This window comes from Aedes aegypti, chromosome 1 (genome assembly GCF_002204515.2).
Source record: "Aedes aegypti strain LVP_AGWG chromosome 1, AaegL5.0 Primary Assembly, whole genome shotgun sequence".
Lineage (NCBI taxonomy): Eukaryota > Metazoa > Arthropoda > Insecta > Diptera > Culicidae > Aedes > Aedes aegypti.
In genome coordinates, this window is record NC_035107.1 from 72,175,391 (window position 1) to 72,463,748 (window position 288,358).

At 37.8% G+C, this 288,358-nt stretch overlaps 4 protein-coding genes across 8 annotated transcripts in view; 3 read left to right on the forward strand and 1 right to left on the reverse strand.

Annotated features, from left to right (window-relative positions):
- Positions 1–30,982: 30,982 nt before the first annotated feature.
- LOC5563948 (type I inositol 1,4,5-trisphosphate 5-phosphatase) lies at positions 30,983–172,432 on the reverse strand. Of its 3 annotated transcripts, none has more exons than XM_021839664.1 (9): positions 171,466–172,430; positions 120,442–120,672; positions 66,461–66,628; positions 66,205–66,377; positions 65,775–65,862; positions 55,883–56,035; positions 55,123–55,416; positions 44,372–44,408; positions 30,983–31,654 (listed from the first exon to the last, which is right to left on the reverse strand). In XM_021839664.1, the coding sequence occupies exons 1-9, from the start codon at positions 171,529–171,531 to the stop codon at positions 31,266–31,268; spliced, it is 1,599 nt and encodes a 532-aa protein (XP_021695356.1). In that variant the 5' UTR covers positions 171,532–172,430; the 3' UTR covers positions 30,983–31,265. The 3 variants fall into 3 exon arrangements, with proteins under 3 accessions (XP_021695356.1, XP_021695343.1, XP_021695349.1); XM_021839651.1 differs by lacking the exon at positions 30,983–31,654 and having other exon boundaries at positions 42,805–44,408; positions 171,466–171,873; positions 171,978–172,432; XM_021839657.1 differs by lacking the exon at positions 30,983–31,654 and having other exon boundaries at positions 42,805–44,408; positions 171,466–171,752; positions 171,932–172,432.
- Positions 172,433–175,945: 3,513 nt separating this feature from the next.
- Positions 175,946–177,822, forward strand: LOC5563944 (baculoviral IAP repeat-containing protein 5.2). Its single transcript, XM_001648216.2, has 3 exons — positions 175,946–176,186; positions 177,314–177,496; positions 177,577–177,822. Exons 1-3 carry the CDS (start codon positions 176,079–176,081, stop codon positions 177,712–177,714), a joined length of 429 nt encoding a protein of 142 aa, XP_001648266.1. The 5' UTR covers positions 175,946–176,078; the 3' UTR covers positions 177,715–177,822.
- A 15,031-nt stretch (positions 177,823–192,853) lies between these two features.
- On the forward strand, positions 192,854–239,269 carry LOC5563945 (solute carrier family 52, riboflavin transporter, member 3-A). 3 transcript variants are annotated; one of them, XM_001648217.3, is made up of 4 exons: positions 192,854–193,163; positions 212,172–212,837; positions 221,699–222,878; positions 238,674–239,269. In XM_001648217.3, the coding sequence occupies exons 2-4, from the start codon at positions 212,575–212,577 to the stop codon at positions 238,866–238,868; spliced, it is 1,638 nt and encodes a 545-aa protein (XP_001648267.1). In that variant the 5' UTR covers positions 192,854–193,163; positions 212,172–212,574; the 3' UTR covers positions 238,869–239,269. The 3 variants fall into 3 exon arrangements, with proteins under 3 accessions (XP_001648267.1, XP_021695383.1, XP_021695379.1); XM_021839691.1 differs by lacking the exon at positions 192,854–193,163 and adding an exon at positions 193,923–194,284; XM_021839687.1 differs by lacking the exon at positions 192,854–193,163 and adding an exon at positions 194,314–194,772.
- Positions 239,270–240,613: 1,344 nt separating this feature from the next.
- The window catches only part of LOC5563947 (DDB1- and CUL4-associated factor 5), a 49,517-nt gene continuing 1,772 nt past the window's right edge, over positions 240,614–288,358 (forward strand). Inside the window, 3 exon segments of the mRNA XM_021839704.1 lie at positions 240,614–240,810; positions 265,149–265,457; positions 273,730–274,502. Of these exon segments, the coding sequence (XP_021695396.1) occupies positions 274,295–274,502 (208 nt within the window). The 5' untranslated portion in view covers positions 240,614–240,810; positions 265,149–265,457; positions 273,730–274,294.

Below are 288,358 nucleotides of genomic sequence, written 5' to 3' on the forward strand. Positions count from 1 at the left end.
CTGCGCTGTGTTTATAAACATCGTAAGAATGCAGCGTCACACATGTCATTATAACAGTTATGTCGGGAACCAGTCACACGTCGCGTGTCCCACACGCGCGTTCCGATTTAGTGGGCGCGTGACAATAATATTATTTTGTTTTATTCCGATGTTTCGGCAACATTTTCTCAGTTCAACAAACGTATAAAAGCTTCATTCACATATTTCATAACGCCAAAAAAGGCGATTTTTGGCGTTCACACATCCCTTCCTAATGCTTTTATATGAATAATCAGAAAAATGGACTATCGAAATACATCGAAACCTCTTATGAAACTCCATAAGAAATCAGGTTGAAATTCAAAGAAAAATGCCTTATGAATTCAATTTGAAAACAAAGTTTCAAGGCCATCTGGGATCGATCAAGCTACACACTTGTTTACCAATGGCTTTTTGGGCGAGATCATAAATTAAGCAAGAAAACTTAGTGAAAATTTAATGCAAACTGCATAACAATTTTTTGTTATCTTGTAAATAAATAATTTGAAGAATACATTACCTTGTATACAGGAGCTTTGGATTCTTATTGGAAAAAGTGTAAATACGCACCACACACAACGTAAAAGTTGTTCCACATCTACAAACACAGCAGATGTCACTTGGAGGGAGATGGGTTTATCTGTTTTCGAATGTTGTCGGGCTGATGTTGGAAGCGATGCGCAGCAGTGACATCTGCATCTGAAAATCAAATTAAAATTACTGCGCATTTCATTCAACACTGGACTATTAACACCAAAATTTATTGAAGGGTATGTTCAGCAGTCTAAGCAGTCAGTGGGTGCGGAGTGAGGTCAGCTGCAGGGGAAGTGGAAGTGACAGCTGGCGAGCTAGTTAGCTGGCGGGTTTGTGTACTCTGTTCTTCAATCTACCGTTTCTATAGAATTGTTAGAGGTTGTTTACTGCAATTTTTTAATTTAATTTTCTCGCGCGTCCATGAACCTTCTTTTCGCGGCTTGAATTTCAACCAATACAAAGTCGCCAGCTGTCACTTATTGTTTCAAAATGGCGGAATGAAGAATCTAGCAGATTGGGTTACCTCGCCTCTAGATACCTGGATTAATACCGCAGTAAACTTTTTATTTATCCAGCTTTTTACGATAGCCATAAAATAACTGGGGATGATTCGATTTTGTCATTTCTTGCCTCCGGATTTTATAGTTGAATCAAAGTAGGCTGTAATTCTAGTTTGTTGATTCTAATGTCAAATATTTTCACAACATTTGCAATGCAGTCAGGATCTGTATTTCGTTTCTTTCATTTGTCTCATATTCATTCAATTAATTTGTTTTACACAATTTTAGGCTTTCCAAGAGGATTATGAGCCATTTTACGAGACGTTTCGGAACAGCTGATCGCCGCAACGGCGTCAATTGACAGGAGACCTGGGAATAAATCCAGCGTGATTTTCAACAACGCCTCACCTTACCAAACGAGGACATGGAGAAAATGACAAAAATGAGATCCAAAAATGTTCGTTACTGCAACATTACACCTAGTTATTGTATCAGCTACCTCTTTGTTACCCATATTGCACATAAAAAAGCACTTCTGTGATCAGAAATATTTTAATAATTTTTCTCCATTTAAGTTTTCGCCTGGATGAAAAGCTACGCTAGAAATGCGCACAGTCATCAACCATCATCATCGCGAAAACTGACGACGATGATTGAAAAATCCCAGGTCTCCTGTCATTTGACCAGGCTTCGTAAAATGGCTTATAGAGGATGCGTCAGTATTAGTCTTATAATTTGTCTCTTGATGAAAACACAATGCTTCCGATGTGGCTCCCCGGAGTTCATGACATATCCATATTTTGCCTTGTACATATGAGTCACATGATATGACCCTTTCCAGCATCTCAAACTCTCTTATCCGGTATTCGGTAGAGTGATACAATAGACCATTTCCGTGAAAATTTTTATTAGCTTATATGCTTTCTGTCAATTTACTGAACAAACTTTCCTTAGGAACCGATATGTTTTGGAGCCTTTAACTGTTAGAAAACAATGAAAAACTTGCGGCACGTTAGTTCACCCCTCGGTCCCCTACAATTTGTTTCACCTCGAAAAAAAAGCAGACCCCTTTTTCCCCTATGGTTTTGCCACCACGTTGTGGTGAATTTACGATCAGCTGGCATGACCAGATGATTTTTGTTTATGTTTTCATTCATCATAATTGGCTCCGTTGCGGTTTCGCTCCCTCCTTCCTTCACGGCTCCTGAAGTCTCCGTAATCACCGCGCCGGCCGGTTATGACCGCACCCGGCGAACACTACACGGTTCTGTAACGCAAGGATTGTAGTCGACAGATGCCTGAACTCTCTGCTTTGTGCCGACGAGGATTGAAGGGATTGAATATGCCGGAAGATTCCCGCCTAGAGACAGCAACAGCCGCTCAAAATTTCCTTGCGCGGCTGTTGCTGCCTCAAGGCGGAAATCTTCCGGATCAACAGCCAACATACAGATTAAGGCATTTGTCGGCATGAATAGTAAAAAATAGCCTCTAATAGAACTAGCGGTACCGTAACTGCTGGGTGGGTGAGAGATTTGTTGTTAGGGGGTGGTTTTGAATTTTGAATCTGTGGAGGAAAATATATTTTCCTAAAGGAAGACTTGAATCGGGTTGGAGTTGGAACTGTGATCAGAGCGGGTTGCGCCAGTTCCAACCTGGTTTGAAAACGTTTGTTTGAGTAGTTTCGGTGGCGCTCCTGTTTGGGGCGCCCTGACCGGAATCACGGTCAGTTTGAGCGCGCACCTGATTTGACGTTTGCAAATGTAAACAAGCATCCCAATGCAGGGGTGAAATCGAAAAAATGTTGCAAGATCACCACGCTGATACCCATAGGGTTGAACAAACTGTGCCGCATCTCGAATTATTTTTCAAAATGTGGTGAGTATCCATGTTTTCAAAAATTTGCAAGAAAATCAGGAGTGCATATAAACAAAATCTGAGAGCGTTAATATTCATTAAAAATGATTGTCTTTCGAAGAAAAATACAAAAACTGGGGGTTAGATCTGACGGAAATGGTCTATTCTGTTAATAGGAAGACGGATCGCATTTTTGAAACCTTGGTTTACAGGGGAGGCTTTGAAAGTACAATCACAGACAAACAGACGTAACACTTAGAACAAATCTCGATCAAAATCATAGTCATGAGGACATGTACGCCCAATGCTAAAATCAATGTGTTAGGCCGATCGGCCAACAGATGGCGGTAGTGTGTAAACGTCAAACACGAACAAAAACGATGCAAGCGCTGCTGGTGGAGGATTGGCCACCTACCATATTTTTGAATCGACCGTTAAAAAGGTGGTCGATGGACAATGATGAGAGTGTGACGTCTGTTTGTCTGTGGTACAATATGCGTCGTCTGCTTATTGCAAAGATTCAGACAATCCGACAGAGAAACCCCCCATGTCAAAGTGAATGTTATGGCTTATAGGCCTATTCACATGACATCTCAAATCATCTGATCGGGAAGCACTTTGACAGTTCTTCTATGAAAATGACAGGTCCGTGTTTGCACCGGTCCTCCACCGATGTAAACAAATGCATAGACGGACCTGTCACATGAAAAGGCCTATTAATTGTTTTAGCTGTTTGTGCTATTTTTTTTTAAATAGACTTTCTCCACGAATGACTTCTAGTTAAATACTTTGTCAGTCATTTTTCTTCACAATATCATGTCATCATATGACACAACTTGTAAAGTAGTTGAAGGGGCGAGACAGCATAATTGCACATAATTTAGTAAACAATTAACGCAGTCTATCCAAATAGAACGCTTGCAACTACTTCTAGATTGTTTTGCAGTGAAAAAAAAAACGAAAGTATTTTAATTGGGTCCTAAAATTTTTAATAAAATCTTGTTTTTATTTAACAACCCCAAAGGGCATGTTATTTCAACTACTTTAGCATTTTTTCCCGCTCAAATAACGGCTATATCATATTTAAACTTTAATTTGAAAATTGGGTCCATAAATGAACCTTGACACTTGAGATCATGTTTGACGTTCGCTTAGTCGACAAAAACACCACAGGGGTTTTAGTTTTAACACTGGGGTTGTTCCTATCTGACATTTCTGAAGGGACACGGAAAACAAAATGCACCCAAAATTTGAGTTTAAGCCAAGGGGTGTGACAAAATCTAAAAAAAATGTTTTTTGGACTTAAACCAACGGAAAACATTAGAAAATTGAGTAAACATGTGTTTTTGTCCTAAACTTAAGCGTTTGGCACTAAAATCGGGACAGGGCTTTAGGACCCTATTTGTTGGATCATTGTAGCTTCTCCAAAGTGAATTCGAGCCAAAGTCACAAATTTACTGCTGGGAGATTGTTGCACATCGACCTAAAATAGTAGAATGATTAGAATAGAAATAAGCAGCTTGATTGGATCGATTTTCATTTCCTAAAACACAATATTGTGGGCTTGACTTTTCTATGTCAACATAACTTTTTTTCACTGCTAAGCTTGCTTTAATCTACCCATAAAAATTTTAGTGGGTGCACTAAAAGTCAATCGGGGGTGATTCAAAAGATTATGGCTTGCTAGCGTAAAAAGCTGGATAGAAGCACGGAAGCTGCGTATAAAAGTTCGCATTTACATCAAATCCCAGTGATTTTCGAAAGCGATCAATAATGATTCGTTCTCGTTGGCGGTTGCTATTGACTTCGCAGCACCAATCTGGAGTTCGCCGGTTGGACTTCCGAAGCGAAGTTTTGAACGAACTAACTGTCATTGCTCTGCCGGCTCGGCTTTTATCTCGACTGTTTTTGAAAACAGTCCAACATCACGTCGACGGAAGAAGTTTCACCACAACGGAGGATTTGTCAATTCGAGCGCGCCAAAATCCTTCCGATTGAAAATATGTTGGCGGTGCTTAAGGTGCAACTGTTTGCTATCCATAAACGATGATCAAATTTGTAGTTTTGGGGATGTGATATCGGTTCTACCGGACAGAGATGAACTGAAAGTATATCAACATGCCTGTTATCAGCAAGCATATGATCCGATAGATCACCGAATGACCGATATGATATAAAACAGAAATATTTTCTTTTCAACGATAGTTTGAACATAGATTTTTCATGGATGCCACGATGAGTCTATCGTGTGTTACCTTAAGTTCGTTAATAAAGAAGAGGAAATTGAGCGAAGTTCTTTTTCTGAATTTTATCAGGATGCACAATATCCTCGGACAAAGGAGCGACTTAACACTATGGTCACAGACAAACAGACCTAACACTGATAAAATTTCCATCGACCACTCATTTAATTATCATTTCAAATGCGCTATTACAAATCTCACAACCAGAGGCGCGCGCATCGTTTTTCTTCGCGTTTGACGTTTCACACTACCACCATCTGCCGGTCTTGTTGCACGAAACACCTTTTCGTGCAACATGCTCACCAGATGATGATGGTGTAACTGGGCGATGAATTTTGAAGAAATTTGTTCTAAGTTCTAAGTGTGTCTGTGCTACGGTTTTTCCAAAGATAACAGACATTTAAGTCCGATTGTAAAATTAATGTCATACAATTAACGGTCATTTTAAACGGCAACACAAGTAGCAACATCTTAGTGGCCGACTAACAATTTAGGTGGCGATTTCTTTTAAAGATTTTAACTTGGAATTTCTCTAAGGATATCTTCAGGGTTTACTCCAAAGATTCCTCCTAAGGTTTTTTGGGAATTCCTGCAACAATTTCTTGATGTATTGCTTCGCGTTGAAAAATGGGTTAAGCAACGTGCGAAGTTTTCATCGCACCTATTTTCAATTTCCTTCCAAACTTTCAAACATTTTCGTTTGAAACGCTTCTTTATATTATCGTCTAAAATTTGAGATCACTCACCGATATCACATCACATAGTAATATATGTAATTCTTCTTCTACTTTCTGGCGTTACGTCCTCACTGGGACAGAGCCTGCTTCTCAGCTTACTATATCCACAGATAACAGACGTTGAAATCTGATTGTAAAACTGTGTAAGACAATCAACGGTCATTTTGAATGGCAACACAAGTAGCAACATCGTTGTGGCGCTGTCATCGCTGAATTCCCATGACGATGTCAGTGGTGAATATGAAATATTTCAAGATAATGATATTCACCATTGATAGACGCAATTCGTTGTGTGGCGGCGCTAGTGATTGCAAGGAGTTTCTGTTTGAATATTTACACAGGTTTCCAGAAACTTTTTATTGTAGCTTAAACATCTGTTATCTGTGCTATATCAATGACCATTTTTGCATGTGTATATCATGTGGCAGGTACGAAGATACTCTATGCCCTGGGAAGTCGACAAAATTTCCAACCCGAAAAGATCATCGACCGGTAGAATTCGAACCCATGACCCTCAGCTTGGTCTTGCTGCTGCGCGTTTACCGCTACGGCTATCTAGGCCCCTTAATCACATAGGTACACCACAGACAAACAGACGTAACACTTAGAACAAATTTCATTACAATCCATCGCCCAGTTTACACCATTATCATCTGTTGAGCTATTTGCATAAAAAACACTGTTGCGTGCAACAAGACCTGCAGATGGCGGTAGTGTAAAACATCAAACACAAATAAAAACGATGCGCACACCTCTTGCTGTGAGATTTGTAAAATTGCGAATTAGAACTACACGCGGCACGAGCCTACAGCTAGATTTATGAATGATTTCAACAGACTACAGGATGTAATTTCTATTAATATGACAAATGATGAAATTTGTAGAAAATTAAGGATATTTTTAAGAGACTACTAAGAAAATTGTTTGTTAATTTCAAGTAAGGCTAACGGGCTTGTAGCCTATAGTCCAAATACAAATAGCGAATTAGAAATTATCGCTAAATGAGTGGTCGATGAAAATATCGTAAGTGTTACGTCTGTTTGTCTGTGGCATTATCTTCGTCTCCTTTACTTAAACAAGCGTTGAAGTAATGAGAACCAGTGCTAGAAATCATTCCAAGGAGCCTCTACGTGTTGAACTCTCCTGTCCTTTGTCGTCCACCAAAATTTATGATACCGATCATGCTGATGGAAAAACCACAGACAAACAGACGTAACACTTAGAACAAATCTCGATCAAAATCATAGTCACGAGGACATGTGCGCCCAATGCTAAAATCACAGACAAACAGACGTCACTCTCTCATCATTGTCCATCGACCACCTTTTTAACGGTCGATTCAAAAATATGGTAGGAGGCCAAACCGCCACCCGCAGCGCTCGCATCGTTTTTGCTCGCGTTTGACGTTTGCACACTACCGCCATCTGTTGGCCCGTCGGCCAAATACAATAATTTTAGCATTGGGCGCACATGTCCTCGTGACTATGATTTTGATCGAGATTTGTTCTAAGTGTTACGTCTGTTTGTCTGTGCACCAATGCATTGGTCATACTCCTAGGCGCACTAGAGTCAAAGCGCAAGCAGCAGTAACGGCAGTACACAAATGGGCTTCTTCTGTTGGTTTTTCCCTCTCCGCAGCTAAAAGCGTCCGCGGCCATGTTTGTAACTCGCGACATAAACTAGTGAGTCCAGGAATCAAAATTGACGGGCAACCCATTCCAAACAGGAAAACTGTCAGGACTTTAGGAATTTTGATTGACCGTAATCTGCAGTTTAAGGAGCATTTCAATGCCGTCAAAACGAACTGTCGTTCCCGTCTGAACATCATTAAAACGATATCCAAGCCGCATAGATCCAACAATCGGTCAACGCGTTTCAGGGTAGCACAAGCTATCGTAGATAGCAGGCTACTTTACGGCCTCGAGATCACCTGTTTGAGCCAACAAAATCTGCTTGAAATCCTCTCACCGATTTTCAACGGATACGTCCGCACTCCGGTTTACTTCCATCAACCCCCGCCGACGCAGCTTGTGCAGAAGCTGGTATCCTCCCATTCCGCCATCGAGTGTACGCAGCCATCTGCCGCAAGGCGGCTACTTATGCTTCAAAAACAGCTGGAAACGATAGAGTCGCTCTCTTTGATCAAGCAGATCGTATCCTCCGTGAGGTTGCCAATTCCAGTCTTTCCCCTGTGGCTAGAGTACACTGGCACGGAGCGAGCAGTTGGCAGCTTCCCCCTCCAATCGTAGACGAGCAGATAAAAAAGACCTTCCATAGTGGCGATGACTCAATGGTGCTAAGAGCGTCCGTGCTGGAACTTCTGCGCACTAAATACCCGGAACTCATACACCGTTACACAGACGACTCTCTTTCGCAGCTTGGAGTAGGTATCGGCATCTCTGGTGCTGATCTGACACTCTGTCAAAGCCTTCTAGCTGAGTGTTCGGTGTTCTCTGCCAAAGCAGCGGCCATCTTTTATGCAGCCATCTCACCAGCGAGTGCTCCAATCCTCATCATCACCGATTCCGCAAGCGTCCTATCAGCCTTGCAGTCAGAACGGCCGTCCCACCCGTGGATACAGGGTATACAGGCCCATACTCCAGAGACAGTCACCTTTACCTGGGTTCCTGGGCATTGCGGTATTCAAGGAAATGTGGCTGCAGACTTGTTAGCTGGTACGGGACACCAAATGTCTCGTTTTACCCTTTCCGTTCCACCACCAGACGTAAAACGCTGGATCGCTAAATCCATCAGAGACTATTGGGCCCATGAGTGGCACCAAAATACTCAGCTTCGGAAGGTAAACGGAGATACCTCTAGCTGGGAAGAGCTCTCCTCGCTCCTCGGTTTTGTGTAGTGTTCATGGGTAGTGGACGCTTTTTTGCGATGGCCCATTTGATTGAATAATTTATCGGTGCAATCGTCTAATAATGCGTGTCTAGCATTCTAATACGTGATGTACTGTGCAATCACAGTACAAATGTAGTGAATTTCAGTAATTGTGACTGTGCATTTTGAAATATTGTGAAAAATATTCCTTATATTAGCATGACATGTTATAGCCCATTTTAGGTTAAACATCGTGTTTTTATTTATAGTATACAAGAAGGTTTGTTAACTTGTGCATGTATGCATTTAGTTTTCGCTCTTGGTGGATGCATTCTCACATCAACGTTGTTCTCATGTGCGTATTGGAAACAAACGTTGGGAATGAAATTCTCTTCAGGAGAGCTAGTGATGAGGTACTAGATCAGACTGGGTGGTCTATGTATACTCGTCTCATCAATCTCTTCTCTGATCTACAAACGCGTGTGCTTACAGCGCATGTAGTTTTCCAGAGAGTGAATACGTTAATATTGTTTGTATAAACCCCCTACTACGTATACGAAAAGTATTCAAATCAAAATCATTTTGTGAATATAATAGTAGTATAGGAAGATATTCAACATTTGCATTGCAATGCCTGGTGTAGTATACGAAAAGCATCGTGTCGCCTCGCAGATTCTGTGTGTCGTTGTGAGGATCTCTGTTTTGTCTACGAATGGAGATCAACCATACAGTGATGTATGAATATTTGCAAGCGATCCATGAACACTCTTACTGCGAATTATCGTCGGTCTGTGTTAGAATTGGAGGTCTTTTATGTCTCATAAACTCTCATCACAAATGATCGTGTTGGTGAACTAGCAACTTCCATCGGGTCTAGAGATGATCTGATTCCAGAATATCTTTCTTTTCCCTTTTGGACGCCTTTGATTGCTGATCGCTTCATTAGAGCTTTTGAAAACCGCTGCGTTATCATGGCTGACTCTCTGGGTAATACTATCGGTGGTTCAAATCTGCATTCTGGGTCTTCTTCAGAAGTATCTACTGGACATACTTTTGAGAGAACTCAGGATGCTGGTAAAGAATTACCGACCGCAAACTCTTGTACACCAGCTGGTGATGTTGAAGCTAGTTCTTCCTCTAGAGGGAAAAATTATGCGAAGAATCAAAGAAAGAAGTTAAAACGCAAAGCTGCTTTTTCAGCAAAAGTGCTTCTTCATGAAGAAACAGCGACTAACTCACGATCTTCATTGTGTTTTCAGATAAAGCTTGAAAACGGCTTTTTTCACAAATTCATTGAAGGATGAGTTACTTTGCGATCTTAACATCTTTCTATACCAAACGTCGCCTGGCTCACTGATCCCGTCATTTTTTGGTTGTGGAATCAGGTATGGCCGGATGTGGTTTTCGCCTGAAAATCAGGAAAGCCATGACTGGTTAAAACACAAGTTGATTATGATCAATGAAAAGGCGATTGACGGATATAAGTTTGTATTCGAACCATTCAGTCTTCATACAAACAATATTTGTTTGCGCGTTCCTTGGAATGCGAAAGAAAATCTGAATCAAACAGATGTATTGAATCGCCTAGTTTTTCAAAATCCTTCGATTTTGGCAAACTTTTGGAAGATTAATAATATCAAGCCATTGCAGAACGGGCATCGTCTGTTCTTTTGCAGTATTGGCGATGATTCTGTTGATCTTAAAAAGCAAAACTTTAAGGTTAACTACGGTTTCCATAAGATTTCTGCTTGCCTTCTAACGAAGAAATAAGCTCCGAATGGCTTTTTTTTTCAACGTCTTCAACGACGGACTTATACCACAGACAAACAGACGTCACACTCTCATGATTGTCTATCGACCACCTTTCAAACGGTCGATTCAAAAATATGGTAGGTGGCCAATCCACCACTTGCAGCGCTCGCATCGTTTTTGTTCGCGTTTGACGTTTACGCACTACCGCCATCTGTTGGCCTGTCAGCCAAACGCACCGATTTAAGCATTGGGCGTACTTGTCCTCGTGACTATGATTTGGATAGAAATTTGTTCTAAGTGTTACGTCTGTTTGTCTGTGCTTACCCGGATAACTATGAACCATATCAATACAGTTTCCCGTATTATCCATAACCATTCGTGACAATATATGAACAGTTTCCTTTAACACCAAAAATAACAATAAGACTACAGTTCCATGAACGGTTTTGACAGTTCGGGAAACGGTAATTGGGAAAAGTACAATGTGGGGAATAGGCGGTTAAGTTATGTAACCATTTAAAAACGCCAATGTTCCCGAACATTTTTTTTCGTTCACTGTTTGCTAAATTGTTGATATACTATCCATTTTTTGCACAATTGACTGTTAAGCAAACTGTTTGAAAACAGTTTAACCATTACGTTGGAATAAAAATGAATAATGTACGTGAAACTGTTGGTTTATTGTGCTTAATGGTAATGTAACCCTATACTGTACTGTACTGTTGTATTTACATCATATGAAAAGAAAGGATATTATCGCTCAATAGGAAAAAAAAATAAAACAAATAAATAAGTGTATTAAAAATTTACTTCAATTACAACAAGTAAAGTGTTTTCGTTATTTCACTTTGTGTCAAAACAAACATAACATCATGCACGCAAAAAACTCACAAATACCAATGCGTGCAACTGTTTGCCAAACTGTTCATAATAGGTAACATATAGTAAAATGCCAAAGTGTGAGTGCGTAACGCAAATTTTAAATCCAACCATTTTGTGAACGGTGGCGATATATTTCAACTGTTTCCACAGGTTTTCATGCTCATAACATTTAACAGTATCCGAACACTACAACAAACTGATACCATTTGAAATGAGTCACTTAAACAGTTCATTATAGTCTAAAACTCTATGCCTCATATTATTTAACATCAAAGTTACAGTTTGTGATTCGGTAACCGTATCAGTTAAATGGAATTTACTGTTTTGAATGTACGACAAAATGTATTTTTCTATGCGGGTATACTATGGCTAGTATGAGAATGGTTGTTGTTACGGATGTTGAACTGTTTGAATGAGTTTAAGTATCCTTTAGGGGGTGCTGAACTGGATTCTATTTATTCATCTATTTTTTACGACAACATAAAAGAAAATCTCATAATGTTGGTCTTCTTTTATTTTTGCGTTATACAGGGTGTTTGGTTCCATGTTTTTAATAATTGGAGGGTAGATAGGTCTCCATGAGATATGAAAAAGTGCCCATGGAACATAGGGTCGCAAATCACTGCTAAGTGAGTTATTCACGATTTTAAGATTTTCAACTTGTTCATCTTTGGAACCACATATCTTATTAACTATGCGTCATACATTTAATCTCAGCGCATGAATCGAAAGCTTATGATCTAATCTATCTTAGTTTCTTGGACGTAATTTTTGTAGAAAATGATTCAAAGGCTCAAATTACGAAAAGTTTGCAAAAAGTGACGGAAAAATCAGCATTTTTCGACGTATTTTTACGAATTTTATTAAAATTATCGTAATTAATGTTAAAAAAATTCTTCTACAAAACATGCATTACCTTGTTAGCTACCAAAGTGTCTTTGAGAGCAAAAGTGTATCTCTTGTAGATTCGTCACAATATCATTTTGAAAGTTGTGCTTCAAAGAGCAAAAAAATCAAAATAAATATCGGCTGATAACTCTATTCGTTCGTCCGTTCGTGTGTTGATGCCTCCGCGTGTGGATGAAGTGCTCGGAAACGACAGATGTCGGTCGTGCCGAAGCGAAAGGGGAAATGAAATCGCTTCGCAACATACGCCATATTTTTCTTCTCTTCGCGGCGTTTGGTTTGCAAACAGACGCATAAATAGATTTAGTGCGGTCGCCGCACGACCACCGCAGTAGCGAAAGTGTGTTCATAAAGACTGATCCCTTTAAATTCCTCGCACTAGTAGCTGAGCTACGGTGCAGAGCAGATGGGGGGTGCGCTTGCGCGTGTAGCGAGGACTCAATTTATGCATTTCTCTCCTATGACGTGGAACTTTTGATGCATTTTGAAGGGTTTTAGGTCGTCTATTAATTACATAGAGGTGGACAAGTGAGAGTAGAATTTATGACGTGCCATTCACGCCGTTGTAAAAGTACAACACTACCAAGTAAACCTCGCCCGTGATACACAGCACGAGCGAGGTGAATTCTTAGGTTCAATAAAGTAATTTAGGTATCGCACTAATGCTCAGCGTGAACTGTTGGAGCAGCAGGATGAAATATCTCACAAAATTAGTGACCGTCTATCCTACTACAGCTTGGTTTTCTGTATAAGGTTGCTTACAAATTATGTTCAATAGATCAATAATCTCTCAGTTAACTATTTTTATAAAATCAAATAATAGACCTACATGTAATATTTCATATAATTTTCAGTGTCGTATCCAGAAAATTGCTCAGGGGAGACGAACGACGCAAAAAAGTGGATAGTTTTACAAAAATTGGGATGGCTTAAGACGGTTCAACCACATCATTTTGTTTTTCTTTTATCCAGCAAAATAATAGAATAACTGCATAAAATTAAGAATTTCTTTTGAAATTGAGACTTTGGCAGTTTAATAGGTTCTATGTGCAGTCACAACAATTAAAAGTCACAATTTGTAGATCAGTACTTTTCTTAAAAAAAGCCTGAAGCCTTGCAATGTTTGTAATATGAAATCAAATATTTTGAAAAAAAAAAATCAAATAATTCATCAAATTCCAACATTTTTACTTCATTATTGAAACAATTTATGATAGATTGAACAAAAACGACACAATTTTATCAAGCAGGTTGATGCGGTTCTTGTACAAGAATAATAAAATATAAATAAACCTTTTGTTATGCTCTAAATCAAATAGTAATCAGATCAGTACCCAAATATTTGTAGTTCAAAATTTCATTTTTCTCTCTCTCTCTCTCTCTCTCTGTTGAGTTACTGAGTCTTATTTTTTAAAATTTGAATTAAAAACCAAGAGAAGTGTTAATTTTGAACGATAACATTTGAAATATTTGCAGTTTGCCCTAATAGATAGAAAATTAGAAATCAAATTGAATATAATTTAACAATTAAATGTATTAAAATGAACTTAAAACAGTCACAGTCACAATTAGAAATTGAAGCTCTTTCCAAATTTTAGTCAAGTTTTAATCATCAAGTTAACTGTAACTCTAGCGATGGCAAAATCATTTGAAATTTGACTCATGGAACATATTCAAGGCATAAATGTGTATGATTTTACACGAATTAAATTTAAAAAAATACCTGCTGGAAACCCACCAAAACCCGGAAATATGAGAATATGTCATTTTTCAAACAAAACTAGTTTCATGTTATTTAAAGCTCCCACAGCAATTTACGGATGCTAATGGTTGTCACTATGGCAAGCCTGTAAAATTTCGTGAAGGGAAATATCCTGCATCATTTTAGTAACAGAACCTCCGAAATGTCAAGAAGGCGAAAGTGTAAACAAGACACGTAGCAACACATTTTTTGGGATGAACAATATTTCATTAATAGTATCAAGAACTTGGGTGATCACTAAAGCCTCTCACTAATTTGAATTTCAAATCCAAATGTTTAATTTTAAAAATAAAATTCAATTCACATTTTCAAAACTGAATAAGCCAAACATGGTTTTAAGAGCATTTTTCGTATTTCAAGTGGTTTCACACCAAAAACTTACTCCAAAATCCACTAAGGTGGAGAGGGAGGGAGGGTTGACCCTCAAACACATCCCCTCCCACTGATCACTTGTTTCTGTTTTGTAGACAATATGATCTTAATTTTCTTTCTGGCGTTATGTCCCAACTGAGACAGAGCCCTGCTCCTCAGCTTAGTGTACTTATGAGCACTTACATAGTTGTTAACTGAAAGGTTTTCTCAGCCAAAGTTGCTGTTTTGTATGTGTATATGGGCAGAGGCATATACGTTTTAAATATTTTATATGGGACAAAGTCCACGAGACCCCTCCCAGCTCTGAAATTCTTTGGAAATGAGCATGTAGCTTAAGGACAGCCAAAAAAGCACTGCAATATTAAATAAATGAAAAAAAAAAACTCTAGTGGAATTAAATGGTATAGTACTAGATTCGGGTTTTCTTTTATTTATAGGTATTCCACTAAACAGCTCGAAGATTTAATACACAATATTCTTAATTTTTCTCATGATCTCAATTAAATGCTTTTCACACAAAACAAAAGCATGATTACTGCATTGACATGAAAATATTAATTTAGAAAATATTCAAGATCTATCCTGCAATTTCCAAGTTGTTCCAATAATTTCTCCACAAATTCCTTCAGGAATTCTTTCAGTTAATGTTCTCAGGAGTTTCCCAGGGATACCTTCAAACTGAGACCACTTGAGGAATCCTTTGTCGGCCAATACCAGGCTGGTTTTTGGGAGGGCCGATCCGACAACGAATCAGATATTACCAGATACATCTTGCAAATGAACTTAGATAAATTCTTGGAGTATAACTAGCAGACTCACCATCTGTTTGGATTGGAGACGAGGTGTCAATGTCGTGTGTGAATTTAGATGGAAGTAAGGAGACGCACTTTGGAATTCATTGTTCAACATTGCACTCCAGGGTGATATTAGGAGACCAGCGAGCAAAGAAATGACACTATTATGACTCGGTCACATCTTCTTCTTCTTCTTGACATTACGTCCTCACTGGGACAGAGCCTGATTCTCAGCTTAGTGTTCTTATGAGCACTACCACAGTAGTTAACTGAGAGCTTTCTTTGCCAAAGTTATCATTTTCGCATTCGTATATCGGGTAGCAGGTACGATGATACTTTATGCGCAGAGAAGTCAAGGAAATTTCCATTACGAAAAGATGCTGGACCAACCGGGAATCGAACCGAGACACCTTCAGCATGGCTTTACTTTGCAGCCGCGGACTCTAACCACTCGGCTAAGGAAGGCCTACGGTCACATATGGTCCTTGGTCTTGTGGACGATATCGGCCTCATTTAAATCGATCGCAGGTCAGTGGTGGAGGTTTTCGAGGCTCTGAAGAATCTGAATATCTCCAAGAATTCGTTGAGGAATATCTGCAAAACATCTTTCAGCAATATTTTTAGGGATCACCCCTGATACTCCTTCAAGAATTATTTTATGAATTTCTCCAGGATTTTCTCCAGAAATTGTTTGATAAATTCTGGCAAATTTTTTTTCAGGGATTTCCTATGAGAAACATCAAAGGATTCCTCTAGGAACTCCTCTAAAATTTCTTCGGGGATTTCGCGGATTTCACCTAGCACTCCTTCTCTTAGGAATTCCACTAGGAATTTGTTCAGAATTTCTTCCAAAGATTTTAACAGGAATTCTTCCAAAGATTCTATCAGGAATACCTCTTTGAATGCCTCCAGAAATATTTACAAGGATTTCTCGTAAAATACTTCCAGAGCTCCCTCCAGGAATTCCTTAAATTACATTCCTTCAGCATTTTCTCCAGAAATACCACCAAGAATACCTCCAAGAGTTTCTCTGAGGATTCCTCTAAAAATACGTCCAAGGTTTCCTCCATGATCTACACAAGAAATAACTTGGGGACGGACCTGGTGTAGTGGTTAGAACACTCGCCTCTCAAGCCGAGGACCTGGGATCGAATCCCATCCCCGACATAGTCACTTATGACGTAAAAAGTTATAGTGGCGACTTCCTTCGGAAGGGAAGTAAAGCCGTTGGTCCCGAGATGAACTAGCCCAGGGCTAAAAATCTCGTTAATAAAGTCAAACCAACCAACCAAGAAATAACTTTAAAATTCTACTAAGAATAGCTCCAGGGATTCTTTAGGATTAACTTCATGGTTTCTTCCAGGAATACCTTCAGGTAGAGGAATATCTTTCAGGATTCGTCCATAAATTACTGCTAACTGGAATATCTCTTATGAATTGTTAGGAATACCGGCAGAGTTTTCTCTAGCAATCAATAATATATCCATTGATTTTTTTCAAGAGTACCACTAGGGTTTTCTCTAGGATTCCGTCAGTTATAACCCGATGAATCCTCTAAAGCAGTGATTCCTAAAGTGGGCGAATTCGCCCCCCTAGGGGCGATTTTCAGGTCCAAGGGGGCGAAAATTTGTAAAACAGAAATTGGGGAGCGAAAATCTAGAAAAAGCTGACATGGGAGCAGTTGAAAATTGTTACTTATAACCTTTGAAGAACACACTCAAGTACAACTATACAACAAGAAACTATTACTAATGCATCTGAAGGAGAATCATTTCTAAACTAAACCATTTTCATGATTTCCTTTATCTTAGACTGCTTAGAACTCTAAGCATGTTCCGTTTAAAATTATGATAGAAAACACTGAATGATTGTCAAAAACAAAATGTTTGTAATATGCATTCATTTTTTCCATATCATGTGAATGATCGGTATTTGAGATTTTCTCTGAATCGAAAAGATAAATCACTGATATCATTGAGAACACAGATAACATGTTTTGAAAGTTCAAAACATTTATCTGAGAATTTTAAGTAATTATCCCAATGTTCAATATTGAATACCAGGAACTTTTTTGTATGGAACTTTGAAATTAAGGACTGTTCATTTTATAAAATGGACACTTTGTGCATGCTGTAACTTTTAAATTTATTAATGAAATTTCAATCGGGTTTCTGTACATCGTTCGACTAGTATTTTACAATGTTGTGATAATAAAAAATCTCCAAAATAATTAAATTTCACACGAATATAGAACAACGATTAGAACGGTCGATTTTTGGAGGTTATCAAAACCAATGATTGCTCAAATTGGCTGAAAAATTCGACAATTTATATTTTTTATTTTCATAAAAGGCTTGTTCTTAGAAAACATCATCAATCAGAAGCCCCTATGGTAAAAATCGAATTATTTTTGGAGCAACAATTTTACAGATATCATAAAATCATTTTTCCCCTATATTTTTTAGAGAAAAATATTTTAAATTTGAATGGAACTAATATGATTAGATTTTTTTGGTTTAAAGTACGTCCTGACGGAAGTGCTAATATAGTATTAATATGAAAAATAACTTACGCCTTCACAGAGTTACTTATTAAGTCCCAATGTCACATTTAAAGCACAATAGAAACACAATTGCTTCATTCTTAGAAGACCATTCAAAGTACATTGACAATCATCAAAATTGGCAACACTGCTGTTATGAAATGGATTCTATTTTTCACATATTGTTTTCATAATATGTTATTCTGAGATTACCTATCGAAATATTCGAAGAAAATCGTTAACAATTTGCTGTAGATCGATAAATATGCGTACAAAACAGAGTTGTTAACGTTAATCAACGATTAACGTCGTTTCGTTAATTCGTTGACGTTAACCTTAAACAGTTTACGAAGCATGCGTTGATTGCGTAGAAATACGAAGGAAAATAAGCAAAATAATAAACAAGCAGACGTCATCTTATGCACCTATATTATTTTGAATCACGAAAATTTGAACTAGTATCCTTTGATAATGGGCATAGCGACGTAAGGAAAGAAAATCAGGAATGAAAAAACTACAAGACTAAACTATCCATATCTGCATATTTGTAACATTCGACAAAAGTAGGCATTTAGTAAATGATATACCTAGTTAGCATTTCATTGCAGTATTGAAGGAAACTAAAATTTCAAAAAAATCACTATGAATCCATAATTGCTTATTTGAGGCTGAAATTTTGTACAACTCATGTTGCATATAGGAAGAGTAGTAAAAAAATAATTCTGATAGAAATTTTGTTGCTACTACATTATGAGGCTCATGTATAATCTCAATGTGACTGTTATGCGGTTACAATTGCCAATGTGACAAAACAACTATGCATTTTTTTTTCTAGAACAATCTCATAGATTTCGGTAAGTTGATCAAAAGTATTTGTCATTTGATAACTCTCCCCGGTACAAACTCGAAATTTTCAAAAATGTCGATTTTGACAAATATGCAGTTATAAGCAGTACATCGATCGACGAAGATATCGACACATGGAGATGATAATTATATGCAGAATAAAAGGACCGAAGAATTCATCGACATAGGGTGAGATATCAAGATGTGGATAGTCGGCTGTATAAAATACTGTTCAGTTAATCGTTTTTAATCATTGTCCGATAACCGACAATATTAAGGGATATGCAAATCGAAGAAATTTTTTGGCATACATATGTGTTTCATAAATTAAAGTGGCGATTCCAAAAAATATAAGCCTAAAGGGGGCGAAAGTTAATAAAGTTTGGGAAACACTGCTCTAAGACGTTCCTCCAAGAATTCCTTTAGGATTTCATCCAACAATTTCCATAGGAATCTCTCCGATGATTCCGTCCGGAGCTTCTTCATTGGTTTCGCCAGGAATTCTTCCAGAGTTTCTCCCTGTTTTTAAGAATGGATTGATTCCTGAAGGGGTCACTGTAGACATCTCCATAAGAATTCTTGAAAAGATCATGAAAAATATCCTGAAATTATTCTAAGAAGGATTCTTTTAAGTTCCAAGAGAAAATCCAAATCGTTATTCTTAAAAACAGGGAGGAACTCTGGAAGAATTCCTGAAGAAACCAATGGAGAAGCTCCGGATGGAATCCTTGGAGAGCTTCCTAAGGAAATCGTTGGATGAAACCCTAAAGGAATTCTTAGAGGAACTCTTTAGAGGAATTCCTGCAGGAGTCACCGACGAAAAGTTTAAACAGAATTCCAGAAAGACTCCCTGAAGGAAATTTTCATAGTTTACTTGGAGCAATCTTTTGAGATATTCATGGAGGTAGGATATTTCTGAAGAAATCTTTGAACGTTTTCCAGTAGGGATTCATGGGTTTATAACTGACGGAATCCTTGGAGGTATTCCTAGAGAAAACCCTAATGGTACTCTTGAAAAAATCAGTGGATATGTTATTGATTGCTAGAGAAAACCCTGACTGTTTTCCTAACAAATCATTGGAGATATTCGTGGAGGAAAAAATGAAAGTATTTCTGGAGGAATTTCTGCAGGAATCTCCGGAGGAGTTACAGGATGTTACTAGACAGCTCCTATACAAATGACGGAGAAATTGATAAAAATATCCTGAAGTTTATCTGGAGGAACCCATGGTCTAATTTCAGGAGGAATCTTAGAAGCTATTGCTATTGGAATTCCTAAGAGAAGGAGTGCTAGGTGAAATCCGCGAAATCCCCGAAGAAATTTTAGAGGAGTTCCTAGAGGAATCCTTTGATGTATCTCATAGGAAATCCCTGAAAAAAAATTTGCCAGAATTTACCAAACAATTTCTGGAGAAAATCCTGGAGAAATTCATAAAATAATTCTTGAAGGAGTATCAGGGGTGATCCCTAAAAATATTGCTGAAAGATGTTTTGCAGATATTCCTCAACGAATTCTTGGAGATATTCAGATTCTTCAGAGCCTCGAAAACCTCCACCACTGACCTGCGATCGATTTAAATGAGGCCGATATCGTCCACAAGACCAAGGACCATATGTGACCGTAGGCCTTCCTTAGCCGAGTGGTTAGAGTCCGCGGCTGCAAAGTAAAGCCATGCTGAAGGTGTCTCGGTTCGATTCCCGGTTGGTCCAGCATCTTTTCGTAATGGAAATTTCCTTGACTTCTCTGCGCATAAAGTATCATCGTACCTGCTACCCGATATACGAATGCGAAAATGATAACTTTGGCAAAGAAAGCTCTCAGTTAACTACTGTGGTAGTGCTCATAAGAACACTAAGCTGAGAATCAGGCTCTGTCCCAGTGAGGACGTAATGTCAAGAAGAAGAAGAAGATGTGACCGAGTCATAATAGTGTCATTTCTTTGCTCGCTGGTCTCCTAATATCACCCTGGAGTGCAATGTTGAACAATGAATTCCAAAGTGCGTCTCCTTACTTCCATCTAAATTCACACACGACATTGACACCTCGTCTCCAATCCAAACAGATGGTGAGTCTGCTAGTTATACTCCAAGAATTTATCTAAGTTCATTTGCAAGATGTATCTGGTAATATCTGATTCGTTGTCGGATCGGCCCTCCCAAAAACCAGCCTGGTATTGGCCGACAAAGGATTCCTCAAGTGGTCTCAGTCTGAAGGTATCCCTGGGAAACTCCTGAGAACATTAACTGAAAGAATTCCTGAAAGAATTTGTGGAGAAATTATTGGAACAACTTGGAAATTGCAGGATAGATCTTGAATATTTTCTAAATTAATATTTTCATGTGAATGCAGTAATCATGCTTTTGTTTTGTTTTAAGAATATTGTGTATTAAATCTTCGAGCTGTTTAGTGGAATACCTATAAATAAAAGTAAACCCGAATCTAGTACTATACCATTTAATTCCACTAGAGTTTTTTTTTCATTTATTTAATATTGCAGTGCTTTTTTGGCTGTCCTTAAGCTACATGCTCATTTCCAAAGAATTTCAGAGCTAGGAGGGGTCTCGTGGACTTTGTCCCATATAAAATATTTAAAACGTATATGCCTCTGCCCATATACACATACAAAACAGCAACTTTGGCTGAGAAAACCTTTCAGTTAACAACTATGTAAGTGCTCATAAGTACACTAAGCTGAGGAGCAGGGCTCTGTCTCAGTTGGGACATAACGCCAGAAAGAAAATTAAGATCATATTGTCTACAAAACAGAAACAAGTGATCAGTGGGAGGGGGTGTGTTTGAGGGTCAACCCTCCCTCCCTCTCCACCTTAGTGGATTTTGGAGTAAGTTTTTGGTGTGAAACCACTTGAAATACGAAAAATGCTCTTAAAACCATGTTTGGCTTATTCAGCTTTGAAAATGTGAATTGAATTTTATTTTTAAAATTAAACATTTGGATTTGAAATTCAAATTAGTGAGAGGCTTTAGTGGTCACCAAAGTTCTTGATACTATTAATAAAATATTGTTCATCCCAAAAAATGTTTTGCTACGTGTCGTGTTTACACTTTCGCCTTCTTGACATTTCGGAGGTTCTGTTACTAAAATGATGAAGGATATTTCCCTTCACGAAATTTTACAGGCTTGCCATAGTGACAACCATTAGCATCCGTAAATTGCTGTGGGAGCTTTAAATAACATGAAACTAGTTTTGTTTGAAAAATGACATATTCTCATATTTCCGGGTTTTGGTGGGTTTCCAGCAGGTATTTTTTTAAATTTAATTCGTGTAAAATCATACAAATTTCAAATGATTTTGCCATCGCTAGAGTTACAGTTAACTTGATGATTAAAACTTGACTAAAATTTGGAAAGAGCTTCAATTTCTAATTGTGACTGTGACTGTTTTAAGTTCATTTTAATACATTTAACTGTTAAATTATATTCAATTTGATTTCTAATTTTCCATCTATTAGAGCAAACTGCAAATATTTCAAATGTTATCGTTCAAAATTAACACTTCTCTTGGTTTTTAATTCAAATTTTAAAAAATAAGACTCAGTAACTCAACAGAGAGAGAGAGAGAGAGAGAGAGAGAAAAATGAAATTTTGAACTACAAATATTTGGGTACTGATCTGATTACTATTTGATTTAGAGCATAACAAAAGGTTTATTTATATTTTATTATTCTTGTACAAGAACCGCATCAACCTGCTTGATAAAATTGTGTCGTTTTCGTTCAATCTATCATAAATTGTTTCAATAATGAAGTAAAAATGTTGGAATTTGATGAATTATTTGATTTTTTTTTTCAAAATATTTGATTTCATATTACAAACATTGCAAGGCTTCAGGCTTTTTTTAAGAAAAGTACTGATCTACAAATTGTGACTTTTAATTGTTGTGACTGCACATAGAACCTATTAAACTGCCAAAGTCTCAATTTCAAAAGAAATTCTTAATTTTATGCAGTTATTCTATTATTTTGCTGGATAAAAGAAAAACAAAATGATGTGGTTGAACCGTCTTAAGCCATCCCAATTTTTGTAAAACTATCCACTTTTTTGCGTCGTTCGTCTCCCCTGAGCAATTTTCTGGATACGACACTGAAAATTATATGAAATATTACATGTAGGTCTATTATTTGATTTTATAAAAATAGTTAACTGAGAGATTATTGATCTATTGAACATAATTTGTAAGCAACCTTATACAGAAAACCAAGCTGTAGTAGGATAGACGGTCACTAATTTTGTGAGATATTTCATCCTGCTGCTCCAACAGTTCACGCTGAGCATTAGTGCGATACCTAAATTACTTTATTGAACCTAAGAATTCACCTCGCTCGTGCTGTGTATCACGGGCGAGGTTTACTTGGTAGTGTTGTACTTTTACAACGGCGTGAATGGCACGTCATAAATTCTACTCTCACTTGTCCACCTCTATGTAATTAATAGACGACCTAAAACCCTTCAAAATGCATCAAAAGTTCCACGTCATAGGAGAGAAATGCATAAATTGAGTCCTCGCTACACGCGCAAGAGCACCCCCCATCTGCTCTGCACCGTAGCTCAGCTACTAGTGCGAGGAATTTAAAGGGATCAGTCTTTATGAACACACTTTCGCTACTGCGGTGGTCGTGCGGCGACCGCACTAAATCTATTTATGCGTCTGTTTGCAAACCAAACGCCGCGAAGAGAAGAAAAATATGGCGTATGTTGCGAAGCGATTTCATTTCCCCTTTCGCTTCGGCACGACCGACATCTGTCGTTTCCGAGCACTTCATCCACACGCGGAGGCATCAACACACGAACGGACGAACGAATAGAGTTATCAGCCGATATTTATTTTGATTTTTTTGCTCTTTGAAGCACAGCTTTCAAAATGATATTGTGACGAATCTACAAGAGATACACTTTTGCTCTCAAAGACACTTTGGTAGCTAACAAGGTAATGCATGTTTTGTAGAAGAATTTTTTTAACATTAATTACGATAATTTTAATAAAATTCGTAAAAATACGTCGAAAAATGCTGATTTTTCCGTCACTTTTTGCAAACTTTTCGTAATTTGAGCCTTTGAATCATTTTCTACAAAAATTACGTCCAAGAAACTAAGATAGATTAGATCATAAGCTTTCGATTCATGCGCTGAGATTAAATGTATGACGCATAGTTAATTAGATATGTGGTTCCAAAGATGAACAAGTTGAAAATCTTAAAATCGTGAATAACTCACTTAGCAGTGATTTGCGACCCTATGTTCCATGGGCACTTTTTCATATCTCATGGAGACCTATCTACCCTCCAATTATTAAAAACATGGAACCAAACACCCTGTATATATATACAAATTTAAATTATACTAGCATCACATCTGGGGTGCTTGCAATAATTTTTCCATTCTCCTTCCCCCTTCCATTCTTTTGCTCCTGTCCCATCTGTCCTTCGGGTAAGTGATGAGATGGCTATGACGTGCGAGGCACAAATCTCCCATTTGTAGGGGAACGTGCCGCCTGAGCCACATTTTCTGATAACTGATACCTGGATCGCTGGATCGCTAAATCCGCTGGATCGCTAAATCCATCAGAGACTATTGGGCCCATGCGTGGCACCAAAATACTTCGGCTCAGCTTCGGAAGGTAAAAGGAGATACCTCTAGCTGGGAAGAGCTCTTCTCGCTCCGTGACCAGAAAATAATTTCGCGCCTTAGGACCGGACATACCCGTTTTGCCTATAACTTTGATGGCAGATCCTTCCGTCAAGAGTGTGAACAATGCGGTGTACACAACTCAGCGGAACATGTAATCTGCCACTGCCCTCTCTACGGACACCACAGAAGCACTAATAACATTCCCGGAAGCATCCGCGATGCCCTTGCAAATGACCCCGCATCATTGTCGGCCCTAATTTGCTTCCTTAAGGAAACCAGACTCTACTACTGCACGTGACGACTCTACAACCTGATCTCAACTTAATCCAGGTCAGAGAATACGGATTGGACGATCGGTGGGCTCCCTGAAGACCTTTCTTTCGGAGGTAAGTCCCATCCAACCAACGTAACTCCTAACGCAACCGCACCATCATTTCAATGAACCTGCAAGAATCTTCACACCGCCGCGACCGGTGGGCTCCCCGGAAGATTCCGTTTTCGTCAATCAATCGCAACCACGCCAACGATCCTTTCTCTTTTTCTCGGCTGCAGAAGACGTCGGCCCAGCAAATGCGACGTACCCCTTTTTTAAGTTTTTTTTATCGTCTTACGATAAAAACCCACTATGGTGAGACCCCATGGTTGGGCTGGTCCCTCTGACTATCCTTCTTTACTCATTTTTCGTGGGATGCCCATCTGGCATTTCCAGTCAGGTGAAGAACTAGCCATTCGTCAATGTGCTAAAATTCACCTTAATAAAGAAACAAAAATAAAACATGAACCACCCATATAACATTAATTTCAAATTTACTATGTTCCAAACCTAAAACCCAGAGACATGCGCATCGTTTTTCTTCGTGTTAGACGTTTCATACTACCGCCATCTGAGGTTTTGTTGCACAAAACAGTGTTTCAGGGGGTGGGGGTGATCGGTTTAATATAAAAAAAAAATATATCAGCCTATTCATTTATTTAGTTAACATCTAAACAGATAACACTGAATCAACAATTTCACGCCACAATACTCGGTTCGTGGCCGCATCTCTCCATCCTCGGTTCTGCCCCACGCCTTCTTGTACCAACCGAATCCGAAGCGAACACCATCTTTGCAGGGTTGCTGTCCGGCATTCTTGCAACATGGTGGTGGTTCCATCCTTCGCCGCCACACACCGTTTTTCTGCACACCGCCAAAGATTGTCCTAAGCACCCGACGTTCGAAGACTCCAAGTGCTTGCAAGTCCTTCTCGAGTATCGTCCACGTTTCATGCCCGTAGAGGACTACCGGCCTTATGAGCGTTTTGTACATGGTACATGTGTGGTGCACACCTACCGCATATAAAAGTGTAGCAACAGCTTAAAGATTAGGCTGCGTACATCGATTCGATAACCAGTCGACATCCCTATGTCAACCGAACTCAGCGACAACGCGTTTCCGTCAACGACAGAGTGCATCACTATCACTCACCATCTTTTGGATTCGTAGCGTCGAGAAGGTAAGACGTGTTTACGGTAAGGCAGAAATTCACAGTACATTTGGTGCGGGTGTGAATCTTTTTTAACCGCAGCTGCTTGTGGAGGCCATAGTAGGCCCGACTTCCGCTGATGATGCGCCTCCGTATTTCACGGCTAACGTTATTGTCAGCCGTCAGCAAGGATCCAAGGTAGACGAACCTGTCGACCACCTCGAACGTATCCCCGTCTATCGTAACACTGCTACCATGTCGCGCTTGGCCCCACCAGCTAGCATGTACTTTGTCTTGGACGCATTCACCACCAGTTCAACTATCGCTGCCTAGTGTTTCAGGCGGGTGTACAGGACTGCAACCTTTTCAAATGTTCGGCCGACAATGTCCATTTCATCCGCGAAGCAAACAAATTGTCCGGATCTCGTAAAAATCGTACCCCGGCTGTTGAGCCCGGCTCTCCGCATAACACCTTCTAGCGCAATATTGAACAACAGGCACGAAAGTGCATCACCTTGTCGTAGTCCCCAGTGTGATCCAAACGAACTGGAGTGTTCGCCTGAAACCTTCACACAATTTTGCACACCTTCCATCGTCGCTCTTATCAGTCTCGTGAGCTTCCCGGGAAAGCTGTTCTCGTTCATGATTTTCCATAGCTCTACGTGGTCGATACTGTCGTATGCCGCCTTGAAATCGATGAAAAGGTGATGCGTTGGGACCTGGTATTCACGACATTTTTGGCGGATTTGCCGTACAGTAAAGATCTGGTCCGTTGTCGATCGGCCGTCAACGAAGCCGACGTGATCTCACGAACTTGCTTACTATAGGTGACAGACGACGTAAGATGAACTGGGATAATACTTTCTTCTTCTTCTTTCTGGCGTTACGTCCCCACTGGGACAGAGCATGCTTCTCAGCTTAGTGTTCTTATGAGCACTTCCACAGTTATTAACTGAGAGCTTACTATGCCAATGACCATTTTTGCATGCGTATATCGTGTGGCAGGTACGAAGACACTCTATGCCCTGGGAAAGTCGAGAAAATTTCCAACCCGAAAAGATCCTCGACCGGTGGGATTCGAACCCACGACCCTCAGCTTGGTCTTGCTGAATAGCTGCGCGTTTACCGCTACGGTTATCTTTGTAATACTTTGTAGGCCGCATTTAGAATGGTGATCGCTCGAAAGTTCTCACAATCTAACTTATCGCCTTCCACTCCTCCGGTAGCTGTTCTGTTTCCTAGATTGTGCCTATCAGCCGGTGCAGACAAATGGCCAGCCTCTCCGGGCCCATCTTCATGAGTTCAGTTCCGATACCATCCATCCTCCGCAGTACTGACGAAGGCATTTCCTCTGTTGTCCCGACCTTCATTGCCTGTGCTCTCAGCGCCATTCAGATGTTCGTCGAAGTGCTGCTTCCACCTTTCGATCACCTCACGCTCGTCCGTCAAAATGCTCCCATCCTTATCCCTGCACATCTCGGCTCGCGGCACGAAGCCGTTGCGGGATGCGTTGAGCTTCTGATAGAACTTGCGTGTTTCTTGAGATCGGCACAGCTGTTCCATCTTCTCGCACTCCGTCTCCTCCAGGCGGCGTTTTTTTTTTTCTCCCGAAAGAGGCGGGTCTGCTGTTGTCGTTTGCATCTATAACGCTCCACGTTCTGCTGGGTCCCTTGCTACAGCATGACCACCCGCGCTGCTTTCACTGTTCTCCAGCAGTCCTCAAGAGGGGCTTCATCCAGCTCACACTCTTCCGATAATGCAGCCTCGAGGTGCTGCGCGTATGCAGCTGCGACATCCGGTTGCTTAAGCCGCTTTAGGTCATACCGGGGCGGTCGTCGGTACCGTACGCTGTTAACGACAGAGAGTTTTGGGCGCAGTTTGACCATCACTAGATAGTGGTCGGAGACTATGTTAGCGCCACGATAGGTCCTGACGTCGATAATGTCGGAGAAGTGCCGTCCATCAATCAGAACGTGGTCGATTTGTTATTCTGTCTGCTGTGGTGATCTATGGAAGGCTGTGCTGGAAGTAGGTGCTACGAATGGCCATATTCTTGGAGGCGGCGAAATTAATTAGTCGTAGGCCGTTTTCGTTCGTCCCCGGTGGGACGTCGTGGCTTGGACAGCTGTCGTACTCGCGTTCGAGCTGCGCGTAAAAAGCGTCTTTATCATCATCAGTGCACGTTTATTATGCTGAAGTTGAAGCACCGGCCTTTTAGCCTCAACTTGCACATTCTCTCATTGATCGGCCACTACCCGTCATATCACTTTAAAAGCTGTTCCCAGCTCGTGTGTGTTGCCGCAGCTCTGGTAGATGGCATGGTTACCTCTAAACGTTCGCACCATTCATCCCTTTCAACACACTTCCTGCAGCGCTACGATGCCGAATCCACGGTCCTTCAGCACGTCGGGGAGTATACGTGTGCCCCCGATGAAGTTGAGAGATTTAAAGTTCCACGTACCGAACTTCCAATCGCTAGTCCCTTTCTGTCGCTGTGGTCTTCGCCGATTGTCCCGGTTCGTATTCTCTTGTTGATTATTCGTTGCTTGATTTTTTTACGGCTGGCTTGCACGGCCTGATACCAATTCCCTAGATTTCCGGAGGACCATTTCCCCTAAATGTTCGGGGGGCCATAGTGCGCAGTTTAGCTTAGAGTCCTTCTCTGGCACTCGGACGATGATCAGCCGCCCCTGATATGGGGAACAGACGCTGCTGTTGTGAGCCACTCCTAACATGGAGTACAGACGCTCCAGGTTTGCAAAAGCAAAAGCAAAAGCAAACCCCCCTGTCCTGTCAGCATACGGCCAAGGTTCCCACCGGGGGTTGGTTACCCGATCTTCCCCAAGGTTACTCGTACCCCGGCCAGTACCGCGAGGAGGTAGGGATAGGAGTTGCTGGGCAGGAGGCTAAGAACCGCACAGTGGGGTCTATTTTATTCCTTCGGGTACGCGAGGCACCAATGGTACGCCATGCCCAGCCGTTTACCAACCATCAATGCAAAATTTTTTTGATGAAAAATGTTATGCTACAGGAGCAAGTCAATTGCAGCAATTTTAGCAAGTATAGAAGAGTATTTCTATGGGAAATATCATCTATGTTTGTGGTATAACGATTTCAGAAACATCAATTTAGTTCATACGTTTATCTTTTATTCTTGGATTTTCTCAACATTCTTTAAACAATTTGTTCCATTTGTTCATAATTTTATTGCACACTTATTTTTCTTTAGGTAGCTATATGCTTTAGAAACAGATTCGACATCTTTTTCATTTATCTTTATTTTGGATAATATCTTTCATCGGTATTTCTGTCCCGTCAATCTTAAGCTTAAAGATCATTGCACTGTTTTAACATTGATTTTATTTCCAACAATTCGCTCTACTTTACAGTAATGATATCGTCCATAATTAGACTTTAGATGTCGGTACATATGCTACTATTTGGTACTATAAAAGCACTATGCGTTGAATCGCCAATGCTATAATAACGTCGTAAACTTTATCCAAATATGTAAATATATAGTTGTATTATATAAACCGATAGCTCACACCAGAATACTTATCTGTCAATAAACCACGTATAAATGAGATCTCGCAAAATCGCAATAAGTTTAATTGCGTGTTTTTTGTTTTAATTATTAATACTTGCATTGTAAATTAACTTGGTTTACCGGTTTCAAATTATTTACACGAAAAATACCAATTGCTTTACCCGATTGTTAACTATTGCGGTATTTTAGTTCATTATTTTCTAAATTAATTACTTCTTAGGATGATAAATAAATTAAACTACAAAAATATACCTACTCCGGTTGAGAAGACTTAACTGAAATCTTTGATAATGATCGCTTACGGTGACTTTGATGATGGTCCTCCGCATAATAATGTTACTATTGATAGAACGGCTCACTCGCTAGATTGCAATAACGGCACATTTGACTAGAACGGAATTTTTGGCATCAACATTTGTGACGACGGAAAACTAAACTCTACTTAAGCTCATTTTGGACTTGTTAACGGTTTTTTTTACGATTCGAGGCTAACATGAAATCTATGCAACTCGGAGGATTTCAAATCTTTCTTTGGGATGGATTACACTTCTTCACTAAAATTGATGGGTTTGAAACTGCGTTGCTACCAATATTTGAATACAAGTAAAATTACCTAAGTTTACATACATCGATTGGCTGTCTATATTTAGTGTCTGCACCATAAACTGCTATCGACAACGTTTGTCACAAATTGTATGTTTAAGTCACATTTAAGTGTAGTTTTTAATAGAATGCCACCAAGGGTGACATCCCTAAGTTTAGAGCAGAGTACCGAAATAAGCGACAGACGAGTTAATGCTACCAGGATTGATGGAAATTCGTCAAATTGTCATAAACTGCTGGCATAAGTAGAACAAATATCGATTAGAGCGACTTAATATTTGATTCAATGATATTTTTAACAGCAAATTTGAATATATTATAAGTTTGTGGCATCTCTATTCTAAGCAAAATATTTCATTCGCAACCCCAATCGAGAATTCTTTTCAGCATTTGAAAGTATCCTTTAGAAAACTTCAGTCGGGATTGAGCAGAGTCCCAAAACAAAACCTCAGTGCGGATTCAGTAGAATTACAATCGTAATGTAGCTGAATCATTCAGCAAATTTTTCCAGTTGGGATTCAACTGATTCCCAGTCGGGATTCATCAGAATTCCAGTCGGGATTCAGCACAATCCCAGTCGGGACTCAGCACAATCCCAGTCGGGATTCAGCACAATCCCAGTCGGGATTCACCAGAATCCCAGTCGGGATTCACCAAAATCCCAGTCGGGATTCGACAGAATCCCATTCTGGAACTTACAGAATCCCATTCAGGAACCGACAGAATCCCATTCGGGATTCGACAGAATTCTAGTCAGGATTTGACAGAATCTAAGTCGGGATTCAGCAAAATCCCAGTCGGGATTCAACAGAATCAAAGTCGGGATTCAACAGAATCCCAGTCGGGATTCAACAGAATCCCAGTCGGGATTCACCAGAATCCCAGTCGGGATTCGACAGAATCCCATTCTGGAACCGACAGAATCCCATTCTGGAACCGATAGAATCCCATTCTGGAACCGACAGAATCCCATTCGGGATTCGACAGAATTCTAGTAAGGATTTGACAGAATCTAAGTCGGGATTCAGCAAAATCCCAGTCGGGATTCAACAGAATTCCAGTCGGTCTAGTGAACATAAGATCTAGTGAATAGTTTAATTTGAAATTTATCGCTTATTTCTGTAGTCTGCTCCCAAATAGTATGAAATATGTCGCATTAGCTAAGTATATTTAGTATAACTCTTTGGCTCATATATTTTTAGATATAAAAATTCACTTTCTAAGCAAAAACTATGTAAATTGACTCATTTGCCATGTAAACAACTTTTAAAATAAACGAGATTCACTTCGCTAACACGTGGGATTGGAATAACGGGTAAAACGATAAGGTCAATGAATAAAACTCATTCCATCGAAACAGAACCCTACCCAAATAATCTACTTAGAAACTCAACAGAACTCAACTAACGAACTTCCCCTATCCAGATTTCTTAAACGGTCGTCTCCCGGAAGATCATGGAGCTGCAGGCCGCTCCACCTACCGCCGCAGCCGTTTGATTCTGCTGGTAGAATACCGTATCCACGTCGTCCACTTCGACTCCACCATCATCCACACCGGTCGAATCTTCGTCGTCCACCGCCGCCGCCGCAGTCCGGATCGTCGTCTGCGATCGTCCGCAGCAGATCTCGTCCGACACGCTGCCACTTCCGCTGGAGTCCTGCGATTGCCTCGGGGTGATCTGGACGTAGTGCGTCTTGAGGATCAGTCCGCTTCCGCCCGTTGCACAGCGGGACGGTTCGTCGCTGATACGCGCGTTCAGGTCGTCGTATTCCTGAAGGCGGGCGCGGAGCTCGTCGGCGGAGATTTCCCGGTGGGTACCTGCCGTTGGAAAAGGGGATCATGAGAATATGGAATCGATTTTTCCAGTTTTTGGATTTTTGGATTACCTATGAATGAGGCTATTCTGTAATTAGATTATTGTAGGTGCACTGATCAACGCAACACTCTAACGAAGCATTATCAATTTCAACGAGTATGCAGGTATGAGAATGAATTGAACTCAAATACAAAAGCACGTGCACTTAAACAAGAACTGAAAAAGGTGATTAACTATGGCGGGATCGTTCAAATATGTACGCGCAGTATCTACAGGGACTAGGCTCCACAAGACCACTAACTTTTGAAGATTCAAAGTGTGCGAAGGTTTACGAAGGTTCGAAAAGATCCACAAAGGTTCTTCGCTCTTAAGGTGAAACATCTCGGAATCCAAAGATGGCCGGCACAATGGCCGACTTCTCCCCCTACTCACGTTTTTAAAGGCACAAAACTGGAGAAATTGTTGGCTAACGTTCCTGATCTTCTTATTTTAAGCTTTCTGCTAGTGCACAAAGCCAAAATAAAAAGTTCACTGTTGTTGGATGCTTTCTTCGCGAGATTTGTGCCTTTGAAGTTTCAGTGCAATCTTAAGAGTTGATTCCGAACTGTTTCACCTTAAATTAGAAGGAGCTCCTCTTCTTCCTAGCGTTACGTCTCAACTGGGACAGATCCTGCTTCTCAGCTTAGTGTTCTTATGAACACTTCCACAATTATTAAACGAAGATTCTCTATGCCCTGGGTAAGGTAGATGTATCACTAGTGGAGGTACTAAGGACGATTGAACTTCAATTAACCGGCTAAATTTAAGAAGCGCAATTAATGTACATGTTAATGTTGTAACGGAAAGTAACGACCATTAACTCAACAGGGGTATTCACTTAAAGCTGCGTAAATAGAGTGTTTTCGTAAATAGATTGATGAAATATTTCAAATGAAATGTTCCTGTTCTGACTCAGAGCAGAGACAGATCAGATACTAATAATCTAGTTACCTATCATAGTCTATCACAAGCGTCAGACATTTGAAAGATTGTAATTGTACAGTTAACTCTCCCTTACTCGATATTCCGTATCTCGATATCGAGTTAGAGAACCATGGACCGATGCACGAGTTCACTATTTGACGTTTGAGCGGTGCCGTGTTATTTACGTAACCATGCCAACGAGTGAATTCGGCACCGCTCAACCGCCAAATTAGTGAACTCGTGCATTGGTCCATGGACCAATGGATCAATGCACGAGTTCACTAATTTGACGTTTGAGCGGTGCCGAATTCACTGGTTTCCATGGCCACATAAATAACACGGCACCGCTAGAACGTCAAATAATGAACTCGTGCATTGGTCCATGCACGAGTTCACTAATTTGACGTTTGAGCAGTGCCGAATTCACTCGTTGCCATGGTCACGTAAATAACACGGCACCACTCAAACGTCAGATAGTGAACTCGTGCATCGGTCCATAGTAAAAGTTGGTTTTCATGGCTAACTCGATGGTCCCTTGGACCGCAGTTACATTGGTTTTGTGTTCTGTAACTCGATACCTCCCTAACTCGATGGTCCCTTCTATATTTTCTATATTTTCTGGATAGTTGTTGGTTTAGTCGAAGCCTCCCTGTTCCTTAAATGTGGGGAATGTTCCTAATTCACCGAAAATAAACAGACTCAATGTGACTGTCTTGTGGTTGGATTTTATATTTTACTGGTGGTCATTGTTTTTAGATCGTTATGAAGGTCAATGATCGCAAGCAAAAATATGATTTCATTTTGTAGGCAAGAAATGAAACCCAACTCAAACTTTCTTATGATCAAGTTATTTTATTAGACGGAAATCAATTGATTGGGGATTGGGAATTTTCTATTATATTTTATTATCACACGTACAAAAGGTTAAAAATGGGATATTGATATCGATTGGTAGCTTGAACGTAATCCAAAATGGCCAGTACATCTTGAATGGCTTGGAAAAATGGATGAGTTTTTTGATTGCTAAATCCACCACCGGCATCAGTTCGAGCACTAATCGCTCTCCGGCGACTTCCTCCTCGAAAAATATGGACAAACTAATTACAGCCTGAGAGAGAGGAGACAGCTGGCTTAGATTGCGAGCTCCCAAAAGTCAAGGGAACCTGTCATCAACTGTCACTGGAAAACCGCACATTCGAAGAGCAGAGCGTGAAAAACCGTCAAAATTTGGCCGAACTAAAACTGGATGTGATTGAAAATTCAGGTTGTTTACTTGTGCTCTCGCATATTAAATCGTTGATTGTTTGAATATAGTCGATTGGACTCAAATTGCTATTGACATTTTTTTAATTTTGATATCATTTCGATAACAAATAGGATGTGAAAATAGTTTCGACCAAGTTTGTGCTCTCCGAACCATTGTGCACAACCCAAACATGAGAAGAAGACATCAAAGAGGCCAAGAAAATATGCCAGTTGTCAGTGAGCTGTCTCCTCTCTCTCAGATTACAGCTATAACTCCAGTCGTCTCGAACGCCTCGTCAAATAAAATGGTCAAAATTCTTGGCTTGAGATTCTTTAGTAGGTAAGTTTTCTTAATCTACCGTTTTCGTGAATGGAAAGAGATTGTTATTTTATGATGACAGGATGATAAATGGCAACGACAAAAGCATTCTTGGATTGTTAAACTGCCAAACTGCAACAATTTGAAATGTTTCGTGCGCAGTTAACACATTTCAGTGAAAGATTTAAAATATTCAGTTTAGCACGATATACGCCAAGATTTACGCCGGTTAGTATTGCAATTTTAGGGAAAACTTTCCGTTTTACGGTTCAACGAAAAGCTACCGCAGCTGTCACATCACTGATTCGCACTGGTAAATCATCAGTAGGCTTCAATGATACCTTGGATACCGTCTTGATGATCGTTGTTTATTGCTATTTTTCATAGCGTTTTCTCTTTCAAGCATACTATGATTGAATTGTTTGCTTCAATGATGGAATGATTTCGAAGCCTGCGGTAGAACTTTGACAGCTGCGGTAGAACTCTGCGGCTACCGCAAACCGGAAAATTTTCTTAACAACCGTAATAAATCCCCCTAATGAAAAAAATGATTTCATCGCAGTAATCCACGTCATATAAGTGAAAAATAATACCTCCACACAGTATTATCCTTTAGTAACGGTGTATTTTTAATTTGTGTTCCTATTGTTGCGGTATCCGTCGTTTTCTTATGGGATCCTCCACTATAGGAACACTTTACCGTAACTATTGGTACAAGTAAGACAAGTTTTAGCAATTTTAGTGATTTTCTATCGGTTTTATAGCAATTTGAACACTCTTTTCAACTGTTCCGTGTATCAACAAGCCAATACGTCGAATGGCAGTGTCGGTTCTGCTGCAATGTAGGGGAATTCGGGGTAAAACCGACACCCTAAGCTTATTGATAAAATTTGTGTACTTTCGCTTGTTAAACGAACCTAAAATTGTTGTAGAATCACATATTGGTTATAAATCTATCAATCCTTGCAATCGCTGGATGATATATTAAGCTTATATAGTGATTTTAATCAAATTGAAATTTCATCATTTTTAGGTGAGACAATTAAGAGTGCGGGTAAGATCGACACCCTGTTGGGTAAAACCGACACTTCCATTTTGAGTAGAATTTATACGTTGTGAACATCACCATCACAATACATATTTAAAAGAATGCTTTAAACGTGACTTTCGACATTCATGACCCCTTACTCCAAAGGATTAATCACATATTACGTAAATTATTGAGGAGAGGCCAAAGATCCACTAAATATATGTGGAATTTTCAAATGTCCCATGCTAAGGTTACAAAGTTGGGGTGAATACACATGGATATTACTAATTTGTGTTCATGGAATGTTTACGAAGATGAAGTTGTAGCGAATGATTGGTTTTGAAAATAAATACTGTTTTATTTTAACAAAACAGAAAAGTGTTATTATTTCTAGATGATAAAAACTGTCGAACCTCATATTTTGTAAATAAATAATAAGATTAATTTATGTGAAAATATTTCAAATTCTATTAATTCTTCAATATAAAATGAGACAAATTTCTTCAAGCTTCATCAAATTAGTTGAAACGTGATAACATAGAAATATTTTTTTAATACTTAATGATAGCTTGTGGCAAGTCATAAAGTGTCATATTTTACATGTTAACAAATTCGCCATCCATGAACTTCACTGTAATTCGAAAATAAAGACTCACATAAACTACAGAGATAGTCTTCCGATTAGAAAGATTCCCTGAAGTTAGATTATGAAGCAAAGAAAGGTGTCGATTTTACCCCAAATGAAAGTGTCGATCTTACCCCGAGTGTACATTTATTTTTCAATAGCATTTTCATCTGTCGAAAAACCAAAAATTAATTTCTCCTTCATGTTGTATCAACGTAATAATAGTAAATGATGATGTAGACGCAGAACAAAAAATGACATAAAAATTTCACATACGAAATAGTTTAAGAATAACAGGGAAATATTGCAACTGCTGTTGCTTCTATGTTATCCAATATGGTTTTGTTATTTATTTTGGCAGTTTATTGGTAGCGTCAGTTGTAATGTCATTCGAAACACAACATTTCACAAGTTAAGATAGAAAGTGGTGGAAATTGCATGAAAATCTGCTCAAAACATGAAAAATCAAAGGGTGTCGAGCTTACCCACAGTGTCGGTTTTACCCTGATTTCCCCTAATAAAATCAGTGAAAACGGCACTACCGCAACTATAGGAACACCCACAACTAAGGGAACACTTATCCTAGTCAAAAAATTTACGTTTCGCGAAAAGATCCTCGATCGGCGGAATTCAAATGGGCCCCATCAGAGTGAATACTTGAATACTCGCATAATCTGGGATAACGCCCTAAAAGCCATTGGTAACCAGGTGTGTAGCTCGTTGTTTCTGAGCAAACGAAAGAATAAGCATCCAAACCATCACCACTGGCAGGTAGATAATGATCCTTTCTTCACCATAGCGCTGTTAAAAAACGTGTAACTCCATTTAAATGCTCAGAAACAACGAGCTACACACATGGTTACCAATGGCTTTTAGGGCGAGATCATAAGTTTTGCGAGAATAGGTAGAATAGGCCTTTTCACATGACGTTTCAAATCAGCTGATCCGGAAGCTTTTTGACAGTTCTTCTATGAAAATGACAGGTCCGTGTTAGCACGGGTCCTCCACCGATGTAAACAAATGCATAGACGGACCTGTCACATGAAAAGGCCTATATCACGGAGAAAAAAATATGGTAAACACAACCAAATTTTAGTTATTTTCAAACTAAAGTTTAGGTTAAATTTTGCACAAACAAAATTTTAGTTTGATTCAACCTTGTATGGTGGTTAAATGAAACTAAAATTTTAATTGTTTTTTTTTCACAGCTTTACATTTGAATTCAACAAAAACTTGTTCAAAACTAAATAAATATTAATTGTTCATTTTGACATTTGTAGAAACAACCAACGCTTTAGGTTGTTTCAAACAAAGCAAATTAGTTTGAAGTTACCACTTTTGAGTTTGTTGCAAACAAATTTCTTGTTTGAAATAAACAGATGGGGATTTTTTTTATTACCGTACGGGTTTGGGCCGAAGGGTCTCAGATTTTCATGAAACTTTTTCCACAGGCAGGGCTCATGGATATATGAATAAAAAGAATTGAGAAAAATTCAGGGTCGCCTATTTTTCCGGAAAACTCAGGTGGAAATTTTTTGTTTTCCCTTGACACTACTTACTTTGAAAAATCATAACTCAAGAACGAAACATTGTAGAAACAAAGTTTTTATATGAAAATTTAAGCAAATTTTCTCAGAAATCCAAAAAAAATATGAACTGGAAAAAGTTTTCCACAAAATTTTCCACCGTTGGGGAAATTCATAAAGAAAAGCTGGAAAATCTATACTCGCGGAAATTTTTTAATAAAATATTTTTAAGAAAGAAACTTTATAAACTTCAATTCTGGTAACATTTAGGATGTACTTTTCTTTAGTTCCTGATCTATGGTCAATTTTGTAAAAAATGCAAAGATTTGTCATACATGCCTTTTCGTTTAAAAATCATGATTCAAGACTCATCATGACTTGTCGAACCGGGTTCAAATTATCTCAAAAATATGAAATTTTTGAAATGGAATCAGTTTCCCAGGACATTTTTCACTGTTTATGAAAACAAATAATGAAAACCCGATTAGCTATTCCAGCTTTCAAACAAAGTATATTTGAAAAGAGCGATCAATAAGATCCAATCCTACAATATTTTTCAATACGCTCATTTTTCGTTCTTAAAACATGATCAAATATTGTTAGGATGAGCTGTTTGAACCATATATTTACAAATTTATAAGTTCATAAACAAAATTTCTTAAGAACGAAACTACATAGAAACAAAGTTTTCTTCAATCAGAATGTAGGCAATTTTTTCCTGTTAGGTAACTACAAAATTGACAGTTAAATAAATGGGTAGACAATATGACAAATAGGTATTTACCAATTCAAGTTTAAAGCGTTGAAATGGCTTGAGAATCATAAGTTTACCAAAAACTAACAAAGAGCAGTGAGAAAGTGCAAGTGAGTTGTCTATCAGCTGTATATTCCTCGTTATTATTTTTTGTAAAGTGAAAAAAGTTTTCCCGAAGCTGTTGAAATGGACAAAGTTTAATGTTACGAATACAATTCTTTATGCTGTAACCCCTTTGGACTGGACGGCCACAAATCAGTAAGGACAAATCTACGATCGATCAGCCAAGGCCTCATCAGTAAGGTTCATTCGAATGGAGTTCGGTGGATTACGGAAAAGATGAAAATTTGCGTGAAGTGCTCCATTACCGGTGACCAGAAGGCTCTCGTAACGGATCTTCCAGAAGCAATGGCGTTTGAGGAACAAGTTTCACCACTATCTTCGTTGGCGTCGCCAAAGGAAACTCCTTCCTCGGGTGAGTCAGTTGGTTCTATAAATAATGTACAAAAAATACAAGAGCTTGCTAAATTCTTGGAAATTTCTTTTCAAGTAAAATCTTCACGTTTGGATGCTTCTAGTAGTAACTATCGCAATGCTTCTATGGACGAAATGTTCAATCAAATTTTGAGTAAAATAAAGACTTGGTTTCCGCCTAATATTGTCGATGTTACAGAGGATTTGAATTCCGTTTTATTAAATTTGAACTCAGCTGTTACAAAAGCCGAACCTGACAAGCAAATTGAACTTCTAAAATTACTTCCTAGGAATAGGTCATATGCCAAAGTTAAAGCTCATTTTGACGTGTCTCAACACGTTATAACTGAATCAAAAAAATACAATTTAGGGATTCAACCACTTTCAAAAGTAGGACGACCCTCGCATGGATCAGATGTCCAAGACATAGTTTCAAATTTTTACCTAAGGGATGATATCAGTCGGCCATTTCCTGGCTTGAAAGATACCATATCTATTAAGTTACCCAATGGAGTGCGCCAAAATGTTCAAAAACGCCTTTTGCTTGACCCTTTGGATACTTTATATAAACAATATTTGGAAACCTGTAAGAGTGAACAGGAATCTGTCTCATTCACATCGTTCTGGAAACTTAAACCAAAACGATGTGTTTATACAAAGGATTCATCGGCCATGAAAGTTTGTGTTTGCATGATACATGAGAATATGAAATTCATGGTTGATGCATTGAAAAAAACTAATTGCTTTGAAGTTCATAATACAGAAAAAAAACTTAACACCTTTTTGACTAGTCAAATGATATGTCCAGATAGTACAGATGATTGTTACTTGAGGTCCTGTGAGGATTGTAAATTAAAGAAATTAGATTTTGTTGCCAATCGCTTAGATGAAAACAACGTTGAAGAAGTTAAGTATTGTTTTTGGATTATTTCTCCTCGTTGTGAAATTATCAACAAAGAGGAAAATGTAAATGATTTTATAGAAAACTTGAAAAATCTCACAGAGAAGTTTCTTGTGCATCAATTCAAAGTAGATAAACAAAATAAATTTAAAAGAGCTAAAAAGGAATCACTAGTTGAAAACAAAGAAATAATGTGCCAGATGGATTTCGCGGAAAATTATTCGTGCGTGATACAAGATTCCATTCAAAGCCATTACTTTGTACGACCTCAAGTAACAATACATCCATTTGTAATTTAATACAAAGACAAATCTTCGATCAAAGTCTTAAATTTTGTTGTAATTGCTGACATAAAAAAGCATAACACGACATCAGTTTATGCTTTTCAAACAAAACTAATTTCAAGATTGAAAAATAAATTTCCTGAGCTTGAAAAAATCATTTATCTTTCTGATGGTTGTGGAGAGCAGTACAAAAATAAATAAAATTTCAAAAATGTATGCAACCATGAAAATGATTTTAAAATTAGAGCAGAATGGCACTTTTTCCCAACCTCACATGGAAAAGGTCCATGTGATGGTATCGGTGGCAATATTAAGCGAATGGCTAGAGATGCTAGTATTAGAAAGTCAGCGGAAATTAATAACGCCAAACAATTTTTTGACTGGGCTGTGTCGCAAAAGGTGAAAGACCAATTTAAAAAAGATTGGGAATTCATCTATGCAACTGAAAATGACTATTCAGAGGCTGAAAAATTACTTCAGGAGAGATTTTCTAACCTTGTTCCAATTCCTGGAACAAAAAATATCATTCATTTATTCCAAAAGACGAACGAAGCATTTTTGCGAGTGAATTCTCAGATGCACATGAAAACCAAGAAAATACAGCATGCTTTGTTCTTCATACTACAAAGAAACGAAAATCTTCTGGTGGTAGCAACCAAAGGCAATCTTCCCGGTTGAAAAAATAGATAGTTTTAATATAAAATGTAAGTTATGTACTGAATAATTGAATAAATAAAATTAAAGAAAAATATAAAAAGAATCTTATTTGTTCCATAGAAAAGAAAGAATCCCTTGGAATGGAAAAAACAGTTTTTTCAGCTTTGCTTAACGGTGTAATGTTTCTTGAAAAATATAATCCAATCCGACTTATACTTCATTAAAACCAATCCCATATCGTTTCATTCAGATCTTTTAGAAAATTTGCAATTGCTTTGATAAAAAAACCTTGTTTTTCTGATGCTTCGATTGAAATATGGGTTTTCAAAGAAAAGGCTAATATGGTCATTTTTCACAAAATTGACCATAACTCAGGAACAAAAAAAAGTACATCCTAAAAGTTACTAGAATTGAAGTTTATAAAGTTTCCTTCTCAAAAATATTTTAATAAAAATTTTCCGCGAGTTCAAGCATAGATTTTCCAGCTTTTCTTTACGAATTTCCCCAACGGTGGAAAATTTTGTGGAAAACTTTTTCCAGTTCATATTTTTTTTATTTCTGAGAAAATTTGCTTAAATTTTCATATAAAAACTTTGTTTCTACAATGTTTCGTTCTTGAGTTATGATTATTCAAAGAAAAGTCTTATATGGTACATCTGGACATTTTTCACAAAATTGGCCATAACTCAAAAACGAAAAAAAAGTGCATTCCAAAAATTTCAGTGATTAAAGCTTATAAAATTACCTTCTCGAAAATATTTTTTTGAAATTTTTCCACGAGTTCGGGCATAGTTTTTCCGGCTTTTCTTTACAAATTTTCCCAACGGTGGAAAATTTTGTGGAAAACTTTTTCCAGTTCATATTTTTTTTGGATTTTTGAGAAAATTTGCTTAAATTTTCATATTAAAACTTTGTTTCTACGATGCTTCGTTCTTGAGTTATGATTTTTCAAAGGGAAAACAAAAAATTTCCACCTGAGTTTTCCGGAAAAATAGGCGACCCTGACATTTTCTCAATTTTATTTATTCATATATCCATGAGCCCTGCCTGTGGAAAAAGTTTCATGAAAATCTGAGACCCTTCGGCCCAACTTGTACGATAATAAAAAAAAAATCCCCACTTCAGTAGGCGGAAATATCTCGCTTCCTGTACACAACAGAAGCGTGGTGGTTTTGACGGTGGCGAATCGCGCGACGTCTGGAAGGTCTTGTCTTGAAGTCTTGAAAACTTCCATCTTGACAACTTCCATCATTAACAGATAGAGCTGACTCCCATCTACTTAGAAGAGATGTAAAATAATGAGAATTACTCAAGATAGACGAAAGAAGCTTCGGTTCATAAAAGTGTTTTTACCTTTTTGACATATGTCTTAAGAGGAAAATAACCATCATTGTTTTCCAAATTTTCAAAACCAGTTTTTTTGCTCAAAATTTATGCGATGTTCAAGAAAATTTATCATTGCACTACACTTGCTATCTGAATTGCGATGATAGATTTTTATAAGGAATTCTTTAAATTTGAACGAATAAACTGGTTTTTCATTTTTGATGATTGCTGATGATTGAATGATGGATTCTTGAGCCTTAAAGAAGGATTGTTTACATAAACCTCATTCCTTTTTGCGACAAAACTGCATCCTTAGTCAGTAGCGTTAACAAATGTCTCAAAAGGGTTTTCCAGAAATTTGTAATTGCTTCTCCGGGGTTTCCAGGAGTTCGCAGGAGCTATTAAGAGGTTTCAGAGTCTCCCAGTGGCTCCTTAAACGTTTCCAGGAGTTTTCAAATTGTACTTTTAAGACTTAGTTATTCGTGGTGCACTTTCAAGGCTTTATTGAGGAGTTTGCCGGGTGTTTTAAGGAATTATCATGGGTTTTGCAGATATTTTTTGAAGCTAAGAGTTAAGATGCTTGAGTGATTCGAAAAAAAATCAAAAATTCATAATTAATAACAAAGGCTTTTTTACGGAAAACAAACATTGTTTTTGTAAGGATTTAGTTGACTAATATCAGTAAAACCTAGACATTTTTTCTTTCTTTAGGTAGATCTGCTTTGATGACTAGTGATAGGAAATGTAGCAACCAATTTTGAACAATGTAATCAACCTTAGGTAGTTTGGGGAATATTAGACATGCCTAGCGTGCAAATTCAAGCGTAAAAAGTCAAAAGACAAATGTTTTAAATGCATAAAAGCAATCGAGGGTACAATGATTTCGAAAAGACAATACTCAAAGCATAAAGTTTTGTCCTTAATGATTCATTACGTCAAGCTTCGAGGACATCGAAAGTGGACTCGTTCTTGGAGTTTAAACAATACAAAGGCGGCAGAAACGAACCAAACTCGGGAAACATATAAGCAAACAAATAAAACAAACAACTAATAAAAATAAACCAATTTTAATTTCTTGCTTTGTAGTTTTTCTTTGAGAAAAACGTGATACCACAAACAATAATTCCTAATCGTATAAGTACAATCAGAGCAACACACATAACATAAATAACTATATGTATATAAATCTACAGAAACGCGCTCCTCGTTGATCGAGGACTTTCAATCTGACTACGAAATTGCACAACAGTCCCACCGCCGGCAGCAGTCCACCAGTTTCCGATCCCCGCCCCGTTCGGCATCAAGCAGGTGCCGCCGTGGTTGACCATCGCCCCCGACAAAAATCACCTCCTCCACCTTTCCCCCGAGACTAGATTTTCCCGCCGATTGGTCCTCGTCGTCCAGCGGTTGGAGTTCCTCACCTAGTGTGGAGTTGGCTGCCGCTGCCGCGGCCAACGCCTTCGTCTCCTGGTAGGTTTTCCGCCGGTCTGAGATTCGTTTGAGCTTTTCGAGGCGAGATTTGAGCTGTCGAGGTGAAACGCCTCCGCTTATGGAGGTGTTCTTCTTCGAGGAGGAGTTGGTTATGGATACGTTCGGTTGCGTAGTCTCGTTTAGAGGTTGCTTGAGGCTGTCGGTCGTGTCCAGGTCCTGGTCCAGGTCCAGTTCGGCGGATTGAGATTCATCGAACTCGGGTTTGGTATCGGCGCTTTCCGGCGCTGGCGAATGAGATTCTACACTTTCTGGAGTGTAAGGTTCGAATTGACGGTTGGCACCGCCTGCCGTCGAAGTGATTCCTCCGGCCGTGGTTGTGTACGTGTTCAGGTAATGCGTATCGATGCGATTGACGATGATGTCGTTGGCCAGCATAAGTCGTCGCGAGATAAGCGTCTTCCGGTGTTCCATCGGTTGATGCTTGATGATGTTCCGACAGTTGGGGCATATTTGTGGATTGGTCACTCCGCCACCTCCACCGGTGTCCACTTGGGATTGATCGAGACAGCTTATCGAGCCCGCTCGACTCCTTCTGCATTCGCCTCCCACCAAGCTGAAACTACTGCTATACAAGGAACACATGCACACGTTGGAATTGCTATCCGTATCGAACACGCTGATCCTCACTGGAGGTCGCGCTTTAACGAGATGAGTTCCATCCAGAGGCATCTTTTTGGCTGGGGTGCTATCAACGGAACCGGCGCCATCTGCACACGTACCGGCCGGAAATTCCAACTCCGACAGGATTCGATCGAACGTGGACTGAATGCGATCGAAACAGGTCAAACAGTGATGATGGTTAGCAAGTGGTAAGGAGCTTGTAAGGGTGCTCAGAGCAGCAGTGCTGGTTAGGGCTGTGGAAGGAGGATGGTTGTTATCGGGGGGATGTGCCGCCGCCGTCAAGACAGAGGGGAAACCGATGCTGTTGCTGGTTAGGCTAGTGGTGGTGGCGTCGTTCACAATGCTATTATTGCTAATAAGTTTGCTAACTAAAATACTACTGCAGCTATTGTTGTTACTATGATTAACATTAAGATTAACATTAACGGCACTATTGCTACTATTGGGATTGTGTTCAACACGTCTAGGCGCATGCGTATCACAGGAACAGTAATTTAAAATACCTTGAGTCGTTTTGATTCGTACGTTGAGGAACACCGGCTGAAAGAGAGAATGAACGGTAATTAGAAGAATACGCTTCCACTGATGAGATCGGACCACTAAGTTACACGTAGTTTTTCAAGATGTGCAAAATTATGCTTGTTTGAGAGCTCTTGTCGAGGAGTACGTGTTGGCATTGAATAAGGCCCACGAACCCCGTCTGCTACTCAATCGGAACTTTTTTTACTACTACATCTCCGTCATCGAACACGAAGCCTTATACCAATTTCACGGTTTCTACTTAAACACGATTCCAGCTTTAATCGGCTGCAAATCGTGTTACTTACGAAGCTTTCCTTATCCGATCGAAGGTTTCGTTAAGTTTTCACTCTCTTCTATCTTTACACGCTGGTTCACATCGATTTAGATCGAAGTGATTCAATTAACACGTTCAACTTGCTTCTAGTACACGCACAATGTGTTTAACCCTTTTATTAATTCTTCCTACCATTAATGCAAATTTGGGATTGCTGTGAATTATGAACTTTTATAATAAGTATTGTTGTGGTGAAGATGCATCGAAGCCAATCCTCGAATTTTCAACAGCACAAATCTAGAGAACCTAATAACCGTTCGCGCTGAAAATTTGATCGATAGGCCACCACCAGCGAGAGACCAGTGAATTATTTTTTTAGCAGAAACGGTTGTCTGGTTCTCTAGATGTGTGCTGTTGAAAATTCGAGGTATGACTTCGATGCAGATACACCTTAAACACATGAAATATGAATTTAGTGGCAAATTAGGCAAATAAATTGCCATACAAGCTGCCAAACTTGCATGCAAGTTGACTGAAATAGTCAAATTTTGAATTTTCGACAGCCAATATCTTAAAAACTAGACGGGCTATGATATTTTGAAAAACGGCAATGGATTCAGCAACTTTTAATTAAGTAAATAGCGATATTTTTATGCTTGAGACAAAAACGTGTTCCACAGTGTTATTCATCCGCTATATGGTGCTGGAAACAAATTTTCTCCAACCTCCTGTATCTAATGATCCTGAACAGCTAACAGCAAAAAAATTTGGTGTTTTTACCAAACAGTTTAAAGCTACAATATCTGTCTGATAGTGGTAAACTTGACCCAAATTTTGTTAGTGGCATCTAGTGACATTTTCAGAGAATTTTTCTATTTCAAGAACATGATGAGCAAGAAGGTTGATTAGTTTTTTCTGCAAATTAGATGGTAGATACCTGATAGGGATCAAGTTGGTTTAAATTTTGTTTGTTTAGCGGCGCTGCCGTACTTTTACAGAATATTACTATCAGTTGGACATGGTCCTCACAATCTCTCGGGTCACCCGGTGGTCTCGAATGTGTCACTATTGTGGAACATTCACTTTGAGTCTACTATCACCCCATTCATGACAAGAATGAGCTGTCGCATGATAGATTGTGGTGTATAAAATCGTGATGTGCCCAATGGCAACGTTTCCACAGGGCACCTGGCGGAGTCAAGAGTGGCCAAATAAATCCACGACTTATTTTCAATCTATTACAGGATAATGGAGCATTGGAGAAATTCCGGGGAATGGCCATGTCTTGGTTGCTTCTGTACAACCTTAATGGTCATCTTGGCTTCGGAAATACTTCTGCTTTTTCCATGTGCAGCAACTTTTTGAAGTTTTTCTGACATGCTTGCTGAAATCACTCCATAATTTTACTGATTACTGAATATGGATTATAACCGGTATCCGATGGCCATAGTTTAGTACTGGAGGTACATCCACGGAGATGAACTATGGGCCTTAGTTCATCTCCGTGGATGTACCACCAGTATGAAAACAGCACTTCCTGGGATCACATAACACTTTCTTCCAGGGATTCCATCAGAGGATGTTCTAGGAATTTCAGCACGAATTCCTTCTGGGATTCTACCAAGATTTTTTCCACAGATTCCATCAGAAATTACACTAGAATTTTATTTTGCAGGGATTCCATCAGAAATTTTTCCAGGTATTAGAAGTAATTCTAAAGATTTCATTAGAATTGCCTTCCGAAGGTTCATCAGAAATTCATGTAGGGATTGTTGCCGCAAGTCTATCGCACCAGTACCGAAAGGGTGAAGACCAATAGCGGATGGTGTCATAACACCTGTCATCGAGAAATCCATTGTTCGGCTGTCACTCATCAGCTCTTCTGGTCAACGGGATTAAAGTGTGATTGAGAAGGTGGCATGCAAGTGATCCCCTATTGTGAGCAGGAAATTTATTAAATAATATTCGTTTATTTATACCTTCATCAAACTAAAAGTATTAAAATTGAATTCAATCATCTCTTCACTAATAATTAGATTTTATATTTAACTGTTGATAGGTTTGAAGAGATATATGCGGAAATTTGTTATACCCTAACCCTATTCGTGAACTTAAAAGCACTAAATTGTAAGTTACCCTTTGAAATCTATAACTGCTATGATCCTTAATATTATGATTATTTATAGCTTTGAAGCTGAATAAAATATAGCTGTCGAACCTTAGTGCAAGGGTTTTTATTACCGCAACAGGGATTAAACCAGATATTCCTACAGGGATTGCATCGGGGGTTTCCCTGTGGTTTCATCAGGAGCTCCAGTAGGGTTTCCATCAGAAGTTCTCCCAGAGATTCCACTAGGAGTTCTTATAATGATTCCATAGGGAGTTCCTGTGGGGATTCTACTAGAAGTTTCTCCAAAAAATCAATCAAGAGTTCCTTTAGGGATTCCATCAGTAATTGCTCCACAGATGTTACCAAAAGTTTCTCATTGAATCCATCAGAAATGCCTCCAGAGATTCCATCATAGGATTCAACTAGGAATTCCTCCTAAGAACGCGTTTATAGTTATTCACAATTTCTTTGTCAGCTCGAAGGTTGAAGTGTGCTCTTAGGTACAGTCAACTCTCCCTTACTCGACCTCCGTATCTCAATATCTAGTTAGAGAACCTTAGTAAAATTTGGTGTTCATTTACTACCTTTGCACTGTTTTAGTATTCTGTAACACGATATCTTCCTAACTCGATAATCCCTTCATTATCGAATTTTGAAGAGATGATTGTACACTAGAGTGATGCAAATTTTGAAATATTTGCTCCCCTATGCTCAAACGATGTCAATAATGGTAATTAGCATCCTCCCAAAGTTTTAAGTGATTCGGAAGAAATTTGACTGTGCACACGCCATTTGAAGTTTATATGGCGATTACTATGGAAAACGCCAACCTTCTGTGTTTAGCACTCTATCTCTTCGTCATAGTATTTTATGGAAAAGTGAACAAACTTTTCTCATGCGAAATCCTTTCAGCTACAACTTTGCCGAAGACCATATTTTGATTGGACGTCAGGAAAAATTGTTATTCATCATCATTAAGTGGGTTTGCATTTTACATGCTTCACCAACTGTTCGGCAGGCAACATTGGTGCTCCTGGCGGGAAGAATAGATCAAAGTAATCCAGGCTACTATGTTCTACAGCAAAAAAGCAGTGTTGCTCTGAAAGTAATTCAATGATCTTCTCAGCATGATTTAGACTTTGCTATCAATAATAATAAATTATCCTTACATCCTATCAAAATATGGTCTTCGGCAAAGTTGTAGCTGGGAAGATTTCGCATGAGAAGGGTTTGTTCACTTTTTTCATAAAATATTACGACGAAGGGATAAAGGGCTGAACACAAAAGATTTGCATTTCCCATAGTAAATGGCGTGTGCACAATCAAATTTCTTCCAAACCACTTCAAATTTTGGGAGAATGATTTTCACCATAATTGACATCGTTTAAGCATAGGGGAGCAAAAACTTCAATATTTGCTTCAGTCTATTGTACACCATATCTTGTGGCTGCTTCTCGTGCGCTCATTTGATTTAAAAGATGATGTTTACAGCACTTTATAAGGACTCCGACGACCGAAAGTTTTGTTGTTTATGCTTTTTTTGTTGCTGTTTGTTTTTTGTAAGAAAAAGAGAATTATAAATTAGATCCCAGTTATCAGGTCAATATTTTCACTGTCCGGTCATAGAGGACAAGAGGTGTCCGGCCATTTAGGACTTGCAATGGTTTACAAAAAAGGTTGCTTTTCATTGAAATTCTACATTTTCTGATAAATTTTGCATTGTGATTGATGCAAAACTTACTGAAGTCAACGTACGGAGACAATTCAGCTTAAATTATTAGAAACATTTGTGGCCACACTTGTATGAAATTTTACCGTTTCACATTTTTTTGGTAGATTGTATCGGTTTGAAACATTTAACAGCTACTGTTTGTTTACGTTTGAACATGGAAACGTCATAGTTTGTATACACTGCAAAAATGTGTTTTGGTATAATCCTGGAATACTAAAATCTTAATATCATTATTCGTTTTTGGGAAATTCAAACTGTCCGGCCATAGAGGACTTCCCCCTATTTTGGATGAAATAAAAGTACAAATTCAAAAATACAATGTGTTTTCCATGAAAGGAAAAGATAATGTAAGATTATATGGTAATTATAACAAATCACATTACATGTATGACTTTCTTATTCTGGTGAACTTACTTAACAAAAATCAAAACTTAGCTTGGATAATTACCGTTTTGCAAGGGATTTTTCAAATTCTCTATATCACTTGTGAATGGTTAAAAATTAACTCATAACAATCATCAAAACTGTTCTAAAGAAACGATTAAAGATCATTGAAGGTATTGTAGAAGATCATACAAAAAGTTAATTACTCAAAATTATTGATTTAAGTTTAGATGTACTTTCAAATTTGCTTTTTCAGTCTAGGATTATAAAACAGGCTAATGTTGAAAAGAAAAGCGTGACAACTTTGCAACTTGACAAATAAAAATATATGTTGCGTACTAGGTAAATTTGTCTTTTTATGAATTTTTAATTACTCGTTTATTTTCTTTTTTATGATGGTTTTCTATTTTATCAAAAAAGCTTGATAGTGCGGAAAAATGTCATTGAAATTAAGTGCTTTTCATCAAATTCTAAGTACATTTCGGGAATCCCGGGATTCCCGGGACGTCAGAACTAAAATCCCGAGAAACGGGAAATCCCGAAATTTGTCAAATCCCGGGATATTTTGTCCCGGGATGGACACTCTAGGCTGGACGAATTACTGGTAAATCGACATTGGAACTCTTGGAGGAATTGTTGTAGGGCTGCCAAGAGAAATTCCTTAACGAATTTCTATAAAAACTGAGGAATAAGCCTTTGAGGGTTTTCTTGTACGAGTCTTTGAAAGAACTATCGGTGGAAACATTGATCCCTGGGAGACTTTTGAGAGAAATATCTGTGAGGATTATTGAAAGTAGTTATATTAAATGAACATCTTCCAGACTTGCATTAAAATAGTGACCAAGTTTCATTAGATGATTCCCAACAAACATTTCAGCGGAATAAGACTCCAACAAACCAATGTTAAGCATATTTCAGATGAATAAACTGTTATTCAAATACTAATGTTTCTTGTGATGTTCTTGTCCGTCTTCGATTATAGCCATTATTGGTTTTGCTGGTCTTCTCAGTTTGATAATTTAAAAAAAAGGTTTTGCTTAATTCTTTGCGCGACCCTTCATGTAGGGGAAGGGGTGGTAAAATGAACACCTTAAGGAAATCATCTTGTTTCTGATAGAAAAACGAGGAATTTGTATAGTTCAACCGCACAACATCAAAAATAGGGATATAATATATAGTAGCTGCATGGATCCAGACTAAAATAGCTAAATTTTCACATATTTTAATAGCTATCAAAAAGCGATGCAAATGTGCATTTTACCTGCACTATGTGGGTAAAATGAACAGCGATTGGTGGTAAAATGAACACCATGCAAAGAACGTGAGCAAAACAAATATTTCTGAAAATTTGCATTGCCCCACCAAAAATACATCCAATAATGATTGTAACCCATTCAAAAAGAATTCTAAAAGTATCAAATTTGACATCATATCATAACGATATTCACCTCACTGAAAAACCCCAAGTCTTCCGAGCTAAAAGTTACGTCAGTTCTAAGATTCAAACGTGGTTTTCTAAAATCTTAGTTTTTGTTGACATTTTCACTTCAACTACTTACTTACTTATTTGGCTTTACATCAATTATCTTGATAAAGCCTCGCATACAATATTTCGTCAATTCCCTCGGTTCATGGCCGCTTCTCTCTATCCTCGACTGTGACCCACGCTCCCGGTCCTGGTGCACCTGGTCAATCCACCTAGCTCGCTGCGCCCCACGCCTTCTTGTTCCGACCGGATTCGTGGCGAACACCATCTTTACAGGGTTGTTGTCCGGCATTCTTGCAACATGCCCTGCCCAGCGTATCCTTCCAGCTTTAGCTACCTTCTGGATACTGGGTTCGCCGTAGAGTTGAGCGAGCTCGTGGTTCATCCTTCGCCGCCACACGCCGTTCTCCTGCACGCCGCCGAAGATCGTCCTTAGCACTCGGCGTTCGAAAACCCCAAGAGCTTGCAAGTCCTCCTCGAGCATAGTCCACGCCTCATGCCCATAGAGGACTACCGGTCTTATGAGCGTTTTGTACATCGTGCATTTGGTGCGGGGGTGAATCTTTCTTGACCGCAGTTTCTTGGAGCCCATAGTAGGCACGACTTCCGCTGATGATGCGCCTTCGTATTTCCCGACTAACATTGTTGTCAGCCGTCAACAAGGATCCGAGGTAGACGAACTCGTCCACCACCTTGAAGGTATCCCCGCCTATCGTAACACTGCTTCCTAGGCGGGCCCTGTCGCGCTCAGTTCCGCCAACCAGCATGTACTTTGTTTTCGACGCATTCACCATTAGCCCGACTCTTGTTGTTTCGCGTTTCAGGCGGGTGAACAAATCTGCCACCGTTTCAAATTTTCTCCCAATAATATCCATGTCGTCCGCGAAGCAAACAAATTGTCCGGATCTCGTAAAAATCGTGCCTCGACTGTTAAGTCCGGCTCTCCGCATGACACCTTCAAGCGCAATATTGAACAACAGGCACGAAAGTCCGTCGCCCTGTCGTAGTCCCCGCCGAGACTCGAACGAACTGGAGAGTTCGCCCGAGATCTTCACGCAGTTTTGCACACCGTCCATCGTTGCTCTGATCAATCTTGTGAGCTTCCCGGGAAAGCTGTTCTCGTCCATGATTTTCCATAGCTCTATGCGGTCGATACTATCGTATGCCGCCTTGAAATCGATGAACAAATGGTGCGTAGGGACCTGGTACTCACGGCATTTCTGGAGGATTTGCCGCACGGAAAAGATCTGGTCCGTTGTCGAGCGGCCGTCGATGAAACCTGCTTGATAACTTCCCACGAACTCGTTTGCCATAGGTGATAGACGACGGAAGAGAATCTGGGATAGCACTTTATAGGCGGCGTTTAGGATGGTGATTGCACGATAATTTTCACACTCCAGTTTGTCGCCCTTTTTGTAGATAGGGCATATAACGCCTTGCTTCCACTTCTCCGGTAGCTGTTCCGTTTCCCAGATTCTGACTATCAGCCGATGCAGACAAGCGGCCAACCTGTCCGGGCCCATCTTGATGAGTTCGGCTCCGATACCATCCTTGCCAGCGGCTTTGATGTTCTTGAGCTGTTGAATGGCATCCTTAACTTCCCCCATCGTGGGAGCTGGTTGATTTCCGCTGTCCGCTGTGCTGACGTAGCCATCGCCTTCGCTGTCCTGACCTACTGTGCCTGAGTTCTCTGCGCCATTCAGGTATTCATCGTAGTGCTGCTTCCACCTTTCGATCACCTCGCGTCCGTCCGTCAAGATGCTCCCATCCTTGTCCCGGCACATCTCAGCTCGCGGCACGAAGCCTTTGCGGGATGTGTTGAGCTTCTGATAGAACTTCCGCGTTTCTTGAGAACGGTACAGCAACTCCATCTCTTGGCATTCCACCTCTTCCAGGCGGCGCTTTTTGTCCCGGAATAGGCGGGTTTGCTGTTTCCGCTTCAGTCTGTATCGTTCCACGTTTTGCCGCGTACCATGCTGCAGCATTGCAGCCCGCGCTGCATTCTTCTCCTCTAAAACCTCCTGGCACTCCTCGTCGAACCAATCGTTTCTTGAGCTCCGTTCCACATATCCGACAACGCTACGTTAATGGCTGCTTTGACTGTCCTCCAGCAGTCCTCAAGAGGGGCCCTATCGAGCTCGCCCTCATCCGGCAACGCTGCCTCAAGATGCTGCGCGTACGCATTGGCGACATCCGGTTGTTTCAGCCGCTCGAGATTGTACCGGGGCGGGCGTCGGTACCGTACATTGTTGATGACGGATAGTTTTGGGAGCAGTTTCACCATCACCAGGTAGTGGTCGGAGTCAATGTTGGCGCCACGATAGGTTCTGACGTCGGTTATGTCGGAGAAGTGCCGTCCATCGATCAAAACGTGGTCGATTTGCGATTCTGTCTGCTGAGGTGATCTCCAGGTGTACCGATACGGGAGGCTGTGCTGGAAATAGGTGCTACGAATGGCCATGTTCTTGGAGGCGGCAAAATCTATCAGTCGTAGGCCGTTCTCGTTCGTCAGCCGGTGGGCGCTGAACTTTCCAATCGTCGGTCTGAACTCCTCCTCCTGGCCAACCTGAGCGTTCAAATCTCCTATGATGATCTTGACGTCGTGGCTTGGGCAGCGGTCGTACTCGCGTTCGAGCTGCGCGTAAAATGCGTCCTTGTCATCATCAGTGCTTCCGGAGTGTGGGCTATGCACGTTGATTATGCTGAAGTTAAAGAATCGGCCTTTGATTCTTAACTTGCACATTCGTTCATTGATCGGCCACCACCCGATCACGCGCCTTTGTATATCACCCATCACTATGAAAGCTGTTCCCAGCTCGCGTGTGTTGCCGCAGCTCTGGTAGATGGTATGATTACCTCTAAATGTTCGCACCAATGCTCCTGTCCAGCACACCTCCTGCAGCGCTACGATGTCGAAACCGCGGGTCTTCAGTACATCGGAGAGTATGCGAGTACTTCCAATGAAGTTGAGAGATTTGCAGTTCCACGTACCGAGTTTCCAATCGCTAGTCCATTTTCGTCGCTGTGGTCTTTGCCGATTGTTCTGGTCCGTATTCTCTCGTTGACGTTCCTGTGCTGATGTGTTTTTACGGTTGGCTTGAAGGGCCTGACACCAACCCCCTAGATTTCCGGAGGACCATTCCCCCTAAATGTTCGGAGGGCCATAGTGCGCAGTTTAGCTTAGAGTCCTTCTCTGGCACTCGGACGATGATCAGCCGCCCCTGACATGGGTAACAGACGCTGTTGTGAGCCGCTCCTAACGTGGAGTACAGACGCTCCAGGTTTGCAAAAGCAAACCCCCCCTTCCCTGTCAGCATACGACCAAAGTTCCCACCGGGGGTTGGTTACCCGATCTTCCTCAAGGTTTCTCGTACCCCGGCTAGTACCACGAGGAGGTAGGGATAGGAGTTGCTGGGCAAGAGGCTAAGGACCGCACAAAGGGGTCTATTTTATTCCTGCAGGTACGCGAGGTACCAATGGTACGCCATGCCCAGCCATTTACCGTCATTTTCACTTCAATTGACCTCCGTATCAACCCTAACAACTCGGATTTATGCTCTAAATCGTCCGTGAGTGATAAAAATTCATCAAAATTTGTTTTTTCTCGGCTTCTTCTTGGCATTACGTCCTCGCTGGGACAAAGGCTGCTTCTCAGCTTAGTGTTCTTATGAGCACTTCCATAGTTATTAACTGAGAGCTTTCTTTGTCAAAGTTGCCATTTTCGCATTCGTATATCGTGTGGCAAGTATGATGATACTCTATGCCCAGTGTTGATAGACTCACACTCAAAATCTCAATCAATACGCTCTCCCGTGAGAGCAAACTCATTAGAGATCTGCTTCGCAAATCTCACGCTTGAGATTTTGATGCAAAATCAACTCAATGAACTCAAACCGTAAGAGATGATTCAGTCGCAAAACCCGGCAAAAACTCGTGAAACCCGAATGTTGTTGTTTACGTTAGAAAAGATTATCATAATCTTACCGGACTAACAAGAAAAAATAGCCGTGTGTGAGTAAACTGTGGATACACGAGACAATGAGTCAAAAAGGTCAGCCAACTCATCCATGATTTTTTGACTGCTGAGTTGAATGATTGACAACTCACGCATGAAAAATCTCAAGCGTGAGTTGTGAGAAATTGAGTTTTTCACAACACTGTCTATGCCCAAGGAAATTTTCATTAAGAAAAGATCCTGGACCTACCGGGAATCGAACTCAAGACACCTTCAGCATGGCTTTGCTTTGTAGTCGCGGACTCTAACCACTCGGCTAAGGAAGGCCCCAAATCTCGGCACAATCTCGCGAAAGAATCATCAAACGACTGTAGAATTTCCTATTTTATCTTTGTGCACTAATAGAAAGTTCGAAATAAGAAGATCGACTTCGTACGTTAATTATTTTTGTAGATGAGTGCCTTCGAAATCGTGATTAGGAGAACAAGAGAGCAATTGTGGCAGCTATGTTTTAATTCCGTCGTGTTTCAGCTTAAGAACTACATCAACTCAGAAATTTCTTCAATGATTCCTAGGCATTTTTTCTATTTCTTTATTTGACAGGCTCAAGCGCACTAGGCATAACGGAGCCGAAAGTTCCGAACAATGAAATCGCGAAATAATTAAATTATACAACCTTGTCTACACTATTCCTTTATCCTCTTCAAGCATAGTTTTGAACATTTTGCAAGACCAAGTGCAAATAGTGGACCGATCTCAGCGAGAATTACCCCAACTTCCATCGAACCTACCTTATGATCTCCCATGCAAACAACTTCCCCCATGATACCGTAGGTACCTTTGGCACTCGACGTCGCAGCCGCCGTCGTCATTCCACTGGTTTTGCCATTTTCCCGCTCGTCGTCGATAAGTTTGCGTGCCGCAGGGCTGATCAGTATCCGGTCGCACCAGGCCGGACAACGGGTACTCATGTAGCTGCCCGGCTGGCCGGGGTCCTCCTCGTACGGATAGGATGGCGGGAATGTAATCGGATACTCGTGCAGTATGCTCCGGAGCGAATCGAGCTCCCGATCGAATTGACGCAGCTGTCGTGCAAGAGAGGCTTCATTATTTCACACGGATTACAATTTATGATGTTTGTCAGTATGTTACGATTATTTTGTTGCAGTAGTTTTTAAATGTTAAATGCGTTATTATTAATATTTAATATTCCAGATAATTGTAGAGTTCTCCTACACATAAATATGTTCAAAGAAAGAATTTTCAAAGAAAGTTAAGAGTCAAGAGTTAAGCACATAGCCCAATCGTCTGAAAGTGGTACAGTGGCACAATTTATATCCTCGACTGAATCGATCCCTTTTAAATCAACTATTTGATGTCTGGGGTCGAAAAGTATTAAAATACCTACCTTCAGGCTATCGAGCTGTGCTTAACTCTTTGATTTCTTTAAGAATTCCTGTTGAAACTTTGTAAGATTTTAGTTCTTTTTTCTTGTATTAGACCTTTATACATATTCTGGGCATTTCGTTACAAATATCGCAAAACACTTACCCAGCTCTCTTTGAATGTGCTCTGATCGTGGTGGTTGAACTCCTTCTTGCCCAGTGTAAGTACGTTGGCCCCATCTGAGTCCCGGTACTGAACCTTAGAGTTGTCGCTCTTTGGGTGCGGAATCCGATGCATCGTCAGATCCTCGGTGAGTTTCTACGGGTGCAGAAAGAGAATGCGGAATAATTAAATTGTAGATATGGGATTATGGTTGATGTGATGCAGTGCAATGCATGAGTGACGGACGACGAAGACGACGTCCAAACGATTGACGTCAAGCGCCATCGATATCGAGAACTCTATTACGCATTATAACGGCCGGCACTTCAACGCCGGTATGCAAACGTTCGTTGCACGTTGCATAATGTTTTGTTTGTTTCAGTTGGAAGAAGCAAAAAAAAAAATAACTAGTACAAATTGTGGAAAAGTGCAATGTGGAACCATGTGACCGAACGCAGAAAGAACGACTTGACATGGCTTCTTTCGCACCTGCATGGCTTTTGATATAAAATCATACATTGCAGTTCAAATCGGTGGCATCAGAGGTTTGTAACAAATTATGTCATAATATGCCGCGCTTCTAGGATGTATTGTAAACAGCTTGACTTACTATCTAGGTCTACACAAGCAATAATCAGCATCATTCACATAAAATAGTTTTTTTTTGTACCAACATACGACGGATTTCACGCCAACTCGACACGCGATTGGCAGCACCCCTTCAGAATTCAATGAAACTTTCTGGGTGTGAAGACTATGTGAAACTAAAATACTTAACATACTTTGTTTTTTCAAAATCGATCTAGACTAACATTTGGAAAGGGTCAAAGTTTATTTTTACTTTTTTTATAAACCCGTATAACTCGAAAACGGTAAGACCTACAAAAAAGTGTTGTATGGGGGACTATCGTGAAATTTCCTGAAGTTTTAGAAATATTGAAAAAATAAAAACACATTTTCTACACTGAAAAAAAAAGGTTCAAAACCGATTTAAAAAAAAACGGCCACTTCAGATTTTGATCATCCTTAAGCAAAAAGTTTCGTAATTAAATTTACTAAAAGTCATCCATACATTGCAAATTGGGCATATTTTAGGGAAAAAAGTTTTTCTAACATCGAATTTTTTAAGTCCCAAAGTTTTTTTTTGCTTTTTTTATAAACCCGTATAACTCGAAAACGGTAAGACGTACAAAAAAGTGTTGTATGGGGGACTGTCGTGAAATTTCCTGTAGTTTTAGAAAAAAAAATATTGAAAAAATAAAAACACATTTTCTACACTAAAAAAATAATGATTCAAAACTTTAAAGTCGATTTAAAAAAAAACGGCCAGTTCAGATTTTGATCATCCTTAAGCAAAAAGTTTGGTTTTTGCTTAAATTTACTAAAAGTCGTCCATACATTGCAAATTGGGCATTTTTAGGGAAAAAAGTTTTTCTAACTTCGATATTTTTAAGTCCAAAATGATTTTTTTATTTTATTTTTATTTCGCTTTAAATAGTCTAGTATGATCATATTTTCAAATGGTAAATGAGTTTTAATCACAAAATAGATTATATTTGTTTTATTGGGAGCAGTTGAAAGAAATAAAACGGAATTATACAGTTTTTTTAATTAAATTCAATTGATCTTAAATCGACTTTAAAGTTTTGAATAATTTTTTTTCAGTGTACAAAATGTGTTTTTATTTTTTCAATATTTTTTTCTAAAACTTCAGGAAATTTCACGACAGTCCCCCATACAACACTTTTTTGTAGGTCTTACCGTTTTCGAGTTATACGGGTTTATGAAAAAGAGTAAAAAAAAAACTTTGGGACTTAATAAATTCGATGTTAGAAAAACTTTTTTCTCTAAAATATGCCCAATTTGCAATGTATGAACGACTTTTAGTAAATTTAATTACGAAACTTTTTGCTTAAGGATGATCAAAATCTGAAGTGGCCGTTTTTTTTTAAATCGACTTTTAAGTTTTGAATATTTTTTTTTTCAGTGTAGAAAATGTTCTTTTATTTTTTCAATATTTTTCTCTAAAACGTCAGGAAATTGCACGACAGTCCCCCATACAACACTTTTTTGTAGGTCTTACTGTTTTCGAGTTATACGAGTTTATAAAAAAAAGTAAAAAAAACTTTGACCCTTTCCATATGTTAGTCTAGATCGATTTTGAAAAAAACAAAATATGCAAAGTATCTTAGTTCTACATACTTTTGACATCCAGAAAGTTTCATTGAATTCTGAAGGGGTGCTGCCAATCGCGTGTCGAGTTGGCGTGAAATCCGTCATACACAGAAAAAAAATCCGTTGCCTAGTTCCGAGAACGTTCATGTAAACATGATGGAAGTTCAAGGTGTATTTTTGACAGTTCACGTTTTCCAGAACTCTTTTTTGAGCATGTATCATTGATAAAACTCGTACGGGGAATGATGATGATGATAATTTATGATGGAAGCCATAAATGAACTTTTCAAAGAATCCATGCGAAATGGACTTTCCTTAGTCGAGTGGTTAGAGTGGTTTCGGGTCCGATTCCCGGTCGGACCAGGATCTTTTATATGCTATGATTTAGTAACAAAGATATATATCGACACCAAACCATTGAGTATGCCTCGAGAATACTCAACAGTTTTTGTTTCCAGTCAGTAAAGTAAGCTCTTTATAATGCGGTAAAATCAACAAATGTACATAGAAGTCGCATAATTATGAGTAGACCGCAATTTTAAATCGGTATATCTCAAAATCCAGAAAATTTCGAAATATGGGGTCTTCAGTAAAGTTGTTCTGGAGATGGAGCGCTATCTGATTAGTAATCCTTTATAAGAGAGATTCGCGGAAGCTGACATTTCTGTCAAAGTGTGAGCCAATCGAGCAGCGAGTGCTGTCAAAGTGTGAGCCAAACGAACATGCGTTATGTTTGTTTTGAACTTTTCTTGAAGAGTAATGTAATCCGCTTGAAATTATTTCGGTAAAAGTAATTTTGCATGAAGCAAAAAAATGAGATATTTTTCTTTTTTAAATTTTTGTCAATGCGATTTTTAGTTGTTGATTTTTTCGACTGTTTATTAGTTTGGATATGTATCTCAAAGATCTATAAAGAAACAAAATACACTTTTTAGCTATGAGGAAGTCATGTCCGTGTTACAATATTATTCTCGACGCCGAGCAAAATCAGCACTGCTGGTCTGTTGCCAAATCATTCCATTTTACTTCCGCTTATCTCTCTATAAAGGATCACTATATCTGATGGTCTATCGTTTATTTCAGAATTTGACCGCTAGGTAGCACTAGTGAACATGGAACTTTTATTTTTGTTCTGCGGATATTTCAGGATCCTGACCATTTAGAAGGATGGCATCGACAAAGTTGTTCAGTAAGTTAAGGACTATCATTGTTCTAGCTAGTTGATTCAAAATTTTGCCACCAGGCGGCGCTAGTGAGCATGAAACTTTTGTTTTGCGGATACTTCAGGATCCTGACCTTTAAGAAAGATGGCATCTTCGACAAAGTTGATGCGTAGCTCAAGGACCTTCATTATTATTGCTAAACTTGAACTTCAAGGATCAAATAAAGAAAGCATTTGAGCTACCGAACAACTTTTCCGGAGATGCCACTTTTCTAAGTGGCGTACCGCTAGAAAATTTCTTTATCGATTGTGCAATAAATTCGCCACAAATTGACGCCGACCGAGAAATACGTCCAATCGAGGATACATATGCCTACAGAATGATCCGCTTCCATCATACCAGCGACCACGACCCTACGCTAAGGATCAATTGCGAGGAGCTTCGATCGAGCTAGTTTGGTTCGCTTGCTTTTCCGAAAGCTCAACCATAGACCTATCTGAGGGATTCCACGGAGGCATGCAAGTCGATTCTGATCGACCATTTCAAAAATATCTGAAACTTTGCACAGTTTTTCAGTTCCATCTAAATCGTCATTTTCCGATATCAAATCTTCAAGTTGAGTCACGACTAACTTTTCAAAAGGGTGTATGTGAAAATGGTTCAAAAATATTCAAAAAGCTGCACAGCAAAAACGGTTCGTTCGATTGTTAGACAACTAAAGAAACAAAGTTAGACAACTAAATAAAGATTCCAAAAAAATACACACAGTAAAAATTTTTTTTTTTGCATTAAAAAAACATCATTTTTGTCACAAAAACTCAAATATCACAAAACCCTATCGGAATACCAACGTAATTTTTTGAGGGAAAACGGTCCATTATATTAGCTATCTACCATAAAAATTTGGTGATGGTAAGCCAATAAACAAAAAAGTTATGACATTTCAAATATTTCACAAATTTGAAACATAGTGAAAAAAATTTTTTTTTCATTGTTAATTTTTTTTAGGACCGCAGTTTGTTGCTGAATTTTTTGTTAAGGGTACCACATGAGGTTAACAAGTTGTTTTCATGATATTTTATTTAATTATTCATAACTATTATAGCATCTATTAGAAAGTTAGACGCGATCCAGTGTTGTGATCTAAAGTCTTGATAGTGTCATATTTTTTATTGTACGTAACTGAAGAAAAATTCTCTCAATAGTGTTGAAACCTTTTGATAAAAGAAACCTATAATAAATCTAATATTGAAGACAAAAGCTACAAAAAAAGTTTTCTATACAGGTATACGATAAGTTTACCTGCAAAAAGTTTACCTCGTAGAGAACAAGGCGGGTCTATACCCAGGTGATCTAGTATACGTAAAGCAGGTCGGTTTTCTCGGCGCTGGTTTTCTCAACAAAGTTAAAATCTGATTACACCTGGGTATAGACCCGCCTTGGTAGAGAATAGACTTTGTTAATCATATTTGGGAGAAAGCGAGTAACTTCAACAACATCAAAAACATGATAGCTACATACCATGAACATACTCACGAAAAAGCTAAAAATATACTACCACTATGGTTATAAAAGATTTAATTGTAAAATTTTTCTTCAGTCAAGCAAACGACACCAAACTAGTCAGTAAAAACTTAAAAGTGATTTTGTTTATTAAAATCTAACGAGCAACATGAGTAGTCGCTTTCTCAACTGTTGCAGGCCGTTTGCAGAAAAAAAGTGTTCGAAAGAGCTACGAAATCTCACCGAAAGCACCATAGATAAACTGAAAGCGGCTGGTTATGCTCCAATGTCTACATTGAATACAAATTTACGCATTTGTACGTCCTGCCGTTTAAACGTTGACAAACGGGCAATCTGTACATCATCGGTGGATCAGGTTGCAGGAAGTTCGAAAACAACAACAACTGAGGAATTACTAGATGCACTGACAACAACTGAGGAGTTACCAGAAGTACCAAGTGCAGATAGTCTTGCCACGGTACCATCAGCGACATCTGTTTCAACAAATCAATCAGAAGATGAGTGCATCCAGAAGGTCAACATCGAACGCTTCAACGAAGGGATAGCTGGAATAAAAGTGACTCCGATTAAATGGACGAAGATGGGTTACGTCAATTATCCCGAGAAAAAATACCGTGAAATCAACGAAGCTGTACGAAGAAACCTCTTCAAATTAGGACCTGAGGATGTGGAAAATACAGACTACGATGAGGTAATTATGAATATGAAGGAAAGGTTCTCGAATCTAGCCACGACAAGGAAAGAAAAATTATTGATTTTGTCGATGCTGCCAAGCTCGTGGTCTATTCAAGACGCCATTGATGAGTTCAAAACCAATAGAAATACAGCAAAAGAGGCAAAACAATTAAAAAATAACTGTCTTGCAACCAAAAATGCTAGGTCGAGTACTTCATTAACAGATGAGACAAAAGAAAAAATAATTCAATATTTTGAAGACGATGAAGTAAGTAGAGCGATGCCTGGCCAAAAAGATTATGTATCTGTAAAAAAAGATGGAAAGCGTCAAGCAATCCAAAAACGATTAATGATGACTACTTTGAAAGAAGCGTATACACGCTTCAAGGAAATTAACGAAAATATTAAGGTAGGTTTTTCCTCATTTGCAAGCCTTCGTCCAAGGCAATGCAAGCTTCTATCCAATTCAGGAACAAATAATGTTTGTGTGTGCACAACACACGAAAATATTAACCTAATCTTACATAGTTTGAAAAGAATCAATTTATCAAAGGATATTAAAATGTTAACTGGTAGTCTTTTGTGTGAAAATACAACATCAAATTGCTATCTACGATCTTGTTCGGATTGTCCAGATTCTTCATCATTGGAAAATACTTTATTCGCTGAGTTTGAAGAAAATTATATTGATCAGTTATCATTTGAGCAATGGGTGACCACGGATAGGTGTGACCTAGAAACTATTGTAAAACCTGTAGATGAGTTTATGTCATTTTTTTGCTTGAAATTAGAAAGTTTAATTCCTCACGACTTTATTAAAACAGAGCAATCCCGCTTTTTAAAAAATACGAAAAATACATTACAAGATGGTGAATTTTTAGTCATTTGTGATTTTTCTGAAAACTATAGCTTTGTATTGCAAGATGAAGTGCAGTCCCATCACTGGAACGTACAACAAGCTACAATTCATCCATTCGTTATTTATTTCAATGGAAGTACGCAAATTGAACATTTTAGTTTTATTGTAATTTCCGAAGATTTAAGACACGACTCAGTATCTGTAAATTTGTTCATTGCCAAAATGATTAACTTTTTACGCGTTGATAAGGATAAAGAAATCAGAAAGATATATTTCATGTCTGATGGAGCAGCATCGCAGTACAAAAACCGTAAGAATTTTTCGAGCCTATGTCAATTTAAATCAAAGTACGGAATTGATGCAGAATGGCATTTCTTTGCTACGTCACATGGCAAAGGTCCTTGTGATGCTATTGGAGGAACCATAAAGCGCATGGCCACAAGAGCAAGTTTAGCCAAAGAACGTGAGCATCCAATTAAAACTGCAAAAGAACTATTTGATTGGGCGAATCGCAAAAAAGAAGAAGATTCAACAAAATTATCATTTTGTTTTACTACTACTGAAGAGTACGAATTAACGGCATCAGAGCTCAGCGAGCAATATAATAACGCAAAAACGATCCAAGGAACCCAAAAATTACACTGTTTCATTCCATTGTCAGAAAATAAAATTAAAGCAAAACTATACTCGAACTGTACTGATAATGATGCAAAAGTGTTCGATATTGTAAAAAAAATTGAATAACAATAAATAAATAAATAAATAAGTATTAATAAAATGTTTTCATGATCTCATAACGCACACCCAAATACAAAACTTTTAAAGTTTATATATAACATTTAGAAACTCATCGATAATACTCTAAAAAAAATATCCTGGTAAAAAAAAAATTATTTTCGTGTAATCTGTTAATTCATTTTAATTTATACATATATACATATACATATAATATTTATACATATACATAATATTTATACATATAATATACATAATACTAATGAATACATGAAAACGACTTGTTTAATTCACGCAAGGCCCTTAACAATAAAATCAGCAACAAACTGCGGTTCCCGTAATAATTTACACCGAATTTTTTTTTTCTACTAGATGTGAAAATTGTGACATGTTTGAAATGTCATAACTTTTTTGTTCATTGGTTTACCATCACCAAATTTTTATGGTAGATAGCTAATATAATGGACCGTTTTCCCTCAAAAAATTACGTTGGTATTCCGATAGGGTTTTGAGATATTTGAGTTTTTGTGTCAAACATTATGTTATTTAATGCAAAAAAAAAAAATTTTTTACTGTGCGTATTTTTTTTGGAATCTTTATTTAGTTGTCTAACTTTGTTTCTTTAGTTGTCTAACAATCGAACGAACCGTTTTTGCTGTGCAGCTTTTTGAATATTTTTGAACCATTTTCACATACACCCTTTTGAAAAGTTAGTCGTGACTCAACTTGAAGATTTGATATCGGAAAATGACGATTTAGATGGAACTAAAAAACTGTGCAAAGTTTCAGCTCAATAGAAAAAAAATGAATTAAAAAATTTACCAAATTTTGGTGCTGTTGCTTGGAATCACTCATCTGTTTCCAACGCTAGCCTGGACGCCTTCCATCTCACTTACTGATTGTCAAGCCGAATCAACCCGTCATGCGATTAACGAGCACACTCACATTCGGCTGTCGGCTCTACTTCAACCCGAAGCATCCATCTACTCTCATCTCGTCCACGCTAAGCCTGCTCAACGCAGCCCATGTGTTAAATCTACACAGAATGAGGCGACCAATGCAGGACTCTCTGGCTGAGTGAAAATTCTGTGTAAGTCGCACTCATGCTATGTGTAACCGATGTGTTGGCCATTGGCTGTGCGCGAATCGATGGACACGGAACTGTCAGTCATCTCCCGCGCGGCAGCAAACAGTTGGCCGTTGGTAAGATAGGGAGTTTTCAGCGATTTTTTTCCAGCGAAAAGCCGGAAGAAAACTTTAAAATCGGCATGTTTTTTCTATGTTTTCAGAAGCAAAACAAACATGGAAGCGAATCCGCATTCCAAGCGTTCCTCCTCTGTGCGCTTTTCACTCATTCGGTTTGTTTACCACCGTTTGCACAAAACTGTGTACAGCCCCTTTTGCACAGAATCTGTGCTGCATGAAGAGAGGCCGATTTTGTGTACTCGGCACTCATTTCTGAGCGGATGAAGTTTAGCGTGTACGGTAATACTTGGAGTGAGTCCTAAATAGAGCGCAAAGGCAGCACCAGTAAAACACTAGCAGGGGACGGACCTGGTGTAGTGGTTAGAATACACGCCTCTCACGCCGAGGACCTGGGATCGAATCCCATCCCCGAAATAGTCACTAAAAATTTCAGTGACGACTTCCTTCGGAAGGGAAGTAAACCCGTTGGTCCCGAGATGAACTTAATAAAGATAGAAAAAAAAACACTAGTAGAAATCCAAAAACAGTTACGCAGTTACCATTATGCTGAGGAATCATTGCAAACATCTTGAGAGAAATCTTAGGAAAGTGCTCCTGGAAGAAAAAGCGTAGAAAATCCTAAAAAACTGCGAGAAATACATTTTAAGCCAATCGGAGCACTAGGTTCACTTGAGTATTTTGTATGGAAAACTACTTCTTCTTGGCATTACGTCCCAACTAGAACAGAGCCTGCTTCTTAGCTTAGTGTTCTTAAGAACACTACCGTAGTTATGAACTCATAGTTTTTTTTTGCCAAAGTGTGGCAGATGCGATGACCGGGAATTGAATTCATCATGGCTTTGGTCACCACTTAGCAAAGGAGGGTCCCTGATGAAAAAGTCGTAATTTATTCTGTCCACTACTGTATAGTCCAGAAGATACTCAACCATGCAAAAAACTAAACGAAAAACAGATCTTAATTTCAACTCAAAAATTTTCAGCATAATCTTACTTCAAAAGAAAAGCATCGTTCCGTATTCAATCAATTGTAGCAATTCGTTTGGGCTATCATTCTTTCATTTTGCATGTAATCATCAAAACACATGCGACTTAATGTCTCATCCGGTTTTTTTTTCAGCATTGAAACCAGTTTTAATGTTTGACGTCACTAGGCAAATTCCTCTTCTAGAACTGATAATACTGAAAACACTGGGCAACAGATACTCCTCTGCTAAACATTCGAACATTCCTTCGGCAGGGGCCAAGAGGGGTGCGGTGGTATATTAAGATTACGGAATTGCTACGACACAAACGAAATTGATTCTCCAGTCCAGTAGGAGCATAAATTAGTGTCGTCAACTGTTAATGGGACACATTGCTGCGCGTTTGCATTCCTCTATCGGATGAAGTTTGAATAACTGACGCAAATTTTGTTCCCCTACTGCATATGTATTAGGTGGCAGCGCAGTGCATGCTGCATAATTGAATAACTGGCTCTTCGTACGATATCGTGATTGAGCATCCGTATATAAATAATGAATTGATGTTGTGTCAACGATGATATGGTAAGGATACTCACCTTGACCACTCCTTCGGTATCACATCGGAAGTTGAAATCACCAAAGACGAAGTATGGCACGGCTTGGTTGACTGAATCCTGGTGAAATCTAAAGTGGTGTATTAGAGCTATGATTAGGACACGGAAGCAGTACAGCTATGCCTCGACGTAGGACGGTGATTGATATCGTGTGTAGAAGGAAACCACCTAGATGGAGACCCGTAACACTTAGAACCACGGTGTACAATATTAAGAAGGTGATATATTCCGAAAACTTCCAAAAAACTTCAACATTGTCGAAGACTCGTAACTTCTGTGTCGTGAAGCTACGGGTCTTCATTTATATGAAAACCTTCGAATCCGTCCTACATGAAAACCACGTAGAAGAAGTTTGTCCTACATCGGGGGACAGCTGTAAGTGCAAAGACCACCCAAAAGACTGGCCACTCACCTTTCCAACGTGTGGACCAACGCCCTCCGTCGGCTCTTGCAGTAAACCGAGGGATACTCCTCGCAAGCCGCCAAGTTGGAAGCGTCGTGAAACAGGTGGATATTGACCAGATCGAAGACACTCCCGTTGAGGGACCAACGCGTCCGCAGGAAGCCTTTGCGTGACCATTTGCACTGAAACAAATGAGCGTCATCTTAATCTGAGTTTAGCCTTGCTATAGCCGACGATGAATCGTGTCCATTTTAGCACTACTTACCTCCGGGAAGAACTGCTGCGGGAATTTGGCTTTCTCCTTTGATGCCACCGATTCAATGTTTCCCGTGTGGATATTTTTACCCTCTACCGTTTCCCACTCGTGTGTGAGGAAGTTCCACATCTGCAGGCTGTCGATGGTCCGGATTGCGAAGTACAGATTGCCGAGTGCCTGTTGGAGAGAATTAGAGATAATACAAAGAAAGGCTTTAGAATGGGTTCAAGAACCAAATCCACCTCTCACGCTCCCATGACTAAACCAATATTTGCAGTGAGGCTCTAATTCACCGCCATAAATAAGTAACAAAACAAGTGAGTGACTTCCATTTCTCCATTATCTACCTCCGGTTTTACCGGTGGATGCTAATGATCTGGACTCGAATTAATGTGCAAACCGCACAATATCTGCTCATGCGCGTAGCCAGGGAGGGAGCTTGTGGTTTGCCGACTTAAACAATTTGTTCACGCCAAAAATTACCTACAAATTGCATAAGAGAACTCTTGTGACATCTTTTCTTGACTTCTCACTTTCATAAAATTATCATGCAACACATATCGTTCAACTTTCACATGTAATTCTTGACGTCATCATTAGAGGTCTTCTAAATATCTTTTTTTCTCAAATTCAAATAGCGATTTTCTAAATACTTAGTAATTCTAAATAATTTCATATTTAGGAGGTATCTATGAATCTTCATAGGATACCTTATGATATTATGATGATCTTATAATATCCATCCATATTATGGACGCAATAAACGATGGAAGTTACAATTTTTTCTTGTGAGTTGTATTAGTTAGCTGTTTCTGTTTCTTATGTCTTTATTCCATTAGAAATTCGTATATAAGTTACATGTGTTTTTTTTTATAGAAAAACGACTGATTTTCAAAAGTGTCATTAATCATTGTCATACGCACGCTTAGTATTCCATAATAAAATCGCGTGTCCTTCAAACTTTCCGTTTCCTTAGTGAATTCACGAAAACGATCCCAACTGCGCACCGTTTTGTATGAGAGATATCTATATTGGCCAAAGTGGAGTCCAAAACGAGACTAATTTCAATTTGTTGGCTGAGTAAGCGATTCAATTTAAAATCTTATCAATCTGAGTTCTTTAGAGTGCCGTTTTTATTCATATTACGGTCAGCTTCAAATTCCAACTCAGTATGGGGAACATTTCAAACAAAAAGCTTCAATTTTTACCGCTCAAAAGTTGACGAATCCAACTGATGATTTGATTTATCTCTCTATGATTTTCAGAGGCTGTCCGAAATCAAAATGTCCGAAATATGAGGCAAAAGTATGGAAGCGTCCGGAATATGAATAATGAAAAGTCCACACATTTATATTAATTTAAAATTATTCCTGTTGCAGAATCAAAATCTTCACCCACTATTCAAAAGTTAAGTGTCTTGAAGGCTCGATATTGTGGAGGAAGCATACAGAATTATTTATTTTATATGCTGTTTGATGAGTTATACTTCGCTTAGGCCTTAAGTGCTCCCAATATGAATCAAAACTGTACACGACTATTGGATAATATAAGAATTTCCACGAATTCTCTAGTATTATTCCATCCAGCTTTACTTCCAGGAAAACTTCATTTTTTTCCAGGCATTGCTTATAGAGTTTTCAAGTTTTTTTTTTCTTCAAAATATATTTTTGGCAACCTTTTAGTCAAAAATGTTTCAAATCATTCCTTCCACATTGTTACTTTATAACCCCAGGGGATTACTTTATGAATGTAACCACAAATATGATCAAAATCAATCGATTACAGCCTACCAATAGACAAACATTGCACACAATGATTAAAAACTATCAAACGATGGTGATCAAAAACGGTTCATTCAAAACGATCATAAAACAATAAAAACGGTTCAAAATAATCAAAACCGGTCAAACACTACACAAAACGAACGAAATATGATCAAAAACTATCAAAAATGGCCTGACGATAGTCAAGATCAAAAACTTCCAAAAACAATGAAAAATTATCAAAAAACGATCAAATTTTATTTAACCCACACGGCTAATACAAAAATTAAAACATATTCGTAAAAAAGCGTTACGAGGGGGTGGGTGGGTGTTAAAAAGGTTATTTTTGGCGTTATGAAATATGTGAATAAACCTAAAGACGGTTGGAAAATGATCATCCAAAACATCCTAAAACAATAAAAAAAAAGTACGATAAACAATATAATAAAAACAATCAAAAACATCCTTAAACGATCAAACACTATAAAAAAAAACGATCGTAAACGGTCAAACATTACCCAAAACGATCGAAATATAATCAAAACCAATCAAAAATGGCCTGACGATGGTCAAAAACCGCCAAAAACAATAGGAAAATGATCAAAAACTATCAAAAGACGGTCAAATACAATCAGAAACGGCCTGACGATCAGTGATGGAAAGTAGTGATCATTGCTGGTTGCTGATTTACTCGCATCTGTCGTGCTCGCGAGTGAACGAAGCTAAAGCGATTCGTAAACGTGTTCGGAGTCCATTACGCTTTTCGGAAAAGAGCTATTTTCGCTTCAAGATTTCTGGTTTTCAAGGGTTTTTGACTAAAACCTGAAGGTTTACTGTCGATTTGATGGATAAACAAATGACAAATCTGTCAAAACCATAATAAATCGCACCTGCTTTGGTAACTCGCAAATGAAGGTTCGCGAACTTTTTGCTGTTACTTTTGGTATGTTCTCCCGAACAGTCGGGTGCGAACCTACTCACACCAAGTCTGTTGTGTTTGTTTTGCATTGGTTCACACTCGTGAGGTGCTTCGTGAAACTGATTTTTTCGTGATTGAAAACTATCAAAAGCGGTCAAAAACTAACGAAACGATTGAAATATGATTGAAAAAAAAAAAACATTTAGAAAGGGTCAAAACTGCCAAAAACGATATGAAAATGATCAAAAACGATCAAACGATGGTTAAAAACATACGAAAACAATAAAAAACGACGAACAAATGAATTCAGCAGCATTCATGTGTTCGCCGTCGAGCATATTATGCTCGAAATATTGTCAACAAGTTTACGGAGGAAGTGGGTGGAAAGGTGGAAGCAGCACTTCGATGAACATATGAGCGGTGCTGAGAGCACGTGTAATGGCAGCCAAGACAGCGGAAGAAATCTTTGTAGATTGTTAACCAAATGGATTAAGGTGATTATAGAACGAAGCCACACCTCAAATTTTCAAGAGCACAAGACTTGAGAACCAAACAGCGCTCCGCGTTGAAAATCTATCCCATTGGTCACAACCAGCAAACATGCAATGTGATTTGGTTTTCAACGCAAACTGTTGTAAGATACTCTCGTCTTGTGCACTTGAAAATCCAAAGTTTGGCTTTGTTTTATAATCACCTTAAGGTGGAATTGACTAGTTTGTTGAGCTGTTTGAATACAACCACAAATCGATATTTTTTGTATAGCCCTCCAAACGCTTCCCTTATCAATTAGTCTTCGACAGTAAAATTACAATTACTAGACGTCCTTTCCTGTAGTCTACCGTGTAAAATTAAATCTTTAATGCATACAAAGTTGACTTCAGAGGCTTTAAAAGTAGATTGACGACTTTTACGCAAACAAAAAACGATGATTTTTAACACCTGCCGTTTCCAACTTCGCCGACTTTTTGTGTAAGGGACATCCATACTGGGCAAAGTGGAGTCTAAACGAGACTAAGTTCAATTTATCGACTAAGTAACGATTCCAGTTAACAGCTTGGAAAATTCCCAATTGTAATATATCTGAAGTCGTCTTAAAGACCTGGTATCAATAAGAGTTGCTCTGAGTACATGACTGTTGGAGTGTATAATAACAAGGAATATCATACAGTTCCTCCACGATTTTTTTAGTATTCATACCTCCCGAATTTTTCCAGGAATAATTCCGATTTTTTTCCAAATGTGTTGTATCAAAAAACTACTTCGCGCATTTTACCAGAAACATTCACAAATGTATGATCAAATCAAAATTCCAACTAGATTAAGAAAATGACATTTTTAAACTATATAATATTAAGTTTAAAATTGTAACAAAATGGTCTACTTCTGTATGTCGACATGAAATTAATTAATTAATTAAAAAAAAATAATAAATGGCTTGAAAATGGTAAAATTGCCAAGAATGATCAAAAACGATCAAACGATGATCAATAACATCCAAGAACGATCAGAAACGATCAAAACTAATTCAGACCGTTCAAAAAACAATCAAAAAGAAATTGTACAAAACGACCAAATTATGATCAAAAATGGCCTGAAGATGGTCAAAAAGGTGGTAGGTCATTTGGCATAAAGCCGTTTGGCATAATGGTCGTTTGGCATAATGAGTCTGCAAACCAAGGATTTCTCAATTTTTCGTTTTTACGTTTTTATTGAATCTTTCTGATGACACCAGGCTTGTTGTGGAGTCAATTGATGCAAAATGACACATTATTCAACAATCATTCGCTTTTGAATAAATTTAAGCATATTATGAAAGTTTTTGCCAATAGTATTTTATTATTTATTCAGAAATTACCCTTTTTTCAAATATTAATTCTTCTTTTGAGTTTCGTTATTGGAGAAAAAAATTTGCATTGAAGATTTTTATATATTTAGCATAAATTTACCCTTCTTTTAATTTTTTTTTTCTAAATATGATGTAACCATAATTATTGGTATGAAAACTGTTGATTTAAAATTTCTCCTTCTTTTGTGCATAGGCTGTTCTTTTAAGTATTTTTTTGTTTCCAACTGACAAAAGGGCGGCAATCGATAACATTGATCTGCTCAAATTATCAGCGAAAAGAGAAATCGATTACTGCAGTAACGTCGATGGGTTGTGCTAGTTTTCCCCGAATGTCGATCCCCGAATGTAGTTTCCCCGTACGCCAGTTCCCCGAACATCCCGTTTCCCCGACTAGCTCACTTCCCCGAAAAGTTTTTAGCACTCATAATTGTCGTAACTTTATACATTTCAGGGTGGTGAACGAACTGACCATCTAATATGCACCCATCTTTATTTAATGGGCGGTTCTTTCGAGTTTTACCGTCCTCAGCATTTTTGCCAATATGTGTATAGCCGAGAATGACAGAATACTTCCTTCTTTTGACTGTTTATCATTCTTTCTCGTCACCACTTTTTGTTGGAACCAGCCATTGCCGCAATAATTTTTGGCGTCCATTTTTCTATTGGTTTAGTTGTAACTTTTGCTGTTCTTTATATTTATACTGTTTTGAATTTTACTATTTAGTAAAGCTAAATGTTAACCATTTTTATATTTTGTTGTTTTATTAATTCTTGCCAGATGTGTTGTTAGAATGATAATATTTTAGAAGATCTCCTTCCGAGATATGCTGGAAAAAATATTATTTCAATCACAAATTTTCCGCGACCTTATGTCAAACGGGGTACAATCGGTCAAAAACGATGAAAAAATGGTCAAAAATGATCAAACGACGGTCAAAAACATCCAAAAACAATCAAAAGGAATTGAAAGCGATAAAAAAAAACTATCAAAACGGACAAAAAGATATAAAACGATCGATACATGATCAAACACGATTAAAACCAGCCTAACGATGGTCAAAAGCTGTCAAAAATAATAAAAACGATCAACCAAAGGGCAAAAACATAAAAAAATGATCAAAAACAATAAAAAACGGTCAAAACTAGCAAAACCGGTCAAGAAATACCCAAAACCATTGAAATATGGTCTAAAACAATCAAAAAAGATCTAACGATGATCATAAACTGCCGAGAACGTAGAAAAATTGATTAAAAACATTAAAAAACGATCAGAACATCCAAAGACATCATAAACGATCAAATACTATCCAAAATAATCGTAATATGATCAAAAACAATCAAAACCGTGAGAAAAATGATTAAAAACGATAAAAAAAACGGTCAAAACTAGTGGTAAAAAAGGCATGACTTTGATCATCGTTGACAGCCAATGATCAAAAATAATAAAATATATGGCCTGACAAAGATCAACAATTGTCAAAAATGATCAAAAACGATCTAACGATGATAAAAATATCTAAAAATGATCAAAAACAATAAGAAAACGGTAATAAAACTCCCCCAAAATTATCAAAATATGATTAAAAACGGTCTGACGATAGTCAGAAACTATCAAAAACAATTACAAATGATAAGCAACTACATTCAACTCTCCCTTACTCGATATTGAAGGGACCATCGAGTTAGCGAGGTATCGAGTTACCGAACACAAAACCAGTGTAACTGCGATCCAAGGGACCATCGAGGTAGCCATGAAAAGCAACTTTTACTATGGTTCTCTAACTCGATATCGAGATACAGAATATCGAGTAAGGGAGAGTTAACTGTATTAAATGCCGATTGTAAACACCCTAAAACAATCAGAAAAGATAAAAAAAACAGTTCACTACGAATAAAAAAATCAAAACGGCATGTCGATGATGAAAAACTGCCAGAAACAATGAAAACATTGTCAAAAACCGATTACAATTAAAAACGATCAAAACTACACAAAAAAAATCCAGATATATTATTAAAAAGTGCCAACAACAATGAAAAAAAAAATGATAAAAAAAAACAATCAAAACACCTAAAATAAAAATAAAAAAGCAATCAAATACGGTTAAATACTATCCGAAACAATCTAAATACGATCAGAAACAATCAAAATCGACCTGATGATCGTCGGAACTGTCAAAAACAATGGGAAAATGTTAAAAAAAAACGATAAAACAATGGTCAAAAACATCCAAAAACAATAAAAAAAAAAGACTAAAAGCGATAAAAAACGGGCATAACAATATAAAACTTAAAAAAAGATCGATATATGATCAAAAACAATCAAAACCGGCAGAACGATGCACAGTGGTCCAGGAATCAGTTTTACGCGGAAAGATGCATTTTGAGCTTTAGAATGAAACATTAGACGAAAATGGTCTTCTACAAAGTTGTTTGTATTAGTAAGGTCCTTTGTTTGGTGTTATTGAAAATTAGGGTGGACCACATTTTCATAGAAATTGTGTAACTAACTTTCCTATTTGTAGAAATTATATTATCATGCTTCAGCAAAGTTGTAGACCATTCAATTTCAAGCAACTTTGCCAAAAAAAATTTTTTTGTAGCTCTTAAATTGACCGATTTTCAGGGGGCCGATATGATGGACATATTTTGTTGCCTCTTATCGAACGCAAGCAGCGCTCACCAATACTATTACGCTATAAGCAATGCAGCTGGTGTGAATGTGGGAAAATGAACCTAGGCACACAAAATCTACGCATATTGTTCATTATTATTTCCATAGCGTAGCTCGCGGTTTAGAATAAAAGTAAGTTTCATATATATCATCATAAAAACCACAATGAAGTGTTGTTTCTTTCTTTCGGTGTCGATTCTCATAATCAGAAGAACAATTATCACGATGATAACATTTCGCATCACAAGTTTCCAACCAATATCGATGCGCGGGATAGATGGCTAAATGCCATTGCGAACGCGGATTAAACCACTGATAAGTAAACCGAAGACTTTCAATGCACATTCTCACATACCAGCTTTGCGCAGTTTTTGTCTTGTTTGGCGCATTTTGTACCATTTTCACTCATACGGAAGGTAAACATTCAACAAATACATGTGCGTGAGAATTTCAACTGGAGTATAAATTTATGCTCCCGATAAGAAGGCACAACAAGAATTGTCAAATACCATAGTGAAAAACTATGTGCCATCCCTCTGGCTTTTTTTACTACGGTGAGATAGGGTGGCCCGAACAAAACTGGTTTTCTGGCTCTAGAGTTTTCAATTCAAATTTCTCATCAAAGTAGTCTATGAAACACTTTTAGAGCTTCAAAAAATGCGTAATTTGGTGAGGTTATTCTTCTGGGATTCTGCATACGAATTTCATGAAGATTTAACTCATAGATGGGGATTTTTTTTTTATTACCGTACGGGTTTGGGCCGAAGGGTCTCAGATTTTCATGAAACTTTTTCCCCAGGCAGGGCTCATGGATATATGAATAAAAAAAAATTGAGAAAAATTCAGGGTCGCCTATTTTTCCGGAAAACTCAGGTGGAAATTTTTTGTTTTCCCTTGACACTACTTACTTTAAAAAATCATAACTCAAGAACGAAGCATCGTAAAAACAAAGTTTTTATATGAAAATTTAAGCAAATTTTCTCAAAAATCCAAAAAAAAATATGAACTGGAAAAAGTTTTCCACAAAATTTTCCACCGTTGGGAAAATTCGTAAAGAAAAGCCGGAAAAACTATGCCCGAACTCGTGGAAAATTTTCAAAAAAATATTTTCGAGAAGGTAATTTTATAAGCCTTAATCACTGAAATTTTTGGAATGCACTTTTTTTTCGTTTTTGAGTTATGGCCAATTTTGTGAAAAATGTCCAGATGTGTCATATAAGACTTTTCTTTGAAAAATCATAACTCAAGAACGAAACATTGTAGAAACAAAGTTTTTATATGAAAATTTAAGCAAATTTTCTCAGAAATCCAAAAAAAATATGAACTGGAAAAAGTTTTCCACAAAATTTAGCACCGTTGGGGAAATTCATAAAGAAAAGCTGGAAAATCTATGCCCGAACTCGCGGAAATTTTTTAATAAAATATTTTTAAGAAAGAAACTTTATAAACTTCAATTCTGGTAACTTTTAGGATATACTTTTCTTTAGTTCCTGATCTATGATCAATTTTGTAAAAAATGCAAAGATTTGTTTTCAAAGAAAAGGCTAATATGGTCATTTTTCACAAAATTGACCATAACTCAGGAACTAAAGAAAAGTATATCCTAAAAGTTACCAGAATTGAAGTTTATAAAGTTTCTTTCTTAAAAATATTTTATTAAAAAATTTCCGCGAGTTCGGGCATAGATTTTCCAGCTTTTCTTTATGAATTTCCCCAACGGTGCTAAATTTTGTGGAAAACTTTTTCCAGTTCATATTTTTTTTTTGGATTTCTGAGAAAATTTGCTTAAATTTTCATATAAAAACTTTGTTTCTACAATGTTTCGTTCTTGAGTTATGATTTTTCAAAGAAAAGTCTTATATGACACATCTGGACATTTTTCACAAAATTGGCCATAACTCAAAAACGAAAAAAAGTGCATTCCAAAAATTTCAGTGATTAAGGCTTATAAAATTACCTTCTCGAAAATATTTTTTTGAAAATTTTCCACGAGTTCGGGCATAGTTTTTCCGGCTTTTCTTTACGAATTTTCCCAACGGTGGAAAATTTTGTGGAAAACTTTTTCCAGTTCATATTTTTTTTTGGATTTTTGAGAAAATTTGCTTAAATTTTCATATAAAAACTTTGTTTTTACGATGCTTCGTTCTTGAGTTATGATTTTTTAAAGTAAGTAGTGTCAAGGGAAAACAAAAAATTTCCACCTGAGTTTTCCGGAAAAATAGGCGATCCTGAATTTTTCTCAATTTTTTTTTATTCATATATCCATGAGCCCTGCCTGGGGAAAAAGTTTCATGAAAATCTGAGACCCTTCGGCCCAAACCCGTACGGTAATAAAAAAAAATCCCCAGATCTCAAACTTAAGGGATTTCTCAGGAGTTTTACAATCTCCTCTCGGAGTATTTCAGCATTCAGGTGCTTCTTCAAGACCTTGTTCTAAAATCGGTCTAAAAATCCTTCAATGAACTCGTCCAAGGTTAAAACATTAGGGCTTTTTTGTTAAGAATATTCTTTGCTTTAATAGTGAATATTTGTGGAATCCGTGAAGTAATATTTTCCAGATTTTTTTAGGGATGCACTAGAGCAGTTTTAAAGCTGTTTTAGAGCTATTTCTGGATAATTCACAGTAATAACACTTGAACTAACTACTAAACTATTAATGTATTCTTTTAAAAAATCTGGGTTAACGGATGTTGGAATCCAGAAAAAAATATTACCGAGTACCCCCGTTGGTTTGACCATATTTAATCTGAACACTTTTTAATTTGTACCCCGCTAATTTGCACATCGTTCAGATTAAAAATGTTCAAACGTCATTCAGCTCATGGAACGGAGTAAAGTGAAATGGAACGCTGTGGAACGGAACGCAGAATCAAAACAAAACAGTGAAAGAGGTTACCAGGAATGCGATTTTAGGGTGACTAGATGTTCAAATTAAAAATGAACCCCGATGGTTTACATGAGGTACCGTTCAAATTAACGGGGGTGTAGAATTCCCATGGAACAAACAAATCTATAAAACAAATTTACGAATAAATGTGTTATACTTGAATTTCTAGTTGAACTTCTGGATCATTTTTCGGGAGAACTCTCGAAATCTCTGCAAGAGTTTCCTGAGGATTCTATAAAGGAATTCTCAAGATATATCCACTTAGCATTCCAAGATTTAATACATGGAAAAATCGCTAGTGAAAATGCTGAAGATTTCCAGGATAAGGATTAAGTAATATCTGGATAAGGATCCAGTAATATCTGGAGCAATTTCTAGAAAAAATCAACATGGTGTGGGTGAAAGCATGTGGAGGAGAAATTTATTTATCACACAATTTATCCAGCAAATTGTGTGATATACATTGCTGGTAAAATAACTCAGGATACTCTAAAAGAATTCAAGCTAGTGGACTTCATAAAAGAAATACAGAACAACATTAGAGGGAATCCTGGAGAAATCATGAATTCATGAACGTACTATCCAATTTACTGTCTCGGTAATAATGTGAACCATCATATTTAACACATTTGAAACAGGAGCAGGAAACGAGCTCACCAGTTGATATTGCTTTTTTGCATGCTCGGGAAAAATCTGCCCAGCACAACGCAAAAATGAAATAAAACGTTCACTGCGGCGATGCTAAAACGAACCCGCTTGTTAGGGCTTTACGAAGCGCACACTGCAATACGATGTCTTCTAAAACTCACAAAATATTAACATTTTTAAATATTTTTTAAATATTTCTTGGTTTTCTACTTCTCCTTCTTGACATGACGTCCTCTCTTGGGTTTAAAAACTTTTAAAAACTAGTAGTCCCGGAAAACGTCGTCTTGACAGATTAGTTTTCTCCAGTTTTCTTCGAATATTCCGGACTTTCCTAAACTTTTTCTACGCACGGCACGTCGCAGCCTTTAACCCCTCTACCGGCAGCTTCATTATTTACCGTTAAAAAAATATTCAAATAGCGATAACTTTTTTGTTTCTCGATATTTTTGCACCATTTCTTCACAATATCTCAAAAAACTCTTCTAGTTTAAGAATCCGTGTCGATATTAATGATTGATGATCTTGTTTTAAAGATATTCCGATGTTCCTTGGGGGACCGACATTCTCCATATATAATGTCTTTGGCGGCCATTTTGTTTTTGGTCAATTTATCAAAAAAATAAAATGTGTACTACACAATATCAGGTAATGAAGAGCTTCTCTGAAAAAATCATACAAATCGGCTCAGTATTCTTGAAGAAATCGGAAAATGACGATATGAGGTTGTTTAGAGTTTTCAAGATCTTTATTTGTCCAGGCTGGTACCAGAAACATAAATGCTCATTACTCAAATATGGCTGCACCAAATTGCATCATTTTTTCACAACATACTCGCATTATGTATCATTTCGAGGAGTGAATATCCGAATACGATAAAGATTCTGTCTCAACATCCCAAAAAACCCAATTTTTTAATGTTTTTCTTTCAATTTCATGAGAATTAATGTTTTTGTAGGACTCTTAAAAATTCCCTGCGAAAATTCAGAAACTTTCAGCTTCAAAAGATTTTATGAAAGAATTTTTGAAAAAAAAAATCATACATGGTTTCCTTAGAAAATACCAGGAGGTATTAAAAAAAAAAACTGGAGGCTCATTGGAAAACAATCGAAGTACTTTATGGAGAAAAAAATATAGAGAAGTCCATGAAGATATTATTGGGGGAATTCCTGGAAGAATCTAGGGAATATATTTTGAAGAGAAAATTCTGGGGAAATTTTTAGAGATATCTACAAAACTATTACATAACAAGTAATTATGTTGTTCCTTGGAGTCACATAACAATTTTTTGTCAGATTCTTCGTTAGACTAAGGACTGTTGATAATATTTGACAGAAGCCAGATATTTTAGTGGACTCTGAGAAGACAATGTTTGAAAAAATCGAACGCAACATTAATTTCTGTAGAAACCAGAAGATTTCTAAACATTCTACACCGACCAGGCAAGTCTCCCTCTAACTACGCCTATGTACTTTCGTTTCGAAATCTCCGTCATAAAAGCTACACCTGCGATGCGAAGAAGAACGAACGACGCAAATGACCGGGACACATTACTGTTTGGAGAAGAGAATATTCCGCCACCGGGCATGACAGTAGGTACTGTTTGGATAGATCAGATTGCTAGTACGGCCGGTCGGTGTGGCGGCCATTCATTGTCGTCATCCATCGCTGGTTTACTGGATGGCTGGCGTCAACGTCTTCCCTCGAATGGGAAAAATATCATCATGCCCTAGGGAAAGGATAACCATCAATAGTTTGTCCATGAACAGCCAATAAAATAAGTCGAAATAAGATTTTTTTTAATTTTGAAGAGCTTAGTTTAAATTTTTCATTGGATTTTGTTTTCAATTGTTTAGTGCTAGTTTTTATTATTTTTTCTTGGGATATTTTAAACTATCTAGTGTCTAGTGCCTATTTTAATTTTGTTTAGTCTTTTTTTTTAATTTTTATTGACTTTTAGCAACTGTTAGTACACTTAAATGATTGTTTATAGTAGAACATATATTTTTAGTGCTTTTTATATTTTTTTTTCTTGCTATAAATGTTCAAACTATTGCTTCTGTCTTATTGTTTTATTGGCTATTTTTTGATAAATCAAAGTGTGTTCCCCTTCTTTTAATGCTTGTTAGTTTGGTTGCCTTCCTCGCAGAGGCACACTCGAATGAGGAAAATTATGCGAGAAAGCGAAGCGGAGCTGTTTGCGGAATGAATACGATTTTGCGATTTGTTTGGAAGCCATATCAAGCCTCTTCAAAATGTAAATCATCTCTCCCGTGTACATCCACAAACGTCTAACATTTTTATGGTGTTTTGGACGCTTGGAATGGTCGTAAATCTTATGGGCGGTAGGTAACATACTAAGATACTTTGGAGGCACTAGAACGGGATGATCCATCATCATATTTTGGATATTCATAAGCAAACTTTGTGGCTAGAAACCGAGATTACCTTCCAAAGTCTGCAGTACATGGGTTTACTTCATAGCGGTGGACATAAGCACGAGCTTAGGAAGTCCCCTAGACACATGACAAGTCAATACTGCTTAGTATGGGAGCAATGGAAAAAAATAGTATAAAACGAGCTCACCAATCGATCTAGAAGCCTCCTGCTCGTACATCAATCATCGGCTGGTTGAAAACTAACTGTGCAACCGATCGAGTCATGCCACGAAACATAAAAAAAATCCAATCGTTACAGCAGCACACTCGATGAATGTTAACGAAAAATGATTCAGATAGGGTCGGTGTTCCCTTAGTGGACAGTCCCCTATAGTCGCACTAGTGACTTTTCACGGCCGTTTTGCTATAAATCTTTTCAAATCATTTTTTGACATGAAGGTCAGGACCTATTTATCTAAGTACCATTGATTTACATTTGGATTTTGCTCAAAAAATGATCGAAAAAAATATTTTTGCTTAAAATTTGAGCTCCCTTGCGCCTATAGTAAACCTGTTGTTCCTATAGTAGCACTACTGAGAGAAACTATTTTTTATTATACGAATTAATTGATGAATTAATAACTTTTTTTACATCAAACGAAAGCTTGAGATCCACACTTTGTAGGAAAAAATATAAAATTTTTGTAAAAATATGGTTTTGATAAGTATTTTGCCGACGCCGTGATGCTAGTGCTACTATAGGAACAGAAATTAGAAATAGTGCTACTATAGGCACATGTATTCCTATAGTGGCACACGCGATAATAAATACAAACATTTGAGTTTTCGTAGGTTTTATATTTTTCCCACAAAACCAAGATAAAAAGCTATCAGATGATGTAAAAATAATGACGCTAGCATTATTTTTCGATTTTATACGAATTTTTGTTCTTAGCTATGCGGCTATTGGTACATCGACCCTAATCAGACTTTCTTCTATGTACAATACAAAATTATGGATAGTAATTCTAGTTTGTTTTGCTGAGTTTTTCAAATCAATTAATGTACAGTACATTATTATTTTTGAAATTTATGGACGAATCTTACAAATAATTCAGAAACAGAATGATATCGTTCGTGTCTCAAAACAGAGTAAATTTCACAATTTTGAGATTACTGTATCTCAATGGAAACTGGATTATTTCCTTCGGATTTATCTCTTTTACGACAGAACACGCTAACTTGTTCCACTCGGTTGTATCTTTCAGTAACCGTAGATTACCCCCACCATGGGTGGGTTCCCATGCATTTCCAGCTCATATCTCCAATAATCTCTTGTTGCCTTCTGGGTGACAGAGGAAGCATTGTTTTCGTTTATAATTTGCCTAGTAAACACACGATTGTAGACACTCCAACAACGAAAAGCACACATGGCCTGGCCGCTGAAAGGGCGCACTTGTTTTCCTGTTTTACATTGGAACATTTTGTTCGTGCGAGCGAATGCGCTCGTTGTCTTACGCTGCCGAACCCCTTTTCGCTTTTTAAATATGCAGTGCAAGTGCATTATTGCGCCCAAGTGCCCCTGCCATCGGCCGGAGAGGAAGTAATCTCGGTTGAATTTTAAATATGTTCCACTTTTAACCATGCATACGAGGACCGAACCGGTGTGCGGTGCCCGAATAAAAGTTTACAATTTGATTTAATAGTCGAACTTTTTCAAACACCATACAATAGAGCCTATAACGTATTTATTGTTGATTTTATTAGCAAAATTAAAACATTCTTACAGAAATATTAATAAGCATACGTCCAAGTTTTCTTTAAATAATTCCACCATTAAGTCCCCTGAAACTCATCCAGGAATCTCAGGCATTTCACCATACTTTTAATCTTTCTAAGAATCTCCACAAAAAATGAAAACATGCCCAAACAACCAGAATGTACATACAATGAAATCACCTTTTACGTTATGCGATGCTTATATGTGCAGAGTTTCACGTATAAGATGTCGCGAAAGGGCCGATATATGTGCATATTTTATATGATGAAAAATAGCATGCAGTGCGAGTGTGTTGATTTTATTGCGAATTAATCTGAACTCTTATGCGACTTAATTTGTGATAACAAAGTTGATTTGACAGCTGCTACGGATGGTCCGACTTACTTTGCACGAGTATACGGGACGAAACAAAATGCGCTGATGAACTCAGAAAATAGCGTTTTATGCGAGAAAACTAGTCACTCAAACGATTTCTGTCATCGTTTTGTGCGGGTGTGATGTTATTTGTGCAAGTGAACGAGTTTTCGCGTTAATTCTTATGCGACTTCTGATTGTCTGGGTGGATACCATCAGTAATTATACCAAAGATCTATCTATCCTCTATTAGTTTTTGTAGACACTTTTCCAGAGGTTCCGTTAAGAACCCCTTCAAAGATTTTTTTTTCGGTAATGACCCGAGAAGTTTCTCCAGGGACTCCTCCATGATTTCGTTTAAGAATGTCTCCAATAATTTCACCAGGCTTTCTTCAAGAAATTTAACAAAAACAGAACACTGAATTCTCTTTAGAAATGCCTCTCGTTTTTTTTCTGAATCTTTCACTGATTTCTTTAGGATTAGCTTTACAGATATATCTAAGAATTTATCTGGGTGTTTTTGAGAATAATTCTTTAGGATTTTAGAACGATTCTATTTTGAATTCTATGACGTATTCTGCCTCGACTCCTTCAGTTTTCATGAATTATTGCACATTTTCTCAAGAGTTTTTCTGCGCTTTCTATTGAAAACACGCCAGAAATTTTTCGTTGAATTTGTCAAGAAATTTCCAACGGAGATTCTCCCACTAAAAAAATAATCTTTCACACATCCCTCTAAAAACTTATGCGGAATATTCTCCAACCAATCCAATCATTCTTTAGAAAACACCCCTTCAGTAATTCTGCCCATTTTTTCAAATATTTCTTTTTGAATTTCTCAAAAGTTTCTTTTAGGCCTTGCTCCAAAAGTTTTAACAATGATCTTTGCAGGGATTCCTTCAAATATTCCTGCTAATTTGTTACAGGTTCTATTCAAACTCAACAGGATTTTTTGTGGAAAAAAATTCTCCAATATTTTTTTTTGATGGTTTTGTTACTTTTCCCCGAATGTCGTTTCCCCGAACGCCAGTTCCCCGAATGCCAGTTCCCCGAATGGCGTTCGGGGAAAAGTAGCACAATCTTGTTAGATAGTTCTCAATAGATTCACCCAAGTTTTTTCGGAGATTGTAATAATATTTTTCACAGGAATTCTTGCTAGAAATTCTTCAAGTATACGCTTAAAAATGACACCAGAGGGTTTTTTTTATGTGTATTACTATTTCTTTATGTAGGAGTTCGATCTCCTTCAGAATGATTTCCGGAATTACTGCTGCAATTTCCTCAGAGATCTTTTTCTTTCAGAAAAAAAACAACACTAAACAACTCCATTTGGGATTTCTCAAAATTTTCTCCATGTATTGCTTTAAAGATTCCTCCAAGGGATTTCTTAATGAATTTTGCCAGTAAAATCTTCTGGAATTTATCCACGGATTTATTCAAGAATCACTCCAAGTTGCTCGAGTAATTCCTCCAAGTAATGCTCAAAACAGTTTCAGGCCAGGATTCTTCTTATAAGAAGATATGTCCATATATTCCTGATAGAATCAATCATTTCGAGAGTCGTGCAAAACTTTCTTGAAAAATATCTGCAATAAATCACATACCGATTCCATGAAAACATTCTCCAAATATTTTTGAAAGAATTTGCAAGGATTTTTCTAGGAGCTAATAATACATGGTCAGATCGGTCAACAATAAATTGAGTTGCTCCTGGGATGATTTCTTCTTCATTTTTGCAAAGAATATGACACAGGATATAAACAAGCTCCGCAATATTAGTTGTTTCTTAAAGCTAAGTATGCTGTTTCGCTCAAGAAAAGTAAAGAAATTCCTTGACTGAAAGAGTGAAGAAATTTCCTACAGAGAGCCCCCTTTGAAGTGACATTTTTTCTCAACTGCGTACTGCGATCAGAAAAATGTGATTTTCTTGACCATTTCTTGGAAGAAATTTTCCACGCATCGAGGTAGGCGATTCCTTTTCTTGTCAGTAGCAAACCGGCCTTAACGGGTGAAAAAAAATAAGCAAAATCAGCACAAAATAGATTTTCGGACATGTGCGAAAATAACAGATACGTTGTGTTTTTGTTCAGCTATTAATGCAAGAAATACTTCAATAATCCCGACCAATGGATTACAAAGTTATGTTGAAATCAAAACATATTTTGTTGTTTCGTAAGTTGGTTAGTGGATTGATTGTGATTGATCGCAGCAAGCCGCACACGTGAAAGGCTGCTTTTGTTGTTCTGTCACGGTTTTTCTCGATTCCGGTATTTACATTTCGGCTTTTTTAAGAGTGAATGGCGGGAATTTACCATTTTTCGCAAGTTTCCACGATGGTTGTTAAAAGTGAATCGTGAAGAGCATAATGTTTTTACTTGTTTTGTGAACCAAGAGCGTGTAGCAATTTCTGCCGGAATAAAACGAATGAAGCACTTTTTCAGGACGTCCAGGCATTTGGTGAGTTTGTTCCTTTTAAAAATAACCGGAATTAATTGTATTCGTTGCTAAAAGATCTTTGCATTTCGGAGTTCGTATAGGCTTTCGATGAAGGGCCCAGATAGCCGTAGTGGTAAACGCGCAGCTATTCAGCAAGAGCAAGCTGAGGGTCGTGGGTTCGAATCCCACCGGTCGAGGATCTTTTCGGGTTGGAAATTTTCTCGACTTCCCAGGGCATAGAGTATCTTCGTACCTGCCACACGATAGACACATGCAAAAATGGTCATTGGCAAAGTAAGCTCTCAGTTAATAACTGTGGAAGTGCTCATAAGAACACTAAGCAGAGTAGCAGGCTCTGTCCCAGTAGGGACGTAACGCCAGAAAGAAGAAGAAGAATGCTTTCGATAGCCGTCGGAGGTAACGGATCAAACGGTTTTCCGTTAGCTTTTTTTTCTATTTTTCCTAGATTATTTGGAGTGATGTTTATTTGTTTGATTCACCCGTCGCTCAGACAATTTATTCGTTTGCGGCTGCGGGTTTTTATATGCGCGTTTCGGTTGATGACATTTCTTTTGCGTTCAAAGTTTGCCATTTCTGTTTTTTTTTTTTGCTCGTGTTCGGAATAATTCGATGACCTTCAAGGGATCGGTTTTGCTTTTTTACTTTTTAATGAGCAGAAAATCATTACCGTTGAACGGACAATCTTTTTTCTTGTGTGAGACAATACTATTCATACTGTAAGTCTTCTTATTGCCGGCATTCAAAGGATTAAATGAAAAAAAAATAAACATCAAATCTTCTGGGCCCATCACCAACTTTTAAGGCGAATCCAGGCTTAATACCCTTCCCAACCTCCAAATCTTTAGCACTAATGAGGGTTTCACTGAGTCGGAGGCCTCTCGTTAAGTAAGTGCTACATAAACCTTTCCTTCCTCTATCCCAAGTTACGGTAAAGATGGGCGTGACCGGGAATAGCGATGTTCATTATTTTGGTATTCTTGTTTAAGATTGGATCAAGGTTCCCTCCCCAACCTTGTTCTTAAAAGCAGTCTAGATAAGATTATCAAAAGGAAAAAGAACATTGCTAGTCTCCAATCTACGAAGTATACCGTAACTTAACGCTAAACTAAAACATATGTTGTTGATATTGTGTTTCATGTGGATAAGCTTTTATTATAATACTTTTTGTTTTAACTATAAACACGTCAACATTGTAACGTATTTTGTTAGAAAAAACGCGTTGAGTAACAAAACCTGTAACATTGCTGTTGTAATCCACTGGTCGGGATTTTCCCAGGTTTATTCCACTATATTCTACCTGTTTTTTTTTTCAAAAAATATCCAAAACTATTTTTTAAGAATACTTTTTTATAATTCTTATAGCAATTTCACCATCAATTTATCTAAGTATTCTTACAAAGTTTTCAGATTTGTTTTATCTTATCATACGCAAACTAGGAATGGTATATTTATGGTTTGATCATCTTTGTGGTCTTCTGAATTCCAAGAGGTAATCTTATCAAAGGTAGTTGAAAACAATGACAGAACTATCAAAACTTTTGTGTTGAAATAAATAGGTCTTACGAATAAAGTCGTAAGAGTAGTAATTGCCCAGTTTGCTCTAAATGTGTAAAAAGTAACTGCGGACATCTCAAATGTTTTTCAAGTTATTTTTCGCAAGAATTTTTTGTACAACGTATAGGGCAAACGCTCCCTTAGTGGAGGTAGCTCCAATAGTGGAGGTAGTGTGTTTTGGCATATTTCGCGCTAATAAATGCTTATGTGATATTTTTGTATTATGTACGATGCGAAAATGATACAAGTAATCGAATAATATTCACGAAATTTAACCGTAAAACTATTTAAAACATTTATTTTGTTTAATTTTTTTGCTCCTTTGCACCTATAGTGGTGCATCAGTACCCATAGTGGAGGGTCCCATAAGAAATCAATGGTTTGCGCCACTAAAGGAACCATCCTTAAAATATACCTCCACTAAAGGAACAGTGTTCCTATTATTGGTGCAAGGCTTTTTGCAGGGAAATTTCAAATGAATCGTGATTTTTATACATTTGAATGATAGAAGGATTTGAGATCTATCGAATGATACGTTAAAATCATATATTTCATGATCTTAACACCGTGTTTTAGCAGTTTTTCCTTAGGTGCACCACTAATGGTACACTTGCCCTACTAAACTAAAATAAAAGCTTATGGAATCACAACGCTTTAAAAATCAAATCAATCCAATAACCATATTACCTTTATTCTTACAGTAAATTATGTAAAGATTTATAACGACTCCCCGTTTTCATTGTAAAATGCTATTGATGATAGTCAAACATTCGTCATTTTTCGCGACGTTCGTTTCGCTTCCATGGTCAGCAGTCAAATGATTTCTCTACACTCATCCACTACCGTCACCTCTTACACACAGCACGAGCGGTAGACTGAACATAGAGAAACACAAAAACTGTGAAATGAATGTCGCATGACATGATGACATTCTCATAAATCTTGAATTTCGCAAAGGTTTCAAAAATACCCGATCATAAACAATAAAGAACAATTTAATCTTGCTTGTTACGTCGAATGCGACACACATACAATAAAAAAAGATCTTATTAAGAAAAATGATAGAAATAAACAAAACCGTACCGTTTTCTGGTGACGCCATCATTGCCAGCTGCATTCAATTGACATTTTTCTTTCGTAAGTTCCTTTGATCGCTCGTGTTGTGAATGCTGAAGACAAAGTCTGTCGAATGTCAACAAAATCGTGTCGACTACCGTGATTGCTAACAAAACTAGTCTCTTCAAAAAGCTTTTTAAAGCGTTTTAAACAATTTTTTTTTAACATCCCATACTTTTTTGTCCCAAGTTGTCCGAGGATAAAATTGTCGAGAAATTACTGTACTACATATTAATGAGCTCTTATATGTAGTACAGTAATTTCTCGATTATATAACGGATCCAAAAACATTTTGCGTGATATACCGAAGCGTGATATAAAAGAATGTATTTTTCTGCCATTAATTTTCGTCAAAGTTTTAGCTTTGTACTGCAGAAATAGAGCAAAGAAATGAAAAGCACGTAAGACATGGGCCAAGTGAATAAATGATGATTGTTTGTCAATGTAAAATGTATGAGTTTCCTTTAATGATTGCGGCGTGATAATATCGAACACAAAACCGTGCTAAAATCGAGAGTGATATAATGAAGCGTTATTAAAACGAGTAGTGATAAAATTGAGAAACTACTGTATAATGGACCGTTAACAATTTTGCTGCACATATTTGCACTTTTTTTTCATTTAGAGGCCAATCGGACCAACCTTCGGTTTACAGGACCACCCTCCGTAATTGCCAATTTGACAAAAGCTATGATTTATTTCTTCGAAACTATTAGACATAGAGAAAAATGGTAACTTTCGAAAGGTAATCGTTTAAGGAGTCTAGGAACAAATATTTTTTTAGGTTACAGTGTTGTCAAGTATACTTGTTTTCCAATTTTAAAACATCAAATCAATTTTTCGTCGAAGAGTATTTTTAATTCCAAAAATTTTGATTCTATCGTGTATATGGCATGTTTTTTTGGCTTCTTTAAATTCTTTATTCAACTCTTGGGTTGTGCACAACGGTCAAATGAACTTATTTTGGTCAAAATCATATTCACTTCTGCAACTTTTTTTAAGATGTGAACATTTATGTTTTTGGTACCACTCTGGCCGTAGCAAGTTTTTAAAACTTTAAAAAACATCTTATTGTAGTTTTAAGATTTCTTGGAGACAATTCAACCGATTTGTATAATTTTTTGAGCTCCTCGTCTATGAACGACTTGTAGAACTCAGCAAAACGCAAATTTTTTTTTTTTTTTTTTTTGTCGGTAGCGATAGGGGTAGTACTGGCACTCTTAATCTGCCCTAAGCTCCTTCCCAGCATTTGCTTTTATAAGCCTCTATTGCGTTCATCACACAGACGTTCCTAAGCAATGTTGCTCAAATGGTCACTGTGTACACTAGCAGCAATCAGCCCTTACCGTAATTTTGCAGTCTAGTACTTTAGACTACTATCAAACTATGATAAGACATGAAATGCTACTAGAGTGGTTAAAGTGAAGAACGAAATAGTTTTATTGAAAGGTCCTCATTCCCCATTTCATTTCATCACTCACTATCGTCACTTTTATTTTTGACACTATCACGATTATCACCGATTATCTCTCATCAACTTTCGTAATACACTTCAGATATACTTTCCATTATATCACTTTTCACATCACACCATTTTCATATAAATTCATTGTTATTAGTATTTACCATCTGTTAGCATTACTGAGCAATTAAAAGATATTCAATTTAAATGTTTCATTATTTTTGTTGCTGTAGAGTCATTATTATTCAAACTACAATTTAGCACTATCAACAAAGTTACAGTAAAACAAAATCACTTCGATGCATTCTTCTGCACTCGCTGTCATTATTAACACTTTTATCATGCATGTTTGAAGAACTAGGCAATAATGTTTATATTCAGAAAAATGATTGCAAAATGTATTATGGCCTTTATTAAATTAGTAGAGTTCACATCATTATACATCATCATTATTATATTTCTAACAAAACTATCAGAATCACTTCCAATTTCATTTTCAAATTTTCATCACCATAGATTTTATTATAAGCACACTATTAGCACCAACACAATCACTAAATTTAATAACAACAAGTGTTACACGCAGTTCCACCAAACATCCATTCTTATGTTGCATTATAAAACGATTGATCACACGTTAGCTTCGAAACTTAACAACCATTACTGATTAGTACAAAGGATGCTACAGCTCGTGGTAAACGAACTGAACCATCAACAACCAGCACTGGTTTATAAGTAACTAATGAGCCCTGGCGGTCCCTCCGTTCGAAGAGGACCTGATAATATGCCGATATTATCAGATCCTCCGCCTGAATGCAGCCGTTTCATGATAAATCATGAATCGTTAGAGGTGTGCCAAAGTATTGGGAAGGTGATATGTTTCACAGACGGGTATTATTATGGTGCACCTTCTACTTTGGCACCGTCAAACCCTGTGATCGTGGCCAGGGAACTCAGCAAAACGCAAATTTACATGCAAAAAGATTGGTGATATCTATTTTAGTTCAAAAGTTATTAAAGTTTTTGTGATAATCATTCGTTTTTCAAGACATTTTATAAGAGTTACAAAAATAACACATCTGTTATTTTTTAATATAATATACGATTTTATTTTGTCTTTCGAATGCCGATATTTTTTATGTTTGCCCCAATCAGAGATATTATCAATCAAAGTAGGCATGTTTTTGTGAGGAAAACAACAATAACTCCCAAACGGAAGGAGATAGCGAGTTTCTTCACTCACCAAATGACGCATTTTTCAAAGCTCTAAAAGTGTTTCATAGACTACTTTGATGAGATATATGAATTGAAAACGCTAGAGCCAGAAAACCAGTTTTGTTCGGACCACCCTATGTCACCGTAGGAAAAAAGCTCTAAATCGGTCAATTTAAGATATACAAAATAAACTTTTTTTTGGCAAAGTTGCTTGAAATTGAATGGTCTACAACTTTGCTGAAGCATGTATAATATAATTTATACAAATAAGAAAGTTAGTTACCCAATTTCTATGAAAATGTGGTCCACCCTAATTTTCAATTACACCAAAAAAGGGCTTAACTAATACAACAACTTTGTAGAAGACCGGTTTCGTCTAATGTTTCATTCTAAACCTCAAAATGCATCTTACCGCGTAAAACTGCTTTCTGCACCATACATTGATCCAATGTCACACCCTCAATGTACAGTGATGCCAAAGCGTCTCCGTCAACAAATTAACTTGCAATATTATTATTTTTTTTCTTTCTAATATATTCAAGAAGTCTTCATCTAGAATTTCATGGAGATTAGAGGAAAATTAAGTTCTTTACAATATTTCAAAGAATATTGCCAAAATTCATGTATTTTTAACTCCCTTGTAAAATTTGAATACATACTCGCATACATATCACACACAGCTAAAAATATGTCGTGAATTTCAATTTATTTTCATTCACATATTTGAAGCATTAAAATAAACTTAAATGTCAACGACAAAACGCCTATTTTTCAATCGAATGAACTTTAAATTTACACGATCTTGTAACATTCAAGTATCTTTAGTTGAAAATTAAACGTGATGCTGTAACAATAGATGAATTTGATTTACTTTTACTATACTCTTCTGTTTAAGCTACATTGAAATTTAAATATTTTTTTCTGTGCACTAGACTTAAACGGGGCTCTGCACAAAAATCATCCTCTCTCTCTTTCACTCTACCATGAAATTAGTAAACAACAAGGCCAGTAAACGTCAAAAGCTCATACACGGAGAAATCAGAATACCCAAAAAATAAGTTCTTTTAACTCAAATTTGGGTAAACTGCATTTAGTTTTTACCCACGGTTGGGTTGTTTTGCTTCTCTCGCAACAGCAATGTTGTCAAAAACAGAGAGAGACGCACCGACCCAGCGTCGAAGTTCAATGGAATTAGCCAAATTTGGGTTCTTTCGAGTTTACCTAACGTTAAGTTGTTTTAACCCATCACGGAGACTTCGAAAGCTAACGCTGGGTAGATTTTTTTTGCATTGAGTTGTTTGTTTTGCCGCTGTCAAATCGAAACAACCCAATGATAGGTATATAGCAGTTAACCCAAATTTGGGTTATCCCACGGAAGAGCCGAATTGCGTCAAAAGAAGTCAAAGTTGGGTTGATTTGCGGCTCCGTGTACAGAATCAAAATAGTGCAGAGCCCAATTGTAATGTTTTCTGTAGAATTTCTGAACACCGAAGAGCCATCTTACTTATCAACACTGTAGTATTTTTCAGTTCTGTATTGAGAGTTGGCAAATTAATATCTGAGTAATTCAATCGAATTGCTTGACTTAGTCAAGTAGCTTCTGATTCTACATTCGTTGAACGATCCGAACCGACCCAGTTGAGGGATTCTGAGTGAAAATAGGATCGATGCCTAATATAATTTGACGATAACAACAATTATCGTAATAACAAAACATGTTGTATGCAACTCGTTGCAAAACTTGATTTCTTCAGCAGTCGTATTTATCCTACACGACTAGCCTTGTTGGATAAATGTACGACTCGTGTTGAAAAAATCTTCATTTTACAACTTTTTGATTGAATAACTGTCATCGTTTTTTTTTTGGCGAAAAATTCGATGAAAAAACATTTTATTGTTTTGATCTGAATTTGGTATGGACAATTTTTCAAAATTCTGTTGTAACGATACATAACGAACCTTATTTTATTATACAAATTATTTACAATTAATTCAATAGAACAAAACAATAGAATCAATGGCAACTGCATTCAAACATATAAATTTCATTCTATGGTAAACCTGTTGGAAAATATGGTATTGTTATAATAAAACATATTGTATTTTAGTAATATTTTTATCCGGGTTTGTAGGGCTCTACTTTGATGGAACGCGGGGTTTGAAATTGCGAGGAGGAAACATTCCACTCACCGGCAGCCGGGCAGGATGTGTAGTCGCTACTAATCCGACCAGGGCGAGGTGCCATGGCACATTTACCCTTCTACGTTAACGGATTTGTTGCCGCTTGGTTGGCGGATGTAATGCTTTTCGCTTTTTTTACGTACCTACGTGCATGCCAAGGGAGATGAATTTTTCATGTGTTGTTTTTTCGCTGTGAGCGGCTTTCACCTTGAATATATTTCGGGTAAGAACGGAACGTGGAATGTTGGCAGGCAACAGGGGAAACCAAATTTTTCGTAGTGAAATGTAATGCTTATTAAATGTGACGGAGCTATGGATGCTTGGAAGAGCAGAGCAATGTGATCTACCTACAGCAGATTACGTTGAAGAAATTTGTTGCTTCTTTATCTGGAGATTCCTGTGGAAATTACCCAAGGAATTCTTTGAGGAGTTCCTCTATTTGGTTTAAAATTTTCTAAAGGTTGGTACGAAGCATTCTTCTGAGAACTATTCCTTAACAGATACTTTTATTATTTTTCTTTTGAATTCCTTTTTTAAGCTAGGTATGCTGTTTCGCTCAAGAAAAGTAAAGAAATTTCTTGATTGAATGGGTCAAGAAATTTCCTACAGAGAGTCCCATTTAAAATGACATTTCTTGTCAACTGCGTACTGCGATCAGAAAAATGAGATTTTCTGGAGCATTTCTTGGAAGAAATTTCCCACGCATCGAGATAGGCGATTCCTTTTCTTGTCAGTAGCAAACCAACCTTTACTCACAAATAGTGATTAAATTTATGATTTATCATTAAACCTCTGAATCAGACTTTGTTCCAGTCAGAACGTTGTTAGTTTCAGGATTCCTAAAGGAATTCAAAAAATATCGTTTGAGGAATTATTTTGATAATTTTCAAGGAATACCGGAAACAATTCTTGTAATAGTTTCTTGAGTATTACCCGAGAAAATTTCAGAATAAATATTTGGGGGAATTTCTAAAAGTATCACAAATGTTAATCAGAAATCGTGATGTTAATCGTTAAAGCTCTGGAGCTGACTCTTTTCAGTCAGGACGTTACGCCACAAAGAAGATTTTTTTTCCCACAAGCAGGTGCAAGCAAGTGCAACCTTTTGACCACTTGTTTCTCTCGCACAGTATATACGTCACATTCGAGAGTCGATCCGAGACGAAACCGACCAGAGTGTGTAGTGTATACAAAACAACAATAAAAATAGAACCATTTTGTACAAACAAATCGTCTGCTGAGCAGTGCAACAACGCCACAATCAGGTCCCATCTCATTCACGTAAGTAAGCGCCATCATTCGGTACAGCTGAGCCTACCAGTAGGGTGGGTAAAATTTGAAAAATGTTCGAAAACTCCGTCTTCCATGTCTTTTTTTACAATCCTTATGATATGAATAGAGCTCCGTCAAATTTTGAGCCACTTTGGTCTAAAGGTTGCCCATAGATGTTGAAGGTTTTAGTGAAACTTTCTAACATAGCGTATCATAGCATACATAGACTGACTGTACATGTCAATGATTGCTACTACGTGATTGATCGGAACAGGTAAGAATTCCACTTCGACCTAAATGAATAAGGTTTCCGGTGAATTTCCGGTTACTCTCGAAGTGCACATTTTAGCAGCTCTCATATTATTGATCAATAACGGAGCCGGCCAAGTCCTTTCAGTCAGTTTGGATGGGAAAGGAATGTTAGTGTGTAGTGTTTGTTGCTTCTAGAGACTGAGAATACCTCTGTATTTCCACAATCACCACGAGAAGGGTGTTTGTTAGTGAGGAAGAAAAAAGGTCTGGGTCGGTGATGCGATCCATGAATGAAGAGGAAAAACTAGTTTTGCATTTTCTGTCTCACGATGAAAAGTTATTGGTTAAAGATTGCCAAAATACGTCAACATTCATAATGTCAAACTATTCAAAAGTTGTTTTTAGTTTGTGACAGGTATGGAAGGCATGCGTATATAGAAACAGAAATGAGGGTTTATACCGACACTCGCAGTGACGAACTATCCATAGTTTGTTTGATAATTACATAAAAGTAACGCTGCCACGATAGAAATGTGATGTAACAAGCATGAAACGAGCTCATCAGTTGGCGAAACGAACCGCACCGCTTGGGCCCAGCAAAACGCGCGAAAACGAAACAAAACTGCTCGGCGCTCCGAAAACAAACTGTCTTGCTTGTGATTTCCGAAGAACTGCCTCAAGATTGGTTAGAAAATAACAATGTTATAATAACTTCACTGAAGGTCATGTTTTGACAACTTGAAAATTGAACTTCAAGTCACTTGCAATGCACCTCCTCTAAATCTCAATATGTTTGGCTCAAACGTTGAGCTTCCTCTTTTGTTTTGTAATTTGAATTTAGAAGGGCACACGAATGTTTGGTTTTGAGTACTTTCGAAACACAAGCCGCACCCTAGGGACCAGTAGTCATATGACGACGGGGGCACAGAAATGTTTAATCTGATTTGCAATCAAGCATGGTCATTAACATTATAAACAGAAAGACCGACGACGATTGCGAGTTGCGAGTCGAAACCCCGCTTGGACAGATTGGGTCTAGTTGTTGTCATTCTAGGGCATGTAAATAGTCGATTAGATAGACATCTAGCTAAGCTAGACGACTCGCTCTCGTTGGTCGGATGTAATATATTCCCGTGTGCAATATGTACAGCAGGGGTTTTCAAACATAAAAGAAGCACACAATCATCGAGTTCAGTCCTTGCAGAGATTGAATAATTATTTAGAAACTCTATCGTTATGTGACCTATGAGAGTAACATAAATCTATGTGCCAATGCGATTGACCCTCTCTTTTCAAAGTTAGATTCCGATTCCCATCGAACTCGACGAATGATATCCATAAATTACTAGAATATTGGATCCGATAGTTATTAGAGTGAACCAACAGTCAAGTAAAAATTAACTTATTATAAAGCTCTATTTCAATGTCGGAGTTGAAGAATTTTAAATTTCCGCAGAGATACTAGCTTTCTGAACGTACCACTCTTTTGCAATCCTCCGAAGAAGCAAGACAGTTAAGGAAACACTGATGCACACTACGAAACAAGATTTAAATCGGAATGAATGATGATGATGATGGTGATGATACGGTGTAACCTCTGAGATGTAGAATCTCGTTTAGATTAAATTTACAGATTGTCACACAACATATAATTGGACCTGTGAAGTAATGTTCCATACGTAGCATTCCACTCACAATGTCAATTCCAAATTTGTTGTATTGATGTGGTTCCGGTGGCTTTAGTACATGATTTCCTGCAAATTATCCCTTTCAATGTTACAATTAGATAACTCAAAATTCAAAACTTTGGGATATCATAACCTCAAATGTCGCTTGAGTCACATCTAATTGTAATTCTTTGCTTAAATTAAAAGGTTTTTTTTTATGGAATTAGCAAAACGAAAACTTTTTTCAATTTTTCAGCCGATAATGCCTATATCATCCGCAAAGCAAACAAATTTAATGGATGTACCGTTTTCAAGAAACATCAACACCTGAAAGCGTGAAAGAAACACCTGAAAAGCATACATCAAGACAACGAAGGTAATATCTACATCTAGTGCAAGGGATGAAGACAAACATCCAGATTCCACTGCAAGTGAAGTATTAAACTGGTAAAGCTAAGTATGCTGTTTCGCTCAAGAAAAGTAGAGAAATTCCTTGACTGAATGGGTCAAGAAATTTCCTACAGAGAGCCCCCTTTGAAGTGACATTTCTTCTCAACTGCGTACTGCGATCAGAAAAATGTGATTTTCTTGACCATTTCTTGGCAGAAATTTTCCACGCATCGAGATAGGCGATTCCTTTTCTTGTCAGTAGCAAAGCAGCCTTAAGCATAACGCCTACAAGTAATACGAAATCTATTCAGATAATGATGGATTCGATAGCCTCTCGAAGACCTTCCTTAGCCAAGTTCATGCTCAAGTTGTCTGGGTTCGATTCCCGGTTGAACCAGGATCTTCCTTCGTTTCGAACAAAAACTCTTATAGGGATCCTTCGATGCATTCATGGAGATATTTCTGTGGAAATTCTTAGAGCGAATATTTGGATGAATTTTCGGAAGATTCTCTGACTTCAAAGGATTCAGGCAAAATACCTGAGGATGTGACCGAATCCTTTGAAAAATCACTTGGGATATTAATAAAAATACTTATATGAATTGTAGGACGACTTTGTGAAGAACTTTCAGTAAAAATCCCTGATTAAATTCCTGTATTAATTCATGGAGAATTCTGATTTTTAATGTGTGGTGGATAGTGTTGTACGTTCCTTCTACAATAACTATTTTGCGCTGGTATCCGAAATTGAAAAATAGGTTGATCGATTGCCTCTCAAATGAATCATAAATTTAGCATCAATGATTTTATTTCTGACGAAAACAAATTTGTCCATTCGCATGTGTGCACCAGTTTGTTTACCTATCGAATTCACGGCCAACGGATACGAACGATACGCATCCCAAATCGCAATAAATAATACGAGAGCACTCTTCATCCCAGCTTTTGACGCGCTGTGGTATACAAACTCAACGTTACGATAGGTGATTTTTCAGCATTTTTGTGTCCACTGCGATAGACGCCTGCGCATGTCATGTAGACGATCGTCAGCTTTCGAATAACGTGCATATCGTCATCCTTCGGGCTAGAATGTACCGTTTGGGTTTAAATTAAGGAAAGGCAGCCGTATCCTAGTGGTGGAATTTTTGACTCACTTCGTTAAAACATTTCGGAATCATGGAGGCGCCAAACTAGTTCTTTGCCCTAGGTGATTTTTCTCATTCTTCGTCTTGTTTTTAGACAATTAATCTATAAAAGGGTAGAAGCAAGCCATAGCATACCGAAAACAAGGCCTAAAACAAAATCTGCACATATCCTTACATTTCTAAAGAAAATGTAAGATTTTGAAACAGAAATTGTAAAGTTTCCCAAAATTTGAGTTTAAGACAAGGGTGTGACAAAATCTCAAAAACTGGAAACAATTGTTTTTTTTTGGACTTGAACCAAAGAAAAATGTTTAAAAAATGAGTAAATATATGTTTCTGGCCTAAACTTAAGCGTTTGGTACTGAAATTAAGACAGGGCTTTGAGAACCAATTGAGCTACTTATGAACTACTTCACAACCTTTATGAAAAAGTTCGCAGTTCGATCCACGTCGGTAAATAGTAACCTTAGCGGTGCAAAGTAAATTTCCTATAGATAGATGGTGGGTGGCAGAATGACTCGATCGATATTGTTTACCTACATTGTGTGGCGTCCGTTTATAATCTACCGTCACGGACGGAAAAGTAAGCCATTCATCTCTATCCATCGCGGATCATCGTCCCGCTTGATTGCAATTGCTGTCTGACGTATGTGCTTAGGGGACTGTGGTTCAAAACGTCGTATGAGGAATTTCTTAAGCCCTTATATCCTTAATTATAGGTGAATGGCAAATCATAAACACAGTGACAACGAATTGTGCCATCACAATTAATTTAGATACTTTCACGAAAAACTGAAAATATCATTGTTATAGCAAAATGTTATCATATCAAAATATGTTATTTATTTGTTCTTTTTTAACATCAATCGAAACTCTTGGAATAACCTTTGCGCCCTGACTTATTTATACAACACATTTTCGTGATCTTTTGGCTATAATTTCCATAATTTTCAGCCGATATAAATACTAATATTATGACACAACTTTATTCGTGACCTGTACTGGGAACCTTAGTCCGATGGTTGGTTCGGAATTTATACGGATGTTTCGTAGGATCTGTCCGAAGGTTATTTGAGGCATTTTCAAAATTCTTTTGCAAGGGTCAAATAAAATCTCAAGAATTTCTATTCGTGGAACAAGTTGAGTTGAGGTTAGGAAATCACCACTGCTACTGAACATCCAATTTTGTTATCACAACTCATCCTGTTATTGCTGAGATGTTTACAATCTCCAATGCAAAAAAATTGGCATCAGTTTCTCCTATCATAGCATATTTACCCACAAAATGAGTCTCGGATTTTGTGACGAACATCTCAGCCATTCCATGAAAAACCGATCTAGTGGGTCTCCGAATTCCGTGAAAATTTGCTATTTTGTTCCTTATCCGAAATAAGGATACACGTATTTTTGGATTTTTTGATTAGGGTGACCATTTCCAAAATAGGGTGACCAGAAAAATCGCGATTTTGCAAAATTTTTATTTGTAAAAAAATTATAACTTTTGAACCGTTCGACCGATTTTCAATCTTTTTGGACGAAATGAAGGCTAAAGATTTTGACTTTTCAGGAAAAATATAAAATTTCACAAAAATTGTGTTTTTTACATGAAAAAACTCAAAAGTTTCCGTTTTTTCGTGTGAGACCAAAGGGACTATCTCTGTTCTAACTTTTTCTTGAAAGTTCAGAAAATTTTACGTATACTGTCAAATTTTCAGCGATGTATGTTTTTTAGTTTTTGAGATATATATTTTTGAAAATAAAAAATCAGTAATTTTTTATCGGCACACACTGTAGGTCTCAGCGCATAAGATTTGTAATGTTTAAAAAAATATATATATATATATATATATATAACTTTTGAACAGCTTAACCGATTTCCAATCTTTTTGTATGAAATGAAAGCTTAAAATTTCAACTATTCAGACAAAATTGAAAAATCTGATAAAAATATGTGAAAAAATATAAAAATTTCTAGTTTTTTTTAGAAATTGTCATATATTTTAATGTGAATTTTTTTTTTTTCAAGGTTTCCAATTTTTTTCTATTTTTTCTGAAAAGTTGAGACCTTAAGCTTTCATTCCATAAAAAAAGATTGGAAATCGGTTGAGCTGTTCAAAAGTTATGATTTTTTTTAAACATTACAAATCTAATGCGCTGAGATCTACAGTGTGTGCCGATGAAAAATGACTGATTTTTTATTTTCAAAAAAATATATCTCAAAAACAAAAAAACATACATCGCTGAAAATTTGACAGTATACGTAAAATTTTCTGAACTTTTAAGAAAAAATGAGAGCAGCAATAGCCCCTTTGGTCCCGAGGCCTTCAAAACACGAAAAAACGGAAACTTTTGAGTTTTTTCATGTAAAAAACACAATTTTTGTGAAATTTCATATTTTTCCCGAAAAGTCAAATTCTTTAGCCTTCATTTCGTCCAAATAGATTGAAAATCGGTCAAACAGTTCAAAAGTTATAATTTTTTTAAAAATAAAAATTTTGCAATATCGCGATTTTTCTGGTCACCCTATTTCAGAAATGGTCACCCTAATCAAAAAATCCAAAAATACGTGTATCCTTATTTCGGATAAGGAACAAAATAGCAAATTTGCACGGAATTCGGAGACCCACTAGATCGGTTTTTCATGGAATGGCTGAACTATGGTTCATCACAATATCGGAGACTCTTTTCTTCCCCTGAAAAACTACGTCATTTATGGACGGTCTCTCACTATGTCAACAATATAACTGATTTTCTTATTTTTCTATCTTCAATAATGGATTTTTTATAGATTGTTGTTTGTTCCTAAAATGGCTGTATTGGGTTCCATATTAGCACACACTCCCTTGCCCATGCATGAGTATAGTGGCCGTCAAGAGACTTGATATTCACGCGATGTAATTTTCGCGCGCTCTCTTGGGCACGATATGGCGGCATACCTAGGTGCAGAAACTTTGTAGCGACCAATGATATTGTCATCATCACGTAAAAGTGTCATTCCTTGAATGTTGATGTACACATATTGGCACATGCGATGTGCAGTGTTTTCATAGGATATGGCTTTTGAAAAAGTAAGTCAATGAATAAGGCGAGCCATGTGATTACGTAATGTTTAATGTCCTGAAGTCCACTTTGTGTGTCAGACACGAATGCCACTCAGATATGTGGTAAAGTGTCTCTAATAAAGCATAATAATAATAAAACTTTGTGTGCATTCAAGTTTGAATTATACCCGGTAGACTACAGGGAAGGGCGTCCAGTCGTTATTTTTCAATATCAAGCCTATCCTCGCTGTCTGAGACTAATTGATAAGAGAATAGTTTGAAAAGCAGCACAAAAATATCGTATAAGCTTCTCTATAGTATAGCATAACCTTACTAAAAGTTAATTCAGATAAACTTTAAAATGTTTACAATTATTTTAAAATTTTCAACAAATTACATATTCCATTCTACTTTTATTCATTTGGTTCACAAACTATAAAGGTTCCCTCCGTTGTCTTGACTTTCATGGCATGTGCTCTCAGCACCGTTTAAATGTTCATCGAAGTGCAGTTTCCATCTTTGCACCCTTCGTAAACGTAGTGACAATATGTGCTCTCAGCGCTATTCATGTGTTCGTCGTAGTATTGGTTCCACTTTCCAGTCAGCACTTCCAGGATATCATCCAAGAGTTCCGCCGCTTCTGAACTCCAGGGGCATTAGAATAAACTTGATTGTCCGCACATCCGTACATCGTTGCTGTGGCTTTAAGATTTTGTAGCATTTTTGAAGGCATACTTAGAGATCTGGTACGTCTTTGGTGGGCTGTCGGACGAAGTGATCGCCGATTGAAAATGTTCTGAAAGTTGCCCAGAACAGTTATCACTTTTTCACTCTGCAAATCAATCATTACCTGCAGAGTTCATGCTCGTATACAGTCAACATTCCCTAACTGAACCATAGTAAAAGTTGGTGTTCATGGCTACCTTGATAATCCCTTGGATCGCATTTGCACTGGTTTTGTGTTCTAAAACTCGATAGGGGCGGTCCATTAATTATGTAAGACAATTTTCGGGATTTTTCAAACCCCCCTCCCCCCATGGTAAGTGTTTTTGTATGAAAACTAAAAATAAATTGTATGGCGCGTAAGAAATCTCAAACTCCCCCTCCCCCCATAAACCCTTACGTAATTAATGGATCGCCCCATACCTCTCTAACTCATTGGTTCCTTCTATATCGAATTATGAAGAGTGGACTGCGTTTTTTTATACTGAATTTCACTCCCAGTGTTTATTTCTGTTGCACTAGCCGAGACATTGGGTGATATGAATAAAAAGCGTTGAACTTTACTACAGGTAGCATCTACTCAAAAACAAAATCCTCAAAGTTTACTACACTTTTGGTATGAATAAAAAACCTTTCGAACATGTAATACCTACTACTTTCGAACATGAGCAGAGACTGATGCTGCACATTATGAAAATTCCATTCAGAGTGTAGAGTTATTTTGCACGTAAAGAAAAATCTATTCAGAGTGACGCTTAAAATTAATACAATCATGCATATGAAGGAAATGCATGGAATCTAAACGATTACGCGACAATTTGCACAAAATCACGAAGGTGCTATAATTTGGCAAGAGTTGTAGTGTAATTTTGCGATTAGTCTGGTATTCTCTTTAAGTGTAGAATTTATTGGGTGGTTTACGGTCTTCGCCAACGCCAGTGATTGACGATTTTTTTTTAAATTTTAGCTTAAAATGTATGCAGAGATCTTGAGATTACAGCTATCAAATTGGGAACCACATATTTCCTAGCACCAGCACTGAGATTCTGGTGAATTTGCGGTAGAATTTTGGGACTGTGTATTTTCTTAAGAGCATTTTGAATTCCGGAATTCTACATGTTTTTGCGATATTCTCGTTATTTCGGTGGGGTTTCTGATAGTATCCTTGGAATTTCTAGAATTTAGAATGTAGAGATTTTTATTGGAACTGTAGTGACTCCATTGGTAGTCGTTAGAACTAAAAGAGGATCTCACCTAAAACACCAGGGTTCCCTTTGAAATTTTTAAAATTCTTATCGATTTCACAAAAACCCCATTGAAATCTAGAAAATATTTACCGACATTCAAAAGGATTATATTAAAGCTTTGCTTCGAAATTGCAACAAAACTGGAGATCAACGGAATCTTAAAGGTTTCTACAATAATTAAAAAGATTGATTTTCAGAATTACAAATATTCACACAATAATTCGCAGGAATCCCACCGAAATCTCATAGATTCTTACAAAAATACCGTTTCTAAGATACCCACAGAATTCCAAGAGATTAATAACCGGAAACCCATTCCCACCCCAATTATAGAGTTTGTAGCCGGCCAGAGAGGCTGAGCATCCGATCTACTAGGGCGTTCGAAATATTGAATAACAAATGGCTTACGCGCCACCTCCTAAGAGGACCACTTGTCGTTTAATTGCCCGGCAAAACTCAAACCCCAGGGCGAGTTCAATTTTCCTCAACTACCCGAACGTTCTAGTAGATGCTCAAAGTTCTTCAAGTAATCAGAACGCTACTCGTAACCAACGCAAAGGTAATCAAGAACCCGACTTCCTACCGAACGATGACACAAGGGCGACTAGTTCTCATCACAGGCCAAACTATCTCGAAAACATCAATCTACACGTTTCACAAGCAACAACGAGGGACTGAGATTCCCAAGCAGTCCACACTTGGAGTACAACACTACTAGACCTTACAACAAAACGACCGAAACGTGAGAAGACTCTTCAGACCAGTGTAACAACCAACGGGAGAACTTATTGAGACCACATTCAACTACATGAAAACTAACAACAAATTCTTCAATTTTAAACATACATATATTGCCATCACAATTTACTCGGGTACCCTACTTCCTTTCCTGTTTCACCAAGCTTTCTTCTCTTCTCTCCTGAACTCAACTGTGCGGATTTCTATTCTACTTACTTTTCCTTTCTATCAAACTTTTCACTCTCTAAAGCTCTGCATGCATGCAAACAATTATCAGGCTTCTACTCACTTTGTCTTCTGCTTTACCGACGTCCCCCTGTCTGCTGCGTCGCGTCGCCGGTGCTGATTCACCCAAGTGAACACGATGAATATCTCACTCGCTTTGCTGCTGAATTGGCAAATCCGCCGTCGGCGCGTAATGAGCTTTGGCGGGAAATTAGCTCTTTCCGGAGTGCTTGGTTGACGGAGCAACTCCCTTCCAACTCCGGCCGGTAGTTGGGACCTTTAATGCTGGCGCGTGGGGTCAGCAGTGTGGTAGAATGACGTGGAAGGCTGGTCGATAGGCGCGGGGTGTGGAGCGTGAGGTAAAGCGGACGAACAAAAGCTGACAATAAAAGCCGTCGAACGGCTTTTATCGAATTCTCCAGATCACGCACAGTACCGCACTGGCTAATTACTAATTAGCTAAATTAGCACTATACCTTAGAACACACACCGCGAAACTAAAAGAAAGACTTCACGCTGCTGCCTCTTCCACGGGTCAGATTAAAGTGGACGAGATAGACTTTGGTAGATCCTCAGATAGGTCGCAAGATGGGTTTTGGTCTTCGTTCCGGAAATCATGGACCGATCTTATCAAAGACGAGTCCCGATTACCTTATGAGCCGATCAGTTGTTTTGTCCTTTTCCCTTCCAAACTTTTCGCATCTAGCTAGCCCGTTCAAATCATTTTTCGATTATGTAATTTCTTATTCTTACAACGACAAGTGCTCCAGTTGGGAGATAAATCTCAAACCAACGGATCCGAACGCATGTTTCGTGAGATGAGTAATTTGCGCACCAAGTGAGTGAACCGACCTTAAAATGAGTGAACTTTTATGCAGGATTTACTTACAAGCTATATGGATTCATTTTTGTATGCAAGATTATCAACTTATTGGATTGTTCTTTTTCAACAGTGACTGAATCATATTACTATTCGTTATTATATTATGCAATAATACTAATTAATTTAATTAATTTCGGAATACCGCTACATAACACCGGACTTCTTTTACGAAAATTTGGTTGTAGGAGTACAACCAAATTTTCGTAACTTCAAACTTAACAGATTACTTAACTAGAGACAAAAACACATTGTAAATAAATTATTCTCATACATAAATTTCCATCAATATAAACACAGTTTTAATCAAAACGCAACATCCGATCAATATATGAATTTAACGGATAACAAATAAATAAATAAACAAGCAATTGTATGAACGAATAAACAAATACGTTCATAAATAAATAAATAAATAAATAAAAAATAAATAAATAAATAAATAAATAAATAAATAAATAAATAGATAAATAAATAAATAAATAAATAAATAAATAAATAAATAAATAGATAAATAAATAAATAAATTAATTAATAAATAAATAAATGAAATTAATAAAAAAAATGACTGAATAAATAAATAACAAAATAGATAAATAAATAAATACATAAATAATAAATACATGAATAAATAAATTAATTACCTACATACAAGATAAATAAATATGTAAATAAATAATAACCATGTAAATAAATAAATATGAAAATGAGCTATATAATTTATGTTTACAATGGTTGTCTCAAAATCTTCAATATAGTACGGTTCTTTGGTTCATTGAAGTAATCAATAAACTTGCTCAGCCATGCTCTAAAATGACGACAACGAACTCAACATCGATTAGAGATCGAATCTTATCCAATCTCCCACATAGGCTGCAATACGCAACGTAACCGGCTCATCTATGAATGAAGCTACCCCATACCTGATGATGAGTAACATACTTCAAACTAAATTCACCTCACTGTTTGCCCTCAGATCGAACATCGAGGCTGAACCTCGGTACACCATCTTTCTAAGGTACAAACTTAAATACTTACAATTTATCATACATATGATCGTGCATCAACTTCTATACCAAATGCATTGGCTAGGAAGAGAGCACTTTCATATTATAACTTAACCCAACATACGACATATGCTGAATTCATTCTTTCTACATACCACTTCTCTCATGTTTCTCACGTCGAGACACTAACTCGACTAAATGAAACTTGTGAGAAATGAACGACATAACCCCAGCTAATGAACTATGAACATGTTCATCGATCACTCACAATGAACCGCCGAAACGTCAAAACATTATGAGCTGCTACGAAGTTGTTGTGGTTTTAACAGTGGATTCAGTTTTAGTTATTAGTGAAGTAGACTATATTTTTAATTGTGAATTTAGAAAAGTAATAACGTTACCATTTGGATTTTGAACGGTAAGAATTAATGTATATTGATTGGTTTGTCTTCAGGTAGACGATGGAATGGATGAGATGGATGCGGTACAGAACCAGACATCGATTTTGGTTTTATTTTGGTGGAGAAACGGCCTATTGCTGAAGAAACGCTGGACAAATAGCCTGTTTTTTTTTTGGACCTACGACTGGACGGGAATTGTAGTTTCTGGATGAGAGCTTTACATTGGACAGATAAGTTGGATTCCAGTTGCAGATTGATAATTGAGCATGCATTAATTATTTTGCTTTCTTTTAGGTGCAATCAGACAGTGGCGTTACTACAAAACGGTTCTAGCGATGCATATGTGGAAAAGCTCATGGGCACTTTGATGACGAAACGGAATGAAGCTTCCAAGCGTATTTTCACCTCGATATTCATGGGCAATAAATAAATACACAAACATCTAATAAATATATAAATCATCTAACAAATAAATAAAGAAAATAAATAAATAAATAAGCAAAAAAAAAGAAAAACAAAAATAAAGTACATCTCTTAGGGCCGATTTCTTCACCTTCGCTTAAGCCGTAAACCACGTTTACCCATACGATTAAACCAGGTTTAAGGCCTAAGCGGTGGTGAAGAAACCGCTTATTAAAGCTATAAATATTCCATCTACTAATGTAAATAAAGCATCAAATAAATAATCTATATATATTATTAATAAATAAACAATCTAATAAATAATAAATAAAAATTATATTTATAGACTTTCACAAATATTTACAATGAGAGTAATAAATCATTTAGCCTTAAGTACTAAATTAGTCATAAGACTCGATGTGCACTACTTGCTAACATTCATCGAATGAAAGAAATACCCTTGATTGGTCACGTATATGAATTAAATTTGAAAAACGTCATGTTTGATTGGTTTCACGATCTAGAAGACTCTGAATAGGATTTTAAAATACAGTTCCTTAGTATCTAAATTCTTTTTGCAACTTAGGCTGTTCTGTAAGCTCGATTGACTTAGATTGCTCTTCACTGTCGGTTCTCTTTGGACGACATCCGAGTCTTTAATGCGATCAACGTCTGAGCATCCCCGATCTCAGACTCCCGCTTGAACTTCCCTTTAAGATACTCCTCGTCAGCGCTTTCTAAGCTCAGAGTTTATGTTTAATTAGGTCATCGTCCTGATGCACTCATCGAGGACTCGCTCTATCTTCTTGTCGAGGGGATAGGCAGTTCCAGAACAAGCCTGATTGTAAATAGAATTTACTATCCTAAGGCGGTCGATAGATAACATTGACCAACTCACTTGTGAAGTTTCTTCTTGGGCTTGAACGGTGTCCTCGCACCAAGGATTCCCCCAGTAAATAGAGTTGTTGTGGGGGCTGCATCAGACTACGTCTGATGCTAAACTTCACAAATGGTGGCATAGCGTGTTCGCTGCAACCAGAGCTAATGCATCATGGTGCAATTGTCACTACTCAACTAGTTGAGAGCTACATAGCTTGACCAAGTAAGAAATCAGCTCTACTGAACTAATTTCTTCAAGAATTTGCAATTGAAAATTCCTAGCCTTTTTCCATTTAGGTCTTCCAGATCATAACAGTGGCTGCCCACTACTTTCCTAACCACTGCCTGGACGTATTTCGGTGCCAGTTTTGAGCAGAACTTTTGCCCTTTGTCTGATTGCTCCATGCTCTTTTTGAGGACTTTTTCTCCTACCACGTATGTTGGGCAATTCTTATTGGAGCGTAAATTGTAGTATGAAGCGTGCTTTTCGTATGCCTTTTTAAGATTTTCCCTGACTTCTTCTAGTAGTTTTTCCTTTTCTTCTGTATTTAGTTGATGATTATTAGTTGAGTCAACATCTCGCAGTTTTCTATATTCCCTTCCATCTGACACAATGTTACGTCCGAACAGCACGAAGTATGGCGTATAGTTTGTTGCTTCATGCACCGAATTACGAACAGCATTCGCTATATATTGTATGTTGTTGGACCATTCTGCGTGTTCTTTTTTAATAGATGCTCGGATTGCGGTAGTGATAACCCGGTTCACTCGCTCCGTGTCATTTATCTGGGGATGATAATTGGGTGTTCGCCAATGATTGACATGGTATTTAGCCAATAGAGATTGGAACTGTTTAGAGGTGAACTGAGTACCATTATCCGAAAGGATTACTTCTGGCACACCGAACAAAAGGAACAGCGAATTTTCGACGAATTGTGTCAAGGATTCGGCTGTGGCCTGCCGAAAAGGTTGAACAACGACAAATTTTGAAAATAAATCGGTGACTACCAACAGACATGTGTTTCTGTTTCGGCCAGATGCTGGGAGTGGGCCTACATAATCCATGGCCAAAAACTGCCAGGGGTATTGTACCATTTTCTTCTGCTCTGACATCGGTGGTGTTGTATTTTTGTTTGTGGCCTTACTGGTTTGACACAACAGGCAACTTCTACAGAACTTCTTGATTTCTACCCCCATTGAGGGCCAGAAATAACGTTCTTTAATTGCCGAAATCGTTTTGTCAGCGCCCAGATGAGCCTGGTCGTGAACATTCTTGAGAAGTTCTGATCGTCTTGATTTCGGTGGGTACATCTTCCACTGAAATCTGCCGTCCTCTAGTTTGTTGGCCATTTTAACAAATTTATATATTTGATTATCAACGATTCTAAAGTCAGGGAACTTCATAGGATCTTGCTTAATCTTGTTTTGCAGTTCCTGATATTCTGGGTCTATCGCTAACGTTCCAATCGTTTCTAGCGATCTCGAGAGACAATCTGCCAGAATATTGTTCTTTCCCTTTCTGTACTCTAGTTCAATATCGTATGATTGAATCTTCAATGCCCATCGAAGCAATTTAGAGTTTCCAGATTCAACCCCTATGGTAAATAACCATAACAGACTTCTTGCGTCGGTGACAACCTTGAAGCGTGTTCCCTCAACGTAATGCCGAAAATGCTCAATTGCTAGGAGAACACCGAGACATTCCTTCTCAACACTAGCATACTTTTTCTGTGTATTGCTGAGCTTTTTGCTAAAATATGCTATGACTTTTGGTTGACCGTCTTGGAGTTGAATTAAGGCTGCCCCTACCGCGTTATCTGAGGCATCTGATTCAATCACAAATGGACAGTTGAAGTCGGGATTACTGAGAATGGGTGCTGACACCAAAGCCGCTTTAAGATCACCAAAGGCTTTCTCTGCTGCTTCTGTCCATATGAACTTACTTTTCGTTTTTTTGAGCAGATCTGAAATGGGTGCCACTATCGAACTATAATTGCGTATAAACCGCTGGTAAAACCCTGCGAGACCGAGTAATCTTCGGATGTCTTTTACGCTCCTAGGACGAGCATAGTCGAGAATAGGCGAGATCCTAGAATTGTCGATTGAAACACCGTCTTCCGTCAACAGGTACCCAAGGTAAGATACCTGTTTTCGGCAAAATCGGCTTTTATCGAGCGAAATAGTTAAATTTGCAGCTTTCAAACGTTCAGCAACTATTTTCAACAGCCTGATGTGGTCTTCGAATGTATTCGTGGCTATTACTATATCATCTAGATATACAAAAACGTTGGGTTCTAAATCGAAGCCGATGACCCGGTCCATTAATCGGCACATTGTAAAAGGGGCGTTGGTAAGGCCGAATGGACAAACCTTAAAACGGAATAATCCTTGTGGTGTTCTGAAGGCTGTATAGTCTCGAGACTCCTCTTTTAGAGGAATCTGAAAATATGCGTCCTTAAGATCCACCACCGAAAAGAACTTCGCACTACCTAATCTATGGAAAATCTCTCCCATGTTACGCATAGGGTACGAATCTTTTTTTGTCCAAGCATTGACACCTCGGGAATCCAAGCAAACTCGTAGCTTACCATTCGACTTGCGAACTGGCACTAGAGCGCTGGCCCACTCGCTTGAACACTCTTCGATGGCATCCATTCTCCGGTATCTGTCCAGTTCCGCTTCCATTTCGGCTTGTACCGTCGGCGAGCACCTGTACAAAGGTTGCCGCCTAGGTTTTGCTCCCTCCTTTAAAATAATTTCATGTTCTAATAACGACGTTCTACCTAGACGATTTTCTGTAGTGCAAGGAAATGTTTTGATAGCCTTGGCAAGTTCCATTCTTTGTTCATCGGACAGGGCATGTTCCGTCTCGATTGTTTCAGGCGTTGTTTTGGAGGCTTCTGGAAGCTCTAAAGCTGGAATGTCTAGCGTCGTGTCTGGTTCAACTTTTTCGAGAATTGGTAAAGTTTCAATGGGTAACAAAGAAAACTCAATTGTTTCAGTCGAATGAGGTTCAACCTTAATAGTTGCCACCTGTTCAAAACCATTTTCTCCTTTCATCATTGGTTTAATCCCAAAAACGTCCCAGAAATTACATCCTAAAATTAAGTTCCTAGCGATTTGGGGAACTATTAAAGTAGGTATGATTTTGGTTACACCACGGAAAACTATTGGAAGATGTACATACCCAAGACATTCATGAGCTGTTTTGTCAGCTGTAACAATACGGAACGGACTTTGGTGTAACTTTAAACCATGTTTATGTGCAATATCAGCAATGTTTGTTACGCTGACACTTGCACCCGAATCCAGTAATGCCTCGTATTCTTTGTCGAAGATTTTAACAGTCACGTGGGGACAACTGCCAGTATGTACTTTGACTTCGCAAATTTGCGCGAACGGGTCTTCAAAGGGTTTGAGCATGGGAACACTTTCTTCATTTGGAGTGATCTGGTTCCCCGTAATACACTCCAAATCTAGTTTCCCGAATGCTGAACCGGTTGCTGCGTTTCTCGAGAATGGTTTGGGCATGAAACCGTAGTTTTACCTGGGTTTCCGCATGCATAGCAAAAGATTCTCTTTGGATCCTTGCAATATCTCCAAAGATGTCCACTCTTGTCGCAATTCCAGCATACTGGTATGCTTGTATTCTCTACATTCTCCCGATTAGCTCTAGATTGTGAGCTGATTGGGGTTCTGTTCGTAACTCGTTTGGTTTTTTCAAATTTTTTTCCGATTTCATAGACTTCCTCCGTTTCTGATTCAGCCGAATAGGAATCTTCTGATTCAGTAGCGACTTGAATGTTATGCACCGCATTATTTGCGTTTAATGGGCCTTCTCGTTGACGCAGAGACGAATCATTAGCATCTATACGATAGGCGTAATATTCCAACATATTCAGGTCCCTAACGGTTATGCAGGCTAATTTTGATCTGTAATGGGGGCGCATGTTATCCCAAATAATCTCAAAAAGCCTACCCTGATCCAGAGGAGTGGAGAGAAGTTTATTCAATCGTTCAAGTTCCATTTTGAAAGCCAAAAACGTCTCATTACGTTGCTGCTTCCGTTCATAAATTTTTTGTCGATTGCCTTGGTCTTTATTTGGGTTTCCGTACATGTACCTAATTCTTTCCTCAAAATCTCCCCAATTTAGAAATTCATCCGAATAACATAAATACCAATCGTATGCTTCTCCTCTCAAAATGGTGTGAATTCGTTGGAGTAATACATGCTCTTCAATTCGATCCATTCGAGCGAGTCTTCGCACTTTATGGAGAAAATCTTCTAAAGATCTTTGACGAGAATCACCACTAAATGTTAAGTGCCATTTCTCCATTCGCCTGTCGGCGTTGATAATTTCAAATTCATTAATTGGACGTCTTGCAAGCATTCTTGGGTATTCGCTATGTCCTTCTTCATCGAGATAATCCCAATTAGTTCTAGCGTCATTTCTTCTATTGAAAATTTGACTGTTCCGTTGTGGTTGACTAGGGCTACCTCCTACCATTCTCACATTGTTTCCCCGTGTATGGTCTAGACCTATTCCTGGATATCCCCTATCGCTGTGCTCCGATGGTTCATTTCTCCATCGATTCCTATTATCGTCCATAGAATAATCCAGATTTCGTCTATTGCTGAATTGACTCTCCTGTTGTTCATTGAATACTGCTAAATTTGAGGCCGAAAAACTATGCCTATTCCCTTGAGCTGGTCCATCATTTGATTCACAATTTTGAAAATCTCTCCTAACTGTTTCTAAGTTTCTATAGTTTTCTCCCGTTGAAAATTCTTTCCCTAGAGTGCTTCGTCTATCTGAGTGCCTTATTACGTCCTGGTCTCGACGAAACGCTTCTGTTTGACGCAAAGGATATTCTCTTTGAACATGCACAGTCTGAATATGCATATTATCCGTGGAGTTCTGTACCCTGGAAGCCATTTCCGTTAACTGTTTTTCAAGCAAATAAATTTTGTTTCGAAGTTCTTCATTTTCCTGTTCTAAAAGCGTCTGTGATGGTTCATTATTTGCAACAGAATTGGCCTTGGGCAATGCTCCCAAAGAACCTTTTTAAGTTCTGTGCTGAACAACATTTTCTTCATCCTGCTCGTTTGTTTTACCTTGCATCTTATCGCTATTATCGTGTTCTCTGATCGGACTATCTATACCCTGACCTCCTATTGCTCCTGATTCTTGCTCCAACTCTACTGTTTCTTTGGTAGGTAGATCCTTAGCCGAAAATCGACTCAAAATCGAGTGAATCTTCTGACATAGTTCATCTCTCAACTGTAATGACCGAGGATCATCTGCTACACAACGTTCAACTCTCATCAAGTAATGCTTAAGCCTTGAGATGCTTTTATCATCATGGCCTTTCTGTAACCTTTTGTTTAGAATGTCCAGTTTACTTGCGATATAATCGTACTCTTGGTCCATCGTATACCGTGAGTTGTAAGTTCTATTTTCTCTCACATCCTCGAAAAATAAGTTTCTGAGTAGTCGATGTTTCACATTCAAATCATCTTTAGTCTCATCTCTTCTACCCCGAATGATTAGTTCATAGTCTACCTCTTCATTGGTAAGGTGGTCTGCACGAGGAAATTTGGCAGCCATTTTAATATAACTATTATCTTTAACTAATATTCTACAAAACCACAACAAACTTAACAACCACAATTATAAATGTTTAAATGCAAAAAGCGGCTTTACTCCTTACTGAACTTCAATCTAACGAATAAATACTTGCATAAAATTGGAACAAATAACAAAAAAAACGAATTTGAAACCTGCAGTTGGGCGCCAAATGTAACCGGCCAGAGAGGCTGAGCATCCGATCTACTAGGGCGTTCGAAATATTGAATAACAAATGGCTTACGCGCCACCTCCTAAGAGGACCACTTGTCGTTTAATTGCCCGGCAAAACTCAAACCCCAGGGCGAGTTCAATTTTCCTCAACTACCCGAACGTTCTAGTAGATGCTCAAAGTTCTTCAAGTAATCAGAACGCTACTCGTAACCAACGCAAAGGTAATCAAGAACCCGACTTCCTACCGAACGATGACACAAGGGCGACTAGTTCTCATCACAGGCCAAACTATCTCGAAAACATCAATCTACACGTTTCACAAGCAACAACGAGGGACTGAGATTCCCAAGCAGTCCACACTTGGAGTACAACACTACTAGACCTTACAACAAAACGACCGAAACGTGAGAAGACTCTTCAGACCAGTGTAACAACCAACGGGAGAACTTATTGAGACCACATTCAACTACATGAAAACTAACAACAAATTCTTCAATTTTAAACATACATATATTGCCATCACAATTTACTCGGGTACCCTACTTCCTTTCCTGTTTCACCAAGCTTTCTTCTCTTCTCTCCTGAACTCAACTGTGCGGATTTCTATTCTACTTACTTTTCCTTTCTATCAAACTTTTCACTCTCTAAAGCTCTGCATGCATGCAAACAATTATCAGGCTTCTACTCACTTTGTCTTCTGCTTTACCGACGTCCCCCTGTCTGCTGCGTCGCGTCGCCGGTGCTGATTCACCCAAGTGAACACGATGAATATCTCACTCGCTTTGCTGCTGAATTGGCAAATCCGCCGTCGGCGCGTAATGAGCTTTGGCGGGAAATTAGCTCTTTCCGGAGTGCTTGGTTGACGGAGCAACTCCCTTCCAACTCCGGCCGGTAGTTGGGACCTTTAATGCTGGCGCGTGGGGTCAGCAGTGTGGTAGAATGACGTGGAAGGCTGGTCGATAGGCGCGGGGTGTGGAGCGTGAGGTAAAGCGGACGAACAAAAGCTGACAATAAAAGCCGTCGAACGGCTTTTATCGAATTCTCCAGATCACGCACAGTACCGCACTGGCTAATTACTAATTAGCTAAATTAGCACTATACCTTAGAACACACACCGCGAAACTAAAAGAAAGACTTCACGCTGCTGCCTCTTCCACGGGTCAGATTAAAGTGGACGAGATAGACTTTGGTAGATCCTCAGATAGGTCGCAAGATGGGTTTTGGTCTTCGTTCCGGAAATCATGGACCGATCTTATCAAAGACGAGTCCCGATTACCTTATGAGCCGATCAGTTGTTTTGTCCTTTTCCCTTCCAAACTTTTCGCATCTAGCTAGCCCGTTCAAATCATTTTTCGATTATGTAATTTCTTATTCTTACAACGACAAGTGTTCCAGTTGGGAGATAAATCTCAAACCAACGGATTCGAACGCATGTTTCGTGAGATGAGTAATTTGCGCACCAAGTGAGTGAACCGACCTTAAAATGAGTGAACTTTTATGCAGGATTTACTTACAAGCTATATGGATTCATTTTTGTATGCAAGATTATCAACTTATTGGATTGTTCTTTTTCAACAGTGACTGAATCATATTACTATTCGTTATTATATTATGCAATAATACTAATTAATTTAATTAATTTCGGAATACCGCTACAAGTTTTTATCAGATTTCTAATATTTCCACAATATTCCTAAAATGGTTTTTAAAATTCCAGAATCATCATTAAAAATCCGACATTCCTATCGGAGTCCCAAAGTTCCTACAGGAATTCCGGAATTCCAAAGGAAATTTGAGATGTCAGAATTTACACGTAAAATTCAGAATAACATTATAAATATCTGAATTCCTACCAACATCCCAAAATTCCTAGGAAATAACATAATTATCGTAACGCCAGAATTCACACGGATATTACAAATTGATACAGCCGATAATCTTACCGGAATCTCAGAATTGACGGGGCGAATGTTTTGTTAACCTCAGCATTCCTAAGCAAAACTCAAAATACCTTCCCATGAAAGGAAAATGACACAAACATGTTCCGCTCGTGTTCCACATATAGCGTTTACTAGCGAGAATGTAGTAAACTCAACTTTACTACATTTTATTTTTTTATTTCGGTTTAAAATCGTTTACAAATAAACTCAAATGCACGCTCTGGACGAATTTAAACGAAACAGAGCGGAAGCAATCCATCTTCCAGTGCCGTTGTACAATCGTTCCGAAGAACTACAATTGCAATTGCAATTCCTCGTCCTGAAAAAATTATCGGATTTTTCGGGTTTTGGGAAAAGCCATGGTAAATACCTATTAGAATAAAACTGTTGAAGCCCGCCGATCTAAAAAGTTCATAATACCCAATAAACCAAACACACAAAGACTTCCCGCCCTGTCAAAAAAAGATTTGTGTGCGTACACAGGACTAATTACAGGACATATCAAGAGAACAGAAGATGATATTTGTCGCTTTTGTAGTGAGGAAAGAGAAACCCTGAACACCTTCTGTGTAACTGCGTTGCACTTTTAGCTGTGAAATGAAAGTATCTTGATCAAGGGCTTCTACATCCCTCTGATATATGCAGGGTGGCCAGTGAAAAGTTAATATCAAATTCCCGGTTTTCTCCCGGTTTTTTCCCGATATTTCAAAAATATTCCCGGTTCAATTATAATCTATTTTTTACCATTTCAACCCGACTAGAGGCTTGTAACAAGAATATAATACAATTTTATCAGAATATGATATGCATATCAAATTATGATATAATTTTGTTAGGCTCCGTTATCCACAGAACATAATAAAACAAAAATATAACATAATGTGTTTTATTTCCCTTTAAGATATTTTTTTGTTCATTTTTAACAACTTTTTAACAAAATAAATAGATAGTTATGCATCTCAATAATATACAATATTATCGTATATCGAACAGTATCATAATTTTGATACTTTGTATCAAACATTATAACTTAATTTGATATGTTTTTAATAGAATTAGAACACATTTTGTAATGTTTATGTTACTATTCATACACTTTTTGTTATAATTTTAGTTATTTTAACAACATCCTGCATCAAGTTTGTAACAACCTATGTTCGAAAAAACCTTATAACATGATAACATGTGCTGATATAATTTTGTTATGTACCCTTAGTCGGGAAACGACTTCAAATACGATTTTTTGGTCATACAGCAAAGCATTTCGATTAAAGTTAGATGGAAATAATTTTTTTTTGCCCTGCATTATAATTTTGTGGGCCCATTATGTTTCTGCTAAATTCCAGTCTGATCAATACAACGATATTTTAATGTTTCAAGTAATCGTGAAATTTATTTTGAAACTTTTTATTGTAAAAACGAAGTTAGTATTTTTTTTCGAAGACCCACACGTTAGTGCTTCCAGGGGACGATTTTCCCACACGAAGGACGAAGCACCACACTAGACAACGGACTAGCATGCAATGCCCAGTGGCACAGTTGGAAAACATTCCTCACGAAAAGTTTTACGACCTGAAGCGGGAATCGAACCCACACTCCTTGAATCGATGCGCCTAAATGCTTGGTAACACTAACCGCACGGCCACGAATCCCAAGAATGCATCATAGTTTGAATTGTAAAACAAGTTTATCAATTGTCATACATTTCTCGAACAGAAGACAATAGCAAGCGTTTAACATCAGAAGAAAATAGCAAGCTTGCAACAAAAATGTTTTTTGAAACGTTAGGTAAACTTTCCCATATGTTGATTACGAAAAATGATTGAAGTAATATTATCATAGGCTTCCTTATATGTCTTAAAAAATATACCTTAATCAATTAAAATAGAATTATTATGTGGAGGAATTTTTAGCTTAAATTAATAGAAAATCAAAAATGCAATTATCGAGAGCTTTGCGAATATCAAGCTTGCTTAGATATTAAATGTAATTGATGGCATCCAAATATTGTATTTTGTAACATGAAATTCTTCAAGGAATGTTATGAAAAAATCATTATTCACAAGATTCTTCAACATTTAAAGGTTTTAACATTTTATGTAGTTAATTACTGGATTAAAGAAAGTCGTCGTTTTTATAAAATATTTACCGAATTGGCTTGTTTAGGGGTATCCTGCTTTTTACATATTCTGATTGTACGTTAGCCGGAGCCAGAATCCAAAGTTTCACTGAAGAAAAAGAAGAAGAAGACATACAAAAAACTGTGAATTTTTCATCACTAAACAACCCAATTGGCAACATTTGTATATAGATTCTGTTTCTGCATAGTATACCCTGACTTTATTGACAAGCTATATTGAAAACCTACTAATCAATTTTATAGGGTTGTGTTGGTTGGAATATTATCTGGTATGCACAATTTCCCCGGTGGTAATTGAAATTCCCGTATATTTCCCGGTTTTCTCCCGGTGATTTGAAATTCCCGGCTTTTTCCCGGTTTTCCCGATTTCCCGGTGCGCTGGTCACCCTGTATATGGTCCTTAGCTCCATTCAAAGTGGTTCGGTTTATACGACATATTATTCCCCATTTTGAAAATACCGAAATCATGAGTTGAGGATAACTATTCATAGTAATCTATCACCTTGAATACGGTTATATATTAAAATGGGTGGTGTATCACAATAGGTCAAACACTCAACACAGAAAAAAAAATTGTCCCTGCCTATCTCGATTTGAAGCACGAAGGCTTTCATTTTATATATGTGCTTCTTCCTGTAAGCACCACGCTTAATAGTTTTCTACTATACTCGCTATGTTTGTCATCATCCCTTGCACTAGACAAGACTTAAGGTGAAGATGAATCGAAGCCAAACCTCAAATTTTCAAGAGCACGAATCTGGAGAACCGAACATCCATTCAGGCTGAAAATCTAATCGATTGATCACTAGCTGGTGGTGACCAATCGATTGAGTTTTCAGCTCAAATGGGTGTTCGGTTCTCCAGATCCGTGCTCTTGAAAATTTGAAGTTTGGCTTCGATTCATCTTCACCTTAATGTACGCTTTTATCGCCTGCACAGTTCAGGTGTTCTTCGTAGTGCTGCTTCCAGTTTTCTATCAGTGAACGTTCGATCGTCCATTACTGCGTATCTTGGCATGAGACTGTTACTGCGTTCTGATGGCTGCTTTGACTGTAATCCAACCATGCAACATAATTTTCAAATGATCCTAAATTAAATCTGAATACAGGTTTACAAAGCATTAGTTCAGGCGAAAACTTCTTTTGTTTTTACTCCTACCGGTACTACGGCAATTTGATGGACTACAACTGGGAGGGAGAAACCGATACAAAATTTATGTACGTCAAGGTGAACCGAGATTTTGCTGTCACGAACTGTCACTGTGAGCCCGGATCTCAAAGACTGGACAAACATGATAAAAGCGCGTAATTCATCACAACATATTTTTGCATTTCATCAAAGTTTGCAACAATCGTTTGAAAATCAATTCCTGCACATCCAAAAGCAATGTCACGACAGCAACGTTTATTTTGATTGAATAAAGAATATAGAAATATGCATTTTGTTTTTCTTATTTTCCAATAAAAATGAAAATGAAATGCACAGAAAACTTTGGCCATTTTCACATGTTTGTCCGGAAAGATCTAAGGTGCACAGCAAAAACAACCAACGATTTTCCTCAAGCCTGCCTTGATTGTTGTTGGTGAGCTGGAGTTATTTTGCAGTTTTGAAAAGAGTTGCTTCATATTTCGTGTGTAGTATCTGTGCCTTACTCCCAGGACTACAACATTGCGCTAGAAGGGGTTATGCGGAGAGTCAGATGTAACAGTCAAGTTGTCATTTCAACGGATCCACTCAATTTGTTTGTTTTGCGGACGATATTATCGTCATTATCGGAACATTTGAAACGAGAGTTTGTGTGCTCTTCTAGATTCAGTAAAATGAAAAATACTCGAATTAGAGCAAAAAATGTTAAGGTTCAGATGTGCCTAAAGCACATATGGGGTAAATTTTAAATTTGTTAAACATGACAGCGTTTTATAATTCCCATCGCATGTGTTGCCGTTTTAGCAAATAATGTAATTTCTTCTAAACAATTGTGCAATTGATTCCTTCCAGCTCAACTACAGATTCACGTAATAATAGCTATTTTATATAGAAGTCTATTTGTAATAAATCATCTACGGAAGCTACTAGATCCACATCAATACAACGCTAGGTGGCGCCACTGAGCGTGAAACTTTTGTTTTGCAGATATCTGAAAATCCTAACCACTTTGGCGTCTTCGGCAAAGTTGTTCAGTAACTCAAGGGGTATAACAAAATCATTTTTTTGTTGATGTTTACAGTTCAAATTCGATGATTTATTTCACAGGATACTGCGATTTATTTTAAGTTTGTCGATTGTTCAAAATTTTGCCAGTGAGCATCGAACATGGATCCTGAGATTGTAGTGTGGATTGACGGATTTCAGTGTGCACCCTGGGATTGTTGTATGGATCGCAGAATTTTAGTGTTGATTCTGTGATTCCATTGTGGATCCTGGGTCTCCGATGTGAATCTTGGAATTTTAGTGCGGATCCTAGGGTTACGGTGTGAATTCGCGGATTCCAGTGTACATCCGGGATGCCAGTGTTAGTACTAGGATTTCAATGTGAATATTGGGTTACCAATGAAAATTTTGAGTCTCCAGTGTGAATTCTTGGATTCCAATGTGGATCCTGGGATTACAGTAAGGATCCTGGATTGCTAGTATGGAGTTTAGGATTCCAATGAGGATTCTGTTATTCCAGTGTGGATTCAGACATTCCAGAGGGAATGGGTAAATGGAAAAATGGATAAATGGAAGTCTTCCAGTGGCAATACTGTGAGAATCCGGTGAGAGTCATGTTGAAATACTGTTCTAATGTTGTACAAAACTGCGTAAAATGTAAGTAAATCATTTGAAAAACATTGAGATGATTCTTGAATTCCTGTGGAAATAATGGGGGATGGGGATCATGTAAGAATCCCATAAGAGTCATGGGAGAATCTTCTGTGAACTGTGTACGAAATACTGTGGGAATTGTGAGAATCCCGTGTTGGTTCTGTAAGTATCCTTGGTAAAATTCCAATGAGACTTCTGTGGGAATCCGGTGGAAATACTTCGAGAATCCCATTGAATTTCTATTAGAATTCTGTTGGAAACCTTCAAGAGTCCTGTGAGAATAATACAGAAATACTTTGGAAATCCTCCTGAACCCTCAGTGGTATTTTTTACGCCAAAATATTACCATATTCGTTAAAAAATTGTAAGTATGTAACCCGGAGTAAAATAAAAGACTAGAATGCGACTACTACGGCTATGTGTGTATGTATGTTTGTTTGTATGAGCAAACGAGGATGTGTTTTTTCATACGCATGTCACATTTCAGCTTCATTTGGTGGCGTAATTTTCATGATTTGAAAACAAACTTGTTTTGTTATGTATATTTATGGTAAGGGATCGTTCAAATATTACGTAACGCAACAGGGGAGGGGATGTCTTCTGTAATGTCCATACAAAAAATATAAATTTCCCATACTGATTATGTTACATAGGGGAGGAAAGTGGTCTAACAAATGGCAAATTCATCTACTAGTTTTCTCTAAATTTGTGCAGTGAGGATTCATCAAGACTTTTTCATGTTTTGTTTAAAACCTTTCTCCCAATAACTGTGCAATGTTAGCATCTATGTAATCTTACAATAATATGTTTGTCAAAATCGATTGAAAATCCCACATAAAATTATAGACACGAACATAAAATGAAACAAATATGAGAAAAGTCAACTCCGAGGACGAGTGGGTAGACGAAGTAGCCTTTTCTTCCGATTGCGGAAAAGGGTTTAACATTTAAATCCCTCGTCGTTGCTACCTTGCAAATCATTCAATCATGACTTCTTTCAAATCGGATTACAACAATACCTACATTCCACCGGAATGCTTTCCTCTGACATCTCTTGCGTCTAACTTTAACAGAGCAAGAGGACCGGATCAATCAACGGATCAAACCAACGGAACGGAACCGATACGAATTCTGCATAACCCCCCAAAGTCCAATCAACCGTGGTGCATGAATATTTGAAGAAATGTGATCCCACGATTGTACCCTTGTGACCGGATTTCGTGATGCGAATAGAGAAATAGATGCCTGCCTCAACACTTCGTCAAACTCGCATTCATAATTCCAACTCGTTGCATATCGACGGGATTAGATATCAATCAAATGTCAAGAGAGACGTGTGCCCGAGTTCCAAAATCGATTTACGGCTGGGTTGATAAAAAAATAGCTTGCTGCACCGCTGGTTCATATTAAATTTCAAGTATTGCTTGTCGATGACCAACGAACGTGGGAGAAATATGATTCGTTATCGTTCGTAAGGTTCGAATTTCATCCACACTGGCGCAAAAATCAATATCTGCTGCTTTCGAGTGGAAGCACTCGATTCATTCGAGTATGTAGGCGCTGCACAAGATTTGAGAAACCATAAGAAAGCAGATAATGTCAATATATAGAAAATGTGAAGCGCCAGAATAAAAGAACAACGAGAAGTGGGTGGCACAAGCCTTTCTCAAATCAAGTGGGCCTCTTGTCTTGAAAGCTGCCTCCAGCTGTTGGGAAAGCACCGCTCTCCATGGAGTATACCATATAAGTAATGCCTAGATTGCCTAGATTACGCGATTCAGTATCTGAGAAATTCATCATAGCTTACCGTGAAGTGCTCCGCCGAGTTGTAGTCCTCGTCCAGGTAGACCCGAATCCGATTGTAGTCGGCCAGTTCGGCCGATTCGCACAGTTTTTTGATGAACTCCTGCACGTACTCCATGGACTTTTCGTAGGTTTTGCCACCGACCTCTTGCAGGTGCAGCGCAATGAAGGCCGGCCTCCGACTCGCCACATTGCTGAGGAATTCCTGGATCCAAATGTTGAGCAGACGGGACGGCTGTTCAGGTGAAAAGAAAGACAGAGAGAGAGAGGAAACTCATTAGCATATTTCTGTCACAGTTGGAACACATCTGTTTAGCACCGCGTTGTCGACGGCTTCAGGAAATGCGATTTAATCTTCGCCGGATTCGGTTCCTAATGGGACCCGTCCGAATGTGAAATGATCTCCCATCACGCAAGCCTTCTCTTTCATGCCTTAACCCTTTCGGGACGACTTTTTTTTGTACACACCTCTTACGTATGGATTTAAGTTCTTCTGTTCAAATGTATCATAAAAGTCATAGTAAAAGCAAAATATGTTGTAGGTCATTCGAAATGATCTGGAATGTCGAGCTAAGGATACATATTGATTAAACAAGTATAAGCAAATTTCATTCTATCAGAGCATGCTCAAAAAGTCCCATTCAATCACGAAAACATTATATATAACATTTCAAAAATTTATTCTTCATTAATCAAAACATTGTAGGTTGATACAACCCGAATGACTCTAATTGAATTAAGAAGTCAAAAAAGTCAAAAAAAAAAATATAGAGGCTACCAACTGTTTTGGAGTTCCAATCCTTCTACCGCCAGAACATCCGAAACTTGAAAGGTTTTCTTTTCGTTTAAAAACAATTAATTGTAACATCATTATGTCATAATACGAAATAACACAATACTTTGTAAAGAAAAATATCGTATTCTAGGGTATCCAAAGATGGCGCAGATAGCCGAAACGCTAAACGAGCAGCTCAGCAAGACAAAGCTGAGGGTCTTGGGTTCGTCAGCCCTTCAATAAATATTAGGCTGATAAAATGGAGAACCTGACAAAATCGGGTCATTTTATTATGCTCCTGATTTTAACATTAGGCGTGTTAATAACTGCTTGTAAACCGCGTCAAGAACTTACATGGGTTTTAAGGAAGCGATGGACATGAGCGTAGCCAGGCTTTTTTAGCAGGGGGGAGAATATCGATCCAAACATTTTATTCACGATTTTCACGCCAAAACGATCATTGTGCACTACCTCTGCGCCCTTTTTATATGAAACATAACATTATCCACTCTATTTTTTTTCATAGTAAGCAAAGTGAAGTCCTAAACGCGTCTTGTTTCAGTGTTGAATGACGAACCTGTTGGAAAAATTCTTAGCCTTCGATTCGTTGTGCTCCCTTTGATCGGCAATTTTGCTCTGGCCAGTAAGACAAACGGTATCAACCTGAGTTCCTAGTTATACATGATCGTTAAATTGTCTAAGAATTTGTCACAGAACACCGAAATCCCTAAAGAGGTTCATTTTAAAATTCCTCTAGTTTTTCTACAAACTGCTTCGAAATAGAATAAATAATTGCCTTGAAGCTCTTCTTGGCATTCTTTTAAGTATAATTCAAAGAATGTTCCTTCCGGAATTTCACACATAAATTTTTCTAAACATTATTTTAAAACTCATCCAGATGCGTTTTGAACATTTTTGCAAGAATTTGATCTGGAATGTTTGTAAAAATATTTATTGCATTAAGAAAACTAATAAATTTCCTTTAGTTTCCATGGTTTTTTTTCGGTGTGGTTTTAGTGCAGAAGTATTTATAAATAACATTACATAAAGTCATCAATAAATCTCAGAAGTTATTCCTATACCTATGGGATGTTTAAATGCTTCAAAATGTTCTTGGTGAAATTCCTGGTCAAATTTCTGAAAATCTCGTGAGATGATTTCTATAGGAATCTTTCGATAGAAATAAAAAAAAACTCAGAAGGGAAATTGGATAAATTTGAAGGAATTTTTTAAAACAGGTTCTAGAGGCATATCGGAATTGTAGCAAAATAGATTTTTATGAGTCCTAGCTCAAACTTAAACAAGAATATTCTGAAAAAGCTTCAACAAAACGAATTTTTGGAGGAATCTTTTAAAGAGTTCATGAAGTTATTGTAGGCACAATCTGAATAACACTTTAAGGAGCAAATTAGAAAGCAATATCTCGAGACAAACTGAAAAAAATTTAATGAATTTAACAAGGAGTAAAAAAAGATGATTATCGGAGCAACTCCGTAAAAAATTAAACAAATCTATATGAATTTAGGGTGTAGTTTGTGGTCGAGTTCAAGAGAGAATGCATGAACAAATTTTAATTTAGACGAAAAACCCCTTCATTGTACCCAGTATGTTTCTGAAATAATTTATGAAATTATTTCTTAAACATTTTGGAAAAAAAGATTCAGCTGGATTTATTTTTAAAATAGTATTGAGAGTTGGATATTCTCTTATTAATTCATGGGTGAACCTACAGACCTAGTTTTTTTGTCATTAACTCGGATGTATGATTTTTTTTTCTCGATTTTAAGCATGATTTACCTAGCAAATTGTCATGTTGCTGACAATTAGAAACTAAACACGATTTTATGATACTCGAGCTCTCATGAAAACTGCTGTGCATATCTCGTTTAGTGGACTCCATAAGTATTCCAATACATGACGTAATTATTCTATAAATACGAGCGCTGGAAACAATCTTTAAAGGATTCAAACACAAGATTAATTCCCGTATTAAATTGTATTCATCGTCTAGAGGTGAGGAGGCATTGCCATTGCCCTCTGGCTGCGCGTGCATGATGTCAAAATCATCATTAATTTTAATGTTAACGTGGTAAAACATGACGGAAACAGTTGTTTGGTAAATTTTAAACAGGCTGATAAAATCGGGTCAAAAAGATGACAAAATTGGGGACTGATAAAATCGGGTCAGTACTGCATTACTATGTTTATTAGGCAGCATCCATTAATTACGTAACGCTAAAATTGGATATTTTCGACCCCCTAATGTAGGAGTTTTTGGAGGAACTTCTGTAGGATTTTTAGAAAAATCCAGCAGAAAGAATCACTAAAAGAATTACTCGAAGAAAACCTAGAAGAATTTCAGAACAATTTCTGTGAAAATTACTGATGGTATCAGCATTGTTCTGTTGAAATATTCCTCAAGAATTCCTGCAAGTATACCTAGTGTAATTATTATAATTACTGCAAGAATTTCTAAATACATTTATCGGATAAGTCCCTCACTGTATTTTTCAACGGTTTTCTGAAAAAAATCGTTAGAAGAATTCCTGTAGTTTTTTCGAAGAAGCTACGAAGGAATTCCTGAAGAACATATGAAAATTTTCAAACAAATCTCTTACTCTTCAAGGATTTATACCAGGACTAACTGCACATTTAATTTAGAATGCCGAATCTCGGCTAATTTTAACCGAGATTTGCACAGCCGAGAAGTCAGCAAACGTAGTAATTTTATCAAGATTACTCAAGGGATAAATTGAGATATGTTAGAACCTCTTCAAGATATCACCATACAGTGTCTATTATGATATTTTGAAAATTTCTTAATATAATTCTGCGTTGTTTATTTAAGTTACCCATGCCATCAGATATTTTGGAAGAGATTCCTTCAATCAAATATAGTTTCAGCATTTCTACAAATAATTACTCCAATGATTTTATGAGAAAGTAGTGGTCCCGGCAAGCTTCGTAGGCTGTTGAAAAACACTTTTGATCGTCCCATACAATATGACAGTTCGGTTCACGCTAGTTTTTTAAACTTTCTCGGTGAATATCTTGGGATTTTTATACACACAAACACGTCGGAACCCTTTACGAACAAAACGGAGAAAAAAACATTCAAATCCGTTGACCCGTTCGTTAGTCATTTCGTGACATGCAAACACCATTCCATTTTTATTTATATAGATTTCCATAAAATAATAATAGTATGTTTATTAGTACTTTCTTCTGAAATTCCGTTTAAAATACCAAAAGAATAGCTGGAAATTACTTCAAGATTTAGGTTGAACACAATAAAATTTCATATTTATAAAAAGCCGCTTACATGAAAGAGATGAAGCATTAGAGATCATTTTGCTAAGAATAGATACCTTAGATACCTTTCATAACAAACTTGTGGTCCCGGCAAACTTTATCTCGCCATCGAGTAGACAGTTGGAAGACGCTACCATACAATTACAAATTAGTTTTCATCATTTTTTTTAATAATTCGGGAAACATTCCTGGACTTTTTCTGCGCATAAACACGTCGGAACCATAAACAACTGTGAAAGTGAAAAAATAATATAATTCCATCAATCCGTTCTCAAGCCAATTCGTGACATACAAAGACCATTCCATTTAAGGGGCCTGTTATCGCACATAAGAGCGTCTGGTGGCTTGGATCACTGCCGAGTGGTATTTCTGCATACGAAAACACAATCGAGAATTCGTGCGTAACTGTAATTTATTACACTGACTAAAACGACAGATATTTGCTACACAAACTGAACTGAACTGTATTTGCACACACAATTACTTAACTTGGTTAACTATGATTTATTGAATGGTAATGATTGATTCTAACTGCGCACGCGTTCATACTATGAGTCACTTGTAAGGAATCTCAAGGACTATTAACTGGTCTTAACTACTATGGCGATTTTATATGATACCAAAATACATACAATTTTAGATGGACAAACATTGCAGTAACTGAATTATAAAGGAATACTGAATATGTACATAGAATTTCACATACAAGCATAACGGATTATGGCGCGAAATCAACACTGATGTACACACTTAAAAAATCATGCGATTTTACGTCTTTCGGATGCACATAAAAGAAGCGAGTAAAATGACGTAAATTTTCGTCGAATTTAAATACGTTAGTGCCTGATGCGGTGATTATCGATCACAGTACCTTAGCTTTCGTGTCCTTTAACATTTAAAATTACATATTTTGTTGAATACATCTTCAAGAACACGTTTTTGTGTCGTTCCATCATTTAAATCATATCCTAGCGTGAATTACACCCACAGTAATTTTCATTATTTTTAATGGAGCTGCTACCAAGACTGTACCTTCTAACCAATTTATCCCGATTTACGCGTAAACAAGGCCCAACGGTATTTTAGGTATTTTTTTTTTTTTGTGCAACAGAAAAATAACATAATTCGTAAAACATTGGCTTGTTTCCCCCTCATTTTCATTCATATGGTTAGATAGGTAGATAAGTAGAGACTTGCATTAAAATAATGAACAAGTCATCAAAAAAACCTGGGGAGCACTAGGGTGCAGCTTATTTTTCACATGTTTTTAAAACCGAAAATTCGTGTGCTCTTCTGAATTGAAATCACATAAAAATAGAAACCTTAAAGTTTGAGCTGAAAATAGTAAGGTTTAGATCTGACGCAAGCTTCTTTAAGGTGAATTTTCAAGTCATAAAATATGACTTTCTGTGAATCCTTCATAGTTTTTTAGCGAATTTCAAATCAATTTTCAAGATTTCAACATCATTCTCTCCAAAATTAAAATTTTGAGAAGTATGTAGAACATCAGAATTGTCTAAAATTAAAATTATTCTTGGCTACAAGCAGTTTTTCCAAATTTTTCCTCATTTCAATAAAAAAAAATCGTTTTACCATAACTTTATGAAAACTCAACCTATTTCAAATAGTTTTGACGGAATTGTTTGACAAAAACTGGCCAAATCATGAATTTTTAACTAAAAGGACCATTTTATTTTATTTTTTTTCGGTTGAACGTTAATACTAGAGCTGGAACTGGTTTTTCTCATTTTTAATCCTTTATAAAGGTCTCAGCAACAATTTTCAATTATTATTTTTAAAAAATGTTCTGCGTTCATTTAAAAACATGTGCACTTTTCAACTTGTAGTTATTACAAGATGCTTGACAAACTTCAGAGTAAAAGTAAATATGTAGTTTTGGGCAAACAAATGAAATTCCGAAAAAAAAAACGTGAAAAGAACAAACCTGTGTTTGTGTACTTTAAATTTTTCAATTAAATTTGTTTTATACACTATTTAAAAACAACTAAATTGGGTTCATAATCATGTTAAAAGATTTGGAATCGGTTGAGCATTCATGAAGTAATGGTCAAACAATGATGTTTGTTTAGTAAAATGAGGAATAATTTGGAGAAAACTACTTTTAACACTTCAGTCGTCGCGCCGTTGTATTTTGTACAATACTTATGGTGGCAAACCACGCGACAATTGGAAAGTTAACTAAGACTTGGTTTGATTTTAGACAAATTTGATGTTCTTCAAACTTTTCAAAAAAAAATACTAAAAGCTTTGAAATGTGGTAGAAAATAAGAATGGTATGAAGACTTCACTGAGGGTCATATTTTATGTACGGAAACGACACTTTTCGCACACGAAGAAGACACTAGGCAAGTTTTACTTTTTTAAACACTTCACTTTATTGCACTAACTTTTGAACTTAACACTTTTCACTTCACTTATCACTTGTACATCACTTTTCAAAATTTGAAATATAACTGATTTTCATCCGCGCACATCACGCGTATTTATATTCCGCACCACATGTTCTAGAAACGCGTAGAACATTTTCGCTGTTTCCAGGCGCAAATGATGACGACAATGACGGCGATGATGATTGATGATGCATGTGTATGATGGACTGGCGACGGTCACTCACTGCGATGCGCTTGGTCACTCACTGGAAGGCGCCCAGTGAGTGTAGTGCTTGACAGATGTGCGATGCTGCTGCTGTTGTTGTTATTGCTGCCAACCGTGTGTGAGGGGGACTTTATACCCTTTGCGCAGTCTATCCGTGTGTGTTATGTGGGGTGATGGTGATTTGTAGGGGAATGCCGTTCAAATCGCTTCTGCTTTCTAAACATTTTATATTTTGAAAATTCACCTATCCAATTTTTCATGTTTTATCTAAATTATATTTTTCGTTACCTAAAATCGCTCTAAACACGTCTTGGGAAATGATTGGTTTTTATTCACGATTTTGTGCATTTTTGGTTTTTGAACATCCCTATTCCTTTTCATTTACTCTTGAAGCCTCTTCTGAATACTAATTAAATAATACAATTTAAAAAAATCGATTTTTACGGTACTTTTGAAAATTGTTTGAAGTTTTTATGTTTTTTTTCCTGGAACATTTCTTCTTTGTGTAATTAACGAAAAGCAGGTTTGAAAGTATTTTAATACCACCAAGATCTTCTTCTTTGATAGGTTAATTGTAGATAAATATAAAAGATACGATTTTTTGTATAACTCACTAAATGATCCCCAGGCATTTGTAGGTTATAACATTACATATTCTTAAACATTTTCCAAAAATACAAAAAAGTTTAAAAAGTCATAGGAAAACTTTTCTTATATGCGTGATATGGTTCAAGGTTCAGGCCAAAACTAAAATAATTCCGAATTCCGAGCTACGGAAAATACACAAATTCCAAAGTGTAGAAAACCGGATCCTATTCCGGGCACTTTTGATTCATTTGGGCAACGGGATTTTTTGAAATGCTGCTGAGCTCATGTTAGGTCACAATCAGGGCCGCATTTACGGGGGGTCAAGGTGGCCATGGCCCCCGGGCCCCCACAAATCTCGACAAAAATATTTATTGTTAAGCTTTCACGAATAATTAGAGTCAATGCAATAGTACCTACTTTTCGGAAACGTATCATATGATTCGAAATATTAATTTATTTATTTTTTTTTTTTTTTTGAAAAAATCCGGATCAATTGGAGAAATTTTGGAAATACACTTTAATACATAAAATTACAAAATATTCAAACATTCAGAATTGGATTTTGTTGGCTTTACGGGAAACAACAAGATCAAGAAAGATTTAAAAACGATTTGGATAATCAAGTGGAGTGCCTAAATTCTTAACGATTTTCTAACATAAATTTTCCAACTACAACGAAAACTTTCTCAACGAAGTTTAAGACTAGGTTCGAATGCAATTTATATATCTGCAGATCAAGTAATAGGACTTAATTATTTATTTGGAAAATTACCCAATCGATCAGATTGCAGAGCTGGTAGCGTTTAAGTGCCTTGAATATAGGAATTTTAAAGAACTCTAGCTTAAAAAAATGGACCAAAAAAATCGAAAATGGATCAAACAGGAAACAGAAAAACAAAATGTAACCTAAAATGAACCAGAACAAAAAGGAATCAGGCAAGACATTTCTCTTTTTTTTAATTCTTCATTACGACATTACGACAGTGCTACTGCTCGTATTATTGTATGTATTTTTTCATTTTTTTTTTCTAGGAATTTCGTAAGAATTTAGGTATTTTTCAAAAGATTCAGAGATAATTGCGAATATTTAGTTATTATTTCCTGTGGAGTTCGGGAAAACTTCTTAGAAAAATCAAAATTTTAACAAGGATAACTATAGAAATTATTCAGGTATTTCTCCAAAGATTCTTTTAGATATTTTTCAAGGAAGGCCTTAGTTTTCTTTGATGGTATCAGGTGATTCTTCTATGGATTTCCTTAGTAGCAATTGTAGAGTTCGGTTGAAGGGTTAGTGAAAAAAATATCTGGAGGAACTCCTAGTATAGTCTTTGAAAAAAAACTCGAACTAAAAACTGAAAACAAATCGTTGGAGTACTCAAGGTTTTATTGGAGAAAGTCCTCTAAGCATCCTTAGCAAAATCGCTGGAAGAATTTCTGTGAGTATTGGTAGAGGAATCTCTAGAAAAAAATCTTGAAAGATCCCAGAATGAGTTCCTGAAAGTATTTCAGATGAAATCTCAGGAAAAATCTCTAGAAAATGTCTTTAAGTTTTTCCATGGGACATGTGAGAGGAAGTTCTTTAAGAACCTGCTAAAAAGCTGCATCAATTTCTTTGATTTTTTTTTCTCTGGAGCCCGTAGAATTCACTGCTACCCTAATGAGGGAAAAATAGAGAGCATTTTGATAAAAACAGAAACCTTAGAGATCTTTCTTTTTTTTATTCAATAGAGACCTACCCAATAAACATCAATAGCTGAATAACAGTTTATTAAGCGGTTATATGTTTGAGAGTGGAAGGTTCAAACCTTATTCCGTGAAAATTTTTGTTGGGAAGTCTCTAGAAAAAGACCTGCTACAAGCCCTACAGCAATTTCTTCAACTCAAAGCTGTTAAATAAATCTGTTTGTCCAACAACTTGAATACTAAACATGAATAGAAAAAGCATAGTTTGAATTGAGGTACCTATAAAAAGAGAATCATCAAACGAATTTTATTGATGACGAATAAGCCCCAAAAAACATTAAATTTAACCTGTAAGCATATTAAATCTACTAAGATGTATTAAATATAATGAAAAAAAAAACATTACTTACATTAATGTAAATTTCTAATTGGTTTACGTTCATAGGGGATTTGAAGTATTTTTAACGTTATTACATAATTTGACTCTGGTAATGAAAACCTTATAAAAACATTACACATATCTAGTCTATGGTAAAGTATCAAAATGTTTTTTTTTCTGGGAAAAGGGCCCCTACCAGATAATGGCCCCGGGCCCCCACATTTTTGTAAAACCGGCCCTGGTCACAATATGCGTCGAATTGAAATATTATAACAAAGTTTCAGAAAATTCGTCCGATAAAAACCCCCAATACTAAAGTGAATAATGAAAGTGCCCAAGTAGTTCCGCAACCTGCCCCCTCTAAAGGCAGGGTTGGGTATTAGAGGGTTAATATTTTTGGCTTGGTTTCTCTTTTTATGTGATTTAAATTCAGAAGAATACATGAATTTTTGATTTTGAGAGATTTTGAAAAATAGGCCGCTCTTACCTATTTTATCTACCAGAGTTTCCTCCATGTTTCTTTTAAAATTTTCTTTCTTTCAATACATTGCATACTAAAAAATCATTTTCAAATTGATTTTGGCAACATGCTCAAAATTTTCAGTTGCCAAAAACGAAACCGTGCCAAAATGGGAACCCATTTTTTCTGATTTAATTTTCAATATTTGGCTTTGAAAACATTATTAGGTTATTGTAACGGTCCGAAGCAGATTTCTGCAGCGCAGGATAATGCTGTATGTTTATGTTTCACACATTTTTCAATACTTGCATGTTATCAACAATAATTTGAGGGCTTTTTTTATACTATTTGTAACTATAGGCCATGTATTACTAACAATCGCAAAAGTGACCTTTGTTCAATAACTTTGTTTTTCGAAAAGTTCATAGGATAACAGAACTCACAACACATCTTGTCAAAACTTTGCAGACCCGTTTCATATGACTTGTAAGTATAATACTAACGTGCTGAGCAACAGCTTTTTTAGATTTTTTCATTATGTAATCTAGCGGCAAAAACCTACTTTGTATTTGCACCTACGAGGGGTCAAAATCTACTAATAAAATAATGGAATTGTTGCGGTAATTGCAAAAATAATTGCATGAGGGATTTCATGTATGAACTATCGGTAGACTTAAGTGGGCTGATCAGTGTGAATGCTTATGCAAAAAAAAATTGGTTTTGTAACCTATTAAGATGCCAGTAGAAATCCATGACTTGTGAAAGTTTATGAACAGATGACTTTCCCGCAGAGAAACTGTACGTATAGGAACTCTAGGGGCCCAGATAGCCGTAGCGGTAAACGCGCAGCTATTCAGCAAGACTAAGCTGAGAATCGTGGGTTCGAATCCCACCGGTCGAGGATCTTTTCGGGTTGGAAATTTTCTCGACTTCCCAGGGCATAGAGTGTCTTCGTACCTGCTACATGATATACGCATGCAAAAATGGTCATTGGCACAGTAAGCTCTCAGTTAATAACTGTGGAAGTGCTTATAAGAACACTAAGCTGAGCAGCAGGCTCTGTCCCAGTGCGGACGTAATGCCAGAAAGAAGAAGAAGAAGGAACTCTAATACTCAGGAGGATTCAGAAGAATATTGACGTAGATGGGGCTCCATAACACAGCCAGCGTGAAGTTAAGATGCTATTCAAATGACAAAATTAAAAAAAAAATGATGATATGTGCAAACATTAACAGTTTTTGGTCGTACTCGAAAATGTTGCCAAAACCAGATCCCTTTTGTTGCCAAAATAGGATAGTGCAAAAAATGGAGCATGCAAAAAAAGGAATCCATTATAACTAATAAGTAATAACTTGTAGATATTTTGGAAATATTTAAAGTATCAAATTGAGCATAGTTTTAGTGGTGTATGGCTAAGTGCCTTTACAGTTCGTTTTCGTAATTTTCGAGCTTTAAAATATTTTTCATTTAATATTTTCGGCGCAGTTCAGAAGAATAAAGTGAATAAAACAAAATCCAAGTGTTTTGGATATCTGGATAATTCCAGCTAAAACAAAACTTGTTTTTTGACCTTGCTTTTATATCCCTAAATATAGAACTTGGGTCAATAGAACCCACCCGTCCGGAAAGGGTTACGGCTACTCCACTCAAGTTATGGTGCTATGCCAAGCAGCCGAGACGGGTATCCCATTCATTTCGGCTGTAAGGCACCATTGAAGGAAAGCAGATTACCGTTCCATCGTCGTAATACCGTCATCGTCGCCGTAACTGGGTGATAATGAATGTTAATGTAAAAGCAACCAACAAATCACACGAAGCGTTCATGCATGCATGGTGAAATAAGCAGGAGATACATTTTCGTTAAGCGCCCTTAGTAGTAGACCGACAAAAAGAACGACGAACGACGTACCTACTTGAGTGGATGACGATGACGACGACGACCCGTGATAGATAACGCATATTTGGTCTACTGGTTTCGATGAGTTCGAACGGGGTCGAGTGAGTGAGCTTTACGTAGGTTACCATTTACGTACGTAGCGTGGCTGTACGAAGCTCATTGAAATTTAAACTTTTGATTGGTGGATTGCACTTTTGTTAATTGTATTGGAGCAAGTTTGTGACTTCTTTATTTCTTCTTTCTGGAGTTAATACAACAATAGAGTTTGTTTCTCAGCTTAATATTCATGGTTAACATGGTTGCAACTACAAACAAAAGGAAGGGTGAATCTATGAATTCACTACTTCCTTCCAAAAAAAGGGATTTAAAACTGTCGCTAAACGTGGCAAAATTGAAAGAAAGGACGTTTCTCCAGAATGCGCGCTTTCTTACAAGCGTGAAGCAGCCTCTAGCTCAGGCTCTTTGATTCAAGTGAGAAAACAAAGAGTGCCGCCTATCGTGGTCAGTTGTTCCGAGTTTAGGGGATTTAGGCAGAAGATCTTCAACTCCATTAGAAAAATCAAGGTTTCCATCCAAATCGCAAAGAAAGGAGACTGTCGCGTGTTACCGGAAACTCTTAAAGATCGCGAACTTCTTCTCAAACATCTTGAAGAGACGAAGCACATTTTTTTTACATATGACGACAAAACTAAACGTTTGTTCAAATCGTATTGAAAGGTCTCTCAAGTTACTTAAATTCACCTGAAGAGATCAAAAATTGAATAAATGATTTACTACAGTCCAAGTAATCATTATAAAAAAGAGAACCCAATCTGGCATTGTTCGGAAAAGGCTTTCTCAATAATATTATTCAGTTCACTTAAACAAAAAAGATCTAAATGATATTAAAGCTATAGAAAAAGCCTTCGATGTCCGTGTGACATGGAAACAATTCCGGAAACCTGTAGGAAATTTGCTGAACCAGTGCCGTCGATGTTAAACGTGGAGTCGTTGTACAAAAAATGCGGCATGGATGCTAAATGCATGATTTGCGGAAATTCTTCTCACGCTAAGGACGTTTGTCATGTGAAGGAAGATACCGATAAGTTCATATGCGCGAATTACGGGGGCAATCGTAATTGGGGGGATGGCCCTTCGCGTAGGCGAGTCTTCGAGGCCCGTGCCAGGCAGATGAACAGATAATCACGCTCATTCACAAACTAATTTTAATCCGTCGGGTAGCCGTTCGAATTTTTTAATTTCGAATGTATCTACCCAAGGAAAATCCTTTGCCGATATCGTAGCAAGTAATTTGAACTTTTCATACTACGAGTACTCGTTCTAATTGTTTCAAATCAAATGAAAAAAAAACCCTGCCGCCACAGGAAACTTTTACTCCGCCTCTTCGTCTACCGAAAATTCTAACGGAAAATCATCAGAAAATGTACCCACTTCAAGTGATATGTCTGCCTCTGATTTTAATTTTCTAACTGAACAATTGAATCTAATGATTGATGCAATGTTCAAAGCCACCACAATGACTGAAGCAGCCCAAGTTGGTGTAAAATTTACAAATCAAATTGTTATTGGATTACGTTTTTCTAATAGATCCAAATAATAATTTAAATAGTTTAAATTGGAATTCTCGTTCCTTGAATGGTAAAGAGGGCGAGCTGTTTAATTTTCTTACAGCTAATAACGTGCAAATAGCGCAGTTATTACTGAAACTTATTCAAAACATGGATCCAAACTCAAAAGAGATCCTAACGTTTTTGTTTATCGTAATGATCGGCTTGATGGGGCATGTGGCGGAGTTGCAATCATCATTCATAGGCGTATCAACTGTTTTCGTCATTTGAAACTAAAGGTTTTGAAACTTTAGGTGTTTCTGTTGAAACACAGATTGGTAAAAATACTTTTATAGCTGCCTATTTGCCTTTTCAATGCTCTGGACAGCAAGTTAATTTGCTCCAAACTGACTTGCGAAAATTGACTCGCAATAAGTCAATTTTTTTTTGTCATTGGTGACTTTAATGCCAAACATCGGTCATGGAATAATTGTCAAAGTAATTCCGACGGCAGAATTTTATTTGATGAGGGCTCTTCAGGATATTTCTCAATTCAATACCCTGATAGCCCTACATGTTTTTCCTCTTCTAGAAATTCATCTACGATTGATTTGATCTTAACCGACTCTAGTCATCTTTGTAGCCAACTGATTACTCATGCTGATTTTGATTCTGATCATGTCCCTGCTACATTTCAAATGTCCCATGAAGCGATTCTGAATCCTATCAGCTCCACTTTCAATTATTTTCGAGCCGACTGGAATATATATGGGACATATATTGACTCTGATCTGGATGTTAATATTTCTTTACAAACAAAACTTGATATTGACATTGCTATTGAAACCTTAACAAATTCCATTGTTGAAGCCAGGAGCATTGCAATTCCAAAATGTGAAGTAAAATTTGAATCCGTGAATATAGGGAAAGTGTACCAGTTATGGCCATAGTGGTTCCCTATTTGGCCATATGTGAAATTTCGATGACTTTCACATTTTTAATCTTTTTGAATGTTTCAACATCAAGATATATCCTATATCTTACTAGTAAAACACACAAAACTTTTCAAAATGTGAAGACATTCAGATTATCACGTATGGCGAAATATGGAACCACTATGGCCATAACTGGTACACCTACCCTAGACGATGATCTTAAACTCTTGATCCGTCTTAAAAACGTGAGGAGAAGGCAATTTGAACGCACTAGCGATCCTGCTATAACAATCATTTGGCAGGATTTGCAGAAAGAAATCAAGAAACGTTTTTCTCGATGTGGAAATAAAATTTCTCGATTGGACCCTGGCTCTAAGCCCTATTGGAAAATTTCTAAAATTTTGAAAAAACCTCAGAAGCCAATTCCGGCATTGAAAGAGGAAAACAAATCATTACTAACTAATTACGAAAAAGCTCAAAAACTTGCTATGCAGTTTGAAAGCACGCACAATTTTAATTTAGGAGTAGGTCCAATAGAAAATCAAGTTACGCAGGACATCGAAAATATTCTCAATCAAGAGAACGTTTTCGAAAATTCCTGGGAGACTGATTTGGAAGAAGTGAGAACTATTATTAAAAAATTCAAAAATATGAAAGCTCATGACGAAGATGGAATTTTCTACATCCTCGTCAAGAAACTTCCAGAAAGTAGCTCATCATTTTTAATTGATATATTTATCAAATGTTTTCAATTAGCATGACAAATGACAAATGGAAACATGCTAAGGTTGTTCCAATTTTAAAACCAGACAAAAATCCTGCAGAAGCTTCTAGCTATCGTCCAATCAGTTTACTTTCCTCCATCATTGAACTTTTTGAAAAGGTCATTTTGAACAGAATGATGGTCCACATCAACGAGAATTCAATTTTTGCCAATGAACAGTTCGGATTCCGCCATGGACATTCGACCACTCATCAACTTTTACGTGTAACAAATTTGATTCGTTCCAACAAATCTGAAGGCTACTCTATTGGTCTTGCTCTTCTAGACATAGAAAAAACATTCGACAGTGTTTGGCATGAAGGTTTGATTGTAAAATTGAAAAACTTTAATTTTCCAGCATACATTGTTAGAATAATTCAAAGTTATCTGTCAAATCGTACACTTCAGGTTAATTATCAGAACTCCAAGTCTGAAAGACTTCCTGTAAGAGCTGGTGTTCCCCAAGGCAGCATTTTGGGACCAATATTATAGGGGAACTGTGGGTAAAATGAACAGGGGGGGTAAAATGAACAGGTTTGTGTTTTACAAATTGTGTGCTACAAATCTAGGCAAAATAAAGCACCATCCTTAATCCTCGGACTAAGGAACTATTTCGACAACTCTAGCGCGATCTAGAACTGTCAAAAACTGAGAAAGTAAATAAAAACAAAGTACACCTCTCCGTTTTCTCATATGAAGTAATTTTTCACTCTTGGAATTTAAGGTTTTTATGACTATAATCATCAAAAATCTATTGAACTGCTTAGCACATCATATCTTTAAGGTTTTTATGATAAGTAGACGGAAATTGAAAGTATTTTTATCTTTTAAATTCTTAGAACAAATGATTTGAATATGTTGATTCTTTGGTGGTAAAATGAACCACTCGAGATGGGGGTAATATGACCACCATTGCAGGGCGAATATTACCGGATTATATTTCAGATGCCGAGAATTTTCCAGAGAAAATACAAAGGCAGACATGGAAAGCCGTCCAAATGGTCGTGGCTCAACGTTACATCGATTCCGGAATGTCTGTGAGCTCTTCATTGATCATGTACCAGATGCCAAGAATCATGCCACAACCCGTTCAATTTGAATGGTGTTCATGTTACCACCACTACATGTTCATATTACCCCCTACATATGTTCATTTTACCCTCAAGTGTATGTTCATATTACCCCCGTTACATGTTCATTTTACCCACAGGTTTGGAACATTGACTCTGTGGAAAGCAATTTTCAAAATTATAATAATGTTGATAAACTTCTATTTCCATCACAATATTTCAACTTATTACATTGCATAAACATCCTTCTTGAATTCTGAGCAATTGAAAAAGAATCTGACAGCTTCATAAGCAAGAAAACATGAAAATTGCTTGGGGTGTTCATTTTACCCCCAGTTCCCCTACAATATTTTCACATCTGACTTACCTGAGTTACCTCAGGGATGTCAAAAATCCTTGTTTGCGGATGACACAGGCCTCTCCGCCAAAGGACGAAGCCTGCGTGTCATCTGTAGTTGATTGCAAAAAAGTTTGGATTGTTTTTCTTCATACTTGCAGAAATGGAAGATTTCTCCTAATGCTTCCAAAACTCAACTAATAATATTCCCACATAAACCAAAAGCTCTTTATTTGAAACCTTCAAGTAGACATGTTGTCACGATGAGAGGGGCTCCAATAAATTGGTCAGATGAAGTTAAGTATCTAGGGCTCATGCTAGATAAGAATTTAACTTTCAAAAATCACATTGAGGGCATTCAAGCCAAATGTAATAAATATGTAAAATGTCTCTATCCCCTTATTAATAGAAAATCAAAACTTTATCTTAAGAACAAGCTTTTGATATTCAAACAAATTTTCAGGCCAGCCATGTTGTATGCTGTACCAATATGGACTAGCTGTTGTAATACCAGGAAGAAAGCTCTGCAGAGAATTCAAAATAAAATTTTGAAAATGATTCTGAGACTTCCTCCCTGGTATAGTACCAATGAGTTACATAGAATATCCAATGTTGAAACATTGGAACAAATGTCAAATAAAATAATTAATAATTTCAGGCAAAAATCGTTACAATCTTCTATTGCCACGATTAATGCGTTATATGTTTAGGTTAGGTTAAGTATATTCAAAGCGTTTTTTTTTTTCTCTTATAAGCAGGTGAAATCAACTCACCTGTAAACAATCTGAACTGCTACGGCAAATGAAATGTAATATGCTGTTAACAAAATGTTAATAAAATCTTAGATTTGTTTTACCAAATTAGGATGATAGTGTTGTCTAATAACACAGAACACCTAGATATAAGAAATGAATGTAATGTTTATAATGATACTAATAAAGAAATTAAAAAAAAATATGTGAAGAAAATAGTCTATTCGAACTTAAGGGAAAAACCTTTTTCTTGAAATGGGATTCTGCATTATGGACATCAGCGATACACCCAAAAAATTTGTCTGAAGGGCGTGTTGTATTTTTTTCAGATTTTGTCTTGCGGAAATTGGATTTTAAATACCTCTTGCCTGAAAAAAAAACACGAACAAGAACCAAACAGAGACCATAAGGTACACCGAGGCCAATTAAAACGGGTTAGGCAAGATGAAATACACAGTTTTGAACTTGACGCCAATACATTTTAAAAGATTAATCTTCCCTAAAAGCTTGTTCCATATGTTAACTTAATGTCTCTGTAACAATATTTCTCATAATAATAAAATTTCGCTATGATATGTTGCCATTTCATCTTACCCCAGCCGTTTCAACTAGCCCCAGTGTAACTTACATGAATTATGAATACAAAAAGAAAACCAAATGAACCACGTCATAAGATTTTGATTCCTCATTTAAACGGACATTCCGCTAAGATTGACTTAAAAACTGTTTTGGAGTCCAATGACATTACGACAAGTATTACTGCTAGTTTTACTGTGGATTTCTTTCACATCTTACTCCAACGATATCTGCAGGAGTTTGTTTTGTGATTTTTCAAGAACTTTCAAGAATTTAGTTTTGGGGGTAACCATAAAAACTACTTCGGAGATTCCATCAGGAACCGCTCCAAAGACCGTTGGAGAAATTCTCAAACGAAGTCTCGTGTTCTCAAGAAATATATTCATTAATTTTTCCATTGATTTCATTAGAACTTTTTTCAACATTCCCGTATAGAGCATCTTCAAAATTCAAAATACATTCAGGAATTCCTGTTGTTTTTTATTTTATTTCTCGAAGAAATCTCAAAAAAAAAAAAATTCTAGTCATTCTTTCAGAATTTTCTTCAGGGAAATGTCAAGGATTTGATTCAGATTTTTTTGGAGGAAATTTTGAGAAAAATCCGCGTGGAATTCCTAACGAAAATGTATGTGTGAGTTCTAAGTATACCTTTATGAATTCTTACAATGATCTCTGGAAAAAAAACTCCTGTATTCTTGATGAAATTCTTCTTAAAAATTTCTCGATAAAATGCTAATATAACCGAAAAAAACATCGAATCTCTGTGTAATTTCCGACAAGACTTTTTGAATAAATTCGAAGAGACTTCCTGGAGAAATATAAGTATGAAAAATACCTGTAAGAATGACTGTGACATTAGGATATGTGGTAAATCTCCTAGAAGTAATAACTGAAAAAATCGGTGAATCAATCAGTAGAGAAACATTTGAAGGAAATCGTGGGATAATCACTGTCATTTTTTTTCAGAGTGATCTATGAGAAAATTACTGGAGTAATAATGTTGCAGTGCTCTACGATTTTATTGACAAAATTTTTAAAGGAATTCATTCGATCCAAAAACTTCTTGAAACAAAAATACAAAACTAGCTTTAAATATAAGTCGTATATTTCCCCCTTGTCCATGGATCGCATCACCGACCAGAGGTGACTCCCAGATCTTTTCCTCCCTCACTAATAAAAACCCTTCCCGTGGTGATTGTGGAGATGCAGAGGTATTCTCGGTCTCTAGAAGCAACAATCATTACACCCTAACATTCCTTCCCCATCCCAACTGACTGTAAGGACTTGGCCGGCGCCGTTATTGATCAATAATATTAGATCTGCTAAAATTGCACTTCGAGAGTAAGCGGAAACTCCCATCCCTTATTCATTTGGATCGTAGTGCAATTCTTACCAGTTCCGATCAATCACGGAGTAGCAACCATTGACATGTGCAATCAGTCTATGCTATGCTATGCTAAAATTTTTAAAGGAATTCATTCGAGTATTTCTTGAAAAATTACTGGTAGCATCCCTCGAGAAGTTCATAAAGGTATTCCAGAAAGAATCACTAGAACACCTGAATCATTCCTTGCAATTTCCTCCAGCACTTGTGGAATAGTCGAAAAACATTTTTGTAAACAAATTAGAATGCTTTCAACCAAGTTTCATATGCTCATGAACGACACCCAACTGTAAATGGGAACTGTACTTGTCCTTACCAACTTTCTAATCTCAAGTTAGGATTAGAGTTAGTTAAGGAGTTAAGATAAGGATGCAATTATCTGAACATGTTTTATGTTCGATAAATAATAATCAATTCAAGGACTGAACATCTCTAGTAGCTTCTTGACAGCGGCGCAGCCGAAAATGTTTATGATTGAAAAGATTTTCTACCATAAAAAGGACATATTCTACCTTGTATTACTGATCCAAAATAATTTCCCTGATTATGGCTGAAATTTCCTGAGAATTCCAGGTTTTTCCAGGTTTCCCTGATAATTCCAGGTTTTCCAGGTTTTTCCAGGTAGTAGACACCCTGCAATTATTTAAAATGTCTTTATCCACTTATTAACAGAATATCAAAACTTTGTCTTAAGATCAAGCTATTGATCTTTAAATGTTTAGGCTAGATATGTTGTATGCTGTACCGAAATGGACTAGCTGTTGTAATACCAGGAAGATACACATGGTACCCCGAGGCAAGTGAGTGTACTGTGTTACAGTTGTAATTTTAACTTACATGTAAAATTGCGACACGTTTAAAGGTCTCGTGCTGACAACTCTTCAATGACGAACCTTGTCACCTTACAATATAAGACTGATAAGTAGCATGGAACAAATACAAAACGTCAGTTTATTAGATAGGCAGTCAATAAAATAACCGTTTCTACGATTTCATTAAAATGTCGTAAAATATCGTTTGGTTTTAGGCGCACTTTAACCGAAGGCAACTAATAAAAATTGATTGACCATTTGGATAATAATGTGTCCATTATGAAAAACGACACGAAAATGCGATAGAAGAGAGAGAGAGATAGAGAAGAAGAAGGTATGTCGAACGGTGTACAAGACAAGCCACTAGACGTTCCGGTCCAGGTCGGAACGGATACAAGTTTCCCTCCTGCTAGCTACCCACTACGCACCCGACTAGTAGATTATAACAATATTGTATCACAATTATAGCAAACACTTATTACAAACAACAAATTTTGTATAAATTTTGTTGAAAGTACTCTGAGTTGGTTGAGAAAGTTATAACTAGGGAAAGTGTACCAGTTATGGTCATAGTGGTTCCCTATTTGGACATATGTGAAATTTTGATAACTTTCACATTTTAAATCTTTTTGAATGTTTTAACATCAAGATATATCTTAAATCTAACTACTACAACACACAAAAGTTTTCAAAATTTGAAGACATTAAAGTAATCACGTATGGCGAAATAGGGAACCACTATGTCCATAATTGGCACACCTACCCTATACCACAATTTGTTATAACGGATCTGAGAGCAATTATTTTATGTCTTCAAAAGATAATGATTTATATTTTGGTTCAAATTGTAACATATTTTGTTTTAACTTTTATTTAATGTAGATGCAATTTTATTACAATTTTTTGTTGTTTTATCAACTAAATATCGAAATTTATAACATATTTTTTAGGCAAAAAACTCGCTATCTGAGTTAAAAACTCTGTAACAATTCTGTTGCACTCCTCTGGTCGGGCAACCGGTTCGACCGGTAAAACGGTCCGATCGGAGTGCAGTCGGGGCGTGTAAGCTGTTCGTCCGCAATAATAACGATGATTGCTTTTATATGGCTTTTTATTACCGCAAAATCCTTGATGTGAAAGAGGACAGTTGATGCGCAGGCCATGTTTCTTTGATCAGCAAGCACCTTCGCCGTGATCAGGTTGATCGCTGGTCGTGTCTTCGGTCTCGGTCGGTCATTAAGACTTTGAACAATCCAAAGATGACAAGTTGCGTAGAACTGCGAAAACTCGTTTCTACCATAAGTGAGAAAGTGTGATGCGATTTAAATTTTGCGTGAGAATATAACGGGCTGAAGTTTACTGAGCGAAGATTCATTAGTTGAGACAGAAGTGGGCGTTATAATACGCCCGGGTGAGGGTAGGGAGAGAGGACGGTATTACGACCCCACTAGGACAGAGCCTGGAGCTTTCTTTGCCAAAGTTGTCATGTGGTAGGCATGAAGATGTTTTATGCCCAGGCAAGTCAAAGAAATGTCTATAAGCAAAAGACCATGGACCGTACAGTAAAACCTTCAGTATGGCTTTGTTAACCGTGGACGTTATAGTCCTAAATGTCGCTTAAGTTTGTCAAAGTCCTCTTCAGTAACTGATGACAGCCATCACCTACCCGTCACTATATCGTATTTCAATGCTCAAATACGGCATGTGAAATCTTATCAATCAAACCGCACCAGACAGGGTGTTAGACGGCCAATATCCATCGCCCTTAGCAGCTGTACCCGACAAATATGGCAGTTTTGCTTGCGAATAAACAAACACCACACACTTCACTTCTTTGGGTTTTATCGATATTCGAATCGCGTGCGCGACTTCACCCTCTGCTATCGTTGTTATGTCGCGACAACGTTATCGCCCCTCGATCGTGCCGTCATCAAGTTCGCATGCCGCCACAACTCCGCGAGAAAGCTTATTTCAATTGACGTTTTTTTTGTGTGTGACCATGATCGTTTCGCGCACTTTACTGCTGGATACCGTGAAATGGGGTAACTTTGGTTGTGATCTTGGTAACAATTTTTTTTTTTGAAGATTTTGACAAGATATTTTTTCAAGCTATTTTATCGAATTCTTAGAAATATAATTGTAGGACTAGTCTAGAATCTTAGTGGACTTCTTCGAAGGATGACGGCAGAATTCTTGCATTATCTACCTATATTGGCTATAGCTGCCATGAATGTCTATCGATTTCAATATCAACCATTTTCAGGGCTCCATTGGGTGTTTGTAGAACTTCAAAGAGGGTCGCAGCTTCAACCACTGGACTATATTTTTAAACAGTTTCACAACTAAACATGCTTTGCAAGTTCATATATTACGAAATGGTTCTGAATTGCGTTAAAATTACTCAAAATTTGGTCTCAGTGTCTAATATAGTTCACCCATAACGCCCGCGCGCACGGCTTGCTGCGATCTTTTCCATCAAAGGGATTTTATCAAAAATTCTACCAGGAATTTCCACCAGGGATTCCTCCTGACAAGTAATCTATCAGTGATTTCCCTATGAATTCCTTTTCAGATACTCTAGAAAATCCTTCAGCAATTGATCCAAACATTCTTCCATGGATTGCTTCAGCGATTCCTGCCTGATTTTCACTAAAAATTCTTTCAAAAATTCCTACAGAAATACATGAAAAGGTTTACTCCAATTATTACAGTGATTCTAAATAGAATTTATCTAAGGATTCATCAAGGAATCACTTCAAGGATTTTACCAAGAACTCCTGCAAGGATTCAACAAGAAACCCTACAAAAGAATTCACCAGATCTTCTTCCGCTGGAATTCATCAGGAATTTCTTCAGAGAACCCGTTTGCAATTTTTCGACCGGTTCCTCCAGGTTATCCTCCGAGGATTCTTCTAGGGAATCTTCAATAAATTCTTTTATATATTCCTCCAGTGTTTCCTTCAAAGATTCTTCCTGGTATCCCTGAAGGAACCCTACGAAGCATTCGTCCTGGGATTTCTTCACGTATTACTTCAAGAATCTACCATCAATTCCATTCAGTATTTCTTGCAGATTTTTTTCCAGGGAATCCTTTAGGAACTTCTTCAGGGATTGTTTTGAAAGTTCTTCCGGATATATATTTAAGAATTTCTCCAGAGAATGCTCTAGGAATTTTCTCCAATGATTTCTTTGAAATTGCTCCCAGGATCTTTCAAAAAAAAAAATCTAAAAGTCTTCCAGGTCACTTGAGGAGCTCAACCTGGAGGCATTCAAAGAAATTCTTTGTTCAAGGAGTAAATATCAGTGAAATCCCTGGAGGATTAATCTTTTGGAATTTTGTAAAAAACTTCCTGATGGAATACCTACAATAAAGAAATGAAAAAGTATAGTCCAATATTTTCTTAATCGATTGGTCACTAGCTGGTGGTGACCAATCGATTAGGTTTTCAGCTCAAACGGATTTTTGGTTCTCCAGATCCGTGCTCTTGAAAATTTTGAAATTTGGCTTCGATTTATCTTCACCTTAACCCTGCAAAAACTCTTGGTGAAATTCTTTGAAAACTCCTCTCTTGAAAAACTACTAGTGAAATAAATAGAGAAATTGAAGAAATTTCCAAAGGAATTTACTGGTGGAATCTCTATAGGGAAGAGGGATCAAAGCCCTAGAGAAATTCGTTCTGAGATCCTTGCAGAACATTTTGGCGGAGTCCTTGGAGGATTTTTTCTAGAATGTTTTGAAAGAACCTCTGAAGGACTTTTTGAATTACCGGAAGAGATATTGGTGGAGGTTCTGAAAGAATTTATAGTGAAATATCTATGAGAGTTTGTTTTTTTTCTTCTTCTTCTCTTTCTTCTTATTGGCATTACGGCATCACTGGACAGAGCCTGCTTCTCAGCTTAGTGCTTAATGAGCACTTCCACAGTTATGAACTGAGAGCTTTCTTTGCCAAAGTTGCCATTTTCGCAGTCGAATATCGTGTGGCAGGTACGATGATACTCTATGCCCAGGGAAGTCAAGGAAATTTCCATTACGAAAAGATCCTGGACCGAACGGGAATCGAACCCAGACACCTTCAGCATGGTTTTGCTTTACAGCCGCGGACTCTAACCACTCGGCTAAGGAAGGCCCCATTTCAGCTGAAATGTTTGAATGAACCTCTGGTGGAATCTCTGGAGGATTTATTTGTGGGATTTTTAGTTGAAATCTTTAGAAGAAATCTTAGTGGGATTTCTGAAGGAATCCCTGGTGGAATTGTGGAATTACTGAAGGAATTCTTGGAGCAATCTCTGAAGGAATTACTTTTTTGCATCTCAGGAGGAACTCCTGATAGAGTCACTGGAGAATATTGCGCATTTTGTTCACCACTTGACTATCGCAGAAGTTTTCACAAGTGCGGGAACGCTAAAAAAGGCGCGATTGCATCAAATCGAGTCGGTGTCTTCAGCGGGGTTATTCATCGCAGTCAAAAGAATAAGTGCTCTGAAGACACCAACATGATTTGATGCAAACTCGCACTTTTATTCGCATTTTCGCACTTATGAATTCGCAGTCCAGTAGTGAAAGAAATACACAATATATTGGTGGATTCCCTAATTGAGAAATTCCGGGATTAATTCCTTAAAGATTTCCTGGAAAATATGCGTGACGGAACTCCTTATAAAATCCGAAGTAGAAATCCTGATGTTATTAATTGAGAAACCCCTAATATAATTCTGATAGCATCCCTAGAGGAACTTCTCAAAGAATCCCTGTAGGAATTTCAGGTGGAATATCTGAATCCCTGGAGGAACTCCTGATGTAATTCCTAGAAGAACTTCTGATGATATAATCCCTACAGGAACTCCTGATGAAATTCTTGGAGCAATTCCTAAAGATATTCTTGAAGGAACTCCTGACGGAATTATTGGAAAAACTTTAGAAGAACTCCTGATGGAGGAATTCTTCATAAGAGTTCTGATAGAATCCCTAGCGGAACACTTTATATAGTCCCTAGTAGAGAAGTAGAATCCCTAGAGTATGGAATTCCTAGAGAAACTCCTGATAAAATCCCCTGGAGGAATTTCAGGTGGAATCTTTGAAGAAATTCCTGATGGAATCCCTGGAGAAAGGAATTGAGCATGAGCATGATTGACCGCCCGCAGTTGCTACTCCGTTATTGCAAGAACAGCTGTACTTACACAGGGAACCAACAGACACTTCTCGGGATCAGTAGCATCCTCAATGTGTAAGTACTGGTGCTCTCATCATTATAATAAACAATACCGGCGCCGACTGCGTCCGAATGCAGGTCAATTTGGGAATGGGAGGGAAATGTTGACGTGTTACTTGCTTTACAGAAGCCGAGGAGTCCTCTGCACTTCCACAAGAAACACTGGGAGTTTGGATATGGGAAAGGATTCGTTTTGGTAAACGATAAATATATAATTCGAAATGAATACGTGAGTTACTACGCAAACCGGACACGATACTGATTTCGTTGCTCGCTCGACAGGAGCATACAACAGGTTCAACGTATCAAACTCTACTGACGCGTTTTTTTTTTGGTTTTTCACCGCCGCATTTCGTTTTTTCTTCCGCGAAACGCAAACTGGACACAATGGATCCGGATTCCGTCGCTCGCCCACAAGGAGCATGCAACAGATTCAACGGATCCAATACTACTCGGAATCCCTGGAGAAAGGAATTGCTAGAGGAACTCTTGATGAAATTCAGGAGTTCCGGGTGGAATTCCTGAAGAAACTTCTGATGGAATCCCCGAAGGGATTTCATATGGAATCCATGAAGGAACTCCTAATGGAATTCCGATAAGATCCCCAGAAGAACTCTCTTGATGGAAACCCTAGAGAAACTTCCGATGGCATCCCTAGAAGAACTTCTGGTGATATCTCTAGAGGAACTTCCAATGGAATCCCTAGAGGGACTCTTGTTCGAACTCCTGGTGGAATCCTTCGTGGGATTCACGATAGAATCTTTAGAAGTACTCATGATGGAATTCAATGTGGGCTTCGTGGCCTTGCGGTTAGCGGCGTCAGTCGTCTAGGCGTATAGTGCCACGGGGTGTGGGTTCGATTCCCGCTCCAGACGGTGAAAACTTTTCGTTAAAAAGAAAAAATCATCGCTTGGCTACTGGGTGTTTAGTGTTGTCCGTTGCCTAATGTTAGTGATCGTTCAGTCTGTGCAGCTTATGTGCTGAAGTCGTAGTAAATTGTCTTAAAATCCCTAGAATAACTCCTGATCCTTAGAGAAACTGTAGGAAATCCTGGTGAAATCCCTGGAGGAAATATTGATGGAGCTTCTGGTAGAATCTCTGAAGGTATTGCTGATGGAATCCCTGGATTTTTTTAAAGGAATCCCTAGAGGAACTCCTGATGAAATTCTTTGAAGAACTCCTGATGGAATCCCGTGAGGAATTCCATGTCAACTTTCGGAAGGAAGAATCCTTACAGGAATTCCTAGTTGAATCACTTGACAAAATGTTGATTAAATTCCTGGTGGAATCATGAAGGAGGTACCGATGAAATTCATGAAGGAATTGGTAGAATTCCTAGAAAAAATCCTGCAGCACCACCTGGTCTAATTCCTGATGTAATCCTTGGAAGAAATCCTGGTACAATCTCTACAATCCCTACAGAAAGTACGATCAGTTCGTCGAACATTCAGCTCCCCCCACCGCACAGTGATTTATTTCATCGATTTCACGATCAAAATAGAATAACTTCAAAACTATTGGTTCTAGATGTTTGGTGTCTTCGATGAAGTTTCTTGATATTAAAAGGCGCTTCTTTTGGTATTAGGGGTAAGTTGATCAATTCACCCACAAGTGAGATAAAAAAAATATTTTTTCCAAAAATTAAGTTAGAGATTTCATGTCTTTCGCAAAGTTGTAGAGTATGTAATTACAAACAACTTTGCCGAAGACGCAAAATTTCTATATATTCGCGGTAATGAGATATGGAGCATTTTGTCTTCGACACCCCTTAAAACTTGTTTTTTGTACATAACTTTTCAATAGAATTTTTCACATTTTTCGAATCTTCTACAAAGTTGTTTGAATCGATAAAATACACATTTTTGCTGAACACGAAAGCCTTGTATCTCTTATCGTTAAAAAGTTATAAACAAATTTATGTTAAATTTCGGTCCACTTTCACCTTAAAAATATCCATTCTACGCAAAATGACGCAGCTAGTTTCATGGCAACTTCAAGTTCTAACTTTTTACTTTTGCATACAGGTAATAACTTTTGGAAACAAAAGGTTTTTTGCAGTGTTTTTCACAGATGATACACTCCCGTGCAAATGTTTGGGTTCACCCTCTAAAAAACATGAACAATTGTTTTGTCCATACCTCTGTGATTACACGTTCAATTGAAACTCTCTATAGCGCATTTGAAAGCCAATGAGTTATTCTCACTTCGTAAGTATTTTCCCGGAAACAGTTTATGAATTTTGCACACTTAATTTTTACTTAAAGTTGTGACATTTAAAAAAAAACACACTGGAAAAACATGGCCATTTTCCTCAGAATTGGATCGATAAAAATAAAAACAATCAATGTATCATTAGAATCGTAATCTTATATTCTTTGAAGAGCGCTTACGAAATTTTGGAGGAAAAATGTGAAAACTACTCAATATAAATGAAACAGTCAATCAAGTCATCGTGCGAAAGTTTGGGTTCACCCCTCAGTATGATGCTTATCGTACAAAAGTTTGGGATCACCTGAGCCGCACGCAAATCATTTTTGTCAATATCTCTACCATTTTTCAACCAATTTCAATAGTTCATAACTTTTTCAAACGAAAATAATGGCACGTTCATGATTGGCTTGAGATTTCACAGAACTATCGTGGTTTTAGTAAGTTCAGGTGAACCCAAACTTTTGCACGATGACTTGAATGACGGTTTCATTGAATTTAAATAGTTTTCAGATTTTTCCACCACATTTTCGTAAGCGCCTTACAAAGAATATAAGATTACGAATCTAATGACACATTGATTTGAAATTTTGATCAATCCAATGCTGAGGAAATCAGCCATGTTTTTTCAGTAAGTTTAAAAAAAAAATGTCACTACTTTAAGTATGAATTTAGTAGTCAAAATTAAGAAAATGTTTTTACTTGTTTTTAATTATGAATCGTGGTTTACGGCTAACCAGCCGAGTGGAAGTTTAACAACTACCGAAAAGCTAAACATTACATAAACTTTGCAATTGGATTATATGGACAAATTGATGTGAAGTTTTGCGAAAAAGTTACACGTCTTCTCAGTGAGAATCGAACTCACGACTTCTAGATATCTAGTTAGGGCGCGTTACCCCTACGCCGCTAGAGGACTCATGGAAGCAGAAGTTAACCTGAATTCGATTTCAGCAGAATTAGATGTCCAACCAAACACAACGCTTTCTATTTATATTCAATACTAAGCCCGAGAGCGCATTATTTTTTAGGTGGAAAGTTCATCGTCCTTCATCAGACTGCATTGTAAAATTTTACGAAAATCGATTGAACTGAAGTGTACTAATCCGAACAGAAAATCGAAAGAAAGAAATCGATCATTGCAATTATGCCTTAGTAAATGCTAGATATGAAATGTCAGGAAAACAAAATCGATAATTGGTTCGAAATCAAGACTGGTGAAAAGGTATTGGGGCAATATGAACACTTTCGTGGAATTTAGTGAATGTTTAATGTTCTTCTTTTTGGAATCACTTCCCTACAAACTGTTACAAAGCCTATTTCTCTGCTTGTTCTTAGAGCACTTGCCACATTTCTTAATTAAGAGCTTTCTATGTTAAAGTTATTATTTTTTTGCTTTTGTATTAGGGGTAATATAATATCTTTAAGGCATCGATACTTTTATATGAAAAAAAGTGTCATAGAAAAGTATCGATACCTACAAAATCTATATAAATAAAAATGGAGTGGTGTTTGTATGTCACGAAATAACTTCAGAACGGGACACCCGATTTGCGCAATTCTTTCACTGTTGTCTTCTTGAAGGGCTCCGACGTGTTCGTGCGACGAAAAAGTTTAGGGAAGTTGTGGGAAAGTTTGGTATAACGGGGGAGTACTAATATGTCATGTTGTGTGAGAGGTTCCATGACATTTTTCAACAGCCTACTTGATGGCAAGACGAAGTTTGCCGGGACCACTAGTATCTAATAGATAGAGGAGCTGATCTCAAATGGATGCAAGCCGAACTTTGTCACCTCATTCAATTCGTCTGATCTCACCCGATATACAGAATAAGCACAATTTCCTCAACGGCACATATATACTAATTAGCGGGAAACGTGCCTTTGGAGCCGGCCTTTCGATAGGTCAAACTATTTTTTTGTGCTTTCATAGTATGAATGGTATGAATGGTTAAATTCCACCGCAAATTCTGCTATTTATCTGAAGTAATCAACACCGTTAACAATGTCATAAGTTTACCTAAGGAACGTATCGATACCTACTCGAATCATTTGAGTAGTTTTTATTATGAAAGAAACATAGAATTAAAACGATTACGATAGATATTTTTAAAGAATTGCATTGATGATTTATTCATAAAATAAAAATACTTTTGAGCCAAAATTTTTGATAAACTTTCGTGAATAAAACAAGATTTTTCAACGGCTGCACCACCCTTTGCAACAACGTACATGAGGAAGTACTCATTCGATACAAGTAATTTCATTCAATACCTATTTGAATTAATCGTAAAAAAATAAAAGTATCGAGTATTTATTCGTATTTACTTGAATCGATTCATCCCTACATGTGACAGGAACGGTGATACTCTATTTCTAAATAAAAAAAAATGGATCGACGGGAAATCGAACCCAGACACCTAAGCATGACTTCGCTTTGCAGCTGTGGACTTAACATAGGCTAAGAAAGGCCCTGTAAACATTTCATTCAAAATTTCCTAATTCCATTTCTTGAATCTTGGTAGTAGAATTCTCTTTCGAGAATCTAAAACTAAATTAATAACTACACACAGCCAAATTTCTGACCTGGAAACTTACACAACTAGTTTACTAGGGCTAAAAGTGTCACTTAAAATAATTAAAGTGGTATTGCAAACAAACGCATAATGCTTCAATTTTCCTTGTGTTATGAAAATGGTACAACAGTGAGAACTGGTATATGTTATACATCGTATTGAAACCAAAGATTGTTTGTATTAAATATATCATCATAGCTTTATAAAGCTTGTAAAATATACCTGACAATTTGATTTCACTGAAGTTGTGCCTCAAGGTCTTAATTGTCCAGTATTCTTACTTGCTCCGATTAAGGTACAAGAAAATTGTGATTAACAGGGAGGGTTTAAAACTTAAATTTTTAAATTAACGATATATCATCTGTGAAAAACACTGCAAAAAACCTTTTGTTTCCAAAAGTTATTACCTGTATGAAAAAGTAAAAAGTTAGAACTTGAAGTTGCCATGAAACTAGCTGCGTCATTTTGCGTAGAATGGAGATTTTTAAGGTGAAAGTGGACCGAAATTTAACATAAATTTGTTTATAACTTTTTAACGATAAGAGATACAAGGTTTTCGTGTTCAGCAAAAATGTGTATTTTATCGATTCAAACAACTTTGTAGAAGATTCGAAAAATGTGAAAAATTCTATTGAAAAGTTATGCACAATAAACAAGTTTTAAGGGGTGTCGAAGACAAAATGCTCCATATCTCATTACCGTGAATATATAGAAATTTTGCGTCTTCGGCAAAGTTGTTTGTAATTACATACTCTACAACTTTGCCAAAGACTTGGAATTTTTAACTTAATTTTTAGAAAAAATATTTTTTCTATCTCACTTGTGGGTGGATTGATCATATTACCCCTAATACCAAAAGAAGCGCCTTTTAATATCAAGAAACTTCATCGAAGACACCAAACATCTAGAACCAATAGTTCTAGATAGTGCACCGGTGGTTTGAGCTAAATCAAATTTGTTCAATTTTAGTCGACCGATTCGCCGTAAAATCCGTTTCACAAACTGTCAAATTGGTTCGTCAAGCAGCATTTTAAAATGTTAATATACCGTCGCAGTGATAATAAAAATCACCATATGTTTAATAGCAAATTTGGAACATTCGCGTCCTCGAAGATTGAAAAAATACAAGCCTACTTGAATTTCGATGTGGCGTCTGAATTGCGCGTATAATGTCTGCGATCGAGTTACCGCCACCGATGGATGTGGATTTAAAATAAGCGCCGCAATAGTTCTATTCATACCAACGCATTGTTTGTAGTATGTTCGAAATGTGTAGGGAAGTGAAATGACAGAAACATGTTCAACATGTAGCATTCACTGAGCGAAATGGACTGTTTGGATTTGGATTTATTATAAAATAAATGTTATACTAACCATGATTCTATAGTATAAGATGCCGATATTCACTCTTAGATATTCTAACATTGATTATAAGTTTTTGATACTTATTCAGAATTTGTTGTTATCATAATCAAGGAAATAATACTTAACAGAGTACATCACTGTTCGACTTATTGGAATAATTGAAAAAGAGATATTTTTCATAAATTTACTTAAGTTTCAAATATGTTGGCCTTAGAATCTCTAAATGAACTCTAATACATTCACTCTACTCTACTACACATAGAAAATTAGTTTTAAATGTTGTTTGTTTGAGTTTTGATAGGTATACGAAAATGGAATTTTGTCAATTTTAGACACAAACTCAAAATTTATCTTTATTCCGAAGATGTCAGTGAATGAAAACAGATTATGATCGTCGAACAACAGAAGACACCTCTATGACCTTAACCATTTAAAAAAATTGTGAAGTCGATGTATCATCTATTAGTTCTTTTTACCAACTTTATGTGCGAACAGTGCGTAGTACGACTATAAATTTGAGTCATTGTAGTATGTTGTGGGTTCCGCACTATTAAAATTACTTGCTATATCAAAGATACCCCGTTTTACGGTACTCAAATTGTGTCGAGTTTTGCTTTCTGTTTGCTAATCTGCGAGCCATCATCATCGACATCGACGGTGCTGTCGCAATTTGACGTCGTCTTCGTCGACGTGCGTTGGCGTGATATTCCATGTGTGATTTAGCCGTGAACTGGTGGTTGAGGGGGTGTGCTATAAAATGGAATTATTTGGATTTTGAGGGGACGTGCAAAGCGATCTTAGTGTTTTTTCGGCTCAATTGGTAATGGTTAAAATCTATTTTCGGAAGTGGTTGACGCAAGTGTCGTAAATAATGCGAGTTCGATAAGGCGATCCGGAAATGCTATATTTATGGGTACATAGCAAAATTTATAAGTTATATTTGATTGGTTTGGCGAATCCATTGAATAAGAAATGTGTACAATATCAGCATCTTTGTTTTTATGGTTGGAAACTTTCTAGACTTCTCCGGTTGTAATGTATCTTCGTGCTAGCCATACGAAACACCAATTAAAATGGTCAATTGATAAAGAAAGCTCTTATTTGATAACTGAAGAAGTGTTCTTAAGAACACTAAGCTGAGAAGGATGCTCTGTCTCAGTTGGAACGCAACGCCAAACGTATTTTTATATTTAGTAGAACTTAAGTTTTTTTAATCATTTATAAAATTGAATACATTCATAAAATCCGAAGAAAATAATTGAGGGATGGCCAAGCTGAAATGTTATATACCTACCCCTAGTTTTTTTTCAGAAATTCCTCTTGCAATTCCTCCAGAGATTTCTTCTTGTAATTCCTAGTGCTAATTGCCACCTTATTACGATGGAAACAAACAAACCAAAATTCACATTTTCCAATAGCTGCATCCATTGTACCATTTCATAAGCAGACTCACTGGTTTCCCAGAAACCCCAGAAAATTGACCGAATTTTTAGTTCGTCTAGGAAACCCGTAAGAATTCTTCTGGGAATTTCGGGAGGTCTTTTAGAAATTGCTCTAGTATTTTTTCTAGGAAGTTTTCCGGAAATTTCTCTATTGCTCACTTCAGAGATTCCTCCTGATTCATGTTTTATGGATTCCTGCAGGGATTTTTCTGGAATTCTTCCAGGATTCTTTAGGGATTTTTTTGTGGAATTCCTCCAAGAAATCATCCGAAAAATTTGTCAGTGATCTCTTCATGAACTCCGGAGATTTCCCAGGGAATTTCTGCAGAGATCCTCCGGAAATACCTAAAGAATCGCTCTTTATTGTTTCTCCTTATTTTTTTTTATTCATTCAAAGATTACTCTGTTCGGGACTCCTTTCAGAGCTTGCTCTGGGAGTTTTTCCAAAAATTCCTCGGGGAATTCTTCAAGGATTTTTTTTAGGGATTCCTTCGGGCATTCCTCTAAAGATTATTTGTAGAATTTCTCCAAGAAATCATCCGGAGATTCACTCAGGGATTTCTCTATGAACTCTTCCGGAGAATCCCCAGGGAATTTCTGGAGAGATTGCTCCGGAAATTCCTCCAGGGTCGCAAACTATACTTTTTTTTCTCTTCCATTTTTTTAATTCATTCGAAGATTACTCTGAACACATGACCGGGACTCTTTCCAGAAATTGCTCAGGGAGTTTCTCCAGGAATCTTACAGGATGCCCCTGGAAAGATTCCTCCAGAGATTACTGTTGGGATTCCTATAGCATGTTATTTCAGAAACTCTTCTTGAAATGCTTCAGACCATTTATCGAAAGCACCACCAGAGATTATTTCGACAATCCAATGATTACTGTTTTAACACTAGCAGCCCCGCGCTCAAAATAGTAACGCGGAGCCCCGGGATCAAAAACATCTATTTAGATTTTCAGCTATATCTCAGGGATGGCTCAACCAATTTTCGAAACTCTTTCACGCATCTCATGTCCATATCCTGTTGCTTTGTATGAATGAAAAAAAAAATCCTGAACTAATAATTTTGTTTTCTTTATTGCATCAGAATCGTGTCAAATCTCACCGAAAAATTTATTATTTTAAGTGTTTCAGATTCAAATAATCATTAAGAAATTAAGAAACATAACACATGTATTTGAAAGCAATTTTTTCAAGCATCTCTATCAAGGAAAATTTGGATAGGTCGCTGATTTTTTCGACAGTAAAAACCTCTAGTTCTCTGGATATGAATGCTAGAAGTTTGGTATCACCTGGTGTAGTAGTTAGAACACTCGCCTCTCACGCCGAGGACCTGGGATCGAATCCCATCCCCGACTTATGACGTAAAAAGTTATAATGACGACTTCCTTCGGAAGGGAAGTAAAGCCGTTGGTCCCGAGATGAATTAGCCCAGGGTTAAAAATCTCGTTAATAAAGTCAAACCGACCAAGTTTGATATCTTCGACATAGTATTTTGAACTGATCTAGATGAACAACTACCGAAAAGCTAAACATTACATATAATTTGCAATTGGATTAGATGGACAAATTGATGTGAAGATTTGCGAAAAAGTTACACATCTTCACAGTGAGAATCGAACTCACGACTCCCCGAGTTCGATTCTCACTGAGAAGACGTGTAACTTTTTCGCAAATCTTCACATCAATTTGTCCATCTAATCCAATTGCAAATTATATGTAATGTTTAGCTTTTCGGTAGTTGTTAAACTTCCACTCGGCTGGTTAGCCGTAAACCACGATTCATAATTAAAAACAAGTATGATCTAGATCAGTTTTATCTTGTATTATGGAAGTTCTAGTTCAAAATATCTTCAGCAAAGTTGTTCAATGAGACGTTTTTGACTTTTTTTCGATATGAAATTGCTTATATTAGTACAGTGAACATGTTCGAGCAGGAATATAAATTTTTAATTACACTCACAATTTATGTTACTGAAAATAACTAAGAAAAATCCTTTTTTTTTCTTAACTGTTTGCCTCGGAACCGAAATTCAAAGCAATGATATGGAATTTTTTCAACATTTATTGCTGTAGTCCAGAAAACATTTTTGAGTAGTAATAGAAATTCGTAAATACACTCCAAATTTATTTTAATTCAAATTCAGTTTTTGAACCTGTTTGCCTATAAATCAAATTTCAAAGCGATGACATGTAGCTTTTTCGGCATAAAGGGGTCGTCCATAAATGACGTAGCTTTTTAAGGGGGAGGGGGGTCTTCACGAATTTGTGACGAAGTGTGACGAGGGGTAGGGAGGGGTCCTAGCTAGTGGACGTAGCATTTTGAATCAAGTCCGTAAAAAGAAAGGCGGTAAAAAAAAAATTGCAGACAATTATTTTTTATGAAACTTCTTTTATTTTACTTATAAACTTGAATTATAAAATTATGATTAGGCTTCAAAACATTCATATGACAAGATTGAAACTTTGATTGAACTTTAGATTTTCTTGATAAATGCAATCAAACAGATGTTTTGAAGCTTTAAATCAGGGACGAAAAAAATCATGCTCATTATACTCAATTCGCTGATATGTATGCCTCCATCAAAGTAACCGCACTACCACCAATATGAGTGTACCAATGAAGATGACACAAAAGTAGATTAAAAAACAAACAACGATGCCTTTATTATTTAACGGTTTCATTATAGGTTGTGTAAGATTATTTCAGTATGGAAACGATAATGAAAATCAACTGAAATATTAATAGAGATTATTGTATTTGTATAATAATCGCTAAAATTTCCTAAACATTCCAAATATTTCAAGTGTAATCTTTTATGTATCTGGCCACTGTTTGCTAAAATGATTTGAAATTGGATAATATTAACGATGATTCATTTCAAATTAATATATTTTCTTGATCATTTTCATTGAAATCTATTTCCTAACAACGAATAATTTAAAAAAGCAATCCTCTAATATAACGAAACTTTTGTTCAATACATTCTAAAATATATTGGACCCTAACTCGACAGTAACGAGCTTCATCAATCCAATCAATTTTTTTTTCAACATTTTTTATAGTAAACTTGTTTTTTATGGTAAGAACAGCAATAGTAATATAATTTAGTCTATAAGAAACTGGGAACCAAAACCAAGGAAAATGTTTATTTAAAACTTTTCCAAATTACTTTTGACCGCTACAGTATATCAAACTATTAGAATAGATTATCCTTTCATTTCAGTCAGTAATTAATATTAAACTTTGTATTGAACTTCTCAAATCAAATTTTTTGTTTCAACCCAGTCACTAAGGAAAACAAATAAAAAAATATATAGGGGGGGGGGGAGCTTCTCGATATGCTACGTATTTTCCAGGGGGGAGTACCAGCATTTGTGACGAAATGCTACGAGGGGGGAGGGGGGTGTAAAAAATCAGTGAAAAAATGCTACTTCATTTATGGACGGCCCCAAACTGGATTGCACGTATCTAGTGAACATGTTTGACCATAAATATAAAGGTTGGATTACACTCGAAATTTCTTTTATTAAAATAATTCAATTTTGTAGAAGTTTAGTGCACAAAATTTAAGCAGAAATAGTAATTTTCGGACAAACTCAAAATTTTGTTCACTGAAAAATTACGAAAAAAAAACTTATTTGTATTAATTGTGTGCCTTTAAAACGAGTTTCAAAGCGATGACGTGTAGCTTTTATACATAAATTTGATTGTACAAGAATAGTTTCTATGATTAACTAGAAATAGAACCTATGGTTCATATTAAAACTTCTTTATTCTTTATTGTTATTTCCATATGACATGGAGGTCCTCATGAAGAGATCTTAAAATAATCAATTAAAAAAACGAGATCTTTGCAATCGCTGCCTGAATTAGTCTACCGAAGAATTAGAATCAAGCAGAATATAACCTTCTACAAAACATCTACTAATAGAATTACCCGGATCATTTGCTCCATAATTTGTATTCCTGGAATCAACTTGAATCACTTGTCTTGACCAGGGCTGCCACATGTACAGATTTATCTGTATTTCACAGATTTTTTTTATTCTGGCACAGATTCAATTTGTATGGAACACAGATTTTCTTTCAACAATTTTTGTATGGACACAGATTTTTTTGTATGGGACACAGATTTTCTAACCTCGTGGATACAGATTTTCTATCATATCATCTGGCAGCTCTGGTCTTGACCGTAAAACACCTATATTACTTTAAAAATTACAAAAAAACTCTAGTTTTAGAACCTGTTTGCCTGTAAATTAGAACTGAATTTGACGAAATAAAGTTTATTTAGCATTACATTTTTAGTAGAAATCCAGTGAACTTGTTTAAGATAAAAAAACTGCTATTTTTATCTGTACATCTGTACATCATAATCATAAATGCTTCAATTATTGTGTGAAAAAAAATCCAGTTTCTTACTTTGATAATGCATGGGCAAAACATTTGCGACTTTCTCGATTTTCCATACAAAATGCTCAACTTTGGTAAGCTAGGTCTCGGTCATTTATGAACCGATTTGAATGAAATTTTCACAGAACATCAGACATAACTTGAATTTTAACATATATTTTTGATTTTTATTGTTCAATCACGAATTTGAAAGAAATAACAATTTTACTTAAGTTCAATTTTCGACGAAAAATGCAAAACTATTTATCTAAAAATCTAATAACTGGTCAGCAAACTTGTTCATCTCGTCAAAATATACAAAATTGCTGAAGATACCATAAACCTATTCCTTTAATTTGTTAAGTTATGTCAACTATAAAAAATCATAGAAAAATTCACTTTAGTTAAACCGTTATTGCTTTCAAACTCGTGGTTGGAAAAATCATTCGAAAATATCTATTAAAATTCAAGTTATTTATAAAGCACCATACAAAATTCATTCGAATCGGTCCATAAATCACCCAGATCTAACCCTCTAGAGTTGATAATTTTGTATGGAAAATCGAAAAAGTTGCAAATGTTTTGTCCAATACTGTATATTAGGGTGCCAATGAAAATCGATTTTTCGAATTTCAAAAAATGGTAGTGCTCAAAAGTTTTGTCTCCTCGAAAAAAAATTCCAGAGAAAATTCTGAAGGAAATACCGAAGGAAAGGAAATTCCAACGGAAATTCCAGAGGGAATTACGAAGGAAATTCCAGTGGAAATTCTGAAGGAAATTCCAGTGGAAATTCCAAAAGAAATTCCAGAGAAAATTCCGAAGGAAATTTCAGAGAAAATTCCGAAGGAAATTCCAGACGAAATTTCTCAGGAAATTCCAGAGGAAATTTCGCAGGAAATTGTAGAGGAAATTCCGAAAGAAATTCCAGAGGAAATTCCGAAGGAAATTCTAGAGAAAATTCCAGAGATAATTTCGAAGAAAATTCTAGGGGAAATACGGAAGTAAATTCCAAAGGAAATTCCGAATGAAATTTCAAAGGAAATTCCGAAGGAAATTCCAGAGAAAATTCCGAAGGAAATTCCAGAGGATATTTCGAAGGAAATTCCAGAGAAAATTCCGAAGGAAATACCGAAGGGAATTCCAGAGGACACGAAAATTATAGAGGTACTTCCGAAGAAAATTCCGAAATAATTTCAAAGCTTCAAAAGAAATTCCAAATGAAATTCCGAATCAAATTTAGAATGAAGCTCCAAAAGGAATTCCGAAGGAAACTCCAGAAGAAATTCCGAAGCAAATTGCAAAGTAAATTTCGACGAAAATAACGTAGAAAATTCCAAATCAAATCCCGAAGGTAGCTCCAAAAGAAATTCCAAACGAAATTCCAAAGCAAATCCCGAAAGAAATTCCAAAGCAAATGCAAAAAGAAATTCCATAAAATAAATCCGAATGGATTTTTGATGGATTTTCCGAAGCAAATTCCAAAGAAAACTCGGACGAAAATTGCGCAGAAAATTCCAAATGAAAGCCAGCTCTAAAAGAAATTGCAAAGGAAATTCCATAAGAAATTTCAAAGGAACTTCCGAAGCGAATTCCAAAGGAAATTCCGAAGGCAATTCCAGAAGAAATTCGGAAATAAATTCCAAAGGAAACGCCGAAGAAAACTTTGAAGAACTGGAGAAGGAAATTCCAAAGTAAATTTCGAGAAAATTTATCGGAAATTCTGATGAAAATTACGTAAAATAGTCCAAAGGAAAATTCCGTAAAAAATTCCAATCAAAACTTCTAAATAAAATTCCGAAATCTCCATAGGAAATTCCAAAGGAAATTCCGAGGAAACTCTATAACAAATTTGGAAGTAAACTTCAAACGAAATTCCGAAAGAAATTTCAAAGAGAATTTTGAAGGAAGTAATAAAGGAATTCCAAAGGAAATTCTGAAGAAAATTTGATAAAAAGCCTCAAAGAAAACTGCAAAGGAATTTTAAAGGATACTCCGAAGGAAACTAAAAAAAAAATCCAACGGAATTTCCGAAGCAAATTTCAGAGGGAATTCTGACGAAAATTGCGAAGAAAATTCCAAAGGAAATTCCGAAAAAAATCAAAAAAAAAAAATCCAAAGAAAATTCCGTGCAAAATTCCAAAGGAAATTCCAAAAACTCCATAGGAAATTCCATAAAAAAATTAAAGCAAATTCCGAATGAAATTCAAAAAGGAAATTTCGAAGAAAAAATCACAGCTCCAAAAGAAATTCCAAAGGAAACTTCGATGGAAACTTTCAAAATATAAGGGAAATCCCGAAAAAAACTGAATTAAATTCTAAAAGAAATTCTGAAGCACATTCCAAAGGACATTCCGACGACAATTCTGAAAAATATCCAAAGCATATTCAAAAGGGAATTTCTAAGGAAATTTCAAAGAAAATTACAAAGCAAATTGCAATGGAAATTTCGTAGAAAAGTCCAATAAAAAATTTTAAAAGGAATTTCGAAGGAAATTACGATTAAAATTCCAAAGGAAACTCCAAAGAAAATTCCGTTGAAAACTCCAACTAAAAAATCCATATGAAATTCCGACGAAATTTCTATAAGGAACTTTGTTACATCTTTGAATAATAAACGAGAACTGATTGTTAAAACTGGAATTGCCTACGTTGTCACAACCGAATGAAGGAGCCCAAGGCTGAGAATCTCTTTTGAAAATATAAACTAAACACTTTTGTTGCCCTTCATCGTCGTCCATCAAGCTGTTGTCATAATTTGAATACGTCAAAAATTATTTCATTCCTTTTTTATCTGTATTTTAATTATGGCAGTTAGAGTTGTGCTTCACTGAATTCACTGATTATTGTTATTGGAATGTTTTATTTTAACTATTCAAAAGAAAACCTTAATGAAAATATCTTAACGAAGAGTTGCATGCCAATGAAGAATCATGATTCAAAACTATACAAACAAAGTTGATTTGTTGGATCTGTTGAGAAAATTTTTTTTATTTACAAATTAAATGATCACCCTTATGCAAAACTGAGGACAATAGCCCCAATGAAATATCACTTATTATATGTTAACAGTGGCCAACGATGACATAGGAGATGTTTAATTACTCTTGTATTTATTATTCCATTCAAATTCTCATTTTTTTTTAAAGGACCACCGTAATGGAATATAAGTCAGTGGCCAATAATGATATAGGATATGCTTCAATACTATTGCCTTGAATTTCTCAGCAATTGAATTCAAATCGTTCATTTCAAATTCATTTCACTCCCTTAACTCAAAAATTTACTAAGTCCCAAAAGGTCGATTTTTTCAAAAAAAAAATTTCCAAATAACACCAGACAACTAAGACATCTGGCATAAAAAAAATCGATTTCGGAAATTTCATTTCCCTTTGGAGATTTTTCATGGGTCAAAAAAGCCAAACTTTGACCGCTTTGGGGGTCCATTTAATGAAGTCCGATTGAGCTCAAATTTAGCATGGGGACTTTTTTCGAGAAGACAAAACTTTTGAGCACTACCATTTTTTGAAATTCGATGGCAAAATTTTTCCCATACATTCCATTGGCACCCTAGTGTTCATTCACATATACGAATGTTTGATTACAATCCGAATTAATCTGAAAATAATCAAAATTTTACTAATTTTAAACCTGACAAAATCTCAAAAACCGTAAAACAATGTTTTTTGGACTCAAACCAACGAACATCATCTAAAACATTAGTGAACATGTTTTTCTGGCCTAAACTTAAGCGTTTGGTACTAAAATTGGGACAGTCTTTAAGACCCTGTTCTTAGAAGACTGGCTAGTTTTTTTTTTGTTTTTTTTTTTTTTTTTGGAACAAAACCTAAGAGGAGCCAGAAGATAAGAGTTTGATTAGTCATAGCATCAGAGCAGGCATATGTCTAAGATTACACACTATTTTTAGAATTCCTAGTGACATTTCGACAAATATTGATATATGTGTTTTTTCATGATTTTCGCTGGAAATTTCATCAGAAATTCATTCAGGTATTTGCCCAACATTTCTCAACGGATTTTCCTAGGAAATTTCTCCAAGATTTTATTTTCGGGATACCTAAAGAATTCAATATGGATTTTTCCAAGGAGAACCGCAGAAATGGAAATTCTTCAAAGATTATTTCAGAAATCATCTGAATTCGTCCAAAATTTCTTTGAGATTTTTTTTAAGAAAGTCCTAACTTTTCCAAGATTTTATTAATCGATTTCCTTGGGACATCCTCCAATATTCCCGGTCAAAACATCTTCTAAAATCAAATCAATAACTTCACCAGAAATTTCTAGGGATATCCATTAAAATTGTTTTTTTAGGATTTATATAAGATTTCAACTAGGGATTTCTCTAAAGATACATTCAGCAATTGTAATTGCCATCTTAGGTTTCTTAAGAAATTCCTTCCGTAACTCTTTAAGATTTTTTCAAGTAAAGGCTGGTTTGCTGATGATAAGAAAAGTAATCACTTTTCTCAATTTGTTTCCATATATGTTCAAGAAAAGCACTTTTTTTATCGCTGTACGCAGTTTAGAAGAAATTTAGTTTCAAATAGACCTCTCGGGAGGAAATTTCTTGACCTATTCAGTAAAAGGGTTTCTTTACTTTTCTTACTTAAGTCTTTATATTTTTTTTCAGCAATTCTTCCAGGAACGTCTCCAGGGAAATGCCTAGGATTTATTTCTGAAAATACATCCGTGTGGTACTTTTAAAGTAAATCCTAGAGTAACCTCTGGTATGTTTTAAAGTCACCCTTAATGGACAAGGTTTTCTAAAATAACGTCTGGACTCTTTAGGAAGATTTACTTGATAATTTGCCAACATGATTGAAAAACATTGGACAAAATCTTTATAGAAATTTGTGGAGGAATAATTAGAGGAAATATTGGGTATATACCTGGTGGGAAATCTGAAACAAACTTTTTACGATTGCATGGTAATTTTTTGATAAACTTCTTATCAAATGCTTGGTTAAACTGATTGTTTGAAAAACCCATAAAGGAATTTTCGATTTTTGAGAGGAAACGTGGATGAATTCTTGAAGGAATCTACATAAAGAAGCGGAGGAATTCTTGCAGGGTTTCTTAAAAAAACCCCTTGAGCTATTGTTTTTTTTTTTTTTTTTGACTGAATCTCTATGAATTCCCTCTAAAGAAATCCTGTAAAAATCCTTGGAAGATCTCCTAGAGTAACAACTGGCGAATTCGGCTGAAGCCAGTGTTGTGAAAAACTCAATTTCTCACAACTCACGCTTGAGATTTTTCATGCGTGAGTTGTCAATCATGCAACTCAGCAGTCAAAAAATCATGGATGAGTTGGCTCACCTCTTTGACTCATTGTCTCGTATTTCCACAGTTTACTCACACACGGCAATAATTTCTTGTTAGTCTGGTAAAATTATAGTAATCCTTTCTAACGTAAATAACAACATTCGGGTTTCACGAGTTTTTGCCGGGTTTTGCGACTGAATCATTTTTTACGGTTTGAGTTGTTTGAGTTGATTTTGCATCAAAATCTCAAGCGTGAGATATGCGAAGCAGATCTCTAATGAGTTTGCTCTCACGGGAGAGCGTATTGATTGAGATTTTGAGAGTGAGTCTATCAACACTGGCTGAAGCATTAGTAAAAAAATATCTGGAGGAAATTCTAAAATAGTTTTGGAAAAAAAAATATCAAAGTAATACCTGAGTAAATTACTGGAGATAGAAGTTTTGGAATTCTAATGGATTTCCTTGATCAAATTCTAGAGAAATTCTTCTTTGCATCTTTTGAAAAACCACTGGAAGAATTTCTCGGAGAATCAGTAGAGGGATTAGTTTAGTTAGTTTTCAATCTTTCTGCTGATCTTTTTTTTTTTTTGTTGAATCGTGGGTAGGACAATACTTTGAGTGTCCTACCCAGTTGTTTTCGTGTGTAGTACATGTCCTACCTGTCCTACCCACTTCCCGCGCCACTGAATAGGATGACTACAAGATAGGGAGCTGGATCCTTTTCTTGGCACTTTTGATTCACTTGGGCAGCGGTTTTTTAACGCTTCTAAAGCTCATGGTTGACCACGATGTGCGTCGTATTGAAGTGTTTCTTATTGCAAAGTTTCAGACCATTCGGCCGAGAAAAAACACCCATGCCAAAGTGAATCATGGAAGTGCTCAAGTAGCTCTGCACCCTACAAGGTACCGTAAAACGGGATAACTTTGATACTGCGGGCAACTTTGATAGTGCGAGACCCACAACATATTGAACGAAATAACGAAATTTCTGTTAAACAGTTAAGCAAAACGAATGCAAAAGTAAAGAGTTTTAGTATGACACTTCATGTCAAAGCTATTTTCGTTGGAATCAAGTGCATTTGAGAATGTATATGCAAATATTAAAAATTTATAAGATTTCAGCATTTTTGCATCGCTTACAAACAATCTGTTCTACGATCATTATTTGATGAAGTCATAATGATTTCGTCACTTATCCTTAACAGCCTAGTTACAGTAGAACATGAATTCGGTCTCAAATTTCTTAGCGAACACCATTTTTACAAACTGGGACCATTTTTGTAATCTAAATCAGAAATTTCCATATAGCGTTAAACGCCTAGATGTATGCAACGCCCTATAAATGTTCCGTAATTGATTCAATTTTGTTCGATTTATACTCCATTAAAAAAGTTACCCCAAAACAGAAAACCGACTTTCGCTTATATGAAAAATTATATATCCATTCAAAATAAATCTTTTGGCAATCTATCAACTGCAATCGATAGCTCGGATGTCAGTACTTGTTTTAAAAACATAAATTGTAATTCCATGAAACAGAATGCATGTAAATTGAAGTTTTCTTCGAAAAAAAACTATCAAAGTTACCCCGTTTTACGGTACTCAAATCTACTTTTTTGATTCTCTATTGGGATTCTGCTCAGAGGGTTCGAATACATTAAAAGGAGTGCAATGACATGTATTTTTTTTTTCAAAAAAAAAGAAACACATGTCACTGTCACATGTGTTTTGATTTACAGGCAAACAGGCTGGAATAAAAACAACGTTTATTAAATTTTTAAATTAGGTACAAGCAATTTTTGAGTGTAATCTAAAATAACTATTTATCGGCTTTACACTACATTTTTTTTTGTTTTTGTCGAAAAAATGTCATTTCAATGAATTTTTACCGACAGTTAAAAAAAGGTTGGACCTTTTTTACAAATGCCCTTTCTACTCAAACATGTTCAATGCTTTTCAACAATACAATTTATATTAAAAACTACATTTTGTCTCTCTAAACTTTGATGTACAGGCAAATAGTTGTAGAAAATAGGGTTTTGCTATTTTTTTCTATAAAAGAAATTTTGAGCGCGATCATTTTTTTTTTATATTATCCGAATAATGTACACTGTAACTTCTTTAACTAAGTTGCTTTGAATTATTACTTACTGGCAGTCAGGGGCAAAACCTATTTCTGTGTTTGTTTTAAGTAAAATAAGTTTCGAGTGTAAACATACATATATCTTTCTACTCAAACATACGCATTGTTTCTGCACAATCAAATTTATGTAGATAAACTTCTTCTTCTTCTTCATCTTGGCATTAAAGTCCTCACTGAGACAGAGCCTGCCTCTCAGCTTAGTGTTCATATGCGCACATCGACAGTTATTAACTGAGAGCTTTCTTTGCCAAAGTTGCCATTTTGGCATTCGTATATCGTGTGGCAGGTACGATGATACTCTATGCCCAGGGAAGTCAAGGAAATTTCCATTACGAAAAGATCCGAGACCGACCGGGAATCGAACCCAGACACCTTCAACATGGCTTTGCTTTGTAGCCGCGGACTCTAATCACTCGGCTAAAGAAGGCATTCTTCTTCTGAAGAGATTCTTATAGCATCTTATTTCAGAAACTCTTCTAGGAATGCTTCAGACTATTAATCCAAAGAACCTCCAGAGATTCTTTTGAAAATCCATGGATTTTTCTTTAATGATTTTTCCAGGAACTCGTCCATTGTTTTTTTTTTTCAAAAAATACTGCTCAAAGACTCATTTATGATTTTTTCCTGAAGTTTGTCCAGGTGTCTTCTAGAAATGTTTCAAGGAATTTTAAAGTCTCCTTCAGGAAATATCTCCAAGGATTCCGTTAGATATTTTTCCAGGAATTCTGCCACAGTTTAATAAAAAAAAAATCTGTAAATTCCATTAGAAATTCATCAAGGGGTTTCTCCGGGGAGTTTCTATCCAGCTTTTTACGCTGGCTATAAAACAACAAGGGGCTGCAAAATGGTGAGTCGACAATCAGGAACGAGCGACCAACACAGCTCTGGTCCTCACAAGTTCCTACCTCGCGCTTCCACGGGTCAAATGATGACAAAGACCGCCAGCTAAGGGTTGCGTACTTAGCTGGTAGTGCAGCCTGGGCACTGTTGTCCTTCTGACATCAGCTAGAGTGAGGAGGTGCGTTTTGAGCGTCTGTACACCAGGAGGTGCGGCTCAAACAGCGTCTGTTCTGGCATCCAGCGGCTGAGTATGAAACGCTGTATCACGTCAGCTACACCTAAGATTTCAGTCCCATCAACGTGATGTAGGTAGCGCGACCCCGGTAAGGTAGCATACCGAATTCATTATCCACCACGAAAAATGGAGAAAGAAGAAGAAACGAACGTTATTTTCGGCAATCGACCTGGCAACGAAATAAGGACTATGATTGGAAACTCGGTACCTGGAACGTCAGGACCTTAAATGAACCTGGACGAGTGAGCCTTTTGGCTCGTGAATTGCGAAAAGTTGGCGTGTGCGTGGCTGCAATTCAGGAAGTGCGTTGGCTAAGATCTGGAGAACGTGAATTCCGAGCGGTAGACCCCATCGCTAACATCGCTTTCAAATACAACATCTACCACAGCGGTGGCGATAAAGCTGAACACGGAGTCGGTTTCATAGTGATCGGGAAGCAGATGAAGCGCGTTATTAGGTGGAAGCCGATCAACGAGCGGATCTGCGTATTGAGGATTCGGGGCAAGTTCTTCAACTACAGCCTGATCAATGTATATGCACCGACTAACGACAAACCCGATGACGTGTAGGACGCGTTTTACGAATGTCTCGACAAGACCTATGGAGAATGCCCAAAACACGACGTGAAAATTGTCATCGGCGACGCTAATGCGCAGGTCGGAAAAGAGGACTTCTTCCGCCCTATCATTGGTAAAGAGAGCCTTCACTCTGTTACCAACGACAACGGCCTACGTTTAGTGAACTTTGCTGCCACCAGGGGGATGGCCATCAGTAGCACTTACTTTGCACGCAAGGATATCCACAAGCACACCTGGCAACACCCAAATGGCGAACTTTGCAACCAAATCGACCATGTTCTGGTAGACGGCCGACATTTTTCCGATGTCATCGATGTTAGAACTTTCAGGGGTCCTAATATCGACTCAGCTCGCTGTAAGAAAAATTCGAGCGCGATTATCAACCGTTTCGAGTGCTAGAAATCGACAATCGTTGCGTTTCAATATCCAACGCCTGTCAGCAGCTGGTGTAGCAGCGGACTACCATCAAAAGCTCGACGAGCGGATTAGCGAAATCGACGAAAGCGTCAACCTCAGCGATCTGTGGGAGTCAGTCCACGGAGCGGTGAGCACAGTAGCGCGAGAAGTGGTAGGTACTGCTCAACGGAGACCAAAGAACGGTTGGTTCGACGAGGAGTGCCAGAGAATGACGAACGAGAAGAACTTGGCTAGAAGCCGGATGCTGGTGTCTGGTACCCGTCAGAGCAGAGAGCGGTACAAGGAAGCAATGGCAGCCGAAAAACGGATCCATCGCAGAAAGAAAAAGGAGCATGAAGAGGCAGTAATTGCTCAGGCGCAAGAAGCTATGGAACAGAACAACATGCGACCGTTCTACGAGTCCGTAAATGGTGTGCGGAGAAAAACAGCGCCGTCTCCCGCCATGTGCAACGACCGTGAAGGAAACTTGCTGACGGATAAAACAATGGTGGCCGCCAGGTGGAAAGAGTACTTCGAGTCATTGTTTAACGGAGATAATGGAAGTGGATCTGGTAGCAGAATTCAAATCGATGACGATGGAAAGGCTGTGGAACCTCCAACGCTAGATGAGGTAAAAAAAGCTATCAATGGGCTGAAGAACAACAAGGCTGCTGAGAAGGACGAGCTCCCGGCCGAACTTCTCAAACACGGAAGTGAGCAGCTGCACGAGCTCCTTCACCGTATCATTTCGAGGATATGGGAAGAAGAACAAATGCCTACTAGTTGGTTGGAAGGTCTCATTTCCCCTTTGTACAAGAAAGAGCATCGACTGGAGTGCGCCAATTACCGAGGGATAACACTCCTAAATTCGGCGTACAAAATCATGTCTGGAATTCTGTTCAACAGATTGAGATCGTATGAGGAGTCCTTTGTCGGCGAATATCAAGCTGGTTTTCGAGAGGGCCGATCAACGACGGATCAAATGTTTACCCTGCGTCAAATCCTAGATAAATTCCGGGAGTACAACTTGCAGACTCATCATCTGTTTGTAGATTTCAAAGCAGCGTACGATTCAGTGAAGAGAAACGAGTTGTGGCAAATTATGTCCGAACATGGCTTTCCGGCGAAGCTGATTAGACTGATTCGTGCAACGCTTGTTGGATCGAAATCAAGTGCGCGGGTGGTGGACGCGATTTCGTCATCGTTCGTAACCTTAGAGGGATTGAAACAGGGTGACGCTCTTTCTAACTTGCTGTTTAACATAGCGCTCGAAGGTGCTATCAGGAGAGCCGGTGTGCAGAGAAGCGGTACCATTATCACACGTTCTCATATGCTCCTTGGCTTTGCGGACGATATCGACATCATCGGGATTGACCGTCGGGCAGTGGAAGAGGCGTTTGTGCCTTTCAAGAGGGAGACAGCGAGGATTGGGCTCACGATCAACACCACAAAAACGAAGTACATGGTAGCTGGTGGTCAACGTGGGTCCGGACGTGTTAGTGGTAGCGAAATGGTGCTAGGTGGTGAAAAGTTTGAAGTGGTGGAAGAATTTGTGTATCTTGGAACACTAGTGACATCCGATAATGATGTTACCCGCGAGGTGAAAAGACGTATTGCAGCTGCGAGTCGGGCTTTCTACGGGCTCCGTAACCAGCTGAAGTCCCGTAGCCTGCAAACGAAAACAAAACTCGCGTTATACAAGACACTGATCCTTCCGGTTGTCTTATATGGCCATGAATCATGGACATTGATGGAAGTCGACCGGAGAGCTTTCGGGGTGTTTGAACGTAAAGTGCTGCGAACAATACTCGGCGGTAAACTAGAAAACGGCATCTGGCGGCGTCGCATGAATCACGAGTTGTACCAAGAGTTGTATAAAGAGGTGGATATTGTCAAGCGCATAAAACACGGCAGGCTGCGTTGGGCTGGTCACGTTGCCGGAAGAACGACAAGCAAAGATAATATTCAACAGAGAACCCGGACGAGGCCGCCGACTTCGTGGCAGGCCGCGCACACGATGGTTTTTTGCGGTTGAGGAGGACTTAAGGGCACTTAACGTTCAGGGCGACTGGAAGCGATTGGCCCAGGACCGAGCCCAGTGGAGAAGACTCATCCATTCGGCGCAGATTCATCTTAGCGAATTGTAGCCCATCAAGTATCAAGTAGTATAAAACAACAAGGGGTGATTCTATTTTGACATATCTTGCATTCCGTTAGGCAAAGTTTCCGTTGTTGATCGAAATGTCAAGAATTTTCACAAAACTGTTAACGGATTTCCCTGCATTAGATTTGTTTTACATTTACTGAATCTGTTTCAATTATTGAATTAACTTTTATATATTTTAGGCTTGAAGATGACAAAGTACATACCTCTACATTGGATATAAATGAATTGGATAAATCCCCACTACTGCTCCAAAGCTTTCTGAATCCCCGAGAAAACCCATTTTTGTTGGTTTGTTTATGAAACTGCATGATTTTCATGAATCTTTCAAATGCAGATAATACAGTCCGCCTATTTGATACTGCATATCTCATACATCTTCCATTGCAACAGATCAAATTATAGATCAGATTGTCAAGCAAAATTCTGGTAGGGTTTACCGTATTCAAACATTCAGATGGCACAAAGATTGCTCACCAGACAACGCAACACTTCACCCTCTCTTTCCCATGGTAGCACAGATGATCCACCGATTTTCAACGAACGCGGGCTAAACCGAATTGGTAGGTACGAGTAGCTCAATAATAATTGGAATAAATTTATACGCTCATTTGTCTTATAAAACATAGAAATAAGTGAACTTAGGGTCAAACTATTGAAAAACAATCAACTAACTATTGAAAAACAATCATTTTTTTATTGTGGTTTTGAATAAGATAGTTTATTTGGAACAACTTTTGTTCAAGCAAATTTCGATAGTTAAATTGTTGAACAAAGCTGTGGGAAAGAAAGGGTTAACTCCATAGAAGATGACTTTGAAACATAAGTGAAAATGGATCCTTATGAAGTCCCCTCCATTCCTTTCCATTCCATTTTGACTTGACTATTGCTTCCCTTGCAGTTCATTAATAAACAGTAAATCAAATTTCATTACACACAGGTCTATCATGTTTTAATGAGCTGTAATACCATAGACTTAAAAATGGTAATACTTCCATGATTAGACATGAAGTGCTATCATTTTTTTTTCTCTCTAAGGGCTAGCTTCCAACATACTCAATCAAAAAAATCCAAAACTTCACATTAAATCCGCTCTTTAAAGTTGTAAAACTTCTATGTAGATAAGAATGCCCAGAAAAGAAAAACTTAACACCTAGAAAAGTAGAATAAACCATAGATTATTTTTAACTTGAATCTATTATTTTTGGCACAAAAATGCCATATCCAAATATTCTCCGAACGCATACAGTTGTTAAACGGATATTCACGGTCTGCCTTCCAGTAGAAGGAGTCGAATGATTACAAAGGAACTGCTTCAGTATTAGTAGCTCTGGCTACAATTGGTCTCATCTTTCCAATTATTACCTAAAACAGAAAAGCATAAGGTTATGAAAATGAAAAACAATATGATTTTCTGAACATCGGAGTAAAAAATGTTGATATAAAATTGTCAACAATAAAAATCTGCATGATTACAAAGCTTGCTTTGACTAAACCTATAAAAATTATAGTGTGGGCAAGAAATATCATAAGGGGGTGATTCACAATTTATAGCATGCTAGCGTAAAAAACTACAGAAATTCATCCACGAATGGAGCAATGCACGAGTTCACCCGTTAACGTTCGAGCGGTACCGTGTTATTTACGTGACCATGGCAACAAGTGAATCCGGCACCGCTCAAATGTCAAATTAGTGAACTCGTGCATTGGTCCATTCCTCTAACAATCCATAAGGAGTTTTCTTTGATGGGAGAAAGGTATGTCCATCATTTGTGGGGGCTGATTAGCCTAGGCTTAAGGTAAAGATGAATCGAAGCCAAACTTGTAATTTTCAAGAGCACGGATCTGGAGAACCAAACATCCGTTTAAGCTGAAAACGTAATCGATTGGTCACTAGCTGGTTTAGGTTTTCAGCTCAAACGGATGTAGAGTTACAATAAGAAGAATCATCTAAACTTGGCGAGCAACAACGTTGTCAGTCCAATATCGACCCGAGTTTGCTTATAATCGCAAACACAGGAAGGTTGACCTACTTTCCGTAGATCCGCCACCGATTCATTATCCATTTCTCATATCGTTCTGCACAGACATACAATGTGCAAGCGATGATCAAACAAGTCTAAAATCAGGAATGCTCCCCGTGCCGCTCCACCTGGCTCAGAACATGAGCCGAAATGATATATATATATTCCAGCTGGGATCGATGCTATTTCAATCCATCCAATACCAAATGAATCCAACTGACGAATGAAAAGCATAGGGAATCACATATAGCGTTATAGGTCGCACAATCTGCTCTTGAACTTACATCCTCGAATACGCTCCCGACGTTGGCCGTGACCAGAAGAAACGGCAACGAGCCCGGATTTTCCATCTTTCACCGTGTGTGAGCTGCTGCCAAGTTCCCTCAGACGATGACAAGCTGCGGGAGCACTTCTTCACACTTCACTCACTATGTTCAATAATGACCTGACCTTTCTCCCCTGGGGATGTTTACTTTATTTTCCCCCCACTCTGATGAACCCCTTTCGTCTTCTTGCCGTCACCTTTCTTCCTTCAAGATTACCGTTTCTTCTTCCCCTTAAGCTGCAAGCACTTCAGAGGACCACTTCGAGACAATTTTGGCAATCCATGCCCCCTTCTGGAAGCCACTTCCTGATTTTGTGCTTCAGTAGGCGAGGGAATTGCCCCTCGAAATTGCGCAAATTCAATTGAACTGATTATTGACACCCACTCCGAGAGCACAATTATTGTCTCCGCAAGACCACTGGAACCTTTCTTCCTTCACTCTTCAGGAACTTCAAGGAGCGCTCAAGAGACCAAATTTAGATTTAATCAGCCTCAGCAGTAGCTTCCGAAGCGGAGGACGCTTTCACTTTCATTTTTTTTTTCTTTCGTTTGCTCTTCTCCGCGCTCTGCACTTGACTCTTTTTTGCTTGAGTCTACATATAAACTGGATTTTTTCGCACACTGCTGCTTAACTGGATATCACGGATGTTCCGGATTTGGGAAACGCGCGCGAGCCCGATTCCGCTTCAAAAATCGACGATAATCGTGGACTTCACATTACACCCCCAACATATTTCACACACAACACATTCACTGATTACTGAAGCACTTGGTCTTGGAATTAAAGAACCTGATCGGGACCCCGTCGGATAGAAGCAGAAGCAGCTCTAGTGCAGCGGATTACTTGAGCGCGAACGAACGGAATCACGGAACTACTGTGCGATCGGAGCGAATGACGAACGGCAACTGGAACACTGAAAAATTTTGACGTCCTCCTCCGCCGTTCCTTTTTGCAAAAGGGGACAGACACCGGAAAGGAAAATCGAAGATAACTGTCAGAACAGAGGTGCAAGAAACAACACAAACAAAACAGCAGTGGCGTCGTGTGAAAAAAGAGCTACGGGAGTAACTGGTACTAAGAAAAGTGGTATGAAAATCGAGTAATGGTTACAGTCTGGGAGGGAGAAACCAATACAAAATTTCTCTACGTCATGGTGAGCCGAGATTTTGCTGTCACGAACTGTCACTGTGAGCCCGGATCTTAAACAATGGACAAACATGATAAAAGCGTGTAATTATCCTAAGCATATTTTTGCATTTCATCAAAAGTAGCAAAAATCGAATTAGAATCAATTCATGCACATTCAAAAGTAACGTCACGAGAGCACCGTTTATTCTTATTGAATTTAAAAATATTGAAATGAGGCTCTTTTTACTGTTTTCATCAAAACTGAAAATTAAACGCATAGAAAACTGTGGCCCTTTTTCAATGTTTGTCCAGGAAGATCGAAGGTACACAACAAATGAAAACTAGCGATTGTTACTAAGCCTGCCTCGATTGTCGTTGGCAAACTGGAGTTATCTTGCAATTTGGAAAACAATTGTAGGTATCCAATTTCGTGTGTATTATCGGTGCCTCCCTCCCAGGTTACAGTAATATGCACACTCAGAAACACGGGTAGTCACAGAATTACTAAATTTTAGTAATTTATGACTATGTTGTATCTGCCTCTCTTTAATTCTGCTGGAAATTTGATTCCTATTTGTCAATTCACCTGAGTTGAAGCATCGCTAAGCTTCAACCCAGGCGAAATGGCAGTTAGTGTAAAAACTCACAGCAAAATGAAAGAGAGGCAAATAGAAAATAGTCATTAATGCATAAACATTAGTAATTCTGTGACTTGACTATGTCCATAGTAGCATCCACTACAAAGCATTGTATTTCAATCCGTGACACCCACCGTACAACACAGTGTGGTCAAAAGTATGATGCTAAACTTCGCAAATCAAGAATTTTTCTAGTCAAAAATACTACAACTCTGGTTAAATTAACAGAAGAAATTTTCTTGTGTAGTGATGTTGACTATGTTTTGGTAGAGTTAACAGATTAATGTAGTCGGTTGAAAATCGTTGGTGCAGTTCTTACCCAGGTAACCAACAAGCACTGTTATAAGCGGTATATGAGCCATTTAATGGATTTTCAGTGCATACTAGCTTCATAAAACATTTTCGAATGCTTATAGGCACTGTGACCCTCAGGCACTGTTATTGGCCGTATATGAGTATATAACGCTTTATTTTAGTGCTTGTAAGCCCTGTGCCAATAAGCCGTACACAAAGACCGTCAATGCTTCTAAACGGCCTAGTGCCTTGACGTTTATCAACCATAACAAAACTGAATCGGGATTACGACGTTGAAAGAGATTTCATATCCCGCTTGCACCTATGAAAAAGATCGTAGCGATAGAATGAAGCGCAACACATCTCTCCGTCTCTTTTTCTCTCACCGCAGAGAATAAAGCGAATAAATCAATGTATCAAGGGACCTTGCATGTCTCGAAATTCAACCAAAACAAACCTGCGATGAATGGCGTTCCATGAATGTTTTTATATAAGATGCTCTAAGATATGAACAGATTCGTGAATCGATTGTAAAAGATTGTGGTGGGGTAATGCTGATCCATTATCAATTTCTTTTCTGTGAATTTTGCTTCTTTTGCACTGCTATGCACCTCCCAACAAACATTTTTGCTGAACAAGAGCTGAACAAATCACTTTTAAGCTTATTTCAGTTTTAAAAACTATTGTTCAGCTACTTATGTTACTTGGGATAGCTATATGGTCAAATGCCTTGCCGGCATCGCCAGCATCACTCGTGATTCGACAGGATAAAAATAGACACATCGCTGCAAACATTTCTCTTTTAAATACGACGTTAAGCATCTCAATCCACTCGTGCATCGATGGAGCAGATGGAAAATGCGACGGGAATCTTAAATATGAACTTCGACGACAGCAGTTTGCGCCTGGGTCCCGCAGCAAAATGGAAAAAAATGTATCCAGAGGGAGCATGAAAGAAAAGAAAATCACACGAAAGATAAACAATTTTTCTTTTTCTTTTTTTTGCCACTTGCTATAAAATTTTGACATCACTCATTTCAGAGACAAAGTACGAGTAGGCTGTTTATCAGCCAAATAATTCGCCAAAAGTGGCTTTATTACAGCCGTTAATTACGATATAGTTCCAATTAGCTCTGTCGACAAAGCCTTTAAATCGACTATAGAACCGGCTTAGTGCCGATTTTAACGGCTTATTGGTTACTTGGGTAATTTGCTACAATAAAATTCATTTCAGTGCAGTGAATTGCCCTAACCAGTATATTGTACTGTAATTGGGTCCTAAAATTTTTAATGAAATCTTGTTTTTATTCAATAACACGAAAGAGCATCTCACTGCAACTACTCTAGCAATTTTTCCCGCTCAAATAACGGCTATATCATGTTTAAACTTTAATTTAAAAAGTGAGTCCATAAATGAACCTTGACACTTGAGATCATGTTTGACGTTCGCTTAGTCGACAAAAACACCACAGGGGTTTTAGTTTTAACACTGGGGTTGTTCCTACCTGACATTTCGGAAGGGACACGGAAAACAAAATGCACCCAAAATTTGAGTTTAAGCCAAGGGGTGTGACAAAATCTAAAAAAAATATTTTTTGGACTCAAACCAACGGAAAACATTAGAAAATTGAGTAAACATGTGTTTTTGGCCTAAACTTAAGCGTTTGGTACTAAAATTGGGACAGGGCTTTAGGACCCTATTGTATTGTTATTTTACAATACGTTTATTTTATTTCCAATGTATTGAATGATACTGTTAAAATCCGTTATATTGTTTTTGAATTGTGTTTTTTATCCGGGTACCTACACTATACCCGGTGTTTTCCATTCTGGAAGTAATCAAATAACACTCATGAGTTACAAATAAGCGTAGAATATCAAACATTCACTAAAACATAGTTTGTTTTACCTTGTTATCTACTTTCCAACCAATAATGCACAATAAAAAACGACAGGGAATGCGAATAATTGTTTACAAATATATTTTTTCATGACAACAAACAGGAAAGGGGTGATTCAACAAATGGATTTGAATAATCTCTCGTTATGAGAGAGTGTTTGAAACGGTCGGTAAAAAATAAAGCCCATCTTTAACTCAAGAGCGGTCGTGCATTCAACCATTGCCGACACCACCTCGCTTGAGCTGTGTATGAAATGCGAACTTTTTTCAGGGTGCGTGTACTCAGTACACGCGTGCGACCGATCTTGGGTTAACTGGATGCATAATATCAACATGGTAATTTTAACCGCAATGCTGTTCTCAGTGTAGGTTATTTATATTCACGCCCTTATTCTAGCACACGCTTGAATTGAGCAAGAGTACTATGAACACCCATCGATTTTGCAGCGGGCTGAGAAATGTCAGTGCGCAAGTTCAAAAGAAAAAGAGCAAGAAGAGCGCTTGGTGAAGTTCAAAACGGTTGTGGCGGTTGATTCCGAGGTGTTGTTTTTAGAAAACTTATATTATTTTTGTTATTATTCGATTTATTTTAACTTAAAACGGTGTCAAAAATGGTCCAAACGGAGAACATTGAAAAAGTCTACCTGTTCGAGAAGGATCGCGTCAACAGTTTCAAAAAGTGGCCCTATTCCGGTTCCAGCCCGTGCAACATCCAGAAGGTATGAAAAGTTCTTCAAAAACAGGGCTGATAGCGAATCATTTTTAACGACTATTTTCGAGCTGGCCACTAGAAAGTCACTTGTTTCAAAGATGTTCTAGATTTAAGGGCGGAAAGTCTGTAGCGATTTTTTAATCTTCCTTTGAAGAATATTCTGTAAGGTATTAAACAAAAAACATTGAGATAGAAATGCAGAAATTTAACCTTTAATAAATCCTGTCAGCAAACTTCGATTCTGTTCAAATAATTCAAAGATATTTTCATCAGATTTGATTTTTTGTTAGAAATTTTATGATACCGGATTTGCGACCACAAATTTTTACATAAATAAATGTCTTCAGTTTCCTCAGGATTTTTATTCACAAAAAAACGAAAAAAATATGGCACAAATTTGTCCAATTCTTCCAAAGTTTCTGTATTGTAGATTTTTGTGTTCTATTAAAAATGTCTTTGTATAGGGTAGGTGTACCAGTTATGGCCATAGTGGTTCCCTATTTCGCCATACGTGATAACTTGAATGTCTCCACATTTTGAAAAATTTTGTGTGTTTTAGCAGTAAGATATAGGATACATCTTGGTGTTAAAACATTCAGAAAGATTAAAAATGCGAAAGCCATCGAAATTTCACATATGGCCAAATAGGCAACCACTATGGCCATAACTGGTACACTTTCCCTATATATTTTTTTTTAAATTCACTAATCAATCAAAACTTTTTACAGAATCCATATAATCCTTGAAGTTTTGGAATAATACAATCTATCTAATGTAGGAGCCTTCCTAAGGCAAGTGGTTAGAGTCCGCGGTTACAAAGCAAAGCTTTGCTGAAGGTGTCTGGGTTCGATTCACCGTCGGCCCTGGATCTTTTCGTAATGCAAATTTGCTTGACTTTCTTGGGCAAAGCGAACCATTGTACCTGCCACTGATATACGAACGCGAAAATGGCACCTTTGGCAAAGAAACATCTCAGTTAATAACTTTGGAAGTGCTCATTGAACACTAAAGCTGAGAAGCATGCTCTGTCCCAGTGAGGACGTAATGCCAAGAAGAAGAAGAAGAAACAACTTTGTCGCCCTGCCATCGAAAGCAATCGAACCTTGCATAAATACAATTTTCTTCCTGTTTCAGATGGCCGAAGCCGGTTTCTACTGGCAGGGTGACGACAAGGAGGACGAAGACACCTCCGTCTGTTTCGTGTGCGGCAAGGTCCTGGACGGCTGGGAGGAATCTGATGACCCCTGGGAGGAACACAAGAAGCACGCTCCCCAGTGCCTTTTCGTGAAGTACGGTCGACCAGAGGCGGAAATGACGGTGAGTGGAAATAAGGGATTGATTTCTTGGAGAACCGTAACATTATTCGTATGATTTTCTTGTGGTTTTTGGGGGCACAGTGTGAGGAAATGCTTAACCTGCTGGAGGTCATTCTGAAGGGACGGATTCAGAGCAGCTATACCGCCCTGAAGGACTGCCTTAAGGCCCACATCGAGAAGAAACGCAAAGAGATGACGAAACAGTTGTCGAAGAATTAGATTTTTTGTATTTATGTTTGCTGTAGACTGCTTGATGATAAGGTATTTAACAATAAGGACTAGTTTTGTAATTGCACAATAAAACGTAAGCATTTTTTATGATTTGAAGATCAGTACAACTAGTTGTATCCGAAAAAAGACTCTTGTGTGGTTCTCTATGTGATACCTTGTAGTAAATACTTCTGTATGCATACTTTGAAAGCATACGATAATCTGAATTATTATTCTGAATATATAACCATAGCCAACTGACGTAATATAACAAAACATCTCCTTTTTCATGTAATTTTAAGTGCAAATCTCATAAGTTTTCTAAATTCCCAAGTATTATTTGACACAAATTTATTGCTCATCTGCCACTGAATAATTATATGAATAATCATACATATTTAAATTCCAACAAATTCTCCTACTTCTTCAAATCCTCGAAATGGTGGCTCATCTTCATGAAACCTTGTTGCTACTGTATCTTCAATTGCTGGTGCTTCAATTATCTCTTGGCTAGTTTCCGTTCTTGTTGTAAAACTAGGTATAGAATAAGTCAACGCTGTGGAATGCTAATTTTCTTCAAATGTGCAATGTTTCGCTCGTATTGTACACCCGTGTTTTGATTTTCCACAATAGCTCAATAACCTTTACGTTCCAACACCTTATACTTCGTTTTACCAAATGTAGTTGCTAGTTTGTTTGCTTAAGATTTTGCATCAACACCATATCTCTGCTATAGATGTCCAGTTCTTGAGCATGTCTTCTTCTATCCTCTATTGCTCTTTTTCTTTTGTAATGTAGGTGCAACACCACTTTGGCACTTCCATAAAACTTTGCAATAAGAAGCGTTTCAATACGATGCGTATTGTGGCCAAATATGAGGTCAGTAGCACAGCGCTGCAAAAACTCTTGTAATTTCTATAACATACATGTATGTTTTAACCTTAGTAAGGACCTTGGGTCTTTTTAGACCCATTTCAAAATTCAAATCAATGTAACTTTTGATTGAAATAACCTAGCAATTTGAAACTTTCTGACAATTATTTTTTGTGGGAAATTTTGTTTATGCGGAAACAAAAGTTTTGAATGATCACTAGGGGAGCTTCCATAAAAAAAAGTTACAAATTGTGACTTAGGGTCGTTTTCGACCCGAAAATTCAAACAGCTCGCAAAAATCAGTGTGTTGACCGAATTTAGTTCTGTTGGACTTAAAAGAAGGGCACACATGTCTAGTTTCAGAAACCCTCCCGGAGATCCGGATTTGGTCACTGTGGCCACCGCGAACCTGCTACACATGAAAAAAGTCCCTTTAGAGACACTTACTTCGACGACCTGTAGTTTCGTAATTAAACAAGTAATCTGAACCGTCCTCATATTGTTGAATAGGTATTCACGTGGACTGTGAATAGAGATTCTCAAATCACTTAGTTATTCATACCCGGTTCCGGAAATCCGGAACATCCGAAAAATGAGTTTCCTTCGCAGTTCTGTATATGTAATTCACATCGGCACTATTCGGTTGATGGATATTTTGGCATAATTTTTTTCTGTAATAAGGAATCAATTACCTTAAAAATTCGGTCCAGTATGGTCCATGCGGAACCGGTTCCTGGAGTCCCGGGAGGTGGCCAATCTGGACAATTCGATGAAATTACTCAGATTTGAACCCCAAAACCAAATAAATTGTGTCCAATTCTTAATGATTTTTTATGTTTGGATGTATTTTGCCAAAAGAATGAAAGGATGGTTATTCTGGTCTTTGGAGCACCGGAATGGCCAACGGGAATACCCGTAATATGGGACCACAAGTTTAAGCACAAAAGTAGGCATGCGACAGCTCAACCTTTATGATTTGGCATCCCTGTGACTCTGCTAGTTCAGTTATTGATGAATGACCACCCTGATTCTTCTGGCCCCCGAAATAACACAGGAATGGCCACCGGAAATACCCGTATTGTGGGACATTTCGGTTTTTGTACAAAAACTAGGCATGCGACGGCTCAATCTTTATGGTTTTGGTATCCCTGTGACTCTGCAAGTTAAATTATTGATGAATGACCACTTTGGTTTTTCTGGCCCACCGAAATAACCCAGGAATGGCCACCGGAAATACCCGTATTGTGAGATATTTCAGTTTTTCTACCAAAGCTAGGCAACGCGACGGCTCAATCTTCATGATTTTTAATACCTGTGACTTTGCTAGTTTCAATTATTGATGAATGACCACTCTGGCTCATTGTTACCACGAAAAAACCCAGGAATGACCACCGGAAATACCCGTATTGTGAGACATTTCAGTTTTAGTACCAAAACTAGGCATGCGACGGCTCATTCTTCATGATTCTGGATACCTGTGACTCTTCTAGTTCAATTATTTATGAATGACCACTCTGGCTCAATGTTACAACGAAATAACTCAGGAATGACCACCGGAGATAGCCGTATTGTGAGACATTTCAGTTTTTTTTAATAAAACCAGACATGCGACGGCTCAATTTTCATGGTTTCGAATACCTGTGATTCTGCTAGTTCAATTATTGATAAATGACCACTTTGGGTCTTCTGGCCCACCGAAATAACCCAGGAATGACCACCGGAGATGCCCGTATTGGGGGACATTTCAGTTTTTGTACCAAAATTAGGCATGCGACGGCTCATTCTTCATGATTTTGAATACCTGTGACTTTTCCAGTTCAATTATAGATGTATGATCATTCTGGCTAATTGTGACCGAATATAAAGCCTTAAGTTCGCAGACACAAAAGTCAATTTGGACATATTGAGATGTAAAATTGTGAAAAATAATGAAATCGTTCTGGTGAGCTTCGATCTCACGACCCCCAATACGCTAGACTGGGTGCGTTAAACAACAACGCCACAAAACGGGTAACGATTCTACGGTGTAGTCGCCCAACCTGAAACCTGAGGACCTGAGTGGACTTCTACTTTTTATTGTGTGAGAAAAGTCACATGCCCGAAAAACCAGGAATATTGAGCCGACACATGCATAGCTTTGGTACAAAAACTAATGTACCCCACGATATGGGTTTCTTCGGTGGACATTCCTGGGTTATTCCAGTGACAGTAATGGACCAGGGTGTCCATCCTTTCATTATTATGTCAGATGGATCACGTGCTCGGAAAATTAGGAAAATTGAGCCGCCACATGTCTAGTTTTTGAAACTAAATCTGAAATGTCCCACAATAGAGATAACACCAGTGGTCATTCCTGGGGTTTTTCGGTGGTAACAATTATCCAGGATGGTCATTCACTTACAATTTTCTAGTTCAATAGTCACAAGTATTATAAAATCATGAAGAATGAGCCATCGAATGCCAAGTATTGGACTATTGCCATATATTCAGCTTCATTTTTTTAGCTAGAATTAATTGAATAGGGATTTTATTTATCAAATTTGGATAGCCGATTCTAATTGCATTGTATTTTGGACAGTCATATAGTAGATGCGATATGTCTTCTGTTTCAAAACATAGGTCACAGCGGTCATTAGATGTCAATTTCCATTTTGCTAACCTGTCTTTCGTGATCATATATATTTAAAAATTGGGTCCATAAATGAACCTTGACACTTAAGATCATGTTTGACGTTCGCTTAGTCGACAAAAACACCACAGGGGTTTTAGTTTTACCACTGAGGTTATTCCTATCTGACATTTCGGAAGGGACACGGAAAACAAAATACACCCAAAATTTGAGTTTAAGCCAAGGAGTGTGACAAAATCTAAAAAAACTGTTTTTTGGACTCAAACCAACGGAAAACATTAGAAAATTGAGTAAACATGTGTTATTGGCCTAAACTTAAGCGTTTGGCACTAAAATTGGGACAGGGCTAACTGATTAAAAGCTTCTATAAGTTGTAGCCATTATTTTAGTAGAATATTGAACATTCGATTAACAACAAAATGTACAAAAGTTTCAGTGTCTAATACTTAATATGTTGACCAGCATGATTAGTAAAACTTAAAAACAATGCGAATAACAGTATATAAGTAAGCTTTTATTCAAGCAAAACATATTATGTCTTTTTTATGTTATTTTCAAATGTTTTTCAAATCAAATCTAAGACATGTAGGCAATAATTGCATGAAAGTGGTTACTCAACTTACAGTCCAGTGTCACAAATGAACATACATAGTTAATTATTGTTGAATGATGGTGACAGCTGAAAAAATGCCCTATAAAGAGCTGAGAAGATGCTGTTTAGATCCAAATTTAAGTCAATGTTCAACATTTTCCATTGTAATGAATAATAGTAGAATCAACACTTATTAAACTTCTCCAAAGAATCTCTGCCGACTTGTCAAGATTATTTTACTAATGAGTTGAATAAGTCATTTTGCCATCTATTAAAGAGCCAATATTCCACCAAACAAATATAATTGTGTAAACAGATGTACAGGAGACGAACTAAAGTTTTGGTTGCTTCGCACTTCAGCTGTTTCCATGCTTAACATGAACATGATTAAATGCTGAATAGGTATTTTATAAAATCTTAATACAACATAGAAATATCATCCGAGCAGTTAATCCAAAGAAGGCCAAAATATCAATCAATAAACACATTGTTCAGCAACAAATAAGCCTTAAATAAGGGGTCACACCATGACCAAATTTTTCGAAAAACGGTCAAAATATCTGAAAATTGCGTTGTATTTCTAATGTATTACAATGTTCGACTTACTAATATTATTATTATCTATCTTTATTTGAGTGGCTTTTCGCCCTTGGCAAATTCGTCACTAACTTACTAATATATAAAAACATATTGGATACAATCATAACTGATGCTGTCTCAATACAATTATTCAATTATGTTTAGAAAATATTTTGAATCAGTCTTCTGATATAGGATTATTTTGAAAAACAAAAAGAGCACATTTTACATACAATGATTGAAATATATTTTATATTTCTATAATGTTTAATAGATGGAAAAAGTACGACAAATAATTAAAATATTAACCTAATAAAAATATTATACATTTAATAAATGAATTTAAGTATAGATAGATGAACAATTCAATAGAGTTTTAACAAGTTAAAAACTTATGAAATTCGATTAATCATTTCCGACTGTTTTTACTTTGTGAATAAACTTTATTTATGACCAACATTGACATCAATTTTCTCACTGTGCGCTATAAATAGCCGACTGAATTCAGCTCGCATCAGTACTGAACAGCAGCAGAAGCAATGCACTTATTCAGTTGTTGATCAGCATAGCACGTGTTGATTGGACATTGTTGAATAGAAGCTCAAGCATGATCAATATTCAGCTACAAGAGGTTTATATTGGGCACTGGATAGCTGATATATGAATTCTAAAATGGTGCAGATGGCAAGGTATACCGCTGACGATGGGAAGGTCTCGAGTTTGAATCCAGTATCCAGGTAATTATTAGAAAGAGTTATTAATTCATGGTAAAAATATACACTGCACTTGAAGTACAGTGTTAAGCAATTTTTGGTCATTTATTCATTTTCAATTAATTTTGTGGCAGTTGAATAAAAGCTGAGATAAATGCTTCTGAAGCGTTTTTGAAGTTGCAGAATAAAGTCAATATACAACGACACGCTTTACAACTTCTCCAAACTTGTGTGAACAACGCCTGAACAAAGGCTTCACTTGGAAACAATTAAAATGCTGTTAACATGATGCTGAATTAAACTGCAATAATGTTGTTTGTTAAACTAGCGTTGTTAAATCATCAATCCTTATTAGGCTAATTGAAACCTGAATAAACATCATTACAATATATGATTACAGTCACTAAATGATAAGAAGCTTAATAATTTCGCCAGATTTGCTTGAACAATGTGTGCGTAGCAGCTACAAAGTAATATAATAAAACAACTATTCAGTATGTAGTTGTGAAAAATTGCTTAATCAATGATTATAAAATAGGCAAATGTTTCTTTTGTTCCTGGGTTATTTCAGTGGGCTAGAAGAACCAAAGTGGTCATTTATCAATAATTGAACTATCAAGGTCACAGGTATTCAAAATCATGAAGATTGAGCCATCGCATGCCTAGTTTTGGTACAAAAGCCGAAATGTCCCACAATACGGGTATCTCCGGTGGCCATTCCTGGGTTATTTCGGAAGGTTAGTAGAACCAAAAGGGTTATTCATCAATAATTGTACTAGCAAAGTCACAGGTATTCAAATCACGAAGATTGAGCCGTCGCATGCCTAGTTTTGGTACAAAAGCTGCAATGATCAACAATAAGGGTATTTCCGGTGGCCATTCCTGAGTTATTTCGGTGGGTCAGAAGAACCAAAGGGAACATTCATTAATAATTGAACTAGCAAAGTAACAGTTATTCAAAATCATGAAGATTGAGCCGTCGCATGCCTAGTTTTGGTACAAAAACCGAAACGTCCCCCAATACGGGTATTTCCGGCGTTCATTCCGGGGTTATTTCGGTGGGCCAGAAGAACCAAAATGGTCATTCATCAATAATTGTACTAGCAAAGTCACAGTTATTCAAAATCATGAAGATTGTGCCGTCGCATGCCTAGTTTTAGTTCAAAAACCGAAATGTCGCACAATAGACCATTTCCGTCAAAAAATATTATTTGCTCATGAGCTTTCTTTCAATTTACTGGACAAACTTCCCTAAGGAACCCATATGTTTTGAAGCCTCTAACTATTGAAAAACAATGAAAAACTGGCGGCACGACAGTTCGCCCCACGGTCCCCAACATTTTATTTCTCTCCAATTTTTATCAGGCCCCTTTTTCCCCTATGATTTTATCTCCACGTTGTGGTGAATTCTGATCAGCTGTTCATCTGCGGTCTCCACTCAAGCTTCTGGATTTACTCCAATGATTAAGATTTACTCAGGTGGCGCAGATCATTGATGCGTGACACTAGTTCTCTCTTTTATTCTTTCGCTATTCCTATGCAGAGCAAATAGTGACGTCAGCCGGAAAATAAAAAAAAGAAATAGTGGCACGCATCAATGATTTGCAACACCTAAGTAAGTTCCGAACATTGGTCTCAACTTTGTTGATCTTCGGGTTGAAGTGCACTGTTTGTTCCTTTTTTTGATGATGGTGGTGACTGCAATCCCCACCTCCGTACCGGAAACGACCTAAGAGCTGGTGATGGCCGTTCAAATATCTACCTTAACAGGTTCCAACACCGGAACCTTAATATTAATTGCGTGCGCAAACATATTTCCCCGTTTTGTTTTCAAGACCCCAAACAAGTAGTAACTAGAACCATCAGTAAGAGAGCCGTCGCGATGAAGTTCTCTACGAACAGACTAAAGATCTCCTTCTTATGCTTCGCATGAAGTTACTGTGGTGCTCCCTCCAGCTGAATAATTTTCGAAAAGGGTCCTACCACCATGGCGGCAGCGGAAACTGGAGGGTCCTACTCTCTCCTGGTTTTGCGGTCAGTGGAAAATTGGCGACGAAAAATTTCACTGCGTGGCAGCAGTCTTTTAAGCTATTTGTTCCTTGATTTGTTCCAATTTGAAATCCGGAACTTTGCCGCTATCAAGATTACAAGAGCTGTTTGATTGATACATTATTTGATTCGGATTCCGCCCCGGCTTCCATGGATATTCGGAAATAAAAATGGTATGCTTCCGCGCAGTTAAACCTCCGTTCCTAGTATGCCGCTGGCCACAAAAGCAGAAACTTATCGGGAACATCCGGCGCACCACAGCAGCTTCAGGCAAAGAGATGTATGGGTTATTTGTTGTGGTCGTGAAGCATTTCAAAGTTGAACATCGTTAAATTTTTCCAGCTACAACGACGGCCATTTTTCGTGGAGTTCTTGTGATTTCTGTGACTGTTTGCGGGCATAGAAGCAGCACGCTAAACAAGATTCACGCATCGCATGTGTTTGATCTACACAAAATAAGTCAACGAATGCAAAAATGTCTGAATATGTGAAAAATCTGTACAATTCGCACTCATTCTGTGAGCCTATACATATGCGTGTTGGCCATTGGCAACAGATCGCTGAAAATGGAACTGTCAGTCGTCTCCCGCGTGGCAGCAAACAGTTGACCGTTAGTTGAAGTTTTCCGGTATTTTTTATTCATCGAAAAGCTGAAAGATGGTCACCAATGCGAAATTTGTTTCCCCATTTGCTTCCGCTTTAGCTATTCAAATAGAAAATAAATTTGAAAAACTTAAACTTTGTCATGTTTTCATAATCCAAAGAAAAATGGAAGTGAATTCTGCATTTCGAGCGTTCTTTCGCTGTGCGTTATTTGCTCATTAAGTTTTGTTTACAAGCCCTTGCGCAAAAATGAATACAACCTATCTGCACAGGAAATCTGCTGCATGAGAAGAGGCCGATTTTGTGCACGCGCTACTCATTTTTGAGCGGAACAAGTTAAGCGTGAGGTTGATAAAACAACAAACCAACGAGCGAGTCAATTTTGTTGTTGCTGGATTTGACATTTTGTTGCGTCTACAAACATTTGTTGCAGGGGTGTTGTAAAAGTTTTGGAAAAATCTCCACTTTTTATACCCATAGGGTTGAAACAACTGTGCCGCACGATGAAATTCACCTCAAATTCCCAAATTTTCAAAAAAATGTGAGAAAATCAGGAGTGCATATAAAAAATATCGGAAAGCGTCAATAATCATTAAAAGCAATCACCTTTCGAAGAAAAATATAAAAATTGGGGGTAAGGTCCGACGGAAATGGTCTATTGTACAGATTTTTCACATATTCAGACATTTTTGCATTCGTTGACTTATTTTGTGTAGATCAAACACATGCGATGCGTGAATCTTGTTTAGCGTGCTGCTTCTATGCCCGCAAACAGTCACAGAAATCACAAGAACTCCACGAAAAATGGCCGTCGTTGTAGCTGGAAAAATTTAACGATGTTCAACTTTGAAATGCTTCACGACCACAACAAATAACCCATACATCTCTTTGCCTGAAGCTGCTGTGGTGCGCCGGATGTTCCCGATAAGTTTCTGCTTTTGTGGCCAGCGGCATACTAGGAACGGAGGTTTAACTGCGCGGAAGCATACCATTTTTATTTCCGGATATCCATGGAAGCCGGGGCGGAATCCGAATCAAATAATGTATCAATCAAACAGCTCTTGTAATCTTGATAGCGGCAAAGTTCCGGATTTCAAATTGGGAACAAATCAAGGAACAAATAGCTTAAAAGACTGCTGCCACGCAGTGAAATTTTTCGTCGCCAATTTTCCACTGACCGCAAAACCAGGAGAGAGTAGGACCCTCCAGTTTCCGCTGCCGCCATGGTGGTAGGACCCTTTTCGAAAATTATTCAGCTGGAGGGAGCACCACAGTAACTTCATGCGAAGCATAAGAAGGAGATCTTTAGTCTGTTCGTAGAGAACTTCATCGCGACGGCTCTCTTACTGATGGTTCTAGTTACTACTTGTTTGGGGTCTTGAAAACAAAACGGGGAAATATGTTTGCGCACGCAATTAATATTAAGGTTCCGGTGTTGGAACCTGTTAAGGTAGATATTTGAACGGCCATCACCAGCTCTTAGGTCGTTTCCGGTACGGAGGTGGGGATTGCAGTCACCACCATCATCAAAAAAAGGAACAAACAGTGCACTTCAACCCGAAGATCAACAAAGTTGAGACCAATGTTCGGAACTTACTTAGGTGTTGCAAATCATTGATGCGTGCCACTATTTCTTTTTTTTTATTTTCCGGCTGACGTCACTATTTGCTCTGCATAGGAATAGCGAAAGAATAAAAGAGAGAACTAGTGTCACGCATCAATGATCTGCGCCACCTGAGTAAATCTTATCATTGGAGTAAATCCAGAAGCTTGAGTGGAGACCGCAGATGAACAGCTGATCAGAATTCACCACAACGTGGAGATAAAATCATAGGGGAAAAAGGGGCCTGATAAAAATTGGAGAGAAATAAAATGTTGGGGACCGTGGGGCGAACTGTCGTGCCGCCAGTTTTTCATTGTTTTTCAATAGTTAGAGGCTTCAAAACATATGGGTTCCTTAGGGAAGTTTGTCCAGTAAATTGAAAAGAAAGCTCATGAGCAAATAATATTTTTTGACGGAAATGGTCTATTGCACACAATTCATTTGGTTTTGAGGTTCAAATCTGAGTAATTTCATCGAATTGTCCAGATTGGCCACCTCCCGGGACTCCAGAACCAGTTCCGCATGGACCATACTGGACCGAATTTTAAGGAAATGTGCGCCGGTAATTGATTCCTTATTACAGAAAAAAAATTATGCCAAATATCCATCAACCGAATAGTGCCGATGTGAATTACATATTGCGCAGTTCCCACCTTATTGGACCCCGCACTTCAGAAGTGCGGGCAGGTTCATAAGTGCGGGAAACGTCAAACCCTTTGTTTTCGCCGTTGGCGGGCAAGAAAAGGCAGTGAATCGGTTTCGCGCCAACGAAAATTGTTTACGTTTTATCAAAAGCATGTGCTTTCAGCAGGGTTGCTAGTTTGTTTGTTTCATTTGTTTCACGAAAACTTGCTTGTAAAACATTTGTAAAAGTATGTCAGCCATTTGAAATAGGCTTGTTCGATTATAATTAATTGTGACAATGATGCAGTCAAGTGCAAATCTGCATTTGGATAGAAAAACCAGTGTAATTTGTCGCGTAAATGTACATTTGAAGAACTTTCCATTTGCTTAGAAACATATTGGAACCACTGCTTGGTGACCTTCGAAGTGCGATACACAACTTTCCCAATAATCCATTTATCAAAGCAAAGCACAATATACAGAACTGCGATGAAAACTCATTTTTCGGATGTTCCGGGTTTCCGGAACCGGGTATGAATAACTAAGTGATTTGAGAATCTCTATTCAAAGTCCACGTGAATACCTGTTTCAACAATATGAGGACGGTTCAGATTACTTGTTTAGTTACGAAACTACAGGTCGTCGAAGTAAGGGTCTCTAAAGGGACTTTTTTCATGTATAGCAGGTTCGCGGTGGTCACAGTGACCAAATCCGGAGGGTTTCTGAAACTAGACATGTGTGCCCTTCTTTTAAGTCCAACAGAACTAAATTCGGTCAACACACTGTTTTTTGCGAGCTGTTTGAATTTTCGGGTCGAAAACGACCCTAAGTCACAATTGGGTACTTAAATTTTTAATGAATTCTTGTTTTTATTTAATAATACGAAAGAGCATGTTCTTGCAACTACTTTAGCAATTTTTCCAGCTCAAATAACGGCTATAACATATTTAAACTTGAATTTTAAAAATGGTTCCAAATATGAACCTTGACACTTTTGATCATGTTTGACGTTCACTTTGTTGACAAAAATACCACAGGGGTTTTAGTTTTGACATTGGGGTTGTTCCTATCTGACATTTCGGGAAGGACACGGAAAACAAAATATACCCAAAATTTGAGTTTAAAACCAAAGGGTGTGACAAAATTTCAAAAAACTTATTGTGCTTTGCTTTGATAAATGGATTATTGGGAAAGTTGTGTATCGCACTTCGAACAAAGACAAATTTAAAGACCCCCATGTTCCTTGCAGTTGCCCAAAATTTTAAGGCTCATAAGGTAATCTAGAATGCCGTTCAAAGTGTACTACGATCTGTCAAACTTGGGTACCTTTTGTACTACCGAGGGACCAAATGCAGTACTAGAAGTGGTACCCAATCTGAGCCCGAGTGTGACGGACCTGCTTCGAAGGTCACCAAGCAGTGGTTCCAATATGTTTCTAAGCAAATGGAAAGTTCTTCAAATGTACATTTACGCGATAAATTACACTGGTTTTTCTATCCAAATGCAGATTTGCACTTGACTGCATCATTGTCACAATTAATTATAATCGAACAAGCCTATTTCAAATGGCTGAATACTTTTACAAATGTTTTACAAGCAAGTTTTCGTGAAACAAATGAAACAAACAAACTAGCAACCCTGCTGAGAGCACACACTCAGGCAAATGGACTATCGATAAACATAGGAACCCCTTATGAAAATTCGCCACAAGAAATCGGGTTGAAATTCATAAATTTGCCTTATGAAACCAGAATTTGAAAACAAAAAACGTTAAACGCGGCAACCTGGAATCGAACCAAGAACCTTGCGATCGATAGGTCCGAGCGTACACTACGCGCCAATCGACGCCTTGATGTTGAGTGATGCTAAAACGATACATAAAGCGTTCGTATTGCAATAATCGATCCACCTTTCATAAGGCAAAATGTATGAAATTCGATAGTCCAGTTCGCTGCGTGCATGCTTTTGATAAAACGTAAACAATTTTCGTTGGCGCGAAACCGATTCACTGCCTTTTCTTGCCCGCCAACGGCGAAAACAAAGGGTTTGACGTTTCCGCACTTATGAACCTGCCCGCACTTCTGAAGTGCGGGGTCCAATAAGGTGGGAACTGCGCAATAAAAAAAGTTTTTTGGGCCTAAACCAACAAAAATCATTTAAAAATTGAGTACACATGTGTTTTTGGCCTAAACTTAAGCGTTTGGTTCTAAAATTGGGACAGGGCTTTAGGACCCTATTTGTAACTTTTGTTAGGGACTAAGGAAGGTTAGAAGGGCCCTCCTTAGCCGAGTGGTTGGAGTCCGCGACTACAAAGGAAAGCCATGCTGAAGGTGTCTGGGTTTCGATTTCCGGTCGGTCCAGGATCTTTTCTTAATGAAAATTTTCTTGACTTCCCTGGGTATAGAGTATTAGAGTGGTTTCAAAAAAATCGTTTTTGCTCCACACCGCTAATTCGATTCTTGATCAAATTCTGAGTGTGCTCCCAAAATTTGAGCCCATTTGGATGAAAACTGAGACTACACAAGCCCTTTAAAGTTTATATGGGAATTACTATGGGAAAAGCAACCAAAAGCCCTTTAAAGTTTATATGGGAATTACTATGGGAAAAGCAACCAACTTATTCAATCGGTCATAGTATTTGCCTATGTGCTCTTGGGTGATTAGAATTACGTTGATACTGTGAGATACATTCATCAGCTACAACTTTGCCGAAGACCGTTTTCAAATCGGACGCCTCAGTAATAAGTTATTGATTTATATCCAGTCACAATTCTTCAGCAGTGCTCATTTAACTTCTGAACAGGCAACATTGCTGCACCTGGCGCAAGAGATAGCACGCACAAATCATGGCTACTATGTTTTACTGCATATATCCAGTGATGGCCTGCAGAGCAGCCCAATAATTATAGCCAAAGTTTTACAACTCGTTCAAAAATCAATAACTAATTACTGGGGCGTCCGATTTGGAAACGGTCTACGGCAAAGTTGTAGCTGATTATTGTGTCTCACAGTTTCAACGTAGTTCTAATCTACAAGAGCACATGGGCAAACACTATGGCCGATTGAATGAGTTGGTTGGTTTTCCCATAGTAATTCCCATATAAACTTTCAAGGGCTTGTGCAGTCTCAGTTTTCATCCAAATGAGCTCAATTTTGGGAGGACACTCAGAATTTGATTTAGAATCGAATTAGCGGTGTGGAGCAAAAACGGTTTTTTTGAACCACTCTAATAGAGTATAATCGTACCTGTCACACGATATACGAATGCGAAAATGGTAACTTTGGAAAAGAAATCTCTCAGTTAATAACTGTGGAAGTGCTCATAAGAACACTAAGCTGAGAAGCATGTCCCAGTCAATGTGATGGATTTAAAAAAAAAAGTAAAATCCATCACATTGTGTCCCAGTGAGGACGTTAATGCCAAGAATGTTTGTTTTAATATTAAATAATACAGGTCGCGCTCAATTATCCGGAGTATCGATTTTTTTTTTCACTCCGGATAATCCAATCACTAAGAAAAAATAAATTATAATCTTTGATAATAGAACTTAAATATTATCTTTTTTCGTTGTTTTATTTATATGATGCGATGGCGTAGCCAGAAATTTCTAGGAACAGTAGGGGTCTTTACAAAAAAAATCAGCGTACACAAACACCTCTATTTCAACCCCCCCCCCCCCCTTTCTTAAATACGTTCAAAACTACAAAACCTATTGTATATTGCAATACCAAAATCAGATTTATGCATAATGGGAAGTATGCACTTCAACAGAAAAGTAATCGCCTATCTCGATGCGTGGGAAATTTCTTGCAAGAAATGCTCAAGAAACGCATTTTTCTTTGATCGCAGTACGCAGTTGAAAAGAAATGTCAATTCAAATGGGACTCACTGTAGAAAATTTCTTGACCATTTTTTTCCGCAGAAATTTTTACTTTTCATGAGCTGAACAGCATACTTAGCTTAACAATTGAAAAACAAGAACATCTAAAAACAAATCCCGGATAATCGAGTCTGAAATTCCGGATAATCGAATCCCGGATAATCGAGTCCGACCTGTGCTGCCCATAAAAGCATTCATGTTTTATTATACACTTCACTAGGCATATGCACATTTTTACACTTTGTTTGAAAATGTTGTGAAAAAATATGAAGTTGGTGCAGTCCCATTTAGTGAAAAATAAAGGCATAACAGTCTCTATATGAACTTTGAACCCCAATAGCAGCTGCGAAACTGGAATTATGTTCAACTTTATACTTTTTTACTGATCAATATTAGCAAAATGAGTATTCTGTGGGGTAGAGCTAAATGAATATTGCATTCAAAAATTTACTACAAAATTATAAACATTTATATGAAAATGCAAACTTCAAACTTTGAGCGCTGTTTTCTCAATGCCTACTAAATCCATATGGGACAGTTATGCCTTTATGGACAGTGTGTATCTAATAAAATTATTTTTGGAGGCAACGATCCTGGAAACAGATATTTTTGCTGGACTTTATGCTACATATTGTAGATTTTCTTCCCCTAGTTGTTCTTGATGTTATGTTTGTTTGTCTGTGGTATATTTCGTTCTTGGTGCTAAACTGGTTAAACAAACTGTGAAAATGCTCATATAACACTAAGCTGAGATGCAGGTTTTGTCCCAGTCCCAAAGAACCATTATGTTCCCCCGAGCGACCAGCCTTTCGAACTTTGCATCACCCTAAACTCACCTCTCTCACCGGGAGCTCTTGAATCTTTCTCATGCTCAACTGTCATTGTTCGGGAAAACGCATCGACGGCATGAATGAAGCGAAGTAAATAAACAGCACTCTTTTGTCGTTCTCGTTTCCCTGATGTGCTGCGCTACATTTTCGCACCCTCTCTACACTCTACAACGAATTTATCCATAGTCAGATCAAAAGTGAGCCATGTTTAACTGACATTGAGTTTACAGCATTGTAAGGAATCCCTTTGGAGCACAGCACCGAAGAACACAAAAACGACATGAAACGGTCGTGCACGCATTATTATTAGTGACAAACCCCGGCCCGGCGTGGTTCCCGTTATCTGTCGCCTTGTCGTCAGTGTCCTCCCAGCAGTGATCCAACGGTATCTGTTGTGTACATACCCTACAATCAGTGGTCCGCGATTGTTATCGATTCATAGTAAACAGAACGGGTTATCAACGAATACGAGGAAGCAGCCGGTAAGTCACAAGTTGTGATATCGTAATATGTATAGTAATTTACCTCACATAGTACCCGGCGTAGCCAGTATTTTAGGGATGTGCAAATGATGAAATTACACAAGTAAATGCACAAAAAAAAAAACAAAAGAAAATTATTTTCTTTAAAAAAAGATCAATTTTGATATCATCCAAATCGTGAGAAACGTAGAACAGTTGCATTTCTCGGGTCCAGTTATAGATATTCTCCCACAAGGAAGATATTTTCTGAGCATTCCACTAATGAGATGTTTATCTACTGAGTCCACTACTAACACCTTCTGAATCAATAATCGCTCTAAGATTTTCTACAGATATTTCCTCTTTAATTTCTTCGGAAATATCACTCGGAATTACTTTAGGGATTGTACTATAGATACTATAGTTCCTCCCAGTTCACTTAAAAAATACCCTATTTATTTAACAAGGGCCCCCTATTCCCCTCTGGCTATGCCGATGATAGTACCTGTCGCACATTATCGAATTCTTATAAGAGGGAGCCGGCGCCACGGCTTCAAATGTTATAATGTTCAAAGCAATTAGTGTGCTTCTTGATGCTTCGTTCTATCTATCCATACCTAGTATATATAATATATCATTTAAAGAACTGATCACGACGTTCGTTAGAGAACAAACCGTTCTTCTCCATTGATACTGTATCGACGATACCATCGATGCAGTGTGGCGTTATGTGTAGTGTGAAATCGCAAACAAGGTCAATTCGCTCAGTTCAATTTAGTTGGTTCCAATCGTTCCAATTGAAACGATATAGATACCTAAAGTATAAGTTAGAGTAGACGGGGAACTCAAAGTTCCCTTTGGAAAAAGACATGGGAAAACGCAGACCATCCTTCTACCGATCGGTTCAGCATCGAAGAGTATAAGACTGAAAATAGAACAACCTTCAGACTTCAGTCAGTATAGTTTCGTCTGTGTGTTGCGGAAAGTGTCCAAAGTTTGTCCCTGACCCAAAGAACAAGAGGAGATCAGTGTTTGAAAAGTGAAATTTCTAAAAGTTTGGAAACTCGTTAGCGGATAGTGAATTCGATGACATAACGAGTTACATATGGTGAATTACGAAGAAACACAGTAATACTATTTAGGTATGTTGTAATGGACATAAGAACTAGGTCTCCTCAGTTGTTATAAGAATACCCTGGAAATATAGCTATTTAGCAGCAATTTTCGATTGAACCTGAGTGATGTAATATGTTTCATTCAGTGCACCGTAACGCTGGCATGTAACGAAACCGCTGACGGTGAGAAAACTGTTTGCTTTTGCGATGCGATGGTTTCGCGCTTCGGTGTAGGAACAACCAAACGCATCGCATAGGTATCCAAATTCAATGGTTGGTCTGAGATTACTTACCTAGTATTGGTGTACCGGCTTTGTTTAAGTGAGGTGTGATATCCATTCGGAAAAGGGGGCAAAGTCAGTCAGCCGGGATGTGATATGCGGATTGGGTGGTAGAAGGCTTGCCGAAGAAGATTGTTATCTATAAACGATTTTTAAGTGAGTGATAAGGACTCTCCCAAGGAATTCACCTTGAAGTTGATGACGAAGGGATTTTGCAATCGTCACGTCACGTTGGTAAGTTTATAATTAGATGGTTCATTAAAGCACCAAGTCTTGTTATAGAGTCCTTTGAATGCTGATGTAACTTTTTACAATGTTGTGAGATACTAATGTTACACCTTTAACAGTGACGTAGACAGTGGGACGAGAATTGGATAGGACAAGTAGGATATGTCCTACGCACAAAAAAAATAACCTGGATAGAACATTCGAGGGATTGTCCTAACCAGTATTCAACAAAAAGTGATGTATTGTCTACAGAATTTCTACAGCCAACCTTTAGATGTTCTTTGATAAATTGCCGTGAGCATTCTTGGAAGCATTATCAGGGAAAGTATCGTTAGAAAAATCAATGAATTAACTCAAGACTGGTCGGTCACATTGTGTCCTAAATATACAAAACCATGTAGAAATTTTTGACTGAATTGGTGGACTTGCTAAAAGCAATTCTTGGCTGATTCCTTTGAAATAATTTGATCTATTTTTTGTAAATATTTTGTGGCACAATTCATAGAGAAATTTAGGGAACAATATGAGTAATTTCTGTAGAATTATTGTCAGAACCACTAAAACTGCTTGCAGAATTGTTGAAGAAATTTCGGCAAACTTGAAGGAACTTCTGCTCAATTTTCTAAGAATCTACAGCAAATTTCGCAATTTATTCCGGGAGTTTCTTCCGAAAAGCTCTGTTGGCTATCTCGGGATTATTTTTTTTTTCACTTCCAGTTTGCGGTCAAGAATTGTATCGGCTCTGTTATGCCCTAAGCCGTCCGAGCCTACCAAATAAACGAGATAACTAACTACCCTGGCAGATGTTTCATATTTTACGGGACGCTCTTGTGCCAACACGCAGTAAGGTCTTCATTATATTAAACCATTCACGAACATTTATTGGATTGATATAAGGGGATTTTTTGTAACACTGGTGTTAGATTCAGACTGTAAATGCCTGCAGAAATTCTAAGGAGCATGTGTAAAGTAATGTCCGGGGTATTACTAGAGGAGCAAATGTTTTTAAATTAAAACCTTGTGGAATCTGGGGAGGAATCTCGAAAAACGCTTTTGGAGAAATTCACAAAACAAATACTCGAACAATTTCTTGTAGATATCACTGAAGGTATCCCTTACAAAATGACTACAGAAATCTCTGAAACCTGAAAAATGACTACAGAAACCTCTGGAATCCTTGCATTAATTCACGGAGGAAAAGGAATAATTTCAGTTGTATATTCGGTTTTATGATATTATTCAGATCACAATTGACTTTAACCCGTATAGGCCTGAGTGAAAGCAAAAATACTGAAACCCTCACCGCTCAGAGAATTCTTAACGGATTCAAAATGATTTTTTGTCAGTTCACTGGCTCACATATCTAGTTTCTAGAAGTGGCCAAAAGAACTCGGAAATATTCCTGTGGCCGGAGTTATTCCGGTGGGTTACCGGGTCAAGTCGGGTAAAAGAGGGCTATTTTTTGGGACATGCCAAGTTACTTTTATTTATTTGCAATGACAATCATTTTAATTTGCATAAATCATTAAGATCTGATATTCAACATAATGAATGAAGAGTTTTACACCGTTTTAATATACCATATGTGACCATGCGGACGTAATGCCCGGAAGAACCGGCAATAGATTTGTTGGAATCTATGACAAAAGGTCGAAAGACAAAAGGTCGAAAGGACAGAAGGTCGAAAGACAAAAAGGTCGAAAAGACAAAAGGTCGAAGAACATAAAAGGAGGGACAAAAGGTCGAAAATCTATTTTTAAAGAAGGAAAAATTTCCCACCAAACAAATCATTTTCGACCTTTTTGTCCTTTCGACCTCTTGTCTTTCGACCTTTTGTCCTTTCGACGTTTTGTCTTTCGACTTTTTGTCCATAAACCGTGCCAGTATACTGACAAAAAATCATTTGAATCCTTTAAGAATTCGCTGAGCGGTGAGGGTTTTAGAACTTTTTGCTTTCACTCAGGCTTATATGGGTTCATTCAGAATTTGATCCAGAAAATGCTGGAACACTCTAACGCTACTACTTTCTCACTCACTCACTCTTCCACCAATTACTTCAGTTATTATCTCAGAAGCATCATAAAAGATCCAAGAATTCTTTCAGAGAGCCTTGCAGGAGTTTGTCAGGAATTCCTAGTTTTATATCATAGATTTCTTTTGAAATTCTTTTGGAAACACCTCCCGTTTTTCAGGAATTTCTCTAATAGTTTCTGAGAAATTTCCTTGAAAATTCCCTGGAAACATCTCTAAAATAAATCTTAGATTAATTCTTGAGGATTTCCTTGAAAATTTCTTAAAGAATTTCGGGAAGAATATCAGAACAATTATTTGATGTAATTACTGAAAGAATTCTTAAAGAAATGTTAGAATCCTTCCATGGATATTTTAGAAACATTCCGAGGTTGAAGGTATCCTGAACGAAATTTTTGGAAGCGTTTCTTAGAAAAATTACTAAATGAATTTCCTTGGAGACGCAGCAATTTTCATTTTTTTTTTAGGAAGATAGAAAAACGTAAAATTTAAATGCGTCCGTCGGTTCTAAACACTATTGGCGCCCAACGGAAGACATCTATCGCTGATAGTGGAAATCAGTGCAGTAGAGTGGAAATTGATTTGCAATTTGTCTGCTTTTCACAAATTGATCCCACAAAAAAATCCGATATTGAGCGAAGTACCCATAGTGAAGTACCTTATAGGACAAGATGTAACAAACACGCCCACAATCTAATACCTACATGACCTCAAGCATATTTTTCAGATGTTATGAGAGCCTTAACCCTCTTTTTTCCATGGTAGCTCCAGTACTCCATTGATTTTCGACGAACTTGAAACAAACCGAATCAGATGAATACTGCGTAATATTTACTAGAATATGATTCCATACTCATAAGATTACACAGCATAACATTTTTGCTTGTCTCAAGGATCAAATCATAAGTCTCGAGTAGATTTGGGGTCGCTGAATCTGATACCGTCTCAAAAATTTTCCAGCACGTCATAATTTTTAGCTACAGGTCGCCAAAGTTGTGTAAACACTGATCACTGATTCCATTGATGTTATATGAATTTTGAAGTATGTTTGATCAAACTTTTTTATGATCTAATCTATCAAGCATACAAAATAGGACTTAAACATTCAATTTAGATATAATTTAGTTGAAATTCATAGATAAAATTTAAATTAAATCGATTTTTTCAGAAGATAAATGAGCACTGCACAATGGACCCTTATAGCTTAGCAAGTGGTGGAATTCTCCTTGGAAACATTTCTGCAACGCTGCGGAACTTTTTCTACAGGAGTGGCATATTGCCCGGTTTGTTTTGAAACGCCAATATTTGGACCGTTTGCAGAAAACGTCTGGTACTCGTTTTAGGAGCTACCTGGCAAGAGAAAGTTGCGTGTAGAGCATGATTAACTAAGTAAATAACACTTTGACACCAAAAACTATAGAAGTAATGGATTTGCCACTGCGATAGAGCAGTTTTTCCTTAGGAGGGCGTATTATACCTGTTTACCCTAAATGTGTTTATTTCAGAGCATTAATGATTAATCATAAATTTAATCATGATCAGTGAATCAATTGTCACCCAACACGCAGAAACAAAGACTTTGTCACCTCCTATTCTTGTTGCAACAATTTTATTCCGCAACATGAGTTTATCATCACTTGAACAGAATACGACAAAGATCGATCACCACGTGTGCAGCGATTTTCTGGGCTTCGCATTGCAATTTTCGAGAACTTTCTCCGTGTTGGTAAACATTGACACACTATCAAACAGCATCCACAAAACAAATTTGGTTTTGTGTTTAAAATAACTGATTTATCGCGAGTTGAAAAGGTTGCAACAATGTTGCGCTCTGTGATTGTCATGACAATTTTGCTTTTGATTGTGTCCTTTTCCGCAACAGTTGCGACAAACGGTTGTGAGCGAGCTTGCTTTGTTGTTTGCTTTTCGTCTGTTTTGATGATAATTTGATTCACTGATCATGATTAATGATTAATGCTTATGATTAATCAAAAATGTTAATCATTAATCACAAAAAATCAAGAATTAATCATTAATCACTAATCATAATCATTGCAATATTATGTTTTATCATTAATCACTAATCATAATCATAAAGATCGCTAATTTTATTCAGAAATCATAATCTTAATCATAAGTCAAACATTTAATCGATCATCAATCAATCATTGACCATATTTAACAAATTTTACAACATTGCTTTTAAATGTATAAATAAATTTTGCATTTCTTATATCGTGTGACAAGAACAACTCTTGCGTGTAGTATCATACAGTCGTATCTGCAGTGATCGATTTCCCGTCAATTTCTCTTTGAACTACTCCATGAAAATCAATCGATATTGGTAACATTTTTCGATTTAAGTTCGAGTTCTTTCTACTGAATCGAAAAAAAAGCAGTGACAAGCAGTTGCCCAGCCGAGTAATTTACTAAAGAGAAAATCGATCATTGCAGTTACGCCCTTTTTGATACTGAACGCGAGAATTATAGTTTATGCCCAAGGAAGTTCCAAATCCAACCAAGCACAGAATGGCTTTGCTTTGTATCCACGGACGTTACCATTGAAGTCAAATAAAACCTTAAATATTTCCTCCATGTAAGACGGCGCATTTGCTCAGTTGTAGTTGATCCGAATCCAAAGACCCGTTTGGAAGCATGTGAGTGATACCATTCTACATGAAGACTATCTGTTTATAAGGGCAGATCACCAAAATTCGACCTAGGTTTTTAGCCGTTCATAAGATTTCTGTATGCTTTTTATGAAAATCGAAAATCAGTCTTTTTTCCCTAGCAGATGGTATATCTGTTAATAGTTCCTCGCTGCTTTTGTTCACGTTTGAAATTTGCAATCTAACATCGCCTGCAGATATTGACTGAATATAGCAGAGCGTTAAGTTAATCCTGATTCAACATTTGATGATTACCCCAGCAACACACCTGTTATAATTGTGTATTATCAACTGATATATAACCAAAATTAGTCATATATAAGTTGATAATACACAATTATAACTTGTGTGTTGATCGGGTAAATACGATAAACCATGCTTAAAACTTTTCAATTGGAATTGTTTTCTTCAATCATGAATAAAGCCATTCATTTTCATGTTTATTGCTCATTCGTTGTGTACGTAAAAAGGTGCTAGAAATTTGAATTTTTGAACCCCGGGGAAAGCCCTCCCCTATCTGTAATGCTTTGTGTATAAACATTCTCAAAATTTTGTTTGAGTCGTACCCCCTCCTCCTTCGAGCATTACGTGATTTGTGGACGGTGCCATAGGGAGATGCCATTTAATCATTATTTTGATCAATGATTAATTATTCAAAGGCCAATAATTACAAGACAGAAAGTAATAAATCTGATATAAAAATCGTTTGAGCTTCGTTACAGCCAATTTCTAAGGCGAAGCAGGCCTTCATTGAAATGTGTACGCGTCGTTGATGATTGTTGCTAAATCATGTCATAATTTTGAATTCAAGCATGATTTTTCAAATCGGCGTATCTAACACTCGGATGGTTTCGAGAAAAATGCGATGCAAAATATTGTAAAGCATTTTAAATCCTGTTTAAAATGTTTTGCATTTTTTCTATTGCGATGTCTACTATAAGTTGAAAAAAAGAACACTGTTTCTAACCACTATTAAACAAATCCGATTTGTTTTGAATTTAATTGAAAAACAGGTAAAATTAGAGAATAAACCCTTTTGCTTTGTGCTGCTCACATACACCATGGATGATTCGTCGATACCATACCTTGATTGATACATACACCTTGCTTGATGCGTCGGTTTGACAGTTCGTTTTGCATATCCGTCACGTCATATACACCAGTATTGTTTTGAAGTTGCATATACACCGGTTTGCAAATTCCCATAAAACTTATTAAACTTAGTCAATTCGTCAGTTTCAACTTTCAACGACAACGAATATTAGTTTCCGAATGTTTCCAATTTCAACTCGACTAAGAGGAGCACCGGACGGAGCCGTAAATAACAAAAGCAGGAGAAGAACAGTTCTTGTGCGAAATTTGGTGAGAAATATTGTCTTAAACCGAATACTGATGATGTTCCACATCAGTTTGCCGACCCGTCAGCTCGCTAAACTGTGGAAATCCAATTCTCTCGATTTCCAACATGTTTAGTGATTTGGAAACAGTATGACGTATCTGGTGTTCGAAATTTTATGTTTTGATTCTACATATAGGTCGCTTTACTATGAGCATATGTACGGTGTATGTGCTAGCATGAAAAATGTTGACAGTTGAGTCGCTTTGGCAAACGAAGGGTGTATGTAGCCAAATTAAAAACACTGAGTAAAGTGCACATAGGGCATAATTTTAATTTATTTCTAAAAATCAAAAAATGGATGTAGGAATACTTTTATAGACACAATAGGTAGATTATGCGTTTGTCAAGCCCATGCAAAGCAAATCTCGATTTGTTTATTTTTGCAGATACGTCGGATTGAAAAGTTTGGCTTGAATTGAAGAAATTCAGTTTGAACTGCACTGAGGCTTCTGGAAAAGTATCAGCATACTTCCAGAATGCCAGCGCATATAGTGATACTTTTCCGGATCATTATGTACTATGAGGAGTGAGTATTGTCATTTTGAAATTGCGAGCTGCAACGTCAACATAGCTGCCAATACGAATGCCGGGCTACTTAGCCTTAATCTCAAACCAGGTCCGTCCCACTCGGGCTCAGATTGGGTACCACTTCTAGTACTGCATTTGGTCCCTCGGTAGTGCAAAAGGTACCCACGTTTGACAGATCGCAGTACACTTTGAACGGCATTCTAGATTACCTTATGAGCCATAAAATTTTGGGTAACTGCAAGGGACATGGGGGTCTTTAATTTGTCTTTGCTCAAACCGTTTTCACTGATATCCAGATTCAAGGAAGGGCGGAAATTCCTTTGAAACATTGTTTGAAAAATATCTTTCAAGTTTTTCATAAAGATCTCATTATAAAATTCCTACCAAATGTTCATATTGATTTCGCCCAACATTTTTCAAAGAATTGGATTGTTTAGTGATTAAACATTTACAGTGTTTTGTAGCTTGTTCGGAAGATCACATTTTTTTTAAGTACAAATGACATTCGACAAATGACATTTGCGTCTAGATGAAGTCTAGATGTCTCCAAAGGTGCTGGACCTGACGGGATTCCACCTGTATTTTTAAAAAAATGTTATAAATCGAATTTGCATCTCCGCTATTTTGGCTCTACAATATGTCTCTGCAATCAGGTAGTTTCCCTGAAACATGGAAAAGCTCATTTTTAGTGCCGATCTTTAAAAGTGGCAAAAAATCTGACATACGTAATTATCGTGGGATAGCCATTATCTCTTGTATTCCTAAGATTTTCGAGGCAATAATAAATAAAATTTTATTCGATATGGTTAAAAACAGAATAACTCATACTCAGCATGGTTTTTTTTAAGGGACGCTCAACATGCACAAACTTGCTGGAGTTCATTCATTATTCTTTGACAGCCATGGATAATGGTAATCACGTGGAAGCTCTCTACACAGATTTCAGTAAAGCTTTCGATCGCATTGACATACCAATGTTGCTTTTTAAGTTAGAAAAAATAGGATTTCAACCGGACCTTCTTAAATGGGTAGAGTCTTATCTTACTAATCGCCAACAAATAGTTAGTGTTGGGAACCACTGGACCAACATAGCGATCAACCGATCGCTACCACCACTATCACTACTATGCTCACTGGTAGCAGCTAGACTGCTACCCGTAGATGCGCGAATAGTAAACAACAACAACTGTTCAGCCTTTGTAATAGTCCGCGCGCTTCCCGCGATACATGTATGTACTTTTAGTTAGTCGTTTTAATAAAGTTTTAGCATGTTTGTTTTGTACGTTCGCGTCTAGTTTATGTGTAAATATGCACACGACCACCCCGCCGGCGCGTACGTAACAGTGGCGACGAGGAAAAAGGTGAATTTGAGAACATTTTCGCGCGAGTGAGTGAAAGTGTTTCGTTCACGGAAGAGGAGGAGAATTTCGGACGACGGGATGTTTTCGCCACCCGGGAGTGAACGGCCAGGATCAGTGCCACCGGCAAATGGACTGCAGCAGAATCCAGCAGCTCCAAATCACCATCCGGGAGTGAATTATCAACAGCAGCAGCCGCCGTCGATTCCGAACATAAATCCTCCACTTCTACAGCCCAGTGGTGTACAAGCTGCCTCCCACGTACCACAGGGGCAGCAACAGCAGTCGCAGCAAAATTATTCGTCGGTCGATCCGATGATGCTGCACTTCTTCCAGCAGATGCAACAGCAAATAAATCTGCAATTTCAGCAGCAGCAAGCGCTCCTCAATCAGCAGGTGGACATGTTCCGGTCGGCATTGTCGGCGATCAACATCAACGTTCCGACAAATCCGGAGCAAATTCTCGATTCACTGGCGAGTAACATCCGAGAATTCCGGTACGAACCGGACCAAAACGTTACCTTTGGTGGATGGTACGTCCGTTACGAGGATCTGTTCGCCAAGGACGCCGTTCGACTCGACGATGAAGCCAAGGTGAGACTGCTGCTGCGGAAGTTAGGCCCGTCGGAACACGAGAGGTACACCAGTTACATCCTTCCGAAGAGTCCCAACGAAATCAAGTTCGACGACACGGTGAGTAAGCTCAAAAGCTTGTTCGGCATGCCAGAGTCTGTGATCAGCAGACGGTATCGGTGCTTGCAAGTCAAGAAGCAGGCCACCGAGGACTACAAGACGTTCGCCTGTCGAGTGAACAAGTTGTGTGTCGAGTTCGAGCTAGGGAAACTGTCGGAAGATCAGTTCAAGTGCCTCATGTTCGTCTGTGGGCTGAAGGCGGAAAGCGATGCGGAAATCAGAACGAGGTTGCTCAGTCGCATTGAAGAGCGGGACGACGTAACGCTGGAGCAAATTTCGGACGAATGTCAGCGGCTTCTCAACATCAAGCATGACACGGCGATGATAGAGACAGCGTCTTCGTCGGCAGCAGTGCAAGCAGTGAAGAAGCAGCACAGCAAGAAGAGTTTCCGTTCCGGAAGAGGTTCGCCAGAGTCAAGATCCAGCAGTCAGAATGGTGCCAGTCCAGCAACTCCGTGTTGGAACTGCGGTGCCATGCACTATTCGAAGGATTGTCCATTCCAGAAGAATCGGTGCAGGGACTGTGGTGAAACGGGTCACAAGGACGGGTATTGCTCCAGTGCCAGGAAGATAAAATCTCCAAGCAAGCGGTACAGCAGAACAGCGAAGCAAGCAACGACGAGAAGCGTGCAGGTGAAGAACATCCGGAAGCGACGAAGGTTTGTCAAAGCGGACATCAACGGCAGGCAAATCAGTCTGCAGCTCGATACTGCGTCGGATATCAGCATCATTTCCGAGCAGACATGGCGGAAAATCGGGCAACCTGCATCAAGTCCTGCAACAGTGCAAGCCGCAACAGCGTCTGGCAAACCGCTGAAGCTGAAGTTCCAGTGTAGCTGCGAAGTAAGCCTCAATGGGGAGAAGCATATAGGTCGATTCTTCGTAGTCAAGCAACAGCTCAACTTGCTTGGACTAGACCTCATCGACGCGTTCAATCTCGGGTCGGTGCCAATGGACCAGTTCTGCAACCAGGTTCGCAGTTCTTCCACGTCCATCAACTCCCTCAAAGCAGCTTTTCCGGAGGTTTTCGACGACGCACCGGGACTGTGTACGAAGGCGAAAGTGAAGTTCACGCTGAAGGAAGGAATAACACCAGTTTTCCGGCCAAAGCGACCGGTAGCGTATGCAATGTGCAGTATCGTCGACGCCGAATTGGATCGGCTTGAGAAGGCGAACATCATCACTCCAGTCGACTTCTCAGAGTGGGCAGCTCCCATTGTCGTCGTTCGCAAGGCAAGCGGCGCAGTTCGCATCTGTGGAGACTACTCCACTGGCCTCAATGATGCCCTTCAACCACATCAGTACCCGCTTCCGCTGCCGGAGGATATTTTCGCTAAGCTAGCGAACTGCAAGGTGTTCAGCCAGATCGACCTGTCAGATGCGTTCTTGCAGGTGGAAGTAGACGAAAGCTGCCGGGAGATGCTCACCATCAACACGCACAGAGGTCTCTATCGATACAATCGGCTCCCACCAGGAGTAAAGGCGGCACCTGGAGTATTCCAGCAGCTCGTAGACACGATGCTCGCTGGGCTTGAATGTACGTCGGGGTATCTCGATGACGTTCTAGTCGGTGGCGTAAAAGAAGAAGATCATCAGCGCAATCTCGAAGCAGTTCTTCGTCGTATTCAGGAATTCGGATTCACCATCAAGGCCGAAAAGTGCTCGTTCGGCCAGCAGCAGATCAAGTACGTCGGACATCTCATCGACGAGCAAGGTCTGCGTCCGGATCCAGCTAAAGTTGAAGCCATCTGCAACATGCCCGCTCCTACCAACGTATCAGAAGTCCGCTCTTTCCTGGGAGCGATAAACTACTACGGAAAGTTCGTTCCGAGTATGCGCAAGCTTCGCTATCCACTCGATGAGCTTCTCAAAGCAGATAAGAAGTTCGCCTGGACAGCGGAGTGCGAAAAGTCCTTCACCACCTTCAAGCAGATCCTCCAGTCAGACTTGCTTTTGACGCATTACAATCCGCAGCTTGGAATAGTGGTTTCCGCGGATGCTTCATCGGTAGGCGTCGGAGCGACCATCAGCCACAAGTTTCCGGATGGGTCGCTCAAGGTAGTGCAGCACGCATCCAGGGCACTGACGTCCGCCGAGCAAGCCTACAGTCAGCCAGATCGTGAGGGACTCGCCATCATCTTCGCCGTGACCAAGTTCCACAAGATGGTGTTTGGTCGCCATTTCACCTTGCAAACAGACCACGCACCGTTGCTTCGAATCTTCGGTTCGAAGAAAGGCATCCCAGTCTACACGGCGAATCGGCTACAGCGTTGGGCTCTTCAACTGCTGCTCTACGATTTCGACATCGTCTACGTGAATACCGAAAAGTTCGGGAACGCCGACATTCTGTCCCGGCTAATCAATCAGCACGTCAAGCCGGAAGAAGACTTCGTCGTAGCCAGCATCATCACCGAGAACGATGTAAGATCTGTAGCATTAGATGCAGTTGACGCACTTCCTCTCAATTTCAGGGCGATTCAGCATACCACCCGTTCCGACCCTGTTCTCAGCAAGGTCTATCGCTACATTCAGCAAGGCTGGCCACAATCAAAATCAGCCATTCCGGACCGTGATGTTCAGCGGTTCTTCGACCGTAGCGACTCGTTATCAACGGTTCAAGGGTGCGTGATGTTTGCTGAACGCCTTGTGATTCCGAGCAGTTTCCGAGCGCGTTGTTTGCACCATCTTCACCGGGGTCATCCGGGAATCCAGCGCATGAAGGCGATTGCGCGCAGTTACGTGTACTGGCCGAGATGTCCTAAACACCTTTAAGTATGCAACGAATGCATCACTCTCTTGAAAGTTTATTGGTACATCAGGGTGTCTACTACCTGGAAAAACCTGGAAAACCTGGAATTATCAGGGAATTTTATTCAACCTGGAAAAAACCTGGAATTCTCAGGGAATTGCGATCACAATCAGGGAAATTATTTTGAGTCTGTAATTTATGATAAATTATGTTCGCGACAAAGAATTTTGGCATCAAAACCCAGAGCAATCTACTATTTGCTGGAAAGTTATCTGGAATTGAAAAAAATTCGGCTGCGCCGCTTTCAAACCACTATTTCAACTGTTCAGTGAGGATCTTTTTGATTATGAAATTTTATCGACTTACCAAAACATGATTTATTTTTTTCTAATATCTTTATATTTGATCAGTAAAGGATTCTCATTTGTAGGATTGGTAGCAGGTTTGTTTTTGGAAAATTGTTCTCTTTATTAAAGCAAGTCTTTATTTGTGATGAAAGGTCTCTGCAGTCTTCATTTTATTCGAAAGGGTCTCTAAAGTCCCTTTCTTCCTTATTTTGCTTGAAGTGCAAAATTTCATCTCATATTTCTCGAGAAAATCTTTATGAATTATCCTAGTGATTTTTTCAGAGATTTCATCTGGAATACTTTCAGGTACTAGTACAGGGTTCTCTTTAGAAATTCTTCAAGAGATTCCTCTATCAATTCTTCTAGCAATTTTTCAAAGGATGCTTAAAGTATTTCTCCAGAATTTGCTTCAGCACTACTACTTCCAGTATTTTTCACTTGAGCACTTCAACATTACTACCTCCAGTAATTTTCTCATGGGTTAATTGAACAATTTTTCAAAGACTAGCTTAGGACTACCTATTTCACTCTCTCTAGTTTTCTCTAGTTGTTGCACTAAAAGATCTTCCAAAGATTTCCACATATTTTCTTCCAAGAAAACCCGCCAAGGTCAACACCAGAGTTTTTGATAAAATTCGTTAAAGGATTTTTTTTTCAAGGAACCCGACAAGAATTGCTATGCTATTTCGTTCACGGTTACTGTAAAGAATTACTTCAAAAATTCCACAAGGTGTTATCCGAGTAAATTATTGAGTTTCTCTACAAATTTTCTTGGAAAACAGGATAACTGCAGTTCTTTCAAACATTAGTCAACAAATCTGTTGGAATCTCCAAAAAGTTATTAAATGTACCACACCAGATAATACTACAGCAATTATGCCAAGAAATCCATCGATCATTCCTACACAATTTTTTAGGTATTTTGCCTGATGTTTTTCAAGAAGTTCCTTCACAAAATTCTGCAATATGTTATCAAGAGATTCAAATGATTTGTTTTTTTATTATCTTAGCAAAAATCTAGACAATCTTCTAAAATTTCATCAAGAGTGAGTTCTTCTAGAAATCCTCATTCATCAAGATTGACACAATAACATACACAAGTTTACCATTTGCTTTAGGAATACGTCATGAGTTTTTTCAATTTTCAATTCCATAGTTTTGTGGAAAAATTCATTCATTCATTGTAGAAAAACTCCTGGATGAATGCTTGAAATTTTTTTTTGAAAACTTTCTTGAGGAATCTGTTAGAATTACTGGAGGAATTCCCAAAGAAATGTTATGAGCAACCTCTGAAGTAATTCCTGAAGGTGACGTTAACAAAAATCTTAAAGAAATTCTGAAGAACATTTTTGTAAGAATCCTGAGAAATTCCTATTGGCATCTGGAAAGTTTCTGATTGAATATTCCAACAGTTTTTAAACGGGAGTCTTGAAGGATGTTCAAGAAAAACCGATGGGAGAATTGCCGGTTAAAATCTTGGGAGACTAAGGGCTTTATTGAAGAATATCTGAAATAATATATGAAGAAATTCCTGATAGAATCTCTTAGCCTATGAGGTAATTTTTGTGGTATTCTTTGTAAAAACACAGATTGTATTTTTAAATATAAAAAAAAAATCTTGGAGGAAGTCTGTCCATCTATCTAACTTGAAGAAATCTTTGAAGTTATATCTTAATCTTTGGGCGAATACCTAAAATAATTTTTGATGAAATTGCTTGAGAAAATCATTGAAATTGCATACAGTTATACAAAATGTTTTATTTGTCGTTATGTCACGAAAAATTGGAAATAATTTTAGAAATATTCTCAGAAAAATGTCTGATCTGATTCTATGAGGAATCAAACTCTTTGCTACTGATTACTGTAACCAATTTTAAAATTATTAGAAAATATTTGAAATAAAAAAAATCCAATTTTGCAAAAACAGTCTGGTATTAAACAATTATTGATGTAAAATTTCGTAACAATTATTCAATTAAGAACTCTAGAAACATCGGTAAACGGAATTTTTATGTTAAAATATTGTCACTAATAAAAAAGAATTAATTTTGCATATCAGGTGTTCAAATAACCCATGGAAATTAATGAATAATCCTCTTTTTGCACGACAACGCAGTTCACAATGACGAACAGAGAATTTACAAAAAATAATAGAAAACATCATCATGATCAAATACAATTCAACTGAATAATATTTAAGCTTAGATATATTTAGAATAAGGTGTTAAATATTGGAATTGGAGAATATTGGATATTGTAATATTTCCAGATTGCTTTAAAAAATGTAAAGAGTAGAGTAAATAGCTATTAAATTATAAACACTTTAAAATTTGTCATTAGTTTGTTTAAGCCATATAAAATAAGAGTATTTCTTGCACCTGGAATTATTTGAAAGAACCTGGAAAAAACCTGGAAATATCAGGGAATTTCATTTTGATAAACGAGTAGACACCCTGTACATATATGATTAAAAAATCTGAATCCGGAGATGAACCAGCCAAGGGCTGAAAATCTCCCTAATAAAGATAAATAATAATAATAAAAATCTGAATCAAATAGCTCTCAGCATGATTTTTTGTTCAATCATGATAAATTCAACGCTCTGCTCTTGAAAGCCATCCTTCTTTAGACTCGGTCTGTAAAACAAAAATAAAACAATAAACAGTTGAATCCGCAACCATCGTAATTTTCGAATCGATACCCGCAGTACAGCAAGACTGATATTTACGAAATTTCGTTAGAAGCCGACTGAAAAACATAATTTTGAACAACTGTCGTGAAATTAAACATTACATATATTTCGCAATTGGATTAAATGGGAAAATTGATATGAAATTTGCGATAAAGTTACATGTCTTCTGGGTGAAAATCGAACTCACGACTCCCTGTTCACTAGATAGGGCGCGTTACCCCTACACCACGAGAGGACTCATGGACTGAGAAGTTAACCTGAATTCGATTTCAACTCAATAATCACGTGGTCCTCTTTTGTGAAGTGAAACTCTTTCGAAAAAATAAGATGCTCATCCAAACACAACGCATTCTATTGTCGAATGTTTAGTAGCCGAGAGCACGTTAGTTATTAGGTATAGAAAAACAACACATGAGCTGGACGAGATTTGTATATTGCGGGCTCACAATGTGTCGCAACGTTCTAAGTATAAATAAGATAGATGATAATTAAAAAAAAGTATTATTTTAAAATTGAAAATTTTGATCAAATTTGACATCAGGCACGTAAGTGTTAATCATAATCATTAATCATAATCACTTTTCATACTGAGTTTAATCATTAATCAGCTGAAATTTTAATTTAATCAACAATCATATTAATTAATCATACTTTGGCTTAATCATCAATCACAATCATTAATCATGACTTCGAAAATTTTAATCATTAATCATAATAATTAATCAAGATAAAATTGAAATTAATCATAAACCATTTAATTAATTATTGCGACCCGTTAATCATTAACGCTCTGGTTTATTTACGTCTGAACACTACAAAATGCGGGAAACGAATGAATTAAAAAATTGACGTTTGTCGCTAGTAAAACGGATAAACAGGGCAACACTTTACTTCGCTACCAATCACCATGGTTGCGATTTCTTGCAATCAAAACAACATCGTCAACACAACCGACCGAAATTAATTTGGGCCCCTCGGAACCCAAATCCGGCACTGTGGTCGTCTATACTTCCTGGGACACCCTATAGTTGATAGACACTCTTATTAGTAAACTCCATACAATAAAACTGTCGTCGTTTAATTTTTCATGTCTTTATTAATTTTTATTTTTTTATTTATTTCATGTCTTTATTAAAAAATAATATCATTATTATACGTGTTCTGTGTTCGGTAACACTACCATATTAATAATCATACTAATTTGAAAAAATAAATAAATCTAAATAGTTCGTTGTCTGTGCCTTGCGGTCATATTGATATCCCAAGTCAAAATCGTGATAACGAAATCTGAATGGATTTTTGATTTTTCAACTATTTTGGAAGAGAAATTAAGATAACTTTTTAAAATAATTAAAACAAAATTCAAAAAGGGGGTTGCTCATCGCGGTGAGGGGTTATCGTGAAATGCTCTAAGAAATGTGAAATTTGGAAGCTTTGGACGCATACCTATATCTCAAAAACAGTTTTACATAAGACTATGCATTCTTCGGAGAAGATTTGCAACGGGGGAAGTGCTACTATGTCATACATTGGTAAGTTGGCGATTTCACTGAATGATGGCGTTAACTCAGAAAATGTTGCTTGTATGGGCTTCATAAATTAGTATGTAATAACATCCTACATATACCAAGAATTTGAGGATATACCAAGAATTTGAGGAATTGTTTTTTGCAAAGTTGCTCATTGAACCAAGAGCTATACACTGCATGTCTGTTTAGTTAAAAAAAAAACTGGTACTAGAAGGTACAGGTGCGCTTCAAATATTAAAACTTATGTAGCTCATGTTTGAGTTACGTTAGAAGACTAGTTTCTTCGGCAATGTTGTTCATTTGTTCATATTGCCTATTTATGTAGTTCGATATTCTGTCACTAGAAGGCCTAATTAACAATAATAAATTAAAATTCATATATCTCAGGATGCACATCAGATAGCTGGTGTTTTCGGTGAACTAGCTATTAAGTATAGTTGCCTAATATTGAACTAACAAGGCATCAATCGTCTTGCTGTGGCAGAATTTCGAAATTAACTAGCATAAACACGTAAATGTAAATCAAATCAATAACTGTGTTAAAACATTCGTTTTTTAGCTATTCTGCATCTAGAGTATGAGCTTAAGAAGTTTAGCCCGCTAGCGACATAAAGTTGAACATATTAGATATGCAGCGTACAGCACTTGGTACAATGAACTACTTTACCGAAAACATCAGCCTTCTATCTGATGATCTGCATCAGCCAATAGGAAAATGTGATATTTTCACGGCGCACTAGCGCCTTCTAGCGTTAAAATATGTAACTAATCAAGCATGCATCACATAGTCCTTAACCTAACAAACAACTTTGCCGAAAACATCGGTCTTCTAGCTATGATGCATCTTGAATTATATGAGTTTAAAATATTAAAAGCTCGCTAGTGCCTCCTAGTAGTAGAATTTCGGCTTAAGCAAACATGCAGTGTATTGTCCTTGAACCATTAAGCAGCATTGCTGAAGGCATCATTTTTCCAAATTATCAGCATATTAAACCATCCTAATATCTAGTTATAGAACGTCAAAATCGTTAAGGGAAATCAGAATATAGTGTTCCCTGAGATATCGAAATCATACGGTAGAATTCCCAAGTATCAAATGTATAACATACTAGCCCTCTCCGTGTTGCAAACCTTTACCGAGGAAAGTATAGCCTTATCTAAATTTGTTTCTGAGATATGAACGTCCAACAAAATTTCACGTTTTTCTGATTCCTCTTTTACAATAACCCCGCTCTGCGAAGCATCACCTCCCTTTTGAATTTTCTTATATCTTTTAGTAAAACTGAATTAAATTTTCTTTCCAAAACAGAAAAATCGAAAAATAGTTGAATGAAGTTATGTTTTATGTACAATCGTTTTTATCAATTTTAGGTTATTAAGTTTCTATTTTTATTTGCTTTTTATTTCCAGAACAAGATCATTCGGTCCAAATAACGTCAAACAAATCTCATCCAACTCCATCGATAGGAACCACTATCGCAACATTTTAATGCGCTTATAATACCAGAGTGTCAAAGGGCACCCCAAAAGAATGCCACATTGTGAGAGCTAGAATCTGAATGAAACGTCGGAAAATTTGGCATGCCATACATAAAGTAGTGATAAGCGGACTACCTTAATACATTAAGACACCGGGTTCCTTATCTACCCGTTAATAGGCCTTTAATTGCCGGCATCAAACGTTATACGACTCAGCAACTGTCCGGCGTTTTATACAAAACAATACCCTGACCAAGGACGAGGAGGGGTAAATGTACATACAATTCGCGAAGCGAGCGTCATAAACTAGAGCGAAAGCCCACAGCGAAGAAGCATGCGAATCAGCGGTACTGATAGGACTTCGGCAGCTGGAGGACACGATCAGCAGCAGCAGCAGTATCACGAAGGCGACCACCTCCAGTACGAAGATGAGTTTGATAGGATTGCGGTCGTCGATGAAGAACAGAATGGCCATTCAGTCGATTCGCGACATTCAAAAGCAGCGAATATCGTCGTCATCTGTCCCGGTGCCAATCGTGGTCTCAGTCCGTGCAAAAACGCATCTGTCGCAGTCGATGGTGATTGTCTGATTACAAGGTGAGCTACAATGTAGATTTAAATGAATTGCGTGTGGGTTAAATGTCGTCAGATCATAAATCGTTTGTCTAGATTTGGATTGTCCATAGTAGACTGAAGAGTGAATCTATTTTGCACTTTTCCAAGTGCTACTCGTATTAGAAAATAAAAAAAGTTTTTTTACTCATTTGATTGGTGGCAAAACCGAGTGCAAAGGCACAAGCCGTCGAGTTCGTTTTCGCGCCATCGAAGTGATTTTTATGCCAGCTTTCACGTGGTAATGCCGAAACTGTGACCAGTTGAGGATAGATTACCACCAACTGGTGAGCTCGTTTCATGCTTGTGATAACATTCATTTGAGTTGTGGCAACCCCGACCAACCAGTTTTCCGATTTCTTTATAGATCTTTGTCCAACGATGGCGATCGCCAACGATTCAAAACGAATCGGTATCGATCGCTATCGAAAATCACTGACTGGTTGACCGGGACGTAACTATAAGTGTCGGCAAAAAACATTATTCATGTTTTATTAAAATTTTGAGATACACATACATTTTGTTTTATTCATTTGTAGCTATTACTAAAAATAACCTTGGAAAAGTTAAACATCAAAAATACCGACGCTCTGATAAATGTCTTTTTAAACATCACATGAATCGCATCACTTACCAAGGTCTCTTGAACGAGTGAAGAACTAGCCGAATGAGTTAAAATTCATACAAATAAAGTAAAAAAAACTTATCAAGGTGAAAGCTGATCATGTAGCTTTTGAACTCTATCACAAACAAAACTCATTTAAGATGTAGAGATGATCTCGGTCTTTTTTTAGCTTCAAATGAAAACCATATTCTTCCTCTATGCGATGGCGCTATGTTTGCTAGTTTAAGCCAGAGCTGTTAAATGTCATGAACATCACATGACTTTGACATCATTCTTCCCTGTGGAAAAAGTCATCGAAAAATGTTTTTCCCGGTGATCATTTCCGAATTACTATCGGTTGGCAAAATTTATTGATGCTATATTTCGACTGGGAAAAAGTTATAAACATTTTTTTTTTCAAAAATTTTGACATTTAACAGCACTGGTTTTAGCATATGCTAGCGATCAGTGACATAAAATTGGAATTCTAACGATGTGTGCCCATGATGCTGCCTGGTTTCAACGAGAATTGCTCATGTGTTAAGAAATTTGGCGTAGTTGCAGGGGTGCTCATAACATCAATTAATTGCCTTTAAAAATAAACATAACAGATAGGCATATTGTTTGTTTTTGATTTCAATTAAACATCAAACAATGAATTATCTTGCGGCTTATCATCTTAAGGCAAATTATATTCCCTATACCTACGCAAATATTTTGCACGAAAGATCGCTCAAAGAACAATTGATATTTGTTTATAGTAATTATTTTTATTGCCAGGAACAAAAGTTATCGCAAAAATTATTCATCGCAGTAAATGAATTACTGAAGCGAATGTTCAAAAGGTCACCACAGTAGCTGATTGTATGTTGTTCTTTTCATGCGATAGTCGTACAAATTGCTTTTCGGGTTCCCTTTGTTCGCTTACAATTTAACAAAATGCATCGATTACTTCAATTTTTTTTTTTGTAATTTCTTTATTAGTATCATTCCAAACTTTACATTCATTATTTCTTATATCTAGGTGTTCTGTGTTATTAGACAACACTATCATCCTAATTTGGTAAAACAAATCTAAGATTTTGTTAACATTTTGTTAATAACATATTACATTTCATTTGCCGTAGCAGTTCAGATTTTTTACAGGTGAGTTGATTTCACCTGCTTATAAGAGAAAAAAAAAACGCTTTGAATAAACTTAACCTAAACATATAACGCATTAATCGTGGCAATAGAAGATTGTAACGATTTTTGCCTGAAATTATTGGTTATTTTATTTGACATTTGTTCCAATGTTTCAACATTGTATATTCTATGTAACTCATTGGTACTATACCAGGGAGGAAGCCTCAGAATCATTTTCAAAATTTTATTTTGAATTCTCTGCAGAGCTTTCTTCTTGGTATAACAACAGCTAGTCCATATTGGTACAGCATACAACATGGCTGGCCTGAAAATTTGTTTGAATATCAAAAGCTTGTTCTTAAGACAAAGTTTTGATTTTCTATTAATAAGGGGATAGAGACATTTTACATATTTGTTACATTTGGCTTGAATGCCCTCAATGTGATTTTTGAAAGTAAAATTCTTATCTAGCATGAGTCCTAGATACTAAACTTCATCTGACCAATTTATTGGAACCCCTCTCATCGTGACAACATGTCTACTTGAAGGCTTCAAATAAAGAGCTTTTGGTTTATGTGGGAATATTATTAGTTGAGTTTTGGAAGCATTAGGAGAAATCTTCCATTTTTGCAAGTATGAAGAAAAAATATCCAAACTTTTTTGCAATCGACTACAGATGACACGCAGGCTTCGTCCTTTGGCGGAGAGGCTTGTGTCATCCGCAAACAAAGATTTTTGACATCCCTAAGGTAACTCAGGTAATTCAGATGTGAAAATATTGTATAATATTGGTCCCAAAATGCTGCCTTGGGGAACACCAGCTCTTACAGGAAGTCTTTCAGATCTGGAGTTCTGATAATTAACCTGAAGTGTACGATTTGACAGATAACTTTGAATTATTCTAAAAAAAGTAAAAGTTGATGAGTGGTTGAATGTCCATGGCGGAATGCGAACTGTTCATTGGCAAAGATTGAATTTTGATTGATGTGGGCCATCATTCTGTTCAAAATAACCTTTTCAAAAAGTTTACTGATGGAGGAAAGCAAACTGATTGGACGATAGCTAGAAGTTTCTGCAGGATTTTTGTCTGGTTTTAAAATTGGAACAACCTTAGCATTTTTCCATTTGTCAGGAAAATATGCTAATTGAAAACATTTGTTAAATATATCAACTAAAAATGATAAGCTACTTTCTGGAAGTTTCTTGATGAGGATGTAAAAAATTCCATCATCGCCACGAGCTTTCATATTTTTAAATTTTTAATAATAGTTCTCACTTCTTCCAAATCAGTCTCCCAGGCATTTTCGAAAACGTTCTCTTGATGGAGAATATTTTCGAACTCCTGAGTAACTTGATTTTCAATTGGACTAGTAAGTCCTAAATTAAAATTGTGCGCACTTTCAAACTGCATAGCAAGTTTTTGAGCTTTTTCGCAATTAGTTAGTAATAATTTGTTTTCCTCTTTCAATGCCGGTATTGGCTTCTGAGGTTTTTTCAAGATTTTAGATAATTTCCAAAAGGGCTTAGAGCCAAGGTCCAATTGAGAAATTTTATTTTCAAAATTTTTGTTTCTTAAATCTGCAAAACGTTTCTTGATTTCTTTCTGCAAATCCTGCCATATAATTTTCATAGCAGGATCACGAGTGCGCTGAAATTGCCTTCTCCTCACGTTTTTAAGACGAATCAAGAGTTTAAGATCATCGTCTATAATCACGGATTCAAATTTTACTTCACATTTTGGAATTGCAATGTTCCTGGCTTCAACAATGGAATTTGAAGTTTCAAGAGCATTGTCAATATCAATTTTAGTTTCTAAAGAAATGTTAACATCAAGATTAGAGTCAACATACGTTTCATATATATTCCATTCGGCTCGTAAATAATTGAAAGTGGAGCTGATAGCATTGAGAATCGCTTCATGGGATATTTGAAATGTAACAGGCACATGATCAGAATCAAAATCAGCATGAGTAACATGAGTAACTAATTGGCTACAAAGATGACTAGAGTCGGTTAAGACCAAGTCAATCGTAGATGGATTTCTAGAAGAGGAAAAACATGTAGGGCTATCAGGGTATTGAATTGAGAAATTTCCGAAGAGCACTCATCAAATAAAATTCTGCCGTTGGAATTACTTTGAGAATTATTCCATGACCGATGTTTGGCATTAAAGTCACCAATGACAAAAAATTTTGATTTATTGCGAGTCAATTTTCGCAAGTCAGTTTGGAGCAAATTAACTTGCTGTCCAGAGCATTGAAAAGGCAAATAGGCAGCTATGAAAGTATATTTACCAAACTGTGTTTCAACAGAAACACCTAAAGTTTCAAAAACTTTAGTTTCAAATGACGAAAACAGTTGATGTTTTATACGCCTATGAATGATGATTGCAACTCCCCCACATGCCCCATCAAGTCGATCATTACGATAAACAAAAAAGTTAGGATCTCTTTTTAGTTTGGATCCAGGTTTTAAATAAGTTTCGGTAATAACTGCTATATGCACGTTATTAACCGTAAGAAAATTAAACAGCTCGTCCTCTTTACCATTCAGAGAACGAGCATTCCAATTTAAAATATTTAAATTATTATTTGGATCCATTAGAAAAACGTAATCCAATAACAATTTGATTTGTAAATTTTACACCTACTTGGACTGCTTCAGTCATAGTGGTGGCTTTGAACATTGCATCAATCATTAGATTCAATTGTTCAATTAGAAAATTAAAATCAGAGGCAGACATATCATCTGATGATTTCCCATTGGAATTTTCGGTAGACGAAGAAGCGGGGTAGGAGTTACCTGTGGCGGTAGGGTTTTTTTCCATTTGATTTGAAACAAGTAGAATGGGTACTCATGGAACGAATAGGGGAAGAGTTCAAATTACCTGCTACGATATCGGCAAAGGATTTACCGTGGGTAGATACATTCGAAATTGAAAGATTCGAACGGCTACCCGACGGATTAAAATTTGTTTGTGAATGAGCATGATTATGATCTTCCTGATGGGTATGATTCCTAATCAAGCGATCGTTAACTGAAAAATAAGCATTGTTCGATACTCTACCAGGCAAATTCCGGAAACGACCGTTATCGTAACGGATATTATCCTTCATCTGCCTGGCACGAGCCTCAACGACTCTTTTGCGTGAAGGGCATTCCCAAAAGTTAGCTTTGTGAGGGCCCTTGCAATTGGCGCATTCAAACTTTCTGGTATCTTCTTTCACAGGACAGTCGTCCTTAGCGTGAGAAGAACCTCCGCAAATCATGCATTTAGCGTCCATGCGACAATTTTTTGTACCATGACCCCACTTTTGGCACCGACGGCACTGAGTGGGGTTCTGGTAATTTCCTCCAGGTTTCTGGAAATGTTCCCACGTCACACGGACATCGAACATAAGTTTAGCTTTTTCTAAAGCTTTAATATTATTTAGTTCTTTTTTGTTGAAGTGAACTAAATAATATTCTTGAGAAAGCCCTTTCCGAACAATGCCAGATTGGGTTCTCTTTTTCATAATGATTACTTGGACTGGGGAAAATCCAAGTAAATCACTTATATCGATTACTTCAATAATTTTGGTAAATTAAGACAGCTTCTTCTGGGCATTTATTGCCACGGTGCATCCTATCACCCAATAAGTCTACCCATATGTCTACAGGAAATGCCGCAATAATAGACAGACAGCTTTGAACTGCTCATTCATTCGCTGAGCATTTGCGTAGTTAATTTCATTTGCACTTGAAATTACGATCGATGATAGTACAGTCCATCTTATCTAATCTAAATCGCTCCGAAGGGGCTGTAAAGTGGATGCGGTTTGTGATTGTCGAATCGAATCACGACGACTGCAACAAAGTTCAACCAATCAATCAGCACTCTTCTCGCATGAGTCGTAAATATAGATTGTTTGCATTGGATTTCCCGTCTGGATTTCGATGAATTGGACGTATAGGGGATTTGGTCTCTTTTTAGTACTATTAAAATCAAGCATAGGGGGACACGGGGCAGTATGGACACCCTAAGGAATTTGCCTATTTTGACTGTAAAAACATGAATATTATACTGTTTTTTATGTGCAGTCTGCTTTTTAAAGTTCTTGAGCATTTGTTAAACATGGTTACATAATCAGGAAAAAATTATTTTGTTTTCAAAAAAGGTTTAAAAAAAGCCTATATTTGGTAGTCGCCATCAAGCTAGCGGGGCAAAGTGGACACCCCCATGGGGCAGTATGGACACCTCAATGTTTATAGGAAAATTGTCCTGCGATCGTTCTCAAAACCTCGAAAAATGAAGTACATATTCAGGAAACCATAGTGACAGATCACTGTGCCACTGAAAATATGATTAAAATCAATTTACGGCATTTTTTCGTAGAGATGCTCTCAATATTGCCTCCAGGTTAGTTTTAATCAAGAATTGACGATTTTCAACCGATTTGTGGTTCCACTTCATAATTATTGCATTGAATGCTAAATATTTTTGGATAATTTTGTGTTTGAAGTTATATTTCTTCCTCTTTGAAGTGCCAGCTCTACTTTGCCACCCGGTGTCCATATTGCCCCAACAGTATAAGAAATTTCCATGTAAGTTTTTCAATGTCTTAAAGTACCAGAAAAAAATCTACTATATTTTTGAATATAGCATAAATAATTAAAGATTCAATCAAGAGCTACACTATCGGTCAACTTGCAGTCATTTGCCTCTGCAACCTTATACAGTGAGGTGTGAATGTTATAATTTTCAAACCAAATAAAATCATGCTCAATTTTTCGATTTAAAATCAATGTTTTGAGCATTTTTTCTGAAATTTTAGTGGATAGTTTACTCTTCCGATAGGCAATTGAAATATTGTTTGCATTGAAAGTGTAAAAGTATTCGCCTATGCAAAGATACAGGGGGTGTCCATACTGCCCCCGGTACCCCTACGAGTTACGGCCTGAAGCAGTCGGCACGATGTCGTAAGATCGAAGAGGGACTACTGCATGTACGCGCGGCACCATGACGGTGATGAAGTGTACATAATTTTTGTACGTCGACAATCTGCTAATTGCCAGAAGAAACTTGAGCACCATCAGGTTGATCAAGAAGAAACTTGCGTACGTGTTCCAAATGACCGACTTCGGTGAGTTGCGGCATTTTCTCGGGATACGGATCGACTATAACCGTAGTGAAAAGTTCCTGAGGCTGTCACAGGAATCGAACAATGAAAATGTCCTGAATCGCTTCGGGATGAACGGGTGCAATCCGACTCCGGTGGAAAAGGGCATCCAATTATCACGTGGTGAGCGCGGTGCCGGTGAACCCTATCAGTAACTGCAAGGTAGGCTGATGCACATAAGGCGTGGCGGAAGCAGAGGCCGTGAAGATCAGTCACATTCTGGAGGATATGAGCGTTGTTACAAATCCGGTGACAATTTTCGTGGACAATCGTGATTGTGTGTGCATTGGCAAAGAACCTGAAAAACAAAAGGACCTAACACATTGATGTGAAGCATCACTTCATCCGGGACCTGGTCGAGAGAGGAACCTTGAACATCGAACCCATCGGCACTCGTGATCAAGTGGATGACCTTTTCACGAAATCCCTGGATGTCACCCAATTCCAATGGCTGGCAATCAAACTTGGTATGTCGGATTGAGAAGGAGTGAAATCGTAGCAATCTGAGGTTTGCCAAGACCGAACACGTCAGTCGAGTCGGCGTCAAAGTCGTAGTATAGGAAGTGCATTTAAATTTTATACTGACAAGCTTTTAAAAACTACGGTTTTTATATAAATTAAGTTCAGTTAATGCGTCAGTTTTCAAGACAATTGTATGATTTTGTATGAAGACCCGAATATTTCTTCTCTTCTCTTGTCTTGAGATATCCCTAGGATATTTCTTTAGACATTACTCTTGATAATTCTTCTGAAACTACAGTCAAACCTCCATGAGTCGATATCTGAAGGGACCATCGACTGATGGAAATATCGAGTATTGGAAACAAACGCCTTTGGAAAGCCGTTTGAAGGGGCCATCATAGTAACCATGAAATTTTGATTTCACTATGGTTCCATGAGTCGATATCGAGTCATGGAACATCGACTCGTGGAGGTTTCACTGTTTTAAATGAATCACTCCTTAAATTGTACCATAAGGGCTTGTTCATATATTTCATAACGCTGAAATTGGTCATTTTTGACACCCACCCACCCCCTCGTGACGCTTTTTGTATTGATTCTCTACAATTTTTCTACGAGCCGTAACAAAATTAGGACACCCACTCACCCCCTAAAGCGTTATGAAATTTGTGAATGGGCCCTAAATTTGGAAGGCTTCCCTGAGAAACTTCTCAGGAGATTTTTTATTAAATGCACTCAAAGGTTTTTTCCCACAGTTTGTTCAAAGTTACCGTGAAAACACCATCAAGAGTTCATTTCATTTTTTCTCGAAAGTTCCGCCTCGAAATCCTGGGAACCACCGAAAATTTTAACAGAATTTCATCCAGGAATTACTCAGGAACTTGTTTCCTAGAATTTCTTCAGAATCCGTTAAACAACGTTGAGATGAATTTATTTTCTCGATCTATAGATATTAGCAGTTTTTTTATATGTACGTGTTTTTTGACCGAGGCTAACGGAAGAATTTCATTATGAAAATTTCAGAATAGCTCAGAAGTAGCAAGGAAAAAGTTCATGAAGGCAGAATCTCAGAAGAAACATTAGGAATTTTTTTTAAGTATTTTTTATGAAATAAGTAGGAGGGTTATGGACGACCCCAAAGCTTTTAATTTATAGGTGCGCATTAGGAACTCTGCTTAGAGACGCAGGTTGTATCCCAGTGGGAATCATACCGTCGTTGGCTTCTCTTGTTGCATTTGTCAATTTAGGATACCATAACTCTCGCCAACAGGTGATCACCTGTTGCAGCCAGTTTCGATGAATCTGATGTACGAATGAAGCACCTAGAGACTACAAAAATATTCAAACTCATTATCATTTCTTAGTTGATACATCCCACCGCCGCCGTGGGACGTTATCTAATCGCATTATCATAATTATAACCCCATTGAAAAGACTATATCAGCAGAGTAGGGCTTTGTTACTAAACGACCGACAATCTCCCGTTTTCGTTTCAGTCCTTCCTCGTCCGTGCTGACCGAAAACTGCTGCCTGCTGCGCAAGCCGACCAACGGCACCATGAAGAGCAAACTGTCCGGCGTGCGAGACAGGCTCCAGGATCGAAGTCTGCTGGTGGACCTGTTGGCGATACTGTTCGGCGTAGGAGCGTGGATCGGAGTGAACTCAAATTTTGTGCAGTTGCCACTGCTGGTGGTGAACGCACCGGAAGGATGGAATCTACCGTCGTACTTGGTGGTCATTACCCAGCTTGGGAATCTGGGGCCGTTGATTTACACGGGACTTCAGAAGGTCCGGGCGTTCAAGGATTCGTACATGATCTACGCGGTGTTGATCATCGGTACCGTGGGTGCCATTTGTATGGCGTTCTTGTATGAAGTGACTGCGCACGTGTTCGGCGCCGAACGGTCTGTGGCAATGTTCGTGTGTGTATTCGCCCTAGCTCTGGTCGGTTGCACCAGTTCGGTTCTGTTCATGCCCTACATGGGACGGTTCCGAGCGATCTACCTGATCACCTATCTAATCGGAGAGGGACTGAGTGGGTTCCTGCCGAGTATTGTGGCGCTGATTCAGGGAGTTGGAGGAAACGCCCAGTGCATACCGAATAATTCCACCAACCCGGATGCACCGGAATTTGTTAGCTACACGCCACCGCCCCGTTTCGGATCAATGGAATATTTCATCTTTGTGTTTGTTGTCTTGATTATCAGCACGGTTGCTTTCACCATACTGGATAACCATAAGCGCTGCCGAAAGGAGTATGCAGCCGTTGTGATCAATCATGGCAACGATTACACCTACGAAACCGGTCATTCGTCAACGACGACCGAGAAATCCAACGTCAAGCTCGAAAAAAGCAAAATTCTCTCGAATCGTAACTATACCTATCTCATGGTTCTGCTCGGCATTCTGTGCATGTTCGGGAACGGAATCTTCCCCAGTATACAGTCGTACTCGTGCCTTCCGTACGGGAATGTGGCGTACCATCTGACGGTGACGCTGAGCACGATGGCCAATCCGGTGGCCTGCTTCCTGGCGGTGTTTTTGCCACACACATCGATACGGGCCATCTCGTCGATTTCGGTGCTGGCGGGGCTGTTCACGGTGTACGCGCTAATGACGGCCTTCATGAGCCCGGCACCGCCGCTGATGGGACGGGCCATTGGGGATGCACTGGTGGTAAGTTGATACTATTTAATTAGATGTAAGTGTTAAAGTAGCAGCTGACTATACATTTTTTTGTATAACAGGCAATAACGAATAACAGGCGATTGCTGTCCACAAGAACTCTCAGCAATGTGAGATGTGGAGACATGACTTTATGCTTGAAATGTGAAAACATTTGGAAATGCTTCCTTTTTAAAACAAAAATTTTGTTTACGTATTCGAACCCTCTTAGACGAATTTTAATTAAGAGAATCAAAAAAGTTCTGTAAGAAATTTTAGGGATATCTCTGGAAGTTTTCTGGAATCTCACGCAGTTGCAAGTTTTTTGTTCAACGGAACTCAACAGAATTGTCTGCGGAAATTACGAATGAATTGGATTGCTTACTGCTGACAAAATTACAGTTTTTTGTAGCTTGATCGAAAGGTCTGAGCCATCAAATCGAGAGCACATTAAACTAACAGGGCTAAGAGCTGGTCTTCATAGAGATGTAAGGCATAGATTGCACTGTGTTGGGAAGTGGCATTATAATTGATCGCAGCAAGCGGTCTGGTGCATTAATCATATTTTTTCTGGCACTTGCGAACTGTCACTTGTCTGGGTAAGTTGTGTGAGCATCACTTGAAGGGTGATTCCTTCTCCGGTTAAATACTGAATATCCACATTGGCGATCCAGCCAGATTTTCGCTATTTTGCGGAAAAGTTATCTGGCATTATTTTTTTTTACAGGAGGAATCAAGAAATATTTTTTTTTTAAATTAGCCCATACTGGTGAATCTGGAAGGTACGTCTTGGTGCTCGATGAAAGTGATAGCTGATAGTATCTGCACTGCCCATAAATGCATAACAGTCCCACGTGAGTTTTCGTCAATTTTTTGTTAGTTACTGGAAACTTCATTAAATTGTATGTACTTTCATGGTATTATAAGAAAACAGTACGTTTGTTCTAGAAATGTGAAAAACAACATCGAACTTGGTCTGTCCCACGTTACTAATAAACGCATGTCAGTCTCGCGACTTGTGTGATAAGGACTCGCGAGCAATTGTGTTAATAAGGAAGTCAAGTAAGGGAAATATATTTACCCACAATTCGTCCCCTTAATGCTACAACTTTTAGAGTTCAATTTGTCGAAACATAAATCCTAATTAAATCTTGCAGATATTCACAGATCATAAGCGTGTGATTTTTTCTTGTACTTGTAGCGATGCCGCCGTCTTTGAACATCCACTTGTTTCACGCTCTGGCAAATAAAGCTGGTTTGCTCCCGTGAATCCAATGCCCAGAGCACCGTGTTGAGACGAATACGGTGGTCCTTCGAGATGTTAAGGTGAAGATGAATCGAAGCCAAAGTAAACATTTTCAAGAGCACGGATCTGGAGAACCAAACTTCCGTTTGAGCTGAAAACTTAATCGATTGGTCATTAGCTGGTGGTGACCAATCGATTAGGTTTTCAGCTCAAATGGATGTTTGGTTCTCCAGATCCGTGCTCTTGAAAATTTGAACTTTGGATTCGATTCATCTTCACCTTAAGCCCACAGTTCATTATACACCCATAATCGACAAGCATTAGTTGGTGTGATGAAAGGCGCTTATGAACTAATTTACAATGACGTCACACTGCTTCTTCCATCGGGAAGAACACCTTTTACTGCGGGCCGTGTTTACAAAAAATGAACGATTTCGTTGTGCATTCATCCACTTCATGTTCATCCGGTGAACATTCGTCGTCCGGATGTTGGTCCGGATGTCATTTTATGTAAACATTGCCCGCATTTAGAGCAGAAAAGAAAAATAAAGTCGAGGATAAAAGAAGACCGTGGATAAGTCCATTGGTGACGGTGTATCTCGCTTTCAATTCTTTTTTTGTTCTCTTGCGTTTTTGGCGAGTTCATCAATGGCCGTATTACTTCCGTCTGAGTCCATTTCATCAGTCCCCGCCGCATATTCGGTGTCCTCCAAAGATTTCAAATAGCTTACCCAATGTTCAGGGTACGCCTTCGGTGGAAACTGAAAGGTGTCGTCGCCACCAGCATTGCGGTCACAGCCGTCCTTACTGTTGAAGCCAGCGCAGTTGTCTTCTGAGCCCACGTCATTGTCCAACTTTTCAAATAATCTAGAGCAAACATTTTCGCGACTTTTAATGTGGACACTAAACTGTCAAAACAACAATAATTCACATGTGAAGACCGATGCATCATAGGGTTCGTTCAAATATTACGTAACGCAACAGGGGGAGGGAGGGGGTCTTACATAGTGTTACGGTCCATACAAAAATTTAAAATTTTTCATACAAAAGTTGTTACGTGGGGGAGGGAGGGGGTCTGAAATTGGCAAATTTTGCGTTACGTAATATTTGAATGAACCCATAGTAAGCACTGATACCGTTATGCGTTTATTCTCGTACATTCAAGAGCAAATAAACGCATATTAGTCACGCGTACATTTTCTCGCAAATTAACTAATTATTTGAGAAAATTAATAAACAAAATGTATGTAATATTGTAATCAATAGTTCATTGCACCATTTGAGTGCAAATTTGGGTGCGAATACATCGTTTTTTTCAACTTAATTGGAGTAAATAGAGCAAAAAAGTGTTCACGACTTCTATCGCGTTTTTCTTAGGTGCGTTGTTTTGCTAGTGGGACTGGTATGCATTTATGGGCAGTGCAGCTGATTGATGTTCGTGGAAAGAAGAATATTGGCGTTCTTGTGTGGAAGCCGAGCGGAGAATCTACAGTGCAGGAGTTGGTATAAAGAATGTAAAGCGAAGTATGCACTTCAACAGAAAAGTAATCGCCTATCTCGATGCGTGGGAAATTTCTTTCAAGAAATGCTCAAGAAAAGCATTTTTCTTTGATCACAGTACGCAGTTGAAAAGAAATGTCAATTCAAATGGAGCTCACTGTAGGAAATTTCTTGACCATTTCTCGGGCAGTAATTTTTACTTTTCTTGAGCGGAACTGCATACTTACTTAAGCCTAATTTGCTACTGAAAAGGAATTGCTCAAGAAATTTCTCGCCGATTCCTTGCAGAAATTTTCTACAGCGACTCCCATTTGAAGTGACAGTTCTTTTCAACTGCGTACTGCGATCAGAAAAAAGCGCATTCTTGATCGATTCCTTGCAGAAATTTCCCATGCATCAAGATAGGCCGAGAAATTACTTGTCAGCAGCGAATCAGGCTTTAACGGTGAAAACAGCAGCATGAAAAAAAAAACAAATTCCAGTCGATTCTGTTGTTTTGCTCTAGCAAATGTCAGAACGATAGCTTACAGTGTGTTGTTTGTCAGAGCACTGGCAATGTCCACTGACGAGAAGCTAAAATTGTAGACTCTGTTGATTTGCTCAATGTAAATATCAGAACAATAGTTGCAGCGTGTTGTTTGCCAGTAGGAATGAGGAGCTCTGGCAATGTCCGCTAACGATAAGCAAAAATTGGCGATTCTGTTGTTTTGCTTAGCGCAAATGTCAGAAAGAAAGTCGCAGTGTGTTGTTTGCTAGAAGAGGAGAAGAGGAACCCTGGCAATGTCCGCTGACGAAAAGCGAGAATGGACAAATCTGTTGTTTTACTATATGCAAATGACAGCACGGAAGCGTGCAGTGTGTTGTTCGTTCTGGGGATGCCAAGCCCCAGCAATGGTAACTAATTGGGTCCTAAAGCCCTGTCCCAATTTTAGTGCCAAACGCTTAAGTTTAGGCCAAAAACACATGTTTACTCAATTTTCTAATGTTTTCCGTTGGTTTAAGCCCAAAAAATTTTTTATTAGATTTTGTCACATCCTTTGGCTTAAACTCAAATTTTGGGTGTATTTTGTTTTCCGTGTCCCTTACGAAATGTCAGATAGGAACAACCCCAGTGGTCGAACTAAAACCCCTGTGGTGTTTTTGTCGACTAAGCGAACGTCAAACATGATCAAAAGTGTCAAGGTTCATTTATGGACCAAATTTTTAAATTAAAGTTTAAACATGATATAGCCATTATTTGAGCGGGAAAAATTGCTAAAGTAATTACAGTAACATGCTTTTTCGTGTTATTAAATAAAAACAAGATTTCATTACAAAATTTTAGGACCCAATTGAGAAAATCATTGCTGGCAAGTGAAAGTTCCACGATAAACTTCCCATTCTGGTCTGACGTTACTGGATGAGTGAGGCGTTGACGTTTTGCTATGCCGACTTAGATGTTTAATATGCAATCGGATGGCACTTTCATATATTCTGTCGGTTGATGACTATCATGAGAGTACAAGGAACTAAGTGCCATAACGATGTTAATTCAGTGTCACACAAAACCTTGTCCCGGAAATATTCGTTAACAAAAAAATAAATATCAGATTCTGCACAGTACAGCTTGGTATTGCCTTTAGTAAAAATGAGCTCTGATTTCAGCTAGCGAGAAATGATAATTTTCGAATATTTCGGTTTGTGTCGTGGAAAAAAGATGAGCTTCGGAACAGTGTTGACCAGACTCATTTCCCCGAAATTCGAATTGTGAAGCCATGAATTGTTATAACTGTGCGTTGTATTCCTGTGATGGAGGGAGAGGTGGTTGGGCTTGAGTGTTGCACATGGGATCCGACAGTTTCGATCTCGGTGGTCCGCAGTTCAAGTTTCGGTGAAATGATTCGCACTCACTCACTCACTCATTTCATTTCACCGAAACTTGAATTGTGGCTCTCTAGGATCAAAATTGATCGATTTTGTGTGCAGTACTCAAGCTTAACCATCTGCTTTTCTATCTTAGGAGGATAGAGCATGATTGTAGTAGTTCGTGGCTTCGTAGTTCGGAAAATGTTATTTTCGGGGAAATGAGTCTGAGCAACACTGCTTCGGAAACATCACACTGAATAAATTTCAGAATTTTACATTTTTGTCATTTTGCTTTGAGCAAATACTGTATTGACAAAATATTGTTGTTTCTGCTCGCCATAGAGAAAGATGAATCCCGGCAAAATCCGGGAAAGGAAAATGAAACAAAGATCATCATTTCGCGTCACTGTGTGTAACTGTCAAATTGGAATGTAATGTAAATATGTAATGATTTGAAAATATGTGAAGCAAAATAAGCTATTGTAGTAGTTTGTTTTATTTTGTTACATGCCGATTACACTCTGTTATGCAAAAATTATTGCCCACTGACGGTATGAGAGATTTTATATATCCTGTTTCCTAGACAAGTCTGTAATATTATTTGTACACATTGAATAAAATTCGACGACTTTATTGTAAATGCATTACGTCACGTAATAAACAGATTACAAAACAGTAAACATGGAAGTATAGCCAGCCTGTAGGACAGAACATTGGGCAATAAATAGAGCTATTAATCCAAAGCGGAGTACATCTTGATAAGTAAAATTTCGATGCTTAAAAAATAAATAAATATATAAAAAATCTAAGAAGAAAATTGCAGAACAGAATAAAAATTCAACATAATTGCCTATGAAAAAAAATAATTAGGGCATTTACGAGATACGTGGGACGATTCACGGAGTTATTGAGCTACAGCTTGCCAAAAATGTACAACGCTAGACAAGTTTACATAGTGTACAGTGATTAGGGATAACCAGTTCTAAAAAGCAGATTGTCATTGTTTGTAACATTTTTTTTGTTTGTTTATCATTAATTGAAAACTAACTTTAATTTGTTTGGAGCAGAGGGAGAATGTGAGGCATAGATTGCACTGTGTTGGGAAGTGGCATTATAATTGATAGCAGTAAGCGGTCTGGTGCATTAATCATATTCTTTCTGGCACTTGCGAACTGTCACTTGTCTGGATAAGTTGTGTGAGCATCACGTGAAGGGTGATTCCTTCTCCGGTTAAATACTGAATCTCCACAAGAGACTTGGTCTCTTTTAAAAGTCTCTTTTTAATGGTCTCTGAAGGTCACTTTTTTCTAATCAAAATGGTCTTCAAAGTGACTTTTTCTATTTTTCGATCCAATGTGGTGCAAAATTTACGACGCTTCAGGAAAAACCTTCAAAGACTTTTACGCGACTATTCCACAGGTTCTCCCGGAGTATCTTCTCTGATTCTTCGAGGAAAATTATCTGGAATTCTAGTCATTTCTCCAGTGATTTCTCCTGGAATGCTTGCAGAAACTTCTTCAGAAATTATTTCAGAAATTCCTCTACCGTTGTTGCCAGGAATTCGTCTTGGAATTATTGCTGAGATTTTTCAAGGGTTGTCCAAGAGTTCTAGAGAATTTCGCACTTAATTTTTTCATCGATTTTTTCAGTTGACGCTCAAGGACAGGGTTTCCAAACTGGTGATCCGTGAATTTCTAGGGGGCCGTGCATATTTCTCAGGGGGTCCTTGAAGCCATTATAAACAAGAGTATATTTTGTTGATTTTTGTGAGGAATTTCTTACCTCGCTTGTTTTACTAGAGTTTACAGTTAGCGAGTTCAGATTTTTGATATTTCAAATGCATATTTGTCAAATTTAATAGGTTTTGTTATTGTTATCTCACCAGCAACGTGGAATTTTTTTCAGTGCGATCTTGAAAATGACACTAAGATGTATCCGAAGGGAACTTTATCAACTTTTTGTGGAGCTCTATTGACGGGATTGGACCAATTTAATTTAATTTCGGTGGAATCTTCTCGAAACTATCATCAGGATTATGGATGAAATTTCCGACAGATATCTGTAGAAGTAATCTCTGCATGATTTCTACGAATATTCTTGGGGGATATCTGACAAGGTTTTCGTAAAATTCTTACCAATCTAAGACACCAAGGATACCTTTTGATTCATTATGAGATTATTTTTTTCCCTCATCTATAGAGCCTTTTAACCGCTTCCATTATTTAGGAATATTGTGGTATGACCCATATTTTATTTGGTGCTCATCAATTATCCTTTCACAATTGAGATGTGATAGGCATTGGTTGATGTGTCTTCTTCTTCTTCTTGGCATTAACGTTCTTACTGGGACAACAATTTGCCGAATGGTGGCGGTATATTTCCACTATATCTTGCTTGAATCCATTCCCATATAATTTAACAATATCAGAGCAGTATCATATATTGTTACTGATGGTATGGGTATGGGTTAATCTTACTGTTTGAAATGGTGAACAGCTTTGAAGTCCATATGGTTATACATAAAAGCAACTGATACATTAACAGTAACCGTTACAAGATGTTTATTGTTCTTAAAGTAATACAAACTGTATTTTGCTATGCGGGTTCTACCATGGACATTAGGTTACGGCTTATTTTTCAAAAGTTCTCAAAACCAAAAATTCGTGTGCTCTACTGAATTCAAATCACATTACAAGAGAAACCTCAAAATCTGAGCCAACAATATTAACATTTAGAGGTGACGCAAGCGTCTGGAAGGTGAATTTTCAAGTTATAAAAAATGACTTTCAGTGAAGTAAACATAACTTTGTTATTTTTCAACCAATTTTCAAACTTTTAGCATCAATAGCTTCAAAATTATATTTATATAACTTTGTAGAACACCAAATTTGTCTAAAATCAAATCAAGTTTTAGTTAAAAGTAATTTATTCCAAAATTTTCCTAATTTTACTAAAAATTTTAACTTTGTTTGACAATAACTTCATGATTACTCAACCGATTCCAAATCTTTTTACATGCTTTTGAAGCTAATTCAATTGTTTTCAAACCTCTTACATCACATTTCACTAAAAAAAAATGTCTTGACCAAGTTATTCAGCAAAAACTGCACAAAAACATGATTTTTTAACGAAAAACGCCAGTATTTTTTCAAATTTTTGCCACTTAAATATTACCTCTACAGCTGAAACTGGTTTTTCTCATTCGTTAAACCTTTGAGAAGGACTTTGCAAACAATTTTTAAATAATTTTGAAACGAAAAAATGTTTGCATATGTTAAAAAATATATGCACTATTCAACTCATGATTAAGGCAAGATGCTTTATAAATTTAAGTAAAAACACTTAAATAATCCAAAGAAATTTATTTTTTTCATTTAAAAAATCATGTTTTTGTTTTGGGTAGTTTTTGTTAAATAAATAAGTCAAAACCATTTTTTAGAATAATGTGTTGTATGAACAGTTTGAAAACAACTAAATTTGCTTCAAAAACATGTAAAAAGATTCGGAATCGATTGAGTATTTATGAAGTTATGGTAAAACAAAAATGATTTTTTTTAGTAAAATGAGGAAAAAATTGGATATAAGTATTTTCAACTAAGACTAGTTTTGACTTTAGACAAATTTGATGTTCTACAAAGTTTTCACAAATTTTATCTGGAAGATAATGGTGCTGAAAGTTCCAAAATTTGTTGAAAAATAACAAAGTAATGTTTACTTAACTGAGGGTCATTTTTTATAACTTGAAAATTCATCTTCAAGACGCTTGCGCCACCTCTAAATGTTAATATTTTTGGCTCAGATTTTGAGGTTTCTCTTTAAATGTGATTTGAATTCAGTAGAGCACACGAATGTCGGGTTCTGAGAACTTTTGAAAAATAAGCCGCACCCTAATGGACATTTCCCAATTTTTCAGTTTCATCTTGAGAGTGCACTCAGGAACACCATAGAACGGTTCAGGGCCGACAATGCTCGAAGCTGCACCCAGCCCTGTCGTCCTGCTTAGTCGCACTTAGTCGACGACTAAGAAGCTATTCTCAAACGTTTTTTAGAATTTTCACTCAAAGTAATATTATAGAGCTTTGCGAAACAAACAACAATCTAACGCCCTATAAGACATCAATCAAAATATCCAATCTGTATCAACGCTCTGGAGTAATTTTATCTAATTTCATATAGAACTTTTCGAAATCAGGAGCATATTACCGCCCTGTAGAAAATCAATCGAAATTCATGAGCTGTATCAACGTCCTCGAGTAATTTCACCATATCTATTGCCCTGTATATCGATTGAAAATTCTAGGTTCAATCAACGCCTTGGAGTAATTAGTCCTTATTCCACGTAGATCAAAATTAAAAATTCCAAGCTGTATCAACGCCCTGGAGTAATTTTACTTTGTCTCGTGTAGATCCGTTGCATTTTAACGCCAGGGCATCAATTGAAAATGAAAGCTTTATTAACGCCCTGCAGTAAAATAACCTTTTCGCATGTAGATCAGCCACATCTTAACGCCCTGCGGGACAAATGTCATGATGTATAAACGCCATCTGCTGCATCTTAACGCCCTTTAGAACATCATTAAAAAAATCAAGCTGTATAAACACCCTGGATTAATTTGACTTCATCCCATGTAAATCAAATGCATCTTAACGCCCTGTTTGACATCAATAGAAACTCCAAGCTCTATCAACACCCTGGAGTAGTTTGACCTCATCTTACGCAGATCAAGTGCATCTTTACGCCCTGTAGGACATCAATCGAATATTCTAAGCTTTTTAAACGCCCTCGAGTGTTTTGACTTGTTCCATGTAAATCAGCTAAATCTTAACGGCCTGTGGAACAAATGTCAAGATGTATGAACGCCCTTCACTAATTTGAACTTGTTTTACGCAGATCAGGTGCATCTTAACGCCCTGTAGGGCCACAATTGAAAATTACATGCTGAATCAACGTCCTGGAGTAATGTGGCCTCGTGTCACATAAATCAGCATCAAATAAAAGCCCTCTTCGATATCAATTCAAAATTACAAGCTGTATTTACCTTCTGGAGTAATTGGGCCTCATTCCATGTAGAACAGATACATCTCGACGCCCTGTAGGACATCAATGAAAAATTCAATGCTTCAGTAACGCCCTCGAGTAATTCAACTTCATTCCATGTTGAACTTTGAAATTGAAATTTCTTAGTAGTATCAACGTTCTGGGGAATAATTTGACTTTATCCTATGCATCTTAACTGTATGCCATAATCGAAATTGTCAAGATGTATCAACGCCCTGGAATAATTTAATCTTGTTGTACGTAGAGCAAGTGCGTTATTTTTTTCTTCTTGGCATTTACGTTCTCACTGGGACAGAGCCTGCTTCTCAGCGTAGTGTTCTTATGAGCACTTCCACAGTTATTAGCTGAGAGCTTTCTTTGCCATTTTCGCATTCGTATTGTAGGCGGAATTTCTGAAGGGCGCTGACGTCCTGGTGACGTTTCAGAAACGGAAGCAAGACTAGCTGTCATTTGTCAAACAGCGGAAGAGAAAATATTGCCAACCTTTGTATTTCCTTCTGTATTTTATAATAAAAAGTCAATACGTAATAAGCGAGCACGATTTCTTCGCACGGGTCTTTTAAAATCCTAGTTTCGTGAGTTTTTCGCCACTAATCGCCTGATGTTTCGTTCTATGGCCATTTCCTTCCGATAGGTTATGGGCCCAGGCGCGAATCGGTAAAATTCGGTCGGTGCGGAGTGGAAAATAGGACTTTTTCTCGAATTGCGTCGCGGCGTGAGTTTCGGCCGGTGTTCGGCGTGCGCAGTAGCTGACTCGTTCGACGTTTGCTCTTTGTTGAGGTGGTGGAGCCAATCACCGACACTGGAATGGCGGATCTCGGAAGATTTTCGATCGTCAAGCTGGGAAACAACAACTATGCAGCGTGGAAATTCCAGATGCAGATGTTCCTTGTTCGCGAGGAACTCTGGAATGTTGTGTCCGAAGCTACACCAGCAGCCCCAATCCTGGACGCATGGCACAAGGCGGACAAGAAGGCCCTGGCAACTATTGCGTTGAGCATTGAACAGAGCCAATATCCCCTCATAAAAGATTGCAGTACAGCTAAGGATATGTGGGAGGCACTAAAACAGTACCATGAGAAAACTACTGCTGCGTCACAGCTATCGCTCCTCATTCGGCTGTGCGATGCAAAGGTAGGTGAAGAAGGAGATGTTGAAAAGCACCTACTTGACATGGATGTGCTTTTCGAACAACTGCAGAGTGCAGGGCTAGTGCTGGACGAGAAATTGCAAATTGCAATGGTTCTCCGTAGTATGCCAGAGTCCTATCATTTTCTGGCGTCGACTCTGGAAGCACGTCCGGATCAGGACGTAACTATGGGGCTAGTTCGATCGAAGCTACTCGACGAGTATCGCAAGCGAGCTGAGCGTAAAGGACCGCCGACGGGAGATGAGCAGGTGCTGAAGGCAGAAGCAAATAAGCAGAAGGTGTGCTTCTTCTGCAATAATCCAGGTCACTACAAGAGGAACTGCCGGAAGTTTCTGGCACTGAAGGAAAAGCGCTCCGACGGTGAATCTGCCGGGAGCAAAATGCTGCAAGGAAGAAGAAACAAGCCAAGCAGGCCAAGGAAACAACTTGTGATGATGTAAGTTTTTCGGCTCGCAAATTGGGCCGATCGGTTGCTGGCAAAGTGAAGGCTTCATCGTGGACGATTGATAGCGGCGCATGCCACATGACCAGCTGTGCAGAAATTTTCGGTAAGCTGTAAGAATCGCCGGTGACTACTGTGGTGATGGCTGATGGTAATCGAGCCAAATCTAGTGGCGTCGGATGTGGAACGATTAGAACCGTTGACGGAAGAGGTAAGCCCATGAATGTCCAGCTCAACAACGTTTTGTTTGTACCCGACTTGGACGGCGGATTTCTATCGGTTAGCAAGATAGTCGAAAACGGTTTTGACGTCAAGTTCAGCCAGAATGGCGTTAAAATTGTGCTGGCAAGATTGTTGCACTTGGAGAGATGGACGGTGGATTGTACATTCTGAAGGAGGCTGGTCACAAAGCACTTGCTGCGGGTCAGTGCCATACCGTCAATTGCCAACACACCTGGCATCGTCGGTTGGGCACCGTGACACCGCCGTCTTTGACAGAATCCGAAAGGAAGATTTAGTCGCTGGTGTGAAGGTCATCGATTGGGGCTGTATGTGAATGCTGTCTAGAGGGGAAGATGGCACGTCAGCCGTTTCCCCATCAAGCGGAAAGACGGACTACGCGGCCATTGCAGCTGGTTCATACAGACTCGTGTGGACCGATGCAGAATGTCACCCCGGGCGGCAATAAGTACTTCATGGCGATTATCGACGATTTCAGTAGGTACATCGTCTTGTATCTCCTGAAAGATAAATCCGAGGCAACAGCGTGCGTCAAGAATTACGTTAGGTTTACTGAGAACCAGTTCGGCAGGAAACCAGCAATTATTCGTTCTGACCGTGGCGGCGAATTCGTGAATAAGGAACTGGAGCAGTTCTACCGTTCAGAGGGAATCCAGTCGCAGCTGACCGCCGGGTATTCTCCTCAGCAGAACGGAGTGGCGCAATCGATATTTGAAAGACATGTCGGTTTGCATGCTACTCGACGCTGGATTGAAGAAGTGCTTCTGGGGCGAGGCAATAGCAACGGCAGCCTTCATTCAAAATCGCCTCCCGTCGCGATCCGTAAGTAAAACCCCTTATGAATTGTGGACAGGACGTAAACCGGATCTTGGTAATCTTAAGGTTTTCGGCTGTGAGGCTTACGTCCACGTGCCGGACGTAAAGCGCAGTAAGCTCGACAGTAAAGCTAAAAAACTAGTTTTTGTTGGCTATGACTGCAAGGCGAAGGCGTATCGCTTTCTCGATAAGGCAAAAAGAAGGATCACCATAAGCCGGGATGCTCGGTTCCTAGAAGTGGGTTCAGAGATGTAGGAGGAGAAAGTTTCGGTCGTTCCAGATCCTGAAACCAAGCTGGAGGCTGACATCGAGAAGCAACAGGAAGTAGTACAGCTGGAGTCGGCTCCGGAGAATGAGTCAGATAGTGAAGAGGATTGGAACAGCATTGCGGACGAATCTGAATTTGAGGGGTTCTATTCGGATATTGACAACGAATTTGAAGGCGAGGATCTGAATCCAGCTGGAAGCTCAAGTGTAAGAGAGCAACGTGTGCGACAACGGCGGCGCCCAAGAAGGTTCGACGATTTTGTGGTAGGTGTTGCTAAAGTGGTGGACCATGTTCCGTCAACGTACATGGAAGCAGTGAATTGCCAGGATAAAGAAAGGTGGATAGAAGCAATGAATGCGGAATACAATTCTCATCAGACACGAGGTACGTGGACTCTTATGCCACCACCACCGAATCATCCAATCATCGGATCAAAATGGGTGTTTCAACGAAAGAAAGACACGTCAGGCCAAACGGTGCGCTACAAAGCACGATTTGTAGCCCAAGGCTATTCCCAGCAATATGGAGTGGATTTCAGCGACGTTTTCGCTCCTGTCGCGATGCAGTCGACGCTTAGGGTACTGTTGGCCATTACCGGACAACGGAAACTCGAGGTAAGACACGTTGACGTTAAAAGTGCCTACTTAAACGGAAAGCTGGAGGAAGACGTTTATGTACGACAGCCTATTGGATTCGAGGAACCGGGAAAGGAGGAACATGTTTGCAAGCTCCATAAGAGTTGTTATGGCTTGAAACAAAGCGCGAGAGTATGGAATACTACAGTGAAAGCTGTGCTATCGAAGCTGGGCTTCCATCAATCGTTGTCTGACCCATGTCTCTTCATGAAACGATCGGCAAGTGGTGAATGGATTTACTTGCTAATCTATGTTGATGATATGATCCTCGTTTGCAAAGAAGCAGAGCAGATTACGATTGTCGAAAAGGAGTTACAGTGTGAGTTCGACATCTCAATACTCGGCAGCGTCAGTCAATTCCTTGGGATGAGAGTTTCGGCTTGGATGGAACAAAGAAGTCTAGCATACCGTTGGATGTTGGATATTTCAAGCAGATTGAAAGTGACGTGCTACCAGATAACAAGCAGTTCCACAGTTTGGTTGGCGCGTTGCTGTTCATTGCTTCCAATACGCGACCGGATATCGCAGCCGCGGTTTCAATTTTGAGTCGGAGGACCAGTGCTCCAACGCAGCGTGACTGGATAGAGCTCAAGCGAGTTGTTCGGTACTTGATCGGCACAGAGGACTACGAGCTGAAGCTAGGCGTTCAACAAACCGGTGATATGGTCCTTGCCGGCTACAATGATGCTGATTGGGCCGGTGATCGGTGCGACAGAAAATCAACGAGCGGTTTTGTGTTTTTCTTCGGTGGAGCTCCTGTAGTGTGGCCAGCAGGAAACAAGGATGCGTTACAACATCAACAATGGAAGCTGAATACTTGGCTCTATCGGATGCAGCACAAGAGGTGATATGGCTACGTCGTTTGCTGGGTGAGCTGGGCGAGCAGCAACGGCGGCCGACTACAATCAACGAAGACAATCGTAGTTGCATAGACTTCGTGGCCTTAGATCGTCTGAACAAACGAAGCAAACATATAGACACCAAGTATCATCATGCCAAGGATTTATGCACCAAAGGAGTAATACAGCTACGCTACTGTTCGACCAGTGAGATGATCGCCGACATCTTTACGAAGCCTTTGGGGCCGAATAAGATCAAATATTTCACGAAGGCTCTAGGACTTGTCGGACTTAACTGATGCCGGAAATGCAGTTCGTCAGCGAGGAGGAGTGTAGGCGGAATTTCTGAAGGGCGCTGACGTCCTGGTGACGTTTCAGAAACGGAAGCAAGACTAGCTGTCATTTGTCAAACAGCGGAAGAGAAAATATTGCCAACCTTTGTATTTCCTTCTGTATTTTATAATAAAAAGTCAATGCGTAATAAGCGAGCACGATTTCTTCGCACGGGTCTTTTAAAATCCTAGTTTCGTGAGTTTTTTCGCCACTAATCGCCTGATGTTTCGTTCTATGACCATTTCCTTCCGATCAGGGATTGAATCCTGAGAAAATTGAGAGAATCTCTCACGTATCGCTCTCTGTAACTATCTTAACATGCTGCACATTATGAGAGACTGTTTATCGTATACTGCTACAAGTTTGATCAGATTGGGGGGATAGTAGTGCATGATAAAACCTCTCTAAACATGCTCCAAGCCTGGGGGACACTTTTGTGATTGGAAGTTCGTGGATTGTTTATCGTGCCAGTAAAGAAAAACGCCTATCCCCAACGGTAAACAAGCGAGAAAAATGGATTTTATCATCGCTCTCTCGTTGGGGCTCTCGCTCGCTGCTTCCATTTATCAGACTTGTTACACCTTGCGATACAATGACGATCGTGGACCGCAACAGATGGGATGTTTTTCTTTGCTTGCTTTGATCGTGCTTCATTCTCAAATGAGAGCGAATTCTGCAACGCCTGCTTCCGATACGTATATACACGCAAAAAAATTGTGCGGTAAAAACTACCATTCTAGGGGGTTAACTTAAGCGCTCGCACCGGCAATTTTCAGCAGACCAGAAATGCGCTTGATTTTACCATGTCTGTAGTTGAAATCAGATTGTTGTAAATTATTTCTGTCAAATGTATCAGTATTGAGGTGGGGTGTACCGTAAACATAGTATATTGGTCTGAATTTCCATGGTAGTTTTAAGAATGGGCGTAGTCAGCTAAAATAGTTATTTTTATCACAGAATTTTTTCCCGTGTAGTGTGCAGATACCTCCAGCATGGCTTTGCTTTGTAGCCGCGAACTCTAACCAGTCGGCGCAGTCGGCTAAGTAAGGCCCCAACAGAGGCATGAAAGTGTAGAAAATATTTTGATTTTTATGATTCATATCTACACTCGTCCCGCTAAAATGACCCATATCGAAACATAAAAGCAATTCGGCAAAAATTATTATGGACTTCGTTGAAGTCGATTTTTTGGATTTATGACCTATTTATATGGATTTATGAGGAACCTCTGTGCGAAGGACCGTAATGATTTTGACTCGCTGCATCAGCATTCGATGGATGCATTGAGATTCAGAGTGAATCGTGAAGCTTATCAACGTCTTTGAAAACATGTTATAGGTACCTTCGTCGAAGTGTGTTGAATCAACGAAATCTTATTATTGTTGTGTCCAATCCAAAACTAATAAATTTTCCGTTTTTTCACCACCATTTCAGATCGCCACGTGGACCATCCTGGTCGGGCTGGTCAGCTACGTGCGCCTCTCGATCACCACCGTCTTCCGGTACCAGGGCGGCAAATCGCTGGTGTGGGTCGGTGCCGTCACCCAGATCGGATCGCTGCTCGGGTCGGTCCTGTCGTTCTCGCTCGTTAACTTCACCGATCTGTTTCAGCAGTACTACCCGTGCTGATGATGATGATGATGATGATGATGATGATGATGGAATCATGCTCGTTAGAGTTTAAGTACTGCAACTGTTCTCTTTAGTTAAGTATTTGTTTCTGGACAGCGATAAGTGTTTCTATAACGTTTGACTGTTTCTAAATAGGGGATTTATTCTGACCATGTTTTAGGTCTTACTGGGATAATTGTGTTTCCTTAATTTGAATGCGAGTGCGATTGGATGTCTGGAATAGTGTGTAGGTATGTGGTCCCATATATTTAAGATCAAGTACAAACGATACCCGTACGCGATGATTCTGATGCAGAATTGATTTTGTGAATGGTACTTTTTTCGATTGTTGAACGGGATACCTAGTATTGCAAATTTTTCAGATCAATGAACAATGTCTTGGATTTGTTATCTACTTATTTTTTTTTTTCTATATCCATAATACAACGAATTTATCCGAAAGTCCATGATTTAAAAACAATTCATCGCTGCTTAATTTTCTTAGTTTGAATTTCGCTAACATTTTTTAAATTTTCCTAAACATTCATGTCAATTACAATTGCATGCACCTTATAATGGAATGGACGTTCAATTTTGTTTGGTACAAATGCGTTTCATTTATCCAACGACATTATTTAATCGCAGAGCAGGGATGGTAGCGACAGAGTGTTCGGCCTAAGTTTCCTTCAGATTCTTTCACGGTCTTCCTCCAAAAATTCAACCTGTTTTCTTTTTTTCTATAAATCACCCCAGAATATACTCCACCTAGAATTCCTCCAATAATCCTTTCAGAAATTCCCTGAGGAAGTCCTAATTCATACAGCAATGGGTGATTTCCTCTAAAATTATTACTGGGTTAATTTCTAAGATTTTAACCAGGTATTTCTCTCTTTAGAATTCCTGTAGTGGTTTCTGGAGAAATTCGTAATCGTGTTTCTTTCAAAACTCATAAATAACTTGTCGTGGATTTTCGTTGCAGAATTTATCTAAAATCTTAGGAAGATCTTCTAGAGTAACGACTAAGAAAATATGTGTCTGCAGAAATCCCTAGAAGAATTCGTGAAACTTTTCCTTGATAAGTCTGAGAAGAATTTCCTGAAGAGCTGTGAAAAAATCGAGTTTCTAAAGGTTCTACTGGAGTCTCCAGAATTCTGCATTAGGACTTATTCTCATGTACATGACACTAAAGTCGTTTTCGTTTCTAGGAACTGGGTCAAACTTCAATCAAATTGTAGTTCGGTCGAACCTGAATCGGGTTGGAGTTGAAACTGTGATTCAGAACGGGTTGCGCCAGTTCCAACCTAGGTTCAAAAACGATTTCGACATAAAGGTGGCCTTACAAATACGGACATTAACTCTAGTGAAATCCACTCAATAGCTCGAAGATGTTTTCAAGATTTTGAAGCTTTACCATTGAAAATAAGCTTTTTGAACATTGCCCAATGGTTTTCTGTATCCTTTTACTCAAAGTCGTGGATCCGTTTGATTATTTGTAAAATAAAAAGTTTCGAGAACCATAATAATCTGATCCGAAAGTCCAACAACCCATGTGTGATAGCTTCTAGGCGTGTGGCCGATCACACCGGCTCACAAACACCCACGCAGTGCAAAACGTAAACAAAACACTAACACCAAAAAGCGGCAGCTGCCACGCGCCTGTCTCCACACACGAAACAGCTGATCGCGGTAGGCCTGTGGTGGTGCCGCCAGCTGAGACGAGTGTGTATGCGCATGCGGCACTCTGATGGCGATTGCATCCCAGTGTGCGTTGGCAAGGGCCTCGAAAATGTCTCTTTCTTGTTGCGGTCAAGCGAGTGAGTGAGTATAAGTGGTGAGTGAATCGATGGATGTGTTTTCATATTATCTACTACGAGTGATCAAGTTCTAATCGAATTGCGTAGAAAAGTCGGTCGTGATTATTTCGATAATAAGCCTAATCCTTGCGAAGATTAATCAGGAGGTAAGTGTTCTCTGGTATGGGTAATTGTCTCTCCTTTGATTAGGTATAGGGGATTTCAAAGTTTATTGAGCGTGCCACAATTTAATTTGTGTAATTCATAAATGCATACCAAAAGCTTAGAGTTGAATCACTTTGACTTTTATTAACCACTGTGTCTTGGTGCTGTAATCGTACACAAGCTTGCAATCAATTTGCATCTCTGCCTTGTTGGGTAAGTTTTTGACTGTATAAACAATACTTATTTTACAGAAAAAGTATAAATAATTGAGATAGAAAAATAAGGTCAATTGACTAACATTAAACATTAAAATTAATTGAGTTGAATCCATCCAATAAAATTATTATATCATTTTGTTAATAGAGTCAAAATTAAATAAACCTGGCGATTAGATGGGTTAGGAGGGTGAAATCTAATGCTTCTACCCTATAACAACCCTCATTTGAAGGAAGGCTCTACTAGGGAAAATTGGGGCAGTTTGGCCTCCTTAAGAAAAAGTCGATAAAAGTGCTGAAAATATTATGGAAACTTTGGGTTTTTGCGTGATTTCCAACAATTGTTAGATCAATACACTAGATCTGTATGATTTCCGTTGGTTTTATAAAATTCCCGAATGAATGAGAGATTTTTCAAAATTTGTAATTTTTTGAGTCGATTTTTTACCGATGGGGTGAAATGAGCACTCTATTTGAATCTAAAAAAACAAATATTTTTTTCACTACACTTGAAAGTTATTAGTATTTATAAACACTCCGTGCAAAAGCATTGAATTTTAAAAATCATTCTAACAGTCAAATTGAATCATTCTAAAATGATGAAATTTGAAAGAGTTATTCGGGGCAATATGGCAGTTTTTTCGAACTTAATTTATTTCTTTTTCTTTGAGTTTATAACAGTGACTTGTATTATGTCTATTGCTACATTTCCTTGTTAGCTTCGGGGGTTACATGTCATTTCAGATGAAGTTTCAAGAATTTATACAGTTTTCAAGGGGTGCTCATTCCACCCCATTGGCCCGCCCCGACTACCCCTAATCCTGGTGGTAATCGTTTGGGATAAAGCTGTTTGATCAAGAATATGTATACATCGTTCCTAAAAAGCTACGTCAAATGTACACTGGGCCAGGAGCAGAATTTAGCCAGACAAAACCTCTAGCGCTTTAGGAGTGCACTTTTTCGGGTTGGTGTCAAAGGAATCTTGGATTTGTTTGAACTTTAATTTGATGATAAAAGTTAGTGGAAAACTTCGCCGCATAGGTGGTGCTACGATGCAAACTTTTTTATTTCGCGTCCTCCTCCTCGTGTCGCGTTTTAGAACGTGTAAAAGACGGCAAGTTGTCGATAACACCAAAGTTCTAGAACTTTAAATAATAGGTAAAAAATGTGTTAATCACTTAAATTCAAAATTTTTATAGTTTTTACGTCAAAATCGAAAAATGTTTCATTTCAAACACCATGCGTCACTTGAATTCGATAACATGCATGTACTGTACGAAAAAAGAATCTTGTTTTCATTTAAATATTTTAAATTTTGAACAAATTATTGTAAAAATATCAGAATTTTCTACACAACTTTACTAAAAAAGTAGCAAGTTTTTGCAAAAACTTATCAATGTTCCGAAATACGCTATATTTCATTTACCAAAAGTCAAAGTTTGCTGGATATATATTTAATATGTTTGAAATATCTAAATTCAAAATAATCATCTTCTTCTTTCTGGCATTACGTCCCAACTGGGACAGAGCCTGCATCTCAGCTTAGTGTTCTTATGAGCACTTCCACAGTTATTAACTGAGAGCTTACTGTGCCAATGACCATTTTTGCAGGCGTATATCGTGTGGCAGGAACGAAGATACTCTATGCCCTGGGAAGTCGAGAAAATTTCCAACCCGAAAAGATCCTCGACCGGTGGGATTCGAACCCACGACCCTCAGCTTGGTCTTGCTGAATAGCTGCGCGTTTACCGCTACGGCTATATGGGCTATATGATGGTAAATAATCATATTTTTCATATAAATAGAACAAAATAGACCAAAAGAATATTTATGCATGAAAAAGGTGATTATTTTGTATTCAGATATCTCAAATATACATCCGGCAAACTTTGACATTTGGTAGATAAAATATATATATTTCGGAACATAGATAATTTTTTGCAAAAACTTGCTACTTTTTTAAGTGAAGTTGTGTTAAAAAAAATAAAACTTTGCCGAAGACGCGAAAGCTCTAGGACGCGAAAGAAAAAAAAATCATCGCAACGCCACATATGCGGTGATCAATTTCCCATTTGTTTCTATTAAATTGACAAAAATATATATATATGAAATTTAGAGAAGATATTGAACGTATTCGTTTAATATAATTTTGTTATGGTTATAGCATGTTATGTTATATCGGGTACCCCCGTTGGTTTGACCACATTTAATCTGAACACTTTTTAATTTGTACCCCGCTAATTTTCACATCGTTCAGATTAAAAATGGTTCAAACGTCATTTAGCTCATGGAACGGAGTGAAGTGATATGGAACGCTGTGGAACGGAACGCAGAATCAAAACAAAACAGTGAAAGAGGTAACCAGAAAAACGTTTCTAGGGTGACTAGATGTTCAAATTAAAAATGAACCCCGATGGTTTGCATGAGGTACCGCTCAAATTAATGGGGGTGTACGGTATATGCTATAGCCATAAAAAAATGAATTTTTTTCAGACGATCCTCTAGGGATTCCGGGAAACATGCCTCCAGTAAATCTTGCTGGCATTACTATCTGCACCTAATATTATTGTGCTATTCTATATCCATCTACTCCAATTCTTCTAAGAATTCCGTAAGTTTTTCGAAGATATCAAAATCAAAACGATAGTAGGTAATTACCCCATAATTTTTCCACAAATGGATCACTAAAATAACCAAAATGGCCGCTAAAACATAGATAGCGCCACCGTAGTCTTGTGTGTTTGACAGAACAGCAAAGCTGTCACAGTGTTAAGTCACCCAGACAACCAAAATGTACGTATATCATTCTCCAACTAACGTTCGGCGAGTACAGTTGTGAAGTATTTCAAGGTGTTTCAAGCGCGCGTTCGTGAGTAAGAGGAAATTTTCATAATCCCAAAATAAGTTGAGTGTTCTCAAAAAAGTGGAAAAAAGGATTTCTATTTTGGTAATTAGTGGTTGTAGACTTGTGAAAACGGTTGCAAATTATCGATTGATAAGTTTGATTGATTCCGGTTTCTCGGGCGCCCTCCTGGGGGTTGGCTGACAGGAAAACATCAGTAAATCAATGGCCTACAACAAACTAACATTTAACGAAGCCGAAAAAAAGATACCGAGACAGTCACAGACAGAAATCAGATTACAGTCAAATGAGGATTTTCCACCGATCACAATAATCAATAAGGTTACTGGGAGGGATGTTTGTTAATGGGGAGGATCGTTGAGTCATAGGATTCACTTTGATAAGCGATTAGACCATGATAAACAATGATTTGTGAGATATATACATGCTTATACGTAAATATAATATTTTCATTTGATATGAACAATTTCTATGTAGAGAAAAATTATGCCGACACTTGAGGTGACGAACCATTCAAAGTTTGTTGAACAAATACCTAAATGTAACATTCCTACAGCTGTCAGGACGAAAGCATGTGTTATTATATTTTACTCATTTGAAAAAGAAACAAAAAACTCGATTGGTTGGGACATCATAGAACACTCTTATTCTTATGCCGACACTTACAGTGGCGAACCATCCAAAGTTTGTTGAATAAAGTGAACCTTTTGCAAGTCTACACTTGTAGTGTCGAACCATTCAAAGTTTTTTTAATTACAGAAATAAAGGTATATAAGAGGTGTTCTGAAAAAAAAAATGTTAAACATAAATGAATCATGAATCAGAGTTTGTGTCGACACTCACAGTGACGAACCATCCATAGTTTGTTGAAAAATCATATTTACATCCCACCATTGTAACGATTGAATGTGCAGTCATACATACTTTATAGATTAGAAAATAGTAGCATGAAACGAGCTCACCAATTGATCCGTTATCCTTGACTGAGCAGCCACAATCCACTTTCGGCTTCACTCGGCTATAAAAAAGCACTCAGGAAAAAAAATAAGCGCGCGACCCAAAAAGAATTAAAAAAAAAAAAACTGTTTGGGCTGTTTGATCCTGCCCTCGTCGCTTGCCCCGGGAAAAGCAAGTGTCAAGGTCGAAAGATCAAACAGAACTAACCGATCGCGGCACTTTTTCACTTTCTTCAACCGAACTCACCGATCACGCCACTTTTTCACTTACGAGACCGACGCGCGACATGTTTGATCCTGCCCTCGTCGCTTGCCCCGGGAAAAGCAAGTGTCAAGGTCGAAAGATCAAACAGAACTAACCGATATCAGAAGAATAGTTCAGAAGGATACAAACTGGAAATCAAAAGAACAACAACACACAAACACGAATAAGAATTTGAACATACAAGAGAGCAACACAGAACAATACATTACGAAATCAAAACTGGAACAATAGTGAACTCACTCAAAATGGAATTGGTTAAACAACTGAATATGAACAAAAATGATTTCAAAAATCAAAACAAATCAAGGAACAAATTGACAAAACAACCAATAACGCAGGAACGAGTACACAATAATGGTGAAAATGTTCTCAAACAAATAAGCGATCAACTACAAGAAATAATGAACCCAGCGTTTCTGAAAAATAATGAAAATCCTCGAATAGTTCAACCAGATAAACTATAATACCCGCAGTCAGAAACTTGACCATTCTACAAAATAATATAAATACAGTGGATCCACAATTAAGAATCGCCCACAATTTATGAATCAGCTGACTTTAAATGACAAAATAACAACAAAAATCAACACAAAACATCACGTAAACAATTTTACTCAAAATAAATTATAAGTGAAAATGTTTCCGTGATGTTTTGTGCTATTTTTTACTGTTATTTTGTCCTTTGAAGGCAGCTGATTCATAAATTGTGGGTGATTCTTAATTGTGGATACACTGTAGCATAAGACCGGCAGCAAATCGTTCACTTTTAACAATACTTTTACAACAACAATATTGATATAGCAATTCTTTCAGAAATTTGGACTAAACCGGATGAACAATTTAATTTTACAGGTTACAAATTTGTTAAGAAATGTAGAGATAAAGGATATGGAGGAGTTGGAATATTGATCAAAAATGAAATAGATTTTAAAACAGTTTCCCTACCTAAACTTCACCCTATCGAAGCAATAGCAGTTAAAACAAATAATACAACTGAGACATTAATGATAATTTCAGTCTATATACCACCGTCAATAGGAAATAATCAAATTACAACACCATTGCTTAAATTATTAGACTTCATAGACAAATCAAATACTTCAACAATTTTAGCAGGAGATTTTAACTCGAATCATCCAACATGGAACAATGCAAATAAAAGCTGCCCTCGCGGAGAGTTGTTAGCAGAATCATTAATAAACACAGATTTAATAGTAATGAATAACGGTAATCCAACAACGATCAGACCTCCTAACATGATTCCATCAGCAATTGATATTACAATAGTTTCAACAAATATAGCACCTAAAGTAGAATGGTCAGTCCTGGATCAAGAAATTTGCGGAGAACATAAGGTTATAATATTCGAAGTAATAGACTATGCAAAATACTATGAATACATTAAAATACAAATAAATAAAAAGCAAGCAGTAGAAAATTTGAACAACCTTTTCTCAGAGACAATAGAAAATCCAGAAGTATTGAGTGAAAAATTATCCGAAAAAATGATGGACACAAGATATTAAAAAATTATATGAAGAAAAAAGTAATAACTTATTAAAATATTTCAAAAATTTAACTCTACAAAACTTTCTTCTTTTTAAAAAATCTAAAACATTTAACTTAAATCAGCAATTAGTAAAGAGAAAAGAAAATCATACAGAGAACTGACAGACAGTCTAACACCAGACATGAACATCAAACAACTATGGACTACAGTCAAAATAATAAGTGGAGGATTTCAAAAGAAAAATAACATACAAATATTGAACGACAGAAACCTTTCATCTGAATTCATGAACATAAATTTTCCCACTAAAACCACAGAAATAAATTATAGTCCCTCAGATACAATAGTTAAACATGAAATAACATTACAAGAAATACAGAGTATTATAAAATCTAAGAAAGATACTTCAGCACCAGGTCCAGATAATATATCCTATTACTTCCTCAAACAAATAAATTTAGATCTAATTATCAAAATAACTGAAATGATTAATAAAGTTATATGCACCAGAGAAATTCCTAAAAGTTGGCTAGAAATTAAAACAGTAGCTATATTGAAACCAGATAAAGAAGAAAATGATGCTAGTTCTTATAGACCAATATGTTTAATACCAGTTTTCTTAAAAACAATAAATATTTCTTACAAAAAGCAATTAGTTAGCTTCATTAAATCAAATTCTCCACTTCCTAAATATTCGTTTGGATTTAAACAAAAAACATCGGCAATAAACTGTGTAAATATGTTAATAGCAAAAGTAAATAATTCAAAGAATAAAAACACTTCTCACTTTGTACATTCTTAGATTTGACAAAAGTATTCGATAACGTTAATATAGAAAAATTACTTAATTTTCTGAAAGAGAAAAAATTTCCGAATGAAATCATAGACTGGTGGTATTACTATCTAAGAGAAAGAACGGTTAAGATCATAATGAATGATGGTACAGAAATAGAAACGAAAACAAACAAAGGTCTTCCCCAGGGTTGCCCGCTTTCTCCCATACTATTTAATATTTACACGAGTTCATTACACGAAATAGTTGAAGACGGAGTTCTTATACAGTTTGCAGATGACTTCTCTATTTTTATAGAAAGTGAAAATATGACAGAATCGATAACTAAAATGAATAATGCATTAGACACAATTTCAACAGCTTTACTCAAACTTGATTTAAAATTTAATCCAAATAAATCAGCAACTATTTGTTTCAACAATGATATTCCAGATAACATACAAATTACAATAAATAATCAACCAGTAGAACTCAAATTAGTCCATAGATACTTAGGAATTTGGATTGATCACAAATTGAATTTCAAAACACATATAACTGAAATAACCAATAAAGCAAAAAAGAAAATTAATATACTTAAAATGTTAAGCAGAAAAAAGGGAGGAACGCATCCAGTTACATTAAGCCAGATAAATAAATCAATAGTAAGGTCGCAATCAGACAATGGAGTTATTATTTATTCATCAGTTTCTAAAACAAATTTACAAAGAGTAGAGAAAACCCAAAATTTATCATTAAGAACAACATTTAGATATTTACAATCTACCCCGAATCACATTTTATACGCAGAAACTGGAGAACTACCCGTAAAGTACAGAGCACAATATCTTACCTTTAAGCAAATACTCAAAAATATATATTACTTTAATAGTCCAATAACAGAAAGCCTAACTGATTTAATAACATCAGACGAAATACCCAAATTTACAAGTTACAATCAAAAAATAGCATCCTTAAATAATTATCACATACTTCAATGCAAGTTGAACTAAAAACAATGAATCCCCCGGAAAAAAGTAAATTAGTCATTATCCCAAAAATTACAGGCATTACCTAACAAAACAAACACTTCTAAGGAAATACAAAAGGTTATAGTGCTTTATCTAATAAATGAAAAATATAAAGATTATTATCATATATTTACAGACGGTTCAAAAACTTCGGAAGGTGTAGGATATGGAATATACGATGAACAAACTAAATCCTCGTTTAGTTACAAATTAAATGACAATTTCAGCATAAGAACGCAGAATTAGTAGCCATAATAGAAGCAATAGAGTATGCTATTATTTATTTATTTATTTATTTTATTTATTTGTCGTCAATCAATAGTAGACCGTTTCATTACACACTAATTTTACATGTTTTTCTTATTTCTAACAGGAATTATAAAGGAACATTTTATGCTGCAATGTTTTATAAACGAGTTTACAATCATCGAACTGAATTGAAATATCGCTTCAATTTGGTTTTTGTCGTTGTGAAGTCAATACTAGCGCAATGTTTATTATATGTTGCCATCATCTGATTAAGAGGCCCATATTTGGCATAGTTAGTACGATGATGACACGTAAGGAATATATTCCGGTTCCGCAGTTGTCGGAAGGGTGCATAAAAATTTAGTTTTGCTAAGAGTTCTGCGGAGTCAATACGATGTGAAACAATATCATTTACGAAGGACACCATTGCGAATTCACGACGCACTTTTAGAGTTTGTATGTTGATAAGCATGCAGCGTTCTTTATAAGAAGGTAGAGGAAATCTTGTCCAACCTAATTTACGTAGGGCAAACAGTAGGAATTGTTTTTGTACTGATTCTATCCGTTCTTCATGTGTTATTGAAAAAGGAGACCAAACTACACTACAATATTCAATTATTGACCTTACATATGCAGTATATAACGTTTTAATTGTGTACGGGTCATGGAAACTATAACTAAACCGTTTTATGAATCCAAGCATGTTATTTGCTCTGTTGATGATTGTGATGATCAATGAATGTTAGTTTTGAATCTAAGATGACACCTAAGTCTCTGACTCTGTCACATTTTACCACTGGCTGATTTCCTAGGGTGATTGTAACGTTTTGTGTGTCTCGTTTTCTACTAAAAGCTATTAAGTTACATTTTTTACATTCAATTGCAGCAGGGATTTATTACACCAGGTGTAGAAGACTTTTATTTCATTTTGGAATATATTTATGTCCTCTTTATTAATAATTTCTAAATAAAGTTTCATATCATCAGCGTAAATCAGAACTTTTATGTGTTTAAGGATCATAGAGATGTCGTTGACAAACAGTATGAAGAGAAGAGGGCCCAAATGGGAACCTTGAGAAACTCCAGAGGTGACTTGAATGGGATTCGATTTACTTCCTTTGAATCTAACTATTTGTTGACGGTTGGTTAAGTAGGACTCAATCCATTTCAGAAGATTAGACTTCATTCCTAGTTTTTGTAATTTGAATAGTAGCATAGGTATATCAACGCGGTCAAATGCTTTACTGAAGTCAGTATAAAGTGCCTCTACATGGTGACCATTATCCATTGCAGTGAGTGTGTAATTGACAAATTCTATTAGATTTGTATTTGTTGAACGTCCTTTAAAGAATCCATGTTGAGCATTTGTTATTCTGATTTTAATTTGATTGAATATTTTTTCATTAATGATTGCTTCAAATAGTTTAGGAATACAAGAAATAATGGCAATACCACGATAATTCCTTATGTCAGATTTTTTTCCATTTTTAAAGATGGGTACCAGGTATGAGCTTTTCCATGATTTTGGAAAAGTACCAGACTCTAATGACATGTTAAAAAGCCAAAACAATGGAGTTGTAAGTTCTACAGCTAAGCTCTTCATGAATAATGGTGGAATTCCATCTGGTCCAGACCCTTTTGAAACATCTAACTTATTCAAGCCTTCCATGACGTCCTTTACGTTGATATGACTGATTTCAATGTCTCTAGTATATTCTGGTAAGAAATCAAAGTAATTGCAATCGCGGTCTTCATCATCAAAAGTAGTATAGATTTCTTGAAAGAAAAATGCAAAAAGATTGCAAATTTTCTCGGAGCTATCACCAACGTTTTTGTCAAGATGCATTATCGAGGGAAAATTATCTGACTTCAGTTTTGTATTGACGTAATTAAAGAAATTTTTTGGGCAAAATTTTATTTCATTTTCAGTTTTTAAGTTGTAATCCTCATATGCGTTATCTATGGCTTGATTAAGTAGATCACAGATTGATAGATAGCTTGTTAAGTTTTCATTATTGTTATTTCTTTTGTATTTTTTATGTGCTTTCTGCTTGCGGTTTTTCAAATTTTTTATTTGTTCATTGTACCACACTGGAGTCTTGGAATGGTTTCTTCGCCTTATTCTTTTTAATGGAACCTCGTCAAGAATAATTTCAAATAACAATTTGTAAAATACGTCGACTGAGGCTTCGACATTTCTTTCGCTTCTTAAAATCGTTTGCCAATCTATCCTGTTTAACCTTTCCCTAATATTTTCATAATTTGCCGAATGATATTGAAAAACTTCTTCATATTCGCAGTCATCAGGTCTGTTATTCTTGTGTACAAAAATTGAGAGCTCAATTGCCGTATGGAATGCTTCATTTTTCCATAATGGGGTTAGTGATTCAGACACACAGAAGTCCTCATACATATTCGTTAATAAAAAAAATCTAAATAGTTATTTTGCTTATTTTTAATGTGGTTAACTTGATTGAGGCCTAAGCTAGCGATTTTGTCAAATAAAAATTGCAATGTTTCGTTATCACCAACGATTGGAAGCAAGATGCACTCATTGTCAGCGTCTGGAATAAAGTCAACGCTTCTTTGATTAAAATCTCCGAATATGTGAACTTTTACTTCTGGAGAGAGCTTAGACATGATTTCGTCAGCGATTTGGAAAAAATTATCATAAGAGTTTTTACGAGCGTTATTTGGGGGCAAGTATACCGAGGCAAACACATGTGTTTCGCCTTCCACAAGTATTTTCACCCAAACATGTTCGAATTCTTCACATTTTTCAGTGCTGGTAATTTTCGAATTAAATTGAATTGAAACAGCAACTAGAACTCCACCCCCTGACTTCTTTTCAGACGTTTCAAAATTCCGGTCATCTCTATAAACATTATAGTTACACCCAAACACTTCTTCACTCCTAACTCCTTCATCCCAACTTGTTTCGTTTGCTAAAATTATTGGGAAGGAACAACTCAAAATTTTGTTATGAATTTCTCTTATCTTCAACGAACTTTTCATTCGGTTGAAATTTTGGCAATATACTACGATTTCTGTTCCAATTTGTGTTGGATTTGAAGAAGTGTTCTGGGTTGAGTCAATTGGAATACCTGATTCTTGGCTGTCTCTTACCTCTTCACTGTGTGAGGAATGTGTCAAGTACAGTAAACTTCTATCTTGTCCTACCTCTATAGAGTGCGTTAAGTCGAGTCCTACCTCTAAGGAGTGCGTCGATTGCGCCAAAAACACGAATGTTGAGCATGGCACGCTTCACATGATGCAGCTGAATTTGATGAGCATCCGGTAGAAATCCTATGTGACTGCCTGCCATGCGCAGGTTGCTGATTTTCGACGCATGTCCGGCTGGGATTCAAAATTTCTTCTCGTAGAAATTGTATGGGCCGTTGAGCAGCCGGTGTTCCTGATGATGAGCACTGTGGTGGTCTGGAAAATCTCTCCTTTGCTGCTGCCAAAAGTACTCGATCCGGTGGTAGAAAGCTGTGACCGCCTGCCGCTATGAAGTCTCCATCCAGTCGTCCCGCACTATTCCGCTTTCGACTGTCGTTTGGATGATGATTCATTCCGTTGTCAGCTGTGTTATTGCGGTTGATTTTTTGCTTCCTTCTCCGCTTAGCCTTTGCCGCCTGTTTTTGCTGATTAAGGCGGACTATTTTGCGCGCATCGTAGTCCGTCCAGTCAGCCCTCCACACCTTTCTTGTTCCAAGGCAGCGCCAACCTGAGTTATCGGCAACATTTTCGCGCTTCAAACTGGTGCATGAACCGTGTGACGAAGTAGAAGGTTCAGTGCTCCTCGGGGCTATGATTTTCGCTGACCAAGTTTTCAATTCGTCGAGAATGTCAATGCCTAGATATGGGTTCGAAGACATTGCGGTTGTGGCTGCCAAATCCAGGTGCAGCTGATTGATTTGGCATATGCCATCATTAATGTTTTTGAGCTCAGTGGCCAAGTTTGATGATACAGATTCGAAAGACTTCGATATGTTATCGTTCGTCATTTTAGTAACAGTATCAAGTATTGTCGTTATGTGGTTTTTTATGGCTACTACGCAACCAGCTAGACTACTGGTTTTGTTAATGGTAGCAAGCTCATTCTTTATTGTGGTCATCAAAATCTCGAGCCCTTCGAAAGCTTCATTTACCATGCTTTGTTTGTTCTGCTGCAGATTAGACCGATGAGCCACTTCGGTGTTTGCATGGAGCTGCTCGGTAAGAAGCTTTTGCTGCTCAGTAAGGCGATTAAAATCCAATTTCGCCTGGAGAAGTTCTTGGCAGCTATCGCAACAAGGCAGAACATATGAGCTGAAGTCCACCACTTTTTTGTCCTTCCTCCGCATTGAACTCCGGTGCACAGTAACGCCGATACACGCGGCATGAAATTTACGTGGACACCCCGCACATGTCCACAAAGCCGAATCGACGGAGGCATCCAATGCACAAATTTCACAGTTCATGACGTATTCAAAAAATATGTTTAATTAACAAATTAAAAAAAAAATTAAAACCACGCGCGGGGTCGGAGCAATTAAAAAACACGTCCGTACTGATTGACGACTGACTGACTGATTAGTATAAACCAATTTAAAATAGTAATATTTACAGATTCGCAAAGTAGTTGTAGTATACTGGCTAATACTAATAATAAAGACAACTATCTAATTCACCATCTTTATTCAATAGTAGAGTTTAATAGTATTGAGCAGATAATTATTCAGTGGATACCAGGTCACACAAACATAACTGGGAATGACAGAGCAGATACAGCAGCAAAACTGGGAACAAAAAAATCACAAATAGAAAACTACCAACTAACATTAAATGACTGCATATTAGGGTTTAAAAACGAAATGCTACAGGAATGGAATAAAGAATAAACAGAAATATCGAGAGAAAAAGGAAAAGATCACTTTAAAATTTTGACTCAATTAAAACTGGAACCATGGTTTAAACACATAAGCTTACCAACTAGTCAGATAATAACTATGGGGAGAATACGTACTTTCCATACAGCCACTAAAGACAGATTAGCGAAATGGAATCTAATTAGTTCGGACTTGTGCGAGAAATGCCAGGTAACAGAGGACCTTCTACATGTACTTTTTGATTGCTCCAATTTGTCGTCTATAAGACGGAAATATCCAATACTCGTTCAAAAAAATTCAATATATGACATCCTAAAAAATAAAAATGGTGATGAATATGCTCAAATTGCTAGCTTCCTGGAGGAAGCAAGAGTAAATGTTTGAATCCGTTATTTTCGCGAAAAATAATTTGCACTGTTTTTCAATGAAAGAACCGTTGATTGCTTGGATTTTGATCGGTCAAAACACTTGAGAGAAAAATCAACTTTAAAATTCGTACGAATGGTCACTTATCACTTGACACACTGGCAAATATGGATCAATAGGTCTGTGCCAAAATAAAGGAGAAGAAAAAAAAAATGTACGTATAACGAAATCACCTGGAGGTTTTGTATGTGCAAAATTTCACTTATAAGATGTCGCAAAAAGGCCTTCTACGTACAAAAGTGGAGGCGATATACGTGTATATATTATGTGATGAACAATAGCATACAATGCGAGTGTATAAATTTTCTACCGAAGTAACCTTTGATCTTATACGACTTAACTTATGATAACAAATGGTGATTACGATTGCATGTGGAAGGTGATTGATGATCCCCATGGTAGTGATCATTTGCCCATAATAACGTCTATCAGAAATAATTGTGAAAGGTCAGAGCAGTCAATTCAGGTTCCTTACGACCTCACTAGGAATATCGATTGGCAAAAATTTGCATCAGCGGTAACTTTTGGTATCGAAACATTCAACACACTCCCACCGTTGGATGAGTATCGATTCCTAACAGAATTGATTTATAAAAGTGCATTAGAATCCCAAAAACAACGAGTTCCAAGTGCATCCTTCAAAAGACGACCAGCCACACCTGGTTGGGATGATGAATGCACTCAGTTGTATCGAGAAAAATCTAATGCCTTTAAAGCTTTTCGTAGATATGGTACCTCAGAACTTTATTTAGAGTACTCGAAGCTCGAAAAAAGACTGAAGAATCTTATTAAAGCGAAGAAGCGTAGCTATTGGCGACGTTTCATCGATGGCCTCTCACGAGAAACTTCAATGACGACGCTTTGGAGAGTGGCTCGCAACATGCGAAACCGCTCATCCTCAAATGAGAGTGACGAATACTCCAATCGTTGGATATTCAATTTCGCAAAAAAGGTCTGTCCAGACTCAGTTCCAGCTCAACCGCCATTCTGGGAAACCCAGAGAGACGATGCGTTGGACAGACCATTCACTATGCTGGAATTTTCTATGGCGCTTCTTTCATCAAACAACTCCTCTCCGGGACGCGATATGATTAAGTTCAATCTTCTTAAAAATCTCCCCGATATCGCTAAAAGACGGTTGCTTGACCTATTCAACTCATTCATGGAGCACAACATTGTTCCACCTGAATGGAGACAGGTCAAAGTAATAGCTATTCAAAAGCCTGGGAAACCAGCGTCTGATCATAATTCGTACCGCCCGATTGCTATGTTATCATGTTTAAGGAAATTGTTAGAAAAAATGATCCTATCCCGACTCGATCACTGGGTCGAATCAAACAACATGCTTTCCAGTACTCAATTTGGCTTTCGCAAGGGCAAAGGAACAAACGATTGTCTAGCGTTGCTTTCATCAGATATTCAACTAGCCTTTGCTGACAAGGAGCAATTGGCTTCGGTTTTCCTGGATATTAAAGGCGCTTTTGATTCAGTTTCCATAGAAATATTGTCTGCAAACTTGCACAATAGTGGACTACCTGGAATATTGAATAATTTCTTGTACAATCTGTTGTCAGAAAAACACATGAGCTTCACTCTCGGTCAACTGACAACTTCCAGAATTAGCTATATGGGCCTTCCCCAAGGCTCATGTCTGAGTCCCTTGCTTTATAATTTTTATGTTAAAGATATTGACAACTGTTTGGAAGAACCATGCACGCTTAGACAACTTGCAGATGATGCTGTGGTCTCTATGAAGGGCCCACGAGCAGAAATCCTGCAAAGACCATTGCAAAATTCCCTTGATAATCTATCCACCTGGGCTAGAAATTTAGGGATCGAGTTTGCGCCGCAAAAAACTCAACTGGTTGTATTTTCAAGGAAGCGGAATCCAGCCCAACTGAAGCTTAAGCTTTTGGGAATAGACATCGACCAGTCTTTGACTTCAAAATACCTTGGGGTCTGGTTTGATTCAAAAGGCACTTGGCGAACCCATATTAGGTATGTAACGGAAAAATGCCAACAAAGGATCAATTTTCTACGAACAATTACCGGAACATGGTGGGGTGCTCACCCGGAAGACCTCATAAAACTCTATAAAACAACCATTCTCTCTGTTCTAGAGTATGGCTCTTTCTGCTTTCTCTCAGCAGCAAAATGCCACCTGATTAAATTGGAACGAATTCAATATCGTTGTTTGCGTATCGCCTTAGGGTGTATGCACTCGACACATTATGCGAGCCTAGAGGTTCTGGCAGGGGTTTTACCGCTACAGAACCGATTCTGGGAGCTCTCGCTAAGAATACTTATTAAGTGTGGAGTGAGCAACACACTCGTCATCGAAAACTTCGAAGAATTGCTCAAACTGAATACTCAGTCAAAATTCATGCGAGTTTATCTCTACTACATGTCATCTGACATTAGCCTTCCATGTTATAACCCTCCACGTGTACGCTTCACCAATGACAGTTCCTCTGTTGAATATGATCTGTCCATGAAACAAGCTATTCATGGAATTCCAGATCAACTTCGATGTATTACTATCCCACGTATTTTTAACGCAAAGTACCAGAATGTCGAATCCTACAGGAGATATTTCACTGACGGGTCCCGTATAAATGGATCCACTGGCTTCGGTGTCTTCAATGAAAACTCTTCCGCCTTCCGAAAACTTCAGGAACCTTGCACGGTTTATGTTGCTGAGCTGGCAGCAATCAACTTCGCTTTGGGGATGATCTCAAACATGCCCGCAGACCACTTCTTCATCTTCTCGGATAGCCTCAGTTCTATTGAGGCACTCCGATCGATGAAACCTGTAAAGCATGCATCTTACTTTCTTACAAAAATAAAGCCCCACGCACAATGTGAGCGGCAGCGCGGCACAGCGGCATGACGGCGGGCCCATCTTGAGGTACACTCTGCTTGTCAAGTCAATGTTGAGAAGGATTTAGTCAACATGGGATTGATAAGTGGAGTGTGGATCAAGATGGGCGTGCCGTCATGCCGCTGTACCGTGCTGCCGCTCACATTGTGCGTGGGGCTTAAGAGAGCAGATGTGTGCACTGGTCGAAAGATCATATAAGATTACCTTTGTATGGGTCCCCTCACATTGCCTAATTTATGGCAATGAGAAGGCGGACTCTCTCGCAAAGGTGGGCGCTGAGGAAGGTGAGATTTATGATAGACGAATTTCACACGATGAATTTTTTCATTTAGTACGTCAAAGTTCTCTTCACGGTTGGCAAAGCGATTGGCTAAATGGCCAACTGGGACGGTGGTTACATTCCATAATTCCTAGAGTTTATTTGCGAGCCTGGTGGAAAGGCTTGGACGTAAGTCGAGATTTCATTCGCGTGATGTCAAGACTTATGTCCAACCATTACTCGCTAGATGCACATCTACACAGAATTAACCTCGCGCTGAGCAATATTTGTAACAGGTGTGGTTCCGGTTATGATGACATAGATCACGTAGTTTGGCAGTGCTCGGATATGGACGCCTCCAGAGCGCAACTTTTGGATACCCTTGCGGCCCGAGGTAGACAACCCTATGCTCCAGTTAGAGATGTGTTGGGAACCCGCGATCTTATTTATATGGTCGCAATTTACGATTTCCTTCGCTTGTGTTGTATAAAAGTTTAATTCTCTTGTGTTCTCTTCCCCAGTTTTTTTTTTGTGTTTTGTCCCCTTTGTGTTGGATTGAGGATCCTGGCCATCCGGCAGTCGAATACCGGCAAGAAATCGCTACCAACGCCATGAAACGAAAATCAAGATGCCACGTTATACCTCCCGGATGAGCTGCTGAGAACCCTGATCCCAATCCCTACCATGTCCTTCCTTAAAAAAATGTGACCACTAACCTCGAGCTGCCACGAGTACCCTGGCCCCATCCCATATTAATGTTGAACTGAAAAAGCCAATTAATTGTATGTAATAAAAATACAAAAAAATGAATTTCGGCTCCGTAAAGCGTTAAACGCATTTGAGCCTCAAATAAACGAAATAGATAAAAAAAAAAACAAATGGTGATTTGACAGCTGCTACGGATTGATTCGACTTACTTTGTACGAGTGTACGGGACGAAACGAAATGTGCAAATGAACTCAGATAAAAAGCATTTTATGCGAGGAAACTTCACAATCTGATGATTGTATCCACCGTGTTTTGCGGGTTTGATGTAGTTTGTATGAATAAACGAGTTATTACGTGAACTTTGATGCGACTTCTAGTTGTCTGGGCACATATACGGTGTCGCTTTTGTTTTGATGCGGTGAGTGCCGAAAAAGTTACCTTCAATGGTCTATTAATGCAAATTTTTACCAATCAATCAATGTTTTATTCAACACATTTTTGAGGGGTACTTTCAAGTATTCAGCTAAGATTATCACTGATGTGATACATTGATGAATTTTGAATATGATGCATTCAGAACTCCCGGTATTACCGTCAGAGCACCAGTACCCGCTCATGTTCCAGTAGTCCGCTCTCGAGTTAAAAAAGTAAGGTTGCTTGAGTAAATACATAAGAAAATGCTCACAGTATGCTTTAACATGTCGATTTGAAATAGCTAGCGGCCAAAGTTTACAAATTTAAGTTGTTTAAACCCATTTTTTCAGTTTGAGCAGGATACTGGAACATGAGCGGATACTGGTGTACTGATAGTATTTTAGGAATATTGGGAGTTATCCATTAACCACGTGGTCATTTTTTTGTCCATGCATAAAAAATGTATGGGGCGTGGTCTTTAACCAGGCAGCCCCCTCCCCCCCTCTCCTACTATACATGATCACTTGGTTTATATATGACGGGTCAAACATTTGTTCAGGTTTCAGCATTCTGTCAGGAATTCTATCAAGACTTTCGACAAGAATATTTTTCTTGGTGTAGGAAAGATTCTTAACACATGCGTTCAGGAATTCCTCCGAAAATTCGGCCAGAGATTTTAAGATGAATTTTCGTAGATTTCTGTCGAGTTTGTCCAGAAATCCTATTCTTAAAATCGCCTTGGAGCACACTAGAAATGCTTTTAAGAACTTGTTTGAGGAGTAATACGAATTGAAAAATGCTCCGATGAATTCCGCTGAGATTCAATTCTAATAAAAATTTCTGTAAAACAAGTTTTAGGAGCACCTCTATTCCTAGGACTTTCTGGATTCAGAGAAAAAATTCTGGAGATATATTTCCTCAAATGTATAGAATTCTTAGAAGAATTGTAAGAAGTATTCCTGGAGTATTTTGTTACTTAATTAAAAAAAACGAATAAGCTCCTGAAACTCCTACCGAAAAAATTACAAAAGTCTACCTTATAATCTGCATTTTCGACAGGAACATAACTAGAGTGATTCCTGTGGGAATTCCATGAAAAACACCTAGAGGTGTTCTAACAGTAATTGCTGCGTGAATTCTGTTACAAATTTAAAAATAAAAAAACAATTAAAAAATATCAGGAAAAGTCTTAGAATTATTTCTGAAATAATATGTGAAAACAATATTGGAACAATCAGTGCCGTAATTACTGCAACAATCCAAAGGACTATCTGTTGAAATATATCAAAGTACTTTTTGGAATTATTTCTCGGCTATTCTAAAGAAAGCTATGGTAGGAACAAATATGTGAAAACAAATTTGGAATAATCAGTGTCATAATTAGTGATTACCAATTATTGCTAGAATTTCGGGTAATTATCTTTGGGAGTCTCAAGATGAATTTCATTTGGGCGAACTGGGTAAGGAAAGTATTGTAATGGATGAATCAGTGAAATAATATCTCTGAAAAAATTGAGGAATTTTTAGGACACTCCCTGGAAGTATTGATTGATGAATTCTTTTCGAATTCCCTGAAGCAAATATTGGTCACGTTCCTGAAAAATGGTGTACCGTGCACCCCCGTTAATTTAAATGGTACCTCATGCTAACAATCGGGGTTCATTTTTAATTTGAACTTTTGTCACCCTACGAATGACGTCCATGAGCTAAATGACGTTTGAATTGAACCATTTTTTATTCTAAACGATGTGCAAATTAACGCAAATGAAAAAGGGTTCAGATTAAATGTGTTCAAACCAACGGGGGTATACCGTTTTGATTCATATTACGGACGGCTTCAAATTCCGGAAACTCTACTTTGTATGGGAAACATTTCACACGAAATGTTTCAATTTTTGCCGTTCAAAAGTTCTCACTTTTGAGGCTTGTTTTAATAAGTATTTTCAAAAGATATTTATTTAAATTTTTTAATGCTCAACTGCCTTAGACGTCTTTTAAGTGGTTTGACGAGTTCAATTTATCATTTGGCTGTTCTATCTATGATTTACTTGAGCTATTCGGAATTGGAAACAAATTGTTCGGAATATGAGGCGTCCGAAAAAAAAATCATAAAAAGTCCAAAGATATCTATTTTTTTTAAATTATTCATGTTGCGGAATCAAAATCTTCACCCACCATTCGCAAGTTAAGTATTTCAAAGGGTCGATTACGTAGAGCAGTGTTTCCCAAACTTTTTTGACTTTCGCCCCCTTGAGGCCAACAAATTTTTGAAATCGCCCCCCTGATGTGGTTTTGAAATCTTTAATTTGGTTTCAACCGTAGTTTTCTGTTGAATTACGGTCAACTCTCCATATCTCGATATAAAAAGGACCATCGAGTTAGGGAGGTATCGACTTACATGACATAAAGTCAGATTATTTGCAAACCAAGAGACCATCGAGTAAGCCATGAGAACCAACTTTTACTATCGATATCGAGTAATTAATTTTTTCGACTTCAAAATGTCCAAACCTTTGAATAAACATTGGAATATCCTGAATGTTGTTTGTACCTTTCTCACTCCAACGTAATTAGAAAAGTTTTTTTTGATGAAAAAATCCAGATTGCTTTCTGCAGCTTTCGAGGTTTCAATCAGATATTTCTTCAAACCTTTTTTTAGTAACATGGTTTACGTCTTTGGTAATTGATGGCTTTAATGTTGGCACTTAATTTTCACTGGTCAAATTTTCTGAAATTAGTTCATAAAAAAGTGTGTATTATAAGTAGTGATTAATGATCGTAACAAAATACCAAAACAAATTGTATTGAAAACTTTGCCTTAGTGGAAACTAATATCAAATATCGTAAAATAAGCTGTCCAAATCTAAAGTTCTTTTATAAATAGAACATCAAAAGTAATCAAAATTAGCATGAAAAGGGAAAAAGTTAAATGGATAATCAACTAATCTTTACATTATTAGAGTATAAATCCTCTATTAACTTGGGTGTCTTCTACTCTGTTAAGTATCGTTACTCTCAGTCTCTCACACTTTCGCCCCCTTTCTAGTTTTTTCGCCCCCCAAAATCCATTTTACAAATTTTCGCCCCCTTGGACCTGAAAATCGCCCCCTGGGGGGCGAATTCGCCCACTTTGGGAATCACTGACGTAGAGGAATCATATAAAATTATTTATTTTATATGCTTTATGATGAGTTATACGTCACGGAAGCCTTAAGTATCCGTAATATGAATCAAAACGGTACCCGGTAGTTTCTGAGGCCATCAATCGATTCGAAACATTTTCATGAGCAAGCCTTAAAAATAACAACTTTGAGATGCATTCTAGGCGTGCGGAAACGTCATCAATTTGAAAATTTTCAAAAGCAGTTTTTTCGTTCTAAATCATGGAAGATCACATGAAAATGTGTTCACTGTATTCTATTCTCCAATCGGAACACAGTGAACACATTTTCGTCGAATAAATTTCAGTTTTGACCTGAAAAACTGCAGTTGAAGTTTCGATGATAACGATGACGGTGCATTGAACGTTAAATTATCTGAGAATCGTTGAAATACCTAGATTATTTTCTAGAATAATTCTTATAATTTCAATGAAATTCTTGGTTTTCTATTCTATTCTATTCTAACTGCTTGCACAGCCAATATTGAAAAGCATCCTGGAAATGCCGGAAATTATTCCATTTTCAGCATATCGTCAATATGTTACAAACATTAAAATGGAAAGGCCCACTGTGCAGACTTGGGTTTGAAGATAATGAAAAAAAAATACGGCGATCAGATTATTCACGTATGAATAACGTGATAGACGAAAGTTTTTCAACTTTATGAGAGAAGAAACGGGGACAACCGTACCAACCGGTTCATTTAAGGGGAGGTGAGGGAAATCGTTGGAAGTGGCTTTGCTAAGAATGTTAATGCACACTCCTTTTTTGCTTCTTTCCAGGGATGGGACACAGGTATTTCCCCCTCATGTCCTGGCTGAAAAAGCCTTAGCTATAGCGCCATTGCTCGCTCTCTGAAACGAAAAGAAATTGACAGCGTACCCGTTACACAGCAATTATTTATCCCCTTAAACGCATCAATATGCTTCAAGTTTCTACATAGCTAGTTAAATTAAATTATAATCTATCTGTTTCGGAAGGATCTCACCCATTTCATGAATTGTTCTTCTTCTTTCTGGCGTTACGTCCCCACTGGGGCAGAGCCTGCTTCTCTCAGCTTAGTGTTCTTATGAGCACTTCCACAGTTATTAACTGAGAGCTTACTATGCCAATGACCATTTTTGCATGCGTATATCGTGTGGCAGGTACGAAGATACTCTATGCCCTGGGAAGTCGAGAACATTTCCAACCCGAAAAGATCCTCGACCGGTGGGATTCGAACCCACGACCCTCAGCTTGGTCATGCTGAATAGCTGCGCGTTTACCGCTACGTCTATCTGGGCCCTTCATGAATTGTTGCAAATTCCTAATTCCTGTGAGGTTCTTCTGCTCCCGTTGATTGCTGATTATCACACTTTGAAAAAATATCCAACACTAGATCCAGCATAACTGGTTTTCTTCTTTTTCGTTTTTTTTTCTATGCACACGTTGCGTTTATATACATAACTATTCAACAGATCCCGTCTATTCTTTCAAATAACACTTATTTTCTTCACATCTCTTCATGAACAAAACGCACAAAACTGAGTATTCTTTGTTTTGAATACACTCAATTTTGGCACTTAGACTTACGCCAATCTCGCGGAACTGCACGGATGAACCACAGGAAACACTTCATTGCTTTTTTCAGTATTTTCCGGGTGGCATAGCACCACCAGCCGTATGACGATTTCGCCGGCCGAATAAATCACGCGAATTCGGTATAAACGTGACAGCAAACGAGAAAAAGCAGCCATCCACGCGCATGGCCTGCTGCGATCCTCAGACTTTTTTTCAATTTCAATGAAATTCTTGGTTTTCCTGAAAAAGTTTCCTCGAGAAGTCCGTGGAAGAACTTATGTAAAATTTTCAGAGCACTTTTTGAAAATAATTCTCTGCTATCTTTTAAACAAAGTTATGGTAGAATTGGTGCTAGAGCAAAATATATTCGAAGTGATGCCCGGGAAAACATCAGGACGATTCTAGAATCTTTCATTTTTTGAAGAATTCATGCACTCTTCCTAGAAAATAATCCTAAAGAAATCTCTGAGGTAGTATTTACAAAATTCTATACTATTTTCCTTTAAAATTGTTTAGAGATGGATTTTTTTGTGAAATCCTAGAAAAAAAAATCAAAAATTATTTCAATAGAAAACTTTGAAGAAAATGTAAGAATTCTTTGTGGAATTAAAATAAAAACGAATACTCTTGGTCAATTCAATAGCAGTTTTTTTATGTAAGCTCTGACAATTTTTTTTTCAAGTTTTTTTTTTGTAAAGAATGTTTGATGAAATTACAGACGGAACTCCAGAAGATTAGCCAGAACATCTGAATGAGTTTCAGTTTAAAAATCCATTTCGGTATTAATCATTGGTGATCTGGTTTTGAAGATATTCCCATGTTCCTTGGGGAACCGAAATTCTCCATATAAAATGTCTTTGGCGGCCATTTTGTTTTTGGTCAATTTATCCAAAAAATAAAATGTGAACTACACAATGACAGGTAATAAGGAGCTACTCTGAAAAAATCATACAAATCAGTTAAGTATACTTGGAGATATCCATTTCAAGATCTTTATTTGGTTAGCGTGGTACCAGAAAACTAAATGCTCATTACTCAAAGACGGCTGCACCAAATTGCTTCATTTTTCACAACACACTCTCATTAATGTATTGTTTCGAAGAGTGAACATCTCAATACGATACAAATTTTGTAGCCAGTGAAATTTACGTGAGTTATGGCTACGCGTCGGCCCCCCAAGAAATTTTGGAATATCTTCGGATCCAATGATCAATATCGACACAGATTCTTAAACTAGAATATTTGTTTTGCGATAAAAAATGAAGACGGGTTAAAGATTTTTAAACGGTTTTTGGATTCGTCTAGTAACCCCACAAATTGCACCTCCGGGCAATTTTTACATATAATTTATTTTTTTTCAGGCACTCTTACTCGAATTCGTATGGACATTGAATTCACCATGAAAGCACAAGGTTTGTCACGTGGTCATGAACTCCAATGATAGACACATTTAGGACGTGATTATTTTTTTCCGAATCCGTTCTATATTTATGCAACGTGGTATCTTTTGACTACATAATTACACATTGTCAAATAGATAAATTCCATTAGATATGCTCCCTAGGGTTTAACTATAAGATCAAATCTCAGCTATAAAGTTAGAAACTGTGCAATTTCGACTAAAAGCAATCAGGCTTAATAAAACACAAATATTCACTGGATTGAATTGAGGATCAAAACATTTAACACGAAACCTTATTATCCCGTGGGGGGCTCGAAGACGTTCCCCACACAAGAACATAGTAGAGGGAACGTTACAAATGTAATTATGTGAATTGCCTTTTTTCGTCACAATAGTTTTATTTCGGTTTCAATAACAAACAACAAACAGTTTTAAAACCCCATTAAAACAAGGTTTGCTCCCAAGTATGCTTTGAGATAATATTTTTTTCCCAAAATCTCTCCCTAATCGAGCAGCGTGTTTTCCTTTCGCATTTAGTCGCATACGTGCTGGCAATCAACTGTAGGGAGGTATATAGGCACCATAGAATACAAACATAAAACCATCTCGAATACCATCGTGGAGTTAAACAAAAATTGCCCATGAAGATATCGCAACACAATCGCACATGCTCTTTGGTGTGGTAAGTGCAGTGGTGTAGTACAAAATATTATTATTTTTTTCTGTTTGTTGTTTTTGCTTTCTTATAAGAGTTAACACACTCACTTGCTGTTGTTTTCGTTTGCTCTTTTCAGTGTCTCGGTGTTGTTACCAGTTGAGGAGCGAGCCTTCTGCGACTACTGTGAAGTGTGATGTGTGGTGTGGCCCATACCTACATACCCATTTCAATTCAGCAAATCGTCACCATCAGAGTAACCCGCATAAGCAGAAGCAACATCATCTAGATCTAGTGTAGTGACCAGTGGTCAGTCCAGGTCTGCTCTGATCATTACACATTTGTGCAAGTCCTAGTCCAAGTAGGCAGCATCAGTGCAGTGACACTAAATGGTAAGGCTACTTCGATCAAGTCACGAACATAGGCGCAGCATATCGCTGTAGGAAAGGTACGTGAATAGGTAGCTGCACGAAGAAAATGGTCACGACGAGATGAGAGAATGGGGAAATGTCAAAAAAGGTTTTCTGTGCGGCGAGAAAAATTTGAAAGGGAAAATAAATTTTCCAACAGGGTGGATACTGGTTCAAGAAGAGATATAATCTGCAGCTAGTTCTAGATCAAGTTAGAATATCGTAGTTTTATAGAGACGACTAATCGAATGAAGAAAACGAAGATTTGTCAGCGACCATGTCAGGGCTGGTAGCGAAAATTGGTGCCGAAAATAGTTATTTTGGTGACCACATTTGAGAAAACAGTGACCGAATAATGACCTACGATTTTAAAACAGGGACTAAAAAAGACATGGAAGTCAAAATTTTGCTTAATTTTGATTTAACTGCACTGCGTATCTATGAAGAAGAAAAAACATCTGAGGTGATAAATGCAGTTTTCTGATCTATTTAAGTATAATTGAAAACTGAATTCGATAAATTTTAATATTTTGCAGTTAAAAAAAATGAAGATATGGCTTACAAACTGTCTTGCTAGCTTCATAAATAACTCAGTTCTTTTTAATCGATTTTAAATCTATTAAGAGTTCGAGTAAAAAGTAATTTTTTTGTAAGAGTTTGAGTTTACTTGAGTTTGCTAATATAGAATATTTATGTGCATTTTGGTGTAATGTAACCCTTCACAATATTCACTGGAGAAAAAAAGAGTAGAACCTCCATTTAAGGTAGTTTCGAACATTCATTAGTTTCTTAAAAAAAAACTATCTTGCAAAACTAACGCTTCAACCGAAATGGGCCAATATTTTATGTAGGTAACGAAAATGGTTATATTTGACTATTATTCAACATACGTGAAATAAAATGATGATACAAGAGCGAATATGATTGTATAAAAATGTAATTTATTGTATACATTTTTTTTATCGCTGCCACTGCCGATTCATTTACCTCCACATCGATGCCAATTGTGTACATTGATATATAGGGTGATGTGCTAGTATCCATCGTATTAAGCATTGATCAGTGAGAACTGCAATTTTCCCAGTATTGCAGTGAATGATGCTGATACAAACCGATGCCAAACAATTCTTTCTCAAAACGGCTTTAGTATTGTACAATAACATTTTGATAAATCTTGATCTCTTTTCAGAAATAATGCAAAGAAAATGCATCTTACCGTATTCTCAATCCGTCGTATCGTTTTCAACTCCGTCGCAATCAGTTTCCAGATTCGTCTCACAACTTACGGCTCACTTTGATGTATTGAGTGGCTAAAACACAATACATCAACGCTATAATAAAATGTTTTATTAGAAAATATAGATCTACGGGCATCTTCCTCCATTCCTTCAGCATGATGGAATATACTAATTTCCTTTAAAATTAATTGTTTCTCATCAAAATTCAGCCCAAACATATGAACACAATTACTTTTGACCGTACAATTCTGGCATTTGCTCACAGTACAGCGAAAACAACACAAACAAAGGAACCTTATTTTTACGTCGAGCGTACACAAAATTTTTTTTCTCAGTACGACGGATTGAACTTTGTTTACATTCTCAATTATTCGCGGCGGTTGAGGAAATTTCGTAAAATTTGGGGATTTATTGAAGTTTTACGGCGTGTGATTGGTATGAAATCCTTCAGTGAAGAAGTACGAAGGTTTTCCATAGTGAAAATAAGTGCCCGGGGAAGTAAATCACACAGGGGGGCGGGAAGGAACTTGTGTTGGAAAGTGATGTGACTGATGTCGATCGCTAAGCATTTCTTTCAAATCGTGTTCGTCCATGCGATTTCGATGAAAAAGTGTAAAGTGGATAATTGAACTGAAGTTATTTATCGAAATACAGTAGTTTCATTGCATTTTTGGTGTTTAGGTGGACGAATCATAAAAGCTTTCACAAAATTACATTTGGAAAATGAATCTATGTTGCAGGTAAGTTGGAATATCCGCCGTAGTGGAACATTTTAAGTTTGATACGACGAATAGTAGCTCTTACGACGAAGCAGAACGAAACCCTAATGCAGCTCGAAATAAATGATATTTTTTTCCAAAAAAAAAAAAATCGATGGAATGTTAGGTTGTGTTTTAGGAATTCTTTCAGATCAAATATCCAAGAATGTGATGTTCCTCCTGGAATGCCTTCACGGATATCATCTGGAATTATTCATAGGGTGTCTTGAGAGATTCCTCTAATAATCTCTCCATGGCGTTTCTGTAAATACCTAAATAGATTTATAAGTTCTTCGAGCTCAAGGAATATATTCATCTATAAAACATCTGAGAATTCCAGCTGAAATTATTCGTCAAAATCAATAATTCAAAATTCGTCCAGGAGTTCCACCAGGGAGTAAGAATTGAAGGACTTGGTATTTCTCCAATAGTTTCTTAAAAATCATATCTATGAATTCTACTGTGCCTTTGATCAAGGATGTAATCAAGTAATTTCTCCAGGATTTGAAATGGTTTCTACTACGAATTCTTAGAGCAATCTTGCTTACGATACCTTCAGATTGTTTCCAGAGTTCTTGCAGGTCAGGAGATTCCTTAATAAATTATAAATTATTCCAGCAACGTTTCATGAATTCTTGCAGCAGCCCATTCTCGGAATATCTCCAGAAATTTATTTACCAATCTCTGTAGGCGTTTCTCCAAGAACTTATCCACGCAGTACTTGAATTTCTTTAAGGATTTTATGTTCAAAAAGATCCTTCATTAATTCCACCAGGAATTTCTTAACAATGTTCTCAATTTGTTTTGTCTGTGATCAGTGTAGCAAAAACATCAAAATCTTTTTTACTATGAGTTTCTGTATGAATTACTCAAATTATTGAATTTCCATACCTGCCTCTGTTAAAATTGTTTCTAGGACTCCTGCAGCAGTTTATCCAGCTTATGAAAGCTTTTTTTTCTCTTGTCAGTGCGACTATTGTTGGCAGCTTTCCCATAAGAACTACAGGCGAATCTATTTGGCATCACTATAATTCTATGTATGTTGTGCACAACTCATTAAATTCTCAGCTTCATAAGTTCACTAAAACTTGAACTTTGCTTCTGCAAAGTTTTAATGATAATTGTTAGAGTTGGACAAAAGATAAGAAAAACACACGGTCTACCGTGTTAGCTTATTATTGAAAACAATATCTAAATCGAATAGGTGTCAGCATGATCTATCGTGTAATCATTAATAATTAAATCATGATTAAACGCTCTGGGGGCCCAGATAGCCGTAGCGGTAAACGCGCAGCTATTCAGCAAGACCAAGCTGAGGGTCGTGGGTTCGAATCCCACCGGTCGAGGATCTTTTCGGGTTGGAAATGTTCTCGACTTCCCAGGGCATAGAGTATCATCGTACCTGCCACACGATATACGCATGCAAAAATGGTCATTGGCAAAGTAAGCTCTCAGTTAATAACTGTGGAAGTGCTCATAAGAACACTAAGCTGAGAAGCAGGCTCTGTCCCAGTGGGGACGTAACGCCAGAAAGAAGAAGTAAACGCTCTGCTCTGGAACCATCCTTCTTTAAATTCAGTCTGCAAAATAATGAAGCTTGATATGCAATGAATACTTTTTCGGACCTGATATCAAAGTGGCTACTGAATCTTTAGGAGAGCTACTCCAGTATTCATCGCAACAAAATCCGGAAACACCGTAATTTCCGAATCGATAATAGCAGTTCTAAAAACAAGCAGCCATCCTGTATTGATGGAATTTCTTTAAAAGATGGCTTAAGAACATTATGTTGAAATTGAAATTTTTGTTCAAATTTGACATTAGGCAAATAACGGTTAATCATAATCATTACACTGCGAAACACGTTTTTTCTCAAGCATCAAAACACCGATATTTACTTAGTTAAGGGTTGCTGAATCCATTGTCATTTTTCAAAATATCATAGCACGTCTAGTTTTAGAGATATTGGCTGCTGTAAATGCGAAATTTGGCTATTTCAGCCAACTTGCATGCAAGTTTTACAGCTTGTGTGGCAATTTGTTTGCTTAATGTGTCTCAAAATTCAAGATTTATGTGTATAACAATACTAATCAACAAAGTTCATAATACTTTCGATGCTTAAAATTTGTTTTTGATGGTTTAGAAAAGTATTGTGTTTTGTCATATAAGAAAAACGAAAAATTTTGTATGGGGACTGCAAGCATTGTCAAAAAATCGATTTAATCTAAATTTAATCGCGAAATTTCAGTCAAATTATATCTGAAATTAAAGTTAAAGTACTATTTTGCATGCTTGGTGGATAAGATCACAAAAAAGTTTGATAAATCATACTTTAAATTTCTTGTAAACATCAATAACACTAGTGTTTTATACGGCATCAGATTCAGCAACCGCAAATCTACTAGACATACATAAATTGATCCTTGAGACACGCAAATATGTCATTTTTGTTACGCCGTGTTGTTCAAAATCACTATTCATACTGAGGTGAACTATTAATCATAATCATTAAAAAAATAGATTTAATCATCAATCATATTTTGGCTTAATCATCAATCACATTTATTATCATGACTTCGAATCATTAATTATGATGAACTTTATCAATAATGAAGGTCATAGCTGTCATCTATTGTTCGGTAATTATAAACTGTTTTTCATTTACCTTCATCTGAATGTGAGAAAAATATTGCTTTTTCAATGCTTTTTTGCTATAAAATCCAGTACCGGGTACTCCCGTTAGTTTGACCACATTTAATCTGAACACTTTTAAATTTGTCCCCCACTAATTTGCACATCGTTCAGATTAAAAATGGTTCAAACGTCATTCTGCTTATGGAACGGACTAAAGTGGAAAGGAGCTTTGCGAAACGGAACGCAGAATGGAAACAAAACAGCCGAAAGGGTAACCAGAAGTACGATTTTCTATTGCTCGTAGGGTGACGGGAAGTTCAAATTGAAAATGAATCACGATGGTCTGCATGGTACCTCATTAAATTAAATTGGCGGGGGTACACGGTAAGTCGAAGAGCAGCGACCATTTTTTTAATACATCATTTCCTTGAGTGTGATAACTGCGAATAAGTTTCAAAAACATATATGTCTTTAGTTTTAGAGTAGCTACGAGTGGATATCAGTATCCACTATAATCTATATAATCTTGGGTAATTGACTTTTGACCACTGCTTCCAGTGTTTAGGAATTTTGTGGTATGACCCATGTTTTATCTGCTACACATCATATATTTTCTCATAATTGAGATGTGATGTACATTGGTTGGTGTAGCACTCTATCCCAATTAGACACATCTCGTTTAAAAAAAACCCACAGGGCATTGATACCCTCATTTATAACATTATATAGATGTGAATTGCAATTCAGTTTCTTGTCCAAAGCCACTCCAAGGTATTTAACCTCTTCCGAGAACTGAATTTGTACTCCATCCAATACAGCTTGTGTTAGATTTAACTTTTTTCTTTAGGTAAAAGGCACTATAACAGTTTTTGAAGCGTTTACATTTAAGCCCTCTTCCCTACACCATTTGAGAGTAATATTTAATGCAGATTGTAGGTGATTAGAAAACGTATAATGAAACTTCCCGCGAATTACAATGGCTACACCCTTAAATTATTTTACGGATTCCTGTGAAATCTCAACAGCTGAACGGTTCGGTAAAATAAATAAATTTTCACAGTATTCAATAAAAATTCACCGGAATCCGTAAAATTCCGACGAAATTACGGTGTTTTATTTCACCGAACTGTTCAGCTGTTGAGATTACGGTGAAATTCACCGTAAAAGCTTAATGTGTACATCATCTGTGTACCCAATCACCTCAAAACCTTGTTTTTTTTAGATTTTTTAGGAGTTCGTCTACTACCAGACACCACAGTAAGGGTAATAATACTCCCCCCAGAGGGCATCCCTTCATAGATCTTATAGACAATTGCGCACCTCCCAGATCGGCTGATATCCCCCGATCTTTAGGCATAGCCATTATCCATTGATAATGCTTTTATCCAAGCCCTTTGTTTTAATTTCTGAATTCATTGAGTTGTAGGATGGATTGTCGAATGCTCCTTCAATATCGAGAAAAGCAACCACGGCTATTTCACAGACAAACAGACGTAACACTCTAATTATTTTCATCGCACAGCAGAATAACGCTCAATTCTAATATTTGGTAGTTGGCCAACGGGTCACTCGTGGCGCTGGCATCGCTTTTGTTCGAGTTTGACGTTTGCTCACCACCGCCACCTAGTTCGCGGTTGGCCAAATCAAGTATTTTTAGCATTGGGCATAACTGTTCACGTGACTATGTTTTAAATTGATAATTGTTCTAGCTGTTACGTCTGTTTGTTTGTGGCTATTTTTTTTTTTGGCTTGGAGTGATTTCTCGATTTTGCCTACAAGTGATTGTAGACCTGCTCTTCCTCTGAACATGGAAATGAGTTCTCATCGTTACTTTCAATGTTTCTAAAGAATCGACAGTGAAACTGCCGTCTTCTTTTTTAAGGCTACCTGGACCATTTGAATGGTCTCTCGAAAGGGCTTTTGTGAAGTCTTGCGCCTGTAGGAGCGTTGTTGATATGTTCACATACCGGTCTCCAGTCCTTACGTTTGGACTGCCGTAATTCTTTATAGTATTCTATGTTAAGGCTTGTTTGTATTGAACCCAATCATATGTTATTTTTGCTCTATTGAACAACCGTCGTTACTTACTTAAATCATGGCTCCTGAAGCCGAATATGATGTCCAAACGCTTACATCTCATTTACTTTTTTAGTTAATTTAAAATAAAAACTCCTCAAACTGCGAAATACGCCTAAAGGTAGGCAATTTCCTAAGGGAATTTTACATTCTTAACAGTAATTCGTTAATGTTGCCTAATTGAACATACTTACCGTTTTGATTCATATTACGGACACTTAAGGCCTTAGTGAAGTATAACTCAGCATAGAGCATACAAAATAAATCATTCAGTATGATATCTCAGCGTTATCGGGCGTCGGAAGCCCTTAGCTTTCGAATGATGGGTAAAGAATACGCTTCCGCAAGTTAAATAATTTTAAATAAACCGAAATGTGTGGCCTCTTCATGATTTTTATTTCGGACGCTTCCTCTTTTTTGCCTCATATTCCGGACACTTTGATTTGAATTCCGGACAGCTCATGAAAATCATTAATAGAAAAGTCGAACCATCAGTTGAAGTCGTCAAGCCAGTAAAGAGACGTCTAAGGCAGTTAGACATTATAAGTTTGCATAGTTTTTTATGGAAAAAGCTTATTAAAACGAGCCTCCAAAGTAAGAAGTTTTGAGCAGCAAAAATTGAAACATTTCGTGTGGAATGTTTCCCATACAAAGTAGAGTGTACGGAATTTGAAGCTGTCCGTAATATGATTCAAAACGGTATAAAAGTTTTGACAGCGGAATCGTTTTGGGCGATGCCATTTTTAGTGAGAACCGCATTTTCCTCATATCGCTTGCAGAACCTATGTGAGACATGAATATTCGGTAGTGTCATCCTTAACCATTGAAATCATTGTTTCGCAAACTTGACAAATTTACGCATAAAGTTATCGCAATTTTTGCAAAAATCTCAATTTTTAATAGCTTATTAATATAAGAAAGAGAAGCAACATTCATGCTTTGGAAATGTTTCATCAATAAATGATGATACCAACTTTTTACGAGATGAGTCATTCCGATCAATGTTACCCCGCTGATCAATGATACCCCGGATTACGGTACTCTCAAACGTTCTTCTCGCGATCCAGAACATTTGGGGGTCATGTACAAACCATGTCATACTTTACTAGGCATGAGAATATAATGGAAAACATTACGACGTTGATCGTGTTTCTGCTGATCTAGTATATCTGTTTTGTTGAATCGTGGGTAGGACAACCCTTTGACTGTCCTACCCAGGTGTTTTCGTGCGTAGTACATGTCCTACCTGTCCTACCCACTTCCCGCGCCACTGGATTTCATAGTGTGGCAATTTCATCGTGGACACCCTTTAGATATTTACAGCAGAAAGAAAGAGAGGCAGATAGAAAATAGTTATTAATGCATAAACTTTAGTAATTCTGTGAATATATTCATTTCTGAGTGTAGATTGTCGAAAATAAGTGACTTTAGTTGGAATGCCTTCAATAAAGAAACTCAAAATACTAGCTTCGAAACAGCGAACAAGTAACTCGCTACCAGCCCTGCTCCGTATGGTACCCTACAAGTTGGTGTAGTAAGGAAGGACTGTGAGAAAGACTGAACTAGAGACAGCTGCAGAAAATTGAAAATTTATTTCGTTTCAGAAAGTGCAACTATTCACGAAAATGGTGACTGATCAGACATATTGTCTTGGTGGTTCGAAGAAGGGAAAATAGGGAATAGAAAGGTGAGTCAGTGCATGACGAACAGAAGCTAAAGGGAGGACAACAGAAAAGTGTAGACATAGAGAGAAAAAGTGTGCGATGAGCAAAGAGGACACTGACGACGGAAAGTAGAGTGTGGGGTACCCTCCTACGTATAGAGGTACTGGTTTCAGCAGCCTCAGACAATCTTTCGTCGTTCTTTAGTGGTGGAAAATTGCTGCCCTGGACGAAAAGCATATCGTGAACACAAAGTGTCGAAAGTGATACACTTTCAGTTTCATTTGGGATAAGGTGGATTAAGAACATGGGGCGAATCGATAGCAAACGAGTTCTGGATACGTATTAAGTAATTCGAAGAAGTAAATGAAAACAGTGAACTTGAAACCAGAAGGAAATCAATTCGACGAGAATCGAAAGTGGAGAGTGAAAAGCAGTGATAGTCGAGGGGTGGGCGGGCTTTGAACTATCATCATACAAGAAGAACAGGAACTAAGTGACACAGACGATGGCCCACTTCCGGAAGCATCCCGAGGTGAACGTCCTCGGACATTTGGTCAGCCGGCAGCTGGGTGACAATGTGGACAACTTTCGGAACAATCTGTTCCACGAGCGACTGCGGATCGCCAGGAACCTCTACAAGAAGGACCTGGTGTCGCACTACGGTTGTGTCAACGCCATCGAGTTCAGCCAGGAGGGTGAACTGCTCGTTTCCGGTGAGTACCCATCACAACTCCACCCACACCCTTATCAAATACCTAATCATGCTTTTGAAAAATATTGAACCCAATGTTGAGACCGGGCGCCCACAGTGGGACGGTTGCTCAAAATCGTGAATTTTTTTCAGTAGCGTATTTCTAACGGTATGATGTCTTAGTCGTCTTAGTAATCCCTTCCCGCCCATGACTGTTTTTAATGTTTTGGATAAGAAAAAAAGCTCTAAACAAAATTTGCTCGAACAAAAGTTTGTCGAACAATTGTCTAAATTAATCAAAATCGTGAAAAAAGTTTTGATTGTTTATCAATACCTATATTTGATTGTTTATCAATAGTTACACTATTAAATCAATAATAAGACTATATTGTATGAGTGGTCTACCAAAGACCAAAGAAATTAAGACATAGTAGACGGGCTTAGAATGCGTACAACTTCTAGCACTACACCATATTTGAAAATCGTCAAATAGAAAAGTTGGAATTCACCTTTGGCGGAATATCGAAGATGAGCTAACGAAAAGTCAGGTTGCTTAAGCAAAGCATAGATTACTGATACTCGACTTTTATTTCCTGAGATTTCATGAAATTTGTTCCGTAAATCTTGGTCAAATTTAGTCGAGATTCGCCATTCTGAATTAAACTTTTTTTTTAATTCACCAGACACCGTACCGCGAACAAGTTCACGATTTTGAGCATTCGTCCCACAGTGGCGGACGTTTCCATATTCCATCGGCTGCCAGGGGATGGGAAGGGAGAACATGGGCGAACGGCAAAGACCAGTATCAATTATGTTTACGTTTTGTGTGATTTCGGTGAAGGTGAACAAATTTGTGGCGTTCTGTTTCCTTCATCATTCACCATTATTCAATCAAAACGTATGTAGGTACCCACGTATGATGATGGTGGACTGTCGGTCGGGTCGATTATGAGCTGGTGTGTATTACTTTTTGGCAAAGGTCTCTACGCGTAGAGTAGAACGGCACGGGAACGAAAGACGACGACAATCGACACGCAAGCCAGCAGTCAGGCACTCGATTACAGATATCAAGTACGAAGAAAGGCAAAAATCTAACAAAATGGCCTTTTCTTGCGACTTGGGGTTTGACTGACTGTAGGGAGGCTGCAGAAATTCTTATGAATATGAATTTGGCTATACTAAATCATAACTATAAATGTTTAAGGTCAAACAGCTTAGGGATGGTACACAAATTATGTCACGCAAAATTTCAACTTTTTCGACCCCCCCCCCCTTTGTCACACTTTTTGTATGAGTCCTCCGAAAATTTTGTAAGGCTTGTCACGCTTGGCTCGACCCCCCCCCTTGGAGCGTGACGTAATTTGTGCATGACCCCTTAGAATCAAACTTTCAATAATGCTCCAAAACTTCTAAAGCACTAATCTTTCGAAGGAAGCATCCAACACTAGTGCACATTTTATTTTGACTACTAACAGAAAGCATAAAATAAGAACATCAGGAACGTTGATCTACTATTTCTTAAGTTTAGTTTTTTTTTTAAGCGTGAGCACAAGTCGACCATTGTGACAGCCATCTTTGGATTCTGAGATGTTTCACCTTAAATTTGATTAATGACCAGTTTCTTGACCTATGTTCTGGTCCATTGGATGAAATCGACTATGTTCTCCCACATATTATAGCACACGGTTAAAAATCAGCACGATGCAACCAATAGTTCTGTACTTGGATTTGCACTGCTGTTAAATCTTGACAATATAAAGGTAACAGCACTCAAATTCAACGTAAGGTGACCAGACGTCCACATCCAATACGAATAATGTTTAATTGGGAACGAGATCTGACAGGGGACACGCTTTAATTCAAAGTTGCATGTTTTGATTTGAAATAAAAAAAAAAATAAACGTTTCCGCCTGAACCGGATTTGAACCATCAATCTTTAGAGTGCAAGTCTTACCTCGATACCAACTCGCATCTGTTGAAAGGGGTTGAATTGATCTCTATCACTTTCTACTACGAGCTGTCAATGATTGCTTTCATACAAAAGTTGTAATGTTCAAAATCAACGACTTTTCACTTCAGCGTCTAGTGCTAGAGAGTAGAGCCAATCCAAAGTTGGAACTTTTCAAATCATGGTGATTGGTGTTTTGAATTAAGCCAAGAGATCAATCCATTCAATCGAACGTGCCGATTTTCTATCGTATATGGCACTGCACGGATAGCTACATATTATTATTTTTGACATTACGTCTCCACTGGTGCTGGGTCTGCTTCTCAGCTGTTTTATGAGCGCTTCAACAGTCATTGCTCAAGCTACCTTTTTCGAATTCGTACTTATATCCTGTGGCAGGCACGATGATGCTCGATGCCCAAGAAGGTCCATTAAATTTCTATTACGAAAAGATGAACTTTAAAGACTTCATTACTGAAAATAGAAGCTAAAAAAAAGAGTGGACAAGAACCACAAAAAAACCTAACTTGTATAAAAAAATACTCCAAAGCTTTAAGCCTGATTCGCTGCTGATAAGTAATTTCTTGGCCTATCTTGATGCATGGGAAATTCCTGCAAGGAATCGATCAAGGAAGCACTTTTTTCTGATCGCAGTACGCAGTTGAAAAGAACTGTCAGTTCAAATGGGAGTCGCTGTAGAAAATTTCTGCAAGGAATCGGCGAGAAATTTCTTTAGCGATTCCTGTTCAGCAGCAAATCAGGCTTTAATGAGGATTGATTTCTTCAGAGAATCTGACCAGATATCTTTGGCGATTCCTTGTGACATCACGCGATGTATTAGCCTATGTATTTTTCATGGTTTTCTTTAAAAGCTTCATCAGAATGTAATTGAAATATTTGCTCAAATGTTCTTTCATATAAGCTTAATCCAATGGTTTATAGATAATGAATCTGTCCAAGACTCGTACAGTATCCAGCTTTTTAAAAGCGCTAATGGCTGCCGCAATCAGGCTCGCTTTCTGGTAAGGATAGGTCAATTTGACGTTTGGCTTGGATCGTTTTATATTGAGCGGACCCAAGTCAAACGTCAAATCGACCGATCCCTACCAGAAAGCGAGCCTTTTTGCGGCAGCCATTAGCGCTCGTAAAAAGCTGAATACCTTCAAAAATTCAACAAGAAATGTCCCCAAAGATACATCTAGACATCACTACAGACATTGGATAGATTCGTTGGGAAGTTTATCAAAGGATTCTCTCAGAAATTTTTACAAGGAATACCTCAGCTTTCCCGGAGTTCATCCTAAGATGTCTTCTAAGATGACAAATTAGTTTAGGATTCTCATTGCATCTTTTATTCATAAATTCTTCAAAATTTCAATCACAGATAAACAGACGTCACACTCTCAATGTTGTCCATCGACCAACTTTTTATCGATTATATTGTAGGTGGTCAATCCACCACCCGCAGCGCTCGCGTCGTTTTTGTTCGTGTTTTTGACCTGTTGGTCCATCGGCCACCTACAGTGTTTTTAGCATTGGGCGTACATGTTTTCACGATTATGATTTTGAGCGCGATTTGTTCTAAGTGTTACGTCTGTTTATCTGTGTTTCAACCATATATTTCTCTAACGATACTTTCGAGAATAACTCCAAAGAATCCTTCATGAACACCTCAACAGATTCTGCCAGAAACTTTTCCAAAGTCTTAAAAAGATCAAGAGATTCTTTCAGGAATGTCTTAATATTTTCTTCAGGCAATTGTCATTATTTTTTTAGAAATTAAAAAAAATATTGGAAAGTTACCGAACCAAAGAAGATAGGCCATGGGCAGATTTATGTAGGAAAATCGGAGAAATAATAAGAATAACTGCTGTTACATCTTTCGGTGCAACACACTAAATAAACATTAGAAGAATCTATGAGCTTCGACCAATTAACTTGAATAATTACTCGAGTATTATTTGAAAGATACTGCAGGAGTCTGTACTCCATGTTAGGAGCGGCTCACAACAGCGTCTGTTCCCCATGTCAGGGGCGGCTGATCATCGTCCGACTGCACTATGGCCCTCCGAACATTTAGGGGGAATGGTCCTCCGGAAATCAAGGGGTTTGGTGTTAGGCCCTGCAAGCCAGCCGTAAAAAAAATCAAGCAACGAATAATCAACGAGAAAATACATATGAATCGGGACAATCGGCGAAGACAACCTAAAGGGATTAGCGATTGGAAACTCGGTACGTGGAACTGTGAATCTTTCAACTTCATCGAGAGCACACGCATACTCGCCGATGTGCTGAAGGACCGTGGATTCGACATCGTAGCGTTGCAGAAAGTGGGTTGAAGGGATCGATGCACAGTATTTCGATCGGCCGAAATCGTGAACTTAATTCTGTAGCACCTTTAAACGTGATTTTTTCGGAATGGTGTCTTCGGACGAAAATTTTCTAAAAATATAGCGCATATATTGACGGTAAATGTTAGTTCGCAACTTTGCCACGGGCGGCGCTGCGAAAATAGTTTTTTTTTGAAATGACGATCTTTAAATATGATGTCTTCGGCAAAGTTGTAGATAATTGAAATACAAACAACTTTGCCAAAGACACCTAGTGTGTATTCAGCCGCATTTCCAAAATACGAGAGTATTTTATGAACGACCCCCTAAAACTAGTTTTTCTCGTATATTTTGAAAATGCGAAGTTTCCGGTAGCAACAATGTTCTACAAAATTGTGTAAACAGTCAAAATGAATCATTCTCTAGAAGACACTAGGTTTCTAAAGACCAAGGAAAAGCAGTTATAACCGTTTAAGTGCAAAAATCAGTCATTTTTGGGGTCCGTGTATTTATTCGGGTGGCAGATGAAACCTAGTAGGGTTAAAAATACACCATTAGTAGTTGTAAATGTCGATAGTGTCATTAGTATCCACGAGTATCCCGTTTACTTAGAGAAAGTTTCATCAATGACTCTTATTACCCTGAAGTACTTAGTTATGTGATGGGTAGAGGGCTATGTGACCCCAAACTTCTTCTTTTTCTTCTCCTTGACACATTTTTCATCTTTATACACACACTCAATAGGTTCCAAATACTTTTATGAAGAAAGTTCTCAATTAGTCTTTACAAAATGACTCGCCATACAACTATTTTTCGCTTGCAGTTTTAGCTATTTTTCGTACATAGACACTATAGTAAGTGCAAGCTATGCAAATTTGGTGAAATATTCTGTTGAGCAGTGTTGCATTTGAACGCGTTCAGTTTGCGTTCCAGTTCAAACCTTTGAACGAGGGATCAAGTAGGCTTGAACAATGAGCAGTTCAAAAATTTGAACCCGTGCGAGCTAAAAACTGAACGTGAAATGAAAATTGTCTTCATGGCAGATACACGACACATTTGAATGCGGAAGTTTATCAAAGATGTTAGGTAACTTCAATGGTTCCATATATTTGTAATGCCATGAACTTAATATGTTCTGGCGTATTTTTTATGTTTTTTTCTGATCTGATATTGAGGCACTTGCCTGAATTTGGATTTGAATTTGATACATCACTTAATTTGCTACTCACCGCATCGTTCTTGCACGTGTCATGTAGTAAACACTAGCCTGCTAGTTTATCTTTTTGGTCTTTTAGTGCTATTATTCGACCAATTAAGCGTGTCAGCTGTATAATGCTAGCACGCAGAGCGAATTAAAGTGCTATTTGGTTACTTGGGATGTACGAAAAAACGCAAAAATCTCAAGTGAAAAATAGTTGTAGGGCGAGACATTTCGTAAAGCGTCTTTTCAGGAGATTGAGAACTTTCTTCAAAAATGTATTCGGAACTTATTGGTTGTGCGTAATGATGAAGTATGTGTCAAAAAGAAGAAAAAGAAGAAGTATGGAGCCACATAGCCCTCTACCCATCATATGACTAAGTACTACAGGGTAATAAGAGTCATTGATGAAACTTCCTCTAAGTAAAAATAAGTAATGACACTATCGACATTTACAACTACGAATGATATATTTTGAATCCTACTAGGTTTCATCTGCCACCAGCTGCCACCCGAATATATACACGGACCCCAAAAATGACTGATTTTTGCACTTAAACGGTTATAACTGCTTTTCCTTGATCTTTAGAAGACTAGTGTCTTCCAGAGAATGATTCATTTTGACTGTTTACATAATTTTGTAGAACATTGTTGCTACCGGAAACTTCGTATTTTCAAAATATCGAAGAAAAACTAGTTTTAGGGAGTCGTTCATAAAATACTCTCGTATTTTGGAAATGCGGCTGAATACACACTAGGTGTCTTTGGCAAAGTTGTTTGTATTTGAATTATCTACAATTTTGCCGAAGACATCATATTTAAAGATCGTCATTTCAAAAAAACTATTTTCGCAGCGCCGCCCGTGGCAAAGTTGCGAACTAACATTTATCGTCAATATATGCGCTATATTTAAAAAAAAATTTCGTCCGAAGACACCATTCCGAAAAAATCACGTTTAAAGGTGCTACAGAATTAAGTTCACGATTTCGGCCGATCGAAATACTGTGCGATGGTGCGAACCTTTAGAGGTAACCATACCATCTACCAGAGCTGCGGAAACACACGTGAGTTGGGAACAGCTTTTATTATGATGGGTGATATTCAGAGGCGTGTGATCGGGTGGTGGCCGATCAATGAGAGAATGTGCAAGTTGAGGCTCAAAGGCCGATTCTTCAACTTCAGCGTAATAAATGTGCACTGCCCTCACTCAGGAAGCACTGATGATGACAAAGACGCTTTTTACGCGCAGCTCGAACGCGAGTACGACAGCTGCCCAAGCCACGATGTCAAAATCATCATAGGAGATCTAAACGCTCAGGTTGGCCAGGAGGAGGAGTTCAAACCGACGATTGGAAAGTTCAGCGCCCACCGGCTGACGAACGAAAACGGCTTATGACTAATCGATTTCGTCGCTTCGGCATTTCTCCAACATTATCGACGTCAGGACCTATCGTGGCACTAACATCGACTCTGATAGTTAAACTGTGCCCAAAACTCTCCGTCGTCAACAACGTACGGTACCGACGGCCGCCCCGGTATGACCTAGAGCGGCTTAAGCAATCTGTGGGGCTTTTCTTCATTTTTATACATGCATTATAAAACCTACTTTCATCCGTTGATCCACTACTGGAACACGACTGCAACTACTGCAATGGAGCAAAGGTTTTGCATAAACTTAATTATTTATATGTCTTTTTGATGAAATAAAAAGCTGAAATTTGGCAAATCGACTAAACTACAGACGATCTTTTCACCAAAAATAGCACATGCCGTTTTTATCGAAAAATGTGCGTTTTGTTCCATAGTCCAATCTACTGGTACAGGTACCATTGGTACCGGCACCCTATCTCAGATTTGCTGGAAAATGGTGTGATCGAGTTGAAATACGGCAACACCAAACAACAAGCTGCCAACGGTTTTAACAAACGCACCCGAACTTAAAGGCGATGAAGCTACAAATAGGCATTGAGGATTATGGAGGTATATTAGGATCAAAGTAATTCACGATTAACTAAAGTAATTGTAGTATGTCAAAGCAATTCGACGTAAAATAAATTAGTCATTCCACTATGGACCAATGCACGAGTTCACTAGTTTGACGTTTGAGCGGTGCCGATTTCACTCGTTGCCATGGTCACGTAAATAACACGGCACCGCTCAAACGTCAGATAGTGAACTCATGCATTAGTCTATCGTTACTCAACCTATCAAGATGTATTTCAATTCCGATAAATTCATTGACGATTTTATGAGACAGTTCTTAAAAGATTTCGTAAAATTATACTTGACGAATTTCTGAAAAAAATCTTGAAATGGTTGGAAGAATATCTGTTAAAATCGCCACAGAAACTCCTCGAACAGTGATGGAAATCTAGTGATCATGACAAAATCAATGATGCTTCGCGGTTGCTCTTTATCATGCGAGCATAGCAACAACGATAAACCATTAGTCGTCAAGTCCTAACAACAAACTCCGCTCAGCGAAAAATTAATCGCTCGGCATATGTGCTAGCGATCAATTGTTCGCGAACCAAAGTCATAACTTTTGGAGGAATTTTACGCTATTATTCCGCAATCTGCCTTCTGGTATGCCATTTTAGACCCGAAAGTCAATCGGGTATGGTTTGGATGAAAAATTATGCTGTGAAAGCGTTCTGATTCATGTTAATCGCGACTTGTTACAACATCCGACTAACGGTTTGTCCCGCAACAAACAGTACATCGGATGCACCATCCTTACTATACTCGCGTGATAAGTTGTTCAAATCATGCTTCTGCAAGTGCGACGGCCCTCTTAGGGGCCGTCCATAAATGACGTAGCATTTTTTCACTGATTTTTTACACCCCCCTCCCCCCTCGTAGCATTTAGTCACAAATGCTGATACCCCCCCCCCCCCCCCCCCCTTGGAAAATACGTAGCATATCAAGCAAACCCCCCCCCAATGATTTTTTTTATTTGTTTTCCTCAGCTTACACGAAATTTTTAGGGGCCTATTTTGTAAATCGAGCAGATTCATGTGACTCGTCTGTATTCATTGTCGATCAAAGCAAGCATGCCTATTTCAGATGTCACCCGTCGACTCCCATAGTAATCCAGTCACATAGAGTGACAACTGTCGAAAAACTCGAGTGACAGAGCTGAGTCGAGCGAATTTTTCGGTCGACAGTGACTCCAGTCGAGTCATTTTTATCGACTCAACTTATAAAATAGACCCCTTAATTTGTTTAAATTTAGGTAACATTTAATTTGTAGTACTTTCGCTTTTGTGACAACCTAAAACAAATTTACAGCTGAAAATGTTTAAAAAAATATAGATTCGGATTAATAAAACTAACAGCTATGAGTAAGGGTTCAGAATATTTTATAATATATTAAACATTTTTTTGTTATATTAGAGGAATTTATAAATTATTCGTGATTAAGAAACAGGTTTCAGTGAATATGATCAACAAAATACCTTTATTTAGAATGGATCTACAGTCATTATTCTCTAGATTCAAATCCACAATAATTGTATTATTAGGAATGTTTCAAAAATCAGCGATTTTCAATTTCAATATTTCAACTAAATTTTGTTATCGCCACCCATACTGAAATATTCTTACACAACTCATAATGAAATAATCAATTAATAAAAATGCTCTTTTACTGAATTATTGAGTGATTTAGACAACTTAATGATAGAACAATTAACAAATTACGGATAACACTCGAATTTGTTGTCATCATTATTATACAGGCTGTTCCATCCATTGTTGAGTTGGCTGAATGGAGATCTCCTGCAATATTAAACGCACTGAATAAATATCTTGTTTTATTAACGTTAATATTTGCCTAAATGAGAATATTATATTCTTTAGAGGAACAAAGCTCCAACAGAAAATATGAATTAATGAAATGATTCTTTGTCTTGTTAACAAATGAAAAAGCAATGCTTTCCAAGTCGATAAAGCATAGATATTTACTTAACTTATTAAACTTTTAATTTGTTTATTTATAAATAAAATAGTTTGGACACTAATGCAATATAATATTCACATAACTATTTAAAGCTTCATAAAATCAGCTTGATTGTCAGAAAAAATAGAAAATTTGAAATTCTATCATATTAATAATTTGCAGCTGAATCATAATTTTATAACTGAAGTTCAATAATTCAGACAAAGAAGTTTGTTAAAAAACACTGTTTGTCATTTTTTTCAGCGCTACTATTTTTACCGAAATTATTCAAAATGCTACGTCCACAAGTTGGGACCCCTCCCTCCCCCTCGTCACACATCGTCACAAATTCGTGAAAACCCCTCTCCCCCTAAAATGCTTCGTCATTTATGGACGACCCCTTAGACCATTCAAATACTATGTTGTTAGTCGCTAGAGGCGATTTTTTTCCATCCTTGTCCTCGAACAATTCTAGTTGGATAAGCTGGAAAAATTCCTAGAAGAATTTTGTCAACGTTATATTGCTAAAGCTTTTCCTAGAGCAAATTCTAGAGGAGTTGCTAGAGGAGTTGTAGATCTTTGAGCTACCTTTCCAAACAAATAAAAAGCAGAAAAAAACAACAACTAAAAATCGCATTGACAAAAATTCAAAAAAGGGAAATATTTAATATTTTTTGCTTTTTGTAAAACAACTTTCACCGAAATATTTTCAAGCGGATTACATTACTCCTCAAGAAAAGTTCAAAACAAACATAACGCATGTTCGTTTGGCTCACACTTTGACAGAAATGTCAGCTTCCGCATATCTCTCTTATAAAGGATCACTACTGATTATAACATACTGGTCGCAATACAAACGGACAAGGCATGGAACTACGAGTAGGAGTGCTTCGAGGAAACGACGAGTGGGCTAATTAGGCACGCTTCTCCCGTCCCGAAAAACCGTGGCAGACCTTATAGTACGTTTCCAAATCCGTCGCATGGTTGTTCCAATTAGGCGGGAGTAGGCTCAGATGCCATTACCTGACTTGCGCCGATCCGGCTCTGAACATAGTAACCCATAAAGGACTACGTCAACCCTAGCATGGCCTCCCTGCTTGCATAGATAACCATGGGACCATAAGAGATGATCAACCTAAACAAACAACTAGCGGAATGTGGAGGAGAGGCTTATGGATCCCTCAGTAACCGGATAAGTTTCCCGCCAAGAAAGGAGGCGATCAACATCGACTTTAGCGAGAATAGTACCGTTCTGATTCAAATTCCGGACAGCTTTAAATTCCGGACACTTAACTTTGTATGGGAAAGGTTTCAATTGAAATGTTTCAAAATTTGCCGTTCAAAAGTTCCCAATTTGGAGGCTATATGATTTATCCATAGCAATCCATGAAAATTTACAATGCTCAACTAGTTTTGACGTTTTTCTAACGGCTGGTAGTATTTATTTTACAATTCAAATCAGAAAGAAAAAGTGAGGTGGTTTCCGGAATAAGAATCATGAAGAGGGCACACATTTCTATTTATTGAAATTAATTGAAGTTGTGGAATTCAAATCTTCACCTCCCATTCGAAAGGTGAGTGTCCTGATAGCATGATAACGCTAAGGAATCGTAAAGATTGATTTAATTTATATACTTTTAGGTGGCACACACTTCAAAGAGGCCTTAAGTGTCCGTAATATGAATCAAAACGGTATGGGCAAAAGCCTATATATTGTAACGACGACAGGCACTGACCGCTCCAGTGCAACATGTGAGGTGACCGATGGCCTGGGACTAATCGAGGCCATGGATCGGAACAGGGAGTACCTTCTGAAAATGCAGGTAGCTGCTGGGTAACTCGATGTCATCATCGAGTTTGTCAAGAGCAAAAGCAATATCAACAAAGACGTGAAAACAAGTCTACTGAAATTGCGACAATCAGTCCAAGCTGCAAAGCAGGACTACGAGCGGACAGGATTACGAGGAAGCGAAATACGCAGAGGTTTTGAAGGCGATGCGAAGCACGGAGAAGTTATCGCCAGATGTGCAGAGCATAAGGCGGACTAGGATTGGTGAAATGATCCTAGTCTTTTAAGAAGGACGCCAAGCAAAAGGGTGCAGTCTATAAGCAACTGGCACAAGAAGTACTTGGCGACGAGGTTGATGTAATATCCCTGACTTCAGAAGCGACTTTCCGGTGTGAAAAACTGAATGAGGTCACCGATGCAGCGAATGTCTCGGTTACCTCAAAGAGTAGTGTAACATCGACGTAGACAGTAAGGCCATCCACCTTAGAAAGGTCCCGCAGGGACCATACAACCATACAACAACCTCCTGAAGTTTGCTTCAAGTGTTTCGGGAAGGGCCATAAGTCGTGGAATTGCAATGGTCCCGACAGAAGTAAGATGTGCCGAAAAATACAACACTAAAGGCCATAGGGCAAGCGATTGTAAGTAAATCGCAAAGTGCCTAATATATCGATCGATAATAATCGGTGGAGGAAGTAGAGTTGACAGGAGGAATGGATGAAGTCTAGGAAACTAGGACTGGCCCGTCGCATGACTGAAGTGGTGGTGTTCAACAACCGCAAATAGAGTCCAAGCGATCCCTTAGGCATCTTGGGGTAATGATCGATGACAAGCTCAGTTTCGCTAGCCACCTTGAATATGCCTGTAAAAGGGCATCTACAGCCATATCGGCGCTTTCGAAGATGATGTCTAACAGCTCTTCTGTAATTGCCAGCAAAGTCCCACTCGGGTTCACATTGGGTACTCCTTCTAGTACTGCATTTGGTCCCATTGCTACTGCAAAAGGTACCCAAGTTTGACTGATCGCAAGACACTTCACGGCAATCCAGATTTTGCTCTATTACCTTATGTGCCATAATATATTGGGCGACTACATACAAGGGACATGGAGGTATTTATTTCGTCTTTAGTGGCGCTGTCCATACTAAGGTAAGGAGGACCAATCTGGTCAGAAGCGCTTAGAACGAGCAGAAACCTAAAGCGGGGTGGTAAGCACGTAAAGGATCATGTGCTTAAAAGTAGCAAATGCATACTGAACGGTTTCTAAATAGGCCGTGTACATCATAGCCGGGATGACGCCCATCGGGCTCATCATAGAGGAAGATGTTCAATGCTTCAAACCAAAGAGGTAGATACCAGCGGAGTCCCGCAACGCGTCTAAGAGACAACGCTCAGAGGTTGGCAGCAGGAATAGAATAATTCTACCAAAGGTAGCTGGACCCATCGGCTAATACTAAATGTGTCAGATTGGTATAAAAGGAACCATGGGAAAGTGAACTTCCACTTGACACAGTTTCTAAATGGAAGAAACAGCGGGAGCATGTCGTGTTCGATTGCCCGTTTCATGGTTTTGAGAGATTGTATGCTCGTTACATACGGAGGAACACGTCCCCTTACAATATAATCCAGAGAATGTGGTGCGACGGCCGAGTGCTAGAATACAGTAACTACGGCTGTCAGTCACATTATGCTAGAATTGCCAGCGCCTATGGCAGAGGATTAGCCCTGCCTAGGCTGGTAGCTTGTAACATTGTTTAAGCCGGCTGGGAGAAGCAGTTTGCCAAAGCTACTTCTGCTATGCTGTGTTAAGTGCTATATGCACCGGCCCCTCCCCGAAGAAATACCCTAAGGTAGTTCTGAAAAAATAGGGGTCTGAGGCCAAGGGTAATGTTGTGCATTCTGTACATCTCTTGAGCAATTCAACGATAATGGATCATTGAAGATAGTTTTCGTTCAGTGCTCACCGCATCAAAACAAAGGCGCCACTGTATATGGGATTTAACATGTGATAGTATTGTTGTTCTGTCAAACACACAAGGCTACGGTGGCGCTATCTATGCTTTCCATAGCGGCCGTTTTGGTTATTTTAATGATCCATTGTTCATGTACAGTGCATGGTCGTCGTCTGTTTGCAAATTCCCCCCTTGTAAAAAACGAGATGTACATCGAAGTGCTGCTTCCACCTTTCACTCATCTTACATTCGTCCGTAAAGATTCTCCCGTCCTTATACCTGCAAATATCGACTGATCGTTAGTTGATAAGTACTGATATACGAGTAAGTACTTCGTTACGAGTAACCTGACCAGTGTTGTAAGCTATCACGGTAGTCGACACGTTTTCGCTGATATTCGGCAGCGCTTCGCTTAAACATTCACAACACGAGCGATCAAACGAATGTCGAAAAGAAAAATGTCAATTGAATGCCACTGACCACGATAGCAATGTTAGGAAGCGTTATAGTGTTGTTTGTTTCTGTTCTGCTTTCAATGTATGTGTGTAACATTCGACATAACAGACAAGATCAAATCAATCCATGTTGTTTATGATCCGATGTCTGAATTCTATGCAAAACTTATGATTTATGCAAATTTTCTCGTATCAGACGACATTCAATTGACACTTTTTTGTGTTTGTCGACGTTCATTCTACCGCTCTCGCTGTGACTGCTGACC

What these genes read in the sequence shown, in the direction of transcription:
- LOC5563948 (XM_021839651.1), bottom strand. Translation starts at nt 171,531, where the DNA reads ATGGAAAATCCGGGCTCGTTGCCGTTTCTTCTGGTCACGGCCAACGTC. An exon ending in TCGGGAGCGTATTCGAGGAT is followed by an intron (nt 120,673 to 171,465) that starts GTAAGTTCAAGA and finishes TCACCTGAACAG; the next exon opens with CCGTCCCGTCTGCTCAACAT. An exon ending in ATACCGAAGGAGTGGTCAAG is followed by an intron (nt 56,036 to 65,774) that starts GTGAGTATCCTT and finishes CTGCACCCGTAG; the next exon opens with AAACTCACCGAGGATCTGAC.
- LOC5563944 (XM_001648216.2), top strand. Translation starts at nt 176,079, where the DNA reads ATGGTCCAAACGGAGAACATTGAAAAAGTCTACCTGTTCGAGAAGGAT. An exon ending in GCCCGTGCAACATCCAGAAG is followed by an intron (nt 176,187 to 177,313) that starts GTATGAAAAGTT and finishes TTCCTGTTTCAG; the next exon opens with ATGGCCGAAGCCGGTTTCTA. An exon ending in GACCAGAGGCGGAAATGACG is followed by an intron (nt 177,497 to 177,576) that starts GTGAGTGGAAAT and finishes TTGGGGGCACAG; the next exon opens with TGTGAGGAAATGCTTAACCT.
- LOC5563945 (XM_001648217.3), top strand. Translation starts at nt 212,575, where the DNA reads ATGCGAATCAGCGGTACTGATAGGACTTCGGCAGCTGGAGGACACGAT. An exon ending in GGTGATTGTCTGATTACAAG is followed by an intron (nt 212,838 to 221,698) that starts GTGAGCTACAAT and finishes TTTTCGTTTCAG; the next exon opens with TCCTTCCTCGTCCGTGCTGA. An exon ending in CCATTGGGGATGCACTGGTG is followed by an intron (nt 222,879 to 238,673) that starts GTAAGTTGATAC and finishes CCACCATTTCAG; the next exon opens with ATCGCCACGTGGACCATCCT.